Source organism: Neospora caninum, chromosome II, assembly GCF_000208865.1.
Source record: "Neospora caninum Liverpool complete genome, chromosome II".
NCBI classification, from domain to species: domain Eukaryota; phylum Apicomplexa; class Conoidasida; order Eucoccidiorida; family Sarcocystidae; genus Neospora; species Neospora caninum.
This window is the reverse complement of record NC_018387.1, coordinates 572,405-849,752: the sequence shown is the minus strand read 5'-3', so window position 1 is coordinate 849,752 and position 277,348 is coordinate 572,405. Positions and strand designations below refer to the sequence as shown.

Sequence of the window (277,348 nt, the reverse complement as noted above, 5' to 3'; positions counted from 1 at the left end):
CACAGACGGTTCCGGCACTGCGTGGGGGAAGGGCGTTCAACTGGCTCTCCCAGAGCCCGCCTCCGGTTAACGTCACCTTTGGTACGCCTTCCCGCTTCTTGGGATTGTCGGGGTCTCTTTTCGCTGGGATGTGTTCAGACTGTGTCATACCACTCCCGATGCTGACGACTATGGAAACTTGTTCTACAGGCCCAACGTGTACGTAATGAATACCTTTTCTCTCTTCCTCGGGAGGCTGCATTCTTCTCCCCCACAGCTGAAGCGCGAGACGCATGGGCAGGGGCGTACAGTTCCTCAGCAGTGCGATTTTCTCAGTGCGCGTGGTTGAGACTTGCAGTCGACAGGGCGGAATCCACAGTGAGTTTGCATGTCTCTCACTTCTTGAAGCTTCTTCCGGCGCCAAGCCGGGAGGACGATCTGGCGGCCATCAGTGCAATGCGATTAATGACATGTACGTTTGTCACTGGATTGTGTTTGTTGTGTCTCTCGCAGCTGGTAAGTCATGCTCTCACTCTCTGCAAGCCCAGCGAGGTAACATGGGAAGCCGACAGAAGCGTGTCTTTAGCCGGAACGAAAGAAGCCGTGAAAGAGAGAGCACGTGGAAGTATGGGTGATGAAGATGCAACGGCCATTATGCAGTGCAGGCGCGTATGAAGGCCGCTTTCGAAAGATGAACATCCATCTTCGCGGCTGCGTGTGGACGGGCCCTTTTCCCGGCGGGTGTGGGTTTTCTGGCTCAGCATGGATGCCTTACACGCAGTACACCAGTGCTTATCTTTTCGCCGAGCTCGTGTAAGCAGTCGGGTCAAAATAGTGGTACTGAAGCCTGCTAGCTGACTGAAATTGCGGTCTCGCAAGGTACACACATGCTGCCGGAGTCTCCCTGTCGTTCTTACGACCTTGTTACAGCATCGTGATCTTTTCTTGATTCAGAACCTGTGCAGCTGCAATGTAGGGAAACAAGCTCCTGGCACTGGTTGCAGCAGAAAGTGGAAAATCTTGGAGACACCGGCGAAAGCAGAAGTCCATCCAGTCGTTTCTGCCTTTCGGATTTTCGGGTGACATGGTTCCCTTTAGGTGGTAAGTGTTTTTGGTGTCTGGACTCGGTCCTTGGTAGTCCATAGAAGTAGGAACCGAAGTTAAGAATGCTTTGTAGCAGCGATGACCCGTGAGTCTTGGATCACCAGTGCTCCCAGATCGCTGTCTCACCGGCTGGTGGCTTCAATCGCCCGGAGGAGCGCTGTGTGATCGGCACTTTCCCCGCGCTCCACGGAACACGGGGAATAAGGCGTGTCGCCGGCATCGATTTCCAGTTCAACAATAGCGTAGCTGCCCGAGACGGCAGGTAGCTCCTCTCTTCGCTGCGTTGACGCTAAATTTTCTCCCTCCTTGGCTAACGCTGCACACTTTGTGCAGACTTAGTTCGTTTCCCGTGAGACAGCCCCAGCCGATCCTGAGCCCGTTGTCCGACTTCCAGCTTTCACTTGAGAGGCTAGAGCATGACGGTGGAGAAGCAACGCTTTGTGTGGATCAACAGTTCCGTGGTATCTCGTTCCACCGTATGTGGACATTTGGGAAGTTGCTTGTGCACCTGCTTCCCTAACGTCAGATCGTAAGACTGCCATCCGATGATGGAGTTCCATGTCGAGCAGTATACACTTCGAAACGGCTGTGCAACCATCTCCCCGATACGAAGCAAACTGCTTCGAGCAATACAGTTGATTTTGATCTTCGTTAACTTAACAGGTTGTAAGCATAGCGTGGATCTGCCATTCAGTTGGTTGGCCATATCCTGTCGTACGGGCGTAGCTAACAACGACAGCGTTCTAAGTAAACACGTTCCTGCGCAAGACCTCATTTCACAATTAGCCTCTTTAGGAATTGAGCGCTGCTGCGTCTTTTGAGGTGCACCAAGGGAACTGATTGCTTTGCTAGTGAAACAATACATGGCTCATACAGACACCCACACGTCCTGCGAGAGCATATGCACAGCTGTGGGCCCAGCTCTTCTTCGTTGTCTCGCGCAGGGAGTGAGTCTGGACTCCCTCTGAAGTTTTCGGCTGCCTAGGGTGCAGGCCAGTTTGAATTGATTCGTGTTGCTTCCTAGCTGCTAGCTGCTTCGAGTCTAGTTCTGAGTGGAGAGCGGCAAGCTACATGGGTCGTTATCCTGTTTTGCAATCGCTGAGGTAGTCCGGTAAACGGCAGAGTTTCGGCCAAAACGGAAGCGTGAATCACATCTGCCATCTGGGGCCATGCCGCGTGCTCGTACTTGTTCAGGCAGTAAGTGTGGAACACTGGGAAACGGGCTTCAAATCTGTGATTTTGCGAGGGCGGGGCACAAGTGTAGGTGGCCGCAGTGTGAAAAATGAGCGTGGGGCAGCAAGTGCGACCGCAGTGGGAAATGATGATTTTCGAGTGTTTCGCACATCTTTTGAATCGCCGCAAGGAGCCAGGCGCATCATCTAATAAGGATCTCCTTCGCGTGGTTGACTCAGGTGGTGAGTGTGCACGCCGCGGCCGCCGTAGCTGGGTAATCAAAGGCGCTTCCAGACGCGAACAGTGCCAGTATTTCTCATGTTACCAGACGTGTCCAACTTTTTATATAGAGTTTACAAGTTTCAAAGCACCTTTAGATCCAGAAACATATTTACTTCATTATAATAATATTAATTTACGCGGCGTAACTGTGCTGGTGCCAGATTGTAAGCCTCGGGCTAACTGGTTGCAAGAGCGACGACTTATCAAAAGATTCTACGCCCACGACGGCAAAGCAACAGTGGAACACGGCTTGGCGCCCGGGGATAGGTAGCAGGACGCGCCACACTGAAAGGAAGGGGTGTTTTGGTGAGTGAAACCACCCCGTGTCATAGACATCCTGAGCAGCATGGTGCTGTGCTTCGATGATCTTGCGTCAGGGGGTAAGGCTGCTGTGTCATGCCGCAAGGCTCAAAGAGGGCTTGGCCTGTGCTGAGGGAGTGCTGCGGACAGTAGTTCTGACATTATGATGCAGCCACAGGGCAGGAACGAATCTCAGCGCGAATGACGACTCTCGCCTTCAGCGGTGGGATCCACAGCAATCACTATGTTCGTGCACACTTCCATGCGAGTACCTTGCCGTGGAATGACTGACTCTCAATCTATTTTCAGAAGGTAAGGATCAATTTGTGTCATGTACATAGGACGTAGCTGCAATTACCTGGGCCGCTTCAGTAGCTAGGCTTCGCAACATAGCTATCTCAGTTGCCAATCACTGCAACCTGATGCGTGAGCTAGCAAGCTGTACATAAGCCTTCTTATGTGTTGAGTAGTTTTCATTAAGGTTGGCGTTTTTTATGGCCTGCAAACGTGTCGGAAACCAGAATATCTTGTGCCGTGTCTGAGAAGGGAGCATTTCGTCCCTTTTGCCGACAGGTTGTAGAAGGTGCGGAGAGTTTCCGGTTCTGGTTAAAACGGTCTAGTACCGCACGCCTATGTGATGGTGACTTCCTCAGCAAGTAAGGCTTGGACCAATGCACTACTAGCTGATATCACTCGATGACCATAGCTGCAGCTCATCTGAAGCTCATGCCAGCGTCGAGGTTGTTTGGGGTTAGCAAGGTATACACACCCGCCGGCGATTACGAATCGTGCTATGGCAGCTTGTGAGTAACCCCGGGCTATGAAAGGGGAGCAGTCGGTGCAAGGTTTCAGCTCTCCGCTGAGCCGCTGGATCCAAAGAAAGGCAGAATATTCGCAGTGCATGGCCTGGTCGTGCAGATGGCTCACGGATTCTTAGCGGACGTGAACGAGAAGGTGGACCGACTTTGACATATGCTGTTCAGTAGCGATCAGAGTGTTACTGTGCGCAACATGCTGTGACTGTGGTGGCAGCGGCTCTCTAGGGCTTGCTTTCTGAACGGTTCGGCACGTGTTCGCGCGCTGACTAGCTAATTGAATGTCACCTGTATTTGGGAGAATGGCATGAGCCTGCATCATGCTGCCGATCGAGACTAAACCAACGGCCGCTGCAGGTGGTACGTTGCCTCTAAGGGACACCCCATCACGACACCGAAAACGACACGTCCTTCCCTGGGTTTGGAAAGGTGTGTTTGCTGCGGACGACAGTATTTCGATGTTTCTGGTCCCCAACCCTACTCCCCTGGCGCATCCTTGATGGCGAGCTGCCCGTCTCGTCTTCCTAATTTTCTGTTTCGCTGCCTCAGAATACTGTCAGCAAATCATGCGAATGATGCGAACTTTCGCAGCTGCCCCGAAACAAACGCACCTCAATTTCCGCTTCGCTGTTTCCTTCCGGCAGCCACCTGTTTGCGGCTCAGTCATCTGAATGTGTTCTGTGGCTGATAACATAGGCTCGATGAAAACCGCGTGCACCAAGTGAGTGGCGGAGCTTCGGACCGTTATGCTGGCGGGCACAGACGGTAAGTGTGGTCAGCGGTTCACGCATCGCACCTTCTCTTTGGCGCTGCTCACCTTTCTCGCTGGTCGCTCTTTTGCGTCAACCTCGCGAGGGGCCGTTGCTGATATGATGTTGCTTTTATTTTTGCTGTGCGCCCCTTTTCTCCCCTCCGGCCATAGCTTTGGCTTGCTTTCCATCTGATGGCAAGGAATCTAGGAAGCCACAAGAATTTTCACGTCGAGTGCATTCCATTTTGACCATCGCAGGCCGTAAGGTCATCAACTGTCCTTCCAGGGAAACGAAAGAAGGCGTGTCACGCCCATGGTCGACTCTGCAGCGTTCGCTGTGCAACCGTTGTGGTTTCACGTCAAACACAGCACTCGCCTAGGACGGCACCTGTCCCAGGAGGGACAAATCAGTTGATACCGTTATGAGCCTGGGTACCGCTGTACGCGAGATTCACTGCCAGCTTTCCATTTCATAGAATCACGGGAGCTAGCAGTCACAGGAAAGCAGTCACAGGATAGCTCGCTCCGCAAGTCGCGACGCCAGCACTTATGGGACAATCGTCGGGCCTCAAGTACACTGGGGAAGAGGGGCTCTTCGAGTAGACCGTGGCTTCCGTGGATGCTTCGAATGGCGTTCTCGGATGTCATTATGAAGATGCAGAATCTCCGACGTAGCACTGGCGGACCGGTACCTGCCAACTGTCTCTCTTGTTGCTTCTCAGTGGGTGAGCTGCTTGGCGAATCCAGCATGCAGTGTGCCGTCAGCTAGTCGGGTCTCTGCAAGTGCATTCCAGCTTCGCTGCCCCCCCTTGCTTCTCATTATCCTATATCAGCTCTTGGACACACACATGCATGCTGACCGATGTCTTGATGATAGTACCAGCCGCTCTGTAGTCGGATGGTGGATTGGAGAGATCACGACAAATATGTCATGCCACCGATTGTGATACGCTGTTCCATGGTTGCTTCTTGAACAGGAGGTACGCTTCATGCTTTTGACCGTTCGGACACGCTTGCTTCCACCAGAGGGCACATCTTAAGCGTACTTCTTGCTTAACCTGTGTGTTCCAGCGTGCACTCAAGAGAGAAAACATCTTGATTCTCGTGAAATACCAGAGTGAGCACTGTATACTCACGCAGGTAGCCGTTGCGCATTCGTTATTTCTTACACTGACGAACGTCGTCTGGCTAAAGGAAGCGCAGCGAGCGACGCCGGTATTGTGCTTGCTTCCTATGCGCAGGCCGTAAGTTACCAACAGTGTCACGTATGACAGCGGCACATACGCGCCGTGCCGGGCTTTCAGATGGTGCCGGAAGAGATGATGGCTGCTGTAAGTTTTTGCGTCACGGATAGAAAAAGTACCTTCACTTGAACTGTCGTACAACCGGTCGTGGAAGCCACACGCACATAGAATCAGTTCCATGAAAAGATGCTCTGTGAAACGGGCGGAAAGGAAACTCGCCGGCGTCCACTGTTTTCCAGAAAGTAAGACACAGCGAGATTCGGAGGTGTTTCGCCGATGACCCTGAACCCGTGGCTGTCACCGAGAACACTCTTGAGACTTCCACCCGCGCTCTAGCTGCTGTGTTGAGGCCGGTCTGTCACTTTGTTTGTCCGGATGTTGTCATGTCACGTAATCCAGCTGCCTAGACGATCTTTCCTGCAAGGCGGCGTGCAAGTGCCCACGACACACGTCGGCGTTGAACATGGTTCAGGATGTAAGAAAAAGCATCCTTGGCGCGACCGCGAGTAGTCAAACAATGACTTTCCGAGAATATCGTGGCTAATCATGGCCATTAATAGTTCAGCGAAATAGTTCTCTTGTCTACGCGAATATCGATCCTATGTTCACACACGTTTCTCCAAAATGCTGACTGATGTCGCTTCCCGACGTGGGTGTCAACGGGTCAAAGCGCTCCAAACCCTCAATGGAGATCACGTGTTATACCACTGTGGCTGTATGCAGCGTCATCAAGAGACCGTGAGCTTTCAGGTTGAGAAGCCCCGATGTCTAGGGTTGCATGCGCTCTGCATGCCTGTTTGAAGCTTAGAACTAGCATTTGGAAAACACTGGAGTGCGTATGTGTAGCACTGATAGAGGGAGTGATGGAATTCGTTTCTCCTTCAGTTGAAGCAGAGAGTACGCTAGACCCAGACGTTACCTTCATGCCTCAGGACTCGTGTAGCCGACGAATAGGGATGCCAAGGCACACCAGAAATCGTTGGGGTGCCTCGGTTTCAGCGATGTGGCTGTTGTGCTTGTTACCAAGCGCGCAACGCAGGTGACTGACAAAGGATTACCTTCTCGTTTGTGCCGTACATCAACCGCCGAGCTGTATGCATCCCGCAGGTCCAGACTCGAGCTTTAGATGAGTTGACCCCCGGGGAAATTCGCCTCTGGCCAAGGCTCGTACTTTATCAACCCACCCCCGACAGAGCATCTTTCGGACACAGACAGACAATACTTTGCTTTACGCTCGTCGCAACGCGGTTCGTATTGCTGCAGGCTGTAAGATTTGAGAGATAACTTTTCGCCAGCCACGCAACGGACACACAGAGGAAAGCTGCTTACTCTTTTTTCTTTTGGTAACCAAACGCCTCTTTTTTGTCTTCTGTCTGATATTTAAAGGTCGTATGTCGCTGTGCTGCTATTGAGTGCTTCCAGTGATCCCACTACCGTTAGCTTGTGGATCTTCACGAGAAAGAAAAATTGATTTGCATTGACGGTTTGCCATCAGTTTGTGCCCGTGGTGTGCGTAGCGCCTACATCCGCCCTTCGGAACATCGACACACAACGAACACTTCAGGACGTGAGCGACCAGGCGATGAGGCCAACGGTAGCGCTTTCATTGAGGGCGGATGCAGATTTACGAGACAACCGCAAAGAACTCCCTTACACCGGCAACCTCTACCGTTGAAGCGCTGGCTTTGTTGCGACAAGCATTTGCAACGCATAAGCGTGGCAAGATCTGGGGCCGATTCTGTGGGCAGGAGGTAAGTCCCCGTACCAGACATGCGCTCACGCTACGCTGGGGCAGAAGAGATGGAAGAAGGCTGAACCCGCAGTTCGAGTGTCTCTTGAAGTATACGACAGCCTGGGAAAGCAAGAGCGTCAGAACGGCCCCTGACTACAGCCGAACGAAACACCTGTGGTCAAGGCTAAAGTGTGATGCACTTCACAGAGAGTGAGCGCCGCCACCAAAATATACCTCGTTCTGCCAACATTATGGAGCAACTTGCACAAGACGCTTTAAACGGGTTTAGCCCGTACAGCCAGCTACTGGTGTTCGGCCACTGTGCGTGACCGAAATGCGCTGGTGTGCATCCTCGGGGCCTTGCTGGTTCTCCTTGTTGCACAACAGAAAGTAAGAAGCTGCGCAGCTACAGAATTCATGGTTGCGACGAGTTTCTCGTGTAGCCAGAGCGCCTTGCACAGGAGGCAGGCAGGCGGATAGGAACAGGCCGCGGCGCACATAACTCGCTTCAGCGATCTTTTGCTCGTATGGCGTGCCACGTGGTCGGAAGCAGCTCTGCGATGGAAGTGTCATGTAAGTCAGCGAGCCTAATGAGGTTTCCACGCACTGCAGAAGGTAAGGAACCCATTCCTGAGCCTGACGACTAACACTTGGGTCCAAGGTCACGTTGCCGCACACAGTTGGTTTGGCTATACTGAAGAACCGGTCCCCATCTCGGAGAGCTTACGATTTACGACCCCGGTGCCGTTGTATACCGGTTTGACCTCCGGGGGCGCTCCCTGAATCTCCACAGGACTGTCACGCTTGATCGATACTAACGCGGCCCAGCATCCACACGTCTTTGTAACCAGCAGTCACAATGCCTCGTCAGCTGTTTACCAGGGATGCTCAGTCTGAACGTGCTCATTTCGCACGCTCTCGAGTTCCTGCGGTTCGTTGCTTTACCCCCCAGTTTGTACGCGAGTTGTGCTAGGGCGAATTTGAATTACCACGTAGTGGAGCACCACCGCTTCAGTAGCTCTGTTCTCTACTGGCGTCAAATCGTATACTGTGGTGGCTAATTGCCCAAACCGTCGTAAATGTATCAGGGTGTACGTTGGGGAATCGGGCAAGGCGAACATTGGGCATAGTGCAATCCAACAGCGATGCTCTTTCTTTATTGCGGCCCCATGGGATGTACACACCACAGCAAAGTCATTGGGTAGCCACAGATTGCGAAGCAATCTCCTGTGTAGAGTTGCTGATGGGAACGATTCCGCCACCCTCATCTGTGTTTCTATCTGCAGGAAGTAATCCAGAAAAAGTGCACCCCGTCCGTAGGGGCAAACAGGGTTGTCTGTCGATTGAGTGCTGAATCCCCACTCGAGAAAACACCAAACGAACAGTGACAGGTTTGCCCGCAGCTTGCGTCATTTTTCCAGAAGATGCATAACTAATGTTCTTACTGCCGTGTGGCTCTCTTCTTTGTGAAGCTGGTAAGTTTGGGAGGGGATCCTTGCTGTCGCGGCCCTCAACAGATCTACCCAGGGCGATCGGGGACTGACAGAAGAGGGGCAACTTTGTGAGCGGCTGACCGGACACCTGCCACAACAGGCTGTACGTCTCGACCCTCCCTCGATTATACAATAGGGTTTTCTGCAGTCGATGGTGCTCTCGGCAATGCTCAAATCCTTGCCTCGACATCTCTTTATGGTTATTTGTGGGTTTCTGCGAATGTGCGATATCCTATCAGAAAGTAAGCAGCCTAGGGTCTGCCGGTGTTTCCCATTAATGGCGCATCAACATGCCCACCGTAGCTCTCGGTATCCCTGCGGCCTCGAGGCTTTCACTGTCCTGTACTTCAATTTTCGTTAACGTGACGGTCAGGAGGGTCAGTTTTGTCATGTGCTTGCCCACCAGCCTGATTGTCCATCTGTCGAAAGGTCGTACGTGCCATAGGAGAGGGGTGCATAGAGCTTGATGCCTCAGGTGGACCGGATGCCATCACAGGAAGGAATTGCAGCAGTGTGAGCGTGGCACTTTTCTGAATGTGGAACCTTCATTCAGATGGTGAGTTTCCAAGGTTCTGTCAGGAAGGCACAGCATTGTAGGCCACATGTGGGGCGATTGATGCTTCTGTATACTTTCACCATAGTTGAAAACCCGTTCAGAGGCTCCACCCATTGCTGCTTTGAGCAGTGTGCTCTGCGTCGGGGAGACCTATCAAACTGAGGTATACCGTCATCGTTATTGGCAAATTAGACTGTAAGTACTTCGGGATGAACAGATAACGCAAGTAGTTTGAGGCGAGTTTTTGTCTACCCTGTGAATGATTCGAGTCGTAGGATTTGCTGGCACGCACTTGATCTAATCTCGTTGTATCTTGCCGTGAGGTTCTTTTCACTGGTTCTCAATGCCTGTCATCAGCGAGTAAGCCTTGGAGCGACAACCGGTCCTAGCGTAGGAAACAAGGGCGACTGACGGGACGTTGCAAACGGAATTGTTTTGACGTGGCTCGTTGCGTTCGCGTTTGTGACGCCAGATGGTAAGGGTCAGATTTGGCGACAGCACGAATTGCGGTTGTCAGTTGGACGCTTGCTCCCATGCTAGACGCACAGAGGAAATGGCAACCATGTTTCCACATCGTGTTTTTTCACAAATGCCCACAGACGGTACGTTTTTCGGTCGCAGAGGTTCCAAAACATAGACTTTTTCTGAACCATTGGTGGCATCCCCTCACCTTTTTTTGTCACGGTTGCTGGTGTTAAACAACTGTCGGCCTCAGAATGTGAGACGCTCACGCAATTCGATTAGCATGAATGTCATCAATACATGCGAGTTTAAACAGGGACTTGCAGAAGACATATGCACGAAGTTACTCAGCTTTTATGATTTGGAAATCGCGTTTCCATACGGAGTCCTTTTGGCCAACAGACATATAGCCCCAGAGTTGTTGCTTGCTTCCCTTGAATAACTAACCCGACATATAGGGAGTCCTGAAACACGTACGGGAGTTTTAGACGGACATCAAGGACGCCAGGGTTTTGCAATGTGTTGCCGTCTTCGCGCTGGCCGATAACTTCAACCGTCGTCAGCCACTGTCCTTCCGAGCATGTTGTGTGGTAGGATAGTGGTTGCTGCTGATTGGTGTAATGAGTTTCACTGTGGCAATGAGCACTTTCCCGGTTTCTGGAGACACGGAACCATATGCCGCGCTAGCACGATCGTCTCTCTGCAGTATCTCGTGGGGCACAGACATGCGCGACAGCACATTCGCCAAAAAACGCATAGCACCTGTCAAAGGCTGAGCGTAACACGCTACCAAGCCTGACAGCACCTGTGCGGTTGCTTAACAACGCCCGAGAGATGTATACTTGCATTCGTGCCCAGCCGTAGAGAGGTAGTCAGAATGTGCTCACGTGTGCGAAAACTAACCGATTCTGGAATAATGTGTACTCTGCCGGGCTATCGTTTTCCCTGGCGGGGACAGTGTCTGGATCCGTGGTTTGAGTGACGCCTGACGGCAAGTCTGCTAGGTGACGGGTTGGCAGGTGGATCTGACGTGAATGCCACGCATGTCGTTCCTCCGATGGTCGCGGAATACTCAGGTGGTAAGAACTAGGAAACCCCTGTTTCTAGCAGATTGCCCATCTGCTTCGGCACGCGGCCGGGACAGAACCCACGATGTGTCAGAATGTAGCCTCGCTTAGCGTACACCACGTATGGGCGTCGTTGCTGCTAGGCTTGCCTCATCGGGTCAAGGATCCTCCGAGATCAATCTGTACATTCGATCCAGCCTTTCTTTCAGCATGTGACGACTTTTCGTGGAAACTGCTGTGTCTACAGAAGCACGTGAGCAACATGAACAAGCGCTGCTGCTTCGAACTACCCACTCTGCAAGAGTGTCCGCCACCTCTTGCATCACAGTTAGATTGGCAAATGCCCACGCTGTGTTATCTCAAAACCGCTGGCTAACTCGCGTTTTGCTTTGCAACCTGGTAATCTGCTCGGTACAGCTGGTGAGTAACGCACCATATTCATGACTTCTGAAGGTAGCCTTCAGCCAGAGACAAACCGTTTAACTGACGACCGCAACGGGCGAAAAGTGTATAATATCGCTTTCCCTACATGCGAACAGGTGTCGTGGAACGCCCCTATCCTAGACCTGAACTCATTTTGCTCAAAAGGATGCTTTGAACGTCGTAATGTCAACTCCTTCGCATTTCATCTGGTTGTGTGCCGACGCAAACGGTGTACACAGAGAGTAAGCCAGGAACGACGGAGGGCAACAGCGTCAGCACGGCCTGGTGCCTGTAGGACAGCTCGGTTTCTGCCCGAAGGATAGTTCATGCAAACAGAGAGCAAGCATTTCCTATATGTCAGTTTCATTTGAAGCCCTTTGCTCCGTCGCAGCTGTCGTCCCAAGTGGAAGCTTGTACATGTTACGAACTGGTTCAGGAGATTGTGTTTACTCTTCCCTGCTAATTGCGCAGGCTGTAAGCTCCGCGAGTAGCCGCAGTCCTCTATCGACGCAGAGTCACAGAAACCGAGGAGGGCTTTTGAAGTGAGAGGCAATCAGCGTTGGCCTGCCAGAGGAACCTCTACCGCAAATTATCCGCCGGCTAACCGCATACCCACATCATCTACCTTGCCATTCTTGTGCATGCTCGTTTCCCTTCTTCCTGCTTCTTCCTGCAATGCCGCCTCAGGAGGTAAGCTGTGCTTAACTCCAAAACACCGAAGGTGCTTTCACTGTTCGATAACGAGGATAGGATCTTCGAAGCAATGTGTTGCGCGCAAGGCAAGCCGCTAGCCTCTCGCTGGGGTCTTTCCTCAGTGGCTTTCGAAGCATAATTCATAATCTCTTTTTTGCACTTCTGACACAACCAAAGCTTGTAAGCGCATGTCTGTTGTTGCTTCTCACTTCGGCCATCCATGCGTATGCTGATGTTGTTTCCCATTGAGATACCGGAACTCTCAGATGGATTGGCAGAGTGTTTTTTGCGCGTTGGTGTATCCCTTTTCCCCAGCTGGTAAATCCCATGACCACTATCAGTTGCTTACTGCAGATGGAAGACTCTGTCCTATAGATTTCAGAGAAATGAATGCAATCGGTCTTCCTGCTAATGACTTCTGTTCTTCGGCGTAGCGAATCGTTGTCTGGGTGCAGGGCCGGCCTGGAATGTGGCTGCCAGGGCGGGTTTAGCGCTGTTCATCCGAGCGGTGGACGGGTGAACGATGTATGGGGAGGCTGCTTTCGATTCCCTCTATCTCAACTTAAGCGCTCTACAAAGCGCGTTTCCTCTTTGCTCGAGAGAGCCGTTCTGCATCCATACAACGTGCTGTTTGGATGTTACATCTCGTGCAGCCGTTCCCGCAAAATTTTGCTCAGCTAATCCGGCGTGTCTTGTGGGATATCAGGGAGTAAGCTGGTTCCTCTGGAACTGTAATGGTGGCTGTCGCAGCGCCTCGCCCTCGTATTTCAAGTGTGGACAACAGATGCTGTCGTCGAATGCCACAAACGTAGCGAACTGAGCTGGAGCCGGCGACACGAGGGAATCGTGCTACGACCATGCACCCAGAGAGTGTCTCATTCGTCTGCCAAGCAGAACGGTTTCCAGAGGTAGGCTCGTTAAGGTAGGGCGCCATTCTATGGTCTTCCTTGCCGAAAATTATTGAGTGACTGGGACAAACGGAGTGAGAGCCAGACGTCAGAGCCAGTCATTCGAGTAAAGGAAGCTACGAGCCAGAATTTTGACGGCTGTGGGGGCCGGCAGAAAATAACGTTTTGTCTCGTTGTTTCTGTCTGCCGCTATAGGCCGTAAGCGCCGTTCCAAAGGAACTACTGTTACTGCCTTGTTCGGGTTGCTGTTCTTTTGAGAACTTACAGAGTCTACGACGAGGTGCAAAAATTGGTTCTGCATCTGCGTGAATGACCATGCAGGTCAGCGATATCGCTTACGCGGACACTGCGTACCACAGCAAGCACAGGGTTGTGCAGCAGAAATCGATTTCACATCTGTCGACCGTGCTCTTTTCAGCTGGTGAGAATCACTGGGGGCTTCTGAGGATTTCCTCTGCTGACTGGTTGGACAGTGGAGTGATAGCTGACGAATATGCAGACAAAATGCTCAGTGGTGCAGAACTCGAGAAGCCAAACGACACACATGTCAGAGAATGCATTATAGTGCGGGGAGCCCGGCCTTCCTACTCATTTTGACTGGTAGCGATGTTGTAATTCCGCAGCAAGTAGGGACCACACGAGGCGTATTCGTGGAGCAGCATGTCGTCAATATTTTGTGACAGCCTGCCTCGATACGGTGTTTCGATGACTAGCCGTTCCAGCATTAGGCAACGAATGAGGCACCAGCGGCACCGGTTGCCTACACTGGACAGCCTGGAATTTTCCTGTGCCGTCTGGAGTGCCAAGAGGTCTGTTCTGTGAGAAGTGTGGTGGAGTGCTGTGCGAAGTGATGCTCAGACCACTGAGTTGATTCGTGGCTGCCATGGATTCTATACTGTTTTTGCTGTGCTCAGCTTGTAAGGCCTCCAGGTGTTTACCCGGTAGCCACATTTTTTCGAAGTTATGCAAGGGAGGGCGGTGATAGTAGCATTCCATATTTCCGTGCGTGCCTGCAGCTGGTAAGTGCACCTCCGTGTAGTTGTACGCTACGTCCAGAGTTTGCTACTCTTCCACGGCGCAGATGCGTGCAGTCTTCTCATCAAGTTAAGATGCCCTTCTGGATCGTGGCGCCCCAGTAGCTGACTCAGCGCGTTCTGTTGGAGGTGGGAGTAGCGGCCTTCCTATGTTCCTTGCGGCACTTCGCAATGCTCAACCAGGCGGTATGCGACGACCAGATTGTTGATTGCTGCGTTTCCATCCAGTGAACAGGCGACCGGATGCCACTATACGTGCCCGCAACGGAGAAATGTGAGCCTACTCTCACCATGCTACCGCTTGGTACCTCTTGGATACCAGGCAGTAAGCAATAAAACAGATGGGGCTGCAGCAGGCTTCCAGGATTTGAGAACAGCTGACGTGAAGCCTCCCACTTAGTCTGTGTTTTGCTTCCACAACTACCGGTTTTCTGCAGGCGGTAAGCGCCCTGGTAGTTTTCGTGCTGCATTGCATAACGCGTTCTGACTTCGTAGCGAAGTGAAAGATCGTTGGTGCACCAGAACTTACTGGCTGTTCGAAAATGCTAGGCGGTCCATTCTTAACAGGTCGTACGTTTTCTTGCAACCGAGCGACTACCGAGCCCTTGAGCATGACTCCATAGGTTCTTCCGCATTTCACGTATACTTCGCAGACAGTGTCCCCTCTCTAAAGACTGACACTCATGGAGGCGAAGCGAGCCGCTTACTTTGTGCGGGGTTACATAGTACTATTGGATGCATACCGTAACAAACCAAGCCGATGAACTGCCTTTTTGCAGGACTATACGAGTCCTTGGTGGGCTCCACAGTCCACTACTGAAGCAGCACACGCATTATGGACGGGGTGCTGAGAGCAACACTGGATGTCCCACGAGAGGCACGCGTTTTTTCCGCCTCGTCTCGTGATCGCTCAAGGGGCGTGAGAAGGGTGAACTAAAGAAAGCTTGTGGATGGCTTCGTCATTTCTGCTTCTGGCAGGACGTAAGAGTCCAAACGCTCGCAGGTATCATCACACAAAGCAATTCTTGGCATATATACTCATGAGGTTGTCTGGTGGCCTCTACAAGCACTTGAGGTGGAGCTGAAGTCCTGCATGCTGACTCGATCATATGCTCTCGATTTCCACAGGGCGTAAGTGGCTCTTCTGACAGACTCCAATGCTGCGGTCGAAGCACGGAGGCAAGTCCAAGTGCTTCTCTCCGTTCTCACCTCATGAAATCCTAACGACGGGCCGTGTTTTTCCAGGAAGTACGTAATATATACACAGTGCCTAGTTCACTGTTTTTTGCTGACCAGCGTGTTCCACTTGGCTATCTGCGGTTCCTGGTGGGGCTGAGCAGCCTGTGCCCCGTCGTGGGTAGTCTCTATGTAATACGGCTGTCTGCGGTGGTCTTTCCTTGCTTGCAGGTGGACACTGTAAGTGCACGTTTAGCTACTGACTCCCTCACTGATACCGGATGTGGCTGCTGCAGCTGTACTATTGGAAGCTTCTTTCCTCTCATCGATTGCTGCTGCCATGTGATTCGTCCTTCTCTGCAGCTGGTACGTTGGAGCACCGACACAAACTGCCTGTTGCATCTTCGTATATGGAGGCTTTGAACCTCTCCAGCAAGGTCGGGAGGGCACGTGCCTAGCATGTGCGCAACAATTGCGATTTTTGATGGCAGACTCCGGTCGGAGAGTCTTGACGGCGAGCCGACGATCGACAGAACCTCGAGAGGGCGTGCCTTCATTTAGTTAAGGAATCTTTGACGCGGGTCTGCAAATATTATGCAAGCAAACATGCTCTGGTGGGGATCAGCAGTCGCACTTAACTAGTGGCTACGGAGACAACCTGAGACGTGCTTTTTACTAATTCGGAACTCACATCCCGTCGCCTGTAGGATAGCAACGGTTACTCGTAGTATATACTCCCCAGCAAAAGCTTATAAATATCCCGTCTCAGAGCGTATCACTCCCAGTACGAGGGTACTGAGCACGAGCATCTGAGTAGTAGTTTTCTCTCGCTGTTAGTACGAGTGATAAAAGTAATCCACATGTTGCACCTAGAACGTAACCGATGGGGAGTAACCGTAAGGTAGTAACAATAAATACATCACGATTTTAGATCGTTTGGTACAGAAGATCAAACCGAACACTAATGTACTGAGTTTATTCATACAGGGTTAAACTACGGGGGGATGAGACGCCAATTTGGCTTTAGCTGCGGGTGACAACGGTTCAAGACCGTCATCCTATCGTGGGTTTCGCCCTCTCAGTCGGTAAGTTGCATGTTCATGCGTAACGAGGAGACCTCCTATGGCGCAGCCGAGACCTCTGACACAAGCAGTAGACGGTTTGCCTTGATCCCCAGCTGTATGAGGCTTCAAACCAGAAGCGATGACTAACTTAGAAACGCACCTGTCTCGCAGGGAAGCCTCTGCGTGCACGGGGTGCCCTAGAAGCAAGGTGGTTATTAATCTGCATGCTACGGAACTTGCAGGTTTCATCTCTACATCTATAGGAGACGCAAGTGAGCCTCGGAACTTGCAGGTGCCTATGGACACGACGCTTCGCCCAGTCGAGTTTTTGCGCTGCTCCCCAATCCTGCCTCCCGAACAGTTTCGAAGCATAGCCAAATAACTGGATCGAATTGTTTCGTGTGATTTGTTGGGCAACGACCCCGCCTTTCTCATTCTCTGCGGCCGGCCTCGTTCGGCGGCAAACACGCCAGGCGGAGTGGTCAAGATCGTTCCAATGCGTCGAACGTAGCAGCCACTAGGGAGGCATCTCGAAACTAGACAGCTTTTGTAAACTATGTCGTGGTGGAGAGACGCTCATTGAGTGTGGAGGAAGAAAGTATATAGCACGTTGATGGACACCCGTGTGCGTTTTTTGACAGCTTGTACGTCCCAGGGGTGTCGATTTGATGTCCGGCAAGCACGCATGCTGCAGTCGCGTTGGGTTCGACACTACAAGGCGGTGGCGTTGTGGATTAGCTAATGGAATGTAGTAGTGCACGGCTGAAAATGAACCGCCTGGTGCTGTTTCGTTTCTGCGAGTAGAAGGTAAGATACCATTGCAGTTTCAGCTCGTCTGTATGTGAGGCATTTACAAACACACATCGCCTGTCGAAAACGTGGGAGACAGGCATTTGCTATGTTGCGATTGTCATTTGTTTTGCGATTTGCTATTTGAATTCCAGGACGTAAGCCCACAAACGCGTGCGTCAGCTGTTTACCCCAAACGCGACACTGGCAGGGCCAAACATCTGGCCAAACGTGTGGTTGCAGATGTACGGGGTCGCACTGGATATAATATATATAAATATATACATATATACATATATGTGTTTGCTGCCAAGTGGCGAAGAGACGTGGGCGACTTACAGGGTTGTTTCCCCATTGGAGCCTCAGGCAGCCGACCAGTGATGCCCGCAAATCAGAGCAGCGCTACAGCGTTTCACCACTTAATGTCTGTTCCAGTATGTAAGTTCCAGACATGGGTTTAGAACCCTATTCTACAGCCTTATGAATCATTGCCTGTGATTGTGATCACAGCTACATTGTGCTCACATTCAACTCGCAGAAATAAGTCAGTGACGTGACCGCCGCACCAACAACATTGCGTCAACCGGCAACAAACTCCTTCCAAACACAGCGAGTACGTCTGATTCCCAAATGAGTTTGTCGCTGCAATTCCGTTCTTCTCGTTCTTCTAGCAAACGCTTGTCATCCTGGTGGAGCACTGCTCTCCTTGGAGGCTATGTTCGGGCGTTTCAGACTTGCTGTGTGAATTCTTGTGTACTGCACGAATAGGTTGTAGGCCTAACTCAATTACGCGCGTATTGTGCGGATGACGCTGCTATAGAATCTATGCCGTTGTCCAAGGGAGGCAGACAGTCATGTGGCGGCTGTTGTATTCTTCACGTGTCCAATGCGCAACAGTCGGTGAGGAAGCACATTCATGGGTTCCAGCTGTCCGTTCTTTCAGCTGCAGACAGCGAGCCAAAGATTTCGCATGTCGCTCACATACGGCACATGGTGATCATCCTTGTTGAGCTGTATTGGTGGATGTGTGTGCATCAGGCAGTAAGGACTAGCCACGGATCTCGTAGCATTCTTCAAAGTCAACAGGGAGTGCATCCACAGTGTTCCAACAGCACAAAGCGATATGTTTAATGCTTCTTCTGCAGGGAGTGAGTTCACTGTGCAGCGTTGGCACTGCGTTGACTTCATTCCACTGGCAGGTGTACAAGGGGAGAGCTAGATCGGAGTCTCCCCATCAGCGAACAGGGGTGTCGGACAGCTCTGCGAGAGGCGTAGCTGCAGCGGCCGTGCTGGACTGCGGACGTCCACTATTGAGCTTTCGCTGTCATCAGATGGTATGTCTCTACAGTTGAAGAAACGGCACCCTCAACACAGATTCAGAAACACCACGGCTTGCAGCGCTCATAAGCGCGGCCTGGAGTGTACTGATGTCGGCACTCGGGCCTCGCTGCACACTGGCACCAACGTTCAGCTGGTACGATCATTCATACCAAGAAAACAACCTCGTGCACTCGCAGACTTGATCAGTAGTTGCACACATCTGATTCCACTTGCGACGACTATAGTTTCCGAGATCGAGTTGGTGGCTCGGTGCCTCTGCTTAGAACTACCCTGAATAACAGCAGGAGTGGCATCTTCTCAGACAATTCTCATTGTGCTCGGAACAGCGTCTCTGTACTTTCTATTCAGTCGGTAAGGAGAATTACGTGCGTTTGCTGTGCACATCTTGCAGGCGAGAAGCCGTTGTGAGGCACCTCGTAGATGCCGAGCGAAGAAATACTTCTCGTGAATATTCATTCTAGCGGCAAACGCTGGAACGGATGTGTTTCCTTGTCAGATTGTACGTGGAGGGTACTTTGGCAGGCGTCCTACTGTAGAGCTATGGAATACCGGAGATTACCGGAGAGAGGCGGCAGGATTACTGGAACCGCATTATCGCTTGCTTGTTGCCCTCAGAGAGTGAGCCTTCTTCGCGACGCTGCGCCGCGCTGAGACGTGGGGGGGGGGGGGGGGTGCAGGAAGTGGGGGACGACTGCGCGCTCCTCGACTACGACTACGTAGACGTACAGGATTTGAACCCCACCTCTCGTGATGTGCTCAAAATCCAGCTGGTGAGTCCCAATCGTACTACTCATCGCGTGGACACATCTCAGAGAAAGCAGTAGTAATGCATGGCTACGTGAGTTGCGGCCTGGACAGAAGCAGATACCGTTTTTGAACCGCGAACAGCCCAAACCCTCCTGACCTCGTCTGGCCTGGCTTCGCCTCACCATTGAGCACAGCGTTCGTGAACTCGCGTAGTGCTATTACTTCCGGAAGTCAGCCGCCATGGTTCTCCATCTAACTACTCGAAGGAGCGACAAAGGCTTTACTCGATAGAATGCAGCAAGGCAGCATCGTGCCCGATTGCAACCCTCTTATCCCGCACAGAAAGTATGGACGAAGCGAGAGTTACGTTCATGGACTGCCAAGTCGTTTTTCTGCGCTCGCTGATGCCACGGTCCCCACACAGAAATATTAGGCATGAATGTGCCACAGATTATAGCCAGCCGCTCCAGGACAGGACCGAAACGTTGCTCACGCCCAGGATGCAGAGCACTGGCCGTTGCTCAATATCCTGCGGCAGCTGTTTTTCAAAAACCAGATACCATGTCCACATTTTCTGTTCCCCTAGTCGGTAAGTGTGCCGCATTTGGTTCCCTCCTTCACTGCGTTCTTACCTGTTAGAGGTGAAAGCTGACAGGTGGTGCAAACTACACTTCAGGTGGATTCAAAAGCCGAATTTGATGCAAACACTTCGCCCCACAGCCGTCTGTTAAGTCCATGGGACTTAATGTTACGGCATGTGGATATTCTGGAAACCTGCCCTTGCTACCGTGTTTCGAAACTACCTGACCAAAAGATGCTAGTCAGATGCAAAGACAACCGCTTTTTCAGTTCGCAGACTGACCCGGGCGTGCAAGCACCGAATGCCTGGTGATCAGATTGTACGTTTTTCGCGGCTTGTCCGAGAGCGACGGATCCATGGTTAACAGGCGGTGACTAGATTACCGTAGGTGTGGATTTTCGCCAACATTTTATCACCCTCAATGGCTCATTCGAATGATGTCCGGTAACTGAAATTTCCAGGCAGTAAGCCGAATGCTGAGTCTTATTCGTCAGCTGCTCCCCAGTGTAGTGAGAGTGCCAGGTTTTTGTCAACAAATGGGATGGCCCCTCTGTGCCGAACATTTCAGCGAGTAAGCTTGCCATCAACTGCACATACAATTTGCCGGAAGCGGAACGAAGAGAGACTCAGCTGTCCCTCTAGGACCAGCTGTTCACGCCCTTACCGGACTCAATCGTACTGTCATTCCAGCTGGTAAGTTGCAACACAGTGACTGTGCGAAGCTGTGGGAGTGCCTCCGAACGCCCCGTAACTCCATATTGTCACCACGAATCATCTGTGGTTGTATTGGCTGTCTCGGCTTCCAATCGCAATAGATGGTGAGCCTCTCAGGCTGACATACACTGAGGCAGCGCATGTTGCTTCATCTTCTTTGCACTAAAACCAGGAGACCGTCGTCACAATTATCTGGAAGCGACTTTGGCTGGTACGGGGAGCACTGTCTGCGCGAGTGGGCCATCCTGGTTGACTCAACCGAAGTTCTGCATAGGTCGTACCCCACGGAAACTCGGTTATGTGACAGTTCTCGGAAGCAAACGCGATGAGGGTTCTCCGTTAGTCGTCAGCGTTGTCGAATTTACAGTTTCTGAGAGGCGCCAATAGCTCTCATTCGCAAAAAGATATAGTACATATAGCCAGAAAGGAGGCAGCCGCTCCATGGAAAGCCAGTTTTGGAGCCATTGCATCTTCAGTTGGCGCGGTCTCCAACTGCGGGACTCGCCCGTCTGCCGTAGAGATCCTATTCCAGGAGAATGCTTGTAACCGCTCAAAGCGTTTTCTTCCAAACCTGTGCTAGGGAGTAAGCACTCCGCAACGCTTCTGCTTGTTTGTTCGGTTGCAGCTGCTGCGAACGACACCGGATGGGGCATAGACGGGATGAGCAGAAATGATTTGACGCAGTGAGGTTGAGTCCCGCCTGACACTTTGCCAGACATGCCATTTGTCATTTTGGCTTCAAACCGTCGCAACTTCTCGACCCCAATTCTTTTCAGCTGGTAAGTCCTTGTCGGCGCACCGGTGCTAAAGAAGCTCGCTGATCTCAACCGCCTCTATCGATATCATATCACTAGCACGTTGCGAGCGGAGGCGACTCATTTGAGGCACGGTCTTGATGATGCCTTGAGAGGCAAGTTTTCGGATGAAATCGATTGTCGCAAAGCACCTACACCCATCGGATTTGGATCCTGCCAGCACTGCAGTCGAACAAGCTGGATAAACATGTCCGGGTGGTCGCGCTATTTGCCTTCCCAACTTGACACACATAGAGCGGCTAGCTCCGTGTTTGTGCCCGGTGGCCAGTGACAACGAATGGGCAGCGCATGTGTTACCATTTTCAACCTGGTCCGACCACAGTTCTAATCTATAGTTACGCCACCATCTTGTATCGTGCGTCAAGTATGAGGCGGCAAACGGGTGTGGGGTGCTATCAAATGTTTCCCCTCAGTCCAAGGCTGTGAGCACCACGGCTGCATTCTCAGCGCTATTCAGAGCTGGGACAACTATATGGATACACACGTTAGAGCCACCTATGCTAGAGTCGCGTACGAGTAGTTCGCTGAGCGTTGAGCGCAGTGGAATGGTTCGTTGTCATACCACACTGTAGCGAATACACACAGAGATGCATCGACCTCTCACACCACTGACCGCAAGGAACAGCATGCAACTGCAAACATGTCTTGGAGATTATTCGAGGAGAGAACATGGAAGGATGACGCTAATTACTATGTGCCATGTGAACAGTCAGGCACAGCGATAAGCATATGTCTTTAACTGCAAGCGAGAGTGGTAGTTGCGACCGTATCGAGCGCTCATCGCGAAACCCTGATCCAGTCACCGCAACGATTTTCAATCTTGGTGTAACTCCTTCACAGCCTGTGAGGAAATTTCACTTGTTGCTCGGTAGCCCCGCTATCATCCTGTTGCAGTGTCGCTTACCCTTCGCCCTGGCCCACCTAGGGAATGCATTTCAACGAGTTGGCTATCGATGTTCTGGCAATTCAGAGCGTAAGCGTCGCGGCCGCAAGAGGATGTCTGCGTCATCCTGATTCCTCATGTCGGTGCCAGCACACGCCGTGAGGGCTGGTGGGATTTAAGGTGTAAGGCGTTTCTCGCTCCGCTGCTGATGAGCATACTGTACAAAAGGGTCCAAGGTGGCTTTGATTGCCTGTGGCGTCTTTCCAGGTCGTGAGTAATCCTACGCGTTAGTGTGATATATAGCGACAAACAGATTCCGGGCTTTTGTTTTATCGCCTAAAGCTGTAGCGGAGCTACATACCTACAAGCTGACCCGTGAAGAGCTTTTCCGGGTAACAGATGGACTTTGTTACCAGTTGAGCACTAGCGGCATTGCTAATACACCCTGGAGCTGAGGACAGAGGAGTGTGTGCAGTTTCGATTCTACATTCCCGCATAGTCAAGCATCCACTTTGACTGTCACAGAAAAGCGGCTCCCTTGCAAGTGTCGACCGCGATCCGTCGGCGTGGGGAAATAACTGTAGCATGCATCGCAGTTGAAGCAACAGGCAGCTGAACTGTTCATGAATTGTGTTGTCTATCGGAATGCCTGCAGAGCTTCTCCGTTTGATATTTCTGGGATATTTTGTTAACTCCGGTGCATTTTTTTTCAGGCTGTAAGAAATGGAGAAAAGGGACACATACACAGCGATTTGCGAAGAAGGATCCCAGCAATCGGCTACATATCTGTGCGTAGCATCTGGAGTGCTGCTACTATTAGTATTAACAGGGAGAGAAAACTCTTGCTCAGCTGCTAGCACAGTCAGTACCGTCTTACTGGGAGTGGTGTTCTCGAGGCAGGATCAGTCATAAGCTTTTCTGAGGAGTATATTCTACGCGTTTTACTGCTGCTTTAGATCGTGGATGTCGTCTTCCAGATCCACGAACCATCCATGTGATCAGGTGTCCTGGATGGCACCCGCGTAGCGGACAATGAGCAGGATGGGCAATGCGCCTCCGTCTTACCGCATGTTCAGGGTGTAAGTGGTAGATTCTTCTCCAGCTTGCCGATAGCCGATTGCGCGGTCCATGGGGGACAACTGGTTGCCTCCAAACCCAGGGGCCCCATTTATGAATCGATGGTGTGCCCTGGCTGTCTGTATCTGTAGCTGGTAAGGCACGACTAAGTTTTCGTGTGTGCGCGTCGACTCACGCAGCACGAATACGGGGGATATGTTTCGATGTGCTTGGGCTGGCATACGACCTGCTCATGGTAGCGACGGGGAGATTGGTGGCCCGAGAGGCAGGCACGTCGTAAAGGATCAAGTAAGTTGCTGTGTTATTTGTGGGCACCGGCGTCTCCGATGTTTCTCAGAAAGTAAGAGAGTGCCCTGCAGAATACTGGATGCTCCGCATTTGCCTCTGCATGTACACGTTCGGGATCGACACTGGCCGCTGACCACAGAGGCTTTCTTCGCCAGAACATTGATGCTTCTGTCGTTTAATCTGCCGGTTCCTTTCGTGGGCTTGGCTCTGGCTTCCCACATGAAACGGCGGACGGTGTTACATATTATGTGGTGCTCCCACAGAATGTAAGTGCCTAATTTCGACTTGGTCGATGGCGGCAGCTCGCCATCGGATCTAGTCGGCAGTGTGTGTCGATGCAAAAAAGCGGTGAAGGGTTACCCCTAGCGGCACGCGCCTGGGTAGCAAGCAAGGCATCGAGACAACACTGACCGGCTGTTGCACTGATTTGTGACGTGCTTCCTGTACTTCAGATGACTGTGAGTGGTCGTGATCGCCGTTGTGAGGCGAAGTTTCCCGGGGTCCGGAAGACATAGATGCAGCAACTTGCGGCAGCACATATTACGGTAGGACTAAGACATGAAATAATGGCATCTGCAGGGTTACGAAAGTGGAGAGGGCTTTATCACCCAGACTCGACGCTGATTCAGTTGTCGAATCCGCACGTAGAACTGGTTTAGCTTTCGGAACGAAACGAGGGAACGCCTTGCCAAGCATCAAGAACAGGAAGCTATGTTGCTACAGGAATGATATACCAGCGGCTTTGTCGTACGACGTATTTGACAGTCTAGCCGTTTTTTACGCGACAGAAGTTACGCGGAGCTCCAGAGAAACAGATACCGTCTTTCTGATCTGCTGTGATGTTTCCTCAGAAAGTGAGTTTCCCCCTGACCTTGGTGTAGGTTGTAATATCTCTGGTACCGCGTGGGGCACGCGTTATTTTGTGCGGGGAACCGCTTTTGCTTGCCATTTCTCATGCCCCTTCTGATGCCTTTGTGAACGAAGCGTCATACTTAGTCGGTCTACGTGATTACTGCGCAGCTAGCTCCTCAAGACAAAAATAGACTCGCTCGGTAGCTTACGACTCACCACAAGAATCCGTTTGTGGCGAGGCGAGGGTCGCATGAGGTGTAGCCACGAATGGTTTTTATCTGGGTGCTGAAGTCATTGCTGCTGCTGCTGGTGACCATATTTGTCTCCCCGGCGACAACAACGGGGCTCGAGCCTAGACGCTCGCATATTGCTTCTTCTTCTTCCGTAGATGGTAAGATCAACCTCTGCCATCTCTGTCGCTTACTCATACCTACATGGCAATGCTCTCTTTCCACAGAACATACCTCATGTCAAGAAGCGTGTACAGCGATAACTTAGCCGGTGCTGTGGCTTGACAAATGAAGGCCAGTGGAGGCGGTTGCCACCACATGGCGGTTTTTCACTTCTGGTGGTGTTGCGTTGGACCAGATTGTAAGTATACATGTTCAAGTCTACCGCTACTGGATCCCCCCTGTCAGCTATCATTTCGAGATATCGATCAGGCCGTGAAGTTTTGACGCTCTAGACCCTCCGAGAATGTGTCACTGTCATGCTCAGCGAGTAAGCTGCAGTCGCGTCTCACATGGAAACGCGTGAACGAGTTTTCTCCTCTGTCGTCTGATGTCATCTGTGCGTATGATGTGTTCATTCAAATTGCGACAGCGAGTAAGAAAGATGCAATATCCTACTGTAGCTGAAAAAACCTATTCAATTGCCAGTCACACTTAGATGCTTGCGCTCCCTTCTGGCTTAACCAAGGACCAGGATAGGCGACCATGTTATGAGCATGCGAGAGCAATCTTCGGCACATGCTTCGCTCATTTCGTTCCCGTTTTGTGCGATTCTTCTTCGTTTGCTTCCCAGGTGGTAAGGCAAAACAAAGCTTCGAGCACATAGGGATACTCTGGGCCTGCAGGAGTTGCTGGACGGGTCTCGGAATCTGAAAAGGGGAGGGGTGGCGATTGGGGTCTTGCAGTCTCGGTGTTGGCGGCTGATATCATCGTGACGGAAAGCTCCTCTCTCTGCGGAGTTTGCCACGCGGGGCCGCTGTTGCCGTTTCGTCTCTGCCCTCAGGCTGTACGTTACCCAAGAAAACCGTGCTGGTCTGTTCGATGCGTCAGTATCAGTGCCTAGCATGTCGCACGGTGCATGGTGAACCTGCTATCTCCCGTGACGTGTGACGCAGGACGTAAGGATGTTGGCGACACCATCTCCAATCCTGCGCTCGCGACGGACGTTGCAGGGTCGGGTGCCTGAGTTGGCAGCCCAGAGGTGCTTGCGTGTGCCGGAGTCTGGAGTTGAACCAGGACTCGCTCTCCTGGTTGCTGGCCATTGTTTGCACTTCGCTCCGCACGTACAGTGGTTGGTTCGCCGCGATTTCCATGAGAGGCTCATCATGCACCTTCGACGTTCCGCTGATTTACTGAAACTGCAAATGCTTCGGTACTGTCTGGATGAAACACCTCGTTGTGTTCAGAACGTGAGTCGTCCTATCGAAGAGTGTGCGAAGATTCCTCAGCAGAACACTCGCGCCCCTTTTGTGGATGTTCAGGTCGCCTGTTGTGGACACTGCTAAGGCGTTCACAGCAGCGAATATCATGCGATACGCCTCTCGCACTTCAGTTGGTACGCCTTCGATGATTCTAGCTGTGTGCCAGAACTGGTGGAATTGCAGCAGGGAGATGCGAGCAAATTTTTGCGGCCGCAGGTGCAACGCTGCTTGTCAAAGGCGGTATGTCTATTATTATCCAGGCCGTACGTGAATGGTTTGCGCTGTAACTGCAGTCAAGCATTCGAAGAGGCACACGTGTCCTTTAGTAGCGCTGTTGTGGGAATTCGGTTTACAAAAGTACCTAGTCGGTGATGTGTGGTTAACTCAGATGGTAAGCATTATCCATCTACCTCACAGTTCGTACACTTTCCGCTGTAACAAGGAACAACCCTAAGAGTCTTCTCCCTGTGCTCCGTCCGTGTGCCTTCCTTACGTCCAGGTTGTAAGGCGAGAATTTAGTAGACACATTTGGGTGCCACGCCTGTACTCACGAGTGCGTAGCATGCCCGTTTTCGGTTAGACTATCTATCCCGGCCAAGTTCGACAGGATGACGAACATCCTCACGCACGGTCTGCCTCCTCTCGGTATGCACATGCAACGCCTGAGATCTGTCGCTTGCTTCGAAGGCGGTGAGTTGGGCAACGAGACGGCATTAGAGCGTCAAGCGTCTGAGACTCATAGTTTAGGAAGTCGCGCCACGTGTTGAGCTGAAGTGGACCTTCTCACAGATGATTCAGGGGTACACCCGTCACTCCGATGAAGGATCTATCATCAATTTCTTAGTGGATATTTCCCAGTTACACAGCAAACGAAAACACACGTTGCGTGGCCTTCGTCGACGGTTTTTGCCGTACCGTAGAATGCTCCGCATTGTGTGGAACTTGACGCCCTGCGCCATACTGTCTCCCTTTCGCTGTACCGGCCTCTCTCTGTCAATCAACGAGGCCTCGACAGCATCAACGGGCGCATGCGGATGCGATTTCCTTGCGTTATTAGGGAGTACGTGACACACTGGCCACACCGCGCGCCCTGCAGAATCGGCGACCTCTTTTTCGCAGTGCCCTCGGATTTAAGCAGCTTTCCGACGTGATTTATTACTGCGCCTGTGTTGCCGGGCATCTACGTGTAGACTGTACGTCTGTGTACCACAATGCCTGGCGGAAAAGATGGGCGTAGCTTCAGTTTTGCTATGGGCAACCTTCAGGCATCGCTGGAGGTCGTGGAACAGCGGTGTGTCCACGAGCCACATGCTCCATTCGAAACACAGTTCCGTTCCATGTGGAATCGTTCTTCAGGAGGTAGGCAGACACAAGCATTTGATTCTCCCTAAAAAAACCCGGGCCACAGCTCCAAAGTACCAACGGCGGTTCTCACGTTTTGGATCGGCTGTAGCTGCCACACAGTTTTTTTGCAGGACCAGTGACGCTGGTTGCACCACATGCAGCACACCGTGACAGGAATGCGCCTGATAATCCAGCACCACAGTGTCTCATTCTATGACTGCCATCTGCAACATTGTTGCTCGCGTTTCGTCGGAGTATGCACGGCCGTTGTCTTTTGCCGCACAATGTAGAGGAAAACTTCCATTTCTGAGGATCTAGCGAACCCTTCAGCGTCTCTGACTGTTTCTGCACCGTATCATGCGCTTCAGCTGTCGGATGGCGCTTCACGCGGCACTGAACTTTGTTGTCGGGCTTCTGTGTGCAGGCTGCTGGAGACGTAAGGGTTTTTGTGGAAGCTCGCGCTGACGGCGCCGTCAGACAGCCACGGTATCACAGGAGAAGGATCCATAGGATTTTCAGTTGTTTGATGTGATTTTGACACGGCGAAATTTGTGGACTCGCTTAAGCGGCACTCACGGTGGATGCACGGTACAAATCACTTTGGCCATGAACGGGCACCGCACGGAAGTGGCTTCCCTTTACGTTGCCGCTAACGGCTCAACTACTGCGCGAACGGCCGTTGGAACCTTCAGGAGGTAAGTGCCCCGAACTCTCGCTTCTACGACACTCTACTTCCGCTCTTGTACCAGAAGACGCTGAGGCGGTCTCGGCATTGGTCGAGCTGCTTTCTTCGAAGACACTTGCCGTTTCTGAAAGGAGGAACTTCGCAGGACACAAGCCGTGGTGCCAGAGCCGAGAGAAAGGCAACTTGAGTTGGGGGAGGGCCGCCGGGGACTCCCCTTACCTCACGGTGATTTGTGTATGGGTCTGTAACGGGCAATTCAAACACAGGAGAATGTTTTCCCTTAGCGTTCACGCAACACCTAAGCTACAAGGACAAAAACAAACGGATCTTCGCGGCCGTTTGTCCCAGGTTGCGGTCCTTACAATGCTGCACTCTGCGCCACGACTGGGAACATTTGGTTGCCCGGAGAGTCCTCATCACACATTGCGGAGCCAAACCACCGGGTTGCTGTTATTGCGTTCATGAGAGTGAGGTACCTAACGCGTCCTTCTGACGACAGGTGGTAAGCTCTATGGCCTTCCGCCTCCGTATGAGAAATGAGCGAGGTCGCGCTACGGCTAGCAGCGGAACCCACCTCATCAAATGCCTCTACGACAGCCGCTCAGGTCGGTCTGTCCTGCCTAACGGATGCTTAAGGACGGTGAAAGGCACATGCAGGTGTCCAGAATTTGATACAAGCATCCGTGACCAAGGGCGCAGTGGGCGGCCTTTCGTGGCCATGTGCTGAAAAGTGGAAGACGATAAATCCGTGTCGTTAGGTGCAGTGCTGGCGTCATTATTCGTTGGAGTGAGCATTTGCTTTCGGCGACTAAAACGGAAAATTGGTTCGATTACCATACAAAACAAAGTCTAAACGCAGTGCCGTGCGTACGCTTTCTCACAGAGCTGATAGCAGGCGTGGCCGCGCATATTTCTTGCGTCACGCTGCGCAGGTTGTGAGTTTCCTTGCACGTCGGCGAGAGGAGCCCTGGCAGGTGTCTGTTGATTCGGAATGTCCAACCGATTCATTCGAGAGCCACTCTCCTGTGGGTGGTGCAAGACAGAAGTCGCCAGTGACGGGGCCGCACGGGGAACAACAGTTCTGTGGATTTGCAAGCAAGGATAAAGAGCAAACCGCGAACATTTATCGCTCCGCCTGGCACACGGAAATCCAGCTGGTACGTTGTGCAGCAGGAAACATCCACTGAGCGTTTGCCGCAGACACGACTTTGGTGCTTCTCGAGGTGTGAATCCGCATCAACATGCAACACGCGCCTCGTTGACATCTGCGCGTCTGTGTCGTCAGCGAGTAAGCATCCGTCTGCGCCCGCTCTATTGCTTACCATAGCCTCAGGGTTTTCGTTGGAGGCTTGTTGCTTTCCCCAGTAGGAATATACAGACATAGATTCAGCAGCGTGTGTGACTTTCTGCCAGCGGCGCGCCTCCGACACACCGGCCGCTAGCTGCCGAGACTCTTCATTGCGGCCTTGTTCATTGTGGCACGTAGAGGCACGTTTTTGCTGAGGAGGTTCAGTAACTCGTTTGCATTCCTCAGTACCGACCGGCTGCGTGAGTGATCGCGATTTCAGGATGCTTTCACGTCACATGGCTGCTGTCCACCAAGCAGTTATTCTCCGTCTTCTCGTAGCATGTTGGGAGCCTCCGTTTGAGAGGCGAACCGAGAGCCGGTCGTTCGACACGCACCTCGGCTCACCGTGTCTGCCAGTTTTTTTAGTGGCATGTTTTGTCAACGTTCGGTTCAGGACAGTCTACCTTGGTTCGGCACATGAGAGGTATTGGCCCTCAGATCGTAGAAATATCAGGAGAGTCTTTTGGGGCATTGCGTGCCTGCGGGCACAAACCGTGAAAGTCTTTCGTGCCAAACGACCCATTACCTCTCTGCTTGTTGTCTCAACAACGCTGCTGTGTGTGCGGACCTACTGCTACGAAATGTGTTTAGGAAGTACGAACTGGAACTGCATCAGTGTTTGCTCACAAGTTTGCATGCAAACCCAACAGGCGGGACGGCTCGTGTTTCCGGAGTGAGCAGCCGGGCTGTGAGCGGTTGATGAATTGTCGTCTTCCTTGCCAGTATTTTGCGCTGGCCAGCTTGTCACGCGGGTCTTTCGCTCTTTGCATCCTCTTCACAGTATGTGAGTTACTGGAGCTGGAAACCGTTGTATCTTCCGGAGTTCGAACGCAGCGCCAATGTAGTAGCGGGGCGGTACGAGGAGCTTTGCCGGGGAAGCCCACCGGTTTCCCGCCTTCAAGCCAGCTCGCCAATGTGTCTCTCCCACTCTTCCTTTGAGCTTGCAATTTTATTCTACATCCGCCTGAGAAGACGATGGTAGCTTCTTGTAGTCGTAAAGGTTGCGGCTGCCTCTATTTCAACGGGAGACATTGCAATAGCAGATGAATTATGCTGTTTCTGCTTGTTCCTGTTGTGACGAACACATCCTTGAATCGCAGGAGGTACGCATGCACTCTTCACCCAACATCCACTTGCAATCGGTGGAGGTCCCGCGAACTGTTTTGAGGAGCGATACAGTGTGCCGAGGTTTGAGCCCGCGGGATTAGGCTTGCTATACGGGCTTCTGCGAGAGCGTTTCGGATGCCCTCACGGCAGTCTAGAACAACTTCTGTTAAGCTTCAACCCTTTACCATGGGTGCACAAGCCCTGCAGTGACACTCCAACGCTTCGCATTTGACCCCTTTGGTTTTTTTGGGGGGGCCCTCTCCCTCCAGAAGGTAGGTTCTGGCGCAGTCGTCATTCCCGGTCCGCAGTCGGACCTACGCAGTGTAACGAAACTGAGAAGCGATTTGGTTTCTGATGGGCGTCTCCTGATTGCTTGGCCGGGCGGCTTCGAACCTGAAAAGCAACGAGCACACACGTGGGAGCTGCGGGAGATAAGAAACACTTCAAAAGCTTTCGCTTCGTGCAACGGCAATTGAAAACGTTTCGAGTGGTCAACAACGCATGCATTCAGAATGTCGTCGAGCGTGTCGCTCCTTTCGCTGCCAGGATGTAGGATCTGTGACTGCGGTTTGCTGGATATGGCGACAGTCACAGTGGCATGATCTGGTCTCGTAGATGACACCTGATACAGCGTTCAGACCAACAAAGGGCTCGAAAACTGGTCACTGGTTCCGAGGGGAAGCTTCCTATCGTGGGCAGCAGGTGATTGTGTCCTTCCATTTCGGCTGCCGTCGCATTTGTTCTGCGGAGCCTCTGGGAAACGCCCTATGGGAGAATGAAAAAAAATAGAAGCTAGCTTTCGCCAACTCAAAACATTGCGTGGTGCTTCATATACGATTTGCTAACGACAATACCGATGGCGTCTATTTTGTGTCGCCTTCGAGAGGACCGGTTGCACAACGCAATTCTTCCTATTTGAGGAACTGAGCAGTGTCCGTTAAGTTTGGGCCAAGATTGTCACGCTGCATTGCTGCTTTCTTTCTTTCACGAGCCATATATCCTGTGGCAGCAGGTGCACACTCTATCTCGGTCATGTCAGGTGTTCGAAATGTGATGTGGGCACCCAAGCGACTGCAGACACGCTCCTCAGCCGCTTCTCGATTCGCACGTTGGCTCCTTTCCAGAACGTAGGTGATCCGATGGGCGAGTGTAAAACCGCAAGCTTCTGCAGCCGGAATCAGGATGATGCTCCTGCCTTCACTGAGGGATGGTGCCTGAGCTTTTAAACGTTATCGTTGTCTCATGGTGTAACGATTTTGGTGCGCGTTCTGGGATGCACAACAGGGCGTAAGTTACCCTTTGTCCCCGTCGCTTCACACGTTTGACCGTTGCCAGTCGAGCCGTGCCCACATTAAGGTACTTAGCTCTTGCTTCCTCATCTCTGTGCGGTGTGTAGCTGTGTTGGATACGCTGCACTCGACCGCGAGAGGGGCTGTAATCCGGTTATCTGCCATGGATCAAAACATGCGCCAGGCAGTAGGCTCATTTCTTTGTGCTCCTCTAGTGGCCTGTCGTGGAATGGTCCAAGGCCTGGGGCAGCAACCTGGCTACGAGAAGCGTTGCAGTGTGCGTTTCCACGCGCAGTTCAGCTCTGTGGGCGAGGCGGTATCTGGCTAAGACGGGGTTCGGTAGGCGTCGTCGTACCGTTTTCTGTGGAACCGAAACCACGCTACAGACCGTGAGGACGCCAGTGACTGGCATGCTTTCGCCTCGGGCTAGCTCTGTCGAGTCACTCCGGTGGCACCAACTGACTGTCTTAGCGGGGGCCGCACGAACAGACAAAAGGGTGCATGCGCTCGGACCCGCCTGCTGGAACCTCGTGAAGAATGTACACATATGGAGATCTGCGGGCCCATAACGACCAGTGTGGCACGATGCCAGCTGCCCCATAGTAGCAGTGCATTGTATAGACAGTGCAGTGGTCGTCTCGCCAAGAGGCACGAGACTCGCAGCGCGCAGTGAGACACCTGTGCTGTCCGCTCGTGTGATTTCAGTTGGACTATTGCTGTCCAATGCATGAACCGCCCCAGAAGGTATGTTTCGTCTGCACGCGTGCAAGAAATGCTTTGGAAGCTGCTGAAGAATCATCAGTTCCTCGCTCCACTGAAGGCGGCATTCCCGCCACTGCAGCACGACAGGGCAATACTGAATTGCGCATCTAGAACGCAAGTGCTGTCAGGACTATGGATATGCCGCACCCTGCTCTCCCCGTCGTGCAGGTGGTAAGTCCCCCGCAGTCGCACTCACGGTAGTTAACATGAGCGCCAGGTGCGGTGCAGGTGAACCGCTCGCACCCTCTCAAAGCATTTTGGGATGCCGAGCTGCAGGCGGCTCCCTGGCAGGCGAGGTGGGACTGAGTCCAAGCGAGAGTAGTGAGCGGCCTGTAACAAACGTCTGCATAGCGCCAAAGGCTACTACAGTGCGAGCCCCAGTGAATTTGACTGCTTCTTCTCTGCAGCCGGTACGATGGAAACCTATCTCTGCTTGATGGTCCGGTTATGCTATCAGCGCAGTGTCAACGGGACTGTCAAGCTGATTCCTGATGGCTATATTGGTCAACGTAGCGCAAGCATGCTGTCGCAGTTTCTGGCAGCACTTTCAGTGGCGCGTACTGCTTCCAGACATCTAAGTTTCATGAGAGCTTGTGCTGGCTCTGAATATCCCGAATCTCGCCAGATGCCGCCTGTAAGGCACAGAATATCGGACGTTGCCTCTCTAACAAATTCGTGTAGTTCTGCTCAAGTACACGTCGCGTTTTTGCACTCCACACCAAGACGCTAACGCAACGATCGTGTAAGCACACGGCCGCGGCAACCAAGCGCAGAGTTTCTCGTGCGAAATTAGCGCTGTGGCCTAGGAAGAGGTCCGATGTTTCTCGACGCGTTGGGGATAGTGGAACAAGCTGTTGACGGCACGCTTGCCAGACTAGTGCCAGGTTTCTCATTCCATAGCGGCTGCAGTCGGCGCTAATAAACACACTACTGTTTGCCTCACTTATGTTGTTATGGAGCCCGCGGGCTCACGGCGGGAGTGAGGAGCGGCACTATCCTCGCTCTGAAGAAGTTCGCGCCGTTCTGCAGGAGCGCAAGAAACTAGGAAAAGGAACATGGAAAGGGGCAGCATACGACAATTGGAATTGCCGTGTCAGACGACTGTGAAATACTTTTTATTAGCTCTGCATCGTTTCCCAGGCAGGGGAATCTCTTCATTTGCATGATGTAACTCTACTATTTCAACCACTCCTCCAAGCCTGTACGATGCCATGCTAGGTTACCGATGCTGAACCGTTTTCACCCACAAACTTGGGCAGTTGTAGTTCGCACGGGTTAGGAACATTGAAAGTGGAGGTGGTGGTGCTTTCAACGGTTCAACAGCGTCGCTGCAACGGAGGCGCAAATGAAATGAAGCCTCAACAGCTGTCGCAGCTTCATTTTGTATCGCAACTTACCAGGCGGTAAGCCCTCTAGCCGCGTGTCGCTGAGAAACGTAGACACAATTGGGACGGGTTCGCCATCGGGTAACCGTTGTCCTGTCGGCTCAAGGCCGCAGTTACGGCTAGGGTTTGCACTTTAAGTGGCTGCCAGCGTTGTCCGTAGTTTCCAGAATTGCGGCTGAGAGGCCTCACGATCCAAGACGCGAGGGATCTCAGCAGATAACCCGATAGCAATCCTGGGCTTCGGCCGGTGGCATTCCTCTCATTGGGACCAGGAAGTAAGTCACCGGTTTGCGATTCTGCATTGCGCACCGTCAAAAAGGGTTCATAGACTCGGCGTGCCAGGATCTGTCATTGTTGTAGATGCGTAGGTGCATGGAGAACCAGCTTTAGGATTGCTTTGCGTCAGACGCAGGGGTGAATCGCTGGCTATGTATTGCTTGGGGTTTTTCACCCCAGTCGAAAGGCTTCATATATGCTTGGTCGAATCTTCCTGTACCGCTTCTAGATGGTAAGGCCAAATCGCTTTGTGCAGGTAGTTACTCCTTGATATTTGAAGCGGCGACGTAGAGTGTGTTCTCTGGTTGATCGCGTGAGTGGCTTTTCAGTTTCACGGCTTCTGTGCTTGTACCCAATCCTGCTGTTCTGCTTCATCAGGAAGTGAGCATCGACATTATCTGCCTACAGCTGATGCATCCTCAGAAATCGCTCTCGCAGCAGCTGACCCCTCCCGCACCCGCCTGTTTGTGGTACAAAACTCAGGAAGTACGCTGCGGCCTTTTAAGCTGCGACTCTACGGAAGCCCCGCAGAAGCGTCAGGGAGAATACGCAAACTTGTGATTTCGAGTGGTCACAACAGTCGGCAGGTGGCTGATGTAATTCTTCTCTGTTCTTTGTTGCCACCGGCACCCGCCACAAACCTTCTATTTCTCTCGAAAGTAGCGCTTGGCTTTGCAACGCCGCCGCGTGCGAGGGGCGACATGTCGTAGTCATGAAGAAGGCCTGGAGCTCTGTCGGTGTGTTTGTTTGCGTCCATCGTCCCTTCCACAGCTCGTAAGCTCTCGCGCTTCTCTAAGCTCTCCTGCTGCCCCTGTCATTCGCATTGTATCAGTCCGAAGACTCTCACGAACTTCCCATCGATGGAGACCTTTCAGAAAGTCCAGACGGATCAAATAGTCGTCCCATGTGAACAATCTGTGTGCCTCGATTTCGGCGCAGCTCGTGAGTCTCATCTGAATACAGTGGGAGTCTCCTCATGGTGCAGCAGTTGTTTCGGAGTGCGTCTTATCATTCGCTTCTCCGTGAGGCCGAAAACGTCCCTCAATCTGGTGTGGTGCGTGGCCACAGGAAGTACGTCTGGGGTGAACGTTGGAATTCCAGTCTCCGCTGCAGTGGCTCGTTCCGACTCAGACGAGCAGGTCGGAGATGCTGCGGTCGTCTCACTCTGTTTCGCCATCCAAGATTGCTCGGCAAACAGTTTACGCCAAGATGCAAAGCGTGTGTGTCTGTTCAAATGCCCTTCCAGCTTGTAGGCGCTGAGAAATGGCGTGGCTTCACCCAGACGACTGCGAGATACTCTGCGGTGCTCGCTTCTTGCGCATGTGGCGACGGCACGAGCAGTGGAAGTGCTGCGGTTGTCAAACGCGAAGTGCTTCTCTTTACATTTTCAGGGACGGCTTTGCGTGTGTCTGTATTGCAGATGGTAAGTCTCGGTCCGTTCAGAGGTGTTGTTGATCTGGGAGTCAAGGCTGGCGACGGCCTCGCGGCAGACCGTGTGCAGTTGGTGCCTGAAACTGACACGGTGCGGAGCACGGCATAGAGAAAGGATCCACCGTCGTTCACTGCTGCTTCGGAAATGTTAGTTCCGTGACGGGTGTCTGGAACTGGTGTTCTCAGTCGGTAAGGATTCTGCAACTGGGGCTGGCAAACGTCTTGCAACGGATACATTTTCGAGATGCGCTCACAGCTTTGGATATTCTTGGGGAGACTTTGAATCCACGGCTGTCTCGCTCAGGCCCATAGCCACCGCAGAGAAGACCGGATGTCCCTTACGCATATCTCACGCTGCAGAGTGCACGCTGCAGGCACCTAGCGCCGTTTCCAAAGAAATTTGAGGGTTGAAATTACATGACACGCAAGCAATTTCCATGCTCTTGGCGAAAAGTCGGTACGAGATGATGACTCGCCCCCCAAGTTAGACCATCTTAGAGGAGAGCAGTGCGTCGCAGATCGCGAGACAGGGTTGAAATACGGCGCTGTGTAGCTCTTCAGGCTCTCCAGCTGGGTCATTATGGCAGTCGATGTGTGTGTGGTGCCTTCTCACATTCCAGCTTGTACGTGCAGAGGTCTTCAGCTAGCTATTTTGGGGGGGGGGGGGGCTGCTGTGAGCGGAAATGTGATGGTTTCAGGGTGGATTCGCAGGTGAAGAATACCTACCCCTTACCTAATAGTTAATGATGGCAGCTTACGCCTTCGGAATGCCCTTTTGTCACAGCAAGTACGGAAGCGACCAAGCATTCCTTGCGCGCCTCTGCGTTAGACCCGTTCCTATTGCTCGCGACTGCCTTTGATCTCGCACCTCACAGCTTTGTGTCTGGGCTGGCTGTGGTCTCTCTGCAGCGTGACTATTGGTTGTTTCCCTCCCGTTTTCCGCCGGTTTTCTCCAGGGGTGAAGCCGCTGATTTTTTCTCTGTGTTCGCAGTACGTAGGCGCCATAATCAAGAAGCCGACGCCGATTGTAGATAGGTTGGCACAGAAGATCAATGAACACTACTTAACTGACCTAAATATTACAGCGTTGAACTACGGTTTGTACCTACTTGACTCCTCAGTTTAAGTGAAGGAATCCTTTGTGTAGAGCTTGTACCGTGCTTCCATTAATAAGAGTCGTAATATAAGTCACAAGGCATGCAATCCCAATCAGACAACGAGTGAACCGAGGCTCGCTATTACACTTTATAAAGTGGGATTCCTTTTGGCCGCGGAAGACCGCTATGCATGAATACACAGGGTTTGGGAGACTACACTGAAACCTGGTAAGACTAGAATATGTACTTTTGAATGTCCGAACAACCAAAAGATGACAAGGTAATGGCGGGCAACACGTGTACCCATGCTGTCGGGACCCAGTAGACTGTTACCTTCTTTTGTCAAAACGCGTCACCTTTTCGCACCAGAATGTATGTCCTAGGTGGTGGAGGCTCGTCGACCCCAAGCACATGTACCTGTCTTAGGCAGAGATGCGTGTTGCCTGTCAGCAGCGGTGACAGCCACGGTGGCCAGCTGGCTAGTATGACAGCACGCAGCCCATTCGTTGGTTTCGCTTCACGTGATGGATGATCAACTGAAAGGGGTTCCATATTTCTCCGCGTTTGTACCCAGGCCGTAAGGAGGCTCCGTGTTTCTCGGGGTGCACACCTTGGGAAGACCCGCGTTTGGTTGGCGACTTCCCTTCGATTTCTGGATGTAGCTGCAGATGATATGATGTCAATGAGTTACCGCTGCGGCTCCAAATACCACATCGTGCAGCAGGAGTAATTGGAGGAGGAAACATGCGCGCAGACTAGGAATAGCTGGAGCTGCACGAAGATGTCAGCTTGTGACTTTTTTTGTTCAGACTGGAAATTAATCGTCCCTGGACTGGCTTCGTCGAGCCCTTGCTGGCCATCGCGAATCCACAAGGATGGCACTACCAACAAGCACCAAAACATCTCTGGACGAAGGTCCCGGGCGATTTCGAGTGTGGTGCCGTCAAGCGCTGTACGAGTATGTCGAAACCACGAAACGCTACTGAATGTTGAGTGGTATCCGCTTTTCCTGCCAGTGAATTGGAATGGCTCTTGAAATCCCTCGAAGCAGGACCGCTCGGTTGTTTGTCCAGACCGACTACAAACGAAGCACCGCGTCTATCCCCCATGTTTGATTTATGTCATTTCATGCGCCATTTGTAAGATGTTCCGTGTAGGTGTAGCATAGCACTCCGTTTGTGTAGTTCATTGCTCAGTTGTCTTTCGCTGACGCTTGTCCTATTGTATCAGAAATTGGCTGCATATTTGTATCCGAACGCAAATTCCGCCCACCATCCGTAACATCTCACGAGCCGACATTTTGGCGCCTCTGGATCACCCCCCACAAGGGGCTGGTTTCTTCAGGCGACTGCGGGCCAGCTCATACACATCGCAGTGGTCTGGGTCACCCTGGAAACGGCCCGTCGCCCGGGGTAACACTTGAACTGTCGTAGCATTTTCTGAGAGAGTGAAGGTCGAAGGAAACTTATGCTAGAAGAACGTTTACTAGTCGCCACGCGAAACCGGTAGAACGTGCACGACGTATTCGCCCCATTTTGAGCGGAATTCCATTGACGTCCCTACGGTGTTCGTTTGCATGCATCGCTGATGTCGATGTAGGAAACGATTCGTAGGAACCGTTGTACCGCGGGCACGGAGACCTGGTCCGCTGTAGGTAGCATCAAGTGACTATCGCTAGCACTGAGCGCACGCTGGAGCCTTCCAGAAAACATCTCAACTTCGTTCCACAAGCACGTCTCGAGACGTTACCTTTCCGAGTCACTCTTTGAACGGCAGTGCACCTCAACCGCAATTCTGCAAAAACCGCCCGGGAGCTCCCAGGCTCCTCTTGCGGATCAGCCTGACCGCTCCCGTGACCGATTGTGTGAGCAAGCAACAACCCGAGTTCGACGCCGCAGGGAAACATTTGAATATCCTGCTCTTTTGCGCCTCCCGTGCGCCGCGCTTCGAGCTCGCCTATAACTAACAAGGGGCAAAAGGGTGTGCATGGTGAAGCCTTCACGGGATTCTGTTCTACATCCATGAACTGATGGCACCACGGTAGACTGGCTGGCGCCACTGTTCCACTGTGCGCCGTACAACCACTGCTGATCCGGCGCGCTGCAGTGCAGCGGAGGCCTCAGACGTCTCCGCCAAGAGGAAGGGCGCTGTGTTCGGCTGGCTGCTCATCCAGCAGCTGGATGTTTCCAACACCCGCCTCAGTTATCAAGCACCGGATTGTCGCCGGTGCTCCCGGGATGGCAAATAAATACCTTTAATCGGAGTTTGCCGCAGCCCAGAAACACTGCTGCCACAAGAGCCACCGTAGTACAGTCATTTTTCAACAGGTCACAAGCAACACAGGCCACGCTTCCTCGGGTGCACGTGCCGGCTAGATAACCGGTCATCACGTCGCTGCGAGATGCCAGTGAAACCGTTGGAACCTGGGCACCCACTTCCAGCACGACAGACTAGGCAGCTGACAGGATGACCCCCGCAGCGACCGTTCTTCCCCTGTCCCTGAGGATAATGCGAGAAAGGACCGATGTGGGGACGTCCTTGCCGTCCTGTTTCTCTGTCTTCACCTGCACGCACACGCTGCTCGCTGTCACAATTTCAACGAGACCCACCATCCCGCGCCCCAGAGCAGCGCACGCGGATCGTTTCTCGCGCGTTGCTCCTTGTAACTCGCCAGTTCTTTTGTTTATCACCCCGGCGACTTTCCGAATGCTGCATGCGCACGTAAATGTGTGAATGTGAGCGACAAACTGCCTCCCCTGCACCAGCGGGAGGTCCGTTCCGAACACCATCACTCGGCACAGACAGACTGTTGCGACGGGCAGCGGATGTGCTCGAGCACACAAGACACTTCCGACGCCCACGTCGACCGCTCCCTGGCTGCCTTGATGGCACGCAGGAGCGAATACACCCCGTTCCACGAAGTCTCCGGCCTCACAGCTCTCAAGCGCCTCGCCGAAGGACACCAGGGAGCGACAGACCATGCGCGAGTCTCCAGGGAGTCCCACCACCGTGTCTCCCACGCGCAAGACACCTCGAACGATTTTGAAGGAGAGATGCAGGTCGGTGGAGGAGGCCGACGGCGACCACGCGTCCGCCACGCAGGCTGCGAGTGGCTCCGACAGAAGCCTCTGCCGATCGTCGCGCGTCCGCATCTGCAGCGCAAGCAAAGCTGTCGGTGGAGGTCTGAGACTGTTCAAGGTTTACTACACAGGAACGCAGAGCGGACGCTCTAAAGCATTCATATGCAGTCATCCTCTCAGATGATGGCCGGCGCGCGTACAACGTTCGCTCCGTGGAAGAACAACTCCACAGACTGACCCCAGTGTTGAACGCCGTATGTCGCTGCCGGACGCCCATCGAAATGGCTGCGGCTGTCCAGCCTTCACGGTTCCACCAATGGGATCTTATCTACCGCGCCAAGAAAGAGAGAAGCACCCGAGCTCGCACCGATGGCGTAGCCCGAGAGATGCTGTCTCTCAAGGGCTCTACCGGCATATCCGTATTTTTACTCAGGTATGTGTAGAGATATGTATGTTGATAACAACCTAGAGTGAGGAACATCGGGCACGTCCACACAGACGCACGCCAGCGCCTATATCTGCACATGCATAGGGACCTGACGGAATGGTTTGCAGCATCTCTGAATACCATTGGAAAAGACTGGTTCCTCTGCCGCACCAACCCGAGTGGTTGACCGACGTCTAGCGCAAAATTCGCTGCCCTGTGCAACAAAACGCGCGCCTCCTCTCCTGACACTCAGGGAGTAGTGTGGCTTCTGTAGTCTCTTTTGTGGAAGTTGGTGCGTTCACATGTGACTGCTCACAGCGTACCTCTACATTTTCGATTGCCTCCAGAACGGCCGGTCCTTTCCACCACTTGGCTAGAGCCTGCGCATGTTGCTCTCGCTCCTCAGCATCTGCGAGGCCTCTCAGATCTGGTTTCCTCTTTTTGCCCTCTGCGCGCGCCTTCTCGACTGCCTCGAGCGCCTTTGCGTTCACAACGTTGACTCCCCGAAACGCGGATATCGGAACAAACGAAATCTGGTCTGGTGCGCAGTTCATCTCCGGACCAACCATGTAGTCGCGGAGGCGCTCAACAGTCGTGCGGTAGATCTCCTCACTCCACCCCAGCTCGTCCATTTTGTTGAGCGCCACGACAAAGTGCTGGATCCCCAGACACCGTCCAATGAGAAGGTGCTCCTTCGTCTGCCCGCTGAAACCGACGTCAAAGCGCGCCGCGTCTACCACGAGGAGAGCGACATCGGCGAGAGCTGCGCCTGCATAGAGAATCGCAACAGATCGAGATCGAGAACTCTCCCGAGTGGACCGCCCACTGAGCATGCACAGACAAAACGCGGGACGTTGGTGTCTCCAGGAAGGACAGCTTCTGTGGCAGCCGTCAGCTAAAACAAATCTTCACGTCGGTTACCCAAGGATCGAATCCTGCAGTCTTTCCTAGTTCGTTTTGGTCAGGTCGCGCCTCGCTGCCGCCTTCCGAGCTGCAAGGCGCAGTGGAGGAAGGTCGAGCGATTGCCCGCCCGGAGTGCATGTACACCACATAATCACTGTACATACTTCTGCCTGAGGGAGGAGCCCAGTAGCCGTGCGAACCTTTTGAGTCGGAATCGTGCATAATGGGAGTTCGTGGCGCGTCCTTGACACCACACGGTGCGGGGGATTGCTGTCCGGGGTCAAGCATCCGTTTTCAAATTAAAAACACGAGTTCCCAATGTGCCAAGCCATCATCTAATGTCTGCCTGGGAAAAAGAAACACCCACTGACCCGTCCTCACCCCCCCGCAGCTAAGTCGGTGTAGGCAGTTGACTGATTCTACGTGACGGGCACCTGTGGCACACGCAGAACCATCTGAAGAGTGATTCGCGACAAACTGGTAGCCGTTTGCCTTTGTGGCCGAAAACGCCCACGCATATTCTCGTGAAACGAGGAATTTATCTCCATTCTCCCCTCCCCGAGCGCACGTCGCTCGACTGTTCAACACGTTACACCATTGAAACCCCGCAATGGCTTAAGGCGAAGAAGTCTGAAGAGAATTTCCGTACCTCCAAGCATGTTGCAAACGAATTCTCTGTGGCCCGGAGCATCTACAAGAGCGAGGCGCCGCCCAGTGTTTGGGGTGACGAGGACGCGCACACTGACATCAATGGTAACCCCTCGCTCTCTCTCATCCTCTCCTTCGTCGCACAACCACGCGAGGAAGAACGAGCCCTTGCCGGCTTCCCCGCTCATCTTCTTCATTTTCTGCACGACTTTCTCTTCCACTGTCCCTGTTGAAAGGAGCATTTGGCCGATGAGCGTCGACTTGCCCGCGTCGACGTGGCCAATGACTACCAAAGAGAGCGGCTCGGGGGTTCCCGGTGTACGTAGAGAGGACGGGGACGCGGAAGACAAAGCGTTAGTCCCGGACGAATGCACTAGCGGAGGCTTGGCCGGAGATGTTCCCGCAGAGGCACCGAGCAGGCCTGGGTTTGGTGCGCATGCTTCCTGGGAAGCAGCGCCTGTCCCTGTTCCAGAGGCGCCCGACTTCGAGTCGGTGCTCGCGGACTGTTGCGTTCCGGCGCCACGGCCACCACGCGTGGATTTCTCACCAGACCGAGAAGGCGTGTCCTTCGCGCCGAGAGGTGGAGTCGAGGACGCTTTCGTTGCAGGGACTCGGGTAGACGCTCCAGCAGGTGTAGATTTCTTCGCCTGTGTTGGAGTACAACGCGGCAGCGCTTCCGGTTCGTCATAGTCATCTTCATCCCAATATTCGTCGTCGTTATACCCCCATTCGTCTTCATCGTAGGCGACATTCTTCACACGCCGTCGCCCGCTCATCTTGCTCAGGCACTCTCAGAACCCGACGCGTGTTTTGTGGGCACCCCAAGCAAGGGCCAGGCGGTTGTGATCGATACTTTTCTCCAAGACGGCGAATCGGGTAGGCACGAGAGGAGCGCAAGGTTGTTTCGAGTCTCTGAGAAGGATAGGCGCGGGCTCTTCTGGAGTTTCCAGGTCGCTATGTATGCCTTCTGCGGCTGCGAACAGCTCGATACAGAGAAAAACGGTGGACGCGCGAAAGGAGGCAATGGACACCCGATCAAAACCATTGGAACTTGCGCGGGAAGAAGTGTCGAGGCCTGAAGAATCTTTTTTTTCGGGAAAAGGGGCCTTCTGAGTGTTTGAGCGTGGACGAAGAAGGCGTGGCAGCAAGCGACAGGGCTCTATGTTCCGGAAAGGATCCTTCACGCTGGAACAGGCTCTGGCGGTGCGGAAATCCTGCGAGCGACTCTCCTCTCGGGGCGGAAATCCTGAGAGCGACTCTCCTCTCGGGGCGGAAACCCTGATAACGACTCTCCTCTCGGTGCGGAAATCCTGAGAACGACTCTCCTCTCGGTGCGGAAATCCTGAGAACGACTCTCCTCTCGGGGCGGAACAGCCACGCGCAACGGACTGTCAGAGATATATGCGTGACGCGCGAGAGGCCGTAAGAGCCGCCCTCCTGGACAGTCCCCAACAGTCACGTGGAAGGCAGAGTGCAAGTGATTCGGAGCCCCGGCGTACACGGTTTGAAGTCAAGTGGTCAGCACATGGCGCCAGACAACAGAGTGCAAAAAAGCACTTCGAGGGAGCAGAGCAGGAGGAAAGGAACCGACGTCGGCTGACGAAAAAGAGAGGGAAGTGGAAGAGAGAGCGAGAACTTGTGGCGTGGAGGAGAAGAATCGATAACAACGTGCGAGGCCAAGTGTACGCAGGGAACGGGCAGCGACAGGCAATCCCAGGTAGAAAGATTCCAATGTCCCGTCCGAGACCAAGACAACCTGCAGTCGATCGCCTACCAGCACGCAAACGCGAAGAAAAAGTTCCTACTCTCTCTGTTTCGTTGGTCGTCTGTAGTCCCCTCCGTTGCAGAGACGTGAGTTTTGCATGCGCCCAGGCCATGCGCATGCAGGCCATTCCAGAACTGACAAAAGAAGCGACGAAACCGCCACAGTTTCCAAGGTGACCTGGCCCAAGAAAAGGCTGTACGTCTGCCCCGTTGTCCCTGGATTCTGGAGACACTTCTGCGGTTAAAGAGCGTTTCGAGTTGAAGGGAACATTTTGGGGATCCCTTCGTTTCTCTTGTTTCCGCGCCCCTCTCCAGACGAGCAACGCTGTCTGCCGTGCATGCGCCCCGTCTCCCTTGTGTTGACCGCAGCGGCTGTTTTTTATTTCCAGGCCGTCAGTGCCGAGATGGCATTGTTGCAAAAAGCTGCGTGTCCATGTTTTTCACGCCCGGCTCGATCTTTTTACCACTGGAAGGTCCACGAAAACGCGGGAGTTGCGGACTGCCGTGTGGTGATCAACCCTGCGGGCGCGGATTCTTACCTCTGAGTCTCGAGTCGACTGGAGCGGAGATCCGGCTCTGTTCGTCCGTTCCGCCTTCTGCCGTATGCGGACGGAAGTTCCTCTCTACCTATCATCTCTTCTTTTCTTCGTCCAAAAACGCGGTTCAAGCAGATCGGCCACAGCCAAGCTGCTCGAAGTTCCACAGGCCGTTCAGCCACCCGGTGGGGGGGCCAGGCTCTCTTGTTGAACTGTGCCGCGTTCTTCCTGCAGTGTTCTTCTCTTCAGTCCCCCACAGTGCAAGAGACAGTCGCATCTTTTTTCGTGAGAAGTGCAACGTCGCCAGAGACTTGGCCTCGAGTGAGCCTCACCAGACCGGGACACAGAGCAGTGGTTCAGACGGCGCTCCCGCGTCAAAAAGTAGGCAACGCACCCAAGGGGAACCCCCGCCTACCTGTAAGCTTCCCAGCGTTTTGGCTGATCATCGGAGTTGTGTCGGAGCCTGGTGTCTATCAAAGGTTAGGCTGTGGAGGCGTCGTTGCGGTCAGGGACTGCTCCCACCGTTGTGGATGAAGAGCAGAAATGGGCATGTGTGAAACTGAAGAACTCTCCCGTGTTTCCCTCTAGAATGGAGCAAAAGTGTCGGATGGTGGCCCCATTCAAAGGACGCAGGGAATAGTGTTTTTTGAAGGCTCATGTCTTTTTCCGGGCGTCGGCGACGCGCACGAAGTTCCAAAGAGGGTGGTCCCCCTCGATACGGCGACGTCCTTGCCGACCTTCGCGTCACCTCCCAGTCTCAAGCGCGAATCAACCGCTTAAGCGCTTCTTTAAATCTGTTTTCAACGACTGTCCCACCCACGGCGACAAGATACTCCTCAGGCTGTTCCAGGATCGACGTCGTGCAGATAAAAGCAGAGCGATATCCTGTCTAAATCGCGGTTACTTCTCTGAAGCCTGCCTTTTGCCCGCTCTTCTTCTTCAGTCTTGCCTTGAACTTTGAACTGCTCCGCGCTGTCCCCTACGGCGCTGAGATGGCAAGACGTGCTCGCTAGCGCGTACGATTAGCACCGCCTGAATGTAGCTGCTTCAAACCTCCTGTATGAACCGCGAGTCTTTGTTGGTGAGCCCTCGGTCGCTTGGTCCAGTCGCCAGATAGCCTCTCGCTTTTTTTTGTCGTGTCAGCTGACTGGGTTGCTGGTTTCGCCTGACTCCCCGAGGCGCCTTCCAGTTCGGCCTCCTGGCAGCCTGCTGCGGCGGACGGGCGGAGTCGTGGGGTCACGGTCTCCAGAGAGTGGAAAAGTGTGTTGCTCGGACGAAAAGGAAGACGGGACGGATCGCGAGCCGGCGGCGGGCGGTGGACATCTCTGAGGCGGGCCGAAAATGCCGGGAGAGTCCCTTTCCTCCGTGCCGGCAGCGGTGTTCGACGCTCCGAGCAGCGGAGACACGGGGCCGTTGGAAAGACAGGAAGAAAGCCGATTTTCAGTCCCTGGAGCAAGTGCGAGTCCCCAGTCTCGGTCTCCCTCTTCAGGCATTGGAGACGTTCGGGAGTCTCGCGGCGTGGAGCGAGTGGCAGGTCCGCCCGCAGCCTCCCGTGGCCAGCGGCATGACGAGAACGGGGGTCAATCTTCTTCACGATCACGTCTCGCGAAACTGCTGACAAGACTCTCCTCAGGCGGTGACCAGAACGTGCATGCGAGGCCGTCTGCGTTACCTCAGTTAGGTGCCGAAACGTCTGGATCTCCGCCCGAAAGCGATGCCACACACGCCCGGGAAGACAGCGCCGCCAGTTTGCATGCAGCCTCGCGTGTGTCTGAGGGTGTCTCCTCAACGTCAGTCGAAGCTCCATCTGCGTCTGGGCCCCAGACCTCCCACATTCCGCGGTTGCCATCCCAAGGCGGTGGCCTCGTGTCTCCGCCCTCAGCTTCGCCGCCCTTCGCTTCTCTGGAGACTCAAGGGAGTCCGTCTGAACCCCATCCGGAATCGCACCTTGCTGACGCGTTTAAAAACCGGTCCGCTGTCCACGGACACGGGATGGGCGGGGCGTATCCTGGCAGGCCTTCGAGAAGTGTCGAATCGTTTGTCGTCGACGTGCGGGGTCGATGGTTTTCCGAACCGAGTCACCGTCGGCGGGGCCAGAGAGCTGAGGGAGGCTCTAAGTCTCGACGGCATAGGCAGCCCCGCAATCCGGCAGGGCGGACAGGCGGGGACATGTCTGTTCCCCGAGGAGGCCCGGCGCTGGCGGGGACCAGTTTCGCCCACTCGGTCGCCTGCGCCGTTCCTTTCGTTCGTGCGCAAGACGGGGGCGCGGCTCTTGCTGCTGGGAAGTATGTAGTGAAACACAATGCATCAAAGGCTCTGCAGGCCTTGCGAGCTGTGCAGGCAGAGATCGACCGTGGAGAGCAACTCCATAACATGTTGGGAATTCAAAAGTATACGGAGGAACAGAAACTGAAGGAACTGGCGGCTGCGGAACCGGCCGAAGACTTCGCTGATCAGCTGACATGCGACTTGAAACTGCTCCGATACTACACCAACACGGAAGCGGAACTCGAACTGCGCGATAGGCGGGTGCGCCCAAAAATCCTAAAGGGGGAGGCTGCAGAAATGTTCACGCAGAGACCCAACTAGAAGGAAAAGCGGAGATGGGCGTCACGCGCCTGTCATTCCGGTGTTTGCCACTGTGCCAGGGAGAGGCCTCAGGCACGCAAGATGCAGAAGTCGAGGAGACACCGCCGCGGGAACCTGTTTTTTGTGTATGCCGGCGCTGAGCGGGAGGAGAGCCGGTATATACGGAGAGTCACGCGTCCCCGGATCTGCGGATGCTACCACCATTCGATGCACGGGCCGCTGACTTCCTAAACCTGCCTTTGTCTTTTCAGGCACGAGCCTTCATCTATTCCCCGCTTGCGCAGATCGTCATGGCCGTGATCATCATTTTCAATGTTATCTTCCTTGGCTTCTCCACGCTCGAAGTTTCTTCCCGGGAATATATATGGGACGACACTCAGGTAAGGCGATGCCCAAGATATTTCGTGTCTGTTTTCTGCGTCCTTCAAAAAACAACGGCGGGTTTGTTTCTGCAAAGTGTGCCGGGGATTTCCGGAGGCGTTTAACGCGCCTGGTGCCGTCGTGAGGGTCAGTTCCGGTACATCTCTGCTCAAAGAGGTTCAGCCTCCCTGCCACTGCATCTTACGCTCGATGTCCAGGGCAGTCAACCGGATGGGCCGGAACACAAGCGTTCCGCGCTCCGGGGGACACCATTTGCCGGCAGCGTCTCACCGGAGGCGAGAAAGAATTGGGGTGAAGCAGGGCCCTTGCGTTTCCCTTTTCAGTCCAGTGTACACTCGTAGCCGTGGGAACGCCCAGCGGAACCGTTTCAGCACTGGCTCGGGTCTCACGTGTGTCATCCCGATGTGTCTGCCTGCAGGAAAGCTTGAAGCTAAAGCGTGACGCACCCCTTTTCGTAGCGCTGTGTAGTCTTAACTGTTTTTTCGCACTTGCCTTCTTCGTGGAAATGGTGCTCCGGGTTAAATGCGACGGGTTGGCGCACTTCCACGATTTCGTCAACGTCATGGATTTCGTCAATGCATGGTTTGGGGTTGCCGACCTCTTTATTGTCTCCATCGGCTTCTTCCAGAAAGTCGAAAACGGTGTCTTCAACTCCGTTGTCGCTCTCCTCAAGGTACGCGCACGCGACTCCGTGGCCATTCGCTGCCCGCCGCAACTGCGCCTGTCAAAGTCTGTAGAGGAAAGCACGCACCGTGCAGAGGTGTCCGACTCGAGGCGGTCAACAGCTCTCTTGTCTCCTCCGCATCTGTAGGGAACAAGTGCGCAGGCTTGGGGCAAGAACGCGCGCCCGCGCGTCAGGCACGCAGCTTGGACGCACGTGCGTGCTTTGTGAGCCTTCTTCGTATCTTGGGCAGCGAGCCTTTTTTTGGACACCTTCCACTTACTTCAGAAGTCCACTCGGCAACTCTCGGGAAACCGTGGACAGGGTACACGCTTTGCAGAGACTGTGCGCCTGTCCTAGTCAGGGGGTGGACGCCTTATGCGCTGCCCCTGACAGTGTGTCGCGGCCACCGTTCCGGAGCTGTGAGTACTACACATGGGAGTGTGCGCCCTCAAGAAGCGGCTTCTCGCATGGCTGGGTCGCCGATCGGCTTGTCTTTATCGCCGTGGGTGCTCCGGGGCTGAGCCACCCAGATGCAACGGACTCTCCCGTGGACTCTGGTCTCGGCTGCTGTCGAAACGAACGCTGAGCGGGTTCCGCTGTGTGCCGCAGGAGAGGCCAGGGCTTTGCCGCTTCCCGAGTCACTTTGTTTCGCGGCGCCAAACGAGGTGTTTGGACTCCGATCCAATCCGTACGGCGTTGCATCCCTGCATTTCTGTCGATCTTCGTGTGTGCACGTCGTTTGTCTTTTTTCAGCTGGCTCGGTTGTTGCGCGTTCTGAGATTCATACGCATCTTGAAGTCTTTCCTTCCGATGCGTGTGCTGGTGGAAGGAATGGAGTCGTCCTTCTTTTCCCTCCTTTACGCTGCATCGTTCTTCCTTATCTTCATCTACGGCTTCGCCGTCTTCTTCACCACCGCCTTCGGCTTCGTAAGCGTTCCCTGCCGAGTCAGCCGCGCTGCTCTCTCTCACTGCGTTGCTGCCGTCCAGGCGTCCTCCCTGGGAAGGCTGCTAGTTGTGTACCCAGCTCCACTGCGGTGTTGGCGTGCTGCTGACGAATGCTCTTTGGGAAGCCGGTGACTGGGCGAGTGTGGCGAAGAATCGAAAGAAAGACAGGAACCTACCGCACGGAAAGGACGAAGCGTCGCTAGACGCGCGAATGTGTGCGAGAAGAAACACGTGGCGAGAGAATGGAGATTCAAGAAGATCCGACAGGGTGGAGCTCACCCACGAGAACATCGAATGGAGGGGACCGGAAGAGACGCGCATATAAAGTAGCAAAGACAACAAGCATCTGACGAGTCCACCGCGTCGTGGGGTTCCCCCCTCGATCCCAGTGACGATGTGCCTGTCGCGGCCCGCAACCCGTTTCCGGTGGAAAGGCGATGCTGCGTGTGCGCCCTGGGTATCTCCGCAGACTGCCGAGGTCAAGGAATACTGGGGCGACCTTTTCACTTCAATGTACACGTTGTTCCTCATTCTAACCATGACAAGTAAGTCTCCCGAACACTCTTGTCCACAGAGAGGCGATCACGGGGCGTCAGTTGCGTGCGAAGCTCAAGGGTGTTGAGGGAAAAGGCGGAGGCGAATAACGCCGAGCCTTGGGAAGGAAAGGAGAGCGACGGCTCGGGTGCCTTGCTCTTTTCCACGGATTGCTGGGTCGTTCCAATCGCGCTGCCTATTGTCTGATCACCGCGCAAACACCTGAGAAAGGTCTTGCGTCACCAGTTGTCAGCGCCAGGTCCTCTTCGCTCTGCTAGAGCCTAGGGCACCTGAAGTGGAGCATATCTGTAGAGCATCTAGAACCTTTCTCTGTGTTTTTGTGCGAGCACGGACGTCAAAGCTGTTGTTTGGTGGCTTGGCTTGGCTTGAAATTCATGCATCCGTGGGAGCAACGCAAGACGGCTGATTCGGAGTGTTTCGTTCCAGGGTTGGCCAGAGTCGTAGAGGGAAAGTCAGCGTCCTTTTTGGATGACCTTTTTCCTGTTTTGAATTGTGGGGCTGCCGTGGTGTTTCCACCAGACTGGAACGAGATCGCGCAGCGCACGTCCGTCCACTTCACCTGGGCGAAGCTGGCAATCATTATGTACACCATTTTCTCCTACTTTGTTCTCTTCAACGTAGTCACAGGTGAGGGGTATCAACAGGCCGACACCCGGAGCAACTCTGTGGACTCCCATGGGGGCGGTCATTCGTGCGGAGGTGGAGACCGATTCTGTCGTCCTTCAAACTCTCAGCCAGACTGTGTTGTGGTATGGTGGAGATTCAGACATCCAGATGTGTGTCTTGTGTTCCTTGTTCTTGTGATATCTCGCATGGCTCGAGGACCTGTCCTCGTTCGGACGCTGGTGATGGGGGAGACTCTCGGGGCATCGCAGAGGGCGCCTTACCGTTCGTGTTTCTTTTCAAACGTCAGGCTGCCCACGTTTGCTTTCGTTCTTGCCGGACCTTCTTGCTGTTTAAAACTTCTTCTATGAGGCAATCTCCCTTTCCCCTCGATGGCCTAGACCCGTTCACGTGTACGGCTACTCCGTGTCGCCGCCTGGAACGGTCGAAACTGTATGTCTGACGGAATATTTCGCCGTCAAAAAAAAACAGTCCTTTCTCTGTTGATTCTTTCCACCGTTGGAACCGTTTGTAGGACCTGTTCGGGTTCCAGCTTTGTCTCTTTTCGTGCGTCGGACCCGGGACGGAGTGCGGGTGTGACTTGGAGCGAAAGAACCCGCCGTCGATCTCCTTGTGTTGGCAGCCGTTATCGTGGAGGCGTTTTCAACAACAGCTGGTCGCTTGGAGGACGAGGCCTCGCATTTCTCCATGTTTACGGATTTCCAAGTGAACGAACAGCGCTTTGAAAGTGCCATGGCGGCTGCCCAGCTTCTCCGAAATCGTCGCGGCGAGGTGACTTCGCTCCGGCCTTCCAGTGAATGTAGCGGTCGCCGTAAGAACGTTTCTTCCTCGGGTCTCCGTCTGGGTGCTGAAGGAAACAGCCCTCCGAAGGGCGAGGAGAACAACAGCTGCCGCCAACAAGGGACACCGAGGTCGGTGGGACCGGTCGACAGCACTTCAAAGGTAAGGGCTGCCTGCGTCCAGAAGCAAGCGCGTGTTCGTGGGCAAAAAGCAGTTCCTGCAGTGTTTCGTGCTTCTTCGGCGTGTGATGGGAAATGCAGGGGCCCCACCAAGGAAGCTTTGAATGCCCGCGCACTGAGGCAGCTACGGAAGAAAGAACGCAACCCGGCGAAGGCGGCGCGTTTCCGAGTAAGGCGCCAGGAAAGTCAGCACAACAGCGGCGGACGAGAAGCCGCCTGGGATCCCTCAGGACCGCTTTGACGATAAAACGTCGAAGCGCGCGACAGTCCACTGCTCAAGAAGCAACTTCTCAGAGACACGAGGACGAGTGCCTTCTGGTGCGGTCGCCCTCATTTGGCCCGACAGTAGTCAGTGGTGCCTCTGGTGCAGACTGTAGCCGAGGTCCTGACGCGGACAGCGATGGGAAATTACAAAGCATTGCGGAGAGTCCACACGGCACTGAATCCCCGTCGCTTGAACCGTTTCTGTCCTCGACAGCCGCACACACGTTGTCACCACCTGAGGCTGAGCGACCTACGGAGCGAAGCCGGGTTGTCGGCGAGCCGGCCCGAGAGCCTGGGGCGCTAAACGGGGAAGGACCATCTTCCTTTCTCTCCTCGCAGCTTAGTGCAGCTTCCCGGGAGGACACTGCTTCGAGAGGCTTCAGAGGGCAGCACAGTTGGGGGAGGTCGGAGCGGGGATGGGACATAGCGAGCGTGGACGACGATTTCCCGTGTGCTTGGCGAGCAAACAGCATGCGGCGACGCCTGAGACCGAACCGGGATGACTCAACGTTTTCCGAAAGCAAAGTGTCGCTAGTCCCGAATACTCTCGATGAGGCTTTCCTCGACGTTGCCCCTGACAGCCCTTATCTCGATCTGGCCCGCAGTCACCCGCTGCAGATTCTTGGAGAAAGGCGAGTCCAACTGGCCATGCGAGTAAGGCGGTCGCCCGTTGAACGGGGCATATAACCAGGCTGGTAACGGTTTCTGACCACTTCCTGAGGTGTCGACAAAGCCTCCAAGTTCTCGTGGCAGAGGACGAGATTGTGCGGGGAGCAGCAACGCGCTGGAGCATCTCGCAACCCAGTACACAAGCAATCGACAATCTGGGGAAAGGCAGCGAGAACGACGGGAGTTCTGTTCTCGCTGAGAAGTATTTTAAAGATCTTTTCCTGTTCTCGCCGCAGTTGAACAGTCTATACGGGCGCCTTCTTTTGTCTGCAGACGTCTGAATGAGGGATTAAAGGCGTGTGGAAGAGTCAGCACCGGTTGCGGAGTTCGTAGATGTCCACGTCGTTGCAGAAAGCGGGTTCCTTGTGTCCATCTCATTGGTGTTTTGTGCGCGGCACAGACTGGAACACAGCACGATTTTGTCCTGATGCTCTTTTTGCTTATGTCATTCTCTTCCGAGCGATCCATGATGTCGGCGCCATGCAGTTGCTTTGTTTTCGAGTTCGGGCGACGGCTTTCCAAACTGTTTTATACTGTTCTCTGGTGGTGCTTCTCTGTTCAGAAATGTGGAATCTCGTATATCCAGGCGTACGATTGCCTCACGATTCTTGTGCAGAAGGGTTTTGAAGAGATTACAGGTAAGGTTCGACCAGAGGAACTACGCGGCTCGATCGGCGCGCCCGTGGTGCACTGGGGAGAAGCTCGACGGGAATTCTAGGGGACTTGACAGGTCGAGATAGTGTCAGAAGTTTTTCCCTGTGAGGCGCACTGCCAGAGGGTCACTTTAAATGCGAGATGCAGAAATCAGTGACAAACCGTACAAGGATTAATAATGTCCATCTGTGCATCTAAGTTGATACTCAATTATATATTTTAGACGCTAACTTCCCGGCTATCAGTGTTGATATCTGCGTTTTGTTTTGTCCATTTCTTCTGGCACCTGCGGTCCAGTTCCAGGTTTTCTGACGTGCTGCAAACGCGTCAGCGGTACGCCAACTGCTCGTCAACTGTTCCTCCTTGAACTCGACCTCGAACGAGCCCTACGCCATCTTGACAATAAAACTTCACGGATCTACCTTCTATTGAAGGTACTGGCGCGGCATCAAGGCCTGCATGGTGTCGATACCGATTCTGTACAGCTGTCTGCCACGTCCACAAGGTATATGTTCGACTGATATTAGTCGTATGGTTCATAACACGAGACTGTTTATAGTACGACTCAGTCAGTCTTCACCAGATCTGTTTTGTCTAGGTTCACCTACGACGTTCACGCTTACTTTTGCCCACATATCAAAAGAGAGAGGCGTGAATTCAGTGCGTGTTCCCATCGGCTGCTTGACGAGACTGCCGCCTGCAATCCGCTTCGACCTTCCTAGGTCAAAACCAACTGGGCGACGACCTGCAGAACTTGACTCCAGACTAATCCTCTTTTTGGTTAACTGTGTGTCAACGCTGTCCGATAATCGAGCCCCTGGTTCGTCGGGATGGGCTGTGCCGTAGGTCAATGTATCTGAGCCCTATGCTCTTCGCAACAAAGGGAGTTTTTTCGTTGATTCCTTCGGCAGCCGCAGCTGCGACAGACGTGCCGTTTCCGTGTTCGTATCAGGTAGTAAAACGGGGTTTCCCCATGTGTTGCAGATGGTATTTGCCTGTGCATACGCGTGTGGGTTCGAGCGCCACAGAGGGAGTATTGTTGTGACTGAATACCTCGGACTACGTAACATTTATCCGAGATAAAGGTACCTCTCTGGTTACTGGAGGGTGTGTTCCCCACTTGCTGGCTTTCTGGTTTACAACGCTGAGCTACCCACTTAGCAGGTAATGTTCTGTGCAGTTTCACGCCTTTCTTACGTACTGGTACTCCACCTGGCCGGCGACTGTATGTACACCCGAGTTTCTTCTGAGGAGGCAACTGGACGTGTATTGATTCGCTGGTAGAGGCAGCCATGTGATCCAGGCAGTAGCTTGCTAATGATGCCAGAGGTTGAAGCCTCAGTAAAGAACTAGAGGTTAAGTCGGCAAGAGAGTTCCACCACCTCCGTGGGACCGTTACTGCGTGTCGCATTCTGCTCGAGTGTGTTCTAGTTAGTTACAATGCATTTCTTGCGTCTTCCTCTCTGGTGGCGGCCCCAGTGGGGGGGAACTTCCTGTACGCTTGAGATGTAGTAAGCTGTCGTGGAACCCCTTTATGTTAGGCACGGCAGGTGAACACATTCGGTAAAGTTAGATTGGGGGGGGGGGGGGGGGGCAGGATTCCGATCAGACACGAAAACTTGTTAACATAGAAAAGCGGATGTCGGCTTCATGCATCGACTGAAGCGTGGCTGTTGCCTCACCCCGCTGAATGCTGGCCACCAGTCCAGCCCCGCCGCTCTTTGGCTGGCAAGGAACAGAGCACGCCCGAATATTCCAGTGTCGTGCATCTCGGGGGCATGCCTTCGTGATGAGTCGGGCTTAATCTTGTTTCAAATATATAGAACCGTTGGCGGCTACAGGCCGCTGTGAAAAGCGACATGTTCGCCCGGTGCCACGGGTATATTTTAAAGGACTGTACGGGAGCCTCCCTTTGGCTATGTGCCAGGCAGGTAGACAGGACATTTGCTGCTGTCCAAACTCCCCCCCTCGCGCTCAAGGCAGCGAAGAAATGTGTAGCTGCTGCGGAGGTCAAACCACTCCTGACAAGAACGTTTTGCGGCAAACGCCATCTCCAACTCACTGGACTGCTCACAATGCAAAAAACATGCATCGTTCTTCTGCGGCCTCCTCTTTCTGCGACGATGGCGCGCATGCACACACACATGCTCTGGGGGGGAGGAACTAACGGTCGTCTGCGATGTGTAGCCGCACCCGCCAAGCATGTATGTGTATAGTGTAGAGTCCACGGCCAAAGATTCTGTGGGCAGCAGTCACCAGCAGCGGGGAAAAACTTCTACTTTTTCTTCTGGATCTACGGCGCTGGTCGAGCAGTTGATGGCGTATGCCTGAATAGGATAGCAGTGACTGGCATCCTCGCAAACAAAAGGGAATTCGTAAGCCGGGTGGTCCCGGCCGTTGGTGGACTGGTCTCATGCCGTACACTCTCGGCCCTCCAGTTCCGCGCGGTTGTGATGAGCGGTCGGCACGAGACCCGGAAATTGGTCGTCTGTGCATGATGTTCGATGCTGAGTGGATTACTCTCATGGCAGTCAATTGATGTGCAGTAAATATATTCTGTTGGAGGGTTTCGTTTCTCTTCAGCTTGAGATACGCCTTCAGGGGCGTTGATCATTCACTATCCATTGGCGTGGAATGTCTCCCCGCCGGTTGCTCCCCTGTGCCCCGCCTCCGTTCCGTTGTGTTTTGGGGCCCAAATGAGAGGCCACATCCACGGGGGGGACTGTACGTCGATCCGTGCCTTCTTCCTCACATGGAGCGCTTTGTTTCAATTCCATTCTTTCCCGGGCTGGAGCCATCATCTGCAGTGTAGAACTATCAGAGCGAACGCGTGAAAACTTATGCGCCGGATTTTAGTCCGTGAGGTTTGAACAGTTGTTGGTTTCTGTGTATCAGCCAGCGAGGCTTTCGGTTCCGGGTAGTGCATGCCGAACGCGAGGCGAGGAGAAAGGCCACCGGCGTCCTTCTCAAATGCGCACCCGTTGAAAGAAAGTTTTTTTTCGCTAGCGAGCAAGTCGCTTCCAAGTCTGCTGTTCCGCAGGCGCCCTGTTGTGTATCATACGCGACGCGAGAGGGACATCTCCGTGCCCCCACCACGAGCGTTAAAACGAAGGCCAACCCTTCTCGGCGATTCTGGCGCCCAATCTGAAAAAGCTGGCATTCGTTCTTTTCTCCCTTTGCGTACGAGGCGTGCAGCAAGTTCAGTGGCAACGTTCGCTGTGTGTGTGTGTGTCATTCTCTGACAGAGAAAACAGGGGCCAGGCCAACACGGCTTCGGCGGCCCGTTCCGATGAATCAACTTTGTGTGTCATATTGCCTCTTGTGGGATGAAAAAAAGCGATGTACCGCTGAATTCACTCTGACTATTGGCTGTGGGCGTTGTGGCTCTCCCGTAGCTAGTGTTTCTGATGTGCAAGCTGCAATGCTCAGACAACACTTCGGGGATGCCCTCCACCCCTCGGTAGGCACATGTCTGCGTAGACTGCCGGTCAGTTCGCAGGAAAGTTCTTTTCCTTCTTTCCGTTGCGTCATACAGTTCCATCCTTTATTTTTCAGTCCGCATGACACTCGCCGTTGCCTGTGCGCTAGTGCCGTGACGCACCTTCCCGTGGTCAGGAAACCCCGAGTATCGTGCTCGAAGAAGGCATGCCTTCCTCTTCTGCTGCCTGTTCTCTGCATGTCATGCGCCCCCGTTCCCGTTTTTTCGAGTTGGAAGAGAACTTCCGAGGCCTCCTGGTGGCACCGAAGAACTGTTTTGAACAGGTTTTTCTCTTACTGGGCCTCTCAAGTGCATCCCCCCGGCTGCTCCGGCGCGATTCTAGAGTAAGGCTACAAGCTGAAGCGGGAAGCAACTCACAAACGCCCTCCACCTCTTTTTCTCGTGGCCTCCAAAACCTTCAGAAGCTCCTAGGCCTCTCGTGACGCCCCGCTCTGTCCTCGCTGAACGCCGCTCAATTCGAACACAGCGTTCTCGGCCGTTTCGGACGCTTGCGCCTTCCATTCGATTCGCTGGCACGAGTCGATTCTCAAAATGTATGAACCAAGTAGATCCGCCGTGCTGCATCTTCCGTAGTGTAGAATTTCCTGCTACCCATCGTCGCCTCCCATTGCCGATTTGCATCGTGGGCGCGTGTCTGGGGAGAACAAGCTGCGCCGGTCCACACTTTGAAAAGGCTGAAGCATTCTGCGCATCCGCCGCCGTCAGAGCTTGGGTCTGGGACTAAGGCGCGGAAGACGTTCGCGAAACGACCTGCGGAGCCACGAAAGACAGGAAGCGTCGCGGGTGCTTTGTAGAGAGAACGATTTTCTGGAGACCAGGGTGCGTCCCGAGGATTACGACTCTGTTTCTAGGGTTTTTGGCCAGCGTCATGACACTGTCAGAGACCGCGAGAAACTCCCCGAAAACGTGAAAAACCGACACCTTCGGTTCCGTGGGAGTGCCCAGGTGCGGCACGCGATGGCCACAGGCGTCGCGGTTGCGGAGTGAACTGAGCGTTTCCCGTCGCAAACCGGTCAAGATGCAGCCCTGATCAAGGGGTACGCGTTGTGCTGGTGTCCTTGCTCTGAGTCGAGGTTCTGGAGACTTCCTATCTCGTAGAGAGAAGACAAGGCTTCAGGCCAGCTCTCTTCCGACAGTGGTCTTGCGAGAAACACGCGGTGTGCAGAGTGCTATGATTCGAGATGGAGAAGGAACGCCTCGTAGCCGTCGTGCGGACGGGGAGAATGAGCGGAGAGGCCGCAGGGGCTTCCGTGGGAGGCGCCAGCAATCCGGAACAGGAAGAACTTTGCGTTCGGGCCACGAGCGATATAAGCACTCGTGCGCTGCATTCATCGGAGACGCAAGTCTCTGTACCAGATTTTATGACAGAGACCAGCGCTCAACCGACTGAAGAAGGTTTGTGTGGAAATCCGAATGAAGAGACAACACTGTCCACCCTAGAAACGCCTGTCGGGCGTTCATTATGCCCGCCTCAGAAAGGCGTGGTAAATCATATCTGCAGTCACGCATCCAATTCAGGGATCTCTCAGGTGGGAGCCTTTTCCGCGGTCTGTACAGGGTTAACAAGTCGGCAAGCAGGAACAGAGCCTGACTCGTGTACAGACAGGACGCCGGAAAATGTCCTCTCATCTCTTTCGTCTGCAGAAAGCAAAGACGGGCGTGTGCGTGCATGTGGGGGGAGTCCAGTGTCGCCGGGTAAGCTTCTCCAACTCGAGGGGAGCGAGCAGTCCTCGCAGGGAGCGAGTGCGGAGGCTCAAAGAGGAGACGCAGGGACCAGGCTCCAACAGGAATCCCTGTGTCGTCTGAGGTGGTGTCTCTACAATGTCAAAGCCATTCTTAATCGACTGGCAAGCGCCGAGAGCGTCGTCTCGCCTCCATTTGATGCACAATGTGTTGGCGGCCCTCTGTATATACGGCTCGAGCCGGTTCATCCTCCAGCGGAGGAAACATGTGACAGGAACAGCAATCGGTCTCTCTCGTGCGGTGCACGTTCAATTGGACCGACCGTGTTTTCTTCAGCCACGAAGCCATCCACTGGCCAAGGCGAAGGACTACCTCTGGGCATTCAAAAAAAAGGAGGGAAGAGCGCCAGTCAGCGCTTCGCGGGCCGCTCGTTGGGGGTAGAGAAAACGGCGTTTGAGTGGGAAACTTGCCGCTTTGGGATCTTCGTGGCATGCTGCGCCCGCGTCACCATGGAATTTTCGATCCATATCGTTGAGCGAAGCGTTCGTAATCATTTGCCGAGAGAAGGTGATAAACGGGAAACGCCCCAGGAAGGGGGTGTCAGTCCGTCGTTCAGAACTCTTGACGCGGAGCAAAGCGCAAACTGCGAAGATGCTGGGGCCATACCGGGTGGACCAGATGCCGAACAAGCTGCTGCAGGGGTGGAAGTGGACGGGGAACCTGGTCGTGTTCTCGTTGACTCGGGGCGCTGTCTGTACAGTAGTCGAGAACAAACACTCTGGCACGGTGTCCGTGACTTGGCAGCTCTTTCTTCAGCTGCCGATCGTGACGAAAACCTTCTTATCGTTGACGTGGTCATTCACAGTGCCACGGTTGAACCAACGCCTTTGGAAGCAGTCAAGACTGAAGCAGGTGACGGCCCCGTGGAGGAACGCGGGAAAGCACAAGTCGGCCGCGTCGACCGAGGAAGTTCAGCTGACTCTCCGACTGCTGGCCGACGCATGGCCGCAGATCCGAATGCGTTTCTTTGTGACGCAGCCTTGAACTCCACACGCCTAGTGCTCGAGTCCGAGGGCTCCGAGGAGCGGGCGCCCGCGTCTGCAGCTGACGCTGGGATTCTTAAGGCTGTCTCCAATTCCAGTGCAGGTGCGCCGCCAGCAGCCGAAGAGAAGAGACTGGGGCGAAGTGGCGGAGCAAATCCCCGGGTGCACAAGCACTCGCGCGCAGGCCGCGCATCCGCAACTGGAGAAGGTTCGCTCGAGGCCGACGCAGGCAGTGGAAGGCGTCGAGGACAGCAGTCCAGTCGCTTGGCCGTGGACGACGCGGTACAAACTGCAGTTCGACCGGATGTTTTGCCGAGTCAAGCCGGGGTGGAGAAAGCGGGGGCCGGTTCTGCGGAAGGATTGGTGGGACGCCAGAGTGGTGCGAAGAGCCGCGCCGGATGGAACCCTCGCGGGAAAGGCGCGCCAGACTCGAGCGGCACGGAGGCCTTGAAGGCAGAAGGAACTCACTGCGGCCCCGTGGGTGCAGGATTGGGGAAACGGAGAGGGATGCGGCCGCTTCAGGCCGCGCGCGCGCAAGGGGTGGTCCGTGGGACGTCCGGCGGTACGGGGCGTGGCAGTTCCGGATGCGAGGCAGCGCTGCCCAGTTCTCCCGAGCAGGACTTTCCCAGGCTTCAGGGGACGGAGACACTGGAGCCCGAGGGTAACACAGAGACAGTGGCTACAGGAAGAAGGGGCGAGGAGCTCGGAAGGTCGGCTGGAGCCCGACGGGCGGATTCTCAGCAGTGCATGCAAGTGGGAGGTGACGGAGGAGGGCCTGCGAACGCATCGGCCAGGAAGAAACGCGAGAAGCAGCGACAGCGTCGGCGGAGAGGCAGCAATGCGAGTCGGATGGGCGGAGACGTGGCACGCGTGCTTGCCGCTTGGAGCACCTCCAGAAACATGGACTGTCCCGCCGATAGTGAACGTCTGGGGGCGGCGATTGAGAATATCCTGCAGGCTCAATCTGCAAGCAGTAGCGCGTCGATCGGCAGTAGGCCTTCGCCTTGGGGAGGCTCCGAGGGCCACTCGGCCGCGTTGTCAACGGTTTGGGCACGAGGGCACGGCCCACACGGCTCGGGAGAAGAGACTGGGAGGAATGTCAAGACTACCCAGTCGAGACTTCAACCTAACTCTGCACTTCCACCAGATCCAACTGGCATTGCTCTTTCACAGCAGTGGCGTTTCCGAGAAGGTGCCGCGCAGCCTTTCGTGCAGGCGACGTCACAAGTCTGCGCGCGTGCATCGTGCCAGAGCGAAGAAGGGCGCTGGGAGATCGATACAAACCGAGGAGGCGGCCATACTTTGTCGGCACTAAACATGTTGCTGTCCCTGGCTGGGCGTGATGGCACGGATGCCTTTGGCCAGTCGGTGATGAGCCCCAGACCCTCGCAGAGTCCCTCCCAACTACCCGGTGGCGGTCCTTCGCCTTATCTGCCGTCTCCTTTCCAAGAGAAACTTGCATGCGGTGTAGCCCACGGCGGGCGCGGAGATCAGCGCGGAGAGTGGAACCCGGCGTTTGCGGAGGGCGCAGACCCACGGGTAGCACCGACTCGAGGAAAAGGGGTGTTTTTGGAGCAACAGAACTCGTACGGTCGTGTCAGTTTGGGAAGAGGTTTCCAGGAAGCCGGAGCAGGACTCGGCGCTCGGGGACGGAACTTCCCCGTGGCTCCGCCGCCGGGACTGCCCCCTGCGTCGCGGGTAGGATTAGGACGCGGGGACGTTCCAGACGTCTCGGGCTCGGTTCCCATGCCAGCGAGCACTTTGACTGCCTCTTTAACGGACAACGCACACGAACCTCCAGTCCTCGTCCAGTACGCGCGAGCTCTTCAAGCGGCCGCCGCGTCACCCCCCACAGCGCAGCAGCAAATCAGCGGAGCTGAGGAGGATGCTTCAAGCGGGCCAGGGTTTTCGGCAGATCGGCTGCCAGGCGTGGACCTGCAGCGTGGCTTAAGTCAGGATGTTTTGGTGAGTGCGGAAAATCGGAAAGAAGAGAACCTGAAGCGTTGCGGGGCCCGCCCCAGGCGACGACGTAGCGAAGGAGACAAGAGGTACCGGATATCTTCCGGGAGCATCATGTTGTATTACAGGAAAGCCGGGTAAAGAGGGCGTTTTTTTCCCCGCTAACGCCGCGTGTGTCCACTGGAAGCTATGGCCACTCTCTGTAAAACGAAAGGCCATGGTGTCTCCCTCTGTGGTGCGTTGTTCGTTCCGTCGGTGAATCCCTTTGTAGAAATCGGGTGTCTTGGCAGTACCCCTGAGTAGAGGCCACATACCTGGTGTCACATTCGGAGCGCGATGCCACCGTCTTGTTCGTCCGCTTGATGGTGGCGCGTCGCGTTCCTGACTTGTGCTCTCTCCCCCTCCACTTCTTCATTTCTCGTTTCAGGCCAGCAGGCAGAGATTCAATGAGCGAGTCCACGGACAAGAGACGCTGGATGGAGTTTATCCCTCTGGGAATCGCAGGGAGTCCAGTGTTGCCCCGAGAGGCAGTTCCTTCTATTCGCCTGGCCTGACCGCACTGGAAGAAGCAGATCGGGAAGAGGCTAGTCGTCGACTAGCTCGGGTTCTTCTTGGGGACTGCGCGATCCCCGAGTCTCCGCTAGGCGTCTGTCTGAGCAACAACGACGCTACTGACATACCTGCCGCGCACGTGCCGACGCCGGCGGCGGCCGAACAGAATCCCCAGTTCTTGTGAGTTGAAATAAAGGACGGCGAAGGAAAGGTTCAACAGATTGTGCATGCTGTACCAGGGACATGAGGTTATTTTCACGTGCAATTATGGTGGACCCAAGACCGTTGTTTTGCAAAGCCTTTCCGACCCAACATTCGCACAAACGCGATGTTAATCGCTCATATCTTATTGGCTCTCGCGATGTGGACGCTCCTTTTCGCAGGTGGCGACAACCTCAGCCAGATACACAGCCTCCGGAGGGGAGATATGCTGGATCGGCGGGAGGCGGTGTATCTTCTGTCGTTGCAACAGCTCTCGGCCTTGCTGTGGGATCCCGAGGCCTCGGAGGGAATCTGGTTTCCTCGTCTCTGAACGTCGTGGATGCGGATGTCGCGCGGTTTAGGCGCCGCGAGGGCCTTTCCTTTGATCGCGGATTGATCTGTGGTCTGTTTTCCCATCCCATCGCACGATGTGAGTTTAGAGGATATGAAAACATGAGCGGATGGCACGGCGGTGACTAGCATCCTGAACCCTTGTCAACAAACATTCCAGGTGTGTTGTGTCTTGGGGGGTCGCGAAATCCCACAAAGCATAGAAGAGTCATATGTTTGGAGAAGGGAACACTAATAGGGGGAAAGGCAGACTGTTCGTGTTACGTCTTGACCACAGTATCCAGCAATCCATGACGTCGCACAGAAGTAACAGTGCGTGTGACCGCGTTTCCATACTTTTTGTGTTGCTGATACATGCACTTCTTGGCAGATCCGGACGAAGGCACGCACGGGGAGTCCGGCCTCCTCGGCCAGCACCTAACAGCGCAGGCGCCCCCGGAGATGAAGAGTGCATTCGAGCAGCAGGTGCAAACGTTGGGTGGAATGCGAGACGGGTATTCTCGAACTCCGCATTCACCGTACGACGCCTCTCGGCCATCGTACGCACCGTGCGATGCCCGAGTACCCCAGGTCGACGAAGACCTTCCAGGGGAGAATGAGGTGACACGGGAGTATGCGTTGCAGTATTTAGCCGAGAATATTGGGCGCATAAGAAGGGACACTGCGGAGTACGACTCACTGGTGGGAAGATCATCGTCTTCGCTCCGAGGCCACTCCGTTACTGTCGCGATGCTCCCGAGAACACCTTTCAGGTTGTCCGGCGACAGCCAGATTGGAGACACTGCTCTTCCGGAGGTGCCGGCTAGTGAAGAGTGACGCAGTGGCGTCACCTGTGTTACCGGAGTGAACAAGTGTTTTTTTAGGGATGACTGAAGATGGAAGGAGGGTGGACAAGCGAAAGCCATAGCGAAACATGACAAGGATGTTTGAGCGGAAGGTCTTTGCCTTGCAGGGGACGTGCATGCGGTGCTTGTCTCCCTCAGGGAGAAGCCGCGCCGTTGTTTTTTCAGACCGGGAAAGGCTGGTCATTTCACGGGAAGCGAGGCGCGTTCAAAACAAGCAACCCTCGTCGGCGGTGCAAGACTGTTCATGGAAGAGAAGCCAGCTGATCCTCCGTTCCAGCTGTGCGCGCGGTCCAAGCGCCCACCAAAGCGGCGGCAGCCAAAGGAGAAGAAACTGGTGTTTTTTGTCGTCAGCGGTGCGACACTGCAGAAGCAGGAAGTGCCCGCACGAGGGTTCATCGGATTCTTGCAACGTGTCGTCTGGTTGTGTTTTTGACAGCCAGTCGGCCCACGCCTCGCCCGAGACCAGAAGTCAAGGTGTCAACTCATCAGGGAGCAGTTGTGGCAGTTGCATGCAGGGGTTTTGGGAGACTTTATGCAGCTTAGTCTTCTCGATAAGTCTTAGATTGGAAAAGCGCAAGGACTCACAGGTCAGGCAGGCAATGAGAGTCTCCAACGGAGACTCAGCACGGTGGCTGTGCCAAAGGCCTTCAAGAAAGGGAAGAGCTGTGGTGTACGCTCCCGGCGTTAATGCAGCGGAGCAGTGTGGTGCCATTCGTGCGCGGCATACTCAAGAGATATGTGTGTTAAATACAGGGTTGAGCGTGTCGTTGAAGACTCGGGACGTAACGTTGGTTTCCAGAGAATAGTTTAACCCCCCTGTTTTCGTAGTGGGAAGGAAGGGAGATCCACTGCCCGAGTGTGGCCCGTGCGAATTGTTCTTTGTTTGTGTGTGTGTGTTCAGTTTCCCTTATGCATCCACTGTTTCTGATGCAAGGCCCCTGTGGGATAACTAACGTGCTGTCTAACACGTGTTATTTTACCTCGAGTGTGAAGAAAGGTGGCATGGTTCTGTTGGCTTTGTTTTCTGCCTCTTTAGATTGTGCGTAACTGGTGTTGTCCCTGGATTCATTATCTCGAGAGTAGCAGGCTCTTTTTACTACTGCTCTCGTCAAGTGCCGCAGTCGGCCTTCACGTGTGCATCAGGGTGGTTCACAGAGGTGTTTGACGGGTGTGACATTCTCGCTGATTGTGGCTGCAGTGATGCCCCGGGAACTAAAACCAGAACCGGAATATCTAGAGTTGTTTGTTTGCATTTCGTGAATCGCTAATCCGTCGTCCATTACGTAATGGTGACCGAAGAGGCTCCTGGCACCGTGTTTCATTCAAGTCACCTAATATGTGTGCGTAGAATGCGTGCGCGTTTTTGGTGTACATAGGCTTGTGACACCCAAAATGTACCCAGTACCACGGTAGAACCGGTGGTGTGTCAATTTGAGGAGAAGCAGTCCCGACTCAAACGTCTTTGCACATTAACAAAAACGTTGTGGTGAGGCGATGAAATAACCATTTCGTTTTCGGCGGGCCTCCTCAGTGTCCTATGGGATCAACGCGAAGTGCCTCGCTTTCTGGTTATGAGCGGTGTGAGGGGCGACAGGAACTTCTTGGTTTTTGATCAGATGCAGATGCATGTGCTTTTTTTCACACCCACCGGCTGTCGGAGAGCAAATCATTATGAATCTGAACGTTTTGGAAGGGTGCGTTGGTATAGCATGCACGACGTGAGACACACGTGTCTACTTGCCAATCTTGTCCGTCGATTGTCCTCCTGTCCACCGTTTTGGTCCTGTACAACCAGGTGCCGGGATGCATAGCAAGGCGTCTCCATTTGGTCATTTGGCGCTGTTATCTGCCGCCAGTGTTGTGCCGTTGTATCCTTCGGTTGCAGAGCATTGCCTCTGCCCAGTTCGGTCGCCGCTCTGAGGCTGGGATTGGGATATCTACTCAGCTGTTCTGTGGTGGCGAGCGTGCGTGGTGCACAGCTCATAGGCTGCTGTTTCGTCGGTAGAACACTCACATCAGCCACGAGTGCAAAACGTCAGTGGTGCCGAAAGCACTCCTGAGGTGCTCGCGGGAGCCTCCAGTTGCAGTCTATGACCGGAGCTTGTCAAGTGAAGGGAACGCGACTCCGGTCTCCTTTGCCCCGATTGGTGAGCACAATCTATAGAAGAAGGAACAGAGTTTGTCTGGGTAGATCGGCAGTCCAGAGTAGCATGAGGAAGATGCCTGACGGTGTGCGCGGCACAACCATCGGTTGCATCTTTTGAGTGGATTTGTCCGTTTGTGTCCCGCAAACTACTTACAACTATAAAAGATGTCTCGTATTACTTACCAATAGAAAACGGTTCGGTTTTCGATCAGCTTCTTCGCGTAGCATGCGCGGGGTGGCTCGTGTGCAGGAAAGGAAAATTTCATCAACCATTATTCCTGCCTGACGGGCCGCCTGGGGTCATGCAAGGTCAAGCATAAGAATTCGAAGAAGATCCGACCAAAATGGATTGAATCCGTGATGCAGTGCGTCTCTCCGGGTCCTAGTTTTTTTTTTTACTTCTGCCACGTTCGTTTTTGTCCCCAGGAAACATTGCAGAACCGGAGTTATGCACACGAGCGATGGTTACTTAGTGTGATATTTGTCATACGATGCCAGTCGTAGAAACTTAGTTAAAAATGTCCTTCACCTCGTGTCGATAAATAAGGTCGGTTGGTCTTTTTTCACACCGCCATTAAGCTAGCCTCGTTTCAGGAGATAATGCACACTGTAGCGTACCCCAGCCCTTTAAGGTGAACGATAAGCACAAATATGCGCTCTTGGATGACAAGGCATAACCTATGTATTCCCAATGTTGCGTATATCGTGAGTTCTACCACAAATTCAGTAGCGTTTAGTTCGCCGACAAAATGTCATTCAAGCTCGATCACTAATGCAGAGGCATCCACCTGTCTCATTCACCATTTGGTGAAGGCGATGCCACAGGCGCGCAGCTCCGCTTCAGTGGAAGCATGTGCTGTCCACATGGGCATCAGCTTTCTCGATCATCATAGCAGTCGGCATACTGGAAGGACCTAAGACTGTCATGCACATGCATCGTTGGCCATGCTTTCTCTTAACGCGACCTGTAAAATGGAACGCACAGAAAGGCCATGCTCGCTCCTCTTGCGGTGCTACCGGTGCACTGAGCAGCCACGGCTACGTAAGTACGCTGGATTCATACGGGTGTCGAAACAATGTGCCCCGCCAGAAACAAGGAAGGCAGTTGCGTACGGTAGTCTTTCTGTTGCCCTCGAGCTGTTTCTGCTGCGGTTTTCTGTTGCGCACTTATCAATATTATCTGTACAGCAGAATTTGTTCCCTTATGATCGCATATTTTCTTGGGAGTGAGTCTGAAGTGACGGAAAGCGGCAAAATTCCTGTGGTAGAAGCGACAAGATCCACTTGTGGCTGGCCTTGTACTTCAGTGTGGCTAGGTGATTAGTTCCTCGTGGAGCCTGGCGCACGACAAAACTTCGAAGCTTGCATTAGTTTTGAAGGAAAATCGTTGATTATCGTATGACTTAAGAATTCCACCTGTTGAATCATTCCACTCCTGCCCACGCGCGCATTCGCTTGTCCACTAGACAGCCGTCGGAGAGGATACGCTGACTACTGGTACCGGAGGGAACGGCTCAGCAGCGATGAGCCTGCTACAATCATTGCACCATGTGGGTATTCCAGCGCCGCCAGCAGCTCCAAACCACCAGAGTTTGGTTACTGGATGTGATGCACGTTACGACCAACCGAGTCATTCTGCTGTCTCGTTTCACCAGGGCCATTTGGCGTTCAGACAGGTTCGTCCGTACTGCAATCAGACATCTACCTTGTTCTCCGCGTTACGAGAGCACACGCCGCTTCCAGAACCCGACTGTCGGACTGCCAACGGGAGTATAACAGAGGAGTGGTATGTCCATTACGCTCTGTCGCTGGTCTACCCTCGCTGCACTCGCAGGTCCGGAAACTATGGTCGATGACGCTTTGAACTGTGTAGTTCCCCATCGCACGGTACCTCAAGAAGATGAAACGCGTTTACCCCCCAAGCTATACTAATTGCTCATCTAAGATGTCGGCAGCCGTCCACTCACTAAGTCAGCAGCGTATGTCGCCCCGAACGTCTCGGTGAATGCCGGAGGTTTGTTTTTATCTTGAAAACATTGACTGAAAGGTTGGGATTCGACGCGCAACTAAATTCATGCGCTCACTTTACTTTCGATCGCGTACCCACACAATGGAGCAGCCACAGAAAAGAACATTGTTAGGTCCCGATCGTCAGAACACGAACTCACCCACGTGCTTGAATGTGGACTTGTTCTTCAGAAGACGCAATCAACGGCGTTTGGTCTCCGAATTTCCGCCCCCCCCCCGCCCCCCCCATTGAAAAGCACGATGATACGAACACATGGGCCGACGCCTACCGGACTAGGCCGATCCTTTTCCAGACGGCTACGCTGTCTGCGAAAACGTTGAGAGAGTGCAAACAACGTAGACATTCACACATCCACGCCCAGGAAACTATGTGCCCTTTGTGAATTGCTGGTTCCCTGTCGTTTCGTACTGATTCTCTTTCCTCTTAGACGCCATGTTCTGTAGTTAACCGGACCACGCCTGCAAGAGGAGTTCCCGTCAAAAATGCTACTCCATGTCGGACACACTCAACGTGATCCCTTCGTCACTCGTGCGCACTGGATTCCACAAACACAGTTACCCGCCTCCCACATTTGGAGACGTTCAGAAATGTTGACTCTTTCAAGAATTTCACCCCTCCACCCCGCGGATAGAACTCTCTTTGACCAACAATAAGATACGATAGTTTTTTTGAGGTGAAGCTGTGGTACCGACAGTACAGCATCCGAGCGAGTCGTCCCGCATTCAGCATGTGCTTTTTGCCCCGCGAAACTCTACAACTGTTGCTCTCAGAATGTGAATATGACAGTTCTACGATGCACAGGCATGCATTTTCACAAATTAAAAGTTTGGGGAAAATGCTCTCGCGACAGTTCAGATCTATTATCGAAATCAGTATGAATACTAATCTCTCGATGTCTGCCATCACTCGTTTGAGCATTGACTTCGGGTGATTATCCATCGACGCGACTGATTAACGAGGTCTTTAGTACGCGTATACAAATACGCCAATCCCCCCCTGCTGCGGGTCACATTGCGCCACTGGCCAGCCCCCCCCCCCCCCCCCTGATGAAACGAAGACGAATGAAAGGGGGAAGCAGCAGTGACTGCGCCACTGTCAGGTCCCACAACACGCAGCAGCCGTCCACAGCCTGCAACATGGTGTTGGGCGTTGCCCCGACATACCGTGCTCCCGTTCGCAAAAGACACTTATCTTCTGCCAGGAGCTCACGTCGCGGTGCCGTACGCACACACCAAAATCGTCTATTGACCGCCCCGCTGCGGTCGCCGAGGACTTCCTCGGCGAACCGTCAAATAAACAAGTCGCTACATTCTGGATACCGAGCATACCCGAAAAAGTAGACGCATTCCTTGCCTGCGTGGTGCAGTCGCCCTTTAGACGAAAAGAGAGTAATCGGTGATGACAAAGGCACCGATCAGCTGCTCGAACACTACACTGTCCTCCGCATCGACTTTGGACGCGTCAGGTTCGCCATCGGATGGCTCCCCATACAAAGATATGAGGATTTCTGCGTTGTGGCCTGAAGCAGATTAGCACAGGCAAGACTTGGAACTACACTGAACCACCTCTTAACTAAATATACAGACACCTCAAGAGAGTAAGCGGAAGTTCGCCTGCAGAAGCAGAGACATATAGTGCAGTGGTTTCGGCAGATTGTTTCCTCCACTGTTCTTCAGAATCATAGAGCGTAGACGCAGGAAGCCCCATCAGCTTCTTCTGCCACTCGTGCGCGACTGAAAGAAAACCTTACCCGGAACGCGAATGATAGCCATTTCCACAGGTACTCGTTTCGTGCCGTCCTGACGAAGTTGCTGAACGCCCTTCGCTACGATGACCACGCTGAAAAGAACAGACGGAGACATCTCGATAGGTTGGAATGACAGCTGCAGCGTCGCGGCTCTCTGACGCGGTGTGGAATATCTCGCTAGAGCGGCAATAAACGTTCTGGTTTCATTTCTGCCAGCGCGGCTGCTGGGGAGGTTTCCAGGAAAAGCGGAGAACAACTACCGTGGAGAATAGTGCATTCGACGAGGGGCAACTTACTGTCGTTCTGAGATGGGAATTCGAGGTTCGTCCTTCCAAATGAAGCTGCTAGATAACTGGGCATCTGTGGCGCCATTCTCCTTCGCCAGATCACAGAAAAAGAATCTGCAGACAGGAGACGAGAGACATTTTTGTCCGTTCAGATAGCCAAACTGGGGCACTGACCATGACTACAAGCTTTCAATCTCTTCACCGTTGCCCCTCCACACATGCAAATAAGCGGTTGCCGCTTATTATCGTGCCTGTACACCAAAGAAAACGAAGGGACCGACAGGAGTACCATCTTGTTGTAACTCAAGGCACCCGCGCTTAGCTTATCAGCCGGTGTCTGAGGTCGCAAAACGGACAGTTCAGAGGAAATTGAAAGTCACGCTCGACTGTAGGGAGTGAGCTACAAAAGGTTTGCCCAAAGGCAAACAATCCACCTTTCACACGAACATGAAATTATTCGTTCACTTCGGTGGGACGGCTTCGGAAACCGCACCTGGATGCGTCTCCGTCCGAAACATTTTCTTGGTATTCAACGATCTCGATGACAACGCTTCTCTCACTGCTCATATCCATGAAGACCTCTTGGTTGTCGGGAACTTGGCGGATGGTGCTGCAAAACATTCAGGATAAGGGACACGCCAAAAAACACAACCTGGTTTTGATGTATAGATATCTCGGCCCCTCTTACTTTGCCGTTAGACTCGGCGTCTGTCGGAGTGATCCCATCAACTGTTTTGACTACATTTCACACGTGCAAAAACATTAATACATTCAAGAGGAAAATCTGGTGCAAACTGTAGGTCTAATGCCTTTTCTTCTCCACGACTTCTGCCGCCCAGACAACAAAAGGTGTGTATCACGAGACTTGTGGAACACACAGACTGAACGCAGTTTGCAAGTCTTTGAATAATCGCAAAGGGATATGCCAGCACATGCTACATGATTCAGACATCTTAACGCAGTGGCTTCTAAGGCTCCACACATCGCTCGTGTAACACCACAACGCGCGTCATGCCGTGCGGACACATTTGAAATCCGACCACAACTACCTGCATTCCGGCACACACCGGGCGAGGCACCGCAAGGTTGCGGTTCTGCCACTGGCCTTTCCCTACCTCACATCCTTAAAAGTGTCTGGAAGCTGACAGGCCATAGCTCCTCCGAAGAGAGGTACGCGGACCATCCGCGGTCGTGCTTGGCAATCAGCCATGTTTCGGTATGTATCCTACAAACTCGGTTAAGGTTGACTGCGACAATGTCGCTTCCGAGCTCGAGCTGGGCGGACCTAGAAGTCGACTTTTCCGGCAGACTGAAAGGAGTTTGGGAAGGAAGACAACTTTTTCTCGGGTGACATGTGTCTGGTTCCTTTACGCTTCTTTCAAAAGAACAATCAACGGCATATGCTTCACTTCTGACGTGGAAAAGAGACGCATCCCGCACTCGGTTCGGACTGCCGCGACACGGCCCCAAACTCCCACATCGCCCGCGTCCTTCGCTGTGCTGCGTATAACGAAGCAATTTCCTCCCCCAGTCATGCGCTAAGAGCGGAGGGCGCAAGAACAGGATTGAACAGTCACCATGTACACATGAACATGTCGTTTCTTGTGCTCCGAGTAGATAAGAATCTAGGCAAAATCTGCAGACTGAGCCGGCCAGGTAACATTTCTAGTGTCTGTGTCTGGACTCAAACTTCACCGGCAGACAGAAAAACCGCAAGAAACAAACTTGACAGATGTCCTGGTCAACTTATCCGTGCGGAAGCGCTTTGCCAAAAGCATTAGCTGATTTTTCTGTTCGGGCCAGGAATGAAGAGGAACTCGACAAGGAAAAATTATGCTCCGCCGGTTTGAGGGAGGCCCCGCGGTTTGCTCAGTGACACTGGTTACCGTAGGGGATGAGCGGGTCTGTAGCAAAGGCATTTGCCTCTCTCAATTCACTTCACGAAAATAAAACTACCCGAAGTAACAGGCAAGGGAGAAAAACGCGCGTGAGTGTTATGTGTGACCGAGACAAACCACTGCCGGGAGACGTTTGGGAGACGCAGACGGATCGACGTCCGAACCGCGAATATCGCGCTGCCGTTCCGCATGCACGGCTTGTCAGCACACCGTCTCTCCAAAGCGCAAGAAGGAGAGGCGTGAAAACGATATTTTTCCGTTTTGATTTGAGTTTACTGGAGCTCCAGGAGAGTTCGGTCACCCACTTCGATTCAGAAATGTCTGCAGTCGAGATATATAGTATAACGGTTCTATGTAGACGACAAGGAGACGTACTGTGTCAACGTGCATGCACGTGTTTGACCTGGAAAGCAACTACCACGCTCAGAGACGAACCGGCAACACTGAAGGTAGAGGCGACGGCCCTTTCTCGCTAGTTTCCCCGCAAGATCTTCATGAGCGTAGCTCCTGCGTGGCCTGATACAGGGTTGAGGGAGGCGACTTCTTGCCAAAAGAATCTTGAATGTCTTTGTTTACCGGGTCCAAGTTCACCCACTGAGTACACACACAAAGGAACCTATTATGGGCCTTCCGATTATGATGAATACAACTGTTGTTTGCTGTGTCGGCTTCCCGAAACTCTACGTGTCGAACTGAGCATTAGATTTTCTCCCGATGTAAGTCCTTTACACCAGGATAACCATAACGCTATTGGCACACTGACATCGCGGTGCAAGGCTCGTGATGCGACCACCTTTCCTTGACATCAGGCTCTCAGCGAACATGTCAGTTTTATTCCGTTTAGTTGAACGCTGTAGCAGTGGAGCCGCGAAATTCAGGGAAAGCGAAAGCAGGGATGGCTGGGCTCCGGCATTGCTGTCAGCGTCAGGCATCCGAAGATTGCCAAGAAGCCGGTACAACGTCAAGCCCTGAACGACTCCTGACTGTCGAGGCATACCTTGAGTTGTCGCGAGAAAAAGTTTCCTCTCGCCAATGACCAGTGTTCTATGGGGGCAGAGTGTCCTGGTATCTCTTTTTAGCAACTTTAGAAAACAATCTCATCTTTCTGCGGTCTGCCTTTTCGGGACAAAGCTTTTCCCCTTCTGCCAACAAGTGCCCTGCTGAAGTGCGCGAGACCTTGGAGTGAAGTCAAATCTGACGACTGAGCACTCTTTTATGCTGTCTCTGTTCTTCCCGGACAGCCACTCGTGGGGCACAGTTTGCCTTCCTGTAAAGCAAGTTGACACAGTGCTCTGTACCCCCGATGCGTCCTAAAATAGACGGTGAACGGACATACCACTACCGCAGAAGCCCGCGCATTCATTCACCAAGTATATGACTGGTACTTATCGGACGCTTCCATGGGAGAAGCGCACTCCGCTTGCAACGGCGTGTCGGCAGGAGAATCAAGCCACCCCTGGCCTGATTATCCACCTGGACGCAGGGGATTAGCCCGATAGTGGAGAGAGCGGCCCGAGAAACACGACACTCCGTGTGTAAATAGAAAGATCCCCACTATCCGCTTTCACTTGAAAATCCGACCAATTTAGACAAGTTCCCGAGCAGCGAATAAACACAACCAAACTGCAGTTCTCAGCAGAGACACCACCGCTCCACCACTGGTGACACCAACTCAGCAGGTCCAGGCAAAGCAGTACAAAGACTCAGGCTCCAGTAAAAAGCCAGCAGCCACACCGGTTCTGACAGGTGCTCGGAGAAAAGATTTGCCATGGGCGTCTTGACATTTCCCGCAGATAAATTGCATGAAACAAGTGTCAAACGTGTTCTATCACAAACGCAGCAGCTCTTGAATCAAAATTTGGGTGGCCTCCCGAAGAACAGCCACAGAGTTCTTCAGACATGAACGAAAACGGGCAACATGATACGACAGACACTAGGCGTTCGATCATCGTCTCTTCATAACAATGCACCAAAATGTGTTCCCTGCATGGACGGCACGCCAGTTCGGCCCTCCTAACGAACGGGGCCTTTGTTAGCGATCATCTGGGAGCGACAGCGAAAGAAAGCCTTTTTTCGGCCTTCCCACCCGTTCCCGACTTTTCAGCGACTAGACTGTAGCCGGACGAGGCTCACTGCGTCGATGCCAACCCTAAACAAGCAGACACCCTCTTTATTCTGAGCGAGGACTTGAAGAAACCCATTCCGACAGCATGAGTTTTCAAAACAAGCGGGCAGTCCAGCATTGATACACACACGCGAGAGTCTCTTCGCTTTCGGGCACCTGATGCGCACGTGAACGTGTGGCCGTGAGCGACTGTGAAACATCGCAGTCACTCTGGGGCACTCCAAACGCCACACGTCTAGGCGGGCATGGTGGCGGCTCGACTGTTTACCTTCAGACATCGTTGCCAGGGTAGCTGTATCAATTCAGAAGAAGAGAGATACCTAACCAGAGAGTTTACCGTAGTTCATATACGCCTAATGCCCCCGTCCTGTGAAAGCTTCACGGTTCCTTGACAAGTCTGCACACAAGCTACAGAATTGCTGTGACCGACTGAGCCACGACCTCCTTCTATGTCTCATGGACATTCTCAGTGCCCAGCTACAGATACACTCGGATGCTATCGATCCGCCTCAGGCGCAGCTGCCCATTCAGCCGTCCAGATCTTCCGGCATCCGTCGCTTTCGCCGGCTGAGGGCAGTGCGGATTTCCAAAGCATCGAATCCGATTTCCATCAGCCTGTAGGCGGCCCGCGTCTTTGGAGTCATCCGGGATGTCGCCAAATCGCATATCGCTCGCTTGTCTTCTTGACTGCCCGCGCCGCGCCGTTTCAACGGCGGCGAAGGAGTGTGCTCCTGTTTCTCTTTCCTCAAGCAGCTGTTTGGTGACGTTTCACATTTTCGCCGGGAGTTCGACACTGCCTTGTGCGGCGACGAGCGTCGGCCGCGACTGCGAGGAGGCGTGGAATCAACGGACGGCATTTCGGAAGGTTGGGACTCACCCCAGAACGGAGCGCTGCGTGCCGGGGAGACTCGCTGCCGATCTGGACACCTCCGTGGCACACTTTGATCTGTGAAAACATCGACGGATGCGCCGGGAGCTGCAACCCTAGACCGACAGAGGGAGACTTTTTGCGCGGAGTCCTGAACACCCGAAACGGGTGAACCAGAGTCTCTCTTCTGTGGAGACGCTGGAACGCCCGGCGACCTTTTCCGTAGAGACACCGAAGCGAGTGCGGAATGCCTTCTCGAAGACACAGGGGAAGCGATGGGGGAGAACGACGGAGCGCGAGACACAGGCGAACAGAGCAGGTGAGCAAGAGACTCTGCTACCGCAGCTGCATCTCCGCTGGCCTTGGTCAAAAGATTCGGAGGAAGCTCGGAGTCCTGCAGGAGACTGTAGGGGAAGATCGACTGACGAAGAGAAAGAGATAATCAGGAAACAACACAGACAGGAGCATCTGCCGTGGAGGCACAGCCTTGAGAAGCGGGCATGAACAGCGCCACAGAACTTTTTTCCGGGAAACAAAGACAGCCAAGATCTGACCCAGTGGCTGCAAAGTGCGACGCAGACAGGAACAGCCTAACTCCCGAGGAAAGCGAAACGAGCGGCGCTGCTTTCTACTCCGCTCCTTGACGGCTCCCATCTCTTTGTCTGTGCCCGCGCAAACAACGCAGCACCACTCACATAATTCTCTCGCCTCGACATTTCAAGTCTTTGTTCGAGTTCTCGACGACATCTCGCTGTCTCTTCGGGGTCGTCAGCTTTCGCCAAGATCTCCAGGAGCCCATCTCTCTCCAGCTCCTCTTTCCGTCGCTCTTGCTCATCGAATCCACGCGCGGTTGGCCTTCGAGTCCGCGTCAAAACGCCCCCACCCGTCAGCTGCTGCTGGCGTTGTTCGAGCCAAGCCGCCTGGCCCTCTCCAGGCAAGAACGACAGACGGAGCATGTCCAACACGGTCAGCGGCTGCAGCCTGGTCGGCGCGAAAACAGCCGAAAGCAGATGGAGACACACAGAACACCCGCGGTCTGACGCTGAACCGAGGGCCCAACACGGAAGAAAAGACCCGTTGGAAACTGTCGGAAGTTGAGAACATCATGCACACTGTCTGCTCAAGGATCACGACAGCCAAGGGGGGCTCTGCCACCTGACGCGAGGAGAGGAGGGGGGGGGGGGGAACTGTGAAGGGCCAAAAAAAAGAAGGAAACGGGGGATGCAGTGAAGACACCGGTGTGAAGAAGTACGAGCACAGACACCAGAAAGCGAGTATGGCTGAACGAGGAAGCGTCACAAAGGACCTACGGGGCCTTGAAGGGTCGCGTGCCGCGCTTACCACTTCGACAGGCGTACGAAGGAAGCCTTGAAAGTGTTCACAGCTCGACGCAGAAACTCGGCCTCGCGGGTCTCCTCGGTCTCGAGGTTGGCTTCTTCTGTGTCAACTGGCGGCATTCCTCCAATCTCCGTCGCGCTCGGATCTGAACCCGCGTCCAGATCTTCCTGCTCTGTCGCCCAGACAGGGCCCCCCACGCGGAGACACGGCGGTAGCTTGTCTTCTGCGCAGCACTGGATAGCAGCTTGGAGCTGAAGCGTTTGGAGTTGCAGGTGTTTGCTAGCTCCACTGACACTGCTCGCCCTTCTTCTGCTGGTACTTCTTCCCCGGCTTTTCGTCTCGCTCGAGGGAGAGAGAGGAGACAGAGACCGCAGCGACGACCCGCAGTCCGGTTCCGCTTTGAGCGGAGACGCACTCCGAGGAGGCGTTTGATCGCGATTTTCCATCTCACTCCAAATGGCTTCTTGTTGAACACAGAGAGCTCGAAAGGTCGCCGCAATTGTCATCTGCAACACCTTCGCCGCCAAATCCTGCGCCTCTTGCACATTGGCAGGAGCCGCAGACGGCTGAGCGTCCCTGCGCGTCTGTGACAGCGCCGCACCGCCCCTCGAGGTCTTCGACGAGAAGTCCTCATTGGAGAGAAGAAAGCGACAGAGCCACCGCCGGTGATACGCTTTGCACTCACGCCAGTTGTCTTTGACGTAAATGTAAGTTGTTCGGCCTTCAGAAGAGACCCACATGCTGCTGCTCACTTGTCCAACGAGAGACGCGCCTTTTAAGTCGAACTTTGAAATCAAATCTGCACGACGGAGAGAAGAAAAACGCGTGACACCCGGTTCCACCACGTCTCTCGAGTCTGCGCAGCCTTCACAGTCACGAATCGTGAGTTGCCAGACTCGTCGAAGTGCAAAACGCCTGACTGGTCCTTGAGCTCATACCCCTCACTCGTCACGATACCTTTCGAGCCGACGGGGAAGCGACCCAGGCACTTTTCACGAGGCACGCGAACCGAGATGGTCCCCTGCGATACTCACCGCTTCGGAACGACGCGTACAAATACCACGTCTTGGTTCTCATGAACATCTGCACGATCCTGAACGCACGCGGAAAGGAAAGCGCGACTCGAGAGAGCACGCGAATCGACGTCGGCCGCGTCAGGAAGACCGGATTTCGGCGCCGACAGGCTCACCGGGTGTCTCAACTTCTCAGTCCCTCCGTTCCTGCCGATACCCCAAACAGTTCCCTGAACAGTGGAGCGCGAGGGTGATCAGCATAAAGACAAATGTACCCAGGAAGTTAATAGACCTAAGGATGCCACTGACACCTAAGACAGCAAGACCTCCAATTATCCAATCAGTAGCCTCTGGATTTAACACCATCAGACTAGCACTTAACGGAGGGTACATTGTCCACGGGCCAGTCTCTCTGACAGGCTCGACCCACGCGAAGCCGTTGCTAGCTCCTTCCGCGCGGACGTACCAGTTGATGAGTGGCCCCTCCATCGCGGCGTCGAAAGAGTAGACATGCGTCACACCTTCCAAGTGGTAGAAGGCAGACAGGTCTTCCTGCGTGAAACACAGACGCCGCTGAGGCACTCTTCCGCCTGGACGTCCCCCGCCACACAGCGCCCCCGATGGATGGCGAGCCTGCGGGCTCTGCAGAGTCGCCTCGGCGGCGGCGCCCGCCGTGTAGGCACTCTTGCCACTGCTGGCATCGGTGCCACATCTTTGTGGAGCGGAAAGGACAGAAGGCAGACACGGAGGAGGGGGAATGAGCTCTGCCTGGGTCATTTCTCTCCGAAGAACCGTCCAGTGCGTCTCCAGGGACAGCGAATAGGCTTGAGGACACTTCTCGATGCCTGCACAAACAGACAGCAAGGCGACAACCCCTTGAACAACTGTGGCACAGGCATCGCCGCAACGACGCAAGCACTCTCCAGCGTGTGACGAAGAGAAGCACACCAAACGGGTATCTCGCGCTGAGTTCTGTTCTCCCCCGCGGGCGGACGCGAATCACGTTGAGCCAGCACCTGCCGCGCCAAAAGCCCAACTCCAGTCTCGAACGGTTCGCAATGCGATATGCCATCCATAGAAAGCAAGTGTTGGAAAAGACAAAGATTATCACACGGTCAGGAGTGTTTTTCCGTTTTCAGGACCAAAGGAGATAAGTCGTCGCAACCCACAAGAACCCCGCTCCACAGAGCCGACAAAGACAGTCGCTGCGACAAAGCAGGACAGAGGCGAAACTCGACCTACCAAGGCAAGCTAGCCAAGGCTGTTGGTAGAGGGCAATGCATGAGGGCGCGCCTCGGCCACTTCCCAGGTCGAGAAAAACGCTGAATTCGTCGCCTCCGTAGTGCCTCATGTACTGAACAACCTGCGGAAGAACCCACGAAAACGCTTTTCTGCGAAGTGTCAGGCCAGCGCGCGCTCGGCCACGGCGCGTTCTTGGGAGACCAGCGACAAGCTTCACAAAAACGCGACGGACACTCGACCGAGTACACCTGTGAGAGGCGTCTGCTCCGCCGAACAGGAAACGGCGGCGTGACGGGTGACTTCTAGCCGTTTTCCCAGGGAACCCCACCAGCACAGGGTTGCCCCCACCCTTTCTCCTTCTGTGTTCTGTGACAGAGACGAGTTGGGGATCGATGACCTCTAAGCGTGACGGGGCGCCGTTCCCTGTGTCGAGTAAGCAAACAAAGGCGGCGGCGTCTCCCAGACACGGAAGCAGTTACTCTTGGAGCATACCTGGCGAACAGAGCTCTCAACCATCTCTCCGTACATGCCTGCAGTTGAAGTGGCGACTTGCGCTGCACATCCTCTGTAGAGGAATGCGGTCGCGCGTTCTCTGTTTTCACCCCCCAAGTCGTAAAGTCTTCCCGCAGCTTCGGCCACTGGCCCCATCTCTGCCGCCACCCGTTCACGCACCGCCGCGGCCTCAGCTGTCACGATAGAGTTCACCTCGCTGGGATCCTCGTTTTTCGAATGCAGAGAGGAGAGAGCGCTGCCTTCCGCACACCCTTTTCGAGGCGTCGCACCCCTCGAGGAGCCGCGGACCTTCGCGCGGCTCCCCGTCCTGCGAGGTTGCCGCAAGCCCGACAGAGGAGACTGGACGGAGAGGCGGCAGCTTTCGCGACTGGGGCATCCCCCACGCGAATCTGCCAAACTGTCTTGGCCCTTGAAAGCCATGCCTGAGGTGACGCCTGCAGCCTGTCCCTCCGGGGAAGGTCCGAGGGCCCCTTTTTGCGGCACCGCCGAGTCTGGCGTCTCCGCGTCCGTCTGAGCCGAAGATGGCGCCTTAGTGGAAGGCGAGAACGAGGGCGCATCTGAGGCGCTGCAGGCGGTCGCCGCAGTGGCAGGCCGTAGGCGCCGAGCACAGAAAGGCATGCTGGGCTACAGCTTCTCGACGCACGGGCCGGCGGCTCCGCTCAGATGCGAACGGCGAGATCGGCCCGAGAGCCAGCAAGGGGGGGCGACGCGCAGAAGAAACTGCGGAAGACCTCCGCAGAGCGTGACGCAAGAGAAAAGGACACAGCCATCAACAACTCATACCTCTGGCGGCACAACCGCGGCCGCAGGGAGTTGCCGAGGACACGGACCCTCCACGGTAGCTGAAAACCGGAGCACAAGGCAAGAGGCCGGCCGGAAGATTCTAAGGAGGCGCATAGGGTCGCTGAAGCTCAACAAAAAGGTCGAGATTCAGGCGAAAAACAGAGGAATGGACGCCAGCAAAGGACCAGCAGCTAGGCGAGGCGCAGAAAAGGCTGCTCGGGAGGAGGCAGCTGGTCGGCCAGACGTCTCGGCGAAAGGAAACGTTATGGAGAGAGGTCTTTGTAGTGAAGGGATGAGAAACGACACATGCTTCTTTCCTCCGATGCTGCCAGCGAAAATGAAGATTTAGTTAGGCGAGGCAAAAACGCAACGCTTGGCTTGGGAGCGCGCCAACGCGAAGGAAGGCGCACGACGGCGAGAGAGGGGATAGGCACGTTCTGCTCCGCAATCCTGTGTGCGGAGCCTTCTAAGACAAGGAAAAACAACCCCCGAACGAGCGGCGGCTCGATGGACCGGGAGTAAGCTTCGCCAACGAGCGGAAAAATCTGTTTGGGACTTCAGAACGAGTGCCGAGACAGCCCTTGAAATGTGGACAGAAACCGATCAAAAACAGCCGTATACGGCTCGGTACGTTGCCGCTGTCGCCAGAGCTGCAGATGCATGCACACCAGACAGAGCCCCCCCGAATTTCTTGTGTACATCTTGCTGAGGTGGTGTTCTGAGATGGCCAACCATGGAACTTGCACGGGCACGCGTGAAGTCGACTTCAAGTGAAAAAAGTGGGCGAATGTCCACGCACCCATCCTCTCAGGCCACAGACACCTGGTTTTCGTGTAGAAAACACACGTACTGGCGAGATGGACTGGGCGCTAGGAGGGTGAGGTTGCGCAAAGAATCGTTCGTTCCCTGGGAGAAACGTACTGAGAGCTCCGCAAACAGCAAACTCACGTCACCTCTCTCCGTACTCGTCTGTCCCTGCCTGGCCTTCGCGCCAGTCTAAGCCGTCCTCTATGTGGCGCATCGATCGTCATCAAGGAAATTCTACCACCGGCGGCAAAGCCGTTGCCCGCTTGCCATCGCTCCGATTTAGTCTTCTTGCTCCAGAAGGCTTCACTTCGTGGCGACGACTCCGAAGAAGGGACGTTAGATTGTGGAACGACATGAACGACGGTCCCGTCTGTTGCTTAGAAGAGTTCTGTCCGGGTGTTCAGACCCGGTGCGCGCGTCTTCCACGTGTTCGCCACATTTCGGGTGCACACAACAGGTCGAAAGAAGCCACGGTATCGAGACGGTTGAAGACACGCATGTGAACAGCAGCTCTATGTGTAAGAGCCTTCTCGCGGCTGCTACACCTTCACACCGGGAACACTTCCGGACCTGGAAAAGAAAAGAAGTGCTTCCCTACGTTGTAGGGGCGAACGCGGCTGTGATTGTGTCACGTGTGCTCTATCCCTACAGACGGGTTCAACGCAACAAGAAATGAAAGTGCACTGAAGCACATTGCATTAGCGGTGGTTGCCCGACTGCGGACTGCCTGCGGTAATTCCTGACGCAGAATAATACGCTAAAAAGTACACAATGTCAACCGGCGCGTTCGGCACGTCGGAGTCGAGCCCGCTTCGGAGGCAGACTTGTTCCTGGCCGCGGGAACAAAGTGTAAGTTCAGCCTTCCGACTTTTAGATCGGGGACGCTAACACATCGAAACAAATCCACGCTATAGCTCGGACCTCTTTCAGTCTCACAGAAGCCTCGTGTCACGCGCTGGATTCAACCTATGTTGGTACCTGGCTTAGGTCTCAGCACATTCTGCGGTGCACGCGTGGTAGAAGGCATATGGAGAGGCCTGTGCCGATGAAAGCTTTTCAAGAGCGAACGCATTCGGGGGTTTTAAGGCATCTTTGCACTAGCCCCCCACTGGGTTCGAAATAGGCGTCCCGACACGACACAAGGATGTTTTCCGATAGTTTTGTTTAAGCCTGTTACATGAATATTTTCAGTATGTTTTTTCGACTCCGGAACCGCTGCGGTGGCCAAAATTAGAGGAACCTGGCTCAGACCCGACAGTCTCCAACGTTCGCCAATCGAACGGGAACTTGCGGGATTTTAGACGGCACGAAAAGTTCTTCGCCCGTGTCAATAGGCAGCAAAATTTGTGTTTCCGAGCTAACGGATGTATGCGACCAGGGATGACTCCGTGTGCATTCCCCAGTCTGCCGCCCCCACATGATCGGTCGCACAGACTCCAGTTGAATGCGAGAGATCCCCGCCGACTGAGGGCTTCTCGACACGTGGCCATCCACGCACGTTTTTGGAATGAAGCAAACGGGAAATCGAAGCTGCTCCGTGCTTCGCTCCGAAGCAGATACAGCGTCTGCCCACACTCCCTTGCCGATTTAACGCCGCGCGCCTTTGCGACTCCTACTGCGCTCTCCACTCTACGTGTTGGCTCTTTTGAGCCGTGCGCCGCACAGCTTGTCGCGCACTCCTTCAGTTCGTCTCTTCCTCGTCCGAGAGGGCTGCAACTCCTGGCAGCAACTTGCCCTCGAGGAGTTCGAGCGACGCTCCGCCCCCGGTGGAAACATGCGAGAATTCGCGGGAAAGACCGAGCCGCTCAATCGCCGCCACAGAGTCGCCTCCGCCGACGACCGTCGTAGCCCCCCGTCTGGTGATCTCAGCGAGAGCTTTTGCAACGTCCTGCGTGCCAGCGGCGAACGGCTCGTACTCGCTCATGCCCATTGGACCGTTCCTGTGAAAGCCACATTGGAAGAAGGGGAGTTAGAGCCTTTCCATTTAGAGTGGGGATGCACCACTCCCCCTCGCAGTTGCAGGTGTCTTGTCGCGTCTGGGTCTGTGTCTGGGGGGTGCGCTGGCGAGCTCGACCCGCGTTGGCACCGGAAACGAGCCGTCGTTTTCCCGTTCACACTTCTGCAGTCTGCAGGCGCAGTGGAAGGCCATGATTTCCTCTCCTCCCCCTCCGCTGTTTTTTCGTTTCTGCCTGCTAGATAATGCAATGCCTGTGTGAATCGATAGGGGCTTTCAAGCTCAGCCCGTTCGCCAAGGAACAGCGGGAAACGTTGCACTTCCCCGACTCTTACCAGAGGACCGTTTTACAGTCTTGGAGTGACTGGACGATTCTTGCCGTGGTCTGCGGCCCATTATCGAGGCCCAACCAGCCGTCGGGGATTTCCGTCACAGGCACGACAGCTGTCTGCGCGTCTGGTGCGCAGCGATCTGCCACGACAACGTCGTCAGGAATAATCAGTTCCACGCCCTTCTCCTTGGCCAGCGCCTCCATTTGCTGAGAAAGACGCGCGCCGTTCAGTGAAGGAACGCAAAAATCAGGTCAGTAGCCAGCTGGACGCGCCCACAAAAGTCCTGGCCGCCGAAATCCCACCGGGAAAACCTTGAGAAGTTCGGATGCTCTGACGGGCACGATCAGACCCCACCACCGCTGACGCACGTCTTGCAAAGCGACTTGAGGTGTTGAGAACCCGGCGTGGGCTAAGCGTCTGTCAAAGGCTGAACAGCGAGAAACGCTCTTGCTGACCTGGAAAGTGCAAACACGTCGCGTGGGTTGGAGAAGTGCAGACAGTCAAATGACCTACCAGAGCAGCCTCCAGCTGGTCATCTTCCACAAGGGACGCTCCGACTTTGATGCCTCGAGCCTTCAGGAAAGTGAATGCCATGGCACCCCCGATGACAAGCTTGTCGACTTGTTGAATCAAAGCGCGCAGAACGCCGAGCTTGGAGGAGACCTTCGCTCCGCCGACCAGCGCTGCGAATGGCCGAACGGGATTGGCCACTACCGTCTGGGCACAGAGAAAGAAACCATGTGGACGCACTGTGGCAACTGAGGAGGCAAACCCAGGTGGAGAGCCCGCTGACAATGCTTGCACAAGTTGCTGGGTGTTTCGCCTGGCGCAGCGAGTGCAGAGAGACCCTGTATGCAGGCGCCTGAAGTGGTTCATGCACCTTTTCCGTGAAAATCACGCGGATCGGTCGCTGTAAGCAGACTTTTTTACGGAGCGAAGTGCTCTGTCTACAAACTGCGAATCGCGCGGGCAGCATTGGTTCGTAGTTCATCCTTTTCCCACTTTTAAAGGCGGCTCTGTAGGACTCTGTATCCGGAGATCCGCTGCGGAGCACCAGGACTCCAACTCTGGAAACCCCTCGCTTCTGGTAGGGGGACTTACAGAAAGGTACTCGAGTTCCTGATGCAGAAGGAAGCCGGCGACAGAAGGTCGAAGGAACTTCGTAACGCCGGCAGTGGAAGCGTGGGCTCGATGAGCTGTGCCGAATGCGTCGTTCACGTACATGTCCGAAAGCTTCGCAAACGCCCGAGACAGTTCTTCATCGTTCTTCGTCTCACCCTTTTCGAACCGCACTGCATGACAAGGCAAAGGCGTCCCAAAGTGCTAGACGACAGGATCGAGTCTGGAGATCTCTGAAGAGAAGCGCAGCGCGAACATTGGGCGCGAGGAAAAAGAATCGACAGCGCGTGGCAAGAGGACCAGGACAGAACTCTGGTAGCGCCTCGCTAAAAAGTTGTGCAGATGCCGCGTGAGGCCGCCTCTCCCCGACTTGAGCGTTTCCCTTTCTACGCTTCCTCGTGGCGTAGAGAGGAGGGAAAGTATTGTGTATGAACTGTCATCATTGCTACAAACTCAGAAGCCTTGGACACGGACAGCTGATCTCACCATTCTCGAGGAGCAAGATGTCGCCTTTTTCCAGCTTTTCTGCCATAGCCTCGACCTCGGGCCCGACGACAGCTGGAGCCATGAACACTCGGGCATTCCCGAGGAGGCTCTGCAAACGCTCGGCGACCGGTTTCAAGGAAAGCCTCTGTCTGTCTTGCTCTGTTTTCGGCCGGCCGAGGTGGGAACACACGATCGTCTTTGCGCCGCTGTCCACCAAATACCGCAGGGTGGGTAAAGATGCCCTGATGCGAGCATCATTTGCAATGGAAACCACTTCTTCCGCACCTTCCTGCTTAACCTCCAGAGGAACGTTCAAGTCGGCTCGTACCAGCACACGCTTGCCTCGCAACTCGCTGGGACTCAAGCTGTCTAGGCGCTTCTTCCTCAGCCCCCCTTGTGAGGCTGCGGGCGTCGCCCGCAGGCGGCTCTGAGGCGAGCTCTGGCTCCTGGGCTTGAAGGCACTTGCGGAGTTCTGCAATCGACGGGTGAGGTCGGGAGTGGAGAGGTTGTCTCTCGCTCCCGCTGTGGAGACGAGGAAAGCTGCGGAAGACGCAAAGTCGTTTTCCGGTCCCCGCAGGTTGCTGCGCCTGGATCCCAGTTGTGAGAAAAGACGACTCGGTGACGACGCGCGATTCTGCACGAGGAGAGACGAAGCAATGGGTGACGGGCCAACTGTCGCCAGAGAGTCGAGAACAAGTCCGCGCGAGGGCGGCGACGAAAACGATACCGCTGCAACAAGGCCGTAGCAGAGCCCAACACACAGACAGAAACGAAAGGCTGAAACACGATAGACCGGTACAGGTATACCTACACGGGTGGATTCGCCAGGATGCTTTCTGGTGACAGTTTTTCCCAACGTTCCTAGACTTTTCGCCTGCTCACAATTTCACACACCGGTTTTCCGCACTCCCCTAACCTAAGCGGTGTCCACAGAGCGGGCCGGAAGAACAGCATCGCTGTGCAGTGCGCGCTCCTGAGAGTATGTCTCACCGGGGCCGTCCTGAGGTCGAGGCTTCTTCTGCCAAGCAGCGGCAAAAAGGAGGTGAAGCCGCGCGGTTCTGGAACTTACCAGGTGATACGGAAAACCACGAACAGCAGGCGAGCACTTCGAGGAGTGCAGCCGACGCCCTCAAGAAGAACGGTCTAGAGCCCATGGTGCTTAAATACTGCGCCCGTCGGGGTTCCGCAAAAGAAACCCACGTCTCGAGGAGAGTGACGGATCTGCTATGTGCCTTTAAGAGGCAGGCCTAAAAGAGACTGGCAGCGAAGACCTTAGCGTGAGAAAGAGGAAACCCGGGGGGAAGAAGGAAACGGACGGTTGAGACTGGCTCGACTTTGAAAGCTGCTTCGACGCACATGTCTCCGGGAGGACAGTTCTAGGCTCTCGTCGACGTAGTTTGTGGCCCCCAGGAGAGTTACAGGTATCAAACTCGATTTCGTGTCGAGACGGAAAGATTCTGAGGCACTGGTCAGCAGACTGGAGACGGAATACGAAAGACTTTTGTCGCGCGTTGGGGGGCGGGGAGACCCGGAGGGAGACACACGGCGGCAGCTAAAACTGCAGCGTGTGCAACTTCAGCGGAAGGAAGAAAACCTTGGGAGAACGAAAGGAGACATTTTAAAAAAGAAGGCTCAAACGGAAAAGGTGCTTCGCATCGGCCCACAAAAGAGGAAAACTTTCGGTGAAAAAAACACTGTCTCCGAAGACAGACCTCGTCCAGGAGAGACAGAGGGGGGTGACACACGGTCAAGAGCGCCGCCGCAGAGAGGAAACCAGTCTCGCATTCGCGCGTTGCCGCCTGTTGATCCCGTAATCTCACAGATACACATGCGACTTTGACCTGTCCAGTTTTCGCCCTTTTCTCAATCCTCGATGGCCCAAGCAACCCCGCGTTTCTCAATTCCGAGTCAGAACTGCAGGCACCGCCGCTGAACTCATCCCTTGTGGCGTCTGTCTCGTTGCGGGAACACCCGGCCTCAAACACACCAGACTCCGTCCGGGCTAGAGGTGACAGCCCCTTCGTTGTTGCGCGTGGAATTATATGGATATCTTTTACCATCCGCCTCAACTGAGAGAAGAGAACTATGTGGTCAGCGCCTCCCCGAGGCGCGTAGTCACATCGGCAACAGGCCTTTTCCAGGAAGATCCGCTAACAAAGACGACCGCGCTCCGACGAGCGCGCCTTATCTGTTGCAGTGGGGTTTCCTGAGCAAACGCTGTCTGCAAATGAGCACAAACATTTCCACCTTTCTGTGCGTTTTTGTTGCTGAGACATCCCCGCAAGGCGCGCCTAGACGGCTTCCTGCTTAGACAGCTTTCTGTGTTACGACGTGGCCAGTGTGTCCCCTACAACGTGCGCGATACTCGCGCGTCTGTTCCGGAAAACGCATTGATGTCGCGCAGCGCGGCTGTCGCTTATGAACTGCGCCGACTTGGAAGCACGCAAAGCATTGCCCGACACCAAATCTGTGTCGAGAGGCGAGTACGCAGCAGGGCAGAAGGCCCACGCTTTGACAAGTTCCTCCAACCAGTAGATACAGGAACCATCGTCAAGAAAGAATTCCGCCTGAACTCTGTGTGAACTGCATCGTAGTGCTTTTTTAATCTAAATTCATCTTACGACTGGCTTTTTAGTGGCAGTCGTATTAACGGCGAGAGGAATGACTCCTCAGACGCCACGAGGATTAGTACAATCGTACTGGGCGTGAGAATCTCTGACAAAGGGTTCTTTAATAGCTTTTTCTGGGGACTATACTACAAGTTGGACCTGCTTCGGCTGATACCCTACCGTATTAATACGTGGGGTGGGTTCCTCGTTCACAAGCGACAAAGATGTAGCTGTGGCGATTGGCAAGTTAGTGATGGACTACGGGAAAAGGGGTGTCGCCTATCTCGAATGATCAGCACTGTTCTTGGGAAGTATCCGCGCGCAGCTGAAGCTGGATTATACCCATGGCCAACTCGACTCCCTGTTCAGTTGCGGCCTGTTTAGGAACACCAACGAGCGACATCGCAAGAGTCGTCTCGACCGGCTGTCGCTGACAGAACTGAACACTTTGTCGGTGACTAGGTGTGACCCCAGAGTGTATTGATTCGCGAGTGGGGACGAGAGGTTGTGCTGATGAGGGGGACACTGCTCCCTCGTGTTTTTGACCGAGTCAACAGACGAACCGCATACCCTAGGCTCTCCGCACTGGTTGTTGGCGAGAGCACCCGTCGTGCCGAACAGTCACTAAGTAGCTCTTCCGCACTGCGACGGCAGCAGAGAGGATGACTTCCTTGACTGCACCAGACTGCAACACGTCTCGGGTTCATGCGCTTACTCAAGTTCTCTTTGGAGCGATGTCGCTTTTTCGGCTGCGGGTAATCGAAAGATGTAACTGCCGTGCTGCCATCCTACGGGCTATACGAGCTGGTGAACCCGCCGTTGCGTCTCCCGCTGTGGTCTTGCGGCGGGGGAAACTGTTGTGAACACAACTGGGGAGATTCGGGACGTGGAAAACTGCCGGAGCGAGCGTTTGTGCTCCCGTTGAGTCTACGGCTGACTTGTTCTATCTGGAGATAATGTGCAGATGCACACAGCTCCGCTTTCGTGTCCCTTAGACCTCGGAAGGGTACGATTGCAAGGACTTTTCCCACTGCTGCACAGACAGACGGCTCGACAGCCGAAATCTGTCCAAATGCTGGAGTCGTAGCGAAGGCCTCCCGGCACGAGTCAAACCGCGAAATGGCGTTCACCCCACTGAAGAACCTCCAAGACACAGGCAGCGGTGGAAAACCACCACGGGGAAAAGGGAAAAACTGTCCCGACAAAACGCACTTGCACGCCTTCCCGGATCGGGTTACACATCTCCTGGTTTACCGATGGACACCAGATCTGCAAGACTCGCCCTTGGCTGGATCAGCCTGGACAAGGGAGAACGCGTTTTTTCGCCGAGGCGCCCTCGCAGGTCTTTCTCCGAAGGCAGAAAAAGGCTGTTCAGCCGGAGGATTTGCGACGAACCCTGGATCTTTCCTCGGTTCTTTTCGTTTCCTGGAACGAGATTGTCGGGGGGCGATGGCTGATATTTGGCCTCACTTGGTTGGCGCATGCCTCGTCCGGTTTGCTGCTGCACAAAAATGCATGTGCGCCGCTGGACGCCAGGCAGCTAAAGATTCCTGGGGGCATGTTCCTCGGCTCCAGCTCCCTTTCTCTCTTTCAACTGCCAGTCTTTTTCTCACCTAGTTTCCGAGTCTGTTCTGCTCAGTTTTTCTGGAGGGGAACGGACGTTGGGGCACGTGTGCATAGACGGACCTCTCTCTTTGCGAGGCGAGGTCAAAACAGCGCGACTCGAGCGCGTGGCGGCCCCGCGGCGCGCTGAAAAGGGGTTTGTCTTTCCGCTCAGCAAAAGGCCCGCTTCTTCTCGCGGCTTTCCTGACTTCTCTCCACGTCAAGGTGTATCTCTGGCTGTCTCCAGGGCGTCCTCTCGCCGTCGCCCATTTTGCCCAAAGGTGTGCTAAAAACGAGTTGGACCCTGTTCGCGTCTTGCGAGTGCCTCCTGCCAAAGACAAGAGAACGCTTCCTAAGCTGTGCGGGAACCCTCTCTGTTGACAGTGTATCTATGTATATGTACTCGGTTCCTTACCGTTGGATGGTCACCGCGGCGTCTTCGCCTCACGCACCGCCATCACAGTTTCTACCCTGTTCTCCGTCGAGGGTCTTTTTTCCGTCGACGCGTGTTGGCTCCCCCGTCGCCGCAGTGCGTTAGCGTGGGACTTCCTGCGCTCTCCACTCCCCACTTTTAGGAGGCTCGTCTCGCGCCACACTGTCAAGGCGACTCCGGAGTTCGTCTCGAAAACATGACGGAGTCGGAAAAGCACGGCGGTGAAGACGATCGTGCTTCCTCAGTCGAGCGCCGCCAAGCGTCTTCCGGAGAGTCGCCATCTGGTTCGCAGCCTTGTGACTCTCCCTTCTCTTCTCCCTCTCCCTTCTCTTCTCCCTCTCCCTTCTCTTCTCCCTCTCCCTTCTCTTCTCCCTCTCCCTTCTCTTCTCCCTCTCCCTTCTCTCCTCTCGGCCCTCAGTGCGACGCCTCCAGCGCCGCTTCCGAGGCGATGTACCCGCGGGCGGGCCATTCCTTGGTGGAGACAAAGAGGAGGCGAGAAGACACTGCAGGCGAGAAGGACTGCGCAGAAACCGACTGTTTCGTGGAACTCGAGCACTCCGAGAGGGAAGCGGGCGCAGACGAATGCACAGCCCTCCCGGCAGACCTCGCGAGGGGAGGAAGACGTCGCGTCTCCCTTAAACAGTTGAAGACAGCTGACGGGCATCGGGCAATGGACTCGCCAGGGCTGCGCCCGTGCTCGCAGGACGACGCCGCGACGGGGGACAGTCCCCGCGAAGGGGACAGTCGAACTTCGCCGCGAGGAGACACCTCAGACGTCGCGCTGGATCGCTCGGGGAGACGCGCGAGCAAAGAGGGCGAAGACGCGACAGATGCACCAGAGAGCGGAGCGTCTTTCGCTGGCGAAGAGAAGCGAGACCCAGACCCCTCGACGCGTGGAGCTGCGGAGACGGACAAGCAGATCCCTCCTGGTGCAGAAAGCAAAGCCGATGAAGCCGCGATCGCCGATGCCGCAGCAGGGGAAAGGCCGTGCAGCGCGCTCCCTCGAGTGTCCACTGACGCTTCCTCTTCCGTGCCGGCTCTCGACATCGTAGCAGACGACGACGCGGAGGAGGAAGAAGAAGACCTCGGAGAAGTCCTGGTGGTGAACGTGAAGTGGGGAGGAAAAATGTACGACGTGCCGCTCTCGCTGCCCGACTTTGAGTGCTTCTCGCTCGGCGACTTCAAAGAAAGGCTGCAACAACGGCTCTCTGTGCCCGCCGACAAACAGGTGTGCAAATTTTGTCTCCGCCCCTCTCCGTCTCTCCGCCCTCATGTAGATACTGAGGCCATGCGGGCCACGCGAATGCACAGGGCGAGGACCGCTACTGACCGGAGGCGCACGTATCTCTTGTCAATCACCTGGTGACGCTCCGTAGAGCTCCCACGATGCGTCATCCGCTTGCTCCGGTGTGTGTGCCACATGCATCGAGCTGGCCCCACATGTTTGGATTTGTGGAACTCGAGTCTCGTCTGCCGTTCCGTGGTGTTCTCCCAGAAACTGCTGGGCCTCACCAATGCCCAAGGCGGTGCGGCGAAGGACACCGACCTCTTTCGTTCTCTGCGCTTCAAAAAGGAGCGGCAAATGATGCTGATTGGAAGCACCGACGCTCAGCTCCTCGCTGCTGCGCAAGCGCACGCCGCCGCGCTAGCCGAGAGTGACAGTGTACGTCCACTGCTCAGCGGTCGGGACCGGCCGATTCGTGCGCGGTCCATTTGGGCTTTTCGAGACGGGAAGGAGCCTGCCGTGACTGTGCGCCTGCAGATAGTTTTGCAATTTGGAGCCTGCCCGTAGGCAGGGGGAAACAGCCCAGAGAGTTAACTGAGACAAATCGAAAAGTTTATAAAGTGTGGAGGTGGGGGGGGTGGTCCTCCCAAACCGAATTGCGCACAGTCTCTGTTTCTGTTTGCAGTTTCGCATTCTTTCTCCGGCCCTTTTTTCGGCGCCGTCGCTCCTCTGTGCCTTGTCCTTCCGATTCTTCCCCGTCTTTGGCCACTCTTTCCCGCCTACCTGTTGTGAGTGCTTCGCTTTGGTGGCAGGTTGTTGACGACTTTCTCGCCTCGCCAAGCGGTGGTGCGCGTTTTTCTGAGGACGAACTTCGCACGCCGCTTCACCTGGAGCGCCTCGACATGGCGCTGGAGCGGACGCGAATCCAGCTGTTGCATGCGCCGAGAAAAGGAAAAAAACTGCTCGTTCTCGACCTCGACTACACGCTCTTTGACTGCAAATCTTGTAAGTGTGTGCAGGGACCGTTCGCAACAGGCGTTCTTTCCCACGTGATTGGATTCGTTCTCAAGCGCAGCTGAGGAAGAGGCGATTTGCGGGGTGCGACTTGGTGGATCCTCTCTTGCACGCACGAGGTGCTCATACGGCAATGCAGACGCCCATGCATGGATGTGTCTTTCCCGCCGTATGTATTGTATGCATATATGAATACATATATATACATATATATGCGTAAACACACGTATCTATCTCTTTATCGGTCCATATATATATATATATATATATAATGCCTGCAGGTGGAGTTGCTGTTTTCGTTTGTTGTTTTCCCATTTTTTGCAGTGGCAGGCAGCATGGAAGACCTCAAGCGGCCGTTTCTCGATCGTTTCATGCAGGTGCGTCTTCTCGCGTTTTTCTGTTCCACTGTCTTCAAAAAAGAGATCTGTGCGACACGAAGCAGGGAAAAATACATCGCCCCGGCGAAATCGATCTGAGGCGGTGTGGTGCCTGCTGGCGCCGGCAGTCGTACGCTGGTTTAGCGGAACCCAAGAAGCGAAGAAGAGAGATCTTTATGTAGAGCAAAGAGAAAAAGGCACGGCGAAGCAGATATAGGAGAGGCGAGAAAAGACGTGAACGGCGGGAGCAGTGAACGGCTTCCCGCGCGAGAGACGCAGCGTCCGTACAAACCTTTTCGTTCAGGAAGTCTTCGAGGACTACGACATCGCTGTGTGGAGTCAGACGCACTGGAAGTGGGTGGAGATGAAGTGCACGGAGCTCGGCTTCCTGACCTCTTCCAAATACCATCTTTGCTTCGTTCTCGATCGGTGAGAGAGAAGAAAGGTTTCGTCGCTCTCTCATCGTTCAGCTTCGTGCGCCGCTCGCTTTCTGGCGCACCTCTCTGCAGTGTATAGATACAGACGCGCACGCGCAAAACACGCGCGCAAAGACCAGAAAACGCACGGCATACGCATGTACAGATACGTGCACACATCTTTGCATTCATGAATGCACGCAACTACCGATTCCTCTATTTAATTGCATGCATCCATACAATTAAGACTGCTTGGATGTCTTGTTGCATTTTATATCTACTTCCTATCGCCACTGCCTTCCTCGGATATGGACTCCCCCAGGGGGCCAACTGCGGTTCTGGGGTCTGTCTACTCTGTGTTTATGTGACTGCGTAGGTCGTCGATGTTTACGGTCTGTTCCAGAAGACAAAAGAAAGGGAAAGGTTCGTCTCAGGAGGCAGGCGTCGAACTCCGGACCCACGAGGTGCGTTGAGCCCGAATTCCCTTTTCTTTCCCTGTTGAGGACAGAGGCAGCGAGAGGTTCCCGTCTTCTCTTTGACGGTTTCTCCGGGCTTTTTCCGGTGGTGGAGCTACCGGATCTGTCTCCTTTGAAGAGCAGTGCCGCCCTTCTTTGCATTGCCAAGCCAGACAAATCCGCACACAGACATACTTATTTGAAGGTACATGGACGTCTTCACATCGATTCATATGCCTACACCCATACACCTGCATATACATAGATACACACACATATACATATATATATGTATATATATATATGTATGTGTACGTGTATCTCAGGAAACATGTGGGAAGATGGGTCGGTTTACGTGTTAACGTGCGTAGGGTGATCGCGTGCATGAGGATCTGGGAGTCCACAGGCACGCATGCGTAGCGAAAGATTTTCTTTTTCTCAGGTCAAAGCTCTCGAGCTGATATGGCGGAAATTTCCCGAGTTCTGGAACGCGAGCAACACCGTCCACGTCGACGATCTGTCACGGAATTTCGTCTTCAATCCCAAAAACGGAATCAAAGTTTCTGCCTACAGGTAAGGCGAATTTTCACTGTTCTGCAACAGACACTGTCGCCCTGTAACCTATGTTTTAGGGACACATTCGTATACTGGGATCGTCCCGTGGACGTAGCAAAGCCGGCCTCGTGTCTATCCTATACTCGCGCCCCTGTATGGGCGATCTTATGTGGAACTAGTTCCTGTACCGATGTGTCGAACTGTGCTTCACTTTATTCTATGTCAGACGGTCAAATATGTTTTTGAGGACACTGCACAGAACATATACACATACATATGTACATCTGTACATGACTGCGTAAGTGCATGTGAATATGTATATACAGTTATACACTTGTGCAGCCACGAATAGGGTTACATGCGGCTAACTTGATTTTTCCAGTTGCTTGGGCCAGTTGCGCAGTTGACCGGCTGTGAAATAAAGGAACCTGAATTGCGATGTTTTCATTCCTTTCTCCCCTTTTTGTGGTGTGTTGTGCTGTCTGTTTTCGCTCCTCTGGTCCTCTCCCTGTCTGCCATTCTCCTTCTTTATTTCCTGTTTCCTTTTCTGTCTCCCCGCTCTTGCTCTCTTCTTCTCCTTCCCTCTTGCCCCTGTTTCCCCTTCCGGCTTCCGTCTCTTCGCCTTTCCTTTTCCTTTTCTCCGGTTTCTCTCTCTCGCTCTTTGCTTTTCTCTCGCTGTCTCGCCGCCACCACGGGTCCTCGCTATGCGATCCCTTCCCTTTCCCTCTCTGCATTTCTCTTTTTCTCGCTCGCACCTTCCCCCGCAGAAGAGAGAAGCGAAATAACGACACAGAGCTGCTGCTTCTCAGCATCTATTTGAAACGCATTGCGCAGGAATCAGACGTTCGAAATATCCCGCACAAGCACTGGAAAATCCGAGCAGCAGAAGAGGCGCGCCGTGGAGGGCTCGTCTCCGAGGACGTCACCCGTTTGGCTAGAAAAGCAAAGGAATCCAACGGCGATTAATACACTTTTTACACTCTTTCTGGTATCGGACGGACGGGAAACTTCCCGTCTTTTTGTCAAAACACCCTGGCAGTCGGCTCGGCCCTCACACACGGCACACTTCAGACAGCCGACATCGCTTAGGCAAGACACGATCGCCGCCCGGCGAGAAGAAGGCATTTGCTGCTTGCTTGTTAGAGGACACACAACTGCATGCAGCCAAAGAGTGGTGACAGGAGACGCACGGCAGCCGTGCAAGTCAGAGAAGCTCGGCGTTGCGCGCGTGCGTCACGGGACAAAACGAGCGGAGAATGACCTTCACGTTGAAGACCCATGTTCCTGAGCATCATCAGGACATCAATGCGGCTTGGCAGAATAGCAAAGCATGCACCGAAACTCGAAAGAAAGCAACGCGGCAGGGAGGAGCTCGGAAAAGAGGTTCTTGACCAGTCCCGGCGGAGGTGCGCGTGTGATGCGCATACACCGGAGTTGGCGAATCGCGAAATGAGCGGTTTCACACTTTGTGTTTTTTGTCACTGCAGTAGCGTGCCCGGCAAGGCGTTGACAGCAGCACGCGTTGTGACATTCCCATGACAGGAACTGAACTGCTTTGTTCTGCCTACGTGCAAATATTGTCTATACCTCCTCTAGGTACGGTTGTGCACAAGGCAGAGAGTGTATCGAGTTGAACTTGTGGCGTTCTCGCCGACAAAGGAAAGTTCCAATGAAACGTGTACGCCAGCGTACGCTTCTGGGCACCGCTCTGACGGTTGTTTCTTTGCGGTCTACGGAGATGTGTAGTAGACTGGGTACCCTCTGCATTGTGCACCTCGATTTAGATGAGATTTCCCACTTTTGTCCCGCGTGCCTAGGCACACAGAGTTGTAGAGGGGCTGTCGACGTCGGGAGCCTTGCTGGCGTCCAGGGTACCCTTCTCACTTTCGTTTCAGATCAGGTTTCCGTGGTTCACGCGCATCCGCGCCTTGCCGTTGTTTCATTGGGTCCGACCAGGCGTCTCCACCGCGCTTCCTTTTCCCCGCTGTTAAACCACGCTGCGCTAAGCTCCTGGCGGCTCTTGAGGGAAGCGTGTCTCCGCTGTTCTCGTACAGAGAGCACCCGCAAGCATCTTTTTTAGGCAGTGCCGCGCGACAGGTGCTCGATGCGTGTTTTGGCTGAAGAGCGAGACTGACAGGCTCCGGATGACGCAGCGGAGAAGAGCGGACGCAGAGAAAGGGAGGAACGCAAATCTCTATATGTCTATACAGAAGAATGCAAAACCAGCCGGTATGTCTCCGCGTATAAAAAGCGGAGGGAAAGACAAGGAACTCTGAGAAAGCCCGCTGGAAGGAGGCAGCCGTCTTCGTTGGGTTTTTCCTAACCGTGAAACATCGAAGGGGTGAACGCCTGCCTGGTGTGTCAACTGGAAGCTGACTTTGTGTCGATCTGCAATGAGGTTCACAGCTTTTCTTTCCCCTCGTCGCCCTCTCCTGTTGCTTGTCACCTTCACTGACGTGATCGCCGCGTTTTGATCGGCTAAAGCATCTGAGAGGCTCCTGCGTGGGGCGACCACTGCCAAGCACTTCTCTTGGTTCTCGCGATGGGAACGAAACCCGAGCACAGTCGTCCCTGCTGGGCAGTTTCCATTGCTACCAAAAGATCGTTTTCCCCGTTCTCTACGATCCCTTGCTACTCCCCAGAGCTCGCGTATAGGAGCACGAAGCAAAGTTTCATGACAGCCAATCTGGTGGTCAAAAGGCGCTTTTATCACGCGCACGTCTCCCCATGTCGTGGGAACTCTCGCTTGTAGGATTCAGTTGTGCGAGTTAAGGGCGACTTGAAGCCAGTCTACGGCACTTCCCTGTCACGACTCTCAGTCACTCTTGGCTGGGCTCCGCCGCACACGATGCAGGAAACCAGGCGTTGCTGAAGATTGATATGCGCGTTCTTTTCAGCGTTTTTCTTGTCAGCCTTGGTACGCTGCTTTCGTGTCCTGTCCTTTTTTTGTTCGCCGTTCTTGCCTGTGTCGTTTGCGTCGGGGTTTTTCGTTCGTTCCCCGCTTTCTCACCAAACACTCGACGCAATACCCAAGCCGTGGCAGGCGAGAGCACACAGAGAGGCGCCTCCGCTCAGGCAGTCGCGACTCGGTCAGCTGCCTAGCGCTTTCCGAGTTTCGTCAGCCCTGGCACGTGGCTTCACAGCAGAGACAGCGAGTTCCGCTGCGAAGCCGCCGGCCTTGACGGAGAGATCGAAGGCCGAGAAAACGCGTTTCTTTTGTCGGAAGACAGCGCACAAGTCTCGGCTTTCTGGTCTTTCTTCTCGATGCAGATCCTGCCCTCGGGCGTTGAGAAAGGCGAGAGAGTCCGTGAGTGCAACGCCGTACGGACGCGACGGGGGAAAGTGCGCTCTTTCTCCAGTCAGACAGGAAACCGAACCGTTTCTTTTGAGCTTTGAGTCAAAATTCCAAGAATAGCCGACGAGTCTCCAAAACCGTCCATCAAACAGCCTACACGGCTGCCAACGCAAAAAGTCCCTCTCTGCATGCAGCAGCTTTTCTCGCCCGTAGGCGTTCTCTGTGGGGCTGCAATGTCGATTCATTCGTTCTCGTTCGACTCTTTTTTGCTCTCTTCCGTTCTCTCTCTTTCTCCAGGCGCCATTAAGTCTATTTTGTCTCTGTCGCATCTCCCAGGGCTGAACCGATCTCTCTGTGTCTTGCGCTCGTCTTTTGTTCTTCGCTTCACGCGTCTCTCCTCGCCGAGCGCCTCGCCTGTCTCCGGTCTGCTATCCCTGCAAAAACGGCACACTCCGGCCCGACAAAAAAACTCTGCCGCCACACAACCCCTTCCCCGTTTTCCTTCTCTTCTCGCGCTTTCTCAGCAAAGTATCAACCGTCTTCTCCCTGCTTTTATATTCTGCCGCCGAGTCGCAGTTGCCTCGAGCCTACACCCTTCTAGCGCTGGCGTCTGCCGCGTCTTTTCTCCGGTTCTCGCCCGTTGACTCTCTTCTCCCTGCTTCTTCCCCTCACCTCTTTCCGTTCGACTGTGTTTCGTCTCTCTTCTTCCAGTCGCTCTTCGTCAGCAGCCTACCACACGATGGGCTCCGACGGCGGAGGAAGAAAGGCCGGTCTGCGGCAGAAAGCGAAGAGACAGTCCGCGACGGACGCGAGTGTCTCTTCTCTGCGTGAGGGCGAGGCGGAGACCCGGAAGGACATCCAGACAGATCCAGAGAATGAAGACCGTGCATTGGCGAGAAAAGCAAAGAAGAACGACCGACAGGAGGCGAACAGCCTACAGCCACAGCCTTCTTCCGCTCCTGCTTCCTTGACTCGAAAGGAGAAGGCAGAAATCCAGAAAATGACGCGGTCAAACGGTGGACGGAAAGAAGGAAGCAACGTGTCCAGAAAACCTGGAAAGAGCAGCAAAGCATCCAGAGGTGAAGACGAGAAGGAAGAGGAAGAAGAAGAGGAAGAGGAAGAAGAAGAGGAAGAAGAAGAGGAAGAGGAAGAAGAGGAGGAAGGAGACGAGATGACATCTTCGGCTGCTCGTTCTCGCACATCCTCAGGTGCCGTGACAAGTGGAGACGCGAGCGAGGGAAAGGAAGCAGAGAGCGAAGCCGTTCCTGCAGATCCATATCTCCTCGCCGAAGCAGATTACCTTCGTCGAGAGAGACGCTGGGTGAATCGCCAGCGCGTTCTCGTTCTGGGCAGCCGGGGTGTTACGCATCTCCAGAGACACTTGATGGAGGACTTCAAGCGCCTTCTTCCTCATCACAAGGCTGAGGTGAGGCACAGCGCAGCTTTTTCAGCCTTTTCAGGAAACTTTTGCCGTTTCAGCGACGGAGCAAATTCAGGACAGAGCGGCTCCTCCTCTTTCTTGCGCTGTGCCTTTACAGTCCAAATGGGAGAGGAAGCAGACGATGAAGGACATCAGTGAGCTGGCCCAACTGCGAGCGTAAGTCCTCTCTTCTCGGTTCCCTCCTTTCTTCTTGCCTTCTCCAACGCCTGCTTAGACACACGGAGCGGCAAACTCCGACAAAGCCAAGGAGCTCTCTCAGGCTCACGCAAAATACAGGCAAAGAACGAGTTCTCTGCGCATCTACGTCCACATCTTATCTGCATGGATGCGTTTCTCCCTGTGTATCTATCCTCTAAATGTACGAATAACTGAATGTACGTATACGCACGCAAAGAAGCATGTATACATCTGTAAGTAGACACGGTGCACGCGTGCGCGGAGAGATTTGGTGTCCGTTTCAGGTGTAACAATGTGCTGTACTTTGAGAGCCGGAAGCGAGACCTTCTTCTCCACGTCTCAAAGATTCCCCATGGACCGACCCTGATCTTTCGCGTCCTCAACAGTAAGGCCACTTTCCTGCTTTTTCCGCAAGGAAACATGCGCTACTCTCTTATCTTCATACCCAGCACCGTCCTATCCATGGTTGTATGCATATCTGAGGGATCGTCGTGTGCATTTCTCCCTATCTATCGATCTATCGATCTATCTATCCATATATATAAATATATATGCATGCCTCTACACAAGTGTGAATTTATGTGAAGTGCATGCTCCGGGTTTCCATATATATATATATATATATATATTTATATATAGTATACTTGTGTAATGCAAAAAGATGCGAGGACGTGTGGATGTTTTCTCTGGTGCTTTGATCGTCGTCCCTGTGTATCCGTGTTTGCATCTGAAGAGTGGGGATCTTGTTTTTTCGGCTTTCAGTCCACACCCTAGCGGAGATGAAGATGACAGGCAACTGCTTGCTCCACTCGCGCCCGCTCCTTCTGTTTAGCCCCGAGTTTGGCTCAGAGCATGCGCCGGCCCAGCCCCACCTGGCACTCATCAAGGAGGTCCTCGTCCAGGTAAGGAAGCGACGCACTTTGAGAAGATCCAAGCAAAGACACTCACCGAACCCCTATACGTTGCTGGCCCATCTGAAACGCAGACGTGCGCACTCTCCGCTCTCGCGCGATACCTCTATGTGTATATACACTTTATCTCTCTTCGCATCTAATCGTGTAGGTGTTTGGAACTCCGCGAAACCACCCAAAGGCCAAGCCGTTCTTTGACCATGCTCTCGCCTTCTACAAGTTCGATGGCAACCGCATCTGGTTCCGTCATTATCAAGTGAGTCTCTCGGTTCCATCGTCACGTTCATATATACAACACTGACGCATGCCGCCCAACGCACCTGTCTCTCTCTCAATGTATATACATATATATTCCTGTTTATACGCAGATAATACCGATAGAGGTATACATTTATACGCCTTTGCATAATGCATATGTAGAAAACTATATGTGTAAACGTTTATGCATACCTAGGCATGCGTATCCCTCAACACATATGCAAATATATGCGTATGCAATTGTCCACGTTTACTGACTTGTGTGACCAATCCGTCCTTTTTTCGGTGCTTGGAAGGGGGCCGGCGCCATGGAGTATGAAAGGGCTCGACCCTAAAACATTTGGGTTTTTGTCTCGTGTGTGTGTCTCTTCAGATTGCTCCCCTGATCGGAGGTGAAGGCGGTGACGCAGACAAACCCGAGAGACAAACGTTCGTTGAAATTGGTACGCAAAAAGTTCTTTCTTCTCCATCAACCGTGCTTTCCCAATACAAAAAATGTATATATATATATATATATTGCTACCTGTATACATTCGCAGTTTTGTATACGCGCATAGCCCTTCTGTATGCATATATATATATATATATATATGCGTGCAGCGTGTACCGATATTCGCGTATTACCGATATTCACATATTGGCTGTGGCATGCTGCAGTTGTTCAATTTAAACTGAAGCGTTCGATATATGTCTCTCTATCTATCTATCTATCTATCTATCTATCTATCTATCTATCTATCTATCTATCTATCTATCTATCTATCTATATGCATGCATGCACAGTTTCTGGGGTTGTGTGTACCGGTTTCGGGGGAGCATTTTCTCAGTTGCAGTGAGATTAGTTGATAAGTCCTTGGATCCTCTGTGTTTTTTGTAGGCCCGCGATGTGTCTTTGAGATTGTGAAGATTCTGGACGGAGCGTTCAGCGGGAAGACGATTTGGAGCAACAAGAACTACGTCTGTTCAAGAGACGTAAGTTGAAGCGGGATTGACCTGCATGTGGAGAGAGCCGGGGGGCGAGGGGAAAAAACTGGAAGAAGACAGAAATGGGAAATCGTTTGTGCTCTCTCCATGGAAGGGGAAGATCTGGATGCGACGTGGTGACGCGCGAGGGGGTTCTACCGCGCGTGAAGGGAATGCAAGGAAAGAGGGGAGACGAGTGCGAAAGCCGGTTCTGGCGGGCAGGAAAGCGTGGAGGTCTTCGCTAAGGCGACGGTCCAAGGTTTTTTCGAATTCAGATTCTCCGTAGAAAGGATTTAGCAGACACGAGGCAGATTCAGACGGAAGACAGCGGGGGGAGTGCGGCAAGACAAAATAGCGAAAGAGGGCTTTTGCGCAGCCGAAACAAAAGACGAGGAACGCACGAAGGGCGGATGAAGGACCAAGAGTAAGGGAGGAAAAGGCGAAAGGGAAATTCATCTCCTGTTTCCATCTATTATCGAGAGAGTCGGCAGCCCACTTTAGTTTCATCGTAGAACAGCCGACAAACTTCAGAAATGTTTGCCTTCCTTCGTCTCCTCTTTCGCCGGTCTTTTATGTCAAAACGAAGATCTATGAAGCACCGCCCGTCGCCGTTTCCTGCTTTTTTTTGCAGCTTGTCGCTCTTCAGCGTATGGGTCGTGCTCAAACCTACGCCCAGCGCGTCATGGCCAAGGAGAAACGCACGGTACGTCCAGTTGAAATCTGCGCGGAAATTCTGTCGGGGAAGGCTGCTTTCACAGTGCGCTTCTGCCAACCCAGAGACAGCGTGTCTTTCTTTCTAGCCGGTCGCTTCCTTCCGCCTGCGCAGTCCAGTAGAGTCTGCTTTGCTTCCGTCTTGGTGAAATTCTTCCTTCGGTGAACTGCCAAACTGTTTCAGGAAGGCGCTCGGAACGCTGCTTGCTGTCACGCGGTGACCATAGGCGTGTACAGTGAACCGCGCCCCTCGGAAGATGGATAAACACAGCTCTTCCTTTTCTGGGTGTTTCCGCAGGAGCGACTGGATAAAATGCACATCGAGGAGAGTCCCCTTGCAATGGAGCATGTGTTTGGCGATTTCGTTAAGGAGAGCGATGACAGGCGGAGCAAGAAGAAACGGAAAGTCGGAGCTTGAAGTGTGTTGTGGGACACACTTCAGACTCTGTCAAATACCTCGACTCTTGCGTCCATTTTTTCTGCGGAACACATTTTCTTGCCTTTCTTGCGAACACGCTGGCCTGCTTCGCTGTACTCTCTGTTTTCTTTCGGTTGTCGTACGAACCTTGACGTCGTTCCACTTCTTGAAACGCTTCTAGGCAAAATGCTGCCTTTGTTAAGCCTACCGTGTGGTGCTAGATTCCGGACTCTCCAGGCAAGACTGCGCAGGAGTTCCCTGTTCTGAACTTCTTGCCTGGCATCGACCCGCCTGTCCCCTGATGAGACTACAACTGCCTACCGCTGCCTCATACGATCTTTGGTTTCCTTCACCTTTTGCCAGCTTAGATATGCCGCCATGGTGCCATCGCTACTCTACGTGGTGCATCAATACCGTGTGTGCAGAAACACCAGCTGTAAAACCAGCAGTCGAAAGTGCACGTCTTTCCGTAAGACTGCCACGCTTTAGCGGAAGTACAGTTGCAGTTCTGGGGGAAGTCAAAGTTTATTCTAAAAATTTACACGCGGGATAAATTGCTGTTCACAGCTCGCACATACAGGATGTACACGATCTGTATCAGGGCGCTAGGTCGGTCGATGTCAGCAACAGCTACAGAACAGGGCGTGTCGTCCTCTTCCTAGTTACAGTGTTGACGTTTTGCCAGGCAGTGGGCATGGGGAAAAACTGCAAACACACTGCGTGGCAGGTGGTTGGTGCGGGAGAGTGTACCCCTTTGCGATTCGACACCACTTTCTCTAGGCGAGCATATATGACGTTGCGTCTTTCTCAGAGCCAGTGCTGGAGCTGAACTGCGTAGCGCTGAATTGCAAGTGAGGGTATCCGGAGAGAGACAGGAACGCTATGCGGCAAGGGAGCATTAGCTGTCAGGATTCGACGTAGAAACGCGCAAAACTTGCACCGAACGCCTTCCCGCTCAGGCAGAAACGGACCCATTTCCTCAGGAGTTCGACGGACGGGGAAATTTTGGAAATAGTTGCCGACTGGCAGCTGGGTGTCGCGCCTTCCACGCGTTGCCGCGTCAACTCTCATCACACGTGAACAGGCGAAAGCCAGCAGGTTCTTCTTGAAACTTGCGGATGGTAAGGAAGACAAGAAAAGCACGCTTCCAGGTGCCCGTACTTTTATAGGCTATTCTCGTTCACTGAGCCTCCTCGATCCCACGGATGATATCACTTCTCGCCCAGCCTCGGCCTAAACTGAAGCGTATCGCGTGCTGTTAGGGAATTCCTTTTCCTCGTCTACAGCCGCAGTCGGTCACCCAGAGGCAGCTGCAAAGCCGCGCGACAACTCGACAGTCTATCGGAGACAAAGGAACGCATCTGCCCGAGGCGCACAAACGGCATGCAGCGTCAGTTTCAGGTGAAGGGTGTATAGGCAGCTTTCTTGAAACCCTCTCTAGAGACCGGATTACACACATTGTCCCGGGCGGGGCATTTTGGACGTCATAGGTTTCGCCTTTCTCCCTGTCGCACTGCCGAGCAGGAGAGGAAAAGACAGAGCGGGAAATTGACTCAAGGAAAAAAGGAAGAAGTCTCTACGTGTAGATCCCTGTTTCTCCATTCTCGAGACATTGACAACCCCGAATCCTGCCGTCCACAGATATGTGGACACGGTAGGCAACCGGGACGTTCTCTGCACTGTTCAGCGTGAGAGCACGTTTGCCGTATCTTCCACATGGCCTCTCTCTCTCTCGCGGAGAGCGGTCGATGCTTTCGGTTTCTGCGCGCACAAACGCGGGCCGAGAGTGGCAGGATCCGAGAGCACTGACGTACGATATCAGCGGCGTTGCTCCGGAATTCTAGACCCATTTTCGTTTGAGGCTCCGACACCATCGGGAGCCGTTTCAAGTTTTTAAATTGCTTTCCAGTTTCTTCAGGCTTGTAAGTCTCTCTCCTGATGTTTGTCTGCTCTACATGGCGGGCATCATGGCTAGCTAGCGTTGCCTGTCTGACGAAACGCGCGCGCTGGGTTTCTAGGCTTTTACCCGTCTCGAGAGTTTTGAACCTGTGACCCGTCTACAGTTCCCCTTTTCCGCCCCCGGCTCGTTTCCGCACCTCTTTTCTGATTTCCTGCGTAGCGGAACGGCCGTATCTGCGCTGGACGATTTCTCGTGTCTTTCCACTCTGCGAACTAACGATGGCCCTCGTTGCACCGATTGCGCCCGCCTCGGCGTTCGTCCAGGCACGTCGACGTTCTCTGACGCCGCCGAGGCAGGAGGAATGCCAGTTTGAGTACGCGTCTTCCTCTGTCGTCGCGTCTTTTCCTCAACATAGCATCGCCCCTTCGCGATTTTATTCCGTCCAATCCACCCCTCGGACGCCGGCAACTGTAGCCGAAGCAGCCGCCGACGTCGCGTTGCGAGCCGCTCAGGCGGCAGTGGCGGCGGCGCACGCAGCCTCAATTGCTGCGGATGAATGTACAAGTCGGGATAGCTCAAACAATGCAAGGTACGGGGCGGAGATTTCCCCTGCAGACTCTCCGGGCTTCTTCGGCAAACGCTTTCTCCCTGTGGAAGACGCCCAGTCAGTGAGCGGTTCGCGCTGCGCGACAGCGCGGAGCTCGCTGGACGCTCCAGCCTTCAGGGTGGTCAGCGAGATGCGAGACGCTCCAGAGAACTGCGTTGCCAAGGTGACAAATCCCGAAGGTTCGACCGGCGGATTGCCCGTGTGTCAACGCGCGACGACGACCTCGGTCCTTATGGCCAAGTTTCAAGGAAGGAAGCCTCTCAGTCGCACGACGTCGGCTATGCCCGCTACAGGGTCCGAAGTGTATCAAGTCACGCGAAAGGTTCGCGAGAGCGGGGGGCGGTTCGTGGGAGTTTCCGCTGCGAGGGATCAAGAGCGCTGCGCCTCGGTCGGCCACGTCTGTGCAAATTTGCCTCCCGGGAGCGATATTAGCAGCCCTACTCGCCTGAGCAGCCGTTGCAGCTACAGCAGCGTCGAGAGGGACTCGATCGTAGCTCTCGCCGTTACGCCTGCTGAGTCGTTGCCAGGTGGTTCCACGTGTACGCCGCTTTTTTCGGGGTTTTCCGACCAAAAACCGTCCCAAGGCACAGGCGTGCCTCTTCTTGTCGTTAGTCGCCAACAGGAGGACGACGACGCGTCATCTGCCTTTCGCCGACTTGGGATTGTGCGCCAAGTCACCGGGGAGAGCAGCCGCATGACGAGTCGCATGAGCGTTTTCATGGAAGATGCTGCAGCCGTTGCCATGTCTCTGGCGGAGGACGGCTCTCTCCACGCGACTCCCCAGAGCAGGGAAGAAAACGACGACAGCTCCCAGAAAACGCCGGCGCAAACACGTCCAGAGCCTCCTCGGTGTCTCGTCAGACACGCCTCCATGCCTGCGTTTATGCCTGCCGACGAACAACGACAGAAAGTGCTAAAGGTAAGACTCACACAGCGCACGCACGCAGCCGCCCAGCTTACACTTTCAGACCTAAAGACAAATGTACGCGTATATATTCCAACTCAAAGTTCCCGGGGATAGCGCTGACTTGCGAAGGGAAAAGACGGCGCCACGATGCAGTCGGATCCTAGTGTGCTTTGTGTGTGACCCGTGTTCGTTCAGGACGGCATTCCACCCACGCTGACTCCACAGGATTTGCTGAAGCTGCAGAGGGAAGCGAAAAAGAACTTCAACTCCCAGACCTTCCTGTCAGGCGCTACTCTCAAGAGTCTGTTGATGGCACCGGACGAGAAGGGTTCGACGCTGCTCGTAAAAGCTCCAGAGCCCAAAGCGGAACAATCTTTCGCGTGTCGCGCGCTCGAAGCAGCTCGGGAGGCTGCTGCCGCTTCGCCCGGCGGAAATTTTGCTCGAACTTTGTCCCTTCCTGAGGAGACGGTGCCACGCATGTCCTTCATTGTGATGGACGACGAAGAGCAAGAGGAACGCGAAACCAAAGGCCGACGGCGTCGAAGAGTGCTCATTCTCGAAGATGAGGATGAGTTAGACATTATCGCTGCTGCTGATTATTACAAGCGCGACGGTTTCTCTACGTCCTGCAGAAACATTGGCGACAGATGCAGAAGTTTCCTTCAGAAAATGGTTAGGCTCTGCTGGTAATGCCGAAACTCATCCCCGGATGGCAGAGAGGCGTCCGATGGTTTTCAGCCACTTGCGATCGGAAAGACGGATGTAACGGCATCGCCTACGGAGCGTGCATGATAACGCCGCGCAGTGACTCGTGTTGCGTGGACATTTTCACAGCGCGATCAGTGAGAGTGGTGAGGGGGTTCCAAGAACCCTGTGCTCCGGGGGTTCCAAGAACCCTGTGCTCCGGGACAACTGGTCAGCCCGTGGAGACATTAAAACACGCAGGTTTCTCTTGCGAACACGCCAGTTGCCCACGCGCGTCGGTAAAAGACGGGGTAGGATCTGCAGTGTATTACGGGTTTTCCAAATCATGCTTTTTTTAAAGAATGGCAAGGCATAGCGGGCGCGAGTAGTGCTGCTTCAGCAATTCGGACAAAGTGAGAACGAAGCCCTTCTTCGCCCGGGGAGCTCGGAGCACAGAGAGTCTGGGAAGATGGCGGGAACATGGAGAAGGGGACAATCGAGAGTTTGCTGTGAATGAATGCCTTGCACAGTTTTCGTGTGCAAGTTCTGTCGCGTTCTTCACAGGCGACAAAGACGGACGAGGTCACGACTAGCCTCGCCTGTGTGTGAACCCCGGCGTGGGATCAGTCTACGGGTGGAAATATATTTTGAATCTCTTCTCTCTAGAAACCAACCATTGGGAGCACACACGAAACAACCTCCCGTTCTTTTATGAAGTACCGGTTTGTACCATTGCGGGCGCAGCCGTTCTCTGCGTGGCCATGGAGGGTATTATGTACATATGTGGGTATAAACGTATATATATATATATATATATATATATATTGTTAAACTCTACCCCGACTTTTGCGTGTATATTTGTAGAAAACGGGGAGTCCTGGTTTTGCCAGCGGAAACATCTTTCCGGGAGATTCTCTCTGCTGTACACCAGGGACCGCAAAATGGGGCGCTCAGCGATCGTGGCACTTTTGAACTATGGACTCCCACAGAAACAACGCTAGCCATGGGGTTGTCCGATGTGCGGGACTTGGCATTATAGCAGTTTGGCTCACATTAAAAACGTGGCTGAGAGAAACGAACTTTTCTAAAACTCGATACCCTGTGAAAGTTTTTCAGCCGCTGCTGCGGCAGCTCAGGGAGCGACAGAAAGGCACAGCCCCCGGGGCAAGATCGCGAGAGAGAAAAATGTGCGCGGCATGTGCGGCATTCTTGGTCAGTGGGGGAGAAAAGCGTATCTCAACATAACTTTGTTTGGGAAAGTGACCGGAAGCTTGCAAGTGCATGCCTCATCTGTTAACTGAATGCGCCGCCCGGACGGTCCACCTGCGTGCGGAGAGCCGTCGCGTGAGCGGACTCCCCTACCGTGGACTTTTTGATTGCCAACAAACACCAGCGAGCGCTTTGTACGCGCCACGAAACGGAAAAGAAATTCAAAAGTGGAAAGGAGGCTGGAATGTACAGCAGTGTGCCGTTCGACACCGAAGCCTCTATGCAGTTTCCATGTGGGCTCTAGAATGTGGGTCAGTGAAGCGTACAGCTCAGGTCCATGGTCTAAATCCTACACAGGAACTTCAGATGCATAGGTGTACAACGCGCTCGAGCGAGAGCAAATCCTTCACTCTGCCGTCAGTTTTCGCAGGCCGTGGACTTTGATTTTCTTCGCTTTCTTAAACGCCACCGGAGCGGCGGATCCCAAATCCCCCGTTTCCTCTCCAGTCTACGAATCGGCAAAAGCACAGGACAGCGGAAACAAAGACACCTGTTGTGCACACGCGTACCTTAGTTTACCTTAGTCGTGCCCTGTCACGAACATATATACAGATATATATTTAGATAAATCAGTACAGACACGGATTTGCCTGTGATGGTGTAGAAAAGAAGACTACGTACCAATCTCCTTATACGCAGAACCATTGCTCGTCAAACGAATGTGTGTACAGAAGTTACATATACACAAGTATCCTCCCGCACATCTTTACGTAAACAAATACGAAAACGTAATATGTGCGTTGGCCTACTTGGACAAGCACGCATACTTTGACGAGTTTCTTCTCTGCCGCTGTTCGGATGAACTATACTTACCAAAGGATGGTAGACAGGCTTCTCGAGGGGTTCGAGGTCGTCGCGATGAAGAGGCCCCTGGCAGGCGATGTCCCAGCGCAGATCCTTGAGGTATCCAGCTGAAGAGCGAGACAGAAAAGAGAGACTCACCGTTTGCCGATCCCACACGAGGTTCCCAACGCAGGCGCTCTCTTGAAAAGAATCATGTTCACCAGCGGTTCTCTACCACGCAAATTCTATTTCCAGAGACGTCTTTCTACCTATAAGGGAAGATGTCCCGTCTCCTTGCATGGTGTTCATACGCAGAATCATACGTCAAACGCTGAATCAAATACGCGGCCGAGAGCCTTCTACATCTCTGCAGCCTCTCACTCCCTAGAATCCCGGGACTTTTCACTTTCTCTTTCGCTATCACTCCGCATCTTCTTCTCTCCCGACCGCTGGAGTCCCTCCACTAACCACCGCTGTTGCTTTCACCTAGTGCAAAACCAGTTCTTCTCCTTCCTCCCATCCTCGTACGTGACCTCACTCCTTCCCTCTTTTCCAATTTCGCGTCCTTCCCACTTTTCCTCCCGCCTTCTCCCCCACCGTCCCCCCCACCCCTGCCTTGCTCCGCGTTAACCGCGCCTCCTGCTCCCGTTCTTCCTGCTTACCTTCGGTGTACGGCTCTTCTTCTGCTTCGCCTTCGATCTCTTCTTCGCGCGTTCCGCAGCTTGCAAAAGCGCTGTATTCTCCAGGCTTGACGACTTCCCATTCGCCGATATTTGGGCCGGTCGCAGCCTTGTTTTCAATCGGCACATCGCTCTGACTTCCTGCTGCTCCGTCCTGGCTGTGTTCTTCTCTCTCTGACCCTTCACCCGTTTTCGCTCCTGAAATGCTTCCCGAGTCGCCAGGGGCCGTCGTCGTCTTTGCATCCCCGTCCTCCGTTTCGTCTTCGACTTCTTCCCCTCCCTTCGACGCCACTTTCATGAACTTGCGTCGCCATTCTTCACTCGTGGCTCGGCCGCCACGTCCCCTCCCTCCTCGAGGCCACGGCCCGCCTCTTCCTCGACCGCGTCCGCCGACAGGAAAGTCGTCCCGTCTTCTGCCTTCTCTGTCTCCAGACCCACTGTCTCCGTGTATTCCCCACACATCTTCCGTCGCCTGCAGAGCCGCTACGCGCGCAGCTTCAACTAGCGAGCGCCGAGACACGTCGGCGTCCGCATGAGCACACGCGCTTCCGCCTGGCGGCGTCAGCGTCCGGTGTCTGTACGCCGCACGCGGAAACCCTGTATCGGCGTAGTACCCCAAGCCTTCACTTCCCATCCGGAAGACGAAGCCGGGACGCACCCCGGCGAATTTCGAAGACGGAAAGAAACCGGCCTCATCTCCGTCCGCCTTTGCTCCAGGCGCGAGAGCAGCAGACGAGGAAGAAGAATGCGGACAGTGACACGCTCTTGAACTCGCGACAGCTGCCAGAGCAGAATCCAACGGTCGGCTGGACTCCGGAGGCGGATTCGGCTTCTCTTCGCCTTTCACTCCGTGGACGATTCCCCCCACAGGGCCAGCAGAACCGCCAACAGCGCCCGACAAGCTCGCCTTCTCCGCTCCTTCTCCCTGGGCAGACAACGAAGTCGAAGAGGACACAGAAGAGAAGGAAAGGGAAGAGGACGAACGAGCGGAAGACTCAGTATTGCCTGCTCTTTCCCTCTTTACGGAAGCGGTTGACGGCTCTTTCTGGAGACCAGAGGAGTCAGACGCCAAGGCCTCGGGTTTGGCTGCCACAGGCAGTTGCGAAGTCGACGCGTTTGAGGGGTTTGCAGATTCCGTTCCTTCGCCTTTTGTTGCGTGACTGAGCACCCCGTCTTCTGGCTTCGCCACTTTCTTGATTGACACAATCTTCAGTTTCGGCTTTGCCACGGAAGGTGTCGGGGGCCGCCCTGGCTCTGCCCCCGCCGCGTGCACATGCCCAGCTGTATGTACACCCGAGACTGGAGCGCTGGGGGGAAGCGGGGGAAGAGGGAACCAGGGGGGCGGGGTCCAGGAGGATTCTTGCGTTTGGGAATTGAAGAAATAGGGGAGACCGGAGGAGGGATCGACAAACATCGACCAGAAGCCACTCTGAGCGACGGCCGGCGCACTTTGCTCCCCGCATACGGCCGGACCCGAAGAATACGAAGGGTAAGGATGAGATTCATGGCCGTCTTGACGCATAGCAGCAGCTGCGGCAGCTTCGACGCGGGCGATTTCTTCGCGTTCGAGTCGCGCGTTGGCCTCTCTCTCTTTCTCGCGGTGCTTCATGTCTCGGAACATTTGCTGCATGTTCATGATATGCCGTTCGGACATCTCATGGCGCTTGACATTCTGCACGCGCGAGGAAACGCACAGACGGCCAGAAGCCGATGAGTTTGAGCACAAAGACACGAGCTGCGAACTCCGGCGGAAAAAGCGGAGAGAAAGGCGGAAAGGTTGAACAGCCGCGCACTTAGGTTTGACCAAAGCAGACAGCAAGCGAAAGGGGAAAGAAAGCCGGTGAGAATCCGAGCGGCACGCGAGACGCAAGCGACAAACAGGGAAAGCAAAAACCGAACGCGTAAGGGAGAAGAAAGAGAAGACAGCGACGGAAGGGCTAGTGCCCTGGCGAAAAAGGACGAGAGAGAAGATACGTGAGGAAAGCCAAATGTGCCCCTATCTTTGCCGCAAGACGGGCACATAACCATGAATCCCTTGTCATTCCTATGCAAACAGGTATCTATCTATCTATCTATCTATCTATCTATCTATCTATCTATCTATCTATCTATCTATCTATCTATCTATCTGTGTCTGCAGCGTCGTCGAAGAGCGTATTATAACGGAATGATACGTTTCGACGTGGTAGATGGAGGCGGTTAGATGCAGTCGGGCATGTACGCACGTGTGTACGGTCGCTTTTTGGCAATCCGTCGTACGGTCACCACGTTTTGGACCTTCAGATTTGGATGTATGTGAAGAGATAGTTTCCCTTGGTGTGGAGGGGAATCTTCTTACCATCGTATGGCCGCTTAGCCAGGTCTTACAGACCTCGCAGTAGTGCTTCTTCTGAGACACCCAGCGCTCCGTCATTTTGCCGAAAGAGGGAAAACGGGAGTTGCAGAAACAGAATCAAATGAGAAAAGTGCGGGCCTCCCTCGCGGGCCGTAAGAGGCGAGACGTTTTGTCGAGCCTGCCCTGTCGCCGAACGCTCTTTTCTCAGACCGGAACCGGCGCTCGGAACAGAGAAGAACAAGGCAAAGGCGGAGAAGAATACCGACGCACAGGAAGGAGACAGCGAACAGAAGGGACGGACGCAGCGAGAAGGGAAGGAGACGGCAAGAAAGGAAGTTTCTGCAGAGGAACCAGACCGTCTCGGAGACAGAACGGAGTAAATGCCATGTTCGGATGGTGCACGTTCTTCGCGTTGAGTCTCATTTGGTGTGTGCTACGGTTAACAAGACCGACGCAGACGAGAGGAGAATCGGATAAGCTCCATTTTCTGGCGTGAAGGAACGGACGGAAGAGCCGTGGATTCTTTTGACAAGGCAGAGAAGAGATATCGTACGCAAAGTAAGAAGCACGCGAGTCTCTGAAAAGGAAAGACGAAGTGATACGGAGAGAAAAGAAGCCAGAAAGAGAGGAGGAGCAAAGAGAGCGAGAAATGCAAAAATACGAACGGACTGAAAAGCGGGAGGCTCCTCTCGACACCTCAAACGAAAAAGACAGGGGAAAATCGTGGAAGAACAAAAGGGGAAAATCGTGGAAGAACAAAGGGGACGATGGAGTTGGACGAATGAAAAAACGACAATCTCCAGCAGGCGAGCAGAGAAACCTCAAGTATCTTCGTAGACAGCTCGGCGGAGAGGTGAGAAGCACTGTTTCCCAACTCTTTTATCTACTCGTTAAGAAGAAAGAGACATGAAAGTGGACACGGCGCACACGTGCTTTTTGACAGCCTCGAATCTTTCACCTCTTCAAATCACTCTTCGTTAAAAGATCAGGTGCTGCTTGTCTGGCCGGCGAAACGGGAAAATCCGCTTTTCCACTCGAGCGAATCCTTCCCTGCATGCATGCGACTGCATTCGTTGGTTTTCATGAGCGGAAAGCGAACGCGGAGGGACAACGTGAGCGCAGGAGAATCGCTTTCTTCTTGTATGAGTGGAGAAACATTCCTGCGAGAAAAACAACGCGGAGAAAAATCTCGTCTTGCTTCTCGAGATTCGCTTGCTGTTCACGAGGGAAGCGGTTGTAGCCTTTTCTCCTCTTTCGGCCTCGTCCTCACCAGGCATTTGAGGCGGCCACACACGCGCGTTCCGCCCCTCGCTGCTGAGGGCACGGGCCATTTTCCTCGGATTTTTGCTCGCTTGTGCTCCCCTTTCACTTCTTTTCTTTTTCCTTGGAAAAAGAAGAACGAGAGGGAAAAGCCAATACTGTTTTCGACTCTTCCCCTTCACAAATCGCCCATCTTGAACCTCGGGCTCGGGTCCCACAGGAAGCCTCGAGGGCCCTTTCCGTTGAGTGTACATACACCTCAGGTCCAGTGTAAACGTACACTTCGTCTCTTGAGTCAAGAGAACGCCGCGTTCCAGTGTAGATCTGGAGGACCAGCAACAACGTCTTTGTCGTCTCGTAAATCTTTTTTCGTGTCGGGTCGTCTACCGTGGCGTGCTGTCTGTTCCCGCTCTCCTTCCGCCCGTCTCTTCCCTCCATCTTCGCCCTCTCGCGGCGGGGGCTTCCCTCCTCGTTCCTCCTCCTCCTCGTCTTCCACCTTTTCTCCGGCGCACACTCGTCGAGTGCCTGTCGTCGCTCCTCTCCCCTGGCTGTTTTCTGTCCCGTGTTCCTTTTCGTGTGCCTTGGTCTTCGCGAAACAAAATGGCGAAGGGGCTGAGAGCCAAGAGCAAGCGGCGCTACCGCGCAGTGAAGAGACAGTGCGTCGCACAGACAGTCGAGAAAGACCGCCTCGAGTGTCTGAGTGCGCGTCTCCAGCTTCTGCAGCAAGGCAGCAATCTCGTGGACCTCGATATTCAGCCACCGAATGCGTTTCTTCATCCAGGTACGTCCTTTTTTTCCGTTTTGGAAGGAAGAGAGAGAAGGCGAGACGGGGAGGGAGCGGCAGACGGAAGGGCAAACAAGGCGGCGATTCTGATCCACGTTGCGCTTGTCGCCTCTCGAGTGGAAAACGGTCGTTTTTTTCGCGCCCTCTGCCGTTTCATCGTTTACCATTCCGCTTGCGCGAGACTCCTCCTACGGCGGCGGGGGCGTGTCTCTCCTCCTCTTGGCTCTCCATCTCCGTTTTCTTCTTTCTTATTTTTCTTTCTTGTTCCTCTGTCTTTTCTTCTGCCGTGTGTTCCTCCTCTGCTCCCCTCTCCACAGACACTGCAGGTGCCGTGTTTCCTCAGAAGCTCCCAGGACCGCCTCCGCTGGATTTCCGGTGCGAGAAAGTTGGTCTCTTGGCAGGTGAGGAGAAAGCGCGCATAACGAGGAGCAACGAGACTTTCCCTTGTCAGTCCCGCCACGTGGTGTCTCCGCAGCAGTTGCAGCCGCGGTTCCGTTCCTCAGCACCTTCTCCTGCTCGTCTGCTTCGCGCTGCGCCCTCTTTGTTTAGTTTCTCTCCTCAGCCTGCGCGGTGGCTGCCGGCGAGAGTGAGTAGTTGCTGATCTTCCCCCTTTCACTCTCTTTTCGTCTTTTCCTCGCAGGCCTCGCGAGCACGCACAACCGGCGAAAATACACTCCAGAGGAAGAAGAGGACTTTATGCGGATGTACGACAATCTGCCAGGGAAGACCAACTATCCACGGACTCACTCGCTGCGCAAGCAGCTGCACGCAGAGCGCACCGCGGCGGATGGGGCCATGGAGGATGGGTCCTCTGAGGCAGAAGAGACAGGGGGCGAGAGGGGTGACATGAGCGACGCGTTCCCCGGAGACAGCGCGAGTGGAGACGCCTACGGACTGCCTGCCAGCATGATGATGACCGACGCCATGCGAGCGATGATGGATCGGCGCAGAAAAGAAGAGACATCGCGCGTCCCCGTCAAAGTTAATCTCCTCGCGACCAAAAAGAAAGCCGAAGCAAAGGCGGCGGCGAGCCGAATCGGAACCAAGAAACGAAGCAAGAAAGGGAAATGAATCAGAGAGAACAAGGGAGAGAATAGGGGGAGAAGAAGAGAATGTGAAGTCTAGAAAGGAGAGAGCACTTGACGAGAAGAGCTGTCAATAGGGGACCGCAGCGGAAATGCGAGAGCGAGGCGAACAGTTGACGGAGAGACGAGTCAGCGTGAGACGAGGGAAGACGAATGGGATGTGGGGGAGGCAGTGGGTGCAAGGAAACAGCGTGGGAGTCGAGAGAGGCAACAGGGTGAGAGGAGAAGGCAGTGAAGAGAAAGGAGGGGAACGGGAGAGAAGGGAAGAGCGACTGCGCTTGTTCCCGCGTCCGATTCGATCTGATGCATAGATCTCGAAGGATGTAAATCCTTCTGCGGAGGGTTTTCCACTCTTTCTTCACACGTCCTTTTCCAAGTCTGTTTTTGTCGAAACGCGGCGTCTTTGCACCCCAACGCAAAGGTCTTCTTTTGTGCTCACAGACGTTGAAACGTTTTCCTTTTTTGCGCCCCCACAGCGCTACCCAGCCGTTTGTTGCAGTCTCGCGGCCTTTGCCTCTCCTCGAGTTCTCCATTTTCAATCGTAGCTGTCTCCCCTGCTGTCTCTCCCGCCTCGTCACTCGCATTAACGGCGTCGTACTCGACGGCCTCCGCCGCTCACTGCATGTCTCTCCCCGCACGCTTCGACGCTCGGCTGTTTAAAGCCTCGCTTTGGCTTAACAACCGAACGCTCGCGTGACGCGAAAGGAGACGACAAGGGGGGACATTCCGCTCCCAGAGTCGTTTTTGTGAGAGGAGCCTCCCATCCTGCGTTCACTTCACCTGAGACGTCGTTCTGTCCTTTTCTCAGCACACACTTTCTCTTGCATACACACGGTACCAGAAAATCCGCGATTTTTGCACGTAACCGGGCTCACACACAGAGACGAGGCGCGTAGTGCTGCGTACGACCGTCGAGTTGAGGATATGCGGCTCTCACTTTGCACGTTCCAGATATCGAGAAGTGTCTCTGTCTGGTGAACGTATTCGCGCTCAGAAAGAGAGAGCGCGCGCGGCAAATACACTGTAGCTTTCCATGGAGAAGAAAGAATCGCGTCGCGGAAGGGCGTGGAAGAGCAACACAACGGAAGGGAGAACAGAAGTGCAGTCGGTGCAAAGAGGAACTTGTGAGACTGGTCGTCGCGCGTTTTTTTCATCGCCCCTCTACCCAGATGCGTTGATCTCTACAGATGGGTTGTGCGCCACTCGGGCTACGCCGCGGAAAGGTCGCTAAATAAATTTATAATCACATCTCTTTTTATATTTACACTATCGACATAAGTGTGTGTACGTCGAGGTGCTCGTGTGTAACTGCGTATTGCCGGGTTCCTCGACACCGCCTAGCGGTCTTTTTTCTTGTACGGCTTTTTCCGGCAGCAGATCCCGTGCAGAGAGGCGCGTGGCTGTCCATCTCTCTCTGAGTCTGGCTGTCGGGGCTCAAATACAGTCGGGCAAAGTGCCGAGCTGAGAGCTTGTCCTTTGGGGGCAGCCGCGCGAGAAGATATCTTTTTTGTTTTCCCGGGCGTTTCTCGGAGGGGTCGCACTCCCTCAGAGCGCGTTTGGAAATCTACAGCGAGAAGAATAGGGAAAAAAACTTGGCCTCTCTTCCTCTGAGGTTGCCAGAAGCGTGATGAGACCTCTACGCGAAAATCTCGTCTCTCGAGTCTCCTTCTCCGCTCCCGCTAGCGACCGTTGAGTCTAATCTTGAACGTCTTTGTTTACCGGATCCAAGTTCTATTGTGTTAGCATAGCGTAGTGGACTCATGGATATACTGAGTGTCCTCGAAACCACGCTAACGCAATAGAACTTGGGTCCGGTAAACAAGTTATCACTCGTATTAACAGCGAGAGACTGACCGCAAGCAGGTGGGGGAAGAGAGAGCACAGAAGCTGCAAAAGAAAGAAGAGAAGAGGAGAAGAAGAGAAGACGAAGAGAAAAAGTCCGAGACAGAGAGACACAGAGAGGCGAGCCGCGGCGGAGAGCAGGACAGCGTTAGAGAAGAATAAGAAACACAGGGAGAAAGGAGAGAAGGAGCGAGAAAAGCTGGGAGAAAGAGGACCATTCAGTGTCTCTGATCTGCTTCTACCTTTCCCATCTCTGTCTATTCTGTTCGCTGACTCTCGTTTTCCCGTTCTGATTCTAGTGGGAGACGGTCCGTCGGCTCCTCTCTCTCTCATTCCCGGGGGCATTCTTTTTCCGCGCATGCACGCCAACCCGCTTTTCTCGCAGGTCGTTTTCTCCCTCTAACGCTCTTGATTTAATCTGCCCTCTTCTCCTCGGGCGTTTACCCTCGTTTTTTCTGCTTTCCCTTGTTCCTCTTCTTCATCCATTTTCGTTGCATGCGTCTTCCGCTTCTTTCTTTTCCACTCCCGTCTTTTCCTCGCGTTTTTCTCTCTCCTCGCGCTCCGGTGTCTTCCCCTGTTTTCTTCGTTCGGTCTTGTTCCCGTTTTAAAGCTGCCCCGCCGCTCGTCTTCGTCTTAACAGTTGCTGGGCCGTTTCTTTTTCCCCGTGGGCTTCCCTCCTCTTCTCGCCGCTCCAGACTCCTTTTCGTCTCCCCGTAGTTCTCTCCTCTCTCTTGGATTTGGGGCTTGGCCGTCTTCTCTGCGAGGAGCACGAGGCGAAGAGAGAAGAGGAAGAGGGGGGAACAGACGCAGAAAAAAGGGGACAGGGTGAAGAAGGCAAAGAGGGAAAAACACGGAACAGAGAAGAGCAGGCCCGAGGGCGTCACCAGCCGGTGAGGGCAAACCGACGGCGGAATCATTGACGTCTGGGAAGAAACAGGAAACGACCACTCGTCTTCTTTTTTTGCCGCCCGTGTTCTGGTCTCCGTTCCGTCCCCTCTCGTCTTCTTGTCAAAAATCTCTCGCATCTCCCTTTTCCCCCTCATCGCCCCTTCCACCCGTCTCTTTCTACGTTCCCCTTCTCCTCTCTGTGTCTTCTGTTTCCTGTCTCTCTGTGAGCCGCATTTCTTCCTTCTCTGCTTCCTCCCCGTCCGTTCTCGACCTTTTCTCTTCCTCACCGCCCCACTCGCTCCTTCTTCGTTGCGTTCTCGCCTTCCTCTCGGCTTTCGCTCAAGATGTCCGCTTCCCTCCTGGAACACTTGCGCGCCGCGCACGAAGAAGTGGAGCGGGTCGAGCGAGCGGCCTCGCAGCTCCTCCTGCTGCAGGACCAGAAATGCGGCACTGGCCCGTCTTCTTCTGTGGGGGTACTGAAGGGCGAGAAGCGGAAGCGCGAGAAACTGCGCCTGGACTGGGCGGCTGCGGACTTGCTCAGCCGCATGCAGGAGAGTGCACAGAAGTGTCTCCAAATCTACGAGGACGGAGACAACTTGCGAAAGGACGAAATCGCCTTCCTCGGCGGCCAGCGCGAGGGCGGCGCGGGAAACGACGTGTGGATCAACTTTTATGAACGCATTCGCCAGATTCGAGAATTCCACAGAAAACGCGCAATGACTGCTGCTGCCCAAGGCACCGACTTGAACGCCGCACCGGAAATCAAAGACCCGCAAGCGCTCGTCGAAGAAGCCAACCAGGTAACCTGCCTCTCAAAACAGCACACATATACACACATACACTTACATGCATATATATATATATATATATATATACGAGTACGCTTCATTCTCTACGCGTATGCCTTGTCTCTGTCTCCTCACATGCACAAACATATACAGACGTATACACATATGGAAACCCGTATCTGTATGTGTGTGTATGCTATGGATATGCGTGTGTACGGAATCTGTATGTATACATCTGTATGTACGTGGGTGAAGTTGAGCAGCGCGCAGTGCCTCTGTTGAGTACAAGAGTCCTTTTTCTGGAGTCGCGAGAACTTGGTTTCACCTGTGGGACGCGTGATCTCTCCCTGTTCTGTGTCTGTGTCTCTGAATGACCACGTCCCTTTGAAGAAGATCGGAAACGTTTTGTAGATGCGTCTATGCATCCGATTCCTTGTCTTTTCGTGGGAGGGCCGACTTTGTGCATGTGCGCTGCGATGGCCTTTTTGGCCTGTTACCGGGTTGAGAGCCTTTCTTCCCTCTCTCGGTTTTGTAAAATTCTATGCTGATGGACCGGTTTTCACTTTCTTTTCTCTGCAGACTCCGTATTTGGACGGCGTGTTCGACGAGGCCGAGCAGTGGGGCGAGATGCTCAACTTGCATGACAGCTTCACCACCTTCATTAACTGGAAACCGATGAGAACGTACAAAGTGAACGAAGCCAAAAAGGCGGAGGTGAGCGTTTCTTGGGCACCTTTCGCGACTCTTTTCTCTCCTTTCCTCTCATGTTTCTCCGTGCTCTCTACCTTCTCTTCTCTTCCGTCTCGGTCCGTCCTCTCTGCATCTCTCTTTCACCGTTTCTGCTTCCCTCTTTTTCTGCGCCTTTTGGATTTGGTTTCAGAGTTGGGTGCAAGGAATCTCGACGGGCTCTCTAAGGCCTTCGTTGCGTGTTGAACATTTCGCGCCTTTGATTTCTTTTGTGCATGCAGGCGGCGCGGCTGCTGAAGCGCGGCTTGGCGGAGGAGGCGGTCGAGCGAATGAAGGACAGTCGCTTTGAGGAGGATCTGATTGATTACATTTCCTACTTGAAGTCTTTCCATCTTTTCTCTTCGATTCCTCGAGCCCTCAAATACCGATCCTCAGAGTACCTCGCCTACCTGAGAGGCATCGTCGCGTACCTCCAAGACTTCTTCCGAAGACGCAACCCTCTTGCCGATCACGACCAGGTCAGACCCAGAAACGCTGTCCACGCTCTCTCACGCCGCTCTCTTCGTCTCCTAGTGTCTCCGCTTGTGTCTCTCGTTGCCGCAGTTGGTCCCCCTTTGTGTCTCCTGTTGTCGCCTATTGTTTCTTTTTGTCTCTTCTTCTAAATCGCGAGGCCACGGGCTTTTTGCCGGGACCTTTCCTGGGAAGAGAGGGTTATCACAGACGGGAGAGAGTGTGGAGAGTCTCGAACAGAAGAGCGGAGAGGAAACCCTGAAGGGAAGCGTTGGAGAGAAAGAGAGGACGGACGGAACACGCGTTTTTCTGATGCCCACTCTCGACGGTGTGTGTGTGTGCATTCGGCCGCCGCGCCTGGAGTATTTCACGGCCTCGCTTTTTTTCCAGTCTTTTCTCTCATGCCTCCGCTTTTCACCTTGCAGTTTCGCCCACCCTTTCCCGACCTTTGCGGGCTTCACTCTCTACCGAGAAGACGCCGCTGGCGAGGAGGCGCGTGTTCTTCCAACTTGATTTCGAAGACCTAACTTTCGTTCTCTCGATCCAGCTGTATGTGTCTCGCTGCAAATGCGCCGTGGACTCTGCGCGCTGTGGCTCTTCGCAGGTGCGAAAGAAGTTCTCTGAGCAGTTCGAGGAGCAGTGGGAGCGGAAGGAGGTGCCGGGATGGCAGACGCTCACGGCGGCGCTGCCGCTCTACTGCCGGCCCACAGACAAAATCTTCCTCTCCGAAGGCCCCCGCGAATCGCACATGCAGGTGAGAGAGACAGAGAGAGACACACAGAGACAGAGAGAGACACACACAGAGACAGAGAGAGACACACAGAGACAGAGAGAGACACGGAGACAGAGAGAGACACAGAGGCAGAGAGAGAGACGGAGACAGAGAGACACACAGAGGCAGAGAGAGAGAGATGGAGGAGACAGCTGCAAACACACAGGGACAACCAACACACAGAGGAAGCGTAGGATGCGAAGATGCGTTTCTGTTTTTTGAAATATTGGCCTTTTTGCTGCAGGGGAAGAAGTACAAGAAGGCGGTGGTCGAGTTCACGAAGCTTTCGCGCGAGGAACAGGAGAAGCAGGCGGAGGATTCGGAGGCTCACGACAAGGAACTGGCGGAGGCGGAGTTTCTCGTCAACGCGTACAAGGAAATTCTGGAAGACGTCGTGGAAGTAAGTCAACAGGAAATCGGGCACGCGAGAGAACGCGGGAGTCGGGGGTGATTTGGAATATCTCTTTGCGTTCAAACCGGGGCCCGTCCCTGCTTTCCAACTGCGCCACCGTTTCCTCTGTGCCTTTCGCCGTCTGTCTTTTCCTATATTTCTCTGTGTTTTTCTCTGCTTCGCTCACTCCATCTTCTCTCTCTAGGCCGTGCATGTGCACATGCGTGGGCGGAGCTCGCCGGGAGGAGGCGCTCTCGCACGCGATTGATTTTGCGTCTCGGCCCTCTGCATGCTCGCGCGTTTGCCCCGTTCGTTTTCCCCTTCTTTCCAGCGCACTGTCGCTTACCATCACAAGAAGCAGTCGCGAACAGCTGAGGAGCTGGAGGAGGAAAACCGAAGCAGCGACGACGAGGACGATCAGGAGGCTGCTAAGGCGGTCGGCGATGCGGAACGCGACAGCGAAGACGAAGATGATGACCAACCCATCTACAATCCTCTTAATCTCCCTCTCGGTAGGAAAGCACACACCAGGTGAACGACGCCCCCAGGCAGGGCGCGTACGAGAAACCTACCGGTGGTAAAGCGAATTCACTGCGTGGCTACGAAGGAGACCCCTCCTCGATATGTCTGTGCATGCGTCTGACGCGCGGCTCTCTCTCATTCTCTCTCTTTCTCTTCCCACTTGTGTCTCTTCTTCACTTGTGTCTCTTCCTCTCTGTCGCTTGGTGGACGTAGGTTTCGACGGGCGTCCAATCCCGTTCTGGCTGTACAAGTTGCACGGCCTTGGGCAAGAGTTCAAGTGCGAGATCTGCGGCAACTTTTCGTACTGGGGAAGACGCGCCTTCGAGCGACACTTCATGGAGTGGAGACACGCCTTCGGCATGCGGTGCCTGCGCATCCCCAACACCACGCACTTCAAGGTGAGTCGTGGAAGCAAGCAGCGACGCTCGACAACAGCCGAGACGAAGCTCACGATGCGCGCGAACTGAGACTCAGAAGGCCTCTCGCGGCTCTTGGATAGCTTCCACGCTCTCCTCCTGGCGGCGGGCTTCGCCACGATGAAACGCTACCGCGAGAAGACAACACGCGTCGTTTCGTGCTGAACACCAACGCCTGCATGCAGAAAAAGAGACGGCGCGGACAGCGCGGGCACAAGGAGAGCAGCGCACACAGAAGCCAGGCGAAAAGCGCGTAAATAACGCACAAAGGCGCGCCCACTTTTGAACAGGAATTGCCGCCTACTTGGAGAGAAGCACCTAAACGCCTATATATGTACATGTATATACATGTATAGATACATGTATGTATCTGTATATATATATATATATATATATATATATGTAGATGCATGTAACTGTACGTGTATGCATGCACATGTATTAAGCGGTACCGAGACGCCGCGTGTGACTGAAACGCGTGGTGTTTTCAGGAGATCACGAAGATCGAGGACGCGATCAAGTTGTATGAGAAGTTGAAAAAGGATGCAGAGGGAAAGGTACGTCTCGCGTTTCTTGCAAAGTGCGAATTGGAATGAATCTCTTGGCGTATATTCGGACTCAGGGCGTCGCGAGGCCAGAGCGACTTGTCTGGGCTCTTCTCCGTCTCGCTCTCTCTCTGCGCTTTCTATCTTGCCCCACGTGTTTCCTTCTTGCTGCTTCTCTCATTCACCTCATTTCTCCGTTTTTTTGTCCCTCGTCGTCTCGGATCTGTGTGAGCTTTAAGACCGTCACATAGGCCCTCTCATTCGTGTTTCCCAGAGGCGGCTTTCCAGCTCTTCGGTGCCGACCCGTACAGCTGCGTTGCTTCTTTGTTTTTTTTCCATTCGCATGTGGTGATCATGCTCTGCCTTTTGTCCCTGTTTTCTGCGTGTCCCGCTTCTGTCCTCTGTTTGTTCTTCTGCTTTCCTCCTTTGCGTTCTCTGCACCCATTCCCCGCTCTCGGGTCTCTCGTTTTCTCGCTGCGATGCAGACGTTCAAGGACGAGCAAGAACTGGAATGCGAAGACTCGCAGGGGAACGTCATGAACCTCCGAGCTTTCGAGGATCTTCGAAGGCAAGGTCTTCTCTAAACGGAAGCGTTCTGCGGCTCTCTTTCTCTTTGTTTTTCTGTGTTTTTCCTCTAACGGCGTGGTTTAAAGTGCACGAGCCCCGCGGTCGGCAGTCTCGTGCGCTTTCTGCTTTTCCTGTTTGCGCGCCCTCAACTCGTCTGTTTTCGGACTTTCTCTCTTCTCGCAGTTTCTTTTTCCCGTTTTCGCGCCGCGTTCATGATTGCCGGTGGATGCATCTACGCCGTGAGAGCACAGGGCGAAAGAAAGCATCGCTCCAGAAATAATAGAGTCTGTTTCCACAGAACGAGAGAGACGGCACGACACACACGTTGCAAATGGACAGAGAGAGGATGAAAGAGACAGGTGGAGAGAGGCAAAAGAGAGAAAAACACGTCACGGTTGGAGAACCGGGTTCCTTGCTTCTGTCTTGCTGTAATTACCAGTCAGCGAGAAAGGGAACAAGAGAAACATTCAGTGGATCTGGTGTCTGTGCGCCAATCTGGGGTTTTTGGAAAGGGGAAAGTTGCCACGAGACTACCGTCCCCGCGGGAACTATGGAACGATCTTTGCTAAAAGAATGCATTTCTTCTTACTGTAAACCACCCTTCCTCGACTTCGGATTCTCTGCCGTCTTGTCAGTCGTTTGTCTACCAGTAAGGCCCCGTCTACTGTCTCACCTGTTTTACGTGCTACCTCTCTTCTCTCCGCTCTCCTCTTCTTGCCCCTTTCCTGCATTTCTTTTCTTTCGCAATCCCCACAGTTTGCACAGGGTTTCTGGCGCTTCCACAAAGTTCTCACACAAACACGGACTGCCCGTCCCTAGGCTTTTTTTCGGAGGCATCCTCGACTCTTTTCCATCTTAATCTCTTCTTGTCTACACAGAAGCTTACACGTTTACACATTTATGTATATATATATATATATTATGTATATGTTTCAGCACGGCATTTGTAGCTGCTGCTGTGATGTGAACATTCCTGTTTCTCTCGAGAGATAGGCCTGTTTTTTTCTCTCTTCGCCCTCGCACACGCTTTGAGAGCGTTGCTTTCCGTTTACACATCCACTTGCGGCTCTTCTCATCGCGAGCTCAAGCAACCTTTGACTCATACGTTTCTATGTCACTCCAAACGTGCATATATACTCATGTATATATACATTTATATACATTTTCGTATATGTTAGTATATATATATATATATATATATATATATATATGTGCACATTGTGGAATGGAGGAGACAGTCCACCTGCGTAGAGCTTTCCTGTTCCGCAAAGCGTGATCGAGTTGTACACAAGTTGTGAGTCTTTCTGGAGACAGAAGGCATATCGAAAGAGAATGTTCCCACCCTCTGCGTTCTGCCTCTCTCCGGAAGAGTTTATGGGAAAGTGCAAATCGCCAAAAATTCCCGAATCTTCACAGAGAAGACACGGCGGTTTGGAAATCGAGATTTTCTGGATACGGCCCAAAAAGAAACATGGAAGGCGAACCTCAGCACAGCTTCCTCTGCCTCCAGTGGGAGTAAAATTACCTCCTAGCAACCTAAATACACGTATATATAATCATACATGCATATATATCTACTTATATACGTATGCATGTGCAGCAAAATACCTGTATCTCTCTAAAGATATATATATATATATATATGGTTATATATGGTTGTGGATCTGTTGTTGAAACCGAGTGCTGTTTTCTCTGGTCTCTGAAAACAGTGGAGTGCCGCCTTGGCTGGAAAAGTCTGCGCCCTTTGAGAAGATAAGTTGTGTCTGTGAAGTCCATTTGTTTTGTGTAGCCAAGGAAGCCATTCCCTTGCATCTGAATCTTTCGTAGATCGCTGAGCACGCGAAAGAAGCGTTTCCACACATTTTGGGATGCTCTCATGTGAACTCTCCCGTGAGGACAGATCCTGAGTGCATACTTTGCGTGGCCTCTATGTAGGAACGAAAGAAGAACGAGAAGCGAGAGACAAGTAAGCAGAGAGCAGGAAGAAGAGAGGAGGAGGAAGAAGAGAGAAACCGAACAGGAGAGGAAGAGGAGGAAGAAGAGAGGAACCGAATAAGAGAGGAAGAGGAGGCATAAGACGAGAGCAAGAAGAAATGAACAGGAAGGGTACAGGAAAAGACGTCAGGAATGACAGAGAGGAAGAATTACAGACAGGGAAGAACAAGGAGAGATGCAGAACAGGGAGTGAAGGATAAAAAGAGAAGAGGAAAAGAGAGGGGAGAGCGAGGAGACAAGGATGAGACAGGGGAGGACGTGGATTGAGGATAGCAGTTCAGAGAGCCTGTCGTAGGGAGAGTATAGAGAGGTAGTTTTACACATATACATCCGTAAGAATCTACAGAAAAGATGGCAGCCAGGACCAGTCTCCAGGGCGAAAGGAAGAGAAGACGGAAGAGAAAGAAGTTTACTGTGAAAAGACAGCAAAAACTCGGCAGGTTCGCCGTGTTCCTCATCCCTTTCTCAGTCTTCTCTACCATCGACACCTCTGGATTTTTGCCTGCATGCGCTTTTCGGCTCTTGAGGCCCAGGTGTATATACCTCGTTCGCGTCTCCCATCTTTTCTTTAGATCTTTTCTCCAAGCTCTCCTCTTTTCTTCCTTCTTCCCCTTTTCTTTTCCTCCGTCGACTGCTTCTGTATCTTTTTCTTGTTCCTCTGTTGTGATTCTTTTGCCGCTTCGACACGTATCTGCTTTTTCTCACCAAGACTTGCGTCTTATCCCCTGCCCGCTGTCCGTGTCGCTTCGCCGCTTTCACTTGTGAGAGAAAAATTCGTCTTCTCATTCTCTTTGTCTTTTCCTCTGTCACCCGAATTAAAGGATCTTTTCCTTTTCGGTTTCCTTCTCTCTCCAAACCTGCTGCTTTCGCGGCTCGACGAGCTACTGGCGGCAGAAGCCGTGTTCCCTTCTCACTTTTCGGGATTTCCCGTTTCCAGTTTCCGCTTTTTCGAACTGTCTCTCTTCTCCGGTGGTGTCCATTCACTGCACGACATATACATTGAGCGTCTTTGAAACGCGGTCCGCCTTGTTTGCGGCCACGGCCTCTGTCGGCACTCTGGGCGCTTCTGCGCTTCTCTTTCCTCTCTTTCTGTTCCCGTATCTTCTTGAGAGTTCCAGGCGATTGCCCGAATATCAGAGGACGCGCAACGCCCTTGAACGCGACTTCCGCGTTCTGTATGGACCTTTGCACATTCTCAACAAGTCGGGATTTCTCTGAAGATGCAGAGGGAGAAAAAAAAGTGCTGAGAAAGGCGACAGAGAGGCGAGGAGGGAGGCGAAGACGCCGCGCGTCTGCGGAAGACGTGCCTGTTGGCGGAGACGGAGAGACGTCGGTCACAGATGTCCCTTTGCGCCCATCTCCTCTCTCTCACTTCTCTTGACAAGAGAGCAAGACTTTTGTCCAGCGAATCCAGAAGGCGCTTCTTTCACCTCTTCTTTTTTACCTTTCCTTTTCTCTTTTTCCCTTCCTTTTTCTCTTTTCCCTTCCCCGTCCACGTTCCCTCTGTCCCCTCCTCTCTTGTGAGAGGAGGCCTGCGCCATGGCGCCTTCGATTCGCGGGGTGTCTCTGTTCATCCAGGATGTGCGGAGTTCGCCTTCTTCGAGCCGCGAGCAAGCGCGCGTTCTGCAGGAGCTGGCGAAGATCCGCCAGCGCTTCGCGCATCCGAAGAAGCCGCTGACAGGGTACGAGAAGAAGAAATGTCTCACCAAGCTGCTGTACATACACCTGCTGGGCTACCCCGTGGACATTGGCCACGCGGAGGCAATTTCTCTCTTGTCTTCGCCGCACTACTCGGAGCGCGCGGCCGCTTACCTCTTTTGCTCGCTTCTCCTCGTCGACTCGTACACTGCGGGCCGCGATCTCCCTGAACTGCGGGGTCTCTGTTGCTCCTCGATCAAAAAAGATCTTTCTCTCCAGCACGAAGACTTTGCCGCCCTCGCTCTCGACTGCGCTAGCTACATCTCTGACGCAGATGCTGCAGCGGAGCTCTTCCCCCAGGTAGCCTGGACGCGCAAAAAGAGAAAGCTCTCCCCCGTAGACTCGATGTCAGCAGCGCGTTTCGCCTTGTCCATCGTTGCTTCTGTGTGCTTGAGCGTTACTGGGAGTGGGAATCTCTGAGAGAGCGGCGCCCGCACTTTTGTTTTTGTGCTGTTGCGACGTGCGTGAAAACGTCGTTTGCCCTCGCTCTGCGTCTGTGCCCAATGCGAGACGCGCCTCACCCCCGCCTGTGCACAAATCTGGCCAGGCGGAATCTCTCGGTGACGAGGCACGGTTCAACAACCGGCGAAAAACTTAGCAATCCTTGAACAGAGACCCACATTTTAGATGTTCATCCTACAGCCTCACAGACTGTGGCAGCAAGCTTTACGCTCTCTCTCTTTCTCTCTGCCGTTCAGCACCTCGAGGAGGAGCCTCAACTGCCGCGGCAGTTTTCAGGCCTGTCCTTCTCCCGAGCGACTGCAAATCCTTTCTCCACAAATGCATGTGCATTCACATATTGATGCATATGCATGCATTTCTATACATATGCATCTCCACTATCTATCTATCTATCTATCTAGCTATCTATCTTTCTATATATATATATATGTATGTATATATATACATCTGTGCATGTGTATATGAATGGTGTGTAGGCATGTTTGTGTGTCTGTCCCGTTATGTGTGCGCAAGCATGTCTACAAGGAACTGTCTCTTTGTATTTGTGTGTGTGTGGAAATGTTGTCTGTTTAGATGCAGGCGATTGCGAATCCGTCTTCCTCGGCGTCAGCGTTGATTCGGCAGAAGGCGTACAGCTGCATGTTGGTGTTTTTTCGGCTGCGTCCTTCTCTGCTGCCGTGCGACGTGTGGGCGTCGCGTTTGGGTCAGGCGTTGCTGTTTGAGCAGGATCTGTCTTGTCTCCTGTCGCTGGTGAACTTGATTTTCTACGCCGTCCTCCGCACGAAGCAATTGCACCGCTGGCAGCAGCAGCTGCAACTCTCTGCGATTAACATCCTCGCGAGAATCCTCTCGAAAGATGTCCCCGAACCCTTCTTCTACCACGGCACGCCTGCGCCGTGGCTAGCTGTCAGACTCCTCCAGCTTCTCCAACGCTTCCAGGTGAACGGGAAGGGTGCGCGCGGAGAGCAAGGCGAAGCCGTCGCTCTCTCCCTCAACGAAATCGTCAAGACCGTCTTCACGCAAGTCGCCGCTGCAACTGAGGAAGAGGTGAACGCCACATCGTAAAAGGACACGAACAACCCGCACTGAACAGCATGTTTCGAAAGACTGCAGGCTTCCAAAGTCGGAACGCGTGACTCACCACACAACTGCGACGCTCCCTTTCATCTGCAGTTCTGTCTATGTAACTTTGTCTTCACCGATTGTATTCAGGAAACGTGAGTAGTTCCCCTAGCCAACACGACCCGGTTGTTTGGGAACAACTCCCTTTTCCCCGTCAATGCGCATGCATGCAAGCGATAAACTGCGCTGCCTCTATCAACTGTATCTCCACTCCACGAAACCCCGATCTCGCACATTCCAAACAACTATATGCATGCATGCATATTATATATATATATATATATATGTATGTGAATGCACATAGATGCACATATTCTCTGCCTATGGATGTATGTACTTGTTTGTGAAAAGATGTTTCCTGAGCAACTTTGTGTATCTCTCACCACGCATGTGGATCGATCGTTCTGCGTGCATGGGAATTGCTTCGTGTTTTGGTGTCGTGTCGTTCATTCGCGTTTCCCTCGCAACTCCGAGACTCGCGTCAGCTGCAGCCATGCCCGTTCACTTTCTCTCCTCTCAACCCATCACCCCCTCACCACCGCACACTGTATATATATATATACATATATTTGCATATATTTGTGTATGTTTGCATATATTTGTGTATGTTAAGCTCTTTTTGGAGATGTGTGTTTCTGCGTCTGATTTCAGGCCTTGCCACATCGATCTCGTTCAGGTTTGAAGGGGAGGAAGGGTCAGTCCTTCTCTGCCTTTCGTTCGTCTTCTCTCTCTGCGCGTCTCGCCTCTCTCTCGCGTTTTTCGCAGCGACAGACGTCGGGGGGGAAGGGAGACCACGGAGCATCTGGAGAAGCCGGCGCGCCGCCGCAGAGAGGCATCAGCTTCTTAGGAAGAAAGCCGAAAGCCTTGAATGCCGCCTCAGTGTCGCCCTCGATCATCCAGCATGCAGTGCTCTACGAGGCAATCAGCCTTTCTGCCCATCTTCAGGCAGATGCAAACAAGGATTTGCGACAGTCCGCTGCTGCACTCCTCTGCTCCTTCGTTGAGGAAGGCGTAAGAAGAGAAGCCCAGAAAGAGAGCGAGAAAGAGAGACGAACGAAACGCAAAGAAAGAGGGGGAAAGAGAGGCACCGACATAGAACACGAGGGAAAGAGAGACAGAGAGAGGGAGAAAGGGATGCGAGAAGCGAGGCAGCGGGGGGGTTGTCGATGTCTGTTGTGGACGCTCAGGAACAAGACTTTGATTTTTTCTGTTCAGGATCCCAACTTCCGATACAAGAGTCTCTCTCTGGTGGCCGCGATGGCTGCAGACCCCGACATTCAACCTGAACTGAAGGGGGCGGTTCCGGCGATTCTCCGACTGCTGGGAGAAGAAGACATTTCGCTCAGAAGACAGGTGAGCTCTCTGGAAAGTCCCCTGGGCTTTCTTGCTTTCTTCTCCCCTGAATCCGAATCAGATGTTGAAATCCATCTTCGCCCGTCTAAGTAGCCCAGTAAGTGCCGCCCCGCACAATCGGAAAGAACTTGGGATCTCATGCCTGGGGTCATATATATATATATATACACTTATATACATATATATACATATGTATGTACATTTGTATACATAACATATATATATATATATACATATAGGTGCAATAATGTTTCTGATTTGAGTTACTCAGTTCTGGATCGTTGGTTTTCCCCTTCTTTCCTGCTGTTTTCGTTTCTTCGACTCCTTCGTCCTTTCCTTCTTCCCTTCCTGTTCTTCTTCTCTCCGCGCTTTCTCGGTGGGGTGCTGACAAGCGGGCCCTCAAGGAGGCAAGGCCTGTGACAGTTTCCTTTATTTCTCTCGCCGCGTCGGTTCTTCCTCGTCGCGCGCGCCGTGTCGTTTTGCCGCTGCGTTTGTCGCATTTTTCGCCTTGCGCCTGTCCGCGCATCCCGTTTTCAGGCAATCGGCCTTCTCTTCGCCCTCACTGGGCCTGACAACTGGAGCGAGATCGTCTTGACTCTCTTGGAGAGCCTTCAGCGAGACGCGGAAACCCTCCAGGACGACATCACCGCCCACATTGCCGTGCTCGTCGAGACGTATGCGCCGGATCCTACATGGTGCGTGCGCCTTGTGAAAAGCGCCTTCTTTCGGAACTGAAAACTGCGCCTTTCCACGACCTCGACAGGCTGAGCCCCCTTTTGACTGTCTGTGCTGTCTTGACGACAATTTCTACCCAGAAAAGTGTCGTACACGTGCATCTTTCCGGACGTATCTCTACCCCTCGGTGTCCTTTCTCTAACGCCAGGTCTATGTCTCTCCGTGGACACGTCTGTATCTCCTTTTGAATGCGTCTTCGGCATCTCTCGCCATTTATCTCCCTTCTGCTACTACGACTACTACGACTACGACTACTGCCGTATATTTTTGCATCTATGCATATGCAGATGTGCATAAGCCACTACATGCACAAGCATGTGTATAGATATGTGCGTAGATGAATATTTAGATACGGCTTGCAGATCGTGCCTTGATTCTCTTCCTGAGTCTTTTAAAGGGCTTTTTGTTGCCTTCCGCGTGTCTCCGCATTGCGGCTTCTCTCTCCTCTCTTGTGCCGCTTCTGCAAAGGCTCGTCGACGTCACCTTCCAGATGCTGCAGCGAGCGCCGCAGCACGTGCGGGATGAAACCTGGGTGCACTTGATTCAAGTGGTGTCGGGCAGCACTCTCGCCGACTCGGCGGACGCCTCGAAAGACGGAGACAAACGCACAGGAAAAAAAGAAAAAGCGCCTTCCGTGGGTCAACCGGACGGCGCGCTGCAGGTGAGCGAAAAGAAGAGACACAGGCGGCAGACCAAAGAGAAAAGCAGAGAACAAGAGAAAAGAGAGCACAGGAGAAAAGAGAGAACAAGATGAAGAGAGAGAGCACAGACGAGAAGAGAGAGCACAGAAGAAAAGAGAGCACAAGAGAAAAGAGAGCACAGGAGAAAAGAGAGCACAGGAGAAAAGAGAGCACAGGAGAAAAGAGGGAACAAGATGAAGAGAGAGAGCACAGGAGAAAAGAGAGAGAACAGAAGAAAAGAGGGCACAGGAGAAAAGAGAGAGCACAGGGGAAAAGAGAGAGAACAAGAGGAGAAAAATTCCCAGGGGAGGAAAGAACCGGGAGAGAAGCCTGGCACCGTTTTTGTCGACTGTCCCGGAGGTGTTTTTTTGCCGCTGGGTTTTGCAGCGTTACGCCGCGGGCCGTGCTGCAGAGTTTGTCGAAGATGCTTTCCTCAACGAGACGCTTCTCAGGTACGTATGAGCCTGCCGCGTCGACACATCACGCCATACGAGAAAACGCATGGGGAATCGCTCCAACGACAGTCGGGTTCTTGTGTGCGGCTCTATCTGCATCCAAGAACGCATGCAGGTGGTTCTGTGCTCCCTTGCATCTACACACTCTTGCTCTCAGGTATTCCCCGTTTTTGTCACGTCACCCCCTGCCTAGCTTCGGTTTTCTCCTTCCTCTTTTCTGTGCCCATGAGCGAAACGAGTTGCGCATGCCTGCTTTTTGGAACGCGATACAGATCGTGACGCCGTTTGCTTGTTTTGTTCGTGTCGTTGTGCGTCTTCAGGCTGTGCGCGTACCTTCTGGGGCAGTTTGGGCATTTGATAAAGGCGCGCGTTTCAGGTCGGCGGCAGATCGAGGCGTTGTTGTTCCATTTCCGGCGGTTTGCCTCGGCGTCGACGTTCCTCACTCCCGGAAACTTCCCGCCCTTCACCTTCATTCCGCTGAGCGACGAGCCTCCCGTCGCGTCCTGTTGCTATCTCCTCCCCCTGCTACTCTTTGCGCTCGTGAAACTCGCTCACACCTTCCCGATGGATGCAGCCCCAGTGCTTCAGCTGCTGCAGGAACTCCACGACAGCCGAGACTTGGAGTTGCAAACGAGGGCCGTCGAGTTGTCTGCGTAGGTCCCCGAAACAGAAGGAGAACGGGAGCACTCGCGCGACAAAAGCCGTCTCCCCCGCTCTTTTCTGCGGAGGCCTCTGCCCAGCCTCTCTCAGCGCTTCTCGAAATGCCACACTCGTCGATATACCTCCAGAGTGTCGTCGTGTGTGCACGTCTGGGGGGAGAAATGCGTGTAGTCTAGTCCCCCCCTCCCCCGTTAGTCGCTCTTTTGTTTTCTCTTTTGGCTTGTCTTTCGTCTTCTCTTTAGTTGCTCTGGCTCTGCGTGTTTTGTGGATTCGGTCCGGTGCGGTCGATGTGGCTGCTTTCGGTGCGGATGTTTCTGGATTTCTCTGCAGCCTGTTGCAACTGCCCGATCGGCAGTTTGTGACGCAGACGCTCGCGCTGCTGCCGCCCTTTCGCCGCTGCCAACTGCTGGCTCGGCCTTCTCCGCCTCGAGCCTTTGCGGGGCCCGGAGGCGGCAGGACGACGAGGGTCGGCGCGAACCGCGAGGCGGAAGAGCGCCTGGCTGTGCACCTGCGAGTCGCGCCGCCGCCAACGCGAGAGGCGTTCGCTGCTGCCTTCTCCCCTCGGCCCACGCGAGAGGCCCGGGGAAGGCGAGGCTTCTCGCCTTCGCCGCCACGCGAGAGTGTCGGCGAGAGCACTCCGAGTCGCGAAAGCAGTTCCAGTTCAGTGAGCTTGGAGAGTTCTGCGAGCGATCGCGGCAGGGAGGACGACGCCAGCGAAGAAGAGCCAGTGGGGAGGCGACGCCAGAGCGCGCGAGGTGGGCGAGAAGACAGAGACCGAAGAAGCCCCTCGAGGGCGTCCAGCGAAGCTTCTCGTGGATCTTCGCGGTCTTCTGAGTCAGAAGAGGACGACCGGGGCAGCGGCCGCAGCAGCCGCAGCAGCCGCAGCAGCGACCAGAGAAGAGAAGAGGAAGCGGAGGCGGCGAGACTGGCGCAAGAGAAACTGCTCGACCTGTTGAAGAGTCAACCGCTGCCACAGAGCCTCAATTCAGAAGACCAGAATCGCGAGTTGTGGAAGCGCACGTGCGTCGCGGCGGAGGGGACGCTGTGCCTTCTACCGGGTCTCCTTGAGGTGTATGTACACCGCAAATTCGACAAGAAAGATGGAATGGTGCTCCTCGAGTGGCGAAACCTGAGTCGGGACAAGCTCCTGAGACTTCAAAGGCAAGTCCAGCCGTGACATCGCAGAGGACATTCACACGGGGCCTCGCATGGCCAACGCGCTTCGGCCGTCTCCACTCCCAGAGAGCAGAGAGCGAAGCTTTCGTTTTTTCCTCCTCTGTTTGCAATCAGCTACGTGTTTGTGTTCTAGCGGCGCCTGTGAACGAGACATGCCCCGGGTGGGAAAATCTGGGGTTTCCATCACCCGTCGCTCCTCAGCAAGTGTATACAAAACCTCTGCTGCGCCTGTGTAAGTCGGTGCGCAAGCATTTACACATCACCTCAACCACACAGAAACAGATCCATATATATATATATATATATGTAGATGTTGGTTTCTTTGTCAGTGTGCGCGGCAATTCGTGCGTTTTCGGTGTTGTGTGTGCATGTGTCTGTCAGGGGAGGCGTGGCAAACAGGCCGGAGATGTTGCTGAAAGACGAGGGGTTTCGTCGATCGGGAGAAACCAGCTGGGCAGAAGGCGGAAGTGGAAACGAGTTGGTGAATATTCTGCCGCTCCAGCAGGCAGTTCAGAGAATTCGCGTGAGGTGTCTGCAGCCCTTCAGCACGCCGCCCAAACTCCCCTTTCTCCTTTTCGTCTCGGCCGCTGGTGGCATGACGCAGGTCCGAGCAAACACCACAGAGAACGAGGCGAAACGAGAGAGAAGAGAGAGACGAGAGGGGACCACAGAACTGGAGGAAGAGAGAAAGCGCAGACGAAGACTAGAGAGAGGCCAGGAATGAAGAAGGGAGTGAACAGAAGAGAGACAATGGAGGGCAAGGCAGGGGCGATGGTCTACACAGGGACTGCCGAAAAATGAAAGGCAAAAAAACACAGCCACATAAAAAAGAAAGACGGGAGAGGAGGGACAGTCCAACGAAGAGGGAGGAAGACAGCGCGAAGGAAGAGTTTTAAGGTGACGGATTCAGAGAGAAGATGAGGACGAGAGGGAAGGACAAAGACGCGTCCCCACTTGTGACGCCCGTGTGGTACCCCCCCCCCCCCCCCGCATTTGGATGACTCGTCTTAGTGTTCCGTCCACTACACCTACTCAAAAACTGGATTCACTCCCCACTTTCCGCAGATTGTGTGTTTCACGCATGCACTGTCTTTCCCCTCTGTCCCGCTTTTACACTCGGCCGCTTCCTTTTTTTCATGATCGGGAACGGGTGCTCGGCGTGGCTAGTGGCGTAGGTGCTGCGGTGCTCTCCCTTGCACTTCTTTCCACGTCGTTCCCTGTTTTGTCCTCATTGAGGTTATCCTCTTCGTGAGTCGCCCCTTCGCTGCTGCTCTCTCCCCTCTGTCCACTCTCTCTCTCGTCTCTTCGTTGTGTCTCCAGTCCCCGCAGCAAATCCAACTCCCTCTCACGCTCCCGCTCATTATGGCGAATTTCGTGGTGCCCGCAACGGCAGTGAACGAGGGCTCGGTGTTTCTGCGCTACTGGAAGCATCTTGCTCCGCGGGAAGAAGGGAGAGAAGGGGAGAGCAAGGAAAAGGTGGTGATCGGGCCGCTCGCGTTGCCACCGCACCAGGTTCCTCTCTTCTTGAGCGCCGGGTTCAAGTTCCACGTGATCAAGGTACAGTTGAAGGGCGAACGAAGAAGTCGGAGAGAAGCGAAACGCGAGGAAAATCGGAGAGATGACACACACAAAAGGGGGTTCGTCTGTTCCTCTGCGCATGTGTGTGCTGCTCCCTTTGCTTCGTGTTTCCTTTCGTTATCTTTCTTCGCACACGGCTGCAGTTATGACTGCCTTTTCGCTCTTGGTCCCCGTCTCTCCGCCTTTCTGCCATGTTTCGAATCGGATGTCTCGGGCTGTCGACTGTCACTTCCGGTTTCTGCGTGAGTTTTCCTGCTTTCTGCGTTCGCAACGCGCGCGCGCCTGAAGATCGACCTGTCAACAAAAATTGCCGGCTCTGGAGGTTTGTCTTCCTCGCCGTCGTCCCCTCTTCTTTCCCCTGGCGTCTGCAGCCTCTCCTAAGTTTCAGTTTGCCTTCTCTGCGTTCACCTTCTCGCACAGGTTGGGCGCAATCTCTGCGGCAGCGGGACGTTCCACACAGGTACTCCCGCAGCCGGCTCGACCAACGGCGCGGGCCCCCGCTTCGTCTGCGCGTCTGCCATGTGCACCATCGAGTTAAATCCGAATGCGGAGTAAGCGATGGAGAGAAAGGACGTTTCTGCGTGGAGATCCTGTGAAAGGGTGCAAGCGGTCTCCGAGGTTGAAGCCACGGCGAAAAACGAGGCGATTCTGATGGATACATGTAGGCCTTCGCAAAGCTGTGATTGAGATCTGCGTGTGTGATTTGCCTTTTTGTCGAGCAGACCTTTGCTGGCGCGGATAACAGTGCGTGCGGCGCATCCTCGCGTGTCGCAGTACTTGGCTGGCCTTCTCGGGTTCTACTTGCTCCACTCATCGGCGCCCTCCCCCCGCGCGCTCCCCTGTGCCCCGGAGTTCGCGCCGCTGCAGTCCCCTTCGTCGCCTTTTATGATTGGGCCAGCCGGCGGCGAGAGCTCGGGCAATCCGCTGGCGCCCGCCTCGGGCCCTATGTCGGCGATGCTCGGCAGTCACCCCGGCGTGAATCTGAGTGCGGCACAGAGTCCGAGTATGGCCGCTCCTCTGTTCCCGTCTGTCACTGCGGGGTCACCTGGCCTGCCTGCACAGAACTTCTTCAACAGACTCGCCAACTGACGACCTAGACGAGGACCGAGATGGCCGTGGGAGCGTCTGGAGCGGTCTGCAGGACGGGCACTGCCTGCGGGCACTTTGGTCGCCGGTTTCCCTTGTAAATCGCGATTTCTTTTGTAAGATCCGGTCTCTGTGGAACGCCAGAGCGTCAACAGTTTGAGCTCTGCGACGCGGCTCTTCTGTGGGGGGGAAGGTTGGCGCATGCGCCAGCTCCGACGGGAAGCAGAAGAGACCGAAGTCCTTTTTGGTTTGGAAGACCTCGTGCGCAACCCGGGGGCTGCATGTGGAAAGGTGTGACCGAGACGGTAGTGTTTGTTTATCTTTTGAAAGACAAGGTCGCGTTGTTTATGCCTGCGGGAAAGAAACTGGAACGTATGCGTGCGATTTTCTGTGAGGTCGCCGTTCCAACAGGCGCTCTCGCGTGTAGTCTGTCTAAAAAAAGCTGAAAAGCCTTTGTCGACAAATGAACAGGGCAGCGCCAAACATGGAACCGACACAGAAAACGATGCACGGAAACAAGAGTTGAACGGCTGCCTACGGTAAACAGGGTCGATGACGCTCAGGCAACCAGTGACTTTCTTCACCTGTGTAACAACTGGGATTCGTGTTCAATACTTGTACAGCTCTGGCAATATTAGGAATTCACGAAACGACGAACGCGTTCTCATCGCGGGTAGCTGTGCGTAGCTCAGAGATTCAGCTGTAGAGCTGGTTGTTTCCGCAACAGAAGCAAAGCCGTATCAAAGACGCGTCCAGAAGCGTTTCCGAGGAAACCAACTCAGCAGTGGAAGCCGCTGCTAAGCCGGCCTGTGGGAAAGTTGCTGCTGAAATCGGCGGTCAAACCTGTTGCCCGTGTCTACCACTGTTTCGATGTCATACGATCGTCACTCAATTGCAACTTGAGGCCCGAAAAAAACCCCGAAACCTAGCGTCGTTGCAGGGGGGGGGGGGGGGGGAGGCTGCCAACAGCCCCGGTCACTGGTCCATGTTGCCGAATCAGCATCGCTAACTCGCAAGAACCTCGTCTCTCGAAAAAACGTATGTACTATCTGTGTACCACCCAGCAATCTCTAACCCTCCGTAGCCACCTGAAACGGCTAGGTCCAATTCAGAGCCTGTCGGTTGGTCACTAGTCACGCGAAATCGTACTTCCACGCTAGACGACTCTAAACACCCGTGATCGCATGGAAGGGGATCTTGCAATGCTCCAGTAGTCAGTAAGCGCCTGTGGTGCCTTGCGCGATATACTCAGTGCCATGGCTTTAAAATTCAGAGGCCTTAGAGCAGACACAGCCCCCTCGGTGTGTGTGTGCATGTGCCGTCTCGCTATTTTGCCCGTATCAAACTGGCAAGAGGGATGTTCTCTTCACTGTGGTGCCTTTTTTCGGAGCTTAGAAAAACGTGAGCCTGTGGAGCTTGGAATGCGTGGAATTCAGAGATGCTGAACTCGCAAGCTTAAGACGGAATATAGAACACCGTTGTCCCGCCTTTGGCGCGTACATCGCCGAAATGACGTACAAGCAGGCTGTACAGCGGCAGATGCTCGAAAAGAAATGCAGAACTTCACCGGACCTACTGGCTGTCTACGGCCATGAAGAGTTCCCCATTGTTTTTCCCAGCGTAGCGATGAGTTACTTCACGGTATCTACGGACTATGCTTCCTCGTCATCAGCCAACGCCCCAAACTCCACGCCGTCATTTGCGACATGAACGCGGCTGTAGCCTGCACTTGGAGATTCTCGTTCCGCTGCGTCAAGATATCAGATGCGCCAGGTGCAAGGTCGAAGGCAGTCATTTTCTCGTCAATCAGATGCACAAGCGGAGCCGGAGAAACGCCTTCCGGGGGAGGCGGGAACCAGAAACCTTTCACGTTCATTTTGGCTACAAAATCGGCACCCATCCGGAGTGCTTGGTGGTGCTTCACCGCCAAGTTTCTATACGTGGCGTGAAGCGGCTTCGTCTCAATCCGGTACGACACGTTTTTGTTGTGAACTTGCGGGTGGTAGGCCACGACAACGTTTTTTTCTAAATCCGCTTTCGGAGGAATATGAAAAGCTCCTGGGACTGCAGGACTCGGAACCACCCGCGTGTCCAGGCCTACTCGCTCAGCACTGCGTAGCGGTCGCGTCGGCAGTCCCGGAATCGAGAGATTGACTGATGTCCATTCCCACTTTATAAGGGGGCTGTGTGCTGCCTCTGAGAGGCTTTTTGTCGCGCTGGCGCCAGTGACAATTTGAAGAGTATTATCCTCTTCTGCCATGAACGGCAGGGGGATGTCCGTTAGAATCTCGAGCGGAACAAACAACTCGGGCGTTTCGAAGGTTCCCCGCCTCTTACGACTCTCTGCGGTGTTTCCTAGGATTACATAGAAAATCAACAACGTAACAGTCACTGCAGAAGCCGCTAAAATGCTGTATTTCCGTGAAGGGAGTCGTCTAGCTTTGGTCGAGGGTTTTCGGGGTTGCCCCGTTCGTTGGCGGTGCCAAGCAGCCTCACGCCGAGGCTGCGCTGTCTGCTTTTTCGCAAGATTCTTTTGAGGAGCAGAAGGAACTTTCGTGTTTTGTTTCTGCTGTTCTACTGGCGCGGGTGTCTTCTCGTTCTCAGCGCCAAGTCCTTTGTCTTGCAGGTTTTCCTGTGAAGTCTTGCCTGATGTGGCATCTCCAGAGTACGCTACCGTCGTAAGAAGAGGTGAGCAACTGAGCAGACCGAGAAAGAAGCAAAGAATGGTACACAGAGAGGCCATTGTTGGGGGCAGAGTGGACTGGAGGCGCTGAAGGAGATGTGTGCCCGTCTACAGTTTTCCCTCCGAGCTGCCTCCGGCACACGCGCGCGCGAGGAAAACTCGACAAAGACGGTACACAAGGGACCGAGGGGAGAAGGCGGAACCTGAAAAGCCAGGCAGAAGCAGATGCACTATAGAACGCCGCGGAACGGCGTTGCGCCTGATGTGAACGGACCCGCTGAATCGCGGGCATCTCTCCATGAACGCACACAGGAAGTGAACCGAACGCGGCGTGGGAAGGCACGTCCACAAAAAGACACTGCTTTTCCCAAGGAAAATCCAGCTGCCCCAACACAAACGCTTGCAGCCAATCAAATCCCTTTTGTCGAAACTGTACCACCAACAATGTACCGACTCCCACCCTCTCGAGCGCTCGAATGAGAAGTGCACCACACTAAAAATGTGCGTCGATGGAGGCTTCCCCCCGCGTTTCCTGGGGTCATCCCACTTAAACGCGAATCTGTCTTGCCCTACTCGCATAGACACACACCAGCGGAGATATCTCTGTCTTCCTCTGTTCATCTAACCATATCTGTGTGCGAGGCACTCTCAAGTCCCCCCCGCCCACCCGCTCAAATCGCCACTCTGGGGTAGCTTTCTGAAGGCCGCCCGCTGGTGCCGGGTAGCAAAGCTGGGGGCCCCTCTCTGCGTCCACGAGGAAAAATTGATTTTCTGTCGCTTTGATTCATCGTCGTAGCTCTTTTGCACGGACAGGCAGGTTTCGAAAAGAGCAGGACCCTTGGTGCCGGAGTGTGAACCTCCAGGGACGACGATCTCTGCGGTACTCTGGTCGCGAGCCGACTGTTCAGCATGCAGCGTGTCGGGTTGTATGCCACAGGCCAGGTCAAATCGCTTCACAAAGAAAAGAAAAAACCTCTTCTCTTAGTTCGTTTGCACGACGACGCGTCCTCATGCGTCTTTGAGAAGTTTCAGCTGGCGCTCCGGGGCAGAGTAAGTCCGCACGCAAAGGCTGGACAGAAGTAACCTGAAACACGCAAAGAGCCTGTGCAGGCTCCGCGCACAAGGTACCCGCGACGTGTCGTCTGCTGCCGACACACGATTCCTTCATAGAACCGCCATTTCAAGCGAGAAGGAGCGCTCCTTTCTGTGAAGAAGAGATGCAGATGCGTGGAAAGGGAAGCAAACAACTGCTGGGAAGCTGGTATCGCGCTTGGTCCAAATACCTGCTGACCGCAAACGGAAAAAACCAGAGAACAGACCAGTTGGTATTGATACATCAGTGATCACAGTATCTAGTGCTAGAGAGACATTGCAGCACGAAAAGCAGCTTTTCTCGACGATACTAGACCAAAGGAAGTCCCGTTTTGCGGCTCTCTCCCTCCCGGTCGCTACGTCGGAGCCCGCCCACCTGAGGACGACTTTTGTTAGATAATAGACTCTTTTTCTGAGGAGCGAGGGTGGACGGCAAAAAATGCCACGCCAAGACCGGGCATTTGGAGTGTCCTGCTGTCATAGGACATTTGAGTTAGAGGCTTCACTCTATGTCTTTTACGTTTGGTCGATCGTCTTTACTGCCCGTATGCTGGTATTTACTCTACCTATTCTTTTAGCAATTTTCGGCAGCAGAAAGTCGACTACCGGCGTTTCGCTTGTCAAACAGAGTGAAGAGGATAGACAGGAGCAAAAACACCAGGCAGGTTTCACGGAGGTAGCAACGTGTTTTGGGCGGAAAAACTGCCGTCTGTGTAACCGAACACGTAGGCCGTGACCAAGTGTGCGGCGGGTGTTCTCTCAGCTTGTTTGTCGTGCTGCGATACGAGACTGGAAACTCCATGGCTTTTCACCGCTGGCCTCTTGGTAAAGCAAAACCAAGGGTTTGGAGGTCGCGTCTCGGGGAGAACAACTCTACAAACTGACGAAATGAAGGCAGTGGGTTATGGCCATCGCAGTCCTAGAGATCTTCTGAGCCGGTGCGTTCCGCAAACGGATACTTGGGATCAGGACACCATCCACTGATCCGTCTCGTTCAGGCGCCAGGTGGTATAAACGGACGAAGGCCAACTCGGTAAATCCACATGCAACGTTATGCTGGAATGACGTGGTGAAGAGCTGCCCTACTCGGGGGTGATTTTGTTGTTTTCACCAAAGGACGCGCTCCGCCGATCAGCGTGAGCGAAACGGACATCGTCAAACGAGATATACAACTGCTGGTACGCTCCAAGTAGCATTCATGCGCGTAGTATGCTCTTGATTTGCCTGTTCGTGGCCGCATGCACGATAACAAGTCTACTCACACAAACTCGAGTTTCCCTGTCCAGTTTGGTCTGAACAACTTTCAGCAGAAACATCGTTTCCCGATCACGCCTAAGCGGGTTCCGGTTCCAAGCCTTCATATTCATCTTCGTCTGTCAGTCCTCCCACGTTTTGTCCGTTTTCCTCTACCCTCAGACTGTCATTCTGCGCCTCCGCGAGGTGAAAGTTCTGACGTCGATCTTCCACATTTTCCTTCCCGTTTTGCTGTGCAGCCGTCGATGGCGGCTTCTCACTCTCCGGCGACGACCCTGGCGGCGGTTTGTCTTCAGTCACAATTTCAATTGACCCTAGAAGGTCGGGAGGCAGTTTGTCGCGCAGCTCCATCTACGAACCAGAGAAAGTGGGGCGCAAACTGGGCTAGACGATCCACCAGGTGTTTTTGCAGAACAGATGGGCATTACCTAGGATACTGAATATGAATCCAGTTCTGAGGTACAGACAACCACGTTCTTTATGATTGCTGTACACCACCACCCCAAACTGGACTGCTTAAGGCAGATAAAAGTATTGGTTTTAACACAACAGCTGACGACTGTGCGCACACCGAGAAACGCACAGAGAGGAAGAGACAGAGAGAGCACGACGAAACACGAAGGAAATGCGTTGCGCTAATCGGGTTCGACTGTGACTAGTCGTTTGAATACACCGCCCGTGACGGGAGTTAAAGCATTTTGTGGAGATCGGACTGCGAGGAATCAGAAACAAAACCGACGTGGTTCGCACCCGGCCTGAAGGCTGAACGTGCTGCTCTAACAGACAAGCATCGACTCTCAGCCACAGCCTCGATTTCGGCGACCGGACCGGCCAACAAGACTCACCTCAACGCCTATCCGGATAGTTTGTGCATTGGGCCCTTGATACCGAATCACGATATCCCCGCCTGCAGCGCGACACGAACGATCGAGAAACTTTAGTCACACAAGAAAGACAAGAAAGGTTCACCCAAATACAAGTGGAGCAGCGAAGGCTATCTACGTGCAAGTTGCTCCAAGCGGATGCGCATTTAGGGAGTGTGTGTGGAGGGCGTATGAACCTAGCCCCGGCATTTTGACGAAACAGACCAGCTTCAACCCATCTTTCAAGCGACACAGTACGCAAGGCGCAGATGTCGGGCGTTTCTTATACCCGACGGGCAAATATGCATATAAAGAAATCAACATATATATATATATATATGGGCACGTGTGTTTGGGCATAAGAGTTCCGCTGCACTTTCACGCTGAATATACGCGCATGTCCCTCCACACGGAGAGCGGCAGAAAAGAAAACAGCCCCTAATCTGTGTGAAGATGTGCGTGCAGAATTTCATCTTGCCACTGATCTTCTTGCTTCACAGCGGTTGCCTGTCTCCCCAGATGTTGTCGAGTTCACCTGACTTTACATATCCTCACACAGCATCACTATGTGTACCCATACACCTAACTATATATATATATATATATATATATATATATATGTTTCGAGAGAGATGTGGAGAGATGAAGGTATGCTTAGAGAGTGTCTCTGTGGTCTCACTCGGCGAGACACTGAGGACCTCCAGACTGGCGCCAAGTCTCTCAATGGCGGGCCGTGTGCCTCTGAGCGCTTCGTTGACGCTGTCAATCGTCAGAGAGCTCAGCTCCTCCCAGACACCGTCGTCTTGTGCTTCCTCCACGCGTATGTCCGGCCAAACTTCTCTCAACGCTCCCTGGAGGCCTTCGTACAGCGTTTGCTGGGCAGAGGGACATCCTGAGCACGCGCCCTGAGACAAGACACAGACGGACGTACAAACACCACGGGAGAGAGATCCACACATACCCAGATGTACATATACATATATCTACATATGTATACATATAACTTTGGAGAGACATTCACTCATATTTACTTTTTTATAAATACACACATATACATATGGATAAAAAAAGTGAGAGAGACTTTTTGTCCAGGGTTTGGGGCGGCGAGAGAAGGACGCCTCAGGACTGAGCCCAGAGAGACAGGGATAATGCCCCTGGCGTCTCACGGCTCTATTCACAGACGCTGTCTCAAGGATGTGTGCCGCAGGAACAACACAAAAAGCCCGTGTTGTTCCTGCATAAACGCAGTGCGTATAGAGGTGCTTCTTTGTATATGTTTTTATGTGTCCTACACATGGCCTTTCTCTAGAATCAAACATCCCAGCCCGCTTTCGGAATCTCTGTCGAGAAATGTCAGATTCTTTAACCAACCCCACAAGATAGAGTTACATGTGAAACGTACCTGTGGCGGTGTTCAAAATCCACACATATCCAACAGGATACACACATACAGCCTACAAAAACGCCTATCTAGACACATGTGTATTTTTCTTGTATGTAGTACGATTGGCAATGCTGTGGCTTCGGTTCGTTTGTAAGAGAGACGAGACAAGCAGAGAAACAGAACGAGACGAAACGAGTAGAGGAAGAACGTTAGGTGTCGCCGGGAGTTCGTGTTCGTGCCTGCCTACCTTGAACGCGAGTCTTGCAATTCTGTTTTCTGAATCGAGTTCGACGAGCTTCACGTTTCCCCCGTGACTCCTCAGATACGGACGCACACTCTCCAGGACTTGCTCCACCATCGTCGAATTCAGCCCCACACGCGAAGTAGCAGACGAGGAAAGGGGATGGCGGAAAGGCTCCATGGGATTCTCCGCAACCGGCGGGACGGGGCCTGCCGAAGAAAGCGGCGACGGCAGAGAGGAGACTAAAGAGCGAGACAGAGTCTTTGGAGCCTCCCGCGGAAAGGGCTCCGTTTCCAGAGCCTGGAAGACCCCGGAGGACACCCGGCGCCGAGAAAAGATGACAGGCGACGTGCTGCGAGCAGAAGAGCGAGAGAGAGAAAAAGAACGAGAGAGAGAAGAAAAGAGAGAAGAAAAAGAAGAGAGAGAAGAGAAAGAGAGAGGAGAGAAAGAGAGAAAAGCCTGTCTCGGGATGCGTAGGTCACTGAATGGTCGGGTGGCGAGGAATGCTAGCCTAGCGTCGTCGTTTGAAGGGCAGCAGGCTCCATGCTTGTTTCGTTTTGCACGCTCGCTCTCCTCGTGTTCTTCATGTCGCTCTCTTCTCTCTCTCGCCGCTTCCCTGTCTGCCGGGCCAGTGTGTCTGTGTCTCCGAACCCCCCGTGGCGCTTCGCCGTTTCCTCGGCACGAGACTGTGCGCCAAGATGCGAGAGAAGACAAACAGGCGGCAGGAGAAGGTGGGAGAAGAGACAGCGAGGCGGGGCGAGGAAGCGAAGAGAGAGGCAGCGCGTGAACGAGCTCGGCTGGGCAAGAGAGACAAACAAGAGCGAGGAGAGGCGCCACGCAAAAGAAAAGTGGGAACTCGCAGCAAAAGAGACGAAAAGCAGACAGCCGACGCAAAGAGAAAACCTCTCCGCGGGGCCTCCCAGAGCCTGCCATGGACATCTCAGACACACATCGAGACAGATAGAGAAACTGGGGGGGTGAGGGAGAGACACACGGAGGAAGACGAAGAGAGAAGGAGACACAAGGAAGAAGACGACGAGAGAAGGAGACACACGGAGGAAGACGACGAGAGAAAGAGACACACGGAGGAAAACAGAGAGAACCAAAGAGAGGGAGGGGCAGAGAGAGAAAGGAACAAGACAGCTTTCTCGCTCTCTAGGCCAACGCGAGGCGGCGGGTTGTGTCTGGTTGGGAGACGGAGAGAAAGCGTGGAGAGAAGAAAGCGAGACTGTTGATTAACGTGGTCAAGACCGCCTGGAGGTTCTCGCCTAAAAAACAAAGTGAACACAGTTCGAAGAATATCTCAGCTGAGAACGGTTCGAGGGGAGAGCGCGTCTCCAGGGCTCTCTCTGGGCTGTCTCTGCCGAGGAAGGAGACAGCACAGAATGCGAAAAGACGGCGACCCGAGATGCATCGATGCGCGCCGTTTTCGGCGAACGCGAGGTTTGCACAAGTATCTTTCCTTCTTCTCTCTAACTCGAACGCGAGACTTTTTCGCGACACTCGAAATCTTGACAGACGAAAAGGGAAGAACGAAAAAGGTTTCCTGTGTCTCCTTTTCGCGAATGCCGTGGGGCCTCGCAGCTGTGTCTCCTCTCTGCCAGGCGAGCGGAGCGAGTGTCGATACACATCTACCTCTCACCATTTCTCCTTCTTCTTGATCGGTTTCTCTTTTTTTCACATCTCCGAGTTCTCGTCCCCGTCGGCTTTTCCGCGTGCTGTCGCATCCACCTCTCCGCGGCCTCGAGCTTGCTTGCCTTTCCGCTTTTTTCGTGGTTTTTCTGCCGTCGTGAGACGGCCCCTGTGCCTTTCTGTTGACCTCTCTGCATCTGTCGCATTTCTCTTCTCTCCTGCTTTCTCTCTTTCCCAGCTCCTGTGCCGCTCGCCCTCTGGCTGTCTTTTGCCTTTCGGTGACTTGCAGCATCGTCTATTCTTCCTGTCTCTCCTTCCGATTCTCCTTCTCGCTTCTCGCTCTCTGCGGCCTCTTCCCCTCTCGCTTGTGTCTGTCGTCGGTCGTTTTCGCGCGTCTGTTTCGCTTCTTTTCCCCCTTTCTTCCCTTCACATTCTTTCCTTCCCCCTTCTTCTCTCTCTCCGCGTCTGTCGTTCAAGAGTTTCCAGCACAATGGGAGAAGAGGGCAGAGCGTGCAGCCTGCCACGCAAGAATTGCGAATATGCGAAGCAGGAGTACTGGGAAGAAAGGTACGCGCTTTCTCTCATGACAGACAGCGGCTCCTGCTCGACGAGGCCGCGTGGAAAGCGCGGATGTTTCGCGCGCCTTCGTCGTCGTCGCTCATTCTTGGGATCGCGTTGTGTCTCGTTTCTTCCAGGTTTGCCTCAGAGAAGCACTACGAGTGGTTGGAGTCGCCCGAGTCTCTGCTACCGCTCCTTCTTCCTCTCCTCGATCCTTCCTCAGTCATCCTCACAGTCGGCTGTGGCAACAGCGAACTGAGCGATGCTCTGGTAGCTCATGGGTTCCCCTTCATCTTCAATCTCGATTTCAGCCCCACAGTTCTTCACACGAAGCACCAACGCGAGAGGCAAGCCATCAGCAAATACCAGTGCTCTTCCTCTCCGCCCGCTTCCTCTCCGCCCCCTGGCTCTTCGCTCTCTTCCTCTTCTTCCTCAGCTTCGCGTCCTCCGGTGATGGAGTATCTGTGTGCCGACATGACACATCTCGACTTTCTGCGCCCAAATAGTTTCGACGTCGTGGTAAGTCTCGACTGCGTCCGTCTTTTCCCGCGGTCGCTGCGCTCACTCTGGTCGGTGTACATTCAGTGTGGGTATCGGATGTCCAGACTTCCGTTTGCGAATCCAAAGAGGCTGTCCACACAGTCACACACAGAGGATGTGTATCCAAATTAACCTGAACGCAAGACCGAAAACGAAGAAGAGAGAATTGGATGACAAGAGAGAAGGAAAGAGTGGAGGAGAAAAAACCTCTTTCTTCTCGCACATGTAGTACAGTGCATTTTTGCAGAAAAGGCCGCTTCTCTATCTTGGGCACCCCCCGTCACCTGTCCCCTGTCTGTGGCTGAGGGCAAAGCCCTCTCCCCGTTCGCGCTCTTCTTCTGTTGCGCGTTGCTGACTTCTCTCCGCCCTTTGCTTCTCTCCTTTGATCTCGCCACCTTCTTCGCTGTCTTCTATCGATCGCTTTGTCCTCCCGTCGTCGGTATTTCCTCTTCTCCTGCCCTCTGCGTCTTTCTTCGTCCGCTGTCCTTCTCTCCTTTCTCTCGTCACAGTTCTTTTCTTTCCTGGCCCCTGTCTCCTTCCCGCTGTTTTCGCCTTCCATCTGAGACGCGTGCGTTTTCCTCTCTTTTTCGCTCTCCTCGTTGCCCCAGATCGACAAAGCTGCCATGGACGGTAAGCGCTGGGAACGCGCTTGTGAGCCATGGCGCAGGATGTCCGACTCCCAAATTCTCGCGCGGAGGCGTGCACGAAGGCGCCGTTCCCTCTGGGCGCTTCGACTCAGACTTCCGTGCCATTCTTTCCCGGCGACAGATTAAAAAAACAGCCTGCACTGGGGGAGAGAATCCCGCAGTCGCATCCACATCGGGGTGTCTAGACAGGTCCACGTCCTTCTGACGTTTCCCTGAATTTATGCACGTGCATGTGTCTGTGTGTATCTGCATAGTTACCTCTCTGTAGGTGTGGGCACCGAAAAAGGTACTGTTCTTCACACACACGCATGCGTAACCATTCGCACAGACATGTGTAACCCTTCACGTGTTTATAGATATGCATATATGCATAGGTATGCTTATCTTTAAAAGGGTCAGCACCTTAGGACGGCGGCTGCTGCGTTGGCCTTTCTCCACTTTTTCTGTGAAAGCCCGCACCCACGAGTGCACAGGTGACGTCTTTCTTTTTCGCTTGGGTTTTCGTCCGCTTTGAAAGGACGCGACACGGCATCCTTGCCTCTGCTGTACGTCGCTCTGCGAATTCTCAAAGTGACGCAGAGACGGCAGGCGCCTGCTTGACAAGCTCGGCGGTCGAAGGACGCGCAGCGACAGAGATCCGCCTGGTTTTTGCTCGCTTCGTACGCTGCCTTGTTTCGACCTTTTTACGTTTGGACCGTTCCCTGATGCATGCGTTGTTTTAGCTTTAATGACCGAAGAAGGCAGCGCGTGGGAGCCCCGTCTCGCAGTTCGACAGGCAGCGGACAGGTATCTCGCTGGAGTCAGCCGTTGCCTAAATCCAGGTCTTTTCGTTCAAATCACCTTTCAACAACCTCATTTTCGCAGGTGAGAAAGGCCGCACTGCAAAAAGCCACAACCAAACAAAAGACACACGCTCAGGCCTGATGGGGACACATCCAAATGCTTCGACGTGCACTGAGCCTGCCTTTACACATATATATAATATTTATATGTATATATTTATATGTATATATTTATATGTATATATTTATGTATCTGTGCGTGCACGTAGCGGTAATGCGTGTATATGTGCATATATACTCCCGCATACATCATATATATATATATATATATATATATATATATATATATATATGCGTGTATATACAGTGACACATACATATACGTAGGCGCCCGTTTATGTATATATATATATATATATATATATATATATATATATGCACCAGTGTAAGGCTGTACTAACGAAGTACATTTGAAATCTCTAAAGTGAGTACTCGGCAATGATTTACAGAAGAATCAAAGTGTATATGCAGTCAGGAGTAGATTCGTAGTTCTTTTCGGTATGTTCTGACAGCGACGTCGTGGCTTGGTTTTGAGGGAGAGTGCTGTCAACTGTGTTTTTTGCTTTAGGCGCTACATGCTTAACCGTTTCTCGCTGAATCTGAACGATGAGTCGACTCGTGCGGAGGACGGGAGACTTACTCCGCGCGAATGGATTTCAGCGAAGACGCGAAACTTTCCTTCGCAGAGCCTCCCCGACCGATGGCACATCTCTGAGGCGTACGGCTGGTCGTTCTTCCATACGGACATCGAAAAAGACACACCAGGATGCTTCTCCAACTTCCTCTTTCTCGCACAAAAGGACGACTGAAGTTGGTGCGCGTCCACACGAGACTCTACTCCTATCAGAGAGCAAAAGCAGGTGTCCTCATCTGAATCGAAATTCCCAAAACATACTTTTGTGTACAATAGGCAGGCGCGGCTGTCTTCATCATTCGTTTCTTTGTGCATGTGGGGCTGAGAGAGTGTATTTGGACAGACAAGGGTGCCTGGCTTTTTGTGTGGGCCTTTCTCTCAACTTGAGCGTTGTCAGCGAATCCGCGATTGCAGCCGAAAGAGGCTGTATGACAACACGCAAGGGTACACAAAACTCAGACTCACGGACGTGTCCATCGAAACGGCTGTTTTGCAGGCCTTTCAAAACCTGCAGCCTCTCGACAGGGTAGTACAAACTCCTATCTGGACCGTCTTTCCACTTTTCGAATCAACTTATATACGTATATACATACATATTTATTGTGCGTATTTTTGTATATACGCGAACAGGCTTTTGTCATTTCCATTTTCACGTGTGTAAAGGTGCCAAAGCAATTATCCGTTGTGGACCGGAATATCGCGACGGCGCCAGAGCGACTTCGTTTTTCTCAGTCGTCCTTCGCGGAAAAAAGCGACATTTGGCATACAAACGGATCGGCGGTTTCTCACCCCTTAGCAAACCGTCTCTTCGCGACAGGAAACGATACGGGAAAATCCCATCCAGAACAGTGTGAAGCATGAAAACCTAATCGAGTTTCAAACAGTGCATCTACACCCAAAAACATGCCGATCTGGACATGCATGTGGAGATAGAGATGCACGTAGAGCGCGGCACATTCAGAGCCTTGTTTTCTGCTGGGAAACCGAAAACCTGACAAACCATTTCTTTCTCTCCGCTCCTACCGCTGGAATACTTGATTTCCATCTCTTTCTCTGGATATATATATATATATATATGTACGTATAAACTGTATATATATGTATATATACGCTTGGTGGATGTATCTACTCATGTAGATGTATGCATGCGTGCAGCTGTCTGCGTTATTTCGCGAAATGTCGCCCGTCCGTCTGATTCCCTTTCTGTGTGTGCGCTGAGACATTCCTCTCGCATCTCTTGGGATGCCCACCTGTGACAAGATCTGTTTCCGCAAGTCTCCGCGTTCCCGCACCCGCGGGCATACAGCGCCGTCGTATGTAGCGTTTGGTGTTTCGATGAAGAGCCAAGATGCTCTAGAGTTTCTGTGTCAAGACGCAGGGACCAGCCCGCAACATCCTCCCTGCGTCTGTTCTCTCTCTGCCTCTCCCGCGAAAAAGAAAAAAACAGAGACTGCGAGACAAGCGCGAACGGGCACTGGGCATTCTGTGTACATCTCCGAGGCCTCCAGGTTGACATCTCTCCGACATTTGATCGACGCACAAACGCATGCCGATGCATGAACGAGCACCGTGCACCGCGCGTACAGAGGCCGAATCCACAGCAAAAAGGCAGGGGACGCAAAGACACACATGCACCAAGAAAACACGAAACCAGCTGTACCTTGATATATATCTACATAGTTGTACATATGTGTAGGAACGTCCACATGCTTCTTTCGGGGCGAACAAGCGGCTGTCGGCCGCAAGGGAAAAAGAAAAACGCTGAGGTGCGGCCCAGCGGGACGCACAGCACACAAGGCAACGGAAACCGCAACTGCGCACCTTCCCCTCCCTGGCAACCTCGCCGAGAAACAGCGCGAAAAGACGCGCACGTCCTTGCTCCTCCCTCCCTCTCCGTAACTGCGTGTGCTGCCTTCCGCGCGACTCCACGACACTCTCTCAGACTGGACAAGAGGCCTCTCCTACGCGGGAAGACAAAGAAGCCTCCTACTCGTTCCCTGTTGTGTGTGTACGCCTTGACTCTCTGCTGCGCATCTCTTGCCTTTCGATTCCACCGCCCGTTCTTTGAAGTTTCAGTGACCTTCCGCCGTTCCTCGCAAACGCCCCGCCTGTCCCTCGCACCCTGCCTCGAAGTTTTGCGGCTGCCGACTCCGAGTTTCTTTTCTGAGAATGCTTTTCGTTACGCAGCTTCTCCCGCGCTCATCCCTCGCAAACGCAGCACCTTGCTCTCTCCTTCGAATTCTCTCACTCCTCGCTGCCGTCTTCCTGGGGTGTCTAGACACCCGAACTCTGTCCATGCTCCTATGGTTCCCCCGCCAGCACTTCTCACCTGTGCTCTCCCCTTTTTTCCAGTCTTCCTCTTCTCCCTTTCTTCTCTCCCTTAGGGCACTGCACACTTCAGATTTGACCACGAACATCACTGGTGGGACTCCGACGCGGCAGTCCAGGGACAACCTCTTGCAAAGGATTGTCGGACATTTTGTAAAAGACTTCCTTCTCCCCCTAGATCTTCTGCAGCTTGTCAGCAACGACTCGGTTGTTGTGCTTACGCAGTTGTTCCCGCTCGAAAGTCTTGTAGTCGAACTGACAATCGTGCTTGTCTGCATACCGGTGCTCGCCACAATAAAAGTAGCCGCACCGACACTGAAAACCCAACAGCCCGACCTTCTTGTTGCATAGCCAGCAGCGGTTTGTCTTCACCTAAAAGAACACAACTCCACATGCGAAATTTGCACTCTTGTACATCTACACACAGTTGCAGCCAGGAACATATTTCTTCCTTCCCTCTCTATCCCTCTCTCTCTATATGTATACGCTTCCAGGTGAAACGTGCAGGAACGGGGTGACATGTAGATATGTACGGTATGGAGAACAACGACATTGCCTCCACGCTTCGTGTACGTTTGTTTCCAGCTCACACAAATGCACCTACACCGATGTACACCAAAGTCCGTTCCGCCATCTATCGACACTGAGAGTCCGGACCGGCCTACACAAAAGTGACACTTAAGCGAGCAGAGACACAAACACATCTTTTTACATACAACCACATGCATGCACGTACAAAAAGATACAGTATATACATATAATCGTCTTCTTCCTTTCCCGAGCCGTCCTCTCTCTCCGTGTGTCCTTTCGTTGTCTCCGCGTTTACCTGCTTGGGTTTCTCATCAGCCGGTGCTGTGGCTTCCTCTGGTGAAGTAGCAGTCGGCTCCGCACTGCTCACTCCGTCTTCTTTCTTCTGCGAAGCCGAGACAGCGCTCTGCGCGTTTCCCTCCCCAGACACGCCAACGGAAGATGTAGACGCGCAAGAGGCGCTTGGCGCCGCGCCGTCACACCCTGCCGGCTCCTGAGGTGTACATACACCGGAGGCGCCGCTGGCTGGCCGCGAAGAATCGCCGGCAGCGAGAGACTCTGGAGGCAAGCAGGCAGAGGCCGACACGCCGCAGGAGCTGGCAGAGACACTGGCAGAACTGTCTGCCGAGGAAGAAAACGGAAGAGAAGAAGTCTGTTGGCCTGAAGAAGAGCCTTGAGTTGCAGTGGTGCTCGACGGCGCTGTGGGCGTCGCAGAGGCAGCTTGCGTCTTCAAGAACTCGACGTAGCACTTGGAGCACAAGTTTCTGTTGGCAGGGTTTCCATAAAATCCACAGTTGTTCGCGCACAGAGGCGCAGCAGACTGAAGGCAGCACACGCACACCACGAAACATGTTCGCTCCGACGTGAGGAACCGCGCGAGGCGACATAGAAAACGGGCGGCAATTCGCAAACGGCAGCCAACTAAAGAGAAAGGGAGGAAGAGAGAGAAGAGGGGAATTTACTACATCGTGCTGAGCTAGGAGAGACACGAGAAACGCGGGAACACAGGCATGAAGGGAAGGGAAGTCGGTGTCGGTGAAGAAGCTACGAAGAAAAGGGTTGTTCCGCGAAACACCGTGGCACGTCTCAACCCATGTACCACTTAGAAGGCAAGGAAATTTCCGTTTAAAACTCTGTGGATCCAAACTTTTCAGAAGTGAAGAAAGAAGCACTTCCGAAAAAAACTTTCGGAAACCAACGACTGGCGGCCGACGACTGCGCAAATCTTTTCACATGCATTTCCATATAAGGACGTGTACATATACCATGCGAATTGCGTACACGCACACCTATCTGCACAGCCGCGAAGAGTCTAGTGAATCGCTGTGTACGCATCTGTCCATACAACGAAAACGCATAGAAGCAGTTCCGCATCCACAAGGTATCCTTATCGCCACGGTAGACATTTCAGCGTATTCGACGATCCGCAAGCGTGCGTTTCTGTTCCCATAACCCAACAGAGGTTCCTTGCCTCAAGAACGGGATGCCACTCACCGAGCGTTCGTTTTGTTCGGAACTCATTTTGTCCAAAAGAAAGTTGACGTCGCTCGCCGAAAAATAAAAGAGCTCTTTTCCTTGGGAGCCCGTGGGACAGCGGCGAACCGACACCGCAAAAGCGATAAAAGAACCAACGGAACAAAGTCCTCAACCCTTAATCCCCAAAGATGCACCCTACAGGCAGCGATCGCCCCCCCTCTCTCCTACCCAAGAAGCCGTGGACAAGGACGAGAATATTTGCGTGAATTTACGTAGATGATGAAGCTTCCCCTATATGAGAGAGGCAGATGAAAGTGCAGCGTTTACCTCCGCAGAGCGGCTTCTTCCGCGGCTTCGGTTTGAGGTTCCCCCCTCGCCAGTGATTTCCGACAGGTAAAACGTCAGAACAAAGAAAAGGGAACGGACAACTGAACGCTAGTTCAGAGACAGAAAGAAGGCCGGGCAACCGCGTGAGAGCCAAAGTCTTTGCATGGGCAAAGAAGCCGAGGATATGTCAGCCGAAAAGTAAAAGCGACCGAGGCTTATATAGATGAGGCCGTACACATACGGAGACATGTATACAAGCTAGGCCAAATGCATATAAATATTACATATGTATATATATGTATTTTGATGAAGGGATATAGGATCGACAAGATGAGCCAACAGTGGAGGGGAGAAGGTGCCAAGAGAAGGTAAAGGCCCGACAGGTTGCGACACAACGGCACAGTGGAACTGTTAGGCGGCAAAAGCCTTGTGTGTTCAGGAGGCCGAGAACGTCGACGAGAAAACCTGAGACACACACGAGAACAAAAACGCCTCGAAAAAAAAAGCCTGGAGCCAGGCGAGCGGACGCTTCGCTATGCAAAAGCGACGCGTTGTACCACCACGGGAACGCAGCGCATGATATGCCTTCGGCAAAGAAGAAAAGGCGCAGTGACGCCGCTCGCTGGAAAAAAGACAATGAGGCGAAAGGCGGAAGCAACTCCGCGAACTGAGGAAGACACGGCACAAAAAGCAGGCGGGAACAGCCCCGAACGCCTCACGTAGCAGGACACAAAGGCAAAGGAAGAAGGCGGCCGGGCACAAAGAGCCGGTCGTCGTCCGGAGAGAGAGCGGTGTGAAACTGGAGGCAGAGGGGAAACACGAGAGGCGGTCGACAACACGGAAGCGCCAAAGACGAAACCACAGGTTTCCCGCGAAAAACGCGAGACAAACGGTCGAGGAAAGAGGGAAACGCCACGCGGAACCACGTCCGCGCAACTGCGGCCATGCCCTGTTTCGCGGTAAAAACAGGAAAATGGATGGCCGCAGAAAGCCGACGGGTTTTCGGGTCACGAGTTTATATTAGAGCAGATGGAGGGCTGTTTTCCTCGATTTCACGAGACTGGCGAGACAGCCTCCTCTCTCCGACGCAAATCTGGATTCTCGCAAAAATAAATGGAACACCGACGCGCCGCCCTTTCTGGAGAGTTGCAGGAAGAGGCACAGCACACGTGACTACATTAGACTGTGGTATATGTATTGACGTCGATGTGTAAGGGTATCTACGCGGCTAAGGGAGGCTCTCTTCCGCTCGGGTGAGGGGGAGTGCGTGTGGGCTTTTCGCTGCTTTTGCGGTGCAAGAGTGCAAAAACAGGCCTAGCCAACCCCTCGGCCTCGGCGGTCCGCTCGGGTTGCAGCGTTTTCGAACAAGTACGGCGAAAAACGAGCGAGAAACCCACAAGTTTCGCAGAGAAATCGCCGAAAGCAGCAAGTGCGCAGAACCGAGCCAGAAGCGGGCGTCAGCGCGGCGTTCTCAAAATCTTGGCGGAGGGTGGAGCGGCTGGTTGACACAGTGCGGAGCCAAGACGTCATCCAAACGGGAAAAAACGCGCAAACTCCGTAGCAGCCTCACGAGAAAACGCGGGGAGGCCCCGCACCAGAGAAAAAACTCTGCTAAAAACGGCCAGAAAACGCCAGAAAGGCCACAAAAGAACTCAAAAACGCCCCCGCCAACCGCGGTGAAAACGGAAATGCCTCCCTAGCGAAGTGCCTCTCCAGCCAAACTCAGAAAATTTGACTGCGCTTACCTTCTTGAAAAGCCTTCGCAGTTCCACAGGAAAGGCCACATACGCCAGAAAACCCGCCTGAAGAGATGTGGTGACTCTCTCGGGGAGTTTCTCGGTTTCCAGAAAGCAAACCTCCGCGTTTCTCTCGAGTGGCGGCTCCGCGAACTGTCCACGGGAAAAATTGGCACTGAAAAGGTGCCCTCCTTTCCCTCGAGCAGAGTGCCCCGCTCCTCTCTCGAGCGATTTTCGATTTTTCCCTTGTCGAGTTCGCAGAGCATAGCCCGGAAGAGGATTCAACGGAGACCCTAGCAAGCGAGACAGAAAACTGGAAAGCGGCTTTCTCTAACACGAAGCCGTCGCCCGGATAAAACGGAACACCGGACCGGCTACCGAGAACGCAACGATCTACACGTAACCAAGAAAACGGAAGCTTTCAATAATGGCCGGCAGCCATCTGCAGCCCTATGAAATTTTTGGTCAATCCAGAAAGTCATGCGCCTCTCTCCGTCGACACATTTGCCAATAACTACCAGACTCACCCTCGAGCGGCGGCACAGGAGGCGCAAACAAAACGCATAGAGCTTCATATGCATTTGTATATATTTCCTGTGCTAATGCCTTCAGCAATTCATATTGATTTAGGGTAATGCGAGGGTGTAGTCGAAGATAATTTCGTCCCGACCCTTCAGTAGATGTGGAGGATTGGCCAAACAGCTTTCCAAGGCACTGACGGCGGAGAACTTGACAGGAAATAGGAGACGAAAGTGCGTGATATCTTCGGGGGTGACTGCACCTGAATTTTGTTTCCACTACAGGTGTAGGAAACTCTATACCCGGAAGCAGTTTACAGCAACAGGAATACATCTGAGTATCCCCATATGGAACGAAAAAAAAACTAGCTTCGGGCTCCACCGTTGAGCGTTTGAGTGCTTTCATATACGTCCCTGCACACAAAGATCGAGTTCACTGTCTCACCTATTTGCTCGTCGGTGGCTGTATCAGTTCATAGAAGGAAAAGAGAAACAAAACGAAGAGCTGCTTGTGTGAAAAAGAACACGGAAAGCGGGAGTTGGGATTCAGGGGAAAGCGGCTACCGATATTGCACTGCGTCATGTTCATCAAGGAATCAAAAAAATATTTGTACATACACAAGTCTATGCGCAACAGGTTTATACACATATGTTTTTATATGTATATATATATATATAGACAGTTTCACAAGAATTGCCGTCTCTCTATTCTGCCTGCCCGTGTGCGTGTGAATTTATATGGAAGGGATGTACACACTAATAAAGAAAGGCTTCGGGTTGTCGTTCTGATTTGAAAGCAACTGAGAATCTTTCAGCACAAGACAGCACTGGGAGCGGAAGAACACCGCGTGTAGACGGAGTTGACGCGAAAGAGCTAGAGAGAGTCTCGCCATTTGAGCAGAAACATCGCCGGTGTTCCTTCTGGCTGTCTGCGCGTGTAGGAACGAAGACAGTTGAAACACGAGAAACATGTCGTTTTGTTGATCACTTGAGAGGACTAGACAAGAAAACATGTCATTTTTTTGCGAAAATGCCAGATCGACCTACTTGCCAAGAGCCGGTAGCGCAGCCCAGAGTCAAAATGGAGGCTTTTCAAAGGAAGGAACTGCGTTGTTTTGAGAAAAAAAATTGGGGGGAAACTTCAGGATGATGACTCTCCGACAAGCTCTCTCTTACTTTTTTAAAAAGTGCAAAACCAGAGACAGAACCGAAGAAAAAGAATCGCGCGGTAAAGAGCGGTTTGTGCGATATACGTGAAAAACAGACTTTTTTCCACTCCAAGTCTCTATGGAAGAAGTGCAACTTGTGTCTCCTACAAGACAAGGGTACATATATGTGCATGGAAAGCTAAACGGAGCGGTAGTTCAGACAGCAAACAGAAAAAGCAAAATAATATGTGAATGTCCAGGATTGTCGGTAGTTGTGCGGGAGCCTGTTGGGAACAGAGTATGCTTGGTGTCTCGTTGAGCCAAAAAGAACAGGGCGCAAAAGACAAACATAGTTACGTTCTTTTACATCTGTTTATATGCGGCGAGAGTTCCGTTCATCAAACACAAAACACATGTGCATATACGCAAGTTGAGAACAGAGGACCCAGGCACTTCCCCACGGTTTTCGCGATGCCGAAGCAGACTTCGTAGGCGAAGGGGCGAATGCGTCTTTTTGCTGTCGTCACAACACACGGGAGAGAAATGACAAAAGAAAACATGTGCCTGGGAGAGAGAAAGAAGGCGTGTGAATCACAGCCAAGAACCTCGGCATTTTGAGGAGTGGGCTGGGATTTTCGTGAAGTCGCTTGTGAACTCGAGAGAAAGGAGCAGCGATGAAAGGAGAGAGTGGGGCCCAGACACTTGCTTCTGAAAGGTCTATCTTCTTTTCCACGACCTGCCTCGTCTTCAGTTTCCTCGACCTTATTTGACCATGCGAGAGAGAGCAGCCACAGAACTGTTGCCGAAAACCCGAAGACAGAAAAAAAGCAGCTTGCTTGTTCGGTTGCTACAACCACCATAGTCTGTCAGCGAAACGGTAGGCAAGCAGAGAGCGAGAAAGAAAGACAGGTTCAAGAGCGGAAGCAAATACATATATACATATATATAGAACATAAATTTACATACGTGTGGAAAGACAGCCATCGCTACACCTTCCTGCCGTTTCCTTCCTTCGTTTCGTATTCATCCAATTCAACAACGGCTTCTCACGGAACGCACGAGCGTCTCACCGCCTCCTGAAAATTTGCACTGCAGAGGTCTTCCCAGACAGGCGACAAACATAAGGCTGGGAGGTGAAACTCTGTAGACATCTGCGTAACTTTACTTCCCGACCGCCTGGCGCGTTTCCCTTAACTGAATCTTGTTCAATAACAAGGGACTATTGATGCCTTCTTTGGGGAGAAAGCGTAACTCTCTCTCAACAGAAAAGAGAGCAATGCGAGGTTCCCTGTCACCCCCTCGGTATCGTGAGCCTATCACTCCTGGGCACCAAGGCATCGAGTGAATCAAACACCGAGAGAGAGACATTCGAAGCAGTTTGCTCTGCGAAATTTAAGTGTTTCCAACCAATCGCATGCACTACTCAGCGCCAGCAGTTCGTGCCGACAAAGCCAATAGAACAACACCGAACATGCACTCAATTGCCCTAGACAAAGAAATAAAAGCGTTTCTGGAGCCGTGGAGATGTTCACAGACTTTTATATATGTCCACATACGTGCATAATTGCTTGTATATATGACGTACACAGTGACAGTGCATACCTGTCTGTACATAACCATGTACCTAAATACATGCATGCTTACATATGATTTACACATTTTAAATACGTACATACCTGTCCATATTTGTATATACAGGCCTTCACGGATACGTACACATGCATATTTACATGTTTACTTCTATCTATGCATATGTAGAGATGCACGTACGTACACCTGGGAGTGCATGCATGTGACCTATTTGCCGGCGGCAATTCGTTTTGTTGGCCTAACGGCTCTGGACGCGTTCTGTGTGTGTGTGGTAAACCGGCGTAGGAACATCTCCCCCGGCGATGACCTTTTGCTTTGCTCGTTCCACACGTGTCACTCCTGCGAAGGTCTGTGTGCTTTTGATTCGAGCTCTGCGAGAGCAAAGGAGCCCCCAACACACGCACGCCGGCTCTCGCATGCCGGTTGGATCTCCCAGACAGGAACTTCACACCTGATTTAGGGTTTGCCTACCGGCCGACAAAAAAGCTCATGTGTGTGCCTTCCTGTACGCCAGAAAAGGACATTGCGAAGGGCGACGCGAACAAAAGCAGACCAACACTTTCGAAATCTTCGTGGACATGTTTGGCTGTTTTTGTCTACGAGGGAATTGTTTCTAAAGTCGTCGGCGAGAGTGCCGCCGATGAGCTCCAGAGGCAGCTTTTCGAAATGTTTCCTGGCGCGGGAGAAAGTGGACTTCTCAGGATGGCCAGAACGGATTGGACAAACATAAAACCGCGCCGTCAATCACACGCACAGCAGACACCCTAAAACCACATGTTCTGGAATATAGGAATACAAGCGGCGCAGGATCCTCTGACATATATGCATTCCTATGCATATATATATGTATATATGTATATGGATATACAGGAAGCACCTGAGGATCTACCTGTAATATATCCAGAGGCGTCTATCTATACTGAGGCGGCGATGTATGGGTATGTCTCGCTCTATATTTACGCGATTCTTGTGCAAAACGCGGCAGCTGAAACACAGCTCGCCATGTATGTCAACCGGTAGGGCGAAAGACAGTGCTTGCCGTTTCCCAGGAAGGAAGGAACGACGAGGGCAGAGTGTTGAGAAGAAGTGGACTTTCGAAACAGAAAACCCCCTTTTCCCAAGAACACTGAATTTTCAAGTGGAGCGCCACCTTGTTGGAAAGACGTTTTTATGTGTATGGACATGTACATGCAGCAGAGCACAGGGAGGCGTGAGGCCGCAACAGTTGCTTCGTGGCCTTTTGAAAAGTCTTTTCTCCCTTCCTGTGTGCGCAGAACAACTCTTGAGGAATACGGAATACACGACACCGTCCGCGTGAAATACGCACATGCACTTGCATATCCCTAGTCGCACTGCCGAGGTTTTTCAACAAAAACAAATCTCTCTACTCACCGATCCCAACGTCCATATCCAAGACATTTGGATAGATCTCCTCGTGCACCTGCCGTCTCCCCTCTGTCTCTCTATACATACAACTATATACGTGTATATGTATGTATACATGGTATATTTGAGTAAGAGGACGCTGGTGTACATTTCCTCTCAACGCTTCTGGCTTCTCTCTTGCACACCGAGTCGCGCGACGCGCTCGTTCATCCTCTCTTTCTCTTTTGTCCGGTGCACTTGCTCTGTGCCTTTAGACAGGCAGTCTCAAGCGCTTTTTCACTTCGCGAAGAACCGACTGTCGGCGCCCTGAACAGGAGAGTACACGTCAAAACACAAGAGAGAGCACCACAAACGTCTTCGGCCCCAGCGCAGAGGCGCAAGAACAGCCAACCTTCGAGACAGGGGCGAGCTGACACAGCCACGAGAACAATGGATGTCTTCCCCCCCGAACTCTGATGTGGTTTCTTTTCCCAGATTTGTCTCTGGCAGCGCCGCCTCTCCCTTTCTTTTCGATTGCCGTCGTTTCTCAAACTCAAACCCATCCCCTGAGCGCCCCATCTCCGTGCGGAGGGTTGCTGCATCTGTGTCTTCTCCGTCTCGATCGACACAATGTGTTTTCTGTTCTCGCCTCGCGACTGCGTGGCGACTCATGGCCGCTTTTCGTGTTGCGCGCCTTTGTCTCTGTTCAAGAGTGCGGGGCTTGGCGATTTTCGCTTTGAACTCACCTCCGCGAGAAACTGCCCATTCGCACGGCCGGTCCATCCACACGGCGAGGATCCGTTTCATCTCCTCGCGGTCGAAAGGAGACAGTCTCTCTCTCTGTGGGCAGCGCCACCGACAAAAACGCTTCCTACGTTCCTCCACGGAGGAGCGACAACATGCAGGAAGACGGGCGAGACCGAGCCGCAGGCGACACCCGACGCTCCACCGAGCACAAAAGAGAGAGAGCAAAAGAGGGAAAAACGAACAGTTCCGCGAAAGGACAGCTGCTAAACAGACAAAGGAACGTCGAAAAGGAAGCGAAAACAAAAGAAACTCACGTAGAGGGTGACGAGCTCGTTTTGAAGGTCCAGTTGACGGCGATACGCCTCCGCCGCCTCTGCTGCAAACGAACCTGAGACGCAGAAGAGAGAGAAGTCGACGTGCGGCGCGTGCCTTCTGGCCGATGCAACCCAAAAACGTCTTCTCCAGCATCTGGTCTCGGGTAGCCGTTCACGTTTCGCTTCTGGGAGTACCTCGTTTTGTCGTGAAAACCCCCGAGTAGAAAAGCCAGTATCAGAAAGATACTTTCCGAACCTTTAAGCATTTCGCGCCTTCACTCTGACAGAAACGCCCCGGTACTCCGTGACGCCTCTGTTTCTTCTCGCTCTCTCTTCATGCCCATCCCTGCACATCCATCTACCTATATGCACATAGAGTCATGCATACCGCTGTCTATATATTTGTAGAAATACACATGTTTAAATGAACACATGCAGATACGTGCACACTGATATATATATATATATATATATATGTATATAGGTAACTGTATAACGCATAAATGCGTGTGCGTGTGGAAACGCCCATAAAAGCACACAGAGACTAGAACAGGTATGGAAATCGAGATATCTAGCCACGTTTTTCACCTGCGCAGCTCACCGATTTCTTCGAGGAAGAGTGCCTCACTTCCAGGGGACGACAGCGTCTGCCGACTTGCCGAGGCTGTGAAGGGTGTGCACTTTCCTTGGTTTGTCACGTGTGTCACACTTCCAGAGAGGACCCGGGAGGCTCCAAGCGTTTGCCGGCGCCTCCCGGCCTCGGAAGCTGCGCCCAACAGCCGCGCACACTCCGCAATCTCTGCATGCGTCAGAGCCTGAAGAAGACACCGGAAGCCCGTACCCCCCCCGAGGGCGAGAAAGCGAGGCAAGCTGTGCAGACGCAGAGACGAGAAAGAACGGGACGCGAAACAGCGCCGGAGAAAAAACCGGGGAAGCGAAAGACAGAGAACACGGCCGAAACTCGAGAACGATAACTGTGCATGAGCGGCGGCTCGACAGTGTGTGCTGGCAGAAAAGAAAACGAAGGAAAAACGAAGCAACAACAAATCACGAGGACTTTTCGAGGACTGCAGCTCACTCGCGCTTCTGTTCTTCCACTCTTCTTTCTTCGCTTGTGCATTCGCCATCCCGCACTCCCTTGCGTTCTCTTCTTTCTGCTGGAATTGCCTTCGCTTCTCTCGGCATTTCCTTCTCGTCTTCTCGCTGCTCTCTCCCCCTCCTCACCAGGTCGCGTTGACGGAGCAGCACTTGCTGGTGGGCTGCTTCGATGCGCCGCTCGTGGCCATTGAGGCACTTTTCTCTCGCCTGCAAAAACACCGCAAAACGCGAAAACCAATGTCGCTGAAAAGCAGCGTCCTTCCTTGGTACTACGCCACTCCACAGCGAAGGGAGTTTCTCAAAGAGGCACAGGAGACACGCGTCACGGCTCTTGGAAACGACCCGGCGACTCTGCTTCCTTCAGTGACACCGGAGGGGGGGGGGCAGAAAAGAAACCGGAAAGAAGAACGCAGAGACACCAGATTTTTTCCACGAGAAGTGAGGCGTGTCTCCTGTGCCTCTTTGAGAAATATCCGAAGAACGCAGACAGCAGATGTGCAGCAACGCTCCTGCTCTCTTTGCGGCGCTTCCTCTTGGGTCTCAGAAACACAAATGTGTCAGATTAGGACAGGAATCTCCCCTTCGCTGCACCACGGCTTACAAAACTGAAGGCCGTCAGAAAGGGGAAAAAGAAAATAACGCCCCTCGAAGACAAGGCAGTTAAAGGCAGTTAAAGGCAGCAAGAGACTCTGAGCAGAAAAGACGATACGGTGGCGTGGCAAAAATGCAGAGGGGGAACGGCGGGAGGCACCCTTACTTTCCCATCGGTTTGCAGCGTGACGAGGTAGTCTCCTAGAAGAAACCTAGAAGCGAAGAGAAATTTGTGGAGAGAAAAGGAAAGAGAAAGCAAAAACCATGCACATGCTCATTCACAGAAAACGGAATTCTGAACAAGAAGGCCGTTCGAAACTCGCGACGAAGCAATCTCCCTTGCACAACACAGTCCATGCCCCACAAGAGGTGTATGTACACCTCATTTCCGTCTCGGAGTCCTGTTTCGCTTTTCAGCTTCGCCAAAGCACATACAGACAAACGCATTCATATACATACAACCGATATGCAAATCCAGACAGAGATGGATATATTTTTTTTATTTTGAGATTTCTATTCATACAAGCAGACATTCAAATACAGACATATACAATATATATAGAGACATGTACAGATATATATGGATGTTTTTATACGTATACATTTGCCCAGATACTATATATATATGGATGCCGGTATACTCATGGAATTCGTTGAGATGCACTGGATTCTTGCAAGTCGCTGACGCGTTTCGTTTTTTGCATGCAGGTATGGAAACCGGTAAGGAAAAAAATATGTTTTTCCCAAGTAGCACCATTGGGTGGAGAAGAGAGAGGAGAGTTGCTTACTGGCTGTCGACGATGAGGTTGAGAGCCTCGCTGACAGCCGTGCCGCACTGGTCCTGAAGGAGTTCCCACTTCTCGAGAGACCGGAGGAGACGCAGGAGCGGGGTAGCCATGTAGAGCGCTCTGAGAGAGTTGGAAACTCTTCACGGAAAGGGCGAAAAAAGAGAGAAGACAACCAGAAAAGGAGGGTACCGGGCGAACGGAAGAGATGAGGCGCAACGGAAGCGGGTGTTGCGGGCGAAGGAGAAGACGTTGAATAGGAAGAGAAAGGAAACCGACTGCACGACCAAAACGAAAGAGGAACGAGAAGACTGGCGGGGGAACAGGAAAGGAAGAGAAAGAGTGAGGAGGAAGAAGGAGAGGAAGAGAGGGAATGTGAGAAATGGGAAGGGAAAGGAAGGAAAAGAAGGTGAAAGGGAAAAAGAGAGAAGGACACACCGCAAGAGAGAAAGGATAGAGCCGCGTGAGCGAATACGAAGGAAAATCAAAGGGAGTCCTCTTTCAGCGAAGGGGAAAAGACGAGGAAGGGAGGAATGAAGGCAAAACCCCCCGCCATACGCACAGAAGAGAAAAGCAATATCCCGGGAAGGAGTAAATTTCACCAGCTTCTTTAATCCTTTGTTGTAAACATTCTTCCCTTCCCTGGTGTGCCCGTTTGCATGCGCGTCTGCTTTTCTCTGATCGTCGCAGAAGTGCAAATCGCTACAGAAGACGGCGGAGGCGAAAACGAGCAACACCGAGGTTTCGGGATTTCAAAAGTCTCCGTGTTTTTGATCAAAATGAAGGTTTCGGGAATCTCTCCTTGGAGCGAGAGAAGCAATGGGTGTACATACACCTCATCATTTCGTCGTTGGTACGCGTTCCTTCTTGCTCATCTCTCGGCACGCGTCCCTGTCTCGCGTTTCCGCCGCGAGCTCAAGCTTTTCTGTTGACTGAATGAAAAACAAAGGGACAAGACATTTGATTCGCGTAATTCTTCCTTATATTTCTTTTTCTTCTCTCTCCTTTCCCCCGCTTCATTCTCGCCTCTATTTTCCCTTCTCCCTTGCCTTTCCTTGAGCCTGTCAGCCCGTTTTCTCCAGCTGTCGTGTCTTCTCCCACAAGACAAGAAAGGCTAACGAGTTGCCGTGCTGCGAGTTTTCCACACATTACGAAGTATTTCCTGCTTTCCTGAATTCCCCATTTCTTTCCCCCTCGCCTTCTCTTCCTCTTCTTTCCGCGTAGTTCTGCAAAAGCTTGGATCTTTGTTCACCTCCGGTGGATTGAAGAAACAGCAACTCTTCTTGTCAACGGCCTCGCTTTCCCCTCCCTTGTTGCAGAGATCTCTCTTGTTCGCCCTCCTTCCACGTCGCCCTCTCTCTCTCCTCAACTAGCTCTCTCCACACCCTCTCCTTGCCTTTTCCGTCTCTTTTCTCTTTCCCGCCCTCTCTCCTGCGCTTTCTGGTTCCCTGGCTTCCCTCCGGTTCTCCTTCTCACTTCTTTCGCTTTTGTCCCGCTTATCTCCTTCTGCCTCATCCTCCAGGGCTCCCTGTCCTGCTTTCCCGACAGTCTACGGTTTTCATGGCTGCCTCAGGGGGATAGACATCTGGGAGCGAGAGAAAGCCTCGCCGAGCGAGGGGAAAAGAACGAATGAGACAGAGAAAAACGACACCAACACGGAGACGAAGAGGATCTGCGCCACCATCGAAGAGCGCGAGAAAAGAACAACAACATGGCAACCTCAATTTCGTCTCCCGGAAGCCTCTCCCCCGCCCAGCTGCCTAGGATCGACACGGTATATCTTTGCATCTACCTCGGTCTAGTCGATCCGTTTTTCACCCATTTTTTCATGCGGCTGGGATCGTCTTCGTTTTTGTTGCCACTTATCTCCCCTTTACTTTCGCTTTTAACTTTGCGTCTGAAGGCCTCCTTGGAACCTGTCTTCCCGCGCTCGCTGCTGCCTGTTTCTCGCGATTCGTCGACCTCTCTCTGTCTACTCTTCACACACTGTCTGTCCCCTCTTTACTCTCCTGTCTTTCCTCGCGTTCTCCGCTCTCTACGCCAGAAACGGACATTCGGCACTTCACACTGTTGAGTGGACTCTCTTCATCTGCCTCTCTGACTCTTTCCTATTCTCCTATCACTTGTCCCTTCTTTCCGTTTCCACAGTCTCTGGCTACCGTCCTGTCTCCCTCCTTCCTTCTTTTGGACCTCGTTTGCCTCTCCAGAGACTGGCTGTTCGCCACCCTGAAAGGCGAAGCATGCACCAGTCGTCGGCAACACACGGTCGTTCTCACCTCAAACCTCTCCGTCTTCCCGATGAGGTGCGCGAAAAAGAAAGAAACACACGCGCGTTCCTACAAACAGATATCTCTATCACCATATACATAAACGAATCTGTGCATATATATATATATATATATTTGAGTTTACACACACATACACATATATGTGCATGCGTAGGACAGGTGGAAGTTAAGGGGACTAGTCAGAAACGCGAGTTGTGCTGAATCGGAACTTTACTTCGTTCCGATTTTGCTCTTCTTCAACCACACCCGACATAGACCTCCGAACGAGAAGAGACGTGGTGGTTTTTTTCCTTTTCTTGTCTCGTACTGCCATTTCTGCTTCGTGTTCCTGCTCTCTTGCTCACATTTCCGGCTTTCTGGTGTCTGTGCTGTATCCGCCATCTGCTCCAGCGTTCGCCAGAGGAGAAGGCGCATGCATATGCGGAGATGAGGAAAAGACTCGCCGCGATGGACCGCCGAACCGTGGTTGAGCGTCTGTTGAAGAGCCTCGACGCCTCGCAACTCGGTGATATTCGCCACGAGTTCTACGCTGCCGACAACCGTGTGACCGTCGATGAAGTATAAACGCACGCTTCTCTTTGCTTTGGCCTCCCTTCTTTCGCGTCATCTCTCCCCGTAAAAGTTCAAGTTTTTTCGTCGACACTTGGCGCGTTGTTCATTTTCAGGGGAATTCCCAGAGGCCTGCATGTGTCTGCTCGACAACGCATGCACCGCCGGCGCCCCGCCAGGCCTTTGGTATCGGTGTCTATCTTTGCCTCGCTTGTTTCTCTCTTCGTTTCCATTTTTTTTGACGTCTTGCCACGTCCAGCGTTCTCTCGCTTCTTTCTCTCATGACTTTCTCTCTTCTCTCCCAGTTTCTCCTTCTTGTCTTCCTGTTTGCGGTGCATTCTCCAGCCTTTTCTCCGCCGTCTTTTTCTCCATCCATCTCTTCTTCCCTCTCTTCTCTTTCATCCATCGCTTCTCTTCCATTCTCCTCCCCTCGTCTTTTCCAGTTCCTGTGTCCCTTTTGTGCCGGTTGCCTTCCTCAGTATGTAGAGCTCATGCTGAGTCGCATGGACGGGATGTCTCGAGACGACCAGCAGCGCACGCAAACTTCGCAAGACATCTTTCGCCGCTCAAACCTTTCTTCGTCTCTCCCAGAGCACTCCGCGGCGTTCCCCGCCTTTGCGTCTTCTTCGCCGAATGAAGCGTCTGCTCCTGCAACGGCCGATTCGCTCGCCAACTCTGCGAGAGATGTAAGCAGAACGCACCAGAAACGGCCGCAAACGCGCCTCGACGCCTGCCGCAGTTGAGACACAGCAGTGGGGAGTCAGGCAGGGCACGAGGCGGGGAAGTTGCTGGGAAGATGCGGAGGGAAACGCTCTTTTGTGTGCGCACTGGTGACGGCGGCTTGACCTTTGGCACGGGTTTCAGCTGACGAGCTCTCTGTACAGGAAACGGAAGAACAACTGATTAAACACCACGGAAACCGACGGCGATACCTGGCGTTCTCGCCAGGGCTTTTTTGTCGCCAAAAGAGAGGGACACCCGCGGGACATATCACAGACAAAAGCGTCGCATCTTCTCTCTTGTTCCTTGTTTTTTTCTCCTTTCGTTTTGCTGGTTCTCTCGTCTTGCCACCTTGGTTTCAGCATCGCATGTTTAGTCGAGATGCAGGCGACTGGGCTGAGGTGCGTCCCGATCCACTTTCGTAGCCGGCAAAAAAATGGAAAACGTAGTCAGGAAATAGAGAGGAAGAAAGCAGGTGAGACAGCGCGTCTCTTCCGTGTCTTCTGTCAGGATGTGCAGTCCCCGGAAAAGCCCGGAACACACATGGAACGGCAGAACGCTGCAAAACACCAGCTGTCTTGTTCGCACGTCTTGGAGCTCTTGCTGACGCACGAGGGGAGAAATCTGAGATCGGCAAATCTGCATTTCCCCTCCGTGTGCTGTGAAGCTGCGGTAGTACGAACACCGTCGAAGGGATAGGTTCTACACACGTGGAAAGCTAGATGGAGTGCACACCCTTCTTCTCTCCGACGTCGTCGCGGGGCGCGCGAGGCCTACTAACGACGCGCCCTTCACTCCCACGCCAAGAGAAAGGAGAAATAATTTCTTTTGTCATCTTCTCACGGTTATCTCTTTCACGCATCGCGAGGAGCAAGCTCGCCAGCGTCGCGTTTCTCAGCTGTCGGCGGCACAGTCGCAAGCGAGGAAACGGCGATCGCAGCACGAAAACCCACAAAAGCAGAGAATTGAAAGTCTCACGGCTTTTACCTGAAAACAGGAGAAGAAAGGAGACAAAAGGTCTGTAGCGCACGTTTCGCCTGTGTAACGTAGGCGAGCACTGAATAGTGTTGAGACACCTAGTGGATCTCGGGCTGTTTGGACTCGGGAAACGGTGTGGAAAGCCGGACACGCTCGACACTGAAGAGACGGGCTGGCTGTCTTCTTCTGTTCTGCAACAAGGCGAGAGCGACAGAGTCCCAAGGACACTTAAGTGCGCACACATAACTATCTAAAGAAAAAAACCGAAACGCAACACGCATACACATACACGAGATGTACACACAAATCCACAACCACGTACACATTTTACCTACACTTTTCTGTAAATGTATATATATATATATATATATATATATATGGCCGACGATGCCTGTTTACCTCCACATCTTTCCCTTTCTCTCCCAAGGGATTTACCCGCATATATTCACGGAGGCATGGCAGCGTATCGATCTTTGCATTTGCAAAGTCATCTGTACGTGGAAAGAGAGAAGAGCGTCGTTTGGAGCGTTTCGAACTCCGGTGTCCAGATGTGGGTGGAGCCTCTCTGAGAAGGCAGAAGGACTTCTTTGAGGCAAAATGTTTAGAGCGACACATTTTTTTCTTCGGATAGCAGATTCGCAATTTTCACGATTTTCGCTTGTGTCCTCGTAGGGTTCAGCTTTTTCTACCGATCTCACAGGAAGAAGTATTAGCGACTGCTTGTCTTCCCCGAACGCAAGGAGAGACAGCGCTTCTTTATCGCACATTTTTGAAGCCTTGACGGAAGCGGAGAGCGAGGAGAAAGACTTCGCCAGAGAGAGGAGAAACAGAGAAGCCGTGCCCCGGTTGCACGAACTGGGAGAACGTAAGCCTCCTCCCGCCTGGTCCTTTTCTCATGTTCGAAAGCAACTGAAAAGACCACAGGTACCCCCAGCGTTTTTCAGCGTACGCGCGTTTGGTGTGCAGCGAGTGGCAGAGAGGAGAGAAAACACATCTCGAGAAAAAGGAAGAGAGAACATGCACGTGGATGCGATACACACATAGTCCTTGAGAAGGAAATCCCGGCGTTCTGTGCTTCCTCACCGATTGCACCGCACGTGCCTCCGCACCTCGCCGTTGCCGCAGTCGTTTCTTTCTTCGAGAGCGAAAGAGAAAAAGGGAGGCGGAGATGGGAAGGAGCAAGAGCGAGGAACGCGGCTGAAGACGCACTTGTGAGCTTGCGGTCGAGGCAAGGGGAGCCCTGGCTGTTTTCTCTTTCATTCGATGCTTCTTCACCGGCTAGAGCTTGCGCGGTCGCACTCGCGACATCTCACCCTGAGTGTCTCCGTTTCGCTCTGAGTGTCTCCGTTTCGCACGGTGAGCGATGCAGTGGCCGCGTCTTCGTCACCCGCGTCGCACCTGTAGCCATCGCACGCTGTTTCATTTTTTAACTTCTGCTTGCGCCGCCTAGGCCACGAAGAAGTTGCAGCTCTGCTCATTGACGTCTTCGACGCAATCGACACCGATGGGGCTGGTGTCATCTCTTGGGAAGTAAACGTAGATCTCCTCTTCTGGAAAGCCTGGACAAAACGGGAGTCGACCGAAAAGCATCAGCAACTGCGCGACGAGACATCTCCACACAGCTGTGTAGACATAGAAAGTCGAAGAAAAGGCGACTAAAGCGGAAGCACACTCCGAGCGAGTTCTACAAAACCCGATACGCCCTAAGACTCTGCCCAGGAACCGCGTTTCCGTCTCTCCGTCGTTTGCTAGGTTCCAACTCGTTCTTCAGGTTCGGTTTATCGACTCGCGGCTCTCTTTTCTGGGTGTCTCTCTCTTTGAGTTTTTGCTTTCTCTTTCCTTCTTCTCGCGTTCGCTTACTCCTTCCGTCTATGTCTTACCGTGTCATTCTTATCCTTTCGCCTCGGTTTGCCCTTCATGTGCTCTCTTCTTTTCTCTCAGGCATTCGCCAACGCGCTTGTGAATCAAGGCACCGCCCAGGACGGCAGGTAAGGACGGCTCGAATTCTACGGTCTCTTTCTCCAAAGTTCATCTCGCTCTCTTCTCGGTGGCAGGGGAAACATCCTTTCTCGTCTGCGCTGCATTCCTTGAAGGCTGAGAGAAAGTGAGCGCGACGCGAACCCCGCCTCGGCAGCGAAAACACGGAGGGCAACAGAGCGTCGGGGGAGAAGGCACGAAGGCACCGGCCATGCGAACAAGGTTCCTAACGCCGATTTGTCTTTTGTTTCTCTTTTAGTTCCTCTCTCTTTCACTACACCCTTGCTCTCCGGCGTTTCTGAGCCTCCCGGCACTCGTGTTCCATTCTTCGAGGTGTTATGCTTCCACTCGTAGACGCGTTTCGGTCTTCTCTTCCGCCTTCAGCTCTCTTTTCTATCTTTTCGTTCATGACTGCTTCCTTCCTAGTCCCTTCTCTAATTTTGTCCCTCTACGCCTTCGTGTTCTACTGTCAGGGCTTTCTTTTTTGCATCATTTCAAGTGCCTTCGCGCCAGCGTTCCTGCCTTTCGTCCGATTCGGGCTTCACGTCTTCATCTTCTTCATTTCTTCGTATCTGTTCCAACCCCTCTCCTTCTTCTCCTTCTCCGTCGTTCCTCCTTTTCTCCGTCTTCGTCTTCAGCTCATTCACTCCTTTTTCCCTTCGGTTCTCTCTCTTTTTTCCTGCCGCTTTTCCTTCATATACTCCCTTCTCCACCTTTCGGCCTACTCGTCTCCTGCCTTTCTTCTTCTCTCTTATTTTCTCTCTGTCGTCTCTTTTCCGTCTTCTCATACACAGCTCAGGAAACGCGAGCGACGTCGAGCAGGTGAGGGCAGCACCCCATTCTCTCTGTCGCTTTTTGTCATCTGATTGTTGATGTCGAAGTGCCGAAAACGACAGTTTTTAAGTTGTTTATTGTCGACGATCCTCCACTTTCTTCCCTTTTATCTAAGGCGTGTGCCGTTCTTTGGTCGAGTCTTCCTCGTTGTATACGTTTCAGATTCTTCTGATGCGTGCCTTCGTCGTCGTCTCGCCCTTGCTTGGGCTTTCACTACATTGTGCCTTCTTCTCTCTCGGCAGTCGCTGGCGTGCGTCTGACCTGTTCCAATTCCGCATGCAGTGGAAAGTTTAACGAAGTTGTGTCGGCACGAATAGCTCTAGAGAGCGCGGCTGTCTGGGCACTTCCACATCTTCGTGGACTTCTCGTGTCTCTGCTTTTTCCCACTTAGTACCAATTCGTAGGGTCCACAACGCTAACAAACAGCCACGACCGTATTGAAAAGTAAGCTGCCCCATTTTAGGGGACACAAAGAGATTCGTCCCTATGTCTATGTAAATATTTACGTGCATGCGAATATCTCTTGAAAAGACTTCTGTGCATAGGGAGGCGTTGTTTCTCTGCCAGTGGACCTGTATAGACATGTACGCGTGTATGTATAAATATATAAATGAAAAGATGTGTAGATACGTCCTCTCTGTAGGCGCAAGTGTGTGGAGGGTTGTCTGGGCTACGAGTTGTGTCATCGTTCGATATCCATCCGTAACTGATAGGCTGTTTTTCCTGTTTTTCCTTTCCTCCGGCGACAAAACCTGAACTCCATGAGATTCGAGCACATTCGATGTAGGCATCCCCGCCGAAGTTTTTTCGTTCTCTTTCTCTGTTCTCTGCAGGGTCGTGTATATCGAGGAGATTGATCGCCTCTTTTGTCTCTACTACAAAGCGAAGGAATTCTCTGTTGTCGAGCCTCTTCATGTAAGATGCTTGTTTTTCTCAACCTTTTCTTCCTTTCGTTACGCTTGATCTTCCTTTTCTGTTTCAGGCTCGATTTTTTTTCTTGGAGTTATTTCCCTGCTTTCGTCTCCTGCTGGGGGCAAAAACTTCCTTCTGTCTCTGCTGTCGCCCTCACCTTTCCGTGCTTTCCCTGCCTACGTGTTCTCTGCAGGGAACTTTGGACCTCACAGTTTCCGTCCCCTCCGGTAGGCAGCCTCCCCAACAGTCGGGAAAGGAACCCTTCCTGTAGTGCTCTCTGTTTGTTTCCCTGCCTCGCCGCGTTTCTTCCCTCCCTCTTTCTGCTTCCACATCGCCGTCCACGCTCTCATCTCCCTCTTTCAGTCTTTTTCTCTCTGTCCTTTCCCCTCCTCTCTTCTTCCTGCTTTGGTTTCTCTCTCTGCCGTCATCTCCTGGCTGTCGATCCGAAACATTATCCCCTCTTGCTTTTGCAGGATCTCTCGTAGACCTCTGTTACATCCCGCCGTACTCGCAGGTGGCTTCAATAGGTACGCGAGTGCAACCTCTCTCGCCTCAAAATCCGGAGAGCTTTCGGCGCCTTCCAAGGAGGCGTGACTGCGAGCAGACGGTTTTCTTTCACGCTACTCGATGGCGCGTCTGTGAACGAACGAACAGCCTGCGGTGTGTCTTTCCCTTTTTGTCCGTCTTCCCGCTTTCCCCGCCGTCTTGTTCGTTTTTCTGTCATGCGCTTGAATCAACGTCCACGCTCTCCGTTTCTGTCTTCGCCTTTCCCTTCTCGGCACGCATCCCCCCTTCCCTTCGCACTCGCGTTTCCCAGCCAAATCGAATCTCCCCTCGCTGTCTCATCTCTTTTCCATTTTGCCGCCTGTCTCCTAAGTCGTTTTGTCGCGGCGTTTCTTGCCGACCTCGTGCAGCCCTGAAGCTTTCCGTCGACAAAGGAAGGTCCTTCCTTTGCTTCTTTCTGTTCTCCTTTTCTCTTTCTTCTCTCCAGGCGCCGACAGATCTCTCAGACTCTGGACCAGCACGGCGGCGCCTTGCAAGGCGCGGGCGACGTGCAAGTCGGAGCCCAACTGCCTCGCCTTCTTTCCCAAAACCGAGGCTCTCTTGGTGTGAGGAAGAACGCGCGAGAAGCTGCGGCACGGACACCTCGCCTCTCGCGCCCAGAGGCAGCGTTGTCACCTCTAGAAGAACAGAGACGGACGAAAACAGCAACGACTGATTTGCTGTTCGTTTCTGCTTCTTTGGCAGGCGGCGAGTGCCATAAAGACCGCGACGCGGCGAAACTTGCTGGGGGAGGGAAACACTCTTCGTGGAAGACGCCGAAAATGGTTTCGTCCCTTAGAGTCCAACAGACAGCTTTATTTTTTCCTTAGATGCCTGCACGTTCTCACCCCTCGAGGCACTTCCTTTTCCTGTCTCACCTGCTTCAGCCAGTTCCTTCACACCACCACACACGCGTCCACACAGGAGAGCTCGAGGCACAGATCCTTTCTGCACACTTTTGTGGGGACAAAGACATAAAGGAGACACAGCGGAGCCAGAGAGTCCAAGGAGACAGACAGAGAGGCGTGGCAGGCGAGAGAGTAGAAAGAGAAAACAAACAATCTGACTCTCACAAGAAGAGGGGTGACTCTGCAGGAAAAGCCAAGCGTTGCGACTTGTTTTGGTGACAACTGTCCGCTCAGAGGAAGCGTCGATGGAAACATCAGCGTGTGGAATTTACAATCCATGAATCTGGGCGACACAAAACCGGGACACGACGGATTTGTCAATGCTCTTCTCGCCCTTCCCTGTGAGGCTCTTAAATTTTCTGTCTTTGCCTTCTTGTCCTTCTGATTGACGTCTCCTACTGTCTCGTCTCTCTGTCCTCGCTCTGCATCTCCTTTGTTTCTTCGCTGTCTCCTTTGCCTTTATCAACTTCCTCCTCACGCGCGCTTGCTCTGTGGGAAAGGGGGGGGGTGTCCTTGCTCTCGATCTGTCTGGTGCGTTGAGCGGCTTTCATCCCTCCGTGCCTCGATCCTGGGATGCCTCTTTTTTCCTTCTCGTGCTTGTCTCAAGTTGCCTCTTTAACTGCTCTTCCCTCGATTTCGACTTCTCCTTCCGTCCCGACTTTCTCGCTTTTTCTCCCGTCTTTTTAACTCCTTCTCCTCTTTCATTTATGTTCACGACCATACATCGACACTAGCTGTTCTCAGTAGAGGCACGCGTACGCTAATGTAGATACATACAGAATCATCTGTACATTCACTATATGTATTGCTATACATATACGTGCTTCTACATATATATATATATATCGGTACTTTTATAACTAGATGTAAAGGCGGTGCACACTTCGCATGAATAAATATGCATGCATATGCCGTGCCAGCCTATTTGTTGATACGCGTTCTAGTTTCTGGGCATTCTCTGTCCCCATTTGTGGCTTCGTCTTTGCTGTCTCAGACGACGACAACCTCTTTGCCTCTGCTTCGGCAGACGCTTCGATTCTTCTCTGGGACGCAACGCGCTCAACGCCCCTGCGCACCCTCAAAGGACACAAAAAAGGTGTTTTCTCTCTCGCCTTCTCAACCGACTTTTCCTGTCTCCTCAGCGCCGGCCTCGACAAGGTGAGTGCGCCACTCTGAACGACAAATCGCCACTTTCGCGTCTCTGCACTCGAAATGCACTCATCTATATCTTTATCTGTACACAGTTCCACCTATGCATAACAATCTTTCCTTGCCTGTCTTTTTACCTATGGCTACATATGTGCAATTATACATACAAATGTTCTCCTCTCTATGTCAATATTTCTCTGCCTGAATATACAAATATATATATATATATATATATAGATATGCAGCTCTTTCTCTGTGTCACTTTATTGAAGATTCTCCAGTATCGATGCTCTTACCTTGTGTCCATACTTATCCGTCGGTGGTTGTACCACTCTTTGTCCCCGTCCTTCTCCTGCGCTCCCATGCATATCTCTCTATATCTATCTATCCATCTATCTCCATCTATCTACCTCAATGTATCTATCTATCTATCTATCTATCTATCTGTCTGTCTCGTTCTCCTTCTACATCTATCTATCTGTCTATCTATCAATATATATATATATATATATATATATATTGCTACCGTTGTACACGTATATGTGTATTTTTGCTTAAGGAAGTTCGTGCATCGGCATATGTGTACGAAATGTATCGGTATTAGTGTTTCGAAGCCGTCAGTGAAGTTTTTCGTGTTGAAGCGCGTCCGTTCGTCGGGGTGTCTCTGGTCTGTGGAGGGGACACTTTCCAAGGCTCGTGTTCCTCGCCTGTGTTGCCTTTTTCAGGACGCCTTGGTTTGGAGTCCCTGCAATTTGACGAAACCGATTTGTCACCTTCAAGGCCATCCCTACGCGCTGTGCGGGGTAGCCGTGGTGCCTGGAACACCGCAGGCGGTGACTGCAGATGCCTCGGGCGCTCTGCGCCTCTGGGATTTGAGAAATTTCCGGTCTCTTCAAACCCTTGGAAGTCGTAGGGAGACGCACCGCCGTCGCCGCGCCCAAAGAAGGAGCGGAAACGGCGGAGAGGGGAGCGCCAAATCGAAGTGGAAAGAGAAGGCAAACTCCCGCATTCTCCCCAGGGACGCGGAGACGGCGGACCTGCGACACAAAGAAGACACGGACAGAAACTGGGAAGGGGGTCGTGAGAAAAGGAAAAAGGGAGACGAAGCGACAGAAGGCGCTAAAGAAATGCTTCAAATCACTCGTTCTTCTGGACCCGCGTCGCATACCTTACTAGTGATCTGTCTACCGGTTTACAACTAGTGATCCATCCACAGGTTTACAACTGGTGATGGTTAACCATGTATAAGTATAAATAATAAACATGCGTGTATGTACACATGATAGCCATACTACTACGTAGATATGTACATGTACGTCACTGACTCTGTGTACACATTTGCACGCATATATATATATATATATATACTGTAGGGGTGTGAAGCTGCATATGCGGAAAACGTCTCTTCTCCCTTGCCGTTCTTCTTTCTTCTCACTCTTTTCTCATTCGTCCTTCGTCGTCTCGCTTTTTTTTCAGGGATGTCCAGTTACGGCGAGATGAGTTCCTTCTGCGTTTTGCCGCCACACAAAAGGTCCGGTCTCTTGTGCTTTCTGCTCCCATTCCTCTTCTCTCTCCAGAAATCTGGGTCTTCGGCCGTCCTCTGTGTGTGAAAAGTCACCTTTTCCGGACTCTCCCGAGTCTCCTTGCCCCGCTTTGCCTCTTCTCTCGTCGGCTGATCTCTTTCCCGTGCTTCTTCTGCCTGTGGCTGTGCGTCTTCCTCTGTTTCATCGTTTTTTCCTTCGCCACTTTTTCATTTTTGTCTTCCACTCTCTCTTCCGGCCTCGTGTCTTCTTCCTCTCGGCCTTCTTCACCCCTTCTCCTTGCGCCCTTCATTTGTCCTCCCTTCCTCCTGTCTCTCCACCCTGGCCGTCTGCTTCTCCTTTCTCTCTCCATTCGTCCCTTCGTCCTCTTTCTCTCCTTCACTTCCTTCTTCTCCATGTCCTTCTCCTTTCCCGCATTCCATTTCTTTTTCCGGACCGTCCTTTTTCTCCTCTTTCTGCGTTGTTTCTTTCTTCGTTCCAGGATCGCCACGGCGAGCTCGCGCGTTGACTTTTACGAACTCGCCGGCGGTCAAAGTCGCGCTGCCTTCTGCACTGAAGTCCAAGGTTGTAGAGACGCGCTTTTCAGCCCAGACGTTGATGCCATCTTGACTGCCGGCAAAGACAGGATCCAAACCTGGAGCGCAGAGACTGGGTTGCCAGGAAACGTAGGATCTCTTTTTTGCACTCTGGTGCAAACCGAACACTCGTCTAAAACTGCACCTAAAACAATGCTACGATTTAGGTCGGCATATGCAAAAATACATAGATATGCATGGATATATTTATATATATATATATATATATATATTTATATATGCGCAAACCGTGAAGGGGTAAGGTAGGACAATTGTCTCTGTCCATGGAGCCTTCTGAAGGCCCTCGCTTGGTTTTCTCTTGCACGAATCTTCTTTTCTGCGCGGTCACTCGCCATAAGCAAGGCGTCACACACCGGACGCAGATACATTCCTTTCTTATAATCATATATATATATATATAAATATATATATATATATATAGATAGATAGATAGATAGATAGATAGATAGACGTTTCCATATGCATATATCTGTTTATACGCACAGATACATAGTTTCACATCTGCAGTTCGTTACACATATACACAGTTTCTTTTAACAGATCGTGCGCCAGCGCTCTGAAACACCGACTCGAACGCGGTAGCGCAGTTCAGTGTCTAGCCTCAAACATGTCTGCGTACGGTTTTTCCCATCGTTTTTTGCGGGGGGCCCTCCTCTACGAGCAGCCCTCGTAGGCTCGTGGACTTTTCGAATCTTGCTTTTCTTCTTCCCCCCGTTACGTCTCTCTTTCTTCTCTCCTTCTCCACGCTTCTCCTTCTCCACTCTTCTCCTTTTCCACTCTTCTCCTGTTTGTCTTCTCCGCCTCCGTTTTCGTTTCTGGTCAGGTCTTGCACGGGGGGCGAGCCGAGATCACTGCGATAAGCTTCGACGTGCGCGCACGGCTCCTCTACGTGGGCGACGCCAGCGGGAACATTCGAAGCTTCAATGCACTCACAGGCGCTTTCTTCCAGGCCTTCACGAAGCATCCGTGCGACGTCTGCCTGCTTTGCTTCTGGCCTGCATCGTCGAATTTCTTGTCGGCGTCTTCAGACGGCCTTGTAATGCTCCAAGAACAAGACACCGACCGGTGCGTTCAAAAACGGCTCGGAGAAACGGATTTCGGAGGCTTTCGACAACGCTCCGCGGCCTTCCCCTCCAATTTTCTCCCCGCTCCCGGCCTCACGTGCGCCCCACAGTGACAAAACGTGCCTCTACTCAAATCTGTCAATCCAGCTGCGCACTTTCTCTCCAAGCCTCTTTCTCTTTTCCTCGACTTCTGCCTGTCTTCCGCAGCGCCAACCTACCAATTACTAAGAGACAGTCACGTGACGCGCAAATGTCTATATATATATATATATATATATATATATGTATATATGTGTATATCTCTCTGACGTTGGTCCTCTCGCTTTTCCTGCTCTTGGCAGATTCCCTTCCTCTCCGGCCAGCTCTTCTCTTCGGGCCTCACAAGCCTTTTCAGCTTCTCTGTCGGACTCGGAAGTTTCGCTTTCCGCCTCTGCTTCGCCGCCGTCCTCGTCTGCGATTGCGCGCTACCGCGTCCAGTTGGGCCCTGAGGGATGCAGTGCCATGGTAGTTGCGGCGTCTCTCGACCTCGTCGCATGCAGTTCCGCCTGGAGCATCCATCTCCTCTGCTTGAAAACGCTGCGGAAGCAAACGACGCTGCAAGGACCGTGGTACACACACACACGCCACACGAAAACCGCACAAACCATAGAAATGCATAAAAAAATGAAGAAATATGTATAGATATATATACACATATAACATATATCCGTGCATGTGCATAGATATGGTTGTTTACAGGCTGGACGTGTCAAATTTGTAATGTGATCCGTAGGCGACCTGAGCCCAGTCTGGCGGTCGACAAGAAGTGTAAAAACCCGAGAATCTGAATAGTCTGTCTGTGCACAGGACAACTCAGCCGGGAGTGAGGGAGACGCAGTTTTCTGCGACGCAGTTTTCTGCGACGCAGTTTTGTGAATCTCTCTTCGTCTTTCCTGTGAATCGCTGCGCGTCGTTTCGTAGGCGACAAGATACATATGCCGTTATAACGTCGTCGGCGCACCGACAGGAAACCGTTCGCTTTCATATGCCATAAGGTGTATATGTATATACATATATATGTATATATATATATTATGTATATAATATAGATATTATATATACACGAGATTTGTATATATATACATATACATATATATATATATATATATATATATATATATAACGGGGTGCCTTGATATTTGAGTACGTATGTGTATGTCGAAAGATCTTGAGATGCACAGCGGGTAGAGAGATGCCCTGTATTTTCGGAAACGGTTTTTGTTTGAAGACACACCTTTTTGCCTGACGCTTGCTGCGACTTTGTCTCGGCGGCCCACACTGGCGTTCTGGCCGTTCTCTGTCTTGCCTTTTTTTCTCGTTTTGTCAGCGCCGCTGTGAGGTCTTTGGATTTCCTCGAGCCTCTCAGTCTCCTTGCAGTCGCGGACCAATGTAAGCTCTGCCTGTCTCGCCTCTCGGCAGACCTTTAGGGCTGTTGCAAATGCACATGCGTTGGAAATAGTCGAAATACATATACATATATGGCTAGTCTGTTACACACGTTCAGTTATTTGTCTATGAAGACGTTTATCGGGAAACGTGGAGAGTTACACATACAAGCCTCCCTAATTTGTTACGTAGGTTCATATATACACATATATGTTATAAGGACACCGATAAAGAGTTACACGCATACTGTATATGATTCACCGTATATGTACGGCACTGTTGAGTTCTCTGCATCCATTCCTTGTGTCTGTTGCTTTGCTTCTTTCTTTTTTTTCATCTGGTTCTCTTCTCGCTCTTGCATGCCTCTGCAGCCGGGGCGATATCGCTGTGGCAGCCGAGCAGCCGGACGGCGCCTTTCTCGCAGTGGGTCTGCGTGTACAGTTGGGAAAATCTGACGCGCTTCAACTTCCTTCTTCTTCGAGAGAGAGACAGCGAAGGAGAGATCCCCGAAAGCGAGGATGGAGACGAGCCTCCAGATCCGGCGCTCGCCTTTTCCCCAGCTAAGCAGGCAGGTGGGAGCATCTTCTCCTCCGCTTCCCACCTGTCTCCAGGCACGGCTGACGCCGACACTCCTCGCCGAGGCGAAGTGACGCTCGCGTCTCGCGGGCGCAAGGGGCCTTCTTCCGGCTCCGCCCTCGCCGCTCAAAACGGCGGGAATCTCCAGAGAGGAGAAGACCGCATCCAGTCTCCCGAGACGTGCTGGAGGCTCCAGAGCCCGACAGCTGATTTCCCCGGGAGCGACGCTTCGGCGCAATGTGAACCTCCTTCTCTGCTTGTTCCCGGCACTGCGCAACCGTTCTCGGCCGATACGACAAGTTCCCCAAAGGCAGAAAACACGCCGCGAACCCTCGCGAAGCTTTCAGCGAGCGCGCCGAAGGGCGAGGACGCGAGAGCGGGGCTCTCTGTGGGGGGGAGAGGGAGGACTCGGGGGTTTGCCGAGGAGAAAAAGAGGAGCGGAAGAGGGGAACTGCGACCTCAGTGCAGCATCCCAGGCCTTTGCTTCACGTATCGAAGAAAGCTGAAAGTAGACGACGCGGAAGATATCGTCGTTCCAACAGCCGTCACAGTGGTCAGGTTCAACACCGTCCAGCCTGACAAGACACAAATCTACAGCGCCGACGAGAAGGTAGAGCTTTTCCGAGAGACAAAGGCGGAAACTCGAGTACTGGGGCTGAAAGACGACAGCCAGCGAGAACAGGGGGAAAGGACGAGGTGGACCTCGCGTGGAGAAGAGAAAAGATGGGCATTTTAGGCCTGTCAGCGTTTGGAGAAGCTTTCAATGATTGTTACCTCGAGAAAACGCGTCTACATCGACAGAGAGAAACAAGGAACGAAACGGACTCGCTTTCTCTGCTTCACCAGCAGGAGGCTTGTGCAGAACAAGCCTGTGTCCCTCCTGTTTCTTTGTTTCCCAACTCGTGGGGCGATCTTCAGGAGACTGGTCCCGTCGGTTTCGAACGCCCCCTTCGCGCGCCCCTTTCGATCTCAGCTGCGTCCCCGATGTGCGTGTCTCTGCCTGTTCCTCCGTACACCCCGTTCTCTTTGGCTTTTCGTGCATCTCGTTTGCTTTCCGCGCTCCTCGTTTTCCTTGTGCGTCTTCTGTTCAGGGCTTCGTGCGCTGCTGGTCACTGGAGCCTCTTCTCGCCGCAGGACGGCTGCGAAAGCCTCCCGTTGGGCCTCGCCTGCCGCGGCGCGCCTGTGCGTCTCCGTCCCCGTTTTCTTCCGCGGGTCTCGGATCGATTTTGGCCGAGGGGAAAGCAGACGGCCTCAGCGCGCGTCTGAAGCGCAACCGCCGAGACCGCGTCGGAGTCATCAGTTCGCAGATCCAGCAGTGGGAAAAACGCCTCCTTTCTGAAGAGAGCTACAGTTCGATCGACACCACGCACTCGGCATCCACGACGGCCTTGTCGTCGTCGCGGACAACTCGACAGGAAGCGACAGGCGACTCTTCAAAAGACCGCGCTCTCGACCCCTTCCCGCTCTCTTTCGAGCAGGCTGCCAGGCGCCGGCAGAGCGACGGAGAGGAGCGACGAAGAGCCGAGGGAACAGAGAAGGCAGAAGCGCAAGGAGAGAGAGAAGAGGAAGAAGGAAGAGGAGAAAGAGAAGCGAGAGGAGGTGAAGGGGACAGACGACGGCGCGAAAGACCTGCTGGCTCGGAAGCAGAGGCGAGGCAGAGACAAGAAGAAGCAAACGTCCCCTTGTTTAAAGACCCATCTTGCCTCAGCAACCTCCAACCTGGCGCGTTCATTACTCAGCTCTCCCGAGGCGGCGCCGCAGAGGGCGCCGGAGAAGACGGAGGAGAAGGGAGCAACAGACAAGAGGAAAAGAAAGCCGAAGAGAGCGGACGACGGGACACGAAATTGGAAGGACGACAAACAGCGCCTGGGGACCGTGGAAGCAGTCCTACCCAACAAATGAGTCCAGCCACCCGGTGGGGTAAGTCGCGCTGCATCTCTGTTGCTCCTTCTCTTTCTCTCTTCCTCTCCGGATGATTTTATCTCCCTCTCTTTCTCTGTTGCTCTTTCTCTCTCCATTTCCCTCTCTCTTTCTCTCTTGATCACTCTGCTTCTCGTTTCCCTGCTGTTTCTCCGCACAGGCTCCAGGAGCCCCAAGCCCACCGCTGGTAAGCGTTCTCTATCTCCTTTCCTTCAGCGGGTACTTCTTCTCTCTTGCAGATTTTTCAGGCTTCTGTGCGTTCTCCAACGCGCGCCTCTGAGCCCCTAAAAGGAGAGCGCCGCCTGCAGCGGCCTGCGCTCTGTTTTCCCGCTCAAGCCTTGCTGTGAATCGAAGTCTACACATATAGATGTTTGTCTGATATTCCCTCACGCTCTTTCGTTTCTTTCTAGTCAGAAGGACCAACGGTTCACTAGCTTTGCCCCGAGAGGCCAACAGCATGTGAATGGAACGAAAAACGACGACGGCGCCGACCTCGCCTACACAGAGAGACAAAGAGCCAGAGATTCCGCTGTCTAGAGAGACCGCGCTGTCCTTTCCTGTCTGCTGTTTTTCTTCTCAGAGGTGACGCTTCTCTGGGAGCGAGCTGCGCACACCGACGCCATTCTGGCGATGCATGTCTACGGGTCTTCGTCTCTCAGCCAGGCCTCTTCTTCCTCGACTCCAGATATCTTCCCTGAGTCTCTCGCGCCTTCTTGTTCAGCTCCAGCTGGAGACAAGGCCTGTGCAGATGTTCCGTTGCCTCAGCTGCCTTCCGTCCGTTATGAGAAGGATCGGGGCGGCGAAGAAAAGGCGATAGGCCTCGGCGGCGCGCGGGGCGACACGTACACGTCTCCTGCCTGTCCTTCTCAGGACTCAAAGGCACCCAAAAAAAGGGATCCGGACGGTTTCCCGAGAACGGCTCCAGCTGAGACAGAGACTTCTCCTCCGCCGGCAGGAGCTCTGTCGCCTTCCCCCGGCCGACCAGCGGGAGAGAACAACGCAGCAGAGAAGGAGACGCCCTGGCTGCTCACCACAGGGGCCGATAAACTCGTGAAGACGTGGTACGGCGACGGGGCACCGCTCGGGAAGCTTTCAAGTGTAAGTTGAGGTGTGCTTCGGACGGAAGCGACAAGCTGGAGAGGATTCAAAGATTCGTGAAAACGACGTGGCAGGGTAGAGAGAGAAAGAAGAGAGATTTTGAATACCGGTTAAGACGGTGCCCTGGCTGTGCAACAAAAGCGAAGAGAGGACTCTAGGGCGAGGAAGAAGGGACACAACGCTCTCTAGGATTTGAAGGTGGAAACGTGGCAACTCCGGCGACGCTGATCCCCTTCCCTTCCCGTCGTGTTGCTTCCCTGCTCTCCTCTTTGTGGTCTCGGCTCTGTCCCGTCTCTCCTTACACGTTTCTCCGCTAGATTTCCGTGTGCTTCTCGTGCGCGTTTTTCCCCTCTTCCTCGCCGCCTTCTTCATTGCCTTCCTCTCAGAGCTTCGATACAGTCCCCGTTTCTCTCTCCTTTTTCGCTTTCCTCGCTTTCTCCCCTGACTGTCTCTCTTCCGTTTGCCTATCCGCTGCTTTTGCCCCTCCTCGTCTTTCCACGTTCTCGCCTTCCTTTCGGCGTCCGGTTTCCTCGCACTATCGTCTCTAGTTTTCCTCTCCTCTCGAGTTTCTCTTTTCTTGCTTTTTTCTCTCCACATTTCTTCTCAGGATTCAACCCGATACTGGACATCCTTGGGGAACCGCGAGGCGCACTGGGCCCAAAGGCTTGAACAGGCGAAAGAGATGCTGTCTCTCCTCGCCGAAAGGTTCTTTCTCCAAGCTTCTTCCTCCTCCTCTGCTTCATCTTTTTCGTGGTCTTCCTCGCCATCTTCGTCTGCGCGTTGGCCTCCCGCAGAGAGGCAAAGAAACCTTTCCTCTGCTGCTTCATCGCGGTGCGTTTCCTGCTCCGTCTCTCGGCGACGAATCCCTCGCCACGGATCCCTAAAGCCGTCGCATGCGCCTTTCTCTCCCGCGTTGGCGTCTATGGAAAGCGCGTCTTCGCGTCTCGTGCGGAGAGCTGAGGCGTCGGGGAAACGCTCCGTCTTTCCAAGAGGAGAAGAAGAAACTCGGCAGAGTGAAAAACCAGCTGAGGACCAGAAAGAGGCCGGAGAATCGGAGGAACCTTGGAGGGAGCGAAGCCTCTTGCGAGGACAAAAACAGAGAGAAAAGGGGGAACAGAGAGAGAACGAGAAACAGAAAGAAGAGAGGCAACGAAGAAAGACTTTCGCTCTGCCCCTGTCGACAGGGCGCAGCGGCGACAGTGGAAGCGAGATCGATCGAGGCGCATCGTCGTCGCGGAAGACATCCCGTGAGGAGAACGAGGAAGCAGCGCGAAAGGAAAAACTCAAAAAGAACGTGTGCAACATGTTGGAGAGACGCATAGCTTTTTCAGCCCACCACACAAGATTCTTGAGGGGTTCGGAAGTGGCCGGAAGGTGCGCTTCCCGGTTCGAGGGGGGAAACGAGGAGGAAAAGAAGGAACGGGAGCAGAACAAAGCAGAGAAGAGGAGAAGCACGCGGCGGGTCACAGAGAGAAAAGCAAAAGGATGAGAGAGACCAGACTGGAATAAGACGAGAGAAGAGAGGGGGTGGGATGAGCATGTGAACTGTTTTGTTTTCCGGTGATTTCTTTGAAAGGCCAAACGACAAGACGGTCAGGAATTTCCTCTGGCCTCACAACGCAAGCTTCTTGGAGGGCAATGCAGCGCCATCATCAACGGTTCCTTCCTTCTCGGTCAGCATTGGACACTAGGCAGGAGAAAAGATCCAAAACGCACTGCATGAGAACTCCGGTTCATCCCTCCAGCAGGCGATCTATGCTTCCGGAAACCCCCATGGAAATCTATATTTCTTTACGAAATATTCATACATTTACATAGAGTGTATACAGGTGTGTGTCTATTTACATGGATGTAGATGCCTATCTGCACAAGTATAGCTGTGCATCAATGTACGTCCCTGCAGCATTCCACACGCAAACACAGTAGATATACTTCCATATAGATGCGAACTGATATATATATATATATATATATATATATATATATACATGCAGAGATGTACGGCGACAGGGAGACGACGTCGACCGCGGAAAAGAAGATACGTTTTAGACGGGCACTTTGTGTCTATTACTGGCGTTGAAAACGTATTTTAATATTACATCTACACTCTTATATATTTAGTGTATGTACTTATCTATCTGTATGTATTGCACGACCGGAAACCCCTAATCTGTGTAATCATTGTTTGAATCATTTTGGCCTTTGGCGGACCCGGGAAGATACTTAGCAATCAATATAGAGCGGTAGATCTATTTGCACACGTACAACTATTTTTCTGTGTCTGTAAACATGTAAGCATGCGGCGTGTCGCGTTGTGGGTTTTTCGATTTGTCTTTCAGGAACCATCCGCTCTCTGAGGAAGAGTGGGAAGCAGCGAGACGATTTGAAGAGGTAGAAACTCGGGAAGCATCTCAGAGTCTGTACACCACCAGGGGAAAGGAAGGACACATCCACACGCTCAAGTGACACGACGCGTATTTTTTAACTCCTCTGTCCTGCGTCTTTCCCGTTGCTTTTCTCTCCCTTTTCCTCCTCATCGCTGCCGCCTTTTATTCTTCGGGGTTTTTTCGTTTTTTCTCACAATTCCTTTTTCCCTGGCAGTGCCTAAAAGACGCAACGCCCTGGAGCAACACTTGAACGTCTCCGCTCGACCGAAAAGGGGAACTCTGAGACGCGGCGTCCTTTGCAGAGGTGAAGTGAAAGAAGCAGATTCTCGAAGAAGGCTTTTTTGTGAGGAAGGCGGCTGGCCAAGGTACCGCGATGAGGGAGCGCGAGAAGACGACGTCAAGAAGAGAGCCGGAAGAAGACGTTGAGAAGAACGAGGACACACAAGGGGGGAGGAAGAAAAGCCGAACACAGAGAAGAGACGACTTGAGGGAAAAACAAGGACAGGGGAAGAGATAGTACCGAGTCCGAAAAAGGAGGCACAGCGAAAGAGGGAGGAACGGAGAAGAGAAAAGAAGGGGGAAAATAATCAGAAGGACGAGAGAGAGGAAGAAGGGAGGGGCGGAGGAAGAGAGAAGCATAGTGGGAGATCGGAAGAGACAGATATATACGAGGAGGGAGGAAGCGATAGAGATGAAGAGAGGAAGTGATAAGAGAGGAAGGGAGAAGAACAGAGACAGGAACATCGCAACGAAAGTGGAAGGACGAGGATGAAGAAAAGAAGGAATTAGAAGAATGTTGGCTTTGACCCCGGAAGAAAGGGAAATACGGCAGCGGGATTGCACACGCCCCCCGAACTCGGAAGGATGTAGCAGAACAGGCCGTGGAAGACATGGGAATAAAACATTGAAATATGGAGAAGCGAAAAGACGGTGAAAGACATTTCAAGTGCATCTCCAGTGTTGTCAACGTCCGTTAAGTTGAGAACGTTCAGTTCTCGTTCTGTCTCTAACACGATGACGCTTTTACTTTAAAACTGGCTTCTCCTAACGCCTTTTGTGCTGTTCCCGGGAAACTAGCAGCATTGCCACCTTTCCCTCTCCATCCATAACTCTATCTCTCTGCTGTCATATACATATATATATATATATATATATATATATATGCATACATATCCTTGCATGCGGATGTGGTTTTAAGGGTGGACAGAGGTTATCTTCAGTTGTTGGGAAGTGATTTTCAGGAATCGTTTTTTCTTTCGAAGGGATAGACCGTATGATAAACATTCAGCATTTTTAGCAACTGGGATTTCTTTCCAAGAGAGTGGCCTCGACTCCCCCCGTGTCGCGTTTCCTTCCCTTTCACGTGTCCGAGATATTTCCTTTCCGACTCTTCAGTATTAGTCTTCGCGGGAAAAAATATTTCTTTTCTTCTGCGCGGCCTTTTCTCTCCCCTTTGTCGCCAATCTCCTTTTTTCGCGATTCAAAAGCAAGGGCTGTCACCTTTTTGTCTCCGTGTTCCTCTGTTTCCAACGCGGCAAGCGCCTGCTCACGACCTTGCCGCCCCTTGTCGCGTTTAGTTCTTTTCATCTCAGCAAATGTATTCTTCCTTGCTCTCGAGGAAAAAAACCAGCGTGCCAAGGAAAGATGCGCAGACAGAAACCGACAGGAAGAAGATGCTTCAGAGAGAGCATGCAAGCGAGACTTGTACAGGGAGAAGAAAGAGAAAAGAGCAACAGGGGGGGAGAGCGACGAGAGAAGAAGCACAGAAAAGAAGCAGAAAAGAGAAAGGAACGGGAAAGGAGCCATTTGGGGGGTCTTCTCTCCCTCTCTCTCTGTCGCCATTTCTCTTTCTTCTTTCTTTCTCATTTGCCTTCTGTATGTAAGGTATTTGCATGAATTTTGCATGCACATGCATGTGTCTAATGAGCCGATTCCAAACGCGTCGCTGACACGTGTTGGTGAAAGGAGGGGGACGAGCATTCACGCGAGCAAGGCAGGAATGAGAAAGGAAAAGAAGACGCACGCATGCAGCCGAGCAAACGGAAAAGAGGGAATGCAGCTTCAGCTGTACATCCACCTACAAAGGCACACAGGACGAGGACGGAAGAAACGCACGAACAGGCGCGGCTACGGGGCGCTCTCCGTTTCCTTGGCAGGAAAAAGAAGCTGACACTGAACGTGGGTGTCCCTTTCAGAAAATCAAAAGGAAGCGATCTTGGAACATATTATAAACACTCCCAGCCTTTTCTCCATGGTGAAGATTGGCACATCACGATCCCACTCCAGTTCGTGAAAAACAAGAACAGAAACCTCTGGCGGGTGTCATGACACGCGAAATTCGCATGCATGCAAGCCTGTTCCCCTCTTCCCCTCCCTCTTTTTTCTGTGTTTGCTCTCTCGCGTTCTCATCTTCCAAAAGAAAAGATAACCTCAAAAGAGAACTTGCTGGCCATGAAAAAATTTCTGGCGGTGCTGACAACTCACCCAAGAGAAGGAAAGCGAGGTGCTAAATCCGAGAAACCTCTTGTCCATATATATATATATACATACATATACAGAGATATCATATGCATGTGCATAATATATATATATATATATATATATATATATATATATATATATAATGTATGGCGGCTGTGCTGTTAGTAGACTATAAGTTGACAGAGATATTCTCGGAATAACGGGTTATCGCGGAACTGTGAGATCCCATAACCTTCCCCACAGAGTGCGAGGGATTCTCTTCGGCACAGGCACACAGACAGCATGACCACGGACGGAGCAGAGCTTCTCTCGTTTTTGAGAGAAAAGAACCTCGACGGACGCATTCGTCAGCCAGGAGATTCTATGCCAGCATCAAGAGGCAAGGAAACAATCAAATGCTTCATCCTCTTCTCGAGAACTTTACACAGGACAAGCGCTGCCCCACTTCGAGCTCATGACGACGCCGCTTCACGCGAGTTTCCGTCTTACGCGGGTCCACGATTCTCCTCTTTCTCGTTCTTCCTCTCTCTGTCTTTCCAGTCTTCTTCGTTTCCTTCTCTTCTCTGTTCCTTTCTCGTTTCTCTACCTTCTAGAAATCCATCCCTGAGGAGAGAGGCGCACTCGCCGGCGGTGGGATTCCGAAGGGGTTTGTCGCTGCCTGGACTTTTGGAGGTTCCCTGTGTAGACAAAAAGACAAGACGAAAAACGACACATGCATAACCTTGAATCTATGTTCTTCCTTTGGCTACATTTGCACGCCCCCGTCTTCTCGCCTGCCTTTCCGGCTGTTCTTTCCCCCTGCATCTCAAGCCAAGCTCCACTCTCTCGCCTTCTCCGCAGCCTGTCTCCAAGTGACACAACACTTGCTATTTTCAGTTCTCCTTCATCCGTCGTGAGGCTCGGTGTTCTTCTCTTTCCTTCGTTTGCGCAATTTGTTTCATCCATACACGACATCCATGACTTACCTGTGCCTCGCTGCTTTGTCAGCTGCCTCCCAGCATCGCCTCTCCTGCCGTTTTCCTCTCTCTTTTTTCCGTTCTCTCGCCTTCCTCTCCCTTTATCTTCCTCTCTCCTCTGTCTCCAGTTCTCTTCTCTCCTTTATTCTTCCCTCCTTTCTCGTCTGTTTCTCTCTTTATTTTCCACTCTCTTCCGGCTTTCTCTTCCTCTGCCTCTCTCCTTCTTTCTCGTCTTTTTCTCTCTTTACCTTCTTTCTCTCAGGATGCGTCCCGACTGGCGAGCGGCCGCGGCTTGCGGCGGACCCTCCTGCTTGAGTCCAGAGGGAGGCAGGGGCGGAGCTGTGCCTGAAAAAAACACAAGGTGAAAAAAAAGGGATTCCCGAGAGAAAAAGGAAGCAGAAACAAACCCGATTCTTGAGAATTACGACGCCTCTCCCATTACCGCCGTTCACACTGCTGTCGCTGTTCCATCTCCGCGTTTGCTGTTTTTCTTCTTTATTGGCCTTTTATCTTTTACTCTTCTTGCTTTCCCCCCCCACCCCCCCCTGCATCGCTTTTCCTTGTCCGCTCCGCCTCGTTCTGCCGCTTTCTCGGCCTTCCTCCTCCCTTCGATAACCACTCACTGACTCCTGTCCTGTCTTCTCCCCTTGCATACATGCCTCTCGTCGCCTCTCCTCCTCCTTACCTCCACTCCTCACCTGTCTTTCCTCGTGCCTCCTCGATCTCCCATTCCTTCTCGCTTACCGTTCATCATGCCTCGCATCGGCGCCTTCTCTTCGAGAGCGTTCTCAGGGCTCTTGTTCTCCTCGCCGTTCACGCCCGCCATCTCTGAGGCGTTCGACGCTCCAGACGGCGCGCGCTGAACCGCCTCGCGCGGCTGCGCTGAAAGACTCGGGGCAACGCTCGAGAGCGGCGGCGCACTCGGCCCAGGCTGCTGTCCTGCAAACAGCGCAGGCGCAGCAGAGAGAGGAGCGCCCGCGCCGGTCGCCTCATTCCCCAGCCCTGCACTGTTCCCCGCACTTGCTGCAGTCCCAGGAGCTTGCATCATCGGCGCGTACACCCCGTTCGAAGGCGGAAGGACCGGACTTCCTGCGCTCTTCGCCTGGAGAGAAGACGACCCAGCGACACTGCCGACACTCGAGGACCGGAGCCGGTGCGTAGACACTCCACTGCCTCCCTCGATGTCGGCTGAGGGCGGAAGAGGCGACGCGAACGGATCCCTCAACCCCTGCGGCGGCAAGGGAGGGCGCGAGTGACTTGTGGAAGGTGCGCTTGCGACGCCTTCGCTTCCCGGAAAAGCTGAAAGAGACTCCTCGGGAACCGCAAACTGCGCCGCGTTCAGAGGCAGGGGAGGTGGGTGAGAAGCGTCCGGCGCTGCGGGGAACGGAGGAGGGAAGTCTGGGGGAATCGACGAAAAGCCCGGAGAGACTCCTGGCGGCGACGCGTCAAACAAATCTGACAGAAAAAGAGGGAAGGAGCAAACGATTACGGGAATCGACAATGGACAGAGGGTAGAAAGGGGAAGAGAAGACGGTGAGGGGAGACAGGGAGAAAAATATGCACGGAAAAGAGAAGAAAAAGCACACGAGAGACATGAAGATGTGAATCCATGGCTCGTGGAAATAAAAAGACGCAAGGCATCGAAACGGAAAAAGGCGTCAGCCGGTCAACGTTCCGAAGGATCACCCGTGATCCTAAACGGAGAAGAAAACCGAGACGCTCTCCAGTTATTCCTTCTTGCCTCACATCCCATGAAGATAAATAGATATGCATAAGATATGCACATATACACAGATATTCATATATATATATATATATATATGGATCGAGAGACACCGGGTGGAGTAGCTTCCTGACGTCGACGGAAAGATGGGGGAGACCACGGAGAGAAGTTCTTGGAGCGATTTCGATGAAGCGCGCGACGGCAGGAGCTGGAAGCGAGTTTGAGCGTTCTGTGTTCTTACTTGGCGGCACGACGCCTCGAGGCCCATCTTGTCGACTTTGCGCGGAACTGTGTCGGGATTCGTCGAGGTCGCCTGCGCGCGCCTTCGCTTCCTCCGAGTTCTCGCGTTCTCGTTGGCGTGGGTGTTCTCTCCCCGCACTGCGCTCTGCTGTCTCTGCCACAGGCAGCGACATCGAGGGCGAGCTCGCATTGTCTCTTTCCTCGTTGCCTTTCGGCCCCGCAGAGAAGCCGCAGGATGAGGCGAGAGAGAGGCCGCGAGGCGTCATCCCCGACCTCACGAGGTGGTTGAAAGTTTCGTCCGCAAAGGAACTGCGTGCTGCAGACGGGGCGTTGCCCAACTCGTAAGTGTCGTTCACTTCGTCGGGGCAATCGGAAGAAAGAAAATTCTGAATCGCCGCAGCGTCTCGAGCAATCGAAGCCTCCAGCTGCTCTTTCTGAGAACCACGACAGAGACCAAGACACTGCGTGGGGAAACTACCCGCTGTGGAGAAGCCCGATATCGAAAGGGAAAAACAGTCTGGGAGCACGGAAAGAGCAGGGTGGCGGGAAAGAGGGTGGGCCAAAAGGACAGCGAGGGAGGAGGACGAGAAGGAGAAGGAACGTCGAGGGAGAAGAGACGGACGAGAAGAAGGAAACTGCGAGCGCGAGCACGCACAGCGCGACAAACAGCTCGGGGAGGTGAAAGAGGAAGAGGGCGAACCAAGAGGCAGGAATCCCAGAAAACCTCGTGTACCGCGACGACTTCAAAAAGAGAGACAAAGGACCGGGCGAACGAAAAGTTGGCAAAATTCCGGCAACGGCGAGAGTGCATGCGCCGCCATTCCGCCTCTTACCTCTTCAGAGGAGTATGTGGGGTCAACTGCACACATGATGCGCCTGAAAAAAAAAGAAGGGAACTTTCAAATCTGTGCCACGCGAAAAGGAAAAAGACCTGTGCAGTCCGAGACACTTCGTCCCAGCATGTTGCTCTTCTTCCGCTTTGGTCTTTCGTCGTTCCTTTTCCCTTCTCCATGTTTTCCTCTTTGTCTCCCTCTCGGATCCCTCTTGTCTCTCTCTTCCCCCTGCTTTGTCTGTTTTCCGTCCGTTCTCCCTTCCCGTTCCTCGATTCCATTTTTTTCCTCTCGCGCTGCTCACCCTAGAGCCTGCAGAAAGACGAGGCTGTATTGCGCCTGTTGCAGCGTGGCCGAGTCAAATTGTTTCTTCGTCTCTGCGAGGATACCTGCGAGCTGTGCCTGTCTGCTCGCGCGCTCCGCCCTCTGCTCTTCCTGCAAAGCGTGCAGAAGGCGTTTCAGATCCTCCTGTTCTCGCTGCATAATACCGACGACTCTCGCGAGCTCGCTCGCCTCCATTCCCTCGGGCACCCTGCCGCCTGAGCCGCCCCTTGTCAGTTTCTCTTCCGTGTCTGTGCGGCAGACTTCCAGCACGGAGCCTTTGAGTTTCTCGCAGATGAACGAAGTCTTCTTCGTCTGCGTCAGCAGCCACTTGATCTGCTGGTTCTTCAGCAGGCCGTCGACGACGGCCTGCGCAGCTTCTTCGCGAGCGCGTTGCTCCTCCTTCATTCTGCGCCGCCGCTCGCAGAAGCCGTTCCGGCCGCCTAGGCAGCAGAGGAAGAGCGAGGCCGCAGAGCGCGGGACGAAGTCCCCCGTCAAGAGGCGGGAGAGCAGCAGGCAGCCGAGAACCCACCAGAGCGCGACCCAGAGCGACGGATAGGCCTCGCGGAAGTCTTCGTTCTTCTCCGCGAGAAAGGCGCCGAGGTCGCGGGCCTCTCTCTCGAGGTGCGCCTTCGCCGCGAAAAACGTCTCTTTGTGCCGATACAAGAACACAAACAGCCCAGTGCGCAGATCCGCGAAAAAGGAGGGAACCGGATTCAGGTGGAGAGACGCCCAGACCGGCCGGCTACCTTCCCAGTGCTTCAGAGCCGCTGTGGTACACCACGCGTCGCAGTGCTCCTCCAGGGTCGGCTCAAGGACTTGCGGATCTCTACAGTTGCCACCACCCGCTGCATGAGCACCGCCGTCTCTGCTCGACGAATACGAGTACGCTGCAGGAGCCGGCTCGCCCAAGTCCTCACGGGTGTCGATGCCGTCGAGGGAAACAGAACCCGCGCCGTAACTATCGTCGACATAGGCTGTACCGGAATCAGACGCATGCACATCCCAGTGCGGGATGCCAGAGGGACTGGGGCCTCCGTGGGTTTCGCTTTCTCGCGGGGGTCGAACGCTCGCCTGCGAGTCGCGCCCGTCTCCATATACACGCTGCACAGGCTCAGCTGACGCGTACGCTGCTGCGGGGTCTGCGGTGTATGCGTAATAGGCGTCTTGTGGCGGGTCTCCGTGGGACGGAATCGCGTGGCCAGCGCGCTCCTCTCCATACCCCACCTGCGCTTCGGGGTAATACGACGCGGAAGCAGTGCTATGCGGCTCCTCTTGCCGTCCCGCCTCTGCGTCCTGCCCTACCTTTGACGGAACCGGGTAGGCGGGAGGTGTATGGACACCTGAGTCGGGTGTATGGACACCTGATTCAGGTGTATGGGCACCTTGAGTTGATGTGGGGTAGTCTTGTCTCCGATCGGCTCGGTCGTTTCGATCAGCGTTTTCCCCGGGTTGTTGGTGCCTTCCAAATCCCGGCCCCCGCGGTCCTCTTCGACTTCCTTCGCGCTTCTTGACTGCTTCGTGTTTGGCCGCCGCCTTCGGTTCCTGTTCCCTCATGCCGCCTTCTCGTGAGCCAGCAAGTCCGGCCCCAGACGCAGATCCGTTTCCTTCTTTTGCCTCCCTAAGAGTTGCGGTGTCTTTGTCGTGAGAAGGCGGAGAATCGCGGATCGCCGCCCCCTCACCCTGTGCGGGGCTGGCAGATTCCTGTGCACTCTCAGGTTGTCCTCTAACACTCGCGATTCCTCGATCTTCCCTCGCCACTGCACCCTGATCACCCCCTGGTGTCTGCGGTGGCGTATCGACGCCTCCCATCTCAGTGTGTCCTGCGACCGCGTCGTCGCTCGCAGCGGCAGGATTTGCGGCGTTTCGGGGTGCCCCTGCATGCGTTTCGGTGGAAGTGCTTTCCGACGCAGGCGAGGAACCCTGAGGGGGCGTTTTCGGTTCTTCACCACCGCCAGGCACTGGATTCCCAGAGACCGAAATGTCTTTTTCTTTCTCGTCTCCCCCGGGAGTCGTGCTCGACGCGTGCAGATCCTCTTTCTGTTCTTCCTGCGACGCATGCACAGGTTCCGCCTTGGTCGGCGCGCTCGCTTCTCCACTGGGAACTTGCGCCTTGCCCCGTTCTCCTCTCACGTCGCCGGTGCCTTGACGCTCACCGGGATGGCCCACGGCAGCTCTGGGATCACCGCTCCCTGTTTGTCCCTCACCCTGTGGAGAGAGAGAAGGAGGGAGAACGGGCGGTGGGCGCGGTGGAGGTGGTGCAGAGGTACTCAGAGAAGGCGCATCTTTTGTTTCCTCTCCTCGCTTTCCGGAACCAAACAGAGGGTGGCTTGGTGCTCCCATCTGCACTGGGTTTCCCGACGGACTTTGCGGGGCCGGAGGCTGCGCGCAAAGAAGCAAGAAGCGACGCTGTTAGGCACGGATCCTTAGAAATGCATGACAGTCGAACAGGCGAAGGCTATCATATTTCGCCCCCCACACGCAAGCGGCTTGTAGTGTTCAGACGCACTAGCGCAGATGACAGCACAAGAACATTGCCGTAGCGAGAAGCGGAGCGAGAGAGTGGACAAGACAAAACTAGGGCGAGTGCATGCGCCCAGCAGAACCCCACAGAAATGCGGCCTTCAAATAAGGCAAAAAGCAGACTGTTTCTTTATCTCCACACAGGCATACCTCGACTATTTCACGATACGCATATGGGGGCACGAAACAACGCTATAAGGCCTCCAGGTGTGAAATCGGAAAATCTCCACACAAAGTGCGAAAGGTGGGAACTGGTGCGCCTTAATAGACTCCTGATTCGCTGAAGTAAACATACAGCGTTCGCACTTAAAACCAACATCTACGCACATAGTTGCAGACATGCATACATACACCACAGCTTACTCAACTAATGCATATATATATATATATATATATACATGTATACACGTATATGCGTATATATATGATCCAGTGAATAGAAGTCTGCGTGTATCGATTTAGAGACACGACACTTTATGAGGACGCGCAGAAATCTTCTCTTCGGCAACACAGTGTGCAGATCGTTCTCTTTGAAGATTCATTTTCCCTCTCCTCTTTCACTTGGAAGAAAAGTTTGAAGTCGTACCGAGATGTCCAGTTTCCCAGCCTCTGCTTCGAGCCAAAAGGGAGAGAGAGAAGTTTGGGGTGTGCCTCGAGAGGCACCGAAGAGAGACTGTCTCAGATCCGAGAAAAGGACGGCGAGGAGACACGAGACGAAGAGACGGCGCATGCGTCGAGAGACAGCGAGAGAGCGAGAGATTGCTTGCCAGGCCGAAGAGGGAGAGAAAAAAACGTGCAGCAGGGGGTAACTCCCACAGGCGGGAGAGGAAGAAGGCGGTGAGATCTTCCGCCGTGGCGAAGGAGAGAGAGAAGACACCGACGGGGCAGCTGCTGGGGTGGCTAGACACCCCACAGTGCGCCGCCACGGCGAGGGTTCGTCCCGGCCTTCCATTGGCGTCGAGAAGGAAATTTTGTCCTCGCTCTGTGTCTCGCTCCAGAACCGCAGGCCGCGGAGGCACGGGCGATTTTTCTACAGAGACCACCGTGTCGGGCAAGGCAGCCTTCAGTGTGAAAAAGGGAGAAGAGCCGTGGGAGAAGATGGAGGCAAAAACGGAGACAACCGAGGACAGAGATGCGACAAATCAGGGCGAAGCACAGGTGAACCAGGTGCACAGAAGAAAGACCGAGGAAGAGGCAAGTGTTGGAGGGCGGCGACAGAGGAATTGTAGGAAACGTTACACGGGAAGGCAGCGAAACAGAGGGACTGTCGAAGGGCGATAAACTATGAGAAAAACGGAAGGAGAAAAACAAACTGACGGGTATGTCTCTTTTACAAAGCGAGGGACAAGAAAGAGCGAGACGGCGAAGAGAGAAATCCCGCAAAATCCTACAGCCGTTTGCGTGGTATAAGAACGCCTTGCCGCAGTACCTAGTAGCGAGGAGGGGACCCAAAACAAACGCGTTGAGCAGACACGAAAAGGACCCGTTGGTCGCCAGCTGTACATACACCTCAGAATGCGCGAGAAAACAAGAAAGGTCGATTTGGGGTCACCTACTTTCCGGCTCTGTCCTGAAAAGGGGCAACACAAGAACGAATTTTGTGTGCCTCAAGACTGTGTGGTAGCGGAACGAGGACGCCGCGGAGGAAAAAAATCACCGGAGAACGCGACGGTCGAAGACGCAGGAAACAGCGAAAGAAGACGAAGAGAGATACAAAACCAAAGAACGAGTGCTCGATCCGAAGGTGTTGTCTGTCTCTATTGAAGATTCTCTTTCCGAGTCGTGATAGAGTCACCCTCCACAACGATCGGGAGAAAACCCGGACGAGGTTTCGGACGCGAAAAACAAGCATGCAGAAGAAGCGAAGCAAACGGAAGAAACTACGACGACGCAAGTCTTTGTATGGCGATTTTAAGATTTCAGATTTTCCAATCCAAAAGCGAGACGGCAGAAGAGACTACCGCGGACTGCGGTCCTAGGCAGAGAGGCGATTTTCGACGCGACAAGACCGAGAGAAAATACGGGGAGAGACAGCAGAGAAAGAAGAGAAAGAGGAGGGAAAGAAAAAGGAGCAAGATGTTTGCTCCAGCTTTGTTTTTGAAAGGGAACGAGACCCAAAAATGCGAGGGAAAGCCAAAAAAGGCTGTGAGGGACTCTAGAGAGCCGACCATTCTTTGCCAATGCGAGGAGGGCCGGAGGCAGTTCGTCTTTTCTCTGGGGATCAGCAACACACGCTGAGAAAGACAACAGAGCTCGTGGATGAGAAAATCGACAACGTCCAGGGAAAACGCAAAAGACACTCAAAAAACCCAAATGAACATTGCATGCAAGGCTTTAGCCAGATGTCTATACCTATAAATATATACAAGTATGTCAAGATATGTGTGCTAATATGCACCTGTAGACAGTCACAGAAGATATCGCTTCCGTTCGAGAATCGACAGACGATTCGACCTCTGCGCCGATCCTTTTATCTGAAGAGAAACACCAGAGACTGGAAGAGTGGAAAGAGAGAAAAGGGTCAACAGACAAAGTACGCCTTTCTGCTTTTCTCTCCCCTTTCTCTTGTACAATCAATATTCCGCTCGCGGTGCGTCAGTGTATATATGTGGGCACCCGAGACGGCGGCAGGTCTAAGGGGCGGCAAAGCATCCGAACAAAGAGAGCGAGGAAACTTTTCACCTGCGATTCTTGTGAGGAGAGAGACAGTTAGGCTTATTTCGTTTTTCTCCATGTGTTGTTCTTCCGGGAGGAACAAGGGGAACACGAGAGAGTAGCTCTCACCGTCCCGGAGCTCCTTCGTAACGCGTTACCAGGAGAACCTGCTGGTTGTAGCCACGCGTAGATTTGCGCATCTTTGTTTGTGCTTAGAGATAGACGTCTATCTCTAAGCGTGTCTTAAATGCTCTACCAAATACATGCCGTAAATATTCTTCGTATATGATATTCACCATGGTGTACGCAGACAGATATACGACTCGGCATCTCTAGGAATAAGTCCCCCTCTCTGTATCTATCTATCTATCTATCTATCTATCTATCTATCTAACAGAAACTTTCCAGTTAAGAGAAAAGAGATGTTCCTGGCCTGGGAGAGCCCATGTGATCTCCAATCTCAAGTTTGGAAGTGGAACTCCTCGGTTTTCCCTATTTCTTCTCGATTTCTTCCGCCGAAACGGCAAGTGAGCCGGAGCCAGGATATCTATGTTCGGGTGTCTCGATATTCCTTTGTCATCAGAACAGCGGGTAATGTGACAGTCCTCCTTGGATTTGGCCCCCAAGTGCCACCAATGGGGCCTCTCACTTCCTTTAAGCCACGTGTGGCCATAAATCGTCATTGCTCAATCGTTGGAGTTCTTTTCGTTTACAAGCGAAACGATGCACATCCTGGGACTCCGGAGAGCGGACACAAACCAAGCGACTTGGGACGAGAATGCCTGCTCTAGTGGTCTTTCCTGTCTTATCGCGTGGACGCCGTGGCCAATACTGGGGAAAAGGGAAGGCAGGAAAAGAGGTGGTGCAGCGAGAACGAGGGAACCCCGCTCGGCAAACTGATCTAAGAATGTCTTCACTCGCTACTCCGTCCGTTGTGAAAAGTGTAGTCCCGATGTCAGACTCCAGGTCTATGTCCTGCGGGACTCCTAAGCACTCTCTTTCCAACTGGATTCGAACGTTGCTGTCTCGTCTTTAATCGACCGAATCCGAAGAGATGGCATGAAAATGCATAAAACACAGTTTTCAGGTGTTCGTTGCTCCCCCAACTCCGGCGATGGACCATGTTTTTGAATCGCGCTTTTTGAGGAAGAGCGATGAGCGCGGCCCACCTGCTGTCAGCGGGACACAGGATTTGCGAACAAGACACACCGAACATGAAGACGTCCGAAGAGCGAACGGAGCCTCCGTAGTGTTTTGTGGCGGAGGCATGTGTCGAGAAACGGTGCCTCTCGATTTGACTCTTCAGTTTGAAGTTTCCATTTCTTTCCTCGATCGTTTCTTCGGTCACGATTGCAGGTGTGGCAGATGACGCGCATGTCTCTGTAAATTTTGAACAGGAGAGTATTTTTCGCCTTCTGTTCTCCCTTTTTCCATCCCGTCACTGTAGACAAACACTCCAGAATGTTGCTCTTACCTTCACATCCTTGCCTACAGATATCTATGGATACATGCCTGTTTCCGTTTTCGCTTGATGATGATGTGGCAGTACCCCTCGGCGCACTTCAGCATCACCAGCCGATGAGGCGCATCCAGGGCCACTCTTCAATCCGCGTATCAGGGGTGGCGGTGGCGAATCAGGATTCCGGTGTCGAATAAGGCGCCTTCTGTCTTCCTTGCCATCGAGTGTGACACAAATGGTGCCTAATTTCGCGGTGTTGTCGGTGACATTCCCCCTAACCCACGGAGTCCTGGCTGGGCATCTTCGGAGGGAGACTCCCACGGGATGAATTCGTTAATTAAGATGTTCCAATTGCCAGCGCGTCTCAGCAATACACAGAATCTGATGAATGCGTGGATTCACAGACCCCGTGGGTACATAAAGGGCTTCTTGGCAGCAAACACACTCGGGGTAGGGTTCTCCTGATTGCTAGCAGAGAGCGCACACAGACAGCTTTCGGCAGCGGCCGAGTTGAGTCGATTTCGAGGGCAACGTTCGCCTTGAAGCGTTGCACCCCTCCGCTCCTTTCCTTTTCGCTTCGTCGCCCTCGTCTTTCCCGCGTTGTTTCGGCTCGCTGGTTCGTGCTTTGCGTCATCCTCCGTTTTCTAGCCATGGCTCCTGTCGACGAACCACGGGCGTCTGGTGACACCACCCCTGACGGGGTGAAGATACACCTGACTTGTGACTCAAGCGGAGAGCAGGAAGCAGTGGGAGGAAGCCGGGAAAAGAAGCACGCAGGATCGAAGGCGCCAGTGCCCGTTCACAGAGTTGGAGAACATCAGGGGGACACGGAGGTAAGGGAGGAGAGCCAGGGAAAGGGATGCCGTGCCGTGGAGGACGGGCAAAAAGGCACGACGACGCGACAAACGACATCAGAGAAGACGCCCCAAACCCGCCACAGATGGCGAACGAGAACTCAAGGGAAAACCGAGAACGAACTGATAAGGGAGAGGAATCAAGCATGGCGTCGGGAGTGAGAGAGAGATATTTAATGGGAAGCACACAGAACGGCGCGCACTAACGAATGGAAGGAGTACGGGGTATGGAAAATGGATAGAACCGGATCAGTCTCGTTTAGCTTTTAGTCCCCCGTCGTCTTGTGTTTATTCGCCTTTCGCCTGCCTCCTTCCCCACTCCGTCGTCTTGGGCTGCCGAACGACGTTTCGCTTTTTCTTTTCTAGGTCGTCCTTCTTTTGTCCAGCCTCAGTGCGGTTCCTTTGCCAGCCTTCGCATCTAGAAGAGCCTTTCATCTCCTCCTCTGCAAAAATGTGGACTTCTTTGCTGTCGACGTCAACGCCGATGTCGGTCTAGGTACGGAATTTTGCGCAGTCAAGTCTGCGGCCACGTAGAACTATACCGCTTTATGTGTAATTGTTCTCATATGCGCCCGTTGCCAAATACACAAATATAAAGTTTCTTCTACTCACACATACTATATATAAATACGCCGATGCACCTATCCACGTATACCGGCGTTAATCGGTGCGTCGTATCCTAAAACAGGTTCATTTCTTGCTGAAAGATATGCACATGTCTTCAGTAGAATTCGACATGGTCACACTTCCGACATGTGCCCGAATTTCGACATGTAAACATACTTTTTCCACATGAATAGAGAAGTATGTATGCATGTATATGCTCGTACATGCACAGGCACATATACATGTGGATAGATGTACATGTGTGGTTGCATGTACTGGGTTTAGGGGATGTATGCTCCCAAGCTGGGAATGCAACACGTGTGAGAAAGGAGACGAGTAGAGAAGGGTTTAGGGAGTTTCTTCTACTAAGAAATGCATATGCGTGAAACGCTGAAAGAATCCCCCGAGATGATCGCGCTGTCACTTTCCACGGTTCTTTTTCGCATGCATCGCTTTTCTTTCGCCTCCTTTTCGTCCGTCCCCCCTTTCGCTCTCTCCCCTTCTCTCTGATCGCCCTCTTTACTGCCCTCGACCCTCAATTCCAGGGTTTTTTCTAAAAATGTTTCATTTGCTTTCGTGCCGTTCCCTTCTTCTCTTTCCACCTTCAAAGATGTGCCCGATAGTCGACTCGTCGCAGGGTGGCGACGTCGGGGACTTGTACCCACGCAAAGACACTCCTTTCCTCCTTCGCGTAAGAGTCACATTCCCTATCCAAACAGGCATGCACCTGTATACACACATTCATATATATATATATATATGTAGAGAGAGACAGATAGAACTGTACACGTTCCACAAGTGTGTTGGTTCTTTCCTCCAAGGGTTGGACATGTAGTAATTTATTTACTATGAAGCGAACGAGTGGGCAACCGATGTGGAAAAAACATAAAGTTGTCAATTTCTTTGCCTGTGCTGTGGCAGCTTGCGTCCCTCAAATCTTCGTGGACGGCGTAGCCCTGGGCGATCACGAAGCGCTCCAGGACCTCGAGGATTGCGAACAGTTGAGTACGCGAGAAAAAGCTTCTCAGACCCAAAACACGCAAGATACACGAAGCTTGAGAAGATCATAAGCAGTTCCTTGCCGTCGTTGCCGCAGCGCAACAGACAGACGCACCCGCAAACACACATATGAACAAATACACATATTCATAGATCTATAACTATAGTTATTTCTCAGGGTTACAGGTGCCCCTGCCTATCCATGCGCACGCATATATATATATATATATATATATATATATATGTATATATAACGTCTCTATCTGTATATGTATAAAGGTGAAAACGCCTGTTTGCATTGCGCTGCTGCATGCACTGTGTGGGACAGACGGCATTCTCGTTGGCAGGCTCTGTCCCCGATGCCTTGACCTTCGTCCCTCGAGCCGGCCAGGGCTCGAGCGTGGCACTTCCGTTTTCCCTTCTCGCCATGCTTCGCCTCCATACGCGCCTCGACGCTCCGACCCCTGCAGGACTTGCGGTGCGGTGTACGTAAGGCTGATGACCGACGAAATGATGGAGACGCCCCGAGATTTTACCGAGGCCGAGCCTCACGCTCCTCTTGGTGTCCAAATGCCAATGGGAGGACGCGCTGAGAAAAGGTTTCCCAGGCAGACGCTCCCCGGTAAAAAACGCAGCGGCGAGGCAGCTCTCGACGGACTCGCAAACTTACCTATTCCCCAGACCGCCGCACGAAGACACACATACATATACATATATTCGGTGCATACACATGCGTACACACCTATACATACTTTCACACATACATACATACATACATACATACATACATACATACATACATACATACATACATACATACATACATACATGTATATACATATAAATATAGGCAAATATATATAGTGTAAATACATGCATGCATGCATCTACCCATGGGCATATACACATATTCGCAGATGCATATACACGTATATATATATATATATATATACATATATATATATATATATATATATATATATATGCTTGAAAGGAAAGACGTACCGTCGCATTTGATATCCCTACGTCAGCATCTGGGTGAGTATGAATGTGTTTATGCAGGCGTTAAAGCTCGTCCGAATCTGGAAAGGAAGGCGAGCAAGAAAAAGGGGAGACAAAGAAAGATAGCGGCTGCGGAAGCGGTGCCCCGTTCCTACGCATTCGCACGATGTAGGCGTCGAATCCTGCGTGCGTCTCCATCACGTCCTCAATTAAAAACTCGCTTTCTCTGAACACCTGGTAGCACATTTACTTGTGGAAACCGGCGTGGCCACGCATGCACGCTCAGATGCCCCGCCTAACGCTGTGACCCTTTCTCGCCACCCGAACGCACAGAAACCTACGCGCGTATTTTTCGAGGCTCTCTGCATGCAGATGCCTGTGTGTCTGTGTGGGGCTGTCTTGCAGGTTGTACAGGTGAAGCCTTAGAGAGGTATGAGGCATCAAAGGTTTCTCCCTCTCTCCCGTTTCTTCCCTTTCTCCGACGCGCGACAAGTTCCTCAGCCAGTACCAACAGTCTCGCGTTGCTGCGGTTCGCGCCGCCCTCGCCTTCTCTCTCTTCTCTGCGTTCTTCGTCTCTCTCGCCTTGCGCTCTCGCCCCTGCGCGCTCGCTGTCTTCCATTCGGCTGGAGGTTCCCTTCGAGGCGGCAGAAGCGCCGGCGTTCCAAGTGGGAGACGCCGGCGAAGGCCCTGGCAAAGGCTCGAGGCCGAAGCCGCCGGCAGGGGAACCGTGCCAAGCGAAGAAAGCAGAGAGTGAAGACAAAACGACTGCGCGAATTCCGCGGAAGCTTGCGCCGCTGCAGATGCTTTCTCGCTTCGTGCGCGTCTCCTCGGCGGCAGAGACAGGAGTCGGCAAAGGCCGTGCAGAAGGCCAGAGGGCGCAGAACGGCGGAGCGCGAAGGCACGGACAAGACCGGGACCAGAGCGGAGACGCACAGAGATGTCGAGAAACGGAGAACAGGAGGAAGGGAGAAGAACAAAGAGACGCAGAGAGGGACGAAAACAGAGACGCGGAGAGGGAAGAAAGAACCGACAACGAAGACTGCGTTCCCGAAAATGAAGGAGAAGGCAAGGAACGTCTCCTGGTGGCGCCGGCGTCTCTTAAGCAGCCAGTGTCCCCTTTCTCTGTCGCTTTCTTGCCAGCGGAAACCTTCGCACAGTCTCCTTTTTCTGACAAAACAAAAGAAGCGGGCCCTTGTTTTCTGCCTTGTTCAGCCACATACCGAGGTTTCTCAGAGCGCCCGTCCTCGACAGAGAACAGTCACCCCAGTGATCCGTCTCTCTCTTTCGCGTTCTCCCTCTCCTCGCCTCTCTTGGACCACCGTTTCTCCTTTTCGTCCCCTCTCCGATCTGTCTCCCCTTCACGTTCGGAAGCCTCGTCGCCTGACTGCTTCCCCGCCGTCGCTCTCTCCCCTCAGGGCGGCTGAGACACAGATATTTCGTCCCGTGACACCAAACTTTCGCTTCGTGAGATAAGGTCGACGACCGCTTCTTTCTTCCAAGCGCCTGTCTCGTCTTCGCTTCTGTCTACACCTCCAAACACGCAAGCTGGAGATGCGGAGGACGACCGTTCATCCGAACCTAGAGTCTACAGTGCCAGCTAATCACCCGTCGCCTCGCTCGCTGCTTCCGTTCCTCGAGTCCGAACTCCCCTTGAACCTCGTATCATGCTTTCTAGGAAACCCTCTCCTCAGATACGGTTCCATATGTGTGTGCTGAGCTAAAACCGAGCAATCTCCTAATTCTCCTTGAAGTGTCATGCGCGCTCATTCACCGCGCACATTTCTCGCCCTCCACGCAGAAACGTCTTCTCCTCAGACACACGTTACCGACAGAAACACACACCCAAGATTGCCACAGTTCCTCTGAAAAAAACGCGGGACTGCCAGAGAGCAGTAGAGCAGAGGAGAGGCACAGACGAACAGAGAGAGAGAAAGAAGAGACAGAAAGAAAGAGACGCGTTTGCTGAATGTGGTAGAGAAGCGTTGCGGGTTTCGGCGTTCGATAACAGGGAAACGCGAACCCACCCTTGGGAAAGCAGGTGCAAAAGCAAATGGAAAGGTTTCGAAATCGAGAGACAGAGAAATTCCGAGTTTTGAAAATCGAGAGGAAGAGAAATACGAGTTTCGAAAATCGAGGGAAAGAGAAATTCGAAAATCGAGGGAAAGAGAAATACGAGTTTCGAAAATCGAGGGAACGTGAAATACGAGTTTCGAAAACCGAGAGAAAAGGGAAAGCCCAAGGTCACACGCCTTGTACAGGGATGGGGTTCCTGCAGGACGGGTGCCGTGCCTCTCCACAGGAGAGAGCGGGGCTGAAGAAGCAGAGAAAGACATATAGGAAGAGACAAGGCAGACGACAAAAAACCCAGTGACTCTAAACAGAGCAGAAACGAGCAGTCGGAAACGCGGAGGAGAGGAATCACAGGTTTTGAGACGACAGTTTCATTCGCACATGGCAATCGTCTCTCTCCATTCTCCCTCTCTGCCTCTCCGTCAGGAGTCTCACACTGCCTCAGCCTCCTCGTCCTCATCGTCGGGATTTCTGAAAACCACACTCTGAACGAACACGTACCACATACACAAGAAGGCCGAAGGATATAAACGGACAGAAACATCTTGACACACCCAGCGGGAGAGACGCAATGACATATAAGCGTACATATATTTATATGTATTTTCACTTCTCTGGCTGTTTGTGTCTCTGAGTAGAGACGTGTATAGAAATGCCTTGAGTGATCCTTTCCTGTCTGGGTACAGCGCGTCCATCTTTGATCTCTGTACGTAGATAAATTCCCTTTCCGGTCATACAAGACGCTCGGTAGCTGTCTGTATACAGCATCTGCAGACGGTGTGTTCGCAATTTTCAGTTCTTTTCAGCGTGAGATCCTTTCCTGCGAAACCACTCCCAATTTGACAGGGCTCAATCACACACGTGGCGCCCCTTGTTCAACTGTATATACACCGCGGCGGAAAAGAAACGAACCTCTGCGTGGACGTCCCATTTCTTTCTCTTCACCTATTTGCTACCCATAGACAGATACACCTAGCCACATAGGCATACATACATACAAAGATTCATTTATATTCACATATATATATATATATATATGTGCATGTAATTACCCATTTGCATGCACCAATATGCCTATGTATCACAGTGCGTGCACAGGTGTATCTGAATAGAGGGGCGAGTGATGCGCGGTGACCACTGTTTTCGTACCACTTCTGTGATGATGACTTTGTGGAAGGCTGCAGCATCTTGGAATCGCTCGACAATGTCGTCGACGATTTTGTCAGTCTTTTCGTCGTTGCTAATCAACTCGGCGTAGGTGTGCTCCTTGACCACACTTTGGAGGTCGATGCTCAACTCCTGGTGAAGAAATGCGCGGCCAAACTCGCGGCCGAAACGCAGATAAATTTCCGGAACGAACGCCACCTTCGGCTGCAGGCGAACTTTAACGGCGACCTTCCAACAGAAAGAGGCAGAAGAGAAAGGAAGAATATGGAAGAAAATGAGAAAACGAGAATGGAACGAAGGGAAGAAGAGAAGGAAGAGAAAAGAAGGAAGAGAAGAGAAAGTAAGATTTGCCACGGGTTTGTGCGACGACTGGGTACACAATGAGGAGGAAGGAAATGGAGAGAGCAGAGACTTCATGGAAAGTGAGCAAGATAAACCGTCGACTGGAGTACTGCCCTGGGGCCGCGAAACGCTGGAACGCACAGGAGCGAGCTGAAAGGACTGCCGATATGAGCAGCCACGAAAAAAGCAGAGAGACGAAAGATACAGAGGCAGACGTGAGAGAAAGATATCAGTTTGTCTCCTGTCGAAAAACGTGGCACGCGCCCAAATCAACAACGGGAAAAAGCGAGAAAAAAGAAGAAAAGACACAAAGCGAGTTATCAGAAAAGAGAGGGGGAACGGGACGCCGAACGAAGGAAAAAGAAGACAAAAGAGAACGACCCAAAGCTCTTTTTCCAGGTCCACGAGGAGAGGAGGGCCGAAGAGAAAGAGATGCCCAGAAGGACGCGATCTGGACCCCAGAGGCTGTCAGCAGCACAACCTCGCAGAAGATCACTCCGGGAGGAACTCGAGAGAAAAAGGCATACATTTCGCTCTCGAAAGGAAACGATTGCCTGGCATTGGAAATGCAATACCTCACAGTGACTTGTCAGCTGTGCGAGGCCTTACCTCGACCTCCTTTCCGTCCTTGGTGGTCAGAATTCGGCTCATCTTCTTATACGCGGGCAACACGCGCACCGTCACCGGCTTCTGAAAGTAGGGAAGAAAGGGAAACACGGCCTGTTCCTCCCACAGGTAAGGCGTGACACTCCCTGAAAAAGGCAAAAAACCATCAAAGATATCTCAAAACGCTCACGAAAGGCCACAAAAAGGACCCCTCGATCTATTCACGTACTTTTGTGTACCTGTACAAGTATTTTAGTATCCTTCAACATATATATATATATATATATGTAGATCTATAAAGATATAGACAGATGCAGATATAGGTAGATACAGAAAGATGTAGATAGATGTAGAAAGCGATAGACGTAGCACGCGACAGATATAGATTGATTTGTGTAGATGAAGGAAGAAAATGAGAGCTGGGGGGCGGGAAGGCACGTTAAGAGCCGGTCGACTGGTAGCTAGCGAGAACTGTAGACAGGTCCGAGGGACATGAGAGGGGCGAGAACTTTGGACTCTTACGCACCGAGTGTGCACTGTTGAAACTCATGAGTCTGTTTTTGTCGTCTCTTCCTTGTTTCGTTTCACTTGTTTCTCCTGCTTTCACTTCGCCCGAGCGAATACACGTGCGTTTCGAATGGCTCGTAGCCCATCCTCGACCTTTAGCATCACGCTTACAGGCACGTGCAGATACAGCTGTTTTTACACGTTATCTATGTTTATTCAGCTACACAGATATAGCCAGCGTCCACATACAGACATGCAAATATATATATATATATATATATATGTATATATATATACATATATATGTTATATATATATATATATATATATATGAGACTCTCTGGGTATTTGGTTTGCGTGTGAGAGTGACATTGACAGCCAGAAAAGGGCTGTATCGGGTACCACTTTTGGACGCGGAGACCTTGATTTTCTGCCTTGTTCGGCTCATCCCATTCATACCATCTCGATATTGAATGAAGCCAACATATCCTCCTGGGACGCGCTTGCCGCAAGACCAGACTGCTCCAGCGACGACGAGTGTGCCGACGAGGATCTTCGCATTTGTGCGTTTTTCACCATCCCAGGTTCGACACCATCGGAGCAGATTCGAACCAACAGTTCTCCATGCGGATCTCCCCCGTTGAGCAGTCGCCATCTCGCACGCCGGAGAGAGGGGCTGTTCCAATGAGAAAAAACGAGGCGACAGAGGAAGCGGAAAAATAGACGCGCAAAAAGAAAAGTGAAGACTGAAAACGGAGAAAAGACGACAGCGAAAATGTGATTACGGGAAAAGGATAGGAGAAGGAGAGGAAAGCAGAAGGAAGCAGAGAACAGAGACCGGGTAATTTAAGAACGGAAAGAGCGGAAGTGTTCGGGGGGGAAGGTGAGGAGAAGAGAAGAAGAAGCAGGAGACGGGAAGCGACGGAGAGATCAGAAAAGCGCGGTCGCGGGGATGAGCAGGAAAGATGAGGGAGACGACAGGAGAACGAGACGACGACGACGGGGCGACAATTCCACTGGTAATAGTACGAGGTGAAAACGTTACAAGGACGGGAGATGGAAAGGGAGGAAAGACGGGACAAAGAAAGGACAAGAGATGTGTGGTGAGAATATAACCATTGGGAGAGAGATGGGAGCGTACAGAAACAGACGAAGACACAGAAGCAGAAGTAGTTGACGCAGGCGCAAAGTACGGAACGGAACCGCAAGGACGATGAAGGGAAGACAACGGATGAGACGAGGAAAGAAGCAAAGTTATGACGCCTTGGTCAAGCTCCCGAAAACGAGGTCGTGTCGACTCCTTTTAAGTGTTAACGTTTTGAACAACTGAGCGTCAGTGAGAGAACAGTTGCGGCACCAACTCGGCCTCGTTTTCTGGGTGGTCTCCCTTCAGCAGGCGGAAGCCAAAACACGAGAAAAGAGAAAAAGGAGGAAGAAAGAAGTGAACCAAAGCGCCGATTCGGCGGCGGTAAGCAGACTGAGGAATGGGGAGTGGCGACAGTGAGGCCAACGCGCTGAGGAGGCTAGGACGAAGAATAGTCCTTAAGACCAGCGAATTGGGGAAGGGGACTGACCGGACCAGATACAGGAAACATACAGACGAAGACAAAGGAGGAAAGACAGAGGAAGGAGAAGCAACGTCGTGCGGTTGAGCGAAGAGTTGCGGAAACGAGTTGCGTTCGAAGCAGGGAATGAAGTCACGAGACCCCGGCAGAAATACGCAGCCCTTTGCCCGGAAAAATGGTCGCTCTCCCTTACACACGAAACAACGAAAGACACGCAAGAGAGAGACGCGACGGGAGACCTGAGAAGGCGGATTTGTCGGTTGGTATCGCCGTCGAAATGACGTTGTGCAGAAAAAATTGCCAGGTAGCTTCGTTCTCCTCATCTATTTCGGCGATTCGCTGCATGCAACCGAGCGCGTGGCGAGGAAAGCTCGTCGAGTCCATTCTCTGCGACTCTTTCTGGACTTCTCAAGTAGCCTTTCTTCACAAATATCTTCGTCTCCCCGTAGAGAGAATTTCATTTGCTTCCGCCATAGGTCATCGAGCACAAGGACTTTTTTCCTTGGTTGCTCATTCTTGATCGCGGCTGTGTCTCTCGCGACAAGGCGGACGCGCGCCGAGGGAGAAATAAAGACTGCGCATGCTGTGACTCGCCATTGCAGTTTTGCAGTAACATGGACGGCGAAGGCTGCTCCTCAGAGACTTCCACACGTTGCGTGTTCGTGGCAATTACCCGCTGCAGATTAAAGCTTGTTGAGTTTAACTTATAGGAACCACTTCCGGTGTATGTGCCTGACGCGTACACGGTTCCTTATATCGACAGCAGTGACGCAGTGCCTGCAGTTCCTTTCCCTTGCGAATGGGTATCTTCTGGACTAGAGTGCTCAATGCCTTAGACCTCACTGCCCTGCCGTGGGGTCATCATCTTCATTGCCTAATCTCTTGCTGGAGAGGGTTGAGAGCCGGTATAGCTTTCGGCGCTCGTCTGCAGCGCCCACATTTTCCCGTATTGCAGTGAGCAGAACTCATATGAGCTGTGTGTGCTCAGCCTTTCTTGAGCCTCGAGACGAAATCCCTTCTTCCGAGAACAGCTCCAGGGATGGCACAGCGCCCGGCTCGTCATGGCTCCTCATTCGCTCCCAGCATATGAATCCGTCCCACACAGAGCGCTCTTGCAAGGCCACTAGTCCCAATCACCGTTTGATCCAGTCAGGTAGACGCACGTACACGCAGCCGACAAGTGGTTTGATAGACCAACTTTTCACGCTGACTCCACCGACCTTAACTTGCGTGTACTTGCTGGCGCGTGTGCACGATACGATATCAGCAAGCTCCCGGGCGAAAACTCCATGCTGCAAAGAACCACCTCCAGAAAAGATCTGATGAGCGCAACCGTCTACGACGAAAACTGCCCAGAGTCACCCGCGTACCGCTGTCATATGCGTCCACGAGCCACCACTCTGTTCGCCAACTGGTTTTTTCCGCTTCACTCAAACACTGTCGAGGCTGTCGGTGCTGTCTAACGGAATTTTCAATTGCCAAAACGTTCCGGGAACACACTCAGAGGCCGTCCGTTTGCAGCAGGCTGTCGAGCACGCGAAAACAGAAACGGTGACCGGGTTGCAGTTCCACCGTTTACATGGCGTGCGCCCCTGGAATGGTGCAGTATACGTGACAGACACCACAGATACCCATGGTGTCTTCTACGGAGACGCGTCTAGGACCTTGCGTTGTCCCACCGAGGCAGCCGGGTCGGTGGGGACGAAAGATGTGTACGCTCACCGCCACTGTGAAGTAGTTGGATAGTCCACATTTCATTCGTGCGAGACATTATCCACAACCGATGGGCACTGTCAGCTCAAGTAGCCACAGGCCCGTGCTTGAAGACGATCGGAACGAGAATTCCTGAAAAATGAAAAGGCGAATTCTGCGCTGCGGAAGACACAGCTGCTCCTGGGACCAACACTGTCACCGGAACCCAGGAAGGTGTTTGTGAATCCAGAAGGCTACCATTCTGGACCGGTTCCCCGGGAGCTGCGTGTTCATGTCCATCCGCTGAAATCTTCTGCGTTATCTCGGTATCGGCCTTGATGTCTTGACTCTTACAGCCGTGATGGAAGGCAACTAGGTCACCATCGACTGTCTTGCTTTCGCTCCCGTGGCGTTGCATCTTCCCGGTGTCACTGTGTGCGGAACTGGTTGTTGCTTGCTTGTCCCTCTCCATGCTTTCTCGGCCACAGGCGTGCTTTGAGGGTCGCCTATGTGCACCTACAGCCGTTTCTGCTTTCTGCATGTCCATGGTCTCTCCGCAGTGCCTTTTCTTTCTCGCGTTCGCATCGAACTCCCTCTGTTGTACCGGCTGTCCACTTACTGCGAGTCTGGTGCTGACATACCCACTCCTCGCATCACGTTTCACGTTCTTCGCGAGAGCTGGCCGTGGCGATGGAGTGCCTTGGTGCCCATAGGTGTCCCCTACCCTGCCTGCTATGAGGCCTCGGTCGTTCGGGACTTCGTCGTTTGCAGGATTCGCTTGTCTGGCACGACAGGCGTTGGGAAGGAACGCATCAGCTGAAGCTCGTTTCCCTCCACATGAAACCTGTACGGCAGCTCGAGGTTGCACCGAACATTCGGAGTCACCATTGACAGGTAAGGGACCTTTTAACCATGGACGGAGTTGCCGGCGAAAATGTTTGGTCCGAGAGGCGGCTTTCAACCTCGCCCGTTGTTTCTCTGCTTCAACTAAAATGTCCATAGGAGGTGCACCGATAGCTACTGCCTCTACTCGCGGTGGAAGGGCATTCCTGCCGGCTTCGCGTTTGAGAGTCTCCCAAGAGAGTCGCTCACATATTAGCTCAAGTCGGTGATCATAGGTAAGAGTAAAACGGTATGTGTAGCGGAGCACAGCAATGACCTGGTGAGCGACCTGAGCTTCTGTTCGCCACGGGTACCCCTCGACCCCAACGTACCCTCTTAAGTAATCCAGTGCCCTGGAGAAAAGCATATCTGCCTCAGCAAAACTCGGACACCAGTACCAGCGGTGAAACGCTTTCGGCGTATTCTGGTTGGAGGAATGGTTGCCCCGACTCAACATTTGTCCCGGAGGCGCTTTATCTGACCCAGTCGAACGCTGCGCCGATTCCCCCTTTGTTTTATGTCTCACACTGGCCGAGTCTTGGCCCCTGCTTGCTTCCTCCACGCCAGAATGTCTGGGAGGAGCAAAAACGATTCGTAGCCTCCACTGGCCCGGTAGGAACTCATGTATGGAACGGCGCCTGACGCTGTCAGACACAGGTTTGGGACGGATGGGCTTGGCCGGCCGGCTTTCAGGCTTCCGAAGAACGATGCGTGCACCTTCTCCAGATGTGATGGAGGTGACGACCTTCTGATACGCCACAACCCACGCCTCCTTTGACCTGGGTAGCAATCGAGCCTTCTGTTGTTGTCTGTACATATTTTCGTCCCTCTTCAGTCGCGCGTGCAAATGCTCGTCTGCTGCACTGGCGCAGGCTTTAAGTCGAAGTATACACAACCGAGCACAGGCACGTTGGGGCAATACCCGCCGGGAACTCCGCCCCGACGGGTCACAATATGCAGCTTCGTCAAGGCCTAAGGTCTGCGGGGGAAATTTCCGCTTCCTTTTCACGGGTACTGCCGGCCTTGCTTTCGTCATCGTAGGGTAGGGACGGCTGCGACGACCAAGCACTCCCGAACGAACTCGTGAGAGGGGTCTGCGAACCCTGGAGAGCGGATTTCCTTTTCGACAGTTTTCTAGCAAACACTGGAAGACGGCAAATCTCCTGTCTATGCCACCTTGGCCACGGCAATGATACTCACTGGTTTTTTACGGGAGCAGTTGACTGCAGTCTCTCTTCACATTCTGCGTTTGCAGAGGCACGCAACGGCACCGGTTCAGTGTGTGGCACTGGCAGCTGCAGAAAGGAGACAGAGCTGACGCTTCAGTAGCCGAACAGTTCGTGCCCGCTCCGCCCGTGTGTGGACTGCGGCTCTCTATCACGTTCCGTTGTACCGTGCAGTCTCCCACGGTCGGTACTCAACGCTGAGCACGTTTCCGCGCCTTCGGGTAGAGTCACACCGGTGCGGATCGCAGTAGACATCGACGGCGACGGAACACTCGAGCAGACAAACCTTGCTGCATTACATAATACCATGGTGTAGCCAACGATGTAAACAACCGCAGCGCATGTAAATATATCGCTTGCAGCAACCCAAAAGACGCCGAAAGTTTGCGGCGAGTTTGGTCCTCCATAACCAGTTGCCAACACTGGCCTCGTTTGAGCGAGCGTGGGATCGCTAAGGAGGGACATGCGTGTTGAAACAACTGTAACATGTAAAACGCTTCTTTTCGGGACGCATTTCTCAATTTTGCGTCGCTTCCTTGCAACGTGAGCACGGGACACGTGACGGTGCTTATCAGGGGAAATCTGTGCTAACCAGGACCGTCTCCCTGAAACCAAAGTTCTGTTGGGCGTGAAGGAGACACTAAGTCTTCTTTCTACTTTGAGGTTCCGCTGAACTCTCTCTCGTTTTCAGCTGTGGGTATGGCGTGTCCATGTCCTATTGATGCATGGAAATCGCACGGCCCACGCGTCTGCATCGGGTCTGAAAAACCGGTGAAGACACTGGACAAAAAATAACTTGAGACTGGTCTTTTCTACATTTGAGTTTACAAGCCGTACATGATCTCGTCTGAGCGGGCACTCTTTCCACTGTACGTTTTTCCAGGTGAAAGAGGAATGGGGAAGCCCGTGCTGGTTTGCCGAGGAATTTCCCCCTTCTCCGAGCGTCGGAAGGAGCGCTCTCCAGAGACCCAGGTGAGACCAGCAATTGCTGGTACCTTTGTGCACCACTTGCTTCACAAACCCGTGAAGAAACGTGCCTTTGCTTGCAGCTTCGAGGCGCGTGGCGCGGGAAATCATCACGCTGGAGAATACACGAGTGACGTGGAGTCAGGTAGACCATTTCTCTAGAATGTCTGCTACTGTTGTTCGTTTGTGCGTGCTGCTTCGTGCTATTCAGCGCCTTCGACGAATGCGTGTGGAGGTTTGCCTTTAGTCAGAAATCTCGAGTGATACAGCGCATGACTCTCCCCCGGTCAATGTTACTTCGTTTTTGAACACCTGGGGAACACGAATTGTTGCCTATGTGTGTCGTAACGCAACTCATTTCCACCTGTTTGAGTCCTTGTGGCGATCGTCCTTTGTGGTGACTCTCACAATTCCCATTTAACGCCGTACCAGAATTACAGTGTTTTCTTGCTCGTTTGCCGCCGTCTCTCTGTTTCCCACTCCGTGACGGTGCCAATGGCGGCCGCCCAGTTTTACCGAGTAACGTCAGGATTTCATGTTTTCCCGGAAACCACGTGTAACGCCGTTCCGTTAAAAACCGGTAGATAACGCTTCCGACCGGCACGATTGTCAAGGTTTCACAACCGGACAAAGCCGAGGGCGCGTACGTGCGTGTCACCGTCGGCATAGCCAAGTCAAAAATATAGTTGGGCAGCGATGCTGCAACTCCTGAAACGACGAGCCCCCGATGAAGCAAATGCGTAGAACGGAGATTGATTCAGCTTCAGTCTGCGTTCTGAATGTAATTAAGGATATTTCAATTATCTGCGGCCCACCGACAATGCCGCGTAGAGTATCACTTCTACCGGTGAGTCACCCGTTTTGTGACTTGGACTGGGCCGGTAGGATAAATTTTTCGCGTGCTCCAGAGGTAACCCAGTAGCAATTGTTTGTCTTGCGAAGCACACTGGAGAGGTTATCCGATCGATGTGATGTATCTACCACTGTTCGCTTTTCAGTTCACCTCCCCGGTTTTTTTCGGCTGCAACTATGAATATGTTCGGATGTATACCCGGGTTTGTGCGAACGCGCCTGTTTATTCAGTTATAATGTCATTGCATATCTACAGATACTGATCTGTGAATCCGCAATCGGCGTTCCATGGTCAGGAGCAAGTCGCCGGATCCAGAGCCCTGGAAGATACTTGAGTAATTCAACACGTCCAAGTATGGGAATTAGCTACCGAGCGTTGCACCGTCCGTCCAGATTGGTTTTCCATGGCGTCTGCCTTGCGTTCATTCCACCGACCTGTGTGTCTCTCACCGTGGTTTTCCCTGTCATCATTGCGCTGGTTTAAATCATGTTCCGTTACCGCCATGTTTTGTTATCTGGGATGACGTACGAACTGCCTTTCCCTCGGATGCTCCACATTTGAATACCGGGTCTTGTTAAAGGCATCCGACAAATCCGAGAGACGTTTTCTCTGTACGAGTCTTTCTTTTCTGGAGCGAGACGCTGTTCAAAATGCCAGGACACAATCAGTCGCAACGTCACAAGTGTCGTGAGGTTCCTGCTTCCAACCAGTATGAGGCAGATGAGTCCAGAGTTCATGTTCAGTCTGAGGACCACTGTCTCACCAACAGGCGCGTCAAAGTTGCACCGAGACAGGAAACTGGAAGGAAGCCTTCAGCATACTGCAGAAATCATGCATCTATTTGTTCCACCAGTAGGTCGCGTAACTCTGGTGGGGAAATACCACGTGCGCTGGCCTTCGATGTCCCCGAAGTTACAAAACACATCGGAGGCGAAGGAGGCGCAAGTGGTCCTGGAGCTCAGCGGGGAACGACGCAATTGCGTTTGCGTACCCGAGAGAATCGTAACCTGGACGACATTTTGACAAAGACAACAGGAACATACGAAGCCTCTTCATTAGCATATCGTATTTCGTTGTTGAAAATGGCACCACGGCGAGAGCTAGATGATGGCGGCAAAACACGAGTGAAGCCGTGGGAAGAAAACCAAAGAGTTTCTCTCTCAGGCTTCTTCCCCCGGTTTCCTGCCCGTTCGAAACTTAAAGAACTGAGCTCGTTGCTCCCCTTCCTTCTCTCCTTGTCGCTTCTTCGTGTTTTCTCTGTTTCCTTGAACGCCTGCCTCTCCCCTCTCTTTTCATGGCTCTCAACTCTTCTTTCTGCAATTCTAGTACGAATGAGAAGCATTCTGGCGATGTTTTCGAACAGGGGAGGAACTCAGCGCATCACTTCGCAGATCTCAGATATCGCTGGTCGCTCGCGTGGTTGTCCTGTCTTTCTCTGTTCGCTCCCTCGTTTCCAACCAGTCCTTTCTCTGCCATTCAGCAGTAGAGAAAGAGGCTACCTCCGGTTGTTCATGCCTTCGTCTACCATGTCCCTGTGCTTCTCCTCGTGGCGTTGGCTATCGCCTTGGAAGACCGAGGAGTCTTCGCTGGTGTCCTTCACGTCGTCGTTTCCCTGTAGGCCCTGCGGCTTTTGCGCTCGTCGTTTCTCCCCTCTTCGGCTTCTTTTCCGCCCTCTCGTCGTCCCCTGTCTTCTTTCCTTTTTCTCGCTCGCCAGCTCACCACCATCTCTGAGTCGGCTGCCGCGCTTTCCACCTTTTCTCCCTGTCGTGTCTGCTCAGCAGGCGGGTCCCGTATCTTTGTCTTCAATCAATGAAATTCTTTCTCTCGGAGAAAAAAAGCTCGTGGAACTAAGCATTAGAAACCCGTACCCGTACGATGGACAGTTGATTGTGACGGTCGACTCGGGAGAAGTTAGCCCGCCGGCCAAGGCCCAGACAGCGAGTTTCAACAACCACGGAGGTCTAGAAAAAGCGGATCTCACCAGTGAGGATTTGGTCGTATTGCTGCAACGGGAGAAGGTGGAAGAGGAAAGAAGAGCGTCCAAAGAGAGAAAGAAAAGCGAGAGAGAAGACACCCAGGGCGGGGGTCAGGATGAAACAACCGACGAGGACTGGCATTCTGCTTTCGTGGTCACCCCCGCTTCTCCAACAAATCGTAGGCAAGATGGAGAAAAGGAACGGCCCCTTCCGACGTCAGGTGCAAGTCTCAACTATTCTCCATTCCGTCCTTTCTCTTCGGCCGCATCTTTCTCGCGAGCGAATTCTCCGTATAACTCTGACCCGTCGTCGGGCTCTCCATGGTCCGTAGAAGACGATTCCTACGCCGATTCTTCGCCCTTTTCCCCTTTCCCCTCTCCGAGGCGCAGGGCGCGCGCGAACAAAAGTATCCCGGAAGATGAAGACGTTGAAGGAAAAGAAGTGTCGACGAAAGAAGAGGACGCCAGTGAAGATATAGAGCATACAGAAGAAGACGAAGCGAAGGAAGAAGGGGAACAAGAACCTGAGTGCGAAACAGATGAGGACGCCGAGGAGTCGCTCTGCACAGAAGACGGGTACTCAAGCGACACACAGAGCTCGGCGCCGGTGCGCCAAACGCAAAAACGAAGTACAAACGCGGACAATGACGGGACACGCTGGGCTGTTCGTGAACGGGGGAGTGGTAGTCCGGGGGATCTTGGTTCTTTGTCGTCTCCGAAGAAGTACTCAGGGCCGCCGGTTTCTCCAGCCCGACCGGATCTCCCGCCGCGCCTGGTCATTAAATTAAAAGAGGGCTCTCGTGCGCTAGAATTTGAAAGGAGAACGAGAGAGTTTCAACGGCAAAAATGGGTAGACCAGGGATTCGTGGAGCCAAATGCATACGGCGACACCAATGCAGCTGCTGGAATTAGTGTTACTGTGGATGACCCGTACGAAATCCAAAAACATTTGATAGGATTCTTCTCCTTTAACGAACAACAGGTACGCTCACACCAATACCGAACGAGCGCAAGACTCAGCGAGGAGCAGTGCTCTTCGGAGTAACCATTCGTGTGTACCTGCCGATGGGGGCATGTGTCTCGGGTGTGAAGAGGCGTAAAGTTGTCTACATTCAAACCACAAAGAATGACGAGCGTATATATCCTCGGATGGAAAGGGCAGTTTACCCCTCTTTCGTTCTCGCCCTATCCACGGCACACCTCTCAGAACATGTTTGTGCGCTTTTCCGCGTGCGAATTCTGTTGTTTGTGGTGCGATATCTGCGTTGTTGGCTGTCCTCGTCAGGCGGAACTCGTGTCGAGTCTGAGCCACCTGAAACAGCTGGATTTGCTGGTTCTCGACATCGAGGAGCCGCGAGTCCGTTACTCGTCAGAAACCGCGAAACTGAAAGACGCTTTCGCACAGGTTTCCGACGTCGACTTCGTGGAATTCGACGAAGTCGTCTACGCCCTGGACATCATCCCGAACGACCAGCTGTTCAGCCTCCAGTGGAACCTCTTTTATCCGCGGAACCGAATGGTTGATGTGAACGCGCCGCAGGCCTGGGAAGTCGTCGACCAGGTGCTGCAAGAGAGAAGAGAGCACGGAGAAATGGGCAGAGAAGACGAAGATTGGCAGGGGCGAGTTGTGGCGGTAATCGACACCGGCGTCAATTACCTTCATCCCGATCTAAAGAACCAAATGTGGGTCAACACCAAGGAACTCTACGGTGTCCCTGGAGTCGATGACGACGGTACGAGCAAAAAAGGGACAAGACGAAGCCAAGAATCCTATCCTTCCTCTTCCGTTTTTCGCGCGAGGAAGGATTTCCTTTTCGAAACACAACAACTGCCGTCTGGGTCAACACTCCAGGAATGAAAAGACTGGAGTCCACACATTGTATTCGCAGGCGCCATCACCAAAACACAGATGCACAGATGCTTACACACGAACGGGATATTCCGCCTGGACAGAGACTGCAGAAAATTCCCATCCGGGCACTGTTTCGGTGATGCACACGTGGACAGGTGTTGGCCATTTTACGGAGTTTTCAAAGGTCGCGCGTCGACTCCTCACAAAGTGTATGTGTCGTGTCCTTTGGCGAAAAGGATCGTGTAGACCACATGACGCTGCGTTGTCTTCACTTGCATTTCATTTTCGCGTTTCCCATTTTCTGTCCGCGATGACCGATGTCGCCGCACCATGGGAGGATTCTTGCAAAGGCTCGAAGAAGCCCCTTAGGAACACAGGAGCGGATCGGCTGCCGTCGAGACACAAAGGCTTCTCCCTTATTCCTTCCCGTCTGGCAATCTTTTGGGGCCCACAGGACAGGGCTCTTTGACAGTGTATTACCGATTTCAACCGTGCGTCTCCGCCCCTTCTCTGTTCTCTAGGCAATGGGTACGTCGACGACATCTACGGTTACGACTTCGTCAACGACCACGGAGACCCTATGGACCGCGACGGCCACGGAACGCACTGCGCCGGAATCATTGGAGCTCAGGCAAACAACGGACTGGGGATTGCGGGAATCAACTCGCGAACCCGCATCATGGCTCTGAAATTCATGGAGGGAGAAACCGGTACTCAACACACACCTACGTATCTACATATAGTTCTATATCGATTATACGTATCTGAGTCTGTCGGCAGTGACTATATATATATATATATATATACATATATATCGGAGAAACGGGCTTAGACTCAACATTCCCCGCCGGAGAGGAACACAGCAGTTGAGGAAAGACGTCAAACTCTACTCTTGATGCCGATCTACGTTTCTCTGTCTCCACAGATATATACATATATATGTATATATGTAGGTATGTATAATCTTTTCTTGAGATTGGGTGTTGTTTTTGTTACTGTATTTTTTCTCTGTTTCCTGTGTTGCTTTTTCTTTTCTGCTTGCAGGTTATGTGTCAGATGCGGCGCGGTCGTTGGACTACGCGATTCAGAACGGGGCGTCAATCAGCTCAAATTCTTGGGGGAATGCGTCTCGGCTGCCGCGCACGATGATTGAGGCCGTCCACCGGTCTGCAGAGAAGAACATGCTTTTTGTGACAGCGTCTGGCAACGCGAGCGGAATGGATTCTCCGGCCTCTGGAGGCTTCGAGAAACGCGACGAAAACCGACTGGGGCGCGATCTCGACGAGGCGCCGCTCTATCCGGCAGCTCTTTCCAACAGCAACGTCTTGACAGTTGGTGCAGTAGGGCAGGGCGGCGAGCTCGCGTCCTTCTCGCATTTCGGAAAGAGAACGGTCGATCTCGCCGCTCCAGGCATGAACATCTTCAGCACTTGGTTGCTGGACTCGTACGAATACAAAGACGGGACATCCCAGGCCTGTCCGCTCGTCGCGGGAGTTGCTTCCCTCTTGTGGACGATGAAGCCTGAAGCCAGCTTTGAAGAAATTCGCAGAATCCTCGTCGCCTCCTCCAAACGTCTGCCCACGATTCAACAAACCATTGCTCACGGGCTGGTTGACGCTTACGCTGCCGTCATGGTAGGCTCGTGATCTCGGATTCTGAAGCTTCTCCTATATGCAAATGCACATGTCAGTGCGTAGGTGTGGATAGACACGCGCAAAGGCTTTAGGTTGACTGCCCTCTATAGATGTGGCTATGCCGTCTCTAGACCCACACGCACTCAACTGCACACCTGAAAGAAATTGATAGACACGCGTGCAGGAGGGGTCTGCGCTTCAGTCCAACTGTGGGTAGGCACCTAATTGACGTTCCACAGTTGGGAAAGAAAAGAGCCACCGCTTCGCAAAGACGCCTTACCCTCCAACAAACCCTGCAGACCTGCCGGTCGACACACAGATGCAAATCTACTCACTTTCGCATACATGCAGATGGACAGACACACACATAGCGATATCTGTACGCGCATGCACAAGTGGCAAATATATATATATATATATATATATATTTATTTATATTTGTATGTTTGTGTAGAGAGATATGAGAAGGCTGAGACCATGACGGAGGGTTGCGCAGTGGAGGGCTGTCCCTCCCGCGTTTTCCACACTGTTTTTGGTTGATTCGTTCGTAGTTTCCTCTGTCCCTCACGAGTTTTTCGTTTGTTTTTCGCCGCACGCTCAGGCTCCTTCCCAGCTTGAGGCCCTGGACCTCGCGGCAGATTTTGCCCATTTTGTCGTTTTTTTTCTGCCTCTCTGCTGCGCGTTTTCCTGTTCTACGCAGACACTGAAGGATACACTCGGCCAATGGATCGCAGTGAACGCTCCATCCACGCTGCCACAGCACAGCACAGCGAAGGTTTCCGTGGATATTCGGGGCAAGCAAAACGGCTTCTATCGGTGAGATCAAGTTTTCTCCCGTCAGAGGTTTTATCTTCTGCAGTTTGTTGACCTTCTCCCTTTCCGTTAGGCATGCGTTTCGTTTCCGCAGTCTCCGTATGCTTCCCTTTCCTCTTCCATATCGTTCTCGGGAGTGTTTCCCTACTTCATCTTCGTTTTCCACTTCTTGCCTACCTTTCTCCTCCCTGCTCCCCTGCGTGGCCTTTCCTAAGCGCCTACCCGGCTCAAAGTCACTGTATAGCTGTGGTAGCTTCTGCTCTAACCCTTCCACTTCTCTTTCCAGTTCGCGCCCCCGTTGCTCATTTCGCCGTGTCAATTCCCCCCGCCCTCTTCAGATTTCGATCGCTCCACGCTACCTGCCGCCTCGCACTTTGCGGTGCAATCGCGATGAGGCCTCTGCACAGAGAGGAGCCGGGCGTCGGGGCACTTCCAGGGCGTGTCCAGGGACTTTCACCACTTTCCTGCGCAGCGTCTCTCCCCACAATCCGCTTCTCCAAAATCTTCTTTTTTGGGGAATTCCATCGACTCCATCATGTCTCTCCAGTTGGTTTTGTTTCTTCTGTGTCGGCTCTGTCTCTGTTTTCGCTGCTGTCTCTGTTTTCGCTTTGAGGCCTCTCTGTTGTCTCCTCGCGTTTGCTTTGCTGCAGGTCACAGCTTCGGCTGTTGGCGAACTACCAAGGAACTCCGATCACCCTGGCGACTGTGCCGATTCGCCTGCAAGTTGCCGAGTCCCCGATCCTCGAATTCCCTCCGATGCTGGTTCTAGATCCCGTCGTGAGAAACCTAAACTCGCTTCCTGTCGTCCTTCCGGTTCGTGTCCCCGTCGATCAGGGCCCTGTACTCCTCAAAGTCGTGAAGATCGACGCCACAACGCCCTCGACCTTCTTCCACCTCGCTTCCGGCGACGAAATCAGGATTGAGAAGACAAGGCCACTCTCTCCCATCAAGGTCGGATCCTAACCCCCGAAAGGGGAGACAGCCTTCGACACTCTCTCTCCACTTCAGGCGAAACACATCTGTCGTCTCCACGTGCATGTGTGCGTGAAACGTTTTCGTGGGGTGCCTGTTGAGCGGTGCTGAGCATCGGGAGCGCTGGATAAAGGATATGAGGGCTTGTAGTTTCTCCTGGTCGTTGAGGAAGGGATGACGCACACTTGACCACAATAGACAGCTACCCTGGGAGGCAGGAGCGAAACCAGAGGAAGAAACAAGGGTGTTCTAAACCCTTGTTTCTTTTCTGTTTCCCAAAACGCTCTCGGATTCTCGATGCGCACCACGCGTTTGCTCTCCTCCCTGTCTTTCGTTCTTCACAACAGGCCGGGTCTCTTCTGGCAATTCTATATTGTGTATTTCCTGCTTCGGGTGCATGTGGTGTGAATCGAAATCGTTTTCGCATCGCCTTCGGCCGCTAGTTTGTTCTTCAATGCTTTCGATGTTCCCGCATAGGGAATCCGTTCTCTCCATCTCTTATGGTCCCACTGCACGTCTCTCGGCGGTGGATTTCTCTTCCTTCCTCACATCGAGTCTCTCCCTGATATCCGCAACGGTTCGCTTGTTGCACTTCGTTTTTATCTTTACTTCCTCCTCTTTATTCTGGACTAAGGCGCTGCGCCCCGTCTGCGCACATTCGCACTTCTTGCTTCTTCTTTCGCCATCTCCCTCGCTCCTGTTTTCCACTTCCAGTCGTTCCCTGCCCGTCGGTCTGTTGCATCTCTTCCCTCAGGTCGGCTGTCGCATGTCTTCTCTCGGCACAGAAGACGGCATTCTCACTTTGCGTGCCCGCCTGGACAACGACACTGCTCCGTCCTCTCCCCCAGTCCAGCGTACGTACACCGTGCGGCTTCGGTGCGTGGCCATTGACGTGCGCGTCGAGCCGGCCTTCCTGGATCTGGCGGTGCCTGCAAACAGCGCGCGAAAACAGGAACTTCTGATAGAGAAAGGGGAGCGTCTTGTTCAGCGGGAAGTTCGATACTCTGTCGAATTCATCTCGCTGCTGGGAAACCGGGACGCCGGCGAAGAAGAGACTGGCCAGATGCCCGGAATTCCGAAGGAACCCGGTTTCGAGCGACTCCGGGGATCCTCTGAGTCGGGTTTCGACACCTCCAGCGGTTCGCCTTCTGACAGAAACTCGCGCTTTCCCCCGAATGACTACGAGAGAAAACGCGAGTGGGAAAGAACTGCCGGAAGAGGAAGATGGAATGGTGAGAAAGGCGAAAATGAGGCGACCGGAAGCTCAGACACTTATGCGTACCTCGTCAGTGGAGCAGAACCACCACCTGGTCTCCCTCCTGTGAAATACCAATGGTAAGAAAGAGAGAATCTGGAAACGCAGCTTTTAATAAACAGAAGTCTTCAGAGAAAAACGCCACACTCCATCTCGAGCCCCATTGGCGTCTCTATTTATAGTCCTCTCGATAGTTCTTTGTGTGCATATTTCTCTGCACAGCTCTCCAAATAGGTTACATATCCATATTTCTTCATAGTTTTCCCCGTGTTTGTTCGACACACCTTTTCTACCTGAGGACGCTGTACATACAGGTCTCCATAGACGCCCCAGGCTCTTTCTCAATGCACGCGTGCAACGAGGGTTTTGTCTCGCTTGCCCTCTGTGAAGTTTTATTTCCACTTCTACACAAAGTTCTATGGAGAGTCGTAAATCGGAATCCTCCGTAGCCTTGATGGCAGTTGCCCGATGGGCCGAGAACAGAGGGTGTGTGCACAGAATTGCTGTTTTTTCTAGAGGCTCCATCTCTGTGTGTATACCGAACTCCTCCTTCCTTTGTCTCTCTGCTGCTTCATCTGCTTCCTGATTTATCTAGCCGGCATTCGCCTGTCGACTGACGGATCCCCAACCCTCAAACGCTATGCTGGTCTTTTAGAGGCACGTACATGCATGCGTATGCATGCAAACGTGTCTGAGTCTATGCATGAACCTATGTATCCACTAGCGCACATCTCCATATGCATGCGTTGTGCATGCACACCACTATATATATATATATATATATGGGAGCTCCCTGTTTTGCGCCTTGTTTAGAACCCGTCGTTGATGCCGCCTGCTTGTTCCTCGGTTCTCGTTTATTCGCACGCGTTCTTGTTGAGGGGTGCACTCTGTTCCTTTCGACTTTTCTTCCTTTTCCAGGAATGACATCAGCTTGTCAGGCCAGCCGCTCTTCGGCGCGGGGCGTCTCACGCGCCTGCGGCGGGTGACTCTCTCGTTCGATTTCCCTTTCTGGGGGTCGTCGTTTCGGCAGCTCTTTGTCTCTCCCACGGGGTTCGCGTCCGTGGAAAACCCGCCAGGAATGGATCTCTTCAGAGCGCCCGGGATGCCGGATCAAGAGGCGCCGAATGGGGTACGAAGAAAGAGCCGTTTGCTTGTGCTTGCGTGTGTGTTGCGAGAAACCGGGAACACTTCCGTTCTTCCTGTCCATGTCATTCACTGTGAAAACGACCTCTCTGGTGGAATGGCCTATTGCCATATATATATATATATATATATATATATATATATGGATACGTGCACGCACATACCCCTACATATACATGCAAATATGTGTATGTATATACATAACATTTCGTATATATGTAAATATACATTGGTACAACAGATATGCACATATCGTTAAAGGCCACCGTTTGTTTTCTTTCGCTGTCGATTAGGGTTTTGAATCTCGTTTTCTGCATGGGTGACACGTCTCGAAGGGGACGTGTTATCCCTGCTTCTCGGCGCGTCGCTCGCTGGCATTCCGGTGTCGGTGTCGCGGGAGTATCAGCGGTTTCTCCTCCACCACTAGCAAGGCGTTCTGCACAGCTGTGCGAGCCTGAGCTACCGCGCCGAGACGCACCAGTTAGACACTCTCGGGAGGTTTCTCTTTTTCTTTTCTCCGGTCGTTTCCTGTGTTTTTTATGTGTTCTCCTTCTTCCTTCTTTTCTCGTGTTCTTCCTGTCCTCCCTCGCCCTGTTCTCTTTTGTTGTCTCATTCTTCCCTCGCTCTCGCCCGTTTCTCGCTCCAGGTTCTCGCGCCGCTGTGGATGGATTTCCCGCCTGCGGACGCGCCGAACTCGAACGTCTTCTTCCAGACGTGGCAAGACCGCGCAATCGTCCAGTGGGAAAACGTCCACTTGCGAAAACGCTCCTTTCAGCGCTCAGGCACCCCCACACCGGGGACGACTTTCCAGCTCGTGCTGCACTCGAGCGGCCGCATTCTCTTCTACTACAAAACCGTGACTCCCACCTACACGCCTAGAGACTGGGCAGCCGCAGTGGTGAGGGAAAAAAAGAAACAAAAACGAGCAAGGGACGAGAATGGCCCTGCCCCGGCAGACCTGGAAATCCTCGAGAGGCAAGGGGCTTCTCAGTAGAGCTGGTGTCGTTACACCGGAATGAGTGTCTCTTCACCAGAGAAAGGTCGAAATAAAACGAAAACGAAACCAGAGCGCGGGAAGCAGAGAGAGAGGGAAGAGGGGGGAGAGAAAAGGGAGAGGAGAGAAAAGGGAGAGGAGAGAAAAAAGGAGAGGAGAGAAAAAAGAGACGGAACAAAGAGGGAAGCTGGAGGGCAATGGTGGAGAGAGGACGCCGCGGGGTGGTCTTCCCACCTCCAACTCCTGTTCTCGTTCGCTTCGTCTCAGAACCTGCGTTTGGGTCTACTGAGTTGTGGAGTCTTGGTAGCGAGAGAAAATACCCCCTTTCGATGTCTGCCTTTTGTCTCCCTGCTTGCCTTTTTCTCGTCGGCTTTCGTGATAAGTGTCTCTACGGTTTTCCCCTTCTCCTCTCGTCTCGTCCACTTCCCCCATCGTTTCGCGGTGCGTTGTTTCCTTGCGCCAGTCGACGTTTCGCACTTTTCCCTGTCCGTTTGCTCGAAAAAGTTGCTTATGTTGCACGTGCGTGTGCCTCTGCAGATGGGAATCGAGAGTCTCGACGGTCTCGCGGCCACGAAGATCCTCGAGGGCGGTCCCCAGTCGGCGACGGCCGTGCTTCTCTACCCACAGTCGATGCTGTCTTCTCGCGCGTCTTCTCTCGGGTCTTCTGGGCTGCGAAGGGAGGCTTCGTCCCGTGGCCCACTAACTTTCGTCGTTTCTTCTCGCGCCTCTGCGGAGCGGAACTTGCAGCTCCAGCACGAGTCAGGCGTCATGGAGTTTACTTCTTCCCACGCGCGCGTCTCATTCAACGTCGACACAAAGGGGTACAAGGCGGGGGACTCTGTACTCGGGTACTTCATCATTACCGCCATGTACCTTGACGCGTCCTTGAACAAAGTGGCGGGTTCGGGTGTCGTCTTCCTATCGATCAAGGTGGAGACGCCCGAGGAATTAGCGCCTGGACCGTCGAGCCTCGGGACGGGGAGGGCCGCACACGGGCGAGGCGGAATCGGGGACGCGACGCAGTGCCCGATTTCCGACGCCCTTGACGAAGAGAAATGGCGAGCCCTCTTGGACGCGTTCGTGCGCCTCCCACAAGCGACGCTCTTTGGCGCTGGAGAGATCGGGAAGCCTGTCCGCGTCTCTCTCGGCCAGTGTGCAGTGATGTGCCTGGAGGATACCGCCTGCCACCGCTTCAGCTTCAACTGGATAAAGACGGAGTGTGTGAGGTACCTTGGAGACGATGACGCAAAATGGAGACCAATCAGTCCCGCCGCGACTCAGCAAAGACACGGCGACACCCTCAGCCCCAAAGACGCGGAAGGCAGACACAGGAACCCCGTTGTTCAGACTGTCGTGGACAGGTGAGCAAAGAAAAAGAGCGAGGCGTGGCGAGGTCCGCGAGAGAAACCCTTGATGCTGCCTCGATGAAGAGAAATACCCCGAGACGACAGAGTGACAGGGCTCGAGGCTGCAGTCTCCAGCGAGAAAGCTGTACGAGTTTTTCAAGACAAGCACGTCAGACAAGGTTGTGACACACCACAAACATGTGTGAAGACACTACCGAGACCGAAAGATAGGTGTGCATACTTGTAGATGTGCCTCAAGGAGGAGAAATATATATATATATATATATACATTTGAATACTTTGCTCCAACTCGTTATAGTGGGCGCTGTGTGTGTATTTCGTGCGCGTTTTGAATTCGCAAACTTACGGAAGGAGACTCGGGGGTTGCGTTTTCGTTCGCGAGAGAAGTCGGTCGGATGTTTCGTGGGAAGTGGAGAGCTGTGAGTCCATGCGTGTTGTCTCTCTCATCTCGGTCTCCGCAGCTGGACAGATCTTTTTGAGCGCCGAGATCAGGCGAATAGGCACCCTTTCGCGCCGCAGCCGCCGCAACCGCCGCAGCCGCCGCAACCGCCGCAGCCGCCTCAGCCGCCTCAGCCGCTTTCGTTCTACCCTTACGGCCCCATGCCTCCTCCGTACATGCCTGGCCCGCCTCCTGCGTTGCCCTACGCCCCTGCGTCGCCCTACGCTCCTGCGTCGCCTGCGTATCCGCCGCTGCCGCCTGGGTTGGGACCTCCCGCCACGCCTCCTGGACGCCTGCAACCTCCAGAGATGCCTCGCCAAGCCGCTTCTCCATATCCACTGCCTCCGGCAGAGGAACCCAAACAGGGTTCCGTCACTTCCTCGTCTTCTGCTTCTCCTTCTCACTCTGCATCTGCTTCTTCTACCTCCTCGCCTTCTCCCTCTTTGCCGGCGCCGCCCTCTCCTTCGCCCCCTTCGGCCCCTTCGCCCTCTCCTCCCGGTGAAGGGAGCGGCAGGAGTGAATCGCGATCGCAGAAGCAAGATGGCGACCCAGAGACGCCTCGGCCCGCATTTGAAGAAGCGCCGAAACCGCCTCCCCCCCCCGGCAGCAATCGCCCCCCGCCAAGGCCTGTGCCCGCACCGAGGCTTCCTCCAGGACGAGCGCCTTATCCGCCTCCTCCATTCGCTCAGCGTCGCCCGCCCGTGTCTTCGCCCATGCCTCGGCCGCCTCGGCCTGGAGTGCAAGACGGCTCGCCGCCTGGACCGTACCCTCCCGGTGCGCCTCCGTTTCCTCCGCAGCCGTACGGCTACCCGCCTCCGGGGCCTCCACCAGCGGAGGCGTATCCGCCTTACCTTCCTCCCTACTATCCTCCGTCGCCCTATTTCTTGCCTCCTCCACCTTCTCCCGCAGGCTACGGCAATCCTCCGCAGCCTGCGCTTTCCCCCGGAGGCGACGCGTAGGGCTTTCCAGTGCGCGTCTTATCGAGCTCGCAAGACCGATCGCTCGCGCATCCGCACTTGCCTCGGTTTCTTTCAATGGGCACGACGTCCTGACACCGTTCTCTTGCCTTCTGTTAGACTTCTTCCCTCCTCTTCCAGGCAGCTGCTTCTGTCTTTTCGCGTCCTGGGAGGCGCTCCGCGGACAGGTCGGACTGGGGATAGAGTTGGGCGCGCTCCAGAGGAAAAAGGACAGCGAGGCTCTGGACAGGACAACGACAGCGAAGTAAATGGGAAAGAAGGGAAATGTCAACGTACCTGAGGAAGGAAGGGGAAGGCAGGGGCAACCCTTCAAATGTTGCGCCTTCTCACGCCTACCTTTTTCTTATCGACGTGCTAAAGCAGGCACCACCAGAGCGTCTCTCTCTCTGGATGGCGCGCGAAACCGGAAGAGATGTCCTTGGAGTGTCCCTATGGGTTCGCCCTCAAGATACAGAAAGCGGGTTCTTCAGGCACCAGGGCCCCAAGGCGGGGAAAGGTATCTTTTACCCCCTTTAAAAACCACATAATTTCCTGCGCTTGTTCTCTTCGTCATGATCTGCATGTGCACATTTAGGCAAGTGTAAACACAACTAGTTAACCGTATACATATATTTGTAGATCGATAGGTGTCTACGACAACGCTGCGTCTTTTGCTTGCTGTAACAGGCAATGTCTCCTTTCTCGCGCATTCCCTCTGTTTCGGTTGTATGTCCACTTCGCAAGAGCGAAGCGGTGGGGTAGTGGGGATTATGAAATGCTTCTTAGGTTCCCGTTGCCTTTGTGTCCCTCCACCGCTGGGCCACCACCGGGAATTTCCCAGGAACGATCAGACCTGGCAGGTGTCGAAGACAGAAATGACTTCGTAGCCTTCACTTGTGCTGTTTTCTCTCTATTGGTTTTATGCCGGAAATGGCTGATTTCCGTCACCAGCTGGGAGCTAGGAAACGCGCACCTCAGGAGCTTCGTCAGTTCTCTCTGCTCTCTCTTCGATAAAGCCTTACCTCTGCGAAAAAAATGTTGTTCTTCCTTTCCTCTTATCTCCTTCAGGCTGTGCACCCTCAGAGTCTGTCATTACAAAGCCGTCGGGATTTAGCCCGTTTGGGCAGTGTAAGAGTGCCTCCACAGTTCTGTGTAAGAGTGCCTCCACGGTTCTGTGTAAGAGGATCTCCTGATCTGTGTACACGACAGGCTTTCAGTCCCTTGGGTTGCGGTTTTTCTGAACGCGAGAGAACTTTTAGCATTTGCACAGACCGAGGACGGACGCTGGGAATGTGACCCCGCCCTGTCTTGATTGCCTGTCACCCAGTCCCACTACCTTCGAGAAAGGAGGAAGAGAATGCTTCAGATTCAAATGAAAGAGAGAAGGCTTGTGCCTGGTTTTCCTTCCCTCACAATCATACACTTCAAAACCCGAAAAAAACTCGAGAGATATGTCGTGGCCTCGTGCGTCGAAAAACAAGGTTGAGTGTTGATATGCGTGGCACTCTCCTGGCTCTCTGCAGGCAGTTCGCTGTAAAGGCGGCAGCCTGCTGAGCGTAGAAGCTTTGTTCGCACGCATTTTGTGGGGAGTTCTCCATCTCACTGCTCTCCACGGCGTATCCTTCCATGGCCTTCGTACCGAGAAACAACACAGACGACGAGAGAAGATTTGTGACAGACGCAGGAACAAGCTGTGCATCAGGTGAAACCACAGCGACCGATCACCCTGCGCACCTTTAGGCATTCCCAGACAGATAGTTGAATATATGTATATATAATACCGGTGTAATCATTTGTCTCTCTCCATATATATGTATATACATACGTACATGTCTTAGCTGATGTAAATCTAAAGAAATACCTTCGTGTGGATGTTTAGATATCTTTTCATCTGCCTGCCTCTCGGCATAGGCATCGGTTTCGATCTCTGGATACATGACTGCCAGTGCATTTGTAATCGAGGAGACACGGGACAGTGGGAAAAAGAAGTACGTCGGTTTCCCAGACCCACACAGCCGAAGAGCGCTCCATGTAGGGAGAGAATTCCCGAAAAAATTGTACACACGTCTAGCCCGAGAAGAGAGGATAAACGTGGAACTGACCATGCATCTCCGCACGAGGAAGACATTTGCTGCATGTATTCTTAGCCAAGCACACGCCCCCAGCGATGCCGTCAAGGAGACGCGATCGTTGCAAGTACATACTCCCCGAGACAAAAAACATCACAAAAACAGACATATCCTCTCATAGGAAGCACGAAAGAGACACACGGCCACACCAATCCGCAGATTACATATATATATATATATATATAGAGAGAGAGAGAGAGAGAGAGAGGCAGATATCACCACGGCAGGTATATCGCTTGTGAGGTTACTACATGTAGAAGCCTACATATTTACATATATAGACATATACATCTACGTATTTATGGATGCATCCATACAGATAGATATATGTACCCCTAAATATTTATATATATCGGGAGAGAGAGATGTAGATCTACTTGAATGCATTTGCATGTGAACGATTCGGACTGTCAAGGGTGTGGCGGTGCTCGGGAGAGAAAAGCTTCTTTTTCTTGGTTAGAGACTGAGACGTGGAGCCGCATGAAAGAATTAAAGAGAACGCCTTTCGACGTTTTGATGTCTAGTGTCTAGACTCGCTTGTCGGGCTCTAAGGTCGGCGACTAGCGGGAACAAGCATGCATGCAAAAGCGCGTGGGAGACACCTTGGTCTGCTTTGCGTGCTGTAGCGCGGCTTTGTAGTTCGCAGTTCGAGATGCTACAAGAGCGCATCGCCGTTTTTGGATTTTCCCGCGGTCGAAGTCGCTCCTTCTTCGTGCCTCTGTGATGGACTCTCTCATGTTTCTTGAAAGCAACGAAACATTCTGTCCCTTTGCTTTTCCTCTGGGAATCGCTGCGCCCGCTGTGGCATTGCTCCTCTCTTTGTGTGACGCAGGCTGACTCACTTCTTTTTCCTTGTGGTTTCTGACCACCAGGAAGGTCTCGTTCCGGTGTGCCGTTTTCTTTAGAAAGAGGAAACGACTTGCTTATTCTGATATCGTGTCCAGCGGTGTTTTCAGGTCTCAAAGAGGGAAAAATCTTAGCTTTAGAGGTGAAGTCTGCTAGGCGCAGTTCGGCCGGTGTATGTACACACCGGGTTGAGGTGACCCGGGGGTCCAGCGAAATAGCCTTTTCCCCTGATCCGTGAATGGTGGAACAGACGAGGAAAAACTGAATCGTTCTCTTCTTTTCTCTCCCCTTCTTTCTTTTTTAGTACCAGAAGCAAGTTCGAGTTTCTTGTCTTCTCCCCCGTCCTTCTGCGCGTGGGGTCACCCCCTCCATTTTCTCCCGTGTCTCGCGTTCCACGTTTTCTCCCAACCGTCTTTTCCACCGACTACTACACTGTCTCTCCATCCTTCGCCCTCCTGCTGGTTCACCTCTGACCGCTGCATCTCTATCGGCATCTGCCTGGTCTGATTCTCTAGCCGTGCAACTTCCGCCTGGAATCAAATTCGAATGGCCTTTTTCGGTCTCTCGCGGTCTCCCCTTGTAGGCGACGAACAGGAAAGAGGAGAGAGGGAAGACAGAAACAAGAAGCAGGAACGAAAAGGGAATTAAACGGGGAAGAAAGGAAAGGAACGAAACCGGGAGGAAAACAGCTGGGAAGGGAGGAGAGAAGCCCGATTGTCAATGAAGAAATCTGCTGCTATGGCAGCCCTGGAAGGCCGCACTCTACTGACTGCCAGTGGGGCCCGAGAAGAAGGGGAGAAGGAGGGAGAAGATGGAGGGCGAGAAGAAGACGTGGGGAGGAACCCGAATCGAGGACGAGATGGAGACGCGGATGCTGTTCTGCCCATTTGTACTCGGGGAGGGCTACTTGCGGCGTCAGTGAACGGAATGGAGGAAAGACATCCAGGAGGGGAGGCAGAAGACAGGAAACGTCAACTGGACGCTCGGGAACGGGACACCCCAGGACGGCAAGGTGCAGGAGAAGCGAAAGGCGACGGCAGGAAGAGGGAAAGCCTGGATGCGCAGAGAGATACAAGCGTGCAGATCAGCGAATCAGAGGATTCGCCTGACGCTTCTGCCGCCCACATTGGTGTGACCGCCAGCAGGGGGTCGGGACGAGGCGACTCGGGTGTATGTACACCGCTTACACAGGCGGGACACGGTGGCACAGGCGACGGCGACGAATCCCCAGAAGAACGAGGAGGCCGGATAGACGCCGAAGAAGCCCTGGACGCAGCTGAGAGAACGCGGTTCTCCGGTGTACAGGCAAGGGAGAAGGAAAGAGACACGGGCGACACAAACGACGCAGGAGAGAAGTCACGACATTTCGTCTCACCTGGACTGACATCGGAAAAGCGACAGGAAGAGGGACGCGGGGCAGCAGACGTCGAACATGTCCTCGGAAGCAGGCGATCCCGGCACGAGATCTCTCCTCAGGTTTCCACGCCTCCTTCCTCGGGCCACACGTCTCTTCTCTCTTCGCCTTGTCCTTCGTCTTTGCCTTCTCTTTCTTCTTCGCCTTCCCCTTCTTCTTCGCCTTCTCTTTCTTCGTCCTCGCCCTCGTTACCCTGTCTTTCCTCTGCACATCCCGCCGCTGCTTCTTCTGGGAGCCTCTCAGGTGAAGACGTAAGTTGCAAACACTGCTCTCGCAAGACGCGAGAGACTCCACAGCAGTGTGTGCACCTCGGGCTTACGAATGCATGCACACGTCTCACTGATATTTGTATGCTGGCATACATTTATATGTATATGTGTATGAAGATGTATACGTTGTCATCTACATATATATCTATATATATCTATATATATACGTATATATATCTGTGTCGATCCGATGTGCCCAGACTGCCGATTAAACGACGTAGAGATGTTTGTAGAGTATCCAAACACAATGGACCACGTCGCCAGATAAGCGTTCACGCAAATATATGTGAAAGGGTTTTTTCCAGAGCCACGTAGCTCAGATATAAACTTCGGGTTTACCCCTAGAGCGAACTGTTTGTCTCTCTTGGCCGGCGGTGTGTCCGACCCGAGGGGCTTCTTGTCTTCGGACGCCTGGAGGAGGCATCTCCGTGCGTCGCCTCAGTTCCATCTCTCTTCCCTGAGAATCCTCCCAGAGAACGCACGTAACGTTTTTGTCTCCTCTCCGTCTGCGTTCGTGTTTCGTCTCGGATTTGTCTTGCATTCTCACCAGGCTTGAAGCCACAGCCTCTGGCGTGGTTTTCCACGCGTGGTGTTCACAGTGCATGCGCACCGGGCATCTGCACGTTACGATCGCCCTTTGTCTTTTTCTCAGTTCACGTTCTTTGTCTCTTCTTCTGCCTCCATTTCTCTTGGATTCGACATGCTTACGTTTTATGTGTTGTCTTCCCTTCTCTCTCCCTCTTTCTGTTCCTCGCCTTCTCTCTCGCTTCCTCGTTGTTTCGCTCTGTCTGGCTCTTTGTCGCCTTCTGTCTGTGTCTCTCCCTCATTTTTTCTCGTCCTCTCTTTTCCCCCTCTCTTTCTATTTTTCTTTCTCGATTGTCTTTTTCTCGCCTTCTCTTCGGCTTCCCAGGTGGCGCAGGTTGTCGAACGTCTGCGGAGAGAGAAGGCGGAGGCGACGGAGATTTTCGCGGAGACAGTTTCGCGCTACGACGAAGAAATCCGTTTCCTTAGAGCGCAGCTGGCTGCGTGTGGCGGGCCGCAGCGGGCGCCCCAGCCGCATGCGTCTTCGAAATCGGAGGGTTCCCTCCCTCGACACCGTTCTGCGTCTTCTTTCTCGTTTGTCTTCTCGTCCTTCCAATCGTCTGGGCGGTCCCCGGTAAGGGAACGAGAAAGACCGCGCACCGGCGACAGCTCCGCTCTCTTTCCCCGTTACGCGTCCTACGGGAGGCGGCGCCGGGACAAGAGCACCTCATCGCTCTCTTCACCGCCCTCTTCCTTGTCGCTTCCGGGTGTCTCTTCGAGCAGTCCACTTGCGTCTCTCGACGAGGCTGCCCCGTCCTCCGCGTTGTTGCGCATGTCAGGGGATGAAGGAAACGTACCGATTGCAGAGAAGCTCGTGGAAAGCGATCGTTCGCGGAGCCTCCCCAACGGGCCTCCAGCTGGGGAGACAGCTCTGCCTCCGCTGCCGATTTCCACAGGGGGCAACATCTTGCTCGAGAAGGGAGAAGAGAAGAAGGAAGATGGAGCCGGCGCAGGGAATGAGGCCGCATCGCATGCATCCCGGACCGGAATTCCCTTCTCCACCCTTACAGAGAAGACCCGATTTCCTTTCGCCTCTGGAATTCGGACAAGTGGAAGCAAAAGTGGGATCACAGCATTCGCGATATCGCCTCGACACGGCCAAGCGAATGTGGTCTCCGTAGCCTCGCCGTGGCGCGAGGAAGCAGCCTCAGCGGCCGCTCTCAGGTGTACATACACCGCAGAGGGTAGGGGTTTGGAGGAGGGTTGCCGTCCTGACGCAGTGGGAGGCGCCGCAGGCGCCTCACCCGAACGGAAAACTGGGGAGGGGCGCGGCGCAGGCGAGCTCCGGATAGAACCGCCGGAGTGTACAGACACCTCGCACGGCGGGCGGCTGAAGCAGTTGGGAGAGCGAAGACCCGGCAAGGACGAGTCCAGCCCGAAGGCGTCGCTGCATCGCGTGGCGAGCCGCATTGCGGCCACGAGTGTCGCAAAGAAACTCTATGGGATGGGCCGGCTCGCTTCCAGCCTGCACCACAGCTCCTCGCATGCGCCAGAGCCCAAGTCCTCCACGCCTTCCGCGTCTCCATCGTTCTTAGCGGCGGCGGGATTCGCGCTGGGGACGGAGAAGGAAGAGTCGCCCTTCAGCGTAGGCAGCACGAACTCGTACACGCCTCTCCCTGCCAATGCCCCTGTCGAGACAGGCGCCTGCACGGCGTCCGTGGAAGCCCCTGGAGAGGCAACGGGGACTCCGGCTTCGGCAACCTCGACACGACAGGACGTGGCCAGCTCTTCGAGGTTTTTTCAAGATGGTGTCTCCGCGGCGGCGGCGTCGCGAAACCCGCTCGCAGAGGCGGCGCGTGCAGAGGCGTGCGGAGAAGCGGAAAGAGCCCGGACAGAAGAGGCAGAAGAGAGGCCTGTTCCTGCTCCCGAGACGGGAGAGGCCGCCGACAAAGAGGACTCCGTGTTCTCGCGGTCTGCCGTCTCGAAGAAAGACAGGCGAATCTCGCTCGGAGCCGGCTTCGCTCGGTTCGCGAGTGGCGCGGTGGCCACTGCCCCAGCCGGCCCGCCGCTGGCTCGGAGTCAAACAAGCACCGCGGCGCTCACCAGTGGAGAGAAAGCCGACAGCAGTGTAAGCATGGGCGTGAGTCGATCTTGGCGAGCGCTCCTCTTCAGCCGAGACAAGACCTCAACGCACTCTTCCTCTTCTTCCTCTTCTTCTTCCTCTTCTTCTTCCTCTTCTTCTTCCTCTTCGTTGGCATCGTTTGCTTCTTCCTCTGTTTTGTCCTCGCGTGGAGGGACGTCGGGGGGGAAGGGGCGCGAGAAGCGCGAGGAGGGCCTTGGCGCCTCGACGGGTCGGGAAACAGGCCAGCTGTACCTGCCGAGCAGCCTTCGCTTCCGCAGCAAAGGCGCGAAGGAGAGTCGCCTCGCGGCGGCGACTGCGCGACGGCCCGCCGTGGACGCCGTGGATCCGAGCGTGCTGTCGGCGGCCACGTGGATTGACGTGATCCTTCCCGACTGGAACAGCCAGCGGGGGTCCGCGCTCTTCTCCCGGCTCCTCCATGCAGGCGTCCCGACGGAAGTTCGCGGCGAAGTGTGGAAGAAGGCGGTTGGAGACCAGCTGCTGATCACCCCCCGGCTCTATGAGATTCTCCTCAGCCGCGTGCAACACGTGCGGAGCTACCTCGTACGCACGAACCGCCGCTATCGAGACCGGATCGCCGAAACCATGAGGACCGACGAAGAGAGAGATCAAGAAGAGCGAGATCAGGAAGCGCGAAAAGAGAAGACCGAGAAGGAAAAGAACGAGGGAGACGCGCGTGGACGCGACAGAGACGCCGGGGCGCCGACGGAGAAGGCGGGAGAGGAGGGAAATGGCAGGCGAAGCCGGGAGTGCTGTCCATGCTGCCGACACGGGGCAGCGAGAGAGAGCCCGGGCGAGAGAGAAGAGAGCACACGCAGTCCCGTGGCACGCAGGTTGCCTTCGCGAAGCGACCAAGACAACCCAAAGCTCCACGTGGACGGCCCGGCTAGTAAGAATCGACCCTCGTCTGTTTCGGGGTCCGAAGAAACGCGCTCGGCTTCCCTCGCTCCACAGACGTGCTGTTGCTGCTGCGTAACCTGCGGAGGGTGCAAGCTCTCGGCGTCGGAGCCCGTGTCGGCCTCCGCCGCGCCTGCGTCTTTCTCCACATGCCCGTGCGGATTCTTCAACTGGGAACCTGGCGTCTTCTCCGCCTTCCAAACCATCGCGATGGACCTCCACCGCACGCTGCCTCGCCTCGGCGCGTGTCGGACGCGCGTTTCGCGCCCTGCTCGGGAAGAGAACAGACGCGGAGGTGTCGAGACACCTGAAGCACTTGCTGGCAAGACGGAAAACCAGCCCGGCCGCGAAGGCGGAAAAACTGAGCGTGGCGAGGAGACAGAGGCGCGGGAGACAATGGAAAGCGAGGCAGAGGTGGAGAAGGAGTCAATGGAGACAGAAGTGAAGGCGGAAGAGATGGTAGAGACGAGGGGAGAAACGAATCGAGAGGTGGGCGGCGCAGGAGAGAACGCCCCCGGAGACGAGGTACAAGGAGACCAGGGGAAGGCGAGACGGATAGGGGAGAGTCGAAACGAGGAGCGAACCGGGACGGAAAACGACGAAGATGGTAACAGCAAAGAAGAAGGACAAACATTGAACTTGGCGACTAGTGAGAGCCGCCCCGTCGCGGGGGTGTCTGGGAAAGAGGAATACATCGAAGAGGCGAAAGAGGAAGATGCGGCTTCACTCCAAAAAGGCAACGACCGACAGTCTGCAAAGAAGCCATCACAAGAAGAAGACAGAGAGGACACCAGGGAGAGATTTGCCGGCTCCGTGCGCAGAGGCTCACCCTCAAAATCAAATTTCGTTACTGTCCAACGACCAGGCTATTGTAATCCGCCTTCTTCGTCCTCTTCTTCTTCCTCTTCTTCTTCTTCCTCTTCTTCTTCCTCTTCTTCCTCCTCTTGTTCTTCTTCCTCCTCTTCTTCGTCCTTCTCTTCCTCGTCTGCCTCTTCTTCGCGATCAAGATCGAAGTCGAGAGAGCGCGTCGACACGCAGGCAGTGCAGCCGCTTCCGTTCTGCGTCCCGGCGAGCCACATGATGTACGAGTATCTGCGCTGCGTGTTGGAGGCTTACGCGGTGTTTCGGCCGGATGTCGGCTACGTCCAGGGCATGGCGTATCTCGCTGGCGCGTTCCTGCTCTACATGGATGAGTATTCCACCTTTGTCTGTCTGAGCAACCTGCTGGTAAGCAAAAGGGGCGACCGTCGCGCAGAAGAGCGGAAAGAGGTGTGCAAAACCGAGAGTCCAGAACGCGATTTCGTTTCCATCAGAAAAAGGGCTTCTTCCCCCACATGTTTCCGCGTCCGCCTTCGGCGCCGCGTTTCCCACCTCCAGTCGCTTCTCCTGGCCTCCCGCGTGTTGGCGGCGCCTCTCTCCGGGCCCGCGCGCGCGTTCTCGCTGTCTTCGCGATGTTCCCGTGCATGCTGGCTCGCTTTGTTGCCTCGCAGCTCAGGAAGTCGCTGCATGCGTTCTACACCTTTGACATGGCAGTCGTGGGGCTGTACTTTCGAACTTTCGACGCACTTCTCGCCGAGAAACTCCCCAGAACTGCTGCACATTTTGAGGCCTTGGGCATCAGCAGCGACATGTTCCTCATCGAGTGGATGTACACCCTGTTCACGAGGTGAGCGGCCAGTTTTGGTTTCGCAGTGTTTCGGTCGATTGTCAGAGCAAAAGCGAAAATGCCTCTCTCTAGAGGAAATTGCTTTGTGGGGGTGAGAGGTGGGGCCACGAGCGTGCGCCGCCTCGGGACACGCATCCATGTCGCCCGTTTGCGCTTCCAGGTAGCGCCTTCTCTTCGCTTCTTCTCGTCTCGCGGAAACGTTACGTCTTTCCCTTTTTTTTCTGTTTTTGCGCGCGGGGGTTGTCAGGTGTTTGCCGTTTGAACTCGTCAGTCGCGTCTGGGACTTCTTCCTCGTTGAGGGCGACATCGTCCTCTTCCAGGCTTCTCTCGCGATTCTCGCCTACTTCCAAGACGAGCTGCTCAGCGGCAGCCTGGACGAGTGCATGGCTGTCTTGTCTTCTTCGACGACAACGCACTTCCAGGCGATGGAGGTGAGCCGCGCGTCTCCTTTGTACTCTCTCTCGCGATCTCTCCGTGGCTTTCCTTTTGACTCCGGTGGATCGAAAGGTCTCGCTTCGCTTTCCGTTCGCCACCCTCCCGTTTCCTCAAATGGCTCTTTCGATCTCCTGCCTCTTGGCTCCTTTTGTCGCGTCCCTTCTCTCTGGGCTTTTCATTCGCGCCCGCGTGTCCCCGTTGTATATGCTACTTAGCATGCGCTCTCCGCTGCTCCGAAAACTTTTCCAGGCTCTCCGACGCGAGCTTCGGCTCGCCCCCATAACTGCTTCCATCTTCACAGTCGCTGCGACTCTTCTACCGTTCTGAGTCTGCGTCTCTTACCTGCCGTCTTTCTCGGTCATCTCGGTTACGCAACGGTCTCCAGGCACAACCATTGGTGACTCCAGAAGGGGTGGCGGCGCGGCGATTGTGTTGTTCTTTCCCGAATTTGGCGTTCTCTCTGGCGAGCCTGTTGTCGATTTCTTGCGAAATAAGAGCCTTGCGCTCTGCGCTGTGCCCCCCCCTGTCCCGTGCGGTTTGGTTCTTTCCACGTTTCTCAGCACTGTCGTCGTGTTTGTTTCGCCCGCAGATCCTTCTCCTTTCTGTGTAGTTTTCCATGTTGCCCGGAATAAATGGATCGGGCCGTGTGATTGATGTCTCTCTGTCCTTCAGATGGAGCGTTTCTTCTCGTGCTTCCACGGCCTCGCCTTGACTCAAGAGCAACTTCAGTCAACCATGGAAACGGTAGCAGCAGCGCTCTCCCGCCAGCGTCACAAAAAGCAATCTTCTCGCGTGGCGCCTGCGCCCCCAAAATCTTCTTTCAACTGCACCCACGCGGCTTCTTCCCCCGTTGGTGATTCCTCCTCTTCTTCTAGCTCTTCTTCCTCGTCTTCGTCCTCTTGTTCTAACTCATCTTCTAGCTCTGCGTCGTCCTCTTCTTCCTCTTCTTCTGGGTCTTCTTCCTCCTCTTCTACTAGCTCTTCTTCCTCGTCTTCGTCCTCTTGTTCTAACTCATCTTCTAGCTCTGCGTCGTCCTCTTCTTCCTCTTCTTCTGGGTCTTCTTCCTCCTCTTCTTCTAGCTCTTCTTCCTCGTCTTCGTCCTCTTGTTCTAACTCATCTTCTAGCTCTGCGTCGTCCTCTTCTTCCTCTTCTTCTGGGTCTTCTTCCTCCTCTTCTTCTAGCTCTTCTTCCTCGTCTTCGTCCTCTTGTTCTAACTCATCTTCTAGCTCTGCGTCGTCCTCTTCTTCCTCTTCTTCTGGGTCTTCTTCCTCCTCTTCTTCTAGCTCTTCTTCCTCGTCTTCGTCCTCTTGTTCTAACTCATCTTCTAGCTCTGCGTCGTCCTCTTCTTCCTCTTCTTCTGGGTCTTCTTCCTCCTCTTCTTCTAGCTCTTCTTCCTCGTCTTCGTCCTCTTGTTCTCCCTCTTCTTCTTCCTCTGCTCCTGGCACTTCTTTTTCCTCCTCTTATCCCTCTTGTTCCTCTGCTTCTCCCACGGTACCGGCGGCAGGAGTGCTTGCATGCAGTGCTGGCTCGGCGGCTGGGGAATCCGAGGTCCACGCGGGAAAAGAATGTCGAGAGGGAAGAGAAAGAGAAGATGAGTCAGGAGAAGAGCGAGACCTTGAACGTGTTGAAAACGGAGAGAGGGGTTTTTGAGCAGGGGCGAAGTATGCAAGCAAGCACAGCGGCGGGAGACGGCGAGACGTTGAAAAGAGTTGCACTGTGGCATGGGGCACTGCTCTGGTACGTGGCAGGTGCGTGGTGGGCGGCGGAAGCAGGCTGCTTGCAAGACAAAAATCAGGAGAGAGCGCATTCGTCAACGACGAAGCGATCAAGGAGAAAGGGAGGCAAAAGCCGAGAAAGAGCAGTGGGGTGGCATCTGTCTTTTCAGATTCCAAGCGCACAAGTCAGCTGCAGAGTGAGGAGACGAGAAGCAGGAATGGTGGCGACGCTCCGGCGGGACAAACTAAACTGTTGGAAGCTTGAATGACAGATTCAGGGTTTTTGAAAGCGATATGTGCGAGGCGGGGTGCTGCGCGTTTCTTGGTTCTGTCGTTGCAGGCCATTCACGATTGCTCGGACCACAGTTTTTTCACACTGGCTCTGGCTCGACTTGTCTGCTGAAGGAAAGGTCCACCAGTGTTTTTTATATCTCGCTATCCATTCCAAATGCCTCGAAGGGAGAATGTAAAAGTGCAGTTATTTAGCGGTGCCTACTCTGGTGGCGTGTTGAGTCTGGGGTACAAAAGGAAGAAGGCGTTGTGAAGGGTCGGGGTAAAATGGGTGATTCAGAAACTTATCCTTCATTTTGTGCCTGTTTTTTTCGTGGTGAAAAGGACGTCTCAGGGGCCTTAGAGTTCCTCATCTGCTGCGGCTTCCAGGGGTATCTATCTCTCTCTCTCTCTCTCTCTCTCTCTCTCTATATATATATATATATATATATATATATGTTGGTATATATATGCATGCATGCTGCTGTATTGGGAGGTCCGTTAATATGCATTTGTGCATGGAGGTATCTGTGGATGTTTCCATGTCCGTAATACAGCTGTGTACCTACGTGTGTATTTATGGATATGTATGCGTGGATGCACGTGCATGGATTTGCTTGGCGACAGAGGTGAGGGGAACTGTCGTTAGCTTGTGCGGTTTTGTGCATCCTGGGTGAAGACGTTTCATTCTCCCTGCTCCGGTCTAGATGCGGTTAGCCTGTGTCTCTCTGGAGGGTAGAAAAGGCACTCTTCTTTTTTGCAGCCCACGCGGAACCCTGCGGTCTGTGGGACGGTGAAGCATCCAGTGAAGTATTTTCCTTTTTTATGTCGAGAGAAGACTCTTGTTGTTGGGTGTGAAAGCCAGAACATTCGGGGGGCTTCTGTTCTCCGCGTTTCGGCGGTCAAAGTGTAAACAGCGGAAGACGCCGGATGAAACGGAGAGACACCGCAACATTTTTCTAGTCTTTTAAGATAATCTGACACACATTCACACACGGATCGTCGGACGTGTAAATGCTCTACAGGGATTTTCTTTCCCACCTTACAATCGTGCGAAAATGTGGAGCGGATTTGTGCATCCACTTGCGTGTATTGCGACACCTTTTTTAGAGATTCTCGCTTGCACAGGCTGTTCCTCGAAAAAATCAAAGAGGCAGCACGAACTCCAGGATGTGATGTGCATCCGTGGGACTCGCCTCGCTTTCCCTTTTTCGGCTGACCAGTCTCACTGTGAAACGCAGAAAATTATACACGAGGGCTTATTCGGATATCCCCGACCTGAAAGTGAACAATACATATCATCAAGATACTCCCTACACAATTCTCACCCATTCATATATATATATATATATATATTTTGAGACATACTTCCTAGTATTTAAATATATATATATATATAATCGGCATGCATGTTTTGGATATCTACTCATCAGCATGGTAGTATAGGCGCATACACATATATTTGTCTCTACATCTTGCTGCATACGTGTGTGTGTGTGTGTGTCAATTTATACGCTTACAGAAATATATATATATATATATATAGATAAATAAATATGTATGTATACAAAGTTTATTGCTTCGAGAGAGTATTAGTACTTTGTGGAGCTCGCACCTTGAGGTTCTCAATGAAAGTCGCCACTTGACCACAGGCCGGCTTCGCTGCCTCCTACCCGGGGCCAGTTTACGAGAAGCAACGAGCACACTTCATGCGCACGAAATTTCCTCTTTCCACGGGACGCATTTGGAGCATGTGTTCTGCTTCTTGTTCCTTCTTTTTGCCTCTCACGAGACTCTACGTACGATGCCACCACTTTTACCCGGCGGAAAGTCGCGGGCGTTTCTCTCTGCGGTGACACGTGAGAGAGCCTTGGTTTCTGCACACAGACTCGGTTTGAGGATTTCTCCCGCTGAAAATGGAGACATGTCTGGTGGGCGATGAGATTGCGAAGGCCCGACAGGGATAGGCCATTCGGTTTTTCCCTCGCATGCACCGTCTGACTAACGGCAGACAAGAAGCCGAGCCGCGCTTCGTACAGTGTATTGGACACCACACGCACTGCTGTCTCTGTTTTGCAGAGCGTTGCATCGGAAATAGGTCCCCGTCTTTCCGTCGAATCGACGGAAGTGTGCACATATTAAGATGCATACTCTCACTTTCCTTCTCTTTCCGCTACCCTAGACATCTGCATTTGCATGCAGCTACATCTGCTGGGGGGATGCAGGTTTACTTCTGCGTTTGCGGTGAACTGTCACTCGCGCCGTTTTTCGCGGCGAAAAATCGGCGAAGCTGACGACAGGCGGCGCATGCAGCGAGAGCGAGGCAGTACGAGCAGAGGCGGAGAGTGGAGCGGCGGCCTCACGAAAGACTCTTTGCTTCATCGCTTTCTTTTCCTTCTCCAAAGGTTTTCCCTTTCTTTGCCTTTTCAAGAGACAAAGCTTGGCTATCCAGAGTCCTTGTGAGTCTCACCCTTTTCCCCTTCATGCCGTGAGACCGCCTGGCGAAAAGCGGGAGGACCAGGGGGTTCCTCCGAACCCGTCGCACCATCTCTCTCTCGGGAGCGGGAAGATTTTCTTTGAAAGACAGCGTTTGCTGGCTCACTTGGACGGGAACCGCGAGAAGAAATGCAGCCACAGGGGGAGGGCCAGAAAGGGAGAGATCGGTGTTGTGTTTTCACCCGCAAAAGAAGACGCGGCCGAGACACCCCCGGACAGCCTGCACACTCAGAAGAGCTGCTGAGAGCCAACAATTCAGGTCAGGAAATGCGCGATTTCTTTCGTTTGCCTGAGAAGGCCTCTCGACACAGAGACGCCTCCTCTTTAGGGTGTTGAGGCAAAGAGCCAGAGGAAGACGCTAACTTTTGGGACGGAAATCAGCCAAGAGCGGACCGCCTTCCGTCATCCCAAAATCACCCGCTACGCTTTCCGAAGGGAAGGCCTCTCTTCTCTCGAAAGAACGTCACACACGGCGGCTTTCATGAATCAAAAAAGCGCCGCATCGTGCCTTGCCACGTCGCGTGTGCTTCATCCTCTATCCACAAATAGCCGCCTGCACACCTACATTTCTACACGCATGCATACACGCGTACATACGCAACTGCATATATATATATATATATATATATGTAGTTATGTAGTTGCCTAGTTACTCTTGTGTCCATATCTGGTCCTGCCACTTTTTCTCCTGGGCGACTGGAGAGCGTTGTAAGCTCTTTCGGTTGCCATGAAGGGAGTTACATCTTAGATTATCTTTCGCCTTCATTTCGACGGTTTCGCTGTCACCCTGCGATACAGACGTTCACCTGTTCGAAGACTCTTCTCTGAACCATTCGCGCCGTCTTTACCTCTCTTCTCCGCTTCTCGTGTTGTGTGCCGTCCATCTCCTCCCTTTCCTCCCTGTTCGACAGTCTCGGTCTTCCGTTTCCCGCGGTTCTGTCTCTCCTTTCTCCCTCTCTTTTCTGCCTCTTTCTCCTGTCTTTGTCCCGTCTCCTGCTTGGTGCCATCTCGACCCCCGTCCCCCTGATGTCTGCCGCATGCTCCAACAGTGGAGGCATGCGCGTTTGGATTTCCGCTGCTCCGCCAACCCCGTCGTCTTCGCCTCTCCTTGCGGCGGCCTCGAGGGAGACTCGGGCGTCGCGTGCGAGCGCCGCGGCGTCTCTCCTCTCTGCACCACCGGAGGCCTACACTTTTCGCATTCCTTCCTTGGGGCCGCCTCCAGCGTTTCACGCCAAGCCGCCCTCTCTCCAGGTCTTCGAAACCCACTACCAGGCGGCTCTCCAGTTTCTCTTCCTCTGCGACCGCGTCCTCCTCCCTTCTCAACATGGCTCTGCTGCCCCCTCCGTCTTCTCGGGCGCAGTTGCGTTCCAGGCTGCTTCCACCTTCTTCCCTTCTTCCTCACTCTCTCCTCTCTCCGATCGGGCTGTCTCCGATGGGCCCTGTGCGCTGCCGCCGCACGGGGCAGCGCGTCCCGTCTCTCTAGAGCCCTTTCCAGCGGCGGTGTGGGAGCGCCATCTGCCTGCGCTCCGGGTCCACGCGGCGACTTCACTCTCTGCGAGATGCAGCCTCATTCTCGCGGCCGCCTATGCCACCCTGACTTGCGAGAACCCCCGAGAAATCGCGAGTTTCGTGGCAATCCTAGGCGCCCTCCTTGAGCCTCCTCAGGCGGGCACGGGCGCGGACTCTGCGCTGCGAGGAGAAGCGCGGCGATGCCTGACCTGGCAGAGAGAAAGTGCAGAAAGCGAGCGAGGGGCGTTTTCTCTTGTCGCGTCGGCGTCCCGCCTGTCTGGTGCGCCGCATCTCCCAGCTGCTGCGGATCCATTTTTCTCGTCTTTCTTTGCGGGGTTTCTCTCTTCGTCTCTCGCCTCGCTTCTCAGGACTGCCCCCGCAGTCCTGCCTTTCTACAGAAGTCGCATCACAATCAATCACCTGCCTCTGCTTCTTACGCTGGATCGCGGCGGGCACTGGGCGTCTCTTCTCCTCACGCTCCTTCGCTACGTCTACACGCTTCTGCTCCACCCTCCCACTGCAGTGGAAGCCAGCGCCGCGGCGGCTCGTGAGGCCTCTCTCTCCGCCTCGGTGCCGGGGCCTGAAGAGGCACGCAAGGCCGAGGGCCCAGCTTCGGGCGCGTTGGGATCCGCGGGCCAAGGCAAGAGCAAAGACATCTCTCCGACCACGCACTGCCTCACCGTCTTGCGCTTCCTGCGCCAGCAACTCGACGCAGTGTGTGTGCATCCCGCCCTCGCTGCCTCGTCCTTCTTCCTGTGCTCGCGCCTGCTGACCTCCTCGACCGCCGGCGGGAGTCTCCAGCTAGTTGGGCGCGAGGCCGAGGCTGTCGTATGTGGGGTGTGGAGCCGGCGAGAGGGGCGCGCCGCGGCGTGTCTCCTCGGCGGCCGCGAGGTCGTTCGACTGATGGGCGAGCTCGCGCGACTCGCGTCGATCCGAAGAAGCGTGTGGCCTTGTCTGCTGCATCCCCCAGAAGAGGACCTCTTGCCTCTCCTCGTTTCCCGCCTAGGGCGAACCAGCCGGCAGGATGACGCTGGACAGCGAGACGGCGCCAAGGCGGGGGTCGCCAGAAGAACCCGAGAAGCCGAACTCGCCAGGCTTGCGGCCGGAGCAAGCGAGAGAAGTCGCTCCGGGGATCCAGCGCGCGAGCAGTGGAAGAGCGACTGCGCGGGGCCCCCCTTGCGAGAAGCAGAACACAGTGCACGGGGAGCGGAGCAGTATCTGTGTTCCGGGGAAAAGAGACACTCTCCGTGTGGGGATTGTGCTTCCCACTGCTGGCGCCGGGCGCTCTGCGATTCGCCTCCACCGAAAGCGCCAAACCCCTCGCGGCCCAGTGACGCCTCCTCTGCATGCAGTGCATTCCCCTCGTCCCGAGAACCCGTCGCCTCAGCGCAGGAGACAACTCAGCGAACCGGCCCTGGAGGCTCGGCCCCTTCCTCGCGCTCTGTCAGCCGCAGTCGGAGCGTGGAGGCGGGTGATCGCGGTCCTACTTTCGGCGACTCTGTCTCCTCCCGGCAAAGGAAACGGGCGCGCGACTCTTCACTGTCGAGCAGTGGGGGGGCAGCGGGCAACCCGAGGCTGGTTTACTCGAAGCGAACGCGTGGGGAGGCTCTGGGGCCTTCTGCGTGCGGCGAAGAGAGCGCAGAATTCGAGACCCACCCGGGGGAACAGGGCGAGAGGGAAGGCTCGGAGGGTTGCGAGGTGTCTGCGTCGTCTCCGCCCGGCTCTGGGGGAGAGGGGCGAGGAGAGAAGGCTAGGGACGCGGGCGGCACACACGGAGGGATATGGAAGGAGCATCCCCCACACCAGTTGGCCTGCGCGCCTTCTCGCCTCTGCCAAGCATGTTGCCGCTGTAGAAGGAAGACGCGGAGACAGCTGCGAAACGCCAAGATCGCCGCCCTCGGCGGCGCCTTGGCGGGCTCGAGAGATCCCCGTTCTCTGCCTTGGCTTCTCGGAGAGCTGGACGCACCTGTGCGTTTCCCTGACACTCCCTCACTGCATGCGCAGGAGCCGGCGGAGAGAGGACGGCCAGGCGAGCAGGCGTCGCCCGCGAAAGAAGGCTGTGCCTTCCCGCGGGCCTCGCTTCTCGTTTGGCTTCTGTGTCTGCCTCCGTCGCTCTTCCTCACTTCACTCTTCCTTCCTCCAGCGCAAGTCCGTGACCTCCTTTTTCAGCTCTCGCAAATGCAGCTTCTCGTGCCGCCGTCTCCTGGCGACAGCGCCCAGGGTGCGGCTGAGGGCTCTGCGGCGTCGCTTCCGCGGCGCGCGAGCGCGGAGACGCTCCAGTTTCTCGCTCAGGCGGCGGGGGCCAGCCAGCAGTTCTTCTTCGAGGCCTTCCAACACAACTGGTTGTTCCCGCCGAGTTTTGCGAACGCGCTCGTCGCAGCTGAAGCCTCGATGGCTGTTTCCGGCGCCGGCGGGTCCGCGCTTCAGGGCTTCGCCATGTTCGCGCCTTTTGTCGGGGACTTGGCGCGGTGCCTCGTTCTTCTCACGCCGGGTTTCGCAACAGTCGATGCAGCGCGAGCTCCTTTGGAGAAGAGCCCGTCGGCAGTTTGTGATCGTGCGGGAGATGACGCCTGTCGAGGAGGCAGAGCTGGGGAAGAGGCAGCGCGAGGACGCGAAGGCGGGGAGCCTGGGCATGGCGGAGATAAGCAGCGACACACGGGCGCGTCCGCAGGCGCGGTCCGGGGCAGGAACCCGCCGAGGCTCCAGCTGTATCATTTGCGTCTCTCGTCGCCGTCGGTGGTGTTTGCGCGCTGGCTGTTGAATGCGGTGCAATACAAACTCCCTTTCCCCTTCTCTGTCGTGGCTGCCGCGCACGCACGCCTCGCGCTCTGTCTCGACTGGCTCTGTTTCCTGCCTCCTCGTCTCCTCCCATCCTCTTCCTCGGCTTCTGCCTCCTTTGGCGCGGGGAGCGCAGCCTCGTCTGCTGCCCAGGACCCGCAAAACCAGCAGGGTGTTTCTGCTGGCCGCTGCCGAGCTGCGCAGTTCGACTTTGCGTGCTGGCGCACGCCTGCCGGGTGTCTCCAGTCCGCGGAGGCGACCCAGAGTCTTCTCCGCGTCGCAGTGGAGCACTCCAAGGGCACAACAGCGAAGGCGCGCGCAGCTGCGAGTGCAGCCGCATCTGCCACGGCGCTCGCCCAGCAGGAGTCTCGCCTTCTCTCCTCTCAGATTCGCTCGAAAGCCGAGGCAGACCGGCGCCCAGGCGCGGTCTCCGGCGGAGGTCGTGACGGGGCCTTTCTGGACTTCTTCAGCGAGGAGGCAGGCCGCCGCGAACGCCTCGCCGCAGCCCGCGAAGCCGCGAAGGAGACAGTCCGGCGCGCCACAGCCGCGGGCCTTCCCACGGTGTGGGCTGCTGGGGCCTTCCCCACCGACTTTCTTTACGAGGCCGTCGTCATGCCGCTTCTCCAGTTCCTTCTCCCCTGCAGGCGAAGGAGCGGGTCGGGGACCGAGCGCCGCGAACGAGTGCCTAGAAAAAAAAATGCGCAAGGGAAAGAGAACAGCGAGGCGCGAGGTGAACACGCGTCGGACGCGGCTTCCCGGCTTGAGGACGAGAAGGGAGAGAGCGCTCGACACGTCACCGCCATGCCAGGTGACAATGTGGACGCGGAAAAGGACATTCGAGAGGCGTTCTTGTCTTCTTTCCTGAAGCAGCAAGTCGGCGCGGCCTCCGCAGGGGGCTTGAATCCGCCGCGGTACGCTGCGTCTTCGCGTCTCGCTCGGCTGCTCCCGTTCGGCTTCCTGGCCTTTCAACTGGTGTCCGACGCGGCGGTTCTCCCGCGAGACGCCGCGGGGCTCCTCGATTTCTTCGGGGGTCTTCTCGCCTCGTATTCGCCATCGTCGTTGCCCCTCTTTGTGCCTTCTCTCGCAACAGCTCTGGCGACCTTCGGGCTCCTCCAGCTCTTTCTGCTCCCGGGATCGCCGCTAGCAGCTGCGCTCGGCAGAGCTCGCCCTCCGTCTGCGTCCCTCACAGCTGCGGTTCAAAACCACACTCTGCCTGGCCTTCTTCTCCGACAAGCTGGATACCCCATTCGCCTGGCCTACCGCAGCGCGACCGCGAGAGGAGACTCTGTGGGCGGGGCCGTCGGGCGTGTCCCCGGCGTCCAACGGGCGCCGGCGGCCCTCGGCGCCGGGCGTTCGACTGTGAACGAGAGATCATTTGTCGCTCCGCGCCAGCAATCGCCGAGTCCCTCCGACGAGGACGCGAGTACCAGCAGGGAATCCTCCCAAGGGCGACCAGAAGACGCCCGGAAACGAAATGGACATGCTGTCGAGAAGAGAAGCCCGCATGTGGTTCGTGGGGAGGACTCACCTGATCTCGTCTGGGTGCCCGCCTTATACCTCGGAGGGAACGGCGGCCAGAGCGACTTGCGGGTTCTCGTCCCCCTTCACCAGCTGCTTTTGCATGCTTGTGTTGCCGCTCTCGCCATCATCGCCCAAATCGCCAGCGACGCCTCGGCATTTCGGGCCCTCGCCGCCGTATGCTGGCGCCCTCCGACCGTCGCAGACGGCGTAGACACCTCTGGAGCTCTGGGCTCCAACCGCGTGCCGGGGGAAAGCCGAGGGGCCAGTAGCCTGGGGAATCGGCCTTCAGATGCTGCAAGACAGGTGGAGGGCACTGGCGAGACGAAGGCCCCCGAGCAAAAAAGGGAAGACGAGGACAGCGGGAAGGGACCGCCGGAAGAGAAGGAATGCTTTCTGGAGACCAGTGACGGCCCGTTGCCTTTCTCAAGTGGTTCCTCGGAAGAAAGCGAAACCGATTCCCTGTCCTTCTCCCAAGACGAAGACGACGAAGCCATGACGGAGTTCTTCTTTAGACCAACGTGGGACCCCGCTGTCGGTCTGCTGCTCTCCCGCTGCTCGGGCGCGAGCCTCTCTTCTGTCTCCTCGCCTTCGGCGCGACCGCGACCCGAGTTCGGAGCAGGCTGCGGCCCCAGGCGAGGCGGCGCGGGAGACAAAAAAGGAGACCCTGAGCAGGCCGCGAGGTTCTGGGGACGTTGCGGACCGGATGTTTACCAACTTCCGGCGTTCCTGCAGGACAACGCTGGCTTCTCGGAAAGCGGCAGATTCGCCGGCGGTGTGGGCGTTCGATGGCGTCGCCACGAAGAACACATAACCACAGCGGGAGCCCAGAAGCCGAGGGGCTCTCTCGCCCTTCTGGCTGCAGAGGCGGGAGAGAGGAGACGCGCGGGCCCGCAGGCCTCTCCTAGGCGCGAAGAAAAGGAACCGGAGGGCCCGCGGCTCGGGCGGTGTTCGTGCAGACCCTGTCGCTTGTGGAACCGAGTGCTGCAGGCTGCCGCAGAATCGTCGGAAGAGTCTCCTCCGCATTGCCAGAGAATGTCGCCCTCGCGCGCGCTCGCCTTCTCTCCGTCTTTCGTGGCGTCTCTTCTCGCGTCTCTAAGCCTCAGGGGCGCTCAAGGGATCAAACTGCAGGCTTCGAAGGCGGAGAGAGAAGCAGAGAGAGTCGGGATAACTCACGTGAACGAAGACGGCGAGATGCGTTGTACACAAGTCGGTACATCGCTCGGGACCGCACCAACGGGAACCGAGGAAACAGGGGCCGCCGACGGCGAGAGTTTTTCAGAATCTCTGAGGAGGCAACGCGGAAGCAGCAACGTGGGACTTCTTCTCGCATGCGTTCAGAGAGCGCTGCGACAGTCTGGGAGACGCGGGGTTTGCGCAGAATCGAACAGCGCCAGCCGCCAACAGCCATCCGCGAGTCTGGGTTCTACCCCTGCAGAGACCTCGCAACAGGACGCGAAAGACACAAATCATGGAAGGCCGCTCAGTCCGGTCGCTCGACACCTCCTCGAGTGTCTCCTCTCTGACGCGTCAGTCTCTTCCTGTCGAGAGACATCCGGCGAGGCACCAGAGCGCGGGGACCGGGGCGACGCCAATGGGAATTGCTCCTTTCCGTGTTCTGCAGCTTCTTGCAGGGACGCATCCCCAGAGAGCAAGGCGCATGCGCTCTGCAAGAGAATCTGTCTCTTCGTCTCGGCTGTCTCGCGCGACCTCGCGACAGCCCGGCAAGCGGCTGCCGAGCAGTGCCTGGTCTGCGGGCGTGGGGGCCGGACAGGGGAAGAACCGCGAGAAGGAAGTGGACAAACCCGCGAGGGCGATGCGGAGTTCACGGCGGATGGGCCTCGTGGCGGGGAGAGTCGGGGCTTGGTGAAGACATCTCCGGAAGAAGAGGGAAGTTTCGTTCGGGGCAGGGGCCTTCCTGATGACCAAGCAGCCTCGGCAGTCAGCGGAGACGCCGGGAAACGCGGGCTGGCGGTTGCCGAACTGGAGGAAAGAAAGGAAAAGGCGAGGGAAAGAAAGGAACGGGAGAGACAGGACAACGGGAGACTTCCATGCTGCGGGGCACTATCTAGGCAGGAGACGACCTACACGCAAGGCGTTCTTTTATGGGGCTGTCTGTTGGCCGAGATGCAAACGCTGCAGGAAGAGGCACGCGAGCGGGGAAAACGCGAGAGGAACGAAGAAAAAGAAGACCAAGGAGGGTTTAGCGCAGGTGATGGCTGTCCATTTGTGGGCTTCCTTCTTTTGTGTCTTCTTGCCCGGAGTGCCGAAGCAGCTGCTGCGGCGGCTCGTCCTGCTAGCCTGAAGTTTGGATGGAACACTCGAAAGGAAGAAGCGAGAGAGACAAAGAGCGGACACGAGGAAGACAAAGCAAGTTGCACGGACGAGGAAGAAAGGACAGCCGATCCTCACGAGATGGCGAGCCTCTTGCGGGTGTATCTCCACCTCTACGGGGTGTACGTACAGCACAGAATGCGGGGGCGTTTCACCCACCCAAGGGAAGTGGTCGCCAGCGATTTGCAGTTGGGGATTCCCGTATGTTTGGCCGCGAGAGAGCGGGACCGAAGCCAGAGGAAGATGGAATCTCCGAAGCGTCATTCTCCTGTCAAGCGCGAGGCAACACAACCTCATGAAAAAGCAGAGGAAGACTGGAACCTGCCGTCCCCGTTGGAGCTGCTCTCTCAGGTAAGGCCGGTCGAGGCGTGGTTTCTGAAAAATCTGGAAAGGGGATACACAAAGTAGGTCTTCTCTGGAGTTTCCGTCCCAGCTCGGAAGCTGCGAATGGGCGTTCCCGCGACGCGTAGAAGTCGTCTTTGCTAGGAAGAAGTCTTCGAGCAGGCGGTTCAAAACCCATTGAGATTGTGGAACAGGAAGGCGAGCGTCCGACAGATGGTCTTTTCTGTGGCGCGTGTGTCGAAAAATCCTGGAGAACAGGTTTACATGATCGCGTCAAGAGAAAGGAAAACCCGTTTTTGCGTGGTTTACTTTTTGCGCATGCGACTCACTGCTCAATACAAGAGAACGTTTTTGCACGTCCAGAGCGTTTTCTCCCACCCCACTACCCACTCTGTCTTCGCTCCACCTCTCCATAGGTCGATGGCAGCAAATACGAACGCGTGAAGCAGGCCGCATCTCTCTTTTCGTTTAACATATTAAACAGCCAGTGATGATCCGTAGTCATTGGTAGGATTCGTCGAGGCCTTTTTCGTCAGTCGGAGGATCTTGGAAAGGTCTAGATGCAATACAGCGCGGAATTCTTCAAAAAGCATCTCGTGTTCGTGCGCTTCAGACAGATGTACCTTCTCAGGAGTTTTCCGCTTGAGTTTTCAGTAACGCCAGCACCTCTCCTGGCTCTCTCTCTCTCTGTGTCTGTCGCTTTTGCTCCGCAGTGTTACCACTTGCCAGCCTACATCCTGCCGCTTTTCATCGGGCAGGCTCCGCTCCTCGCTGCTGTTTTCTTGACTTCTGCTGCGGCCCAGCTGGAGACCCTCGCGGCTCGGTCCGGCCTCGTGAGTGTCTCCGCGGAGACAGGCCGGCAGACGAAGGCGAAGCTTGTCCCCGGCGGAGAAGTCCTGCGAAACACCGGAGACGAGAACCCTGCGTCGGGGTTCTCTCCGGCGCCGCCGTTCTTCTGTTCACTCTGTGCGTGTGAGCGAGCGGGTGGAGCGGGACGCGCCCTGAGAGAAGGGAGGAAGCACAAGGCCGGCCGCGACCAAGACGACGCACCGCGCGCCCCCGCTCGCATTTACCCTCTGTTCACTCTTCCCTCGTGGCACGAAGGCTTCCTGGAGAGACAGCGAAGACCGCCGAGAGATGGCGAACGACGAGCGGACACGTCCACTTTTACAAAGAGGAAAACGTCTCCCGCGCCCGATTTTGTCTCGGTTGTGCAACAGGTTCTTTTCCCCCGGTCTCTCTTCTTTTCTTCTCTGCAGTGGAGAAGCTGCCTCCTTGCGTGGCGCGTGTTCGCGCGAGAGATGGAAATCTACCATCTCCTCGGTCCGCCGCCTCCGTGCTTTTTCTCGCGGCCTCTATTTTCTTTCCGTCCCTCACTTTCGTCTTCTCTCTCTTCTTCCTCTTGCGCCTCGGCGGACGGAGACGCCTCGCGTGGCGTGGAACAGCCGTGGCTGATGCGCGAGAACAAGAACGGCGTTTCGGGAGGCCTGCCTCTGTGGCTCTGCGCCGGAACCGGTCAAGGAGAGAGACAGGGCGAGGCTGCGGAGAAGCGCGCGCCGCCACACGGGTCCTCGGTTCTCGCGGATGCGGCTCCGCAGGAGAATGAAACCCCACACATCCCGCAGGAAAAAAACTGGAAGGGACACCCTGGAAGCCTCGTCCCTTCCTGCTCTTCTGGCCCTGACCGGCGTCTCGGGTCGCCTCCTGTCACCTCCCTTTTCCTTCTGCCTCCCTTGGCGATTCCGACCGAGACGCCTGTGTGCTTCCCGCCTTCGCCTCTCCACCTGCATCTCCTCGAGGCGCTTCTCTCTCTGGTGTCGTCCCACTTCAGCTCTCTCTCGCCTTCGGGCGGCGCACAGGACCGTCTAGGGCCGAAGGGCCTTCTGGGCTCTCTCTTGGCAGTGCTGCCTTTGGCTGCGGCTCTCCGCCCGACCTTCCGACTGCTCCGGCAGACGCTGCGGACTCTCGCCTGTGCGCCGGAGCCGGCGCATGCAGCGGAGCTGTCCTGGGAAGGCAGGCAAGAAGGCGAAACTGAAGACGGCCTCGTCGCGGTGCTCGTCTCGTGGCTGCTGTCCTGGCAAGCGGCCGACGCCTCTCGCGTGCAGGCCATGATTGCGCTTCTCAAGGCGCAGCCTCTGTCGCCGGGGTTTTCCTGCGGAGAGGCGCGAGGGAGTGAGACGTCGAGCGACGAGCGAGAGAGAAGGCCTGCCGACGGCGTCGGGCTCCCGCGGCTCGGTTCCGGCGCGGAGAAGACACGTGCGGGGGACGCGCTTCGTGCCCACGAGAGAGAAAGACGAACCGATGGAGAAGATAGCGAAGACGAACGCGAAGAAGAAAGGGTGATGGAAGTCTGGAGAGCCGAAGAGCAAGGCCAAGGAATGTGGCAACGTGCAACGTAGGTCTCCTGCCTGGTTCCCGTTCTTCGTTCTTGGGTTTGCTCTCGGCTGCAAAGGGGTGCTCCCCAACGTCTCTGTCTTCTCCGCTTCCTCTTTTCTGTCGTCTGCTGCTCGTCTTGGTGCTCGTCTACACCTTTTTCTGTCTCTTCTTCTCCTTCTCCTCTGCCGTCGGTCATCTCTCTATTCCATTTTCTGCTCTGTCGCTCGCTCCTTCTTGTGTTTCCAGAGTGCAGATCGCAGCATTCGCGACTCGCCACGCAGCGCCTTCTTCGCAAGGCGACTCTTCCGTGCTCGTTGTGCGTTTGGGTCTGCTGCGGCGCCTCCAGTGGCCAGAAAGAGAAGCCGAGCGAGGATCTCAGAGAGAAGGCGAGACAGACCCCGTGCGCGGCGGCAGAGGACAGCCAGAGGCCGCATGCGAAGTCGCGATGGCCGACATCCAGCGCCTCTGTGAACTTCTCGTCTCTCCAGGGCCGAGCATTCCTTCTTCGGCGGCCAAGCCATGAAAAAAACGTCTGAAACCTACAATAGCGGCAAAGAGAGAACGCCAGCCCGTGTCGGGGCAACTTCCACACGCACTGTCCTTGATCTCGCGTCACGAATGAAAGGCAGCCGCAATTTTTTGTGTCTTCTTTCGCCCTCTGTCTCCGCGCTCCGTGGTAGCTGTGCGAGTGGTTGCAGCACGCACACGTCTCTGGGACTGTTCACGCGTTTCGCCGCGTTCGCGTTTTTCTCTGTTCCTCTCTTGTTGAAAAGAGACAGTCACGAGGTGAAGCCTGTCTTCCTTTTGACCAGACGTGACAGCACTATCACCCCCAGAACATAACCGATGTGGCAAGCGCCGGCAATCTTCAGGGGTTCACAGGCACCGGCGCGACAGCGTCTGTTTTCTGGTTTTTTCTCGAATCAAAGCAACTCCACGATCGCGGCCGGCTACCGTTCCTTTCCAACGTGTGCCTTCTCTCGACATTGCCTTGCCGCCCGCGTACACAACAAACTTGGTAGATGGCTACAAATGGTGAAAAGCCGCCATTTGCCTATCTCTGTGTGCAGATATGTAGGGCACGATTCTTTGTCGTTAATATGTACCCCCATCAACTTGTCTACTACTGAATCTGTGCATATATATATATATATATATATATATTATATTATATAAATATGGATAGTATAGCTTGCCATAGGTAGGTGGACAGATAGTGACCATCACCCCCCTTGGTCGGGTATCAAGACCAGTCGCTAGTTCCGGAAGAGCCGTTCACGAGGTGCGCGCCACGGAGTGAGGAGAGGCAGTCGTCTTCGTGTTTGTGTCTCGCTTCTCAGAAATCAGAACAACGATTTCACACGGTGCCTTCTATCCCTGGCTGCTTCCCATCGCCCCAGTTTTCGCTCCTTTTCTCAGTGTATCCTGCCTTTTTCGCATGCGTGTCTCTGCGTCCCGGCGGATAGAACAGGATGTCCAGTGTCAGACATTTGTAAAAAGGTGGGCGCAGAAATAAAGCGAAAGAAAAGAAGTCGCGGGAGTCAGTCAACAGAGAGAGAGCAGCTCTGCGAGGAGACGAGAAAAAAGAACTTCAAAAAACCGGATGACGCCGCGATTCGCAGCGACTCCACAACGCTCCCTTGAAAACCCTCAAATCCAACACTCGCGTTTCCGATCCTCGCTTACCCTGGGCATCATAAAGGCATGTCTCGCTGCATCTCTCTGCCTCTCACCAACTCCTCACCGTCCCTTCCTGTTTATCTTCCCTAGCCCCCTTCTCTTTCCCTTCCGTTTCTATCCCCCTTGCCTCTTGCGTCTCTCTCATTCCCTCGATTTTTTCCTCTTTCTTCCAAAGCTTCCTCTGTCTTCTCGTCCTGTCAGTACCCAAATCCTCGTCCTGCCCCGTGGAAGCCTAATCCAACTCGGCCGAGCACGTTTTGAACGGCTGCAGATCCTGCCTGCGCGGCCAACCAGTTTCGCAATCCTTCCGCGGCGGAGCCTGCCGCCTGGGGCATTTGGGCGAAACTCGAGAGTCCTGGGAGACTGGCGCTTTGAGTCGAATCTCCTGCACGAAAGGGAAGAAGCAAGTGCGCGAAGCGAACGCTGTTAAAAACACCACTGTCTCATATTGCCATCAGCGTCTCTGTGTCTTGCTAACTGCATAACCAGTTTTGTCTATACAGTTTTTGATGTATATATTTGCTTCATATACTTTTGTATAGATGAGATGTGAGGAAAAGCAAGTCGTGGCCTAGGACAAATTTCGCATCAAAAAACACGCGTTCCGCCTTATTAGGTGTCGCCGCCCCCCCCCCCCCGCAGTCGTGCAGAGGAGACACTTTTTCGCTTCAGAATGTTCGGCAGACTGCCACGGCCAATGAGAGAGACAAATGGAGATTTGCCTCTACACAGGCAAACGACAAAGAGAAGCGGAATGCTTGAGCTCGACGTGACGGGATCATCAGAAGCTCTTTTCTTCTGCGCGGTCGTCCCTGCTGCTGGGGGTGAAGTGTGGAGGAACATAACTTTGCTTTCCAGATGTGAAAATGAAGAAAAGCGGGCGGCAGAGGACGTGTCAGAGAAAAGAGAAGACAGCATACCTGAGGCCGAACAGCGGCGGTATGCCATCACGTTCGTCGCCGCCAAGGTCAACCCGACAACGCAGAGAAGCAGCTGTACATACACCCCACACAGCAGACGGCACGGAAAGAAATCGTCTCCATCGAGTCTCGTCTGGCAGTCAGAACCCTGATGTGCGTTTCGAGGTTTTCTTCCTCCCGCTTCTCTCGCGGAAAGCACAGCTCGAAGTGTCGCAAGAGAGGCTGGAACAGAAACAGAGCCACGGCTGTTTCTGCTTCGCTAGCAAAAAACGACCGGTGCACGGCCGTTCTTCGCCGGCCTCTTGAAACGGTGTGGCGATGCGAATTTGCTTGGATTAGTGAATTCTCCAAATAGGCTGGTCTCATCGGGATTGAGGCACACATGCAGAGGGAAGGCGCAACTCCCAATGAGTAAAAGCAGCTGCAGATATACAGATATATTTATAACAGATATATTTATATTGATACATTCACATAGAATGAGAGATGCATGCGTAGGTTACATGGTGAGACATACAGAAAGATAATGAAAGAAAGACACATCTGCACATATATGTACGTATACATGCGTATCTAGCTACATATATATATATATATATATATATATATATATAGATATATATATGTTTGCGCGAAAGAATGATACACGCGCATACATATACATAGGGATAGATGCATCGATGTAGATTCAAGATTGATAGATAGGTCGACGGGCATGGACACAGGAACGCAGAAATAGAAGCGACAAGACTTCCGGAAGCCTGTGGAGAAGCGTGGGTGGCCAGCCATGCTCGGTTAAACAAAACTTTCTCTCACCCAGAAAAGCTGGAATTCCAGCAATTTCATGATCGACAGAATCAGCCAGATGGCCAACCAGGCGTAATTGCCGAACCAAAAAACCCGCCATTCCACAGCGTTCACTTCGCGTCCATCCTGGTGAAAAAAGAAAGCAGACATCAGCCAAGCTACACACCGATGTGTCAATCTGGGCGCATGTACATAATTATACACCTAAGGCATATCTACCCATATATATATATATATATACATGTACGCATGTAGATATCCGCATATACATACATGTGCACATATGTGCATATGCATGTATGTAAATGTTTATAGATTTCGATGCAGGCCAGGCAAGTGAGGAACTGGGGCTGCGGTCCTGAAGAGCGAAATGTAAAGTGAGAGAGAAGAAAGACTCAGAGATAAAAGATGGGTTGAGATAAGAGTGCACAGAGATGTACATCTAGAAATACTCATTTCTCGGAATGCAATCTCTCAGGAAAGCTACACACGGAAGTCGACTTTCAAAGTTTCAAACGCATCGTTAATGTTAAATAAAACCGACCGCCCAGATAGAGAGCGATACGGCCGTGTCTCTCTCAGTGTGCCAGCAAGTACATATGTATATACGTATGCATGAATATCTATCAACTATATCTAAGCATCCACCAATATATATATATATATATATATATATATATATATATATATTCCTATATTTGTATCAATCTCTATATACATCCCTATAGATAAATCCCTGTCTATATCTATAAACCTAAGCATTTATATATATATATATATATATATATATTTATATATAAAGTGAGCGAGAAAGTTGTCTCCTCACAGGTAGGCATCCAAATGTGCCCACCCAGAGTGTGATCAGTAAAACCGCAAGTCCGGAACTGTGAGAAGCAGGCAGTGTTGTCACGCATTTCTCTGTGCGTAGCACATCTCTGTGCATGCAAAATGTGTGCATGCGGATTTGCAGGCATGTGAGCTTCAAGATCGCGAAGACGCCAGAGGCAAGGGTCTCTCCTCACCTGTGCACGCTCGAAAATCCACTGATTGTTCCCTTCAGCGTCGACGCAGCTCCACCAGCGCATGCCAACCAAGATTCTGAAAGGAAAATCCAGTGAAAACGCAGGGGAGGCGATGCAAAAACCAACCGAGAGGGGACACGAAACGCCATCTCAAAAACATGCGCCCCTCTCTTCAAATACGCACACTGAAACGCATGTATGTATATATATATATATATATATATAAACATATGTATATATATATATGAGTCTGGTTCTACCGGAGCATCTGAATGTGTCAATATATATATATATATATACTGAGACTGAGACCAAGCGAGATAAGAAGAGACAAAAGCTCGAGAACTTCTTCCTGTTTGTGTCAGGAAAAGTATGGTTTTGCCGTGCAGTGGTTCTGGCTGTCTTTGAGGCCGTCCTATTTTGTGCTTGTCGGTATTTCATCTCTCTCGCTTTGAACTCCTCTTCTATTCTCTCCACAGGAGGGTGTGCGGAAGTCGACGGAAAGACGCAAACCACCAGCACTGGTCAGAGCTGTTCAGACAATCGAAACAAGGATGGTTTGAGAGGCGCACGAGACTCACCGGCCAGAGACATTCTTGACCGTCCAAAAGTCGAGAACGAGAAGCACGAGAGCCGCGACAAAGATGAAGATCTCTCCGTCACCGAGAAAGAGCAGGAGACAGCCACCGGCGACGTATCTGCGAGGAAGAGAACGGGGGAAACGCAGGACGAAGACGAAAAAAGGTGGTAAGCGAAAACGCGCTAACAGAGGGATTCAGAGATAAGGGGTGAGAGGAAGGCACGCGGAAAGGAACCTTGAGAAGTTGGGGAAGCACAGAGGCAGACTTGAAGGTGGATGGGGAGGGGTAGGGGGATGTTTTTGCATGTTTTCCAACTATGTGCTGGACACCAATATACTTCATACAGTTGACATGCTGGTCATGAAAACCACAAGAGAATTCGGACACGGTAAACAAAGTCGTTCAAAATGTCATGAAACCACAACAGAACTTGGATGACGGAGTCCTCTACATAGACATATTTACGGGGAGAGATCGGGGACAGAACGGAAAGAGGAAAGGGCAAAGCAGAGGCTAAGGCGAATGACGGCGTCAAAGGGTGCACAGAAAAGGAGAGAAGGGGAATCAGAAGAGAGCAAGACGAGAATCGAAGACAGGTGACGCCGCCAGTAGACCTGCAGGCGAGTGCAGGAAGGGGTGTGCGTACACTGCAAGTGCTGCGACTTTGAACAGGAGATGGAAGAAGCAGATTGTCGGGTTTTTGGCACCCGCAAACCAGCGTTGCACAAACGCGGGAGCAGAGGACGGAGATGACGAATAATCGAGGGAAGGAGGCATGTAGCCTCCGGGGCCTCGGCCAGAGGATGCTGCCGTCGAGCCAGCTGTAGAGACACTTGACGAAGAAAGGAAGGACAGGCCCTCTGCATCCTGGGCAGATGCAGAGGAGAGGCCATTCGGGGCCGAGTCCAGACTTATCATCTTCGCGGACTGAGGCCTCGAGCGCCGCAGGCTAACCCTCCTCCATAAGTCGCGAAAAGGTTCAGTTCTGAAGCGGAGCGGCCCACGCCAGAGAGCGGCAAGCTGTGTGCCTGGAGTTTAGAAGAGACGGAAGGCGACGAGAGGGAAAAGGAGTGGAAAGGAAGAAAACCGCAAGGTAGAGTGGCGGGGAAAAAGCGACGACGTCAACTCGCAGAAGGGAAAGGACGGAAGTTCTGCAATAGGACTGTTGAAAACGGAGAGAGTTGAACCCCCGAGGGTGAGAGAAGACGCGCGTTCCAAAAAAAGAACTGGAGTCACACTCTGTTTCTTTCGCCAGAAAGAGGAAACGACGATAAAAGCTACACAGCAGTGAGATAATTCGAAAAAGGATAAACAAATCCAAACTTGGCGTGGCAGCGGCCCACCGCGGCCGGTGTCTGTACACCTGAGGACGCGGACGGGAGGTCGTCGGGTGGACGGAAAAAGGCAGAAAAATGCGTTTTGGATTAGACGTTATTCAGAGTCATTTCGCTTGCAGAAGAGAAGCCCGCTAAGACGAGACAGCGGTCGTGTGAGGACAGCTTTTCGATTCGAACGCGGCAGAAAACCGAGTCGCCTTCCCGCTTTTTCTGCGGCATGCGCATGTGCTGAAAAACAGAGAAGCCCGCCGCCGACGCCCAAAGGGAGCTGCGCTAAAGACACGGTTTGCGCCGCACACCTTCCTTCTCGTATGCTCCCTTCTCGTCCTCCGCCTTTTCAGAGAGAAATGTAGCAACGTCTCACTTCTGACAGCTCTCCAGGAAGTGCTGGAGAGACGAGGTCAGGCCGGCTGCTCCTGGCTATCGCTCTTTGTCTCCAGGTTTTCGCGTCACAGTCTTCCGCCGCTGTGTCCATATGGCGGGGGGGCACCGCAGCAGTCGAGGCCCTTCTTGTGCCTAGATCCCTGATTCGCCTTGCCTTCCGTTAACAACGTCCGAGGCCAAGGTTCTCATCTGACCCGGCATCCTCTCTCTTGCGTCAACTCCCTTCACGCCGCGTGTTGCGATCTCTCTCCAGGGGTCCGGAAGCGTCGCCTTTTGGCCTTTTCTTCCCTCCTCTTCTTTTTCACGTTAACGTCCTCCCGCCACGCCTCCTGTTGCCGTGACGCCGTTTCGCGCCTTCTCGCGCGTTCGTGTTTCTCTTGCCTCATCGTCTCTCTCCGCTCTCTCTGTCTTCATTTCTCGCGGGTGTAGTCTTGACTCCCATCTTTTTTCGCGCGCAACTTCTCTCTCACTCCCCTCACCCGCGCGGCCGTGACCGGCTACTCTTGCCTCTGGTTCCCGAGGCCTCTGGCTGAGTTCCCTGCTCGGTCTCTGCTGCTCGGTCTCTGCTGCTCGGTCTCTGCTGCTCGGTCTCTGCTGCTGTCTCTGCTTGACGAGCCGAAAGATGTCGGAGGACAGTGGGCGCGCGTCGCCTGCGTCCCCAGGCCCGCTGCCTGTGTTGGACGAGGAGTCTCTGGCGGCGCTGGAGCGGCGCGTCGAGGAGGAGCTCCGCATTCTGTTCTTTGATCAGCGTCCGGAAGCGAAGACAGCGGCAAACAGATGGCTGTTGCAGTTTCAAGAGAGTCCCGAGGCGTGGCTGGCCGCTCGCCACATCCTCGCGGAGCGTCTTCTGTTTCCTCTCCAAAACGCCTCTGCCGCCCGTGAAGGCGACGAACAGCTGGTGATGGTCGCCGCTCAAACTCTTGCCTGGAAAATCGTCCAGCAGCCTCACCACCTCAGTGCGGCGGAGAAGAAGCAGCTGGCGTGCTTTCTGCTTCAGCTCGTCGTCCCGCTTCAGCAGGCTCCTTCTGGAGACGCTGCTCAGGGCTCTCGGCCTGAATTGTCCGTGGCCGTTCTCTCTCGCCTCTCCGAGTGCATTGCGCACTGCATCGTCCAGAGCTCCGCTGACGCGTCCGTGTGGCCAACTGCGCTTCCCGATCTCCTGCAGTTCGCCCGCTTGCCTGGCCCCTCCCCCCCCGCCAATGCGTCTCCCGCCTCTGCACCCCCAGTCTCGCTCTTCTCGCTCACGTGCTGCACGGCAGTCTGCGTCCTCGCGGCCATCCCCGATGTGCTCAAGGGCCTCGACGCCCCGTCTCGGGGCGTCCGCCGCGTCGTCGAGACCCCCCAGGCGCTGAGCTGCGAGAAGCACTGGAAAGCCGTCGTGGATCTCGCGGCAGACATCCTCCTCGCTGCGTCGCAAACTGCGGCCTCGCCCCTCTCGCCGGTTCCCGCGGCGTCCCCAGGAAGCCCCGTCAGTCCCGCATGCACGCGGTACCGCACACTCTGCATCGAGGGCGCGCTCCAGCTCCTCGTCGCCTGGATGGGCCTCTGGGACGCTCCCTTTGCCCAGCACAACAGTCTCTGCCACGCCCTCGCGCAGGTCACCCCGCTGCTCGCAAAGGAGGCCGCGCTGACGGACTGCCTGGTCGCGGCGCTGCCCAAACTGCCGGCCTACATGCAGCTGTGGAATCTGTCGGGACCGCCCAGCCTCCAGCAGGCGCCGCGGAGCTCGAGCTGCAGCAGCCGCAGCCGCGTGCTCGAGGTGCGCGAAACCCCCTCGCCCGCAGGCGCCGGGGGAACAGGCGACCCGCAGGCGGGCGCCGACGCCTCGCAGCAGCTGCTCCGGGCGTGGGGCGACGGCGGTCTCCAAGCGACAGGGGGCGAGGGCGAGCTGTGCGCCGCGGTGGTCGCGCAGCTCATCGCGTTTTCGGACCTCTTGAGGGCGGGTGGTGCAGGCGCCTCTGGGGCCTGGCAGGGCGCCGAAGAGGGCGAGGAGCTCGCGCTCCTGCTGCGGTGGGGCGCCGTCGTCCAGACCCTCATTGAGGGCTTTCCCGGCCTCCTCCTTGGAGACTTTGGAGCCGCGTTTCCCGCGAGTCCCGGAGACTCCGCGGCCCCGGGGGCCGAGAAACAGTCAGTCTGTGGGGAGCTCCTGGTCCAGCTGTGGAGACGGCAACCGCAGACCTGGCTGTGTGCCAGCAACGTGTGGGGGGTGATCAAGGAACTGCGGCGCGACCAGTTGCTGCCGCTGCCGATTCTTCGCCTTCTGCTGCAGCGCCTCGCCCCGGCGTGCATCTCGAACATGCTTCAGCACTGTCGACGAGACAGTCCGGCCTGGGCCGCGCTTCCGGGCGAGCCGCCGTTGCCGGAGACTGTGGAGGATCGGCGGCTGTTCATTGAGACCGCGGGAGACGTCGTATGCGACGTATTCTTCCTCTACGACGCGTGCGGCGCGGAGGACGGCCGCGAGTTTCTTCAGTCCCTCGCACAGAGCATGCAGGCAGCGCTCCAGCAGCGCGACGCGGCGGGTGCTGAGGTGCTGCTGCTGCTCAGCGACTCTCTCGTCGAGGGCCTGAATGGGATCCCTCTGCCTCTCGCGCCTCTCTTTCTCTGCCTGCCTGCTCTCCCCGACGACGACCCGAGCTGTGCGGCGGCGGCTGCGAAAATCCTGAAGAAGGCCGCGATCCACTTCACCGAAGAAGACCCCGAGTACGAGGACCTCAACGCCCCGCCCACGACCACGTGCGCCGCAGCCCTCCTCACGCAAATCTGGACAGTCGCCCTGCAGACGCTGCTCAGGCTCCTGCCGCTTGACCCCGCGCTCGTCGCCGACAGCATTCTCCAGTTGACCACCTGGGGCGGGCACCACCTTGGTGGCTTCTGCGCGGAGAGTGCCGAGGGGGCGGGACTCGCGCGGGCCGGCGAGGCCGACGGCGCGGGGACTCCGAACCGCGGCTCTGGAGGCGGACCTGCGGCTCTGCAGGAGCTCGAGTTGTTCTGCAAGTTCGTCGAGGAGACCGGGCCTTGTCAGAGTGCCCAAGTGGACGGCACGCTGCATGCGGCAGCCGTGAAGCTCGTCCTCACGTTCCCGCGGCAAGACATTCCCCGCCTCTTCAACAGCAGCATGCGGGGGACTCGCCAACTCCTCCAGAGGTGCTGTGTGGGCCTGGAAGCCGCGACGCAGGCCGGCGACTCCGCAGCGGCTGAGCGGGCGATGGCCGCCTGGAGGGAAGACGCCAGCCGAGTGATTCAGCGACTCGAGCTGTGTTGCTGGGCGCTCTGTGGCGGGCGAGTGTGCACGTCGAGGAACGGCTCAGGCGGCAGTGCCAGTGGGTGTGCCCTCGGCACCGAAGACGACAGCCAAGTGGTTCGCGCCGCTCTCGAGTGCTTCTTCGTGGAAGACGACCTCTGGACGCTCTGGTTGCACGTGATTCGCGGCGCCCTTCTTCTTCAGCCGACCCACAACCCCGCGTCGTCTGGAGGGGACCCGGCGGTCTTATTCTCGCCCCTGACTCTTCCAGTCAACGCTGTCACGCGGCAGCGCGTCCACCTGAGTGCCTTGGTTGTCGACCTGAAAGGGAAGGAGCCGCTGGAGCCACCGCAGAACAACGAGGCCGTGCTGGCGGTGCTGGCGATTCGATGCATGCGCCTCCTCCTGCGCGGCCTCGGCTCCAGCTTGACCGCGGCTAGCCACGTGTGGCCAGCGGTGGCGGAGCTCGTGACGCAGCTGGTGACGAGTGCAGCGGTGCTGACTAGCCGGGCGGCGCACCTCGCGCGCCAAGGCGCTGGCGACGCTGCTGCGGTTGGCGCCGCTCGCCCAGGGTCGCTTTGTGCTCAGGCTGCACTCCAGGCATGTGGTGTCGTTGTCCTTGGGGACCTTTTGCGGATTGCCAGGGAAGCCTGTCCCGGCGACGAGCGTGGGCCCGCGCAGGCCGACGAGAGGAGCGCAGCGCAGGGGCGGCAGTTGCTGCAGGCAGCGAAGACGTGGGCGTCACAGCGCCTCAGACAGATCACTTCGTTGTTTGTGGATCTCGGACGCCTCTTGACCCCTCAACAGGGAATCTACGACATTTACGCACCCTTCCTCGACTTCTTGCTCGCGTATGCTGCGGCGGCTCCTGGCGTCCAGGCCTTAACGGGGAGTGCGAGCAAGGGCGGCGCGTTGGGCTGCGTCGGCATCCGGGAATTTCGACGAGGGACGGGCGGTAGCCGAGGCGACGAGCCGCACGGAGAAGGCGGCGCATGCAATGACCTCGAGACGAGAACGGGAGGCATGCTGGGGCCAAATGATTTGTTTTGCCAGGTGGAGGTGTTTGAAACCACGCTGCAGCTCTGCATAGAGACTGTACGCCAGTCTCATGACGCAGATGTCGCGCGCCAAGCGATTCTCTATTGTCATGCGTGTAGCACGTGTGGAGCGCCGCAAGTCGATCGGATCGTCGCGAAACGCCTTCCAGAGATCGTCGCGGCGACGCTGGAAAACCTCCACTGCTGGGGCCTCGAAAACCTCTCGGTTCTCTGGAAGGCGTTCGCTCTGTGGAGTGAAAGATATGACCAAGTCTTCCTCGCCACCACGTCTGACTGGCTCACGTCAAACTCCGGCGCCTCACCTGGTAAGTTTCAGAGAACTCCTGGGCGTCACCTTGGGATTGGCCGAGAGGGCGAAACGTCAGTACAGTCACTTCACTTCTCAGGCCCCGTGAAGGAAAGGGATGGCTCGCGCCGTATTGTGTAGAAGGCACCGGCAGAATCCAGGACGTGCCTCGCGCCTCTCTACCACTCGATATCTCTATCTCTCTATCGTACTATCGCTACCGGCACCTCGCTATCTTTCTATCTCTCTGTTTCTGCTGAAACAGGTAGTTGCGACATTTTCAGAGGGGAAAAGACGTTGTGTCCTCTGTGGTACTTTGACGGGTCGGGGAGAAACCAGGCAAGACGGAGGGTCACAGAGGCTTGTCGTTTTGCACGGCCCGAGACGCCCGTTCAGTGTCGGTGCTGGACCGTGGCGGTGGACGGTTGGATTTTCATAGACAAGAAAAAGGTCACCAGCTGTCGATGTGTAGAACGCGAGAGTGAGATTGGCGGATTCCTGTTCCGCTGACACTCTAGGCTCGCAGAGTCTGATTGTGTGCAGAGAAAGTGACCACACCAAGCTTAGCGGGAGCGTCCTCGTCGGAGCATCTCAGTATTTGCTGGCTGTGTGTATAAGCGTTTAGGAGCGGTTGAAGATGAATCTGGGTTCCACGCGTCTTCCACACACTGGTGGTTTGCCGTGAATGTGTTTCGTGGGTGCAGCGAGCGAAGCAACACGGGGGCGCACGAGTGCCTCGGCGCCATCTCGACTGCGCGAAATGGACCTCGCACAAAAGGAAATCGTTTTTTGCTGCTTCAGAAGTTTCCGCGGAGCGCGGATGCGTCAGTTGCTCCAAGATCTCTGCTTGATCGCTAGTGGGAGTATTGTCCCCAGTGATGCTCTGGTGGCATACGAATACGCTCTTCAGAGTGACCACTGCAAGGGGCGTCTCGGCTCTGGTAAGGCGCAAGGCGCCAACCAGTCCGTGATCGAAATATCATGAGAGTGTCGCGTCTTCCTTCTTTCTCCCTTCCAACGCTGATAAAACGTTCGTCCAGCACGTGCCCAGTAGCACATCTCCACCATGGAGAGGACTTTGGGGCGTTGAACGTTGCATTTGTAGGCACCCCGTTCACGGCATGTGTTTTTGAATCCTAAACGCTTCCTAAAAAATTCGCGCCTCTTGGCGGGACAGGCGTCTTCGGAACACGATCACTGAACCGTCGCACATACTGACGAAGAGGGCGACAGCGTTGCTGACACTGGCCCAGGAGACGCGAGAAAACGAGTTCATAGATCAGGTGGCTCCGACCCGCTGCGAACCCAGGTCAACGTGATCATAGAACGCTAGCTGGATATACATGTTTCGAAGCGTAGTCCTTAAGTCGCTGGTGTGGATCCGGTTCCTGTCTAGCTACGTGTCCTAAGAAAGAAAACCCAAAGAGCTCAGTACGGCCCATAAAGGTACACGGGCCGGAATGAGAGGGTCGTGGCTGGCTTATCCAGAGAGTGCGCCGACGGGGAAGAAAGTTGCCGGTTCAGTCCTCCTGTGGGCCTGAGAAGAACTGAGCATTCACCACAGTGATGCACACATGCATGCGGTCCTCTCCATCAATCTCCAATAATTTCTGCAACCCTTGAACGAAAATGGTTTGGCAATACCACATAACAGCGAGAGCAGCTCTACGTGCCAAGGTCAGCAGAGCCGCCTCTCGAGGTCTGATATGGTGACAGGCTTTCCGTCTCCCTATTCCACACTGGTCAGGAAGGCGCGGAAAGGACCGGCTTCCGTCAGGCTTTACAGTCATGAGGAAAGCCTCCATAAAGGCTCAGCCGATTCTTACGGGGCTTCTCGTCAAGAGGGAAGTTGCCGACGGAGTCGCTTTAACATAGGTCGGAACCCCTTGCTGGCGAAGAGCGAAACATCTATCCCAGCGGTCGTCAGTATTTCCACGGCCTCTGTGTGAACACAACCCAAGAAACGCGGTTTTGAGTCACACCGAAAAAAAACACGAAGAAGCACTCCGGTAACTCGATATTTACATCCCTGTGCGGTAGTGCCGTGGAAGCGAAGTGCATGTGACACCACTTCCTTCACAGCCCCATAAATATCCGGCGTCGATATCACGCCTGAAGACCCGCGGCCTTTTGTCAACAAACTCACCTCCTCCTGTTACAGCTGAAGAGCAGCAAGTGATCAACGTACCTGACAAGCACGCAATTAATGGCGGCAGACTGTGCGTCTCTAGGGCAGAGGCAGTCTGTCACGAGACCTGAAAGAGGGCGGCAGACAACATGGCCGACGCGATCAAGTTTGGTTGCATTGCAAGATGACTCAGAACATGACCCCGAGGGACTCCGTATCTAAGCAACATGTTCTGCTGAGTCCTAAGGGGTATTCCTGGAGCTGTAGCCTGGTGGCGACTGAAGAAGGAACCTGTGATATGTCTCCTTGCCACTCCTCAGGGTGATCCTGTGAGCACAACTGCAGCTTGTGAAGCAGTATTGTAAAGTTTATTGGGGCACAGGCGAAGTGCCACGCTTTCAGATAGCTTACAGTGTTTGTGGATTGCCTCTTTTTCATCCCCATTTACTTCTTCATTCATTTCCCTTACACATCATGCGGTTTTGTCGGTGTTCCCTGGCAGTGAATTCTTCCGTCGCGGTGCATTTCCGTTTGTTGAGCAATTGCTCTCTGCATGCGGAACACCGATTCGAAATTCAGTGACAGGTCCGATTCTCCATGTCACCAAATGCGGCAGAACGTCAGGTGTCGCCTTCGGTCGGCTGCGGCGCTGTGTTACCGGTTAGTTGGCTACTTGTGAACCTACAGTTCACGGTTTGCTGTAGCAAATGTACAGAGAAAGCAGCCGTGGAATACCTTCGGCGCTATCGCGGCAGCGCGTCAAATATATGAATCGATCCAGTAGAATGCTATTCGGGATTGTCACCTCCCGGCTTATGCCCTTACAGGATTTCAGCCGCCTTAGAATTGTATGTCGCCCGTGGCTGTCTTTGGGAGGATCTGGCGACGGCAGCAACTGCAAAGCGACTCGAGGTCAGGCATGGACAACGCTGGAGCGGCGTTTCACCTCGGAACGGTCTTCCTGTCACCGATTCGGAGTGACAGCAAGTGCTGACATGATTGAAACAGCATGCGTTTCGTCAACGTGCCCCCGTTCAGTAGAGAAGGCACGAGATGGAGGTTTGAGGGGGAGCTCCATTATTCCCCCGCTTCCATGCTCTGCTTTTTTTCTGGCCAGGTCAGACGCACCGGAGCTTCCGTAGCGTATTTGGCGAATATGGCGTCGGACGCGCATATCGAAGTCTTTCAAAATCAATCTGCATCTCACAAGGCACGTGTGCAGATCACTCACGATCCGCAAGACTAACCAACTGTAATGGGGAACGGATGGTGTGAAGACACCTATTTTGTATCTGGTCTAGCACGTGTTAAGGATGTAGCGGCAGGGTAGCAGTGAACAGGTCACATCAAAGTCGCCCGATTTCTTTGCCATCCAATTGGCCGCGTTGTACCAGCGGCCAGCCTCGCACCGCCGGAGACGTACGAGCCTCCTTAAGTCTAACGTAAGCGACTGACGGAGGTGAACTCGTTCTCAGTAGCTGCAACTTTCCGACATGGTCGGAATCCCTCGGCTGTCACGAACGGGCGTGCGGTAGGGGTTCTTGGCAAGCGGTTCGCCGCTTAACAACGGCAGCACTGGCAATTGTTTTGGCCCTCGCTTTTTTGGCGTTTTGGTAGAACTTCATTCTCTCACCGCTGAATATCAGCGAATTTCATTCCGCCGTTCGCGTCCTGGGGAGCCCTCTCCAACAGTTTCTGCAACGTTGTTTCTGAAGGTGCACGGATTGAAAACGCGCACCTGCTCCAACACCTGGTCAGTCGTCGATTGTGCTACAGCACTACAAATATAGCGCTCGCATGTTCGCCGACCAGTGCTGGGTAGTTGACCTATTGCTGCGTGGCCGAGCGCCACCGAAAATGTGGTCGGTAGGTCGGTGGTGAAGCAAAAGCTTTGTGGCTGAACAATGGAGAATCCGTCATGTGGGCACGCAACTGAGGGAAGGTATACGGTGTTGGTTGCGGTTGTGGCTCAGAAAGGCTACACAGCGTTTTTGTACCAGGGGGAAAGCATCGGTTTCTCCTCGAAAGCCCCTAACCTGTGAATGGGTCCTCCTCGACCCTTGCCTGGAGGTCCTCTGTGTGCATGGAACCATCGCCGGTTCGCTGCATCACATTTTGTACAGAGGGGAACAGAGTGATTTTCAGGTCACCTCTGCGGTGCGTCGTGCCACTCTCGGCTTCTCTCGAGTCACACCTTAATCATCTGGTTGGACAGTTTGTACTACGGTGCACCGCTTGCCGTTCATCAGCAGAATGAAATTCGTTCGTCGGTGTTCGGCCTCGCGCGTCGCCTGTCTGTGTGTAATTGTGTGGGAACCTCAACAATTGCGTAACTGGAAACGAAGAGTTATCGATATCGTAACGACGATACCTTTCGCGTTCCTGGACAGTGCTGACGCATCCAGTGATACTTGGACAGTGTGTGTGTGTGTGTGTACGCTGGGAACAGACCCCTAATTGATGATGTCCTGGTTCGAGAGTGCTCTTGAATTCGAGATAAGGGAAGGCAGCGCCACTTCCGCAAGGGAGTGCGAGTGTGATGAGAGCCTCACCTCGAACATGCTTTTCAGAGCGTTCTAATTCAAGAACGAGAAACATGACGCCAAAGATAACACGTAGTGATACAACTGCAGTGGGTAGCTCGGTCTCACCATGGCGTGCAGAGGAGCTTCTCTGCCTACCAACCAAATAGAGTGGTGTAGTAATTGAGAGGCCCCGAAACAGAGTCAATTGACGGTTCGGAGTTGTTGTACGTATGCACAGGTATGTCCGTGTATATGGACAAACAGCGCTACCATCTGAGTCTGAATGTGCGAAGCTGGTGTGCAACTGGAGGCTCTTCGAACCCCTAGTTGCTACACAAAAAGCCACAGGCCCAGCAAAGCTACTTGGAGGGAGTAGGAAGGACACTCACTTTGTAAATGTCCGTCATCATGACTCGAATCTCAGAACTCGTGACCGAGTGCCGTCCCAAGTGGCCTGCGCAATGCTCATCCCACAGCACGCGCGTGCCTTCTCCGGCGCTATTTCCACTTGCACAAGTGTTATGACGTTTTTTTCTGGAACAAAACCCTTTTCCCGTGTATATCGTGAAAGCAGACACTCAGCCATATCAAACGGTCCTGAGGAACATTCACCGCGACTACCCTGCTGCAGCAAGTGCGACCTCATTTCCTTGTTATAGTTCAGGTTCGCGTTCCGTTTAGGCTTCTATTAGTAGCACTAGTGCCCTGTGAATGGAGGGTCGTGTTTAGACCATGCACTGGCGATCTTCAAGCACGCCCGTTACAGACCGAAGACATGTCGCCGACATGAGAGGGGTTGTGCAATTACTCACCAGCTCGCATTTTGCCATGTTCATCGATGTTTCCATAGAACCCGAGGAGATATAAACGCCCGAGGGCCTTGGGGTGCATCAGATTCTTCGGAAAAACGAACTCCGTGAGCGCCTCCCACGTCACACTAACTGGAGCTTTGAACGCCCCCGCAACAGTTTTCCTCTGCTTTTTCCCGGCGAGTAATTGCGTCGCTTTCACATCAGCCCCGATGGCATCTGCCATTGCTTCTGTACTCGGTTTCTGAGGTTGGTTGCCTCACCATGACTTTCAGGGGCTTTGGGGAGGCCTGCCTCTCCAAACGAAAGTTTGTGCAGCAAGAGTAAGACACCGGGTACAGGTGGGGCTGTTCGAGAATGAGGGATGAGACGGATGAAAAAATTCGCGACGACTGGGGTATCAATTCTTTCCGTAACGTAGAAAACCCCTCAGTGGATCCTCTCGTAACTTTGTCGAGACACACAACTGAGCATGCTTCACTCTCGTGGCGTGCAACTGCGACCAGATGAGACCCCGTGTGTTGGTATCCTACTGAGGAGCCGTCGCTGCCGAAGAAAGGCCCAAGCAATTAGAACTGAAAACCGGTGGCTTCGCTGTTGCGGCGCCTGCGTGCATATTTCTACCAAGCCTGGTTTCGAAGACTGGGTGCGCCACCACAGCCGAGTGTTGACAACAAAACAGACATAACGGAGAGATGTATCGAAACCTGAACGTTTGACGAGTGCATGCATTCATGCCCCACGTCAGACGCGTCCGTCGCATGCTGGGGAGAAAGGGGTTTTGGGTGTCCGGGTGCTCGAGCGGTGCCGCTAGGGAGGGAGTCTCATGTAACATCGAGATGCTGACTGCCGTGGAGGCAATGCACAATTTTTCTGCAGCGAGCATATCAGCTGGCCCACACGCAACCTGGGGGGATTTACATGGTCACCCTGTCTCGATAGGCCACTAATGGACATGAGCCTACTCCTGTCCTCGCCTGCACGAACCGCATCAGGCGCGAAGCTGGGTGACCACGGATACCTCCGCGTAACACACAGGCAGCCAAAAAGCTGAACAAGACGGGACTCCAAAACGGTCTCGTCAGTGAAATGCTCTAAAAAACGGACGCCGTTGAAGTTGCTTGCGCACAGCGTCGACTCGACAAGAGGAAGAGAGAAAAGCAGCGACAGACCTTCACAACAACTGCTCATTTGTGATATCATCGTCGCCATGTTTTATCATCTATTAACTGTGAAGAGTTATGGGAGGATGACGCCGGATAACACGGCCGCCATGCCGGCGCAAAATCTTGGATTCAGCCCATTCACCTTTAAACTAGGAGTGGGTTCTTACTGTGTTTGTACTGTCACGTAGCCACCTGCTTCATTTCACGCAGTTTAACATGCTAAAAAGAGCTGCAACAGCAACAGTAACCATGGAAGAGTGGTGCGATTTTCTTTGTCAGAAGGAAACCGGCTGACTCCTGAGCAGGGCAAAGCAGGTGGTCGCTGGAACTGGCGAAGCTCCTGACTCTTGGAATTACCATGGAGAGGTGTCTTTGTCAGAAAACAGTATCATGGAGGATTCAGAGTTGTTTCTCCATGCGGATGTTTGCCGCGCAGGGTGGCTCTTTCAGTTCACACTGTAACGCTAGCGTAACGTTCGCTTCTCTGGCGAAGACCGCCCGAGGACTAACTTTGTGATGTAGACGGATTCGTCTCACGGCGAAAGCAAGTGCTGTAAATGCCAAAAGGAACAGCCCCTAGGATGGCAAAGCAAACCCGAGTGGTAGCTATCCGAAACGTTGTTGTCGCCAAGCTTTCCGCTGTCTATGAACCGGAGGATTCGCGAATCCCCTGCGGGGAAAAAAGAGTGTATTTGCAACCAAAGTTCAGGATAAAAGTTCCTCATGTCGAACACGAAATCTGCCTGCAAAGGAAGGCCATTCCTACCCCATAGATCGAGACGGAAACAGAGAAGGTTCGTAGAGAGATTTTCTTTGTCGCGTCGTCTCTCCATATGTGTCTAACGTTAAGAGTCCGTGCCGGAGACGACGCGCTCTCTCTACCTTTTAAGGGGGCCGGACCCATTGGCACGGGGCGTTGCACTGCTCGCTCGTTCGCGGTAACCTTTAGTGATCAGCTGGTCAGGTATCTAGCGACCGATTTTCCACGCTTTGTTCAGAACCAGAATCTGAGTGTGGGTAAGGTTGTGAGGTTTTTTCCTATCCAGGCAAAAGCTTCCACCCTTTATTCGTTTCTCGGTGGCAAGTGCTTTTTGTTGCCTCTTGCCTCCGGGATACCAAGACAACCGCGGGTTAGCTCGACCGAATCATCGGGCTGTCTAGACGGCCCCCAATGTGAAAATGGGCAAACTGCCCGCCCAGAGTTTTTCCTACCGATATTCTATTCCATTTGCGTCTTCACGTCTGCCTATGTCCACTTTTGCGGCACATGGAAGCGAATGCAAGGAAGATTGTGACGTGCTAGGCAGCTTGTCTGCCACGCATGCGGGCACGGCTCGAGATACGTAAATGACCGAAACTTCCACGCTTCCCCAAAAGGGGTTCTGTTTCCTGTTACACATGCAAACAGAATGAGGAGGAACAAGCTGCCGGTGCAGGCAGCCTCCCTAAGGGGTCGAATCGCCTGCATTCGACTAACCGGTACAGCTTGTTTGCTAGTTTTCCTCGCCGCCGTGGAATCGTGCCTCGACGCCTCGGTTGCACTGCAAGTATCACGACTCGGAAAAAATAACCAGCAACAACTACCCGATGCAGCCGACCGTTTTTCTTCCGAGAGCGCTCACGTAGTTTCAGAAGGCGCATTGCCTCTGCGGAAACAGCTGCACTCAGCCGGTCTCAACCAGTTGAGCAGTTTGTCTCTCCTTGACAACGAACTTGCAGGCTCATTCATCGAGACGGCTCTCGGTAAGATTCCTATCCTCCATCCACTCCCTACATAGCGTCTTATCGTCAGTGGGCGGTACCGGGAGCTCGTGGAACCGTTCTTGAAAAAAGCACTGGACCTCCCGGAAGGCAACCTCAGGTGCCGCGAATGGTGCGTCGTAGCGTTTTGTATTCGGGACCTTGCCATGGAACTTCCACTGTACAGCATGGCAACTCCTTAAATAACGCCGTGAAGACTGCAGACGTGGGCTGGGAGTCGAAGCTTTGGAGGGTGCTCTAAAGCTGGCTACCTTCCATCAAGGGGCAAAACAATGCGTAGAATCGCGCAGCCAAATAAAAGCCAGTAGAGTGCGTGGCTATGCGAAAGTTTGCCTACGTGCCGGCATGTCCCTCTTGTGTTCACTCGTTCATGCTGTTGCCTGGAGACGGGGAAGGAGTTGTGCAGAGAATCTGATAAACTCTCCATACCAGGTACGACCAGTGGGTCAGCCACCATTCACACGTGAAGGCCAATGAGTTTCCATCAACTCCGACTGCACCTGAGTTTTGCGCCACTTGCCCGGTCTGGGTCCATGAAAGTGCTCTGCTCTTGCTGTCCGAAAAGGCTCTCTCGCGGCTGCTTTCATTTCTCAGGTCGCCGTCGCCGTCACCGCCACAACGGAAGAAAGGTTCGGCGTCGGGGACGTGGAGGAAGAAATCGTAGGCGCAGGCGCGTTCAGCGGTCTAGACGGCGCAAACGCGTAAAGAAAAAGGGTAGGTACCGCGACATAAGGTGCTTCCCTCTCGCCCAATTCAGCCAGAGAAAACAGAACGAAGAAGGTTCGCGAGCAAGGTTTTCCCAGCAGCCGCGAGACTCAGGGGTGGGAAACGATGAATCCGGTCTCTGCCACGTGGCATAGGCGAATCGGCCCTTGTGGTGCATACCTATGACGAGACACATGCACGTTTGGTTATACATCCCAGGGCTTTTTCGACAGAGAAACTGCTGATTAAATGCGTGCCCCAGTGCCGGGAAGAAGCAGCCGCGAACTGACATAGAGCGAAGTGTTCGGCGGCTGCTTGAAACTTTATGACGTAGCGAGGATTCAGGAAAAACAACCCCTCGGATCTTTTGGGAGTGGCAGTGGCTTTCAGTTTTCGGTCTGTAGGTCGTGCGGTGTTCGACTTGTCCCTTTAAGCGACATTTGGGCTTGTAGCGCAAAGAGGCAGCCATGCGGATCCCAACGCTCCAATGTGGTATACTCATCCTCTGCAGGTGCGACGCCGGCGAAAAAGCGAAGAGGGCGCCGTAAGAAAACGCGAACTCAACACAGGGCAAAGCAGGGGAAGCAATCCCATGATAACAAGCGCCGGAGAAAACAGAAATCGGAGCGGAAGGCGACACATGGCAACCAAGAGGAGAATGCCACCACAGAACGGCACAAAAAGCAAAAACGGAAGAAGCACGCCACGGAATCCTCTACCGAAACCGGGAGCGTCCAGAAAACGACCAAAGACAGAAAACGCTCCCGTGACCGGGGCAGTGACGAAGGCGAAGCGCCAAGACAAGACGGAAAGCAGCGCACGACGAAGACGAAACGCCGGCACAAAAGCAAGAAGCACCAACGGAAATCTGACGACGTGTCAGACAGTGGCGGGGTAAAGGACAAGAAGCTCGCGGCTCGTGCCGATGGCAGCGGAGTCAGGACACCTGGAGGCCACCAGCGTGGTGAGAACAAAGATGACGATAACCACAACAGTGAGCATAAGTCGAAGAAGCGACGTCGGCACAAAAAGAAGAAGCACCACCATGGAAAAGACGATGAGGCTGATGGCGGCGAGAAAAAAAACAAGAAGCTCGAGGCTCGTGCCGGTGGCAGCGGAGTCAGGACACCTGGAGGCCACGAGCATGGTGAGAACAAAGAGGACGATAGCCACCAGGGAGAGCATGGGTCGAAGAAGCGACGTCGGCACAAAAAGAAGAAGCACCACCATGGAAAGGAGGACGAGTCAGCCGACAAGGAGGAAAAGGACAAGAAGCTCGAGGGTCGTGCCGGTGGCAGCGGTGTCGGTACACCTGGGGGCCACCAGCGTGGTGAGAACAAAGATGACGATAGCCACCAGGGAGAGCATGGGTCGAAGAAGCGACGTCGGCACAAAAAGAAGAAGCACCACCATGGAAAGGAGGACGAGTCAGCCGACAAGGAGGAAAAGGACAAGAAGCTCGAGGGTCGTGCCGGTGCCAGAGGTGTCAGGACACCTGGAGGTTACGAGCATGGTGAGAACAAAGAGGACGATAGCCACCAGGGAGAGCATGGGTCGAAGAAGCGACGTCGGCACAAAAAGAAGAAGCACCACCATGGAAAAGACGATGAGGCTGATGGCGGCGAGAAAAAAAACAAGAAGCTCGAGGCTCGTGCCGGTGGCAGCGGAGTCAGGACACCTGGAGGCCACGAGCATGGTGAGAACAAAGAGGACGATAGCCACCAGGGAGAGCATGGGTCGAAGAAGCGACGTCGGCACAAAAAGAAGAAGCACCACCATGGAAAGGAGGACGAGTCAGCCGACAAGGAGGAAAAGGACAAGAAGCTCGAGGGTCGTGCCGGTGGCAGCGGTGTCGGTACACCTGGAGGCCACCAGCGTGGTGAGAACAAAGACGACGATAGCCACCAGGGAGAGCATGGGTCGAAGAAGCGACGTCGGCACAAAAAGAAGAAGCACCACCATGGAAAGGAGGACGAGTCAGCCGACAAGGAGGAAAAGGACAAGAAGCTCGAGGGTCGTGCCGGTGGCAGCGGTGTCGGTACACCTGGAGGACACGAGGGCGGCGAGAACAAAGAGGACGATAACCACAACAGTGAGCATGAGTCGAAGAAGCGACGTCGGCACAAAAAGAAGAAGCACCACCATGGAAAGGAGGACGAGTCAGCCGACAAGGAGGAAAAGGACAAGAAGCTCGAGGGTCGTGCCGGTGGCAGCGGTGTCGGTACACCTGGAGGACACGAGGGCGGCGAGAACAAAGAGGACGATAACCACAACAGTGAGCATGAGTCGAAGAAGCGACGTCGGCACAAAAAGAAGAAGCACCACCATGGAAAGGAGGACGAGTCAGCCGACAAGGAGGAAAAGGACAAGAAGCTCGAGGGTCGTGCCGGTGGCAGCGGTGTCGGTACACCTGGGGGCCACGAGCATGGTGAGAACAAAGAGGACGATAGCCACCAGGGAGGGCATGGGTCGAAGAAGCGACGTCGGCACAAAAAGAAGAAGCACCACCATGGAAAGGAGGACGAGTCAGCCGACAAGGAGGAAAAGGACAAGAAGCTCGAGGGTCGTGCCGGTGGCAGCGGTGTCGGTACACCTGGAGGACACGAGGGCGGCGAGAACAAAGAGGACGATAACCACAACAGTGAGCATGAGTCGAAGAAGCGACGTCGGCACAAAAAGAAGAAGCACCACCATGGAAAGGAGGACGAGTCAGCCGACAAGGAGGAAAAGGACAAGAAGCTCGAGGGTCGTGCCGGTGGCAGCGGTGTCGGTACACCTGGAGGCCACGAGGGCGGCGAGAACAAAGAGGACGATAACCACAACAGTGAGCATGAGTCGAAGAAGCGACGTCGGCACAAAAAGAAGAAGCACCACCATGGAAAGGAGGACGAGTCAGCCGACAAGGAGGAAAAGGACAAGAAGCTCGAGGGTCGTGCCGGTGGCAGCGGTGTCGGTACACCTGGGGGCCACGAGCATGGTGAGAACAAAGAGGACGATAACCACAACAGTGAGCATGAGTCGAAGAAGCGACGTCGGCACAAAAAGAAGAAGCACCACCATGGAAAAGACGATGAGGCTGAGGGCGGCGAGGAGAAGGACAAGCACCTCGAGGGACGGGTCGGTGGTGGCGATGTCGGGGTTGGTAGTGGCCAGGAAGGTAGCGTGGGTAAGGAAATGGATGAGCTTGAAGGAACGAGGCAGCGGCACAGGAGAAGTCGTCACTCTCCAGAAGGGGGCCAGCACAGAGCTGATGAAACGTCAAAGGAGGGGCAGAGCCAAGGCCAGGAGGCTGCAGGCGGGGCAGAAAATGTGGAACACGCGGCTCTACCGAGAAGCGTATCGCCTAAAGCAGCAGAGCGAGGCCTGCAAGGTGATGGAAGCCATGGAGACAAGCATCACGGGGAAGAACACGCCGATGCTCACGAAGCGGGAAAACCTGGCCAGCATGCCCAACAGACAGGAGGGCCGCAAGACAGAGATCTGCATAAGCGCTCGGCCAGTGCCACGGATAAGGCTTCCAGTACCGGTCGCGATCACGGTAAGCCTATAGGGGACGAGTTCCACAGTCGTGAAAAACGCTGCGGTGCGTCCGATGTCGTGTGGAAGCGGCTTCTCTTGACACAACTCAGGGAACAGGCATCAGGAACGAGGACGTGGAGGTTCGGCCCTTGTTTGTGGTACCCGTTCTCACATGATTGTCCTCGTTCTCTTGTTGGCACTATAAGCAGTGGTGACAGCCCTAGCATGTCAATCAACCTTTGAAAGATCATGTATTGGGAATTGTCCTGTGGTCCCATGCAGATGGCAGTTCACTCCCAAAAAGCAACGGTCCGGTTGCGCGTTCTCCACACTCTCTGTTCCATGCCTTGCTTTGCTCGTCAGGGCCGTTGGCTTCATCAGTCGCAGAAGATCAGAAATCCCCGCAAGATCAGGAGCACCACGGCGAGCATCCTCACTCCGGACAACGCCAGGAACCGTCTCATGATCAGCCAAGCCAGCACAACCGACAGCAGCAACACCGACCCGTCCACCCGCAGCCCTTCGAACACCAACCCTTCGAACCTCAGCCTTTCCAGTCGCCGTCGTTCCAGTCCCAGTCTTTCCAATCCCAGCCTTTCCAGTCCCAGCCTTTCCAGTCGCCGTCGTACCAAACCCAGCCTTTCCAGCCCCCGCCTTTCCAGTCCCAGCCCCTCCACTCCGCGACCGCCCAATCCACGCCCGCGCCCCAGCAGCCACAGGAGCCTCAGGCGGTGCACTCCCCGGTGTCTGAGGGAGCGCAAGGACCTGCACAAGGACAAGGCGCCGAGGCGGCGGGGAGCCCGGCGCTGGAGACGAGGCCGTCGGCAGGGCCAGTCCCCTCGCCAGAGCCCAAGTCAGGGCGAGCGGCGGGGCCGTTGCAAGAGTCGCAGTCACGGGAAGAGGATAAGGCAACGCAGGAGCCAAATGCTTCGCGAACGGGGGGAGCGTCAGCGGAGGGCAACAGACAGGAAGAAGACGAGACACCCGAAACAGACGGTGGAGCGGAAGGAGACGATAGGGATGAAACGGGCGGGGCACCGGAAAAGGATGCAACAAAGGGCGACAACGACTCTCGGGATGATGACGACTCTCGGGATGGTGACGACCCTCGGGATGGTGACGACTCTCGGGATGGTGACGACTCTCGAGATGGTGACGACTCTCGGGATGGTGACGACTCTCGGGATGGTGACGACTCTCGAGATGGTGACGACTCTCGGGACGGTGACGACTCTCGGGATGGTGACGACTCTCGAGATGGTGACGATTCTCGGGATGATGACGGGGCGGCTGAAGTGAAAGGGACCACGGGCGGGAAAGGGAAGTCTGGCGAGAAGGAGCAACCCGACCAGAACGCGAGGCCGCAAGAGAAAGACGCGCCGCAGACGGCACGGGCAACGCAAGGGAAAGGGACGCGTCAACAGAAAGGGATGCCTCAGGGGCAGGGGACCATGACAGAGCAGAAGGCAGGCGGGACGGCCCTGCCGGCGAGCGGTGCAATGGATTTGCGGGGAAAGGCGCTAGTGCGTAAGTTGCCCATTAGAGCTTTCTCGCTCTGTGGACCCACCTCTTTAGAATGTGCGTCAGTTGCAACGTTTTCAAAGAGTTGGGGCGCTGTCCCGGTGAAAACCCAGAGGTCAGCTAGGCACTGAGGTTTGCGTGCACTGCACCACGGACAATCTAAACGTTAGGCCCGCGACAAGCAGTGCTAGGGTACTCCGGGAGATACGGCTTGTGGTCAGCTTCCAGTGGAACTGCCTCTCCTTAATGCATGCGTCGACGCTTGAAAGGGATGCAGCGTGTTAAACGCATGGCGCTCTGCTTGTTTGTTCGTTCTCATACTGGCGCCTGCGCGAAAGGCGAGGCGGTCTTCATGATGGAGCGGCTGCAGCGGGTGCCTCCCGCCGCAGGTTTGCGCAATCCAAGTGGCCGATGACGCGTGTGATTTCAGTCCGTAACCGTGCGACCAACCTGCCTATTACTGTCCTCGTTCCGTAGTTGGCCTCACTGATGAAGACGATGATGACGACGATGATGACGGCGATGACGACGACGACGACACAGATACGGGTGAGTTGGCTTTTCATGTGAACGAAAGGCGCGTGCTAGGCTGGACTGACCGCGCCACCAGTCCCCTTCTGACAGTGCTTCGGGATTCCCACGAGGTAGGTTGCCACGGACAGCTGCCGCTTCTCTGCGGGAAAAAGCAATTCTGGGACAAATGTCTGTCTAACGGCAGGAGTAAACAAAATGCCATACGCGGTGCATGAGCGTAGACACTATAGACTGGACGGCACAGACTTCAGATCGAGGCGCTGCAGTCACACCAGAGTGGAACGTGCTGATGGGGCCACCGGCAGAGTCTTCACGATAGCTTTACTGTCCGAAACGACTCCTGTTGTCTGTCACTGCTTTACAGAGAAGAAGCGCCGCAGCTCCAAATCTCAAAGTAAGCGAAGAAGCCACAAGCGAGACTCGGCACTGAGAATGCGCCCTGTCCCGCCTTCGTTTTAGTGTGAGTGCTGTGCCGAGTTTGTATCGACTGGAGACTCAAAGATGCCAGTCGTGCAGTCAGCTGCAGCCGACGTAGACCTCGACTGAAGGAAAGGCTGGCCTGGAGTCCACGCGGGAATAAAAAGGTGCTTGCCGGCATGTAGTGTCTTGTGATGCGACGAGCGCTCAACCGGACAGGAAGCGCAGGCGTGCACTGCTGCGATCTTTTTTTGGGTTCGAGAGACTGAAGAATCCGATGCACAGCAAACGCACGTTGCTGAGTGCTTGTACGATCATTATATCGAAGCATTTGCCGAGAGGGCCGTTTGTGTCTGGACAGCGTGACAGGCTCCTTTCTATGTGAAACATATGACCCAACACGTTCGCAGCAGTACCGATTCCAGAGTAACCTCGTGGCGTGGGTGAAGTCGTTCAGGTTCTCAAGTTGTTCAAGCCGTCTCTTTGAGGTTCTCTTTCGGGATGAGACAGGAGGGTGACCGCAGCTGGCGGGAGAGGCGAGACGAGTTGTCAGAGCCTGTGGAGCGGGGCTCATAGTTTCCGTTGTAGGATCACAAGGGGTTATGCGAATACCGTACAGAGTCCCAAGTGGAGCCCTTTTCCATTGTGGGCGCTTGGCGACTTTTGACGTTCCGTTAGCGTTCCAAGATACAAGAGCGTTCCAAGATACAAAACGAGTTATAAAACCTTGGTACATTGCGTTGCTGCAGGAACGTCTTCGAAAGGCAGCGGCAGGTCCCGTCCCGGTGAGATGCATGTGCATTGCTGGCAGAGAAGTCGCGACGCAACTGCCGTCTACAGTGTCGCTGTCGATTGGATGTCCGGTTTCGCACTGGAGACGGCGCTCCCGGGGGTTCCTATGAGAGAACGTACCAAGATCTGGACGCGCAAGTCTCCACTCTGACCTGGGAGCCGGCGTTTCGGACCGCCTCATGGCAGTTTGTTGCGAACGTTAACCTCGTGACGTGCTGGCCGGTTGTGCACTTCACTTTCGACATCCTACGAGGGAAAAATCCGTGCTGTAGGAGTCTCAGTTCAGGCTCTTCCGCATCCTGCTCGCTGGACAGCGTGGAAACGGTGTGTGTTTACTCCACGATATCGCGTGTCTGTGTGTGTTCGACGTCAGATCGCAAATGATGAAGGGGGAGAGCAGCGCTGCCGGAAGAGCAAACGTAAGCTTCAGCGCTCTGAAGCGCTTTCTTTTCCTGACGCGCCCGCGAAGACACGATATCGACTAGATGGGTCACGCGCAGCTGTCGTTGGGGAGTCGTTGAAGTGATTCACAGTGTAGAACTGGTTTTCAACGTGGGACCTAACGCCGAACATGCACAATAACGGAGATGCTAGATACGAACTGACACCAAATCAGGGAAAACAGCACATTCTTGTCACGCTGACACACTGCAGTTTTGGTGTCCAGCAGAACGGCCACTTGCAATCGCGTTCGGGGGTTACCGCCGGCGGCAGGTTGCTTATCGCTGCCATCCGTTTTTCCATTTTTGCAGGGAAGTGTAATGTAGCCTTTTAACGACTCAAGGGAAAGTTGCGGAAGACAGGTAAACGTCATCCTCTCGCTCCAGGTGTCCGAATCGGGCCTAACCTGCTACACACGAGGCGGCTAAGGAGTCACCGCGACAGCAACATGAACACGGCACGT

At 53.8% G+C, this 277,348-nt stretch overlaps 28 protein-coding genes across 28 annotated transcripts in view; 15 read left to right on the top strand and 13 right to left on the bottom strand.

Annotated features, from left to right (window-relative positions):
* Nucleotides 1-39,167: 39,167 nt before the first annotated feature.
* NCLIV_005470 (putative elongation factor 1-alpha) lies at nucleotides 39,168-42,551 on the bottom strand (the record flags this gene model as incomplete). Its single annotated transcript, XM_003880057.1, has 3 exons — nucleotides 39,168-39,869; nucleotides 40,548-40,993; nucleotides 41,777-42,551. The coding sequence occupies 3 exons, from the start codon at nucleotides 42,549-42,551 to the stop codon at nucleotides 39,168-39,170; spliced, it is 1,923 nt and encodes a 640-aa protein (XP_003880106.1).
* Nucleotides 42,552-45,416: 2,865 nt separating this feature from the next.
* Nucleotides 45,417-53,148, top strand: NCLIV_005460 (hypothetical protein; the record flags this gene model as incomplete). The annotated part of the gene is made up of 10 exons (XM_003880056.1): nucleotides 45,417-46,604; nucleotides 46,916-47,044; nucleotides 47,464-47,718; nucleotides 48,463-48,636; nucleotides 49,124-49,199; nucleotides 49,729-49,836; nucleotides 50,456-50,775; nucleotides 51,396-51,710; nucleotides 52,288-52,363; nucleotides 53,102-53,148. The coding sequence occupies 10 exons, from the start codon at nucleotides 45,417-45,419 to the stop codon at nucleotides 53,146-53,148; spliced, it is 2,688 nt and encodes an 895-aa protein (XP_003880105.1).
* Nucleotides 53,149-58,070: 4,922 nt separating this feature from the next.
* Nucleotides 58,071-62,483, top strand: NCLIV_005450 (conserved hypothetical protein; the record flags this gene model as incomplete). The annotated part of the gene is made up of 4 exons (XM_003880055.1): nucleotides 58,071-60,569; nucleotides 60,991-61,295; nucleotides 61,499-61,746; nucleotides 62,038-62,483. The coding sequence occupies 4 exons, from the start codon at nucleotides 58,071-58,073 to the stop codon at nucleotides 62,481-62,483; spliced, it is 3,498 nt and encodes a 1,165-aa protein (XP_003880104.1).
* A 5,577-nt stretch (nucleotides 62,484-68,060) lies between these two features.
* Nucleotides 68,061-69,904, bottom strand: NCLIV_005440 (putative mog1 protein; the record flags this gene model as incomplete). The annotated part of the gene is made up of 5 exons (XM_003880054.1): nucleotides 68,061-68,206; nucleotides 68,438-68,526; nucleotides 68,731-68,835; nucleotides 69,215-69,331; nucleotides 69,837-69,904. 5 exons carry the CDS (start codon nucleotides 69,902-69,904, stop codon nucleotides 68,061-68,063), a joined length of 525 nt encoding a protein of 174 aa, XP_003880103.1.
* A 3,608-nt stretch (nucleotides 69,905-73,512) lies between these two features.
* Nucleotides 73,513-78,336, bottom strand: NCLIV_005430 (conserved hypothetical protein; the record flags this gene model as incomplete). The annotated part of the gene is made up of 8 exons (XM_003880053.1): nucleotides 73,513-73,569; nucleotides 73,622-73,690; nucleotides 74,308-74,593; nucleotides 74,954-75,749; nucleotides 75,985-76,043; nucleotides 76,430-76,808; nucleotides 77,206-77,326; nucleotides 77,698-78,336. The coding sequence occupies 8 exons, from the start codon at nucleotides 78,334-78,336 to the stop codon at nucleotides 73,513-73,515; spliced, it is 2,406 nt and encodes an 801-aa protein (XP_003880102.1).
* Nucleotides 78,337-80,989: 2,653 nt separating this feature from the next.
* On the bottom strand, nucleotides 80,990-84,353 carry NCLIV_005420 (phosphoglycerate kinase, related; the record flags this gene model as incomplete). The annotated part of the gene is made up of 6 exons (XM_003880052.1): nucleotides 80,990-81,248; nucleotides 81,598-81,800; nucleotides 82,108-82,311; nucleotides 82,696-82,886; nucleotides 83,200-83,928; nucleotides 84,269-84,353. 6 exons carry the CDS (start codon nucleotides 84,351-84,353, stop codon nucleotides 80,990-80,992), a joined length of 1,671 nt encoding a protein of 556 aa, XP_003880101.1.
* A 3,686-nt stretch (nucleotides 84,354-88,039) lies between these two features.
* NCLIV_005410 (putative ubiquitin-like domain-containing CTD phosphatase 1) lies at nucleotides 88,040-92,851 on the top strand (the record flags this gene model as incomplete). The annotated part of the gene is made up of 8 exons (XM_003880051.1): nucleotides 88,040-89,071; nucleotides 89,339-89,506; nucleotides 89,881-90,073; nucleotides 90,407-90,459; nucleotides 90,764-90,888; nucleotides 91,279-91,339; nucleotides 91,773-91,903; nucleotides 92,653-92,851. The coding sequence occupies 8 exons, from the start codon at nucleotides 88,040-88,042 to the stop codon at nucleotides 92,849-92,851; spliced, it is 1,962 nt and encodes a 653-aa protein (XP_003880100.1).
* Nucleotides 92,852-95,919: 3,068 nt separating this feature from the next.
* On the top strand, nucleotides 95,920-100,059 carry NCLIV_005400 (brx1, related; the record flags this gene model as incomplete). The annotated part of the gene is made up of 9 exons (XM_003880050.1): nucleotides 95,920-96,606; nucleotides 96,719-96,777; nucleotides 97,083-97,183; nucleotides 97,561-97,700; nucleotides 97,861-97,965; nucleotides 98,341-98,410; nucleotides 98,845-98,939; nucleotides 99,562-99,633; nucleotides 99,940-100,059. 9 exons carry the CDS (start codon nucleotides 95,920-95,922, stop codon nucleotides 100,057-100,059), a joined length of 1,449 nt encoding a protein of 482 aa, XP_003880099.1.
* A 2,178-nt stretch (nucleotides 100,060-102,237) lies between these two features.
* Nucleotides 102,238-104,163, top strand: NCLIV_005390 (conserved hypothetical protein; the record flags this gene model as incomplete). Its single annotated transcript, XM_003880049.1, has 2 exons — nucleotides 102,238-103,485; nucleotides 103,669-104,163. 2 exons carry the CDS (start codon nucleotides 102,238-102,240, stop codon nucleotides 104,161-104,163), a joined length of 1,743 nt encoding a protein of 580 aa, XP_003880098.1.
* Nucleotides 104,164-105,772: 1,609 nt separating this feature from the next.
* Nucleotides 105,773-109,302, bottom strand: NCLIV_005380 (putative ww domain U1 zinc finger domain-containing protein; the record flags this gene model as incomplete). Its single annotated transcript, XM_003880048.1, has 4 exons — nucleotides 105,773-105,874; nucleotides 106,240-106,337; nucleotides 106,872-108,561; nucleotides 109,228-109,302. 4 exons carry the CDS (start codon nucleotides 109,300-109,302, stop codon nucleotides 105,773-105,775), a joined length of 1,965 nt encoding a protein of 654 aa, XP_003880097.1.
* A 1,782-nt stretch (nucleotides 109,303-111,084) lies between these two features.
* Nucleotides 111,085-112,339, top strand: NCLIV_005370 (conserved hypothetical protein; the record flags this gene model as incomplete). The annotated part of the gene is made up of 3 exons (XM_003880047.1): nucleotides 111,085-111,265; nucleotides 111,586-111,669; nucleotides 111,909-112,339. The coding sequence occupies 3 exons, from the start codon at nucleotides 111,085-111,087 to the stop codon at nucleotides 112,337-112,339; spliced, it is 696 nt and encodes a 231-aa protein (XP_003880096.1).
* A 3,088-nt stretch (nucleotides 112,340-115,427) lies between these two features.
* Nucleotides 115,428-120,298, top strand: NCLIV_005360 (putative splicing factor 3a protein; the record flags this gene model as incomplete). Its single annotated transcript, XM_003880046.1, has 8 exons — nucleotides 115,428-115,883; nucleotides 116,451-116,585; nucleotides 116,840-117,076; nucleotides 117,673-117,822; nucleotides 118,563-118,743; nucleotides 118,967-119,151; nucleotides 119,661-119,726; nucleotides 120,200-120,298. The coding sequence occupies 8 exons, from the start codon at nucleotides 115,428-115,430 to the stop codon at nucleotides 120,296-120,298; spliced, it is 1,509 nt and encodes a 502-aa protein (XP_003880095.1).
* A 3,517-nt stretch (nucleotides 120,299-123,815) lies between these two features.
* NCLIV_005350 (hypothetical protein) lies at nucleotides 123,816-133,284 on the top strand (the record flags this gene model as incomplete). The annotated part of the gene is made up of 13 exons (XM_003880045.1): nucleotides 123,816-124,274; nucleotides 125,010-125,483; nucleotides 126,324-126,569; nucleotides 126,774-126,911; nucleotides 127,449-127,606; nucleotides 128,115-128,307; nucleotides 128,714-128,778; nucleotides 129,102-129,434; nucleotides 129,772-130,461; nucleotides 130,999-131,221; nucleotides 131,938-132,174; nucleotides 132,616-132,746; nucleotides 132,918-133,284. The coding sequence occupies 13 exons, from the start codon at nucleotides 123,816-123,818 to the stop codon at nucleotides 133,282-133,284; spliced, it is 3,714 nt and encodes a 1,237-aa protein (XP_003880094.1).
* A 1,642-nt stretch (nucleotides 133,285-134,926) lies between these two features.
* On the bottom strand, nucleotides 134,927-135,541 carry NCLIV_005340 (conserved hypothetical protein; the record flags this gene model as incomplete). The annotated part of the gene is made up of 1 exon (XM_003880044.1): nucleotides 134,927-135,541. The coding sequence occupies one exon, from the start codon at nucleotides 135,539-135,541 to the stop codon at nucleotides 134,927-134,929; it is 615 nt and encodes a 204-aa protein (XP_003880093.1).
* Nucleotides 135,542-138,388: 2,847 nt separating this feature from the next.
* Nucleotides 138,389-142,443, bottom strand: NCLIV_005330 (at4g25910 protein, related; the record flags this gene model as incomplete). Its single annotated transcript, XM_003880043.1, has 5 exons — nucleotides 138,389-138,661; nucleotides 139,156-139,217; nucleotides 139,853-140,078; nucleotides 140,805-141,098; nucleotides 142,441-142,443. 5 exons carry the CDS (start codon nucleotides 142,441-142,443, stop codon nucleotides 138,389-138,391), a joined length of 858 nt encoding a protein of 285 aa, XP_003880092.1.
* A 477-nt stretch (nucleotides 142,444-142,920) lies between these two features.
* Nucleotides 142,921-145,826, top strand: NCLIV_005320 (hypothetical protein; the record flags this gene model as incomplete). Its single annotated transcript, XM_003880042.1, has 5 exons — nucleotides 142,921-142,997; nucleotides 143,126-143,507; nucleotides 144,137-144,158; nucleotides 144,898-145,039; nucleotides 145,586-145,826. 5 exons carry the CDS (start codon nucleotides 142,921-142,923, stop codon nucleotides 145,824-145,826), a joined length of 864 nt encoding a protein of 287 aa, XP_003880091.1.
* A 2,327-nt stretch (nucleotides 145,827-148,153) lies between these two features.
* NCLIV_005310 (loc397781 protein, related) lies at nucleotides 148,154-150,028 on the bottom strand (the record flags this gene model as incomplete). The annotated part of the gene is made up of 3 exons (XM_003880041.1): nucleotides 148,154-148,351; nucleotides 148,806-149,327; nucleotides 150,002-150,028. The coding sequence occupies 3 exons, from the start codon at nucleotides 150,026-150,028 to the stop codon at nucleotides 148,154-148,156; spliced, it is 747 nt and encodes a 248-aa protein (XP_003880090.1).
* Nucleotides 150,029-156,964: 6,936 nt separating this feature from the next.
* On the bottom strand, nucleotides 156,965-160,315 carry NCLIV_005300 (putative awp1 protein; the record flags this gene model as incomplete). Its single annotated transcript, XM_003880040.1, has 6 exons — nucleotides 156,965-156,994; nucleotides 157,729-157,802; nucleotides 158,330-158,543; nucleotides 158,953-159,033; nucleotides 159,584-159,629; nucleotides 160,206-160,315. 6 exons carry the CDS (start codon nucleotides 160,313-160,315, stop codon nucleotides 156,965-156,967), a joined length of 555 nt encoding a protein of 184 aa, XP_003880089.1.
* A 2,622-nt stretch (nucleotides 160,316-162,937) lies between these two features.
* Nucleotides 162,938-181,746, top strand: NCLIV_005290 (nb-ARC domain protein, related; the record flags this gene model as incomplete). Its single annotated transcript, XM_003880039.1, has 23 exons — nucleotides 162,938-163,048; nucleotides 163,519-163,725; nucleotides 164,122-164,160; nucleotides 165,410-165,602; nucleotides 166,188-166,267; nucleotides 166,679-166,725; nucleotides 167,509-167,536; nucleotides 167,940-167,992; nucleotides 168,382-168,463; nucleotides 168,654-168,687; nucleotides 168,934-168,987; nucleotides 170,906-171,069; nucleotides 171,786-172,140; nucleotides 172,537-172,591; nucleotides 173,083-173,266; nucleotides 174,021-174,262; nucleotides 175,628-175,689; nucleotides 176,058-176,872; nucleotides 177,354-178,182; nucleotides 178,343-178,369; nucleotides 178,763-179,280; nucleotides 179,888-180,111; nucleotides 181,620-181,746. The coding sequence occupies 23 exons, from the start codon at nucleotides 162,938-162,940 to the stop codon at nucleotides 181,744-181,746; spliced, it is 4,530 nt and encodes a 1,509-aa protein (XP_003880088.1).
* Nucleotides 181,747-184,737: 2,991 nt separating this feature from the next.
* On the bottom strand, nucleotides 184,738-190,561 carry NCLIV_005280 (conserved hypothetical protein; the record flags this gene model as incomplete). Its single annotated transcript, XM_003880038.1, has 6 exons — nucleotides 184,738-184,825; nucleotides 185,353-185,449; nucleotides 185,849-186,559; nucleotides 187,069-187,501; nucleotides 187,901-187,943; nucleotides 188,202-190,561. The coding sequence occupies 6 exons, from the start codon at nucleotides 190,559-190,561 to the stop codon at nucleotides 184,738-184,740; spliced, it is 3,732 nt and encodes a 1,243-aa protein (XP_003880087.1).
* Nucleotides 190,562-200,817: 10,256 nt separating this feature from the next.
* Nucleotides 200,818-203,663, bottom strand: NCLIV_005270 (conserved hypothetical protein; the record flags this gene model as incomplete). Its single annotated transcript, XM_003880037.1, has 4 exons — nucleotides 200,818-200,871; nucleotides 201,536-201,781; nucleotides 202,505-202,647; nucleotides 203,468-203,663. The coding sequence occupies 4 exons, from the start codon at nucleotides 203,661-203,663 to the stop codon at nucleotides 200,818-200,820; spliced, it is 639 nt and encodes a 212-aa protein (XP_003880086.1).
* Nucleotides 203,664-206,371: 2,708 nt separating this feature from the next.
* NCLIV_005260 (conserved hypothetical protein) lies at nucleotides 206,372-208,183 on the bottom strand (the record flags this gene model as incomplete). The annotated part of the gene is made up of 1 exon (XM_003880036.1): nucleotides 206,372-208,183. One exon carries the CDS (start codon nucleotides 208,181-208,183, stop codon nucleotides 206,372-206,374), a length of 1,812 nt encoding a protein of 603 aa, XP_003880085.1.
* A 2,720-nt stretch (nucleotides 208,184-210,903) lies between these two features.
* On the top strand, nucleotides 210,904-223,595 carry NCLIV_005250 (putative subtilisin-like serine protease; the record flags this gene model as incomplete). Its single annotated transcript, XM_003880035.1, has 12 exons — nucleotides 210,904-211,044; nucleotides 211,971-213,149; nucleotides 213,453-213,900; nucleotides 214,541-214,729; nucleotides 215,064-215,653; nucleotides 216,354-216,469; nucleotides 217,117-217,417; nucleotides 218,193-218,773; nucleotides 219,612-219,822; nucleotides 220,483-220,734; nucleotides 221,368-222,191; nucleotides 222,659-223,595. The coding sequence occupies 12 exons, from the start codon at nucleotides 210,904-210,906 to the stop codon at nucleotides 223,593-223,595; spliced, it is 5,769 nt and encodes a 1,922-aa protein (XP_003880084.1).
* Nucleotides 223,596-227,287: 3,692 nt separating this feature from the next.
* On the top strand, nucleotides 227,288-234,237 carry NCLIV_005240 (the record flags this gene model as incomplete). Its single annotated transcript, XM_003880034.1, has 5 exons — nucleotides 227,288-228,232; nucleotides 229,161-233,036; nucleotides 233,300-233,475; nucleotides 233,723-233,906; nucleotides 234,160-234,237. The coding sequence occupies 5 exons, from the start codon at nucleotides 227,288-227,290 to the stop codon at nucleotides 234,235-234,237; spliced, it is 5,259 nt and encodes a 1,752-aa protein (XP_003880083.1).
* A 5,180-nt stretch (nucleotides 234,238-239,417) lies between these two features.
* Nucleotides 239,418-249,771, top strand: NCLIV_005230 (tbc domain-containing protein,related; the record flags this gene model as incomplete). The annotated part of the gene is made up of 3 exons (XM_003880033.1): nucleotides 239,418-246,881; nucleotides 247,586-249,267; nucleotides 249,495-249,771. 3 exons carry the CDS (start codon nucleotides 239,418-239,420, stop codon nucleotides 249,769-249,771), a joined length of 9,423 nt encoding a protein of 3,140 aa, XP_003880082.1.
* Nucleotides 249,772-251,125: 1,354 nt separating this feature from the next.
* On the bottom strand, nucleotides 251,126-255,176 carry NCLIV_005220 (conserved hypothetical protein; the record flags this gene model as incomplete). Its single annotated transcript, XM_003880032.1, has 6 exons — nucleotides 251,126-251,313; nucleotides 251,849-251,921; nucleotides 252,665-252,781; nucleotides 253,678-253,753; nucleotides 254,259-254,375; nucleotides 254,905-255,176. The coding sequence occupies 6 exons, from the start codon at nucleotides 255,174-255,176 to the stop codon at nucleotides 251,126-251,128; spliced, it is 843 nt and encodes a 280-aa protein (XP_003880081.1).
* Nucleotides 255,177-256,601: 1,425 nt separating this feature from the next.
* NCLIV_005210 (conserved hypothetical protein) lies at nucleotides 256,602-262,442 on the top strand (the record flags this gene model as incomplete). The annotated part of the gene is made up of 3 exons (XM_003880031.1): nucleotides 256,602-260,586; nucleotides 261,272-261,508; nucleotides 262,315-262,442. 3 exons carry the CDS (start codon nucleotides 256,602-256,604, stop codon nucleotides 262,440-262,442), a joined length of 4,350 nt encoding a protein of 1,449 aa, XP_003880080.1.
* Nucleotides 262,443-268,604: 6,162 nt separating this feature from the next.
* The window catches only part of NCLIV_005200 (hypothetical protein), a gene marked incomplete at both ends in the record, with an annotated part of 15,241 nt that continues 6,497 nt past the window's right edge, over nucleotides 268,605-277,348 (top strand). Inside the window, 7 exons of the mRNA XM_003880030.1 lie at nucleotides 268,605-268,938; nucleotides 270,173-273,199; nucleotides 273,544-274,707; nucleotides 275,179-275,345; nucleotides 275,600-275,629; nucleotides 276,402-276,437; nucleotides 276,818-276,863. Of these exons, the coding sequence (XP_003880079.1) occupies nucleotides 268,605-268,938; nucleotides 270,173-273,199; nucleotides 273,544-274,707; nucleotides 275,179-275,345; nucleotides 275,600-275,629; nucleotides 276,402-276,437; nucleotides 276,818-276,863 (4,804 nt within the window). The remainder of the gene's footprint in view (nucleotides 268,939-270,172; nucleotides 273,200-273,543; nucleotides 274,708-275,178; nucleotides 275,346-275,599; nucleotides 275,630-276,401; nucleotides 276,438-276,817; nucleotides 276,864-277,348) is intronic.